General features: G+C 40.2%; 7 protein-coding genes across 18 annotated transcripts in view; 1 reads left to right on the top strand and 6 right to left on the bottom strand.

Moving 5' to 3' along the window:
• Window positions 1-59,428: 59,428 nt before the first annotated feature.
• Window positions 59,429-63,963, bottom strand: isl2b (ISL LIM homeobox 2b). The gene is made up of 6 exons (XM_069174045.1): window positions 63,879-63,963; window positions 63,268-63,457; window positions 62,621-62,883; window positions 61,250-61,545; window positions 60,350-60,517; window positions 59,429-60,006 (listed from the first exon to the last, which is right to left on the bottom strand). The coding sequence occupies exons 1-6, from the start codon at window positions 63,934-63,936 to the stop codon at window positions 59,890-59,892; spliced, it is 1,092 nt and encodes a 363-aa protein (XP_069030146.1). The 5' UTR covers window positions 63,937-63,963; the 3' UTR covers window positions 59,429-59,889.
• Window positions 63,964-77,179: 13,216 nt separating this feature from the next.
• LOC138213028 (transmembrane protein 266-like) lies at window positions 77,180-125,150 on the bottom strand. Its single transcript, XM_069173834.1, has 11 exons — window positions 124,349-125,150; window positions 123,491-123,625; window positions 111,443-111,634; window positions 92,331-92,485; window positions 90,826-90,899; window positions 89,442-89,498; window positions 88,722-88,860; window positions 85,005-85,120; window positions 83,206-83,401; window positions 79,730-79,792; window positions 77,180-78,809 (listed from the first exon to the last, which is right to left on the bottom strand). Exons 2-11 carry the CDS (start codon window positions 123,502-123,504, stop codon window positions 78,169-78,171), a joined length of 1,647 nt encoding a protein of 548 aa, XP_069029935.1. The 5' UTR covers window positions 123,505-123,625; window positions 124,349-125,150; the 3' UTR covers window positions 77,180-78,168.
• Window positions 125,151-125,567: 417 nt separating this feature from the next.
• Window positions 125,568-132,959, bottom strand: fbxo22 (F-box protein 22). The gene is made up of 7 exons (XM_069174270.1): window positions 132,756-132,959; window positions 132,262-132,394; window positions 131,464-131,551; window positions 129,764-129,862; window positions 128,042-128,194; window positions 127,731-127,896; window positions 125,568-127,262 (listed from the first exon to the last, which is right to left on the bottom strand). The coding sequence occupies exons 1-7, from the start codon at window positions 132,884-132,886 to the stop codon at window positions 126,869-126,871; spliced, it is 1,164 nt and encodes a 387-aa protein (XP_069030371.1). The 5' UTR covers window positions 132,887-132,959; the 3' UTR covers window positions 125,568-126,868.
• A 705-nt stretch (window positions 132,960-133,664) lies between these two features.
• LOC138212852 (tropomyosin alpha-1 chain-like) lies at window positions 133,665-143,444 on the bottom strand. Of its 7 annotated transcripts, XM_069173482.1 has the most exons (10): window positions 143,219-143,442; window positions 142,622-142,747; window positions 140,345-140,478; window positions 139,306-139,423; window positions 139,007-139,077; window positions 138,802-138,877; window positions 138,623-138,685; window positions 138,360-138,429; window positions 137,657-137,735; window positions 137,000-137,227 (listed from the first exon to the last, which is right to left on the bottom strand). In XM_069173482.1, the coding sequence occupies exons 1-10, from the start codon at window positions 143,330-143,332 to the stop codon at window positions 137,224-137,226; spliced, it is 855 nt and encodes a 284-aa protein (XP_069029583.1). In that variant the 5' UTR covers window positions 143,333-143,442; the 3' UTR covers window positions 137,000-137,223. The 7 variants fall into 7 exon arrangements, with proteins under 7 accessions (XP_069029584.1, XP_069029587.1, XP_069029585.1 ...); XM_069173483.1 differs by lacking the exons at window positions 137,000-137,227; window positions 137,657-137,735 and adding an exon at window positions 133,665-134,375 and having other exon boundaries at window positions 143,219-143,444; XM_069173484.1 differs by lacking the exons at window positions 137,000-137,227; window positions 137,657-137,735 and adding an exon at window positions 135,760-135,911 and having other exon boundaries at window positions 143,219-143,444.
• Window positions 143,445-147,744: 4,300 nt separating this feature from the next.
• tln2a (talin 2a) lies at window positions 147,745-240,248 on the bottom strand. Of its 5 annotated transcripts, none has more exons than XM_069173377.1 (58): window positions 240,108-240,246; window positions 217,875-217,922; window positions 199,150-199,321; window positions 197,417-197,514; window positions 196,117-196,246; window positions 195,663-195,815; window positions 194,864-195,006; window positions 194,256-194,383; window positions 193,704-193,767; window positions 193,489-193,593; window positions 190,698-190,853; window positions 189,578-189,679; window positions 188,984-189,060; window positions 187,838-188,018; window positions 187,522-187,635; window positions 187,318-187,426; window positions 186,484-186,692; window positions 185,266-185,364; window positions 184,708-184,875; window positions 183,653-183,787; window positions 183,256-183,415; window positions 179,729-179,895; window positions 177,021-177,149; window positions 176,085-176,198; window positions 175,603-175,716; window positions 175,072-175,206; window positions 174,478-174,606; window positions 174,168-174,270; window positions 173,097-173,305; window positions 171,237-171,356; window positions 170,504-170,701; window positions 170,237-170,376; window positions 169,494-169,587; window positions 169,232-169,321; window positions 169,014-169,136; window positions 168,772-168,915; window positions 167,951-168,112; window positions 167,512-167,652; window positions 167,192-167,373; window positions 165,807-165,939; window positions 165,188-165,289; window positions 164,499-164,669; window positions 164,154-164,300; window positions 161,989-162,090; window positions 161,040-161,159; window positions 160,732-160,878; window positions 159,455-159,621; window positions 158,255-158,438; window positions 157,955-158,080; window positions 156,672-156,788; window positions 156,279-156,464; window positions 155,938-156,045; window positions 155,715-155,820; window positions 154,967-155,091; window positions 152,236-152,424; window positions 151,958-152,140; window positions 151,367-151,492; window positions 147,745-150,489 (listed from the first exon to the last, which is right to left on the bottom strand). In XM_069173377.1, the coding sequence occupies exons 3-58, from the start codon at window positions 199,283-199,285 to the stop codon at window positions 150,361-150,363; spliced, it is 7,629 nt and encodes a 2,542-aa protein (XP_069029478.1). In that variant the 5' UTR covers window positions 199,286-199,321; window positions 217,875-217,922; window positions 240,108-240,246; the 3' UTR covers window positions 147,745-150,360. The 5 variants fall into 5 exon arrangements, with proteins under 5 accessions (XP_069029478.1, XP_069029479.1, XP_069029480.1 ...); XM_069173378.1 differs by lacking the exon at window positions 240,108-240,246 and adding an exon at window positions 239,753-239,878; XM_069173379.1 differs by lacking the exon at window positions 217,875-217,922.
• A 4,578-nt stretch (window positions 240,249-244,826) lies between these two features.
• ddx28 (DEAD (Asp-Glu-Ala-Asp) box polypeptide 28) lies at window positions 244,827-247,041 on the bottom strand. Its single transcript, XM_069173550.1, has 2 exons — window positions 246,981-247,041; window positions 244,827-246,873 (listed from the first exon to the last, which is right to left on the bottom strand). Exon 2 carries the CDS (start codon window positions 246,824-246,826, stop codon window positions 245,147-245,149), a length of 1,680 nt encoding a protein of 559 aa, XP_069029651.1. The 5' UTR covers window positions 246,827-246,873; window positions 246,981-247,041; the 3' UTR covers window positions 244,827-245,146.
• A 4,865-nt stretch (window positions 247,042-251,906) lies between these two features.
• The window catches only part of nfatc3a (nuclear factor of activated T cells 3a), a 63,687-nt gene continuing 29,478 nt past the window's right edge, over window positions 251,907-286,115 (top strand). The window contains exons 1-3 of one of the 2 annotated variants that reach the window (XM_069173548.1): window positions 251,907-252,537; window positions 273,465-274,641; window positions 279,632-279,794. In XM_069173548.1, the coding sequence (XP_069029649.1) occupies window positions 252,447-252,537; window positions 273,465-274,641; window positions 279,632-279,794 (1,431 nt within the window). In that variant the 5' untranslated portion in view covers window positions 251,907-252,446. Of the gene's footprint in view, window positions 252,538-259,971; window positions 260,125-273,464; window positions 274,642-279,631; window positions 279,795-286,115 lie in introns of those variants that run through there. The other variant, XM_069173549.1, reaches the window with a different exon arrangement.

A 286,115-nucleotide genomic window follows, 5' to 3' on the forward strand; every position in this document is an offset into this window, starting at 1 on the left:
ATGTAAAAAAAATAAATAAATAAAAAGTCTTCTAAATGTAATGAGAATTACAAGCTAAATAGCCTCTTTATGTATTTTTAGAAGCTCGCAGCCTCAAAGTGCACAGAAAAAAGAAAAATGGAAACACATCAGAAACATACATTTAATTTAGTCTAATAAAGATTCACAGCCTTTTAGTGGCAGCACCAAAATTCAGTTTCTATTTGATGTAATATTTCTAATAGATGTTTGACTTCCAGTTCCAGGTTGAATAAAAAGTCAAGCTATGAAACACATCTATAATAGTCCTTCCAAAGTCAAACAGCTCTGCAGTAAAGTTATTGGTAATGCAATGAGCTCAGGTTAATGACAGCAGGTCCCATAATATCATATAAAGTTTCACAGTTTCAATAAAGTTGCCCAGCATTACTGTGCATTGGCTGCCTTAGTATGCCCCCTTTTTGGGAAATCGCATCTTCCGTCACAGCCGATTGATGTAGCTGTTGCTTACTCTGTTCGCGCACACAATTTGTTATGTGGTATTTCATTCAGGCTGCTGCCAGAAGCCCTCGCCGTACCTTCCATAACTCTTACACCCGTGAAAGATTTTTAATTAAAATGAAGACAGCTGGCTGAACTGTGGAGATGTCACAAATAGTTTTCGCTCCCAAAGAAGCCCATCAAGGTCTGCAGGCGTCAGATTGCAGGCAATTCCAGCTTTTTTGAAGAACTTGTTAATCACGTCTCCTTCTTAATTCAATTATCAACAGCTGCAGATTGATGCATCCAGAGATAGCGAAATAGGGAGAAACAGAGGATTCAATCGCTTTCCATCGGCTTATGGGTTGTCATCTGTCCCCTTTCTGTATTATATATTGATATGCTGGTGACCCCGTGCATTTACTGTATTGGATTTTTTTATTACTCACCTTTGAGCCTGCGCTAAAGAATAAGCACTGACCCCTCAAAGTGAACACAGGGGACCTGATCTTGTGTGTAAGAGCGTGTGTGCATTTGCGCCTGTATGAATACATACATAATACACATGTGCTTTTTGCATGTGTGACATTAGGTTTGTCTTGTCAGGATGGGGTATGCGGGTCAGAGGGTCACAGGGGCACTGGGGGTTGGTTTGATGTAGTTGTGGGAGCCGGAGAGTTGGAAGGTCATGTTCATAAATTGTTACCAGTGTGCAGGGGCTTAATTGAAAAGGCTGGAGAAGGAACGGGACCCCACTGATCTGTGGCCCCAAACCCCTCCCTTGTGACCCTTAGGTCTTCACTCATTCAACTGTGCGTGTGTCTCTCTGTCCGTCTGTCACAGTAGAGAGAAAGTTTAAATATGGTTTCAAATATTTTGATTTACTCTGAAGTACCTGCAGTGTTCTGGTATGTTTAAGACATGTATACTTTCCCTGTCCTTCACTTAGTGGCCATAGTGGGTTGCTGTATATAATGTGTGTGTTGGTGTGGAAAGGAAACTAAGATAACGAGAAAAGACATTTTATTTCCCAAACTACTTAGAATTATTACAATTATCAGGACGAATACGTTCTGCTGTGATGCTGTCACTTTTTCATTACCTTCAAATGTGGGGAAGGAAGTTACAAATTCCAGTCTGTAATTTAAAATTCACAGTGTAAAGGACATACTGTAGGGCAGGGGTCTCCAACCAGTAGATCAGAATCTACCCGGTAGATCAAAGGAGCTCTCGGAGGAAAAAGGGTGGAGACCCCTGCTGAAGGGGGAAAGGCACCAGCCATGAACCACCATGTTGCCCGTTTCTGTCTTGCTGAGGGAGCTTCGTTGCATTTCCTGTCCTGTCTCTCCCACCTGAATTCCTATCGCCACTGGATCCATTTATTAGAGGCCTTCAATGAAGATGATGCAAAAAAATGTTAGTTGATGACCATTTTTTTTCTGACAAAATGAGAAAAAAAAAATTCTAATCTAATAGAAATCTATTCAGCAGATTACAATAGAATGTAAAATAGACAATAATGCATAAGACAGATGAATGGATAAAAGAACTAATTACTGTTTCAATGCAAAGTCTTATTGATTACTCAAAATATCTTTTGTTCAGAGGCTTATTCAGCAACTTGACCTTTTGCTGTTCCATTATTATGTGTCTGGCATTCAGTAACTTCTGTCTCTGTCAGTCATGTTATTTGTTGTAGACATGAAATGATCAATCTTGCTGTAGTCAAAGGTGATATCCAAATCCTCTGATTACTCTGTTTGTATGATAAAGAGGACAATTGATTTCTCACAATGGGAAGCTTAAACCAGCACTTTTTGTCCCTCGGCTGGAAACAAAAATGCCTGGTGTAATGATTTGATTGTCACAACAGTTACAGATAACACTTTCTGGTGAGAGATTATTAATTGACCAATCTTTGCATCTCTTCTTTGAACTAATTCAGTCAACATTGGATGTTTTGAAAAAGTGAGAGCCCTAATCGGTTGTAATTCTTTATGCTTTTATCCTTCCAGACATACAGTATCTCTATGGCCCGATCACCATACTGTGGTTTCACTGATAATCATCTCCCTTCATCAATCTTTCAGATGCTGGTTGAGATAACCCCACTCCTGTGTTGACAAAGCAACGGCTCATTTATAAAGCCAATGTCCCACCTTCCCATCCCCTATGGACACTGAAATCTCTCCACCAAACAAAGCAATCATAAGCATGAATAGAGGTCTGCTGTGAAACTCTATCTAACGTGTCTTTACATTCTACACAGGTGACACATAGTCGCGGTCTTTTGAAGAGGAGCGGTGAGCCGAGTGGGCACTCGGCAAGAAAGAAGGAGAATCTGTCATTTCACACTGGGAGGAAACCCATCCCGGGTGAGCATTGTCCTGAATAATAGGTAGGAGATGGTTAAACATCATTTTGACATGCTGGGCGTTATGACATGGACAGTTTTACTGCTGCCATAGGAAGGAAATTCGTTCTCATGTTACTTTTAGCGCAGAGATAAAGACACTGTCGCCTCTTTCTATCATTCTCTTCTTTGCCTCTCTCAGTCTTTGCGTGTGTGTTTGTCTGTTTACTGGTCACCTCTGTGTCCCAGGCCATGTGACTCTGTTTACAATCATGATGAAAAGACAGATTTTAATAGGGCCGTATCTTCTATGCAGCTTAATAGACTCTACGATCCGTATTGTTTTATTGTATTTTAAAAAAAATATTCGTATTAGCCAAGAAATATTACAGATATTCAGACTGCATATATTCAACGACATAATGATCATATATTTTGTTGAAAATGACTATGGCTGAATTAATCTCTAAGGTTTCCCCAGGGCTCTGTTGCTGTTTGCCCCTCATTAGACCCCACCCACTGCTCTCCATGCAGCGTGCTAAACCGTTCTGGAAGCTGAATCTCAAGAGAACAAAGGTAAATATTCTGATATATATATATTTGAAGTTATTATGCTAAAGAATTATCTCGCCAGCTAGCTCAGCATTTGTGTTTCATGCTTTTGCGGTCAGTAGGTTCTGTTCTAGAGTACAAGATGTAGAAATAAATACTTTTTTGTTATCAACATATGATTGTTTTTTTTCACGAATAACTACCTCATACCTCACTATGCAGAAAACATATGTATTTGACAAATCATTTCTATGAACTTGGAACAAAGTTCATACCCACTAAGCACCAGTGGCGTGTAGATTTTAAAGTAGGTGGGTGAATTACAGCAGCTACTGCACCACTTTAAAAAAAAAATTTGATTAAATATAGGTGATCATGCGTGAAAAAGTTGTCCGTCTCCTGTTATCTGATCGGTGTTGGATAGTTTGTAGATGTTGCGTGTGCTACAGTAACCAAGTCAAGACTGGAGACTTCTCTGTGCGCAGCTGCCGAGCAAGCATCTACCGATAACCTGCATTTAAGGCGTTTGGGGAACATTGGTAAATTGCAGCGTCTACTGATAGTCTGTTATGTGAGATGTTTAGGGTACATCTGTAAATTGTAGCTTCAGAAAATGACCTGGGTTACGCTCTCCCCCTCTGAAGTGCATGAGTTTCTGCATGCATTTGAGATCAGAACCAGAAACAGGCTACATCTTCATTCGAACAACAGCTGACCAGGCCAAACCATAATAAACCTCTAACAGTCAATAAGCCATAGGTTTAGTGACAGTACACACATTGAAAGAAGCTACCAGTTTGTTGCTCAACAACATCTCAAAACGAAACTCGATCTGTCCTACTTGTTAATAAATCATCGCAGCCTTTTACCAATATCGTCCAGAGAAATGTGGCTGGTAAATTCAACACATCTTTACCAACTGAACTTAACGTCCATCCAGTTATAACCCTTGAACAGAATAATCGCAGTAACCTGCATCAGTCGGATTTGTGAATAAAGGTTTTTCTCTGTTGTCACAACAAGCTCATAATTTTCCACTTCCCTTCTTTGAAAATGTCCAAACTGAGTACAACCGGAGCCCAAAGCTTTATGCAAAAACCCAAAGTGGACCTGATACACGACTCGCTGTCGAGACTCGTATGGTTCATATCAGGTTGCTGAACTAAATTTCAATTAATCCAATTACCTAAATCAATTAACATGCAGTCAACCTGGGGCTTTTGGGCCCCCTTTTTTTTCTTTTGAGCCTAAAAAACACCTGTTTCCCTCAAAACATATATGTTAACTAAGATATTCAGGCTTCCATATGTTTGAGGGTTTTCACACTTTTCAACCATATCATCTCTCTCCTCCTAGTCAATATGTCAGCCATCTGTTTTAAGACAATACACTCTGCGGGGAGGGGAACTCAGTACTGTTTTATGATTCTGAGGTGTGAAGCCCCCCCTCACCCCCCCCCCCCCCGCCCCCCTTTTCCTCCCCAACACTAATGTGGTGTCTCTTCACCTGCTGTGTCCACCTGAGGTCCCAGGACAGCAGTTATGGAGGATGACTGCTCAGCTCTGGTCTGCTGGCTGCCTCTTCTTTAAGGTGTAACAGAAACAATCCCATTAAGTGGTGGATCGCCTTTCACACAGATTACCGAGCATCTGGCACTCCTGCTGGAGGGGGCAGGGACAAGGTCGCTACCGCTGGCACACGCTCACACACTCGCACCATTACACAAGCCAGCAGGGAATCGTACATATACAAATTCTACAGACTTGTTCTGGCGTTATGATCATGGTCTACACATGTGTTGTAAAAGTCTGGTATTGTTCACCAAATCTAAAGGCTATAAAATCTCTTGGGTTTACAGGATTGCAGCGTCCCATTATTTGAGTCGAGCACTCACAAACAATAAGCACATGTAAAAATGAATCTCCGATTTTGGACAGATATTTGATTCACAAAATCTAAGGTGCCTAATTTTGACTTTATAACATTTGATTTTGAAAATCTTGTATGCTATCGAGCAGGAAAACGGCATACTATCATATACGTGTCAGACTATACACAGAAAAAAACATAGATAAATATGCACACACAATTTAGATAAAACATCCTTACTGACAGGTTGTCCCCTCACTGCACAAAAGTGAACATCTCACGAAAACTCTGACCCCTGCAGTCTTAAATTGCACTCAAACCCGTTTCTAGAGTCACCTCCTTGTCTCTTCTACCATGTCGCTCAATTGTTTGTTCTTCCCAGTTTCTTTCTACAAGCTTGTGTCTTTCACCGTGCCGCTGACTCTCCATACAGCCCGGCTCGTCGGGTCGGTGTTGTATTCTGGTCTCCGCGGGGCTCGGGGGGCCCAAGTGATGCCGCCTCACGTTCACCCCGGGTGAAAGGTGAGAACTCTGAGAACAGAGCGTTCTGGTCTGCTGGAGAAGACCTGCCTGCTCTGTTCTGCATGCTTGAGTTTGGGAAAGGGGTGACACGCGGATGGAGAGGGAAGAATAGGTGAGAAGGAGGGAGGAATGAGAGAAAAGGATTAGTGCAACTGAGGACAAATGGAAGACATTCAATTCTAGAAACAGAATGAGAAATACAAATACATAACAGATTGAACTTTAAAGGTCCAACAGCGGTAAGTTATGAAGCTGTTAATTAGTTAAGGTTCCAAATTTGGTGAACTATTAATGGATTTTATTCAGTTACCATTATACAAAAAACAATAATAAGTAGTGTGTGTGTGTGTGTGTGTGTGTGTGTGTGTGTGCATGCGTGCGTGCGTGCGTGCGTGCGTGCGTGCGTGCGTGTGTGTGTGTTAATAACTAAATATCTAAATATTTCAGTTTTCAGCTCAGTTCATATTTTAGGTAAAAAACAGACGGGGGTATAATTTGATACGGAGCCCCACTAACAGATTAAAGCTGAAAAACAAATTGCCAATAAAATGAGGTTAATTGTCTGAGACCGCCATCCATTGAGCTGGACTGACTACAGTGTCAGAGGGTCTGTGAAGAAGAGAGTACAGGAGGGATTAATGAAACAATAAGAGGAGATCCTCACATACACGAAGGGCATCTTTTAGAGAAATATGCTGCACCTGAAGAACCAGATAGCTCCGTTAATTACCAATACAGTGACTCCTTGAATTTGGTCACTTTGTTCATTTTTTTTGAATTACCTTGGGGTTCTTAAAAAGACTCAAATAAATTCTACAATTTACTTGCAAGTACCCGCTGGTCCAGGTTTTCTTCTTTTGCACATATTACAACAGACAACAAGTTTTGTCTTTTCTGTTAAAACTGACCTTCAGTATATTTAATGTGAAGACACTGCTCTACTTTATTTTAAAGAAAAAAATAAATAAATATTGCCATTAATTTTAGAGAGGACTTGTAGACAATTTGCTTCTCTTGTTTTATGGAAAACAGAGAATTCTCATACATAATGACTCTGAAGTAATACAGCTGGAGTGGCTGATCTGAAGAGTGGAATAACATAACTTACTGTAAATTATTTTACACTCCCATTGTAAATTTAAATGTGATGAGACAGGTCAGATCTCTGATATATCATGCTGTATGCACAATGTTTGCCTGTTATTTGACACTTGTCCTTTCTGTCTGTCATGTAATGATGGAGGATAGGGCAGCTATTTCAAAAGTGGGGGCTGAATAAAGACCGAATGATACCAAGAAATAAAAAAAATAAAACGTTGCCACCATGCTTCATGGCTGTCTTCAGAACAAAACAGATGCGCTTTAATTTATGGCCACTTTCTGTGATTGGAGAAGAAAGCTTTGAATCGATCTGGGGCCTCTCTCTTTCACCTGTTAAGAGCTTTCCTCGTAATTGGCTGCTGCCATCACGGTGACTGCCAAAACTGCGGCCTTCTCTGTTGCACAATAGTATGTTAAAGTATGTGTAAACTGTGCCTATTTTTCTTCTTCTCTGACTATTGATTTTTAAATGAAGTATCAAAGAAAATCAATAGTAATCAACAAATAGAAGGCAACACGCTGTAGTGTCAGATCCTGGGGCACAGCTTAATCAATTTAGATGCCTGTCACAACATGGGGACGAAAGGGAGATGTAAAAAAAAAAAGTTGAGAAGCTGGTTCGAATAGAAAGTGAGTTGCGGGATGAGCCGTTTGTCATTAAAGTAGAAGAGAGATAAGGGAAGAGAGATGTTAGGATGTTAAGCTTGTGCTACACAAACATACCCACCCTCCCGTCCTTTTCCTCTCCTCCACAATATCCCCTCACCCCTCCGGCCCGTCACAGAGTGCTTACCCATAGTTTTGGGCGATTCATGTAAAAACATTACAGTATCCCTCTGGCCAGAGATCAGGTTACACCAAAACGATGCCTTTCCAAAGGAGCATGTCCAAAATGCTTAATGAATCTCCAAGTGAACTGTGAACAGGTAGTCTGCCTGCCACTCACTGTCAACACCTAGTCATCTGTCTATGTCGCATGTCTCCTTTCTTGCTGCATACCTGAATGTTGAGCCAATGTTGGACCCATGTTGGACCCACAGTGAGAGAATCTAGTAACTAAACCCTAAATGAGTGAGTCATATTATTTTAATAGTCACACAAGGGCACCAAACAATGGACCAGTATCTATTTGAGATGTTCCCTTCAATGTTTTCTCATTGATCTTGATTACTGTCCTTGCCAGAATTTTTTTTTTAAGAGTAAATGTATTTAGTTTTTTTCACAGGAACTTTCGCCTGATTGCCAATATCTCAGAATACCATAATGCATCAATGACATGTCTAGTTAGGGCGTCCCAGTGACCAAGTGGTTACAAAGCATAGCAGCATTGTCCTGAGTTTAAGGATCATACGCATATCTGTTTCTCCACATTTCTAGCCTTTATCTCCACTGTGACTGTCAAATAATGGAAAAATACCAAAAACAAATTTTTAAAAGAAATGACATCTATTTTATGCTTAATATTTTTTCCAACCACCTAATGCTAAGAAAGAACCCGTTGTGAACAAATTTTTGGCTTGTACAGGAACAGGAGTGTAGAGATATTTGTTGAAGTACGGGTGCGCACACACGAGTGCATGCAGAGTTAAGTTGTAACTGTTTCCAGAGTTGTGTAAATACTGTTCCTATGGTGGAAAGTTTACATCCAATCGTCAATAACATATATTTCTATTGCTTTTATTTAATAAAGTCAACAATATAATAAGGCTGCTTTCAGCAGTTCTTCTGGATTATTCAACTAAAGTGTTATCGTCCAATTTCAGTCATTACAATTTCCTGCAAATATTTCACAATAAAAGCCTTGTTAAGAAGTGAAGGGTGTCTTCATTTGAAATGGATACAGGAAGTGTTGAGTTTGTATCAATACATAATGCAGTAGCTTTAACAGGTCAAATGGTAGCGGATCAAAACGAGGCGACGAGTTGACGTTGCGAATCAGTCAATACACCTTAAATATCAATATGACAAATTTGACCCTTCCATTTGTTTTTATTGGAAGAATCGCTCCAGTGCATCCCTGCAACACTACACTTATGTTTAGGAAATCGGGTGATGAGTCCAGTGAAATACTTGTAAATATCAACTTTTTGTCTCCTCACCTGAGAATCAATTTCAGTTTACTTAAACAAGGTATGACTATTTTGTCTTTAACATGTATGACTAAGATTTCAGTCACTTAATGTACCTTTATATATGTTTTTCACAGTTTGTGTGTTTTTAATGCTGCAACTGATTTCACAGTGGGGCATTTAAAGCAACATTAGGCCAGGATCTGAGCTCCAAAGTGAGTTCAGCATGAAGTCATGTTCTGGGGAGTCCCCAGCAGTAGAAATTGGTCTAAAAGCTTTTACTGTTAAACATATTTCCTGACTGCGGTTACAGTGAACCTAGGAATCAATCAAATAACCTTTGAACAACATTGTACTGAGGGTGTTTCCATTAGTTTCCCATTGACCTCAAATTAGTTCTGGTCAAATGTCATTCAAGTAAAGCAGATATCTATTACATTCATATTACATACAAAAAGTATAAAGCTGTGCCATGCCTCCCTTTAGGCTACTTTTTCTAAGTCCATTTGAAACTAGTTTCTGTTTGTGCCCATGTAGGTCCGTGCTAGGCTGTCCACCTCCGCCCCTCTCTCCTCCTCTCCCCCACAGTCTTTCCCACCCACCACCCACTCTGCCACCAGCAGCAGACTGCTGTGCCAGGCCTCCCTCCAGGCCACAGTGCTGCAAAAGTGACAACATAAGGTCCATTCTGTTCCCTGTCACTCACAGCCCCAGGCCCACTGTTAAATGGAAAAGGCTTTTAGAGGCTGTAAATGGGGAATGGAAGAAGAGAGGGAGGTGGGTCACTGTGGACATTTGTGTGCATGCATGTATGTGTGTGTGTGTGTGTGTGTGTGTGTGTGTGTGTGTGTGTGTGTGTGTGTGTGTGTGTGTGTTTGTTTGTGCAAGTTTTGTGTTTGTCTCATGGTTTGTGCATGTGCCATATCGAGATATAGTGTATGTGCACGTGGATTTCTTAGATAGTGTGTCTCTGCCTTTGTGTGTGTGCTCCTAAACAGCATGCGCAGCAGAAGCCAGACTGCTGCATAGATGAATCTGAATTAACCCTTATATTGGACATGTCCTGTAACCCGTGACTGTGTCCACTGGCCTATTGTTAGAGCTTTTTCAGTAGGACCAGAAATACTGCTGGGCCCTTGTCTCCTGTCTAATTTTCATCACTAACACTGGGGACAGGCTTTGTTTGCAGCAACTGAAAATATCCACCTATCACTCTCCATTTGCGTTTATAACGCATCTCTATTGTTAAAACAAATTAAACTACATGAGACATGATCTTTTCTCACCAGTCACAGTAACAAATGGCTGCTTTTGTCATCTGGAATCACTGAGATGGCTGAGTTATATTTGTTCATGGAGGCTGTTTTAATACATCTGCACCTATTAATTTCCACTTTATAACAAAGCATGCAACTTAAACCTTCCACTGCGTAGTATGATGTGTATGATATATGTATATGTCTACTGACAGTGCCTGGTAAGCAGCCTTAAAACCAAATTCCTCAGTGAGCTCTTTTTATGACGAGGCTTGTCTGCATCAATCCCACAAAGGGGTGAATGAAGGGACAGATTTGATTAATTGATTATTAGTTCAGCTTTGAAGTTGCATATTTTCCCCCTCTTTGCCTCAGCTGATTACTAATATTTATAACCATCAGCCATTTAACTGGGTCTGGTCTTGCTATAATATATTGCTTTGCAATTGGTCCTCATTTAACCTTGAGGATTGTAAAGCTGTCATGAAGCAAGAGTGTAATATTCACCTTTATAAAGGGGCAAACTGTTCACACTGCAGGACTGAAACTAAAAGTCTTTGTTCACATTTTCATGCTGTTTTGAGAATATTGATTAGAAGGGTCTAATACTGAAAACCATAGTGGGATTTTCTTCAATTTCCACTGATCGATAAGCCTACAGATAAGTAATGTTAATATTGTCTGATGACATTTTTTCCAAAGAGGAGAAACATTTCTGTCAGTATCTCTCTTTTTCCAAATATATGTATATATAAGGAAGAGGAACTCAGTGGATTCACAGTCAGAGAGTTGTGCCTTTGAACTCCTGTGTTTATTTTGGTGTGTGGAACATTAATGATTCTAAATACATAAATTATATTTTTCCCTCTGTCTGATAGGGATAATAATCAAACATACTGTAGTTATGAATAAAAAAAAGAGATGGTTCCCAGATCTAATTTGATTTAAGCACATTGGCAGAAAACAGAATGTACATATAGACAATAATAATATGCGAGTGCACATGCATTTTTATGCAAAAGTGCAGCCATTAATGGATAAGGAATCATATAACCATTAATACCCGACCAGACACAATTCTACAAGCTCCACACAGTTGTCACTAATGGATTTTATCTATCACAGCAGACACTATTTCTGTGCTGTGGCTTTGCAGCTTGCCGTGTTAGAACCTTTGGGGCCGACGGCAGCTGCTTAACTTTTTGACTGAGTGCACCTTTTTCCTTGGTCATGTGACCATTGTGTGATCTGACTGGCAAACAGCCTGGTGTGTTGATGTTTTATAATCGTATAATGTCACAATTGTGAGACTGGATCATTTTCTAATTATATCAAGCTATTGTTTTAAATCTCAAAGAATTCTGGGAAATTAAGCCAGATCCAGCTCTTTCAGTGTGCATATAAGACAACTGTTTCTCTACAGAACTTGTAAACTTTACAGAGGTGAATGTTTTTGCCTCTCCCAATCATAATTACTTCTTTCTTACTTTTTTCTTTCAGTATCTTTCTCACTTTGGTTATTGGTTTTAGTTATTGTTTTGCAGTCCTAGTTTCATAACCCTTGACCTCATGTAATTCACACACAAAAAAAAAAAGCCCCAGAAAAAGAAAAAAAAAAACTCTTCCCGCAAACTATCCCTTCCTAATTCCTTAACACCACATTGGAAATACAAGTTTGCTGTATGACAGGAGTGATGGATTGACTGTGGTGTTGTCTGTTGAGTGTGATGATAGTCAGCTGAAGGCTCTCACCTGTCGCTGCTGAGGCGAAGTAAGGGGACGACTGGCGCCGGCCCAGTCTAAACAGGAGTCGGCCCACGCTGTCTCAACAGGTCTGCTTCACAGTGAGCATGTCCTAAAGAGGGAGAGAGAAGTAGAAATTCAGATATGAGCCACAAACACAAGAATCTCTCTCTCTCTCTCTCTCTCTCATACACATCTCTCCTGCTGCACACACACACACACACACACACACACACACACACACACACACACACACACACACACACACACACACTGACACACAGACACACTTGTTTGTTAGCAGGTGGAGATTATTAACACTCTATTCTTCTTGTGTCAGTGAGTATACTGACTTTAGGACACGTTATGTGTGCATGGGGTTTACAAAATGTTTATTTAAACAGTTGAATTTACATCAAAGCAGAGTGTGCAGGGAAGTGAGTTCCTGTATGTGTCTCTGGTCATTCCTGTGTATTTTGCATGTATAAATCCAATATAATTAGTTGTTTTGTTATTTTACATTGCACAACAAGTTGACATTACAAACTGACCAACTTGATGAATGCAAACCAACTGATATTTTGGGATTTCAAACACACACTCATAAGACACCCTCCTCTCCCTGGGCGGCGGGCTGCTTCTGCTGCATGACACTCCCAGGCTCTGCTTCTCACTCCTGCCCCGATGTGTGTGTCTGAGTAGGATATGTGTGTGAGAGTGATGGCAGAGACAAACCATCTGCTTGGCTGAATCTGGGTGTGCTTGATATTCCCTCAGCCTGTGCGTGGCTACCAAGCAGATGTTTTGGTTGTTTGTAACGCTGCTTTGTTTATTATTTCCCCTCGTCTGTTTAGAAATGGAGGGATTACATCCCATCCACTGTGGGACATTTGAAGAAGGGTTAGTTAAGTCTCTGTGCTGTGCCCCATCTGTAGAGCTGTCTGTGCCACTCCACTTATCTTGGGACCGTTCAAACAGATTAACAGCATGACGCTTGATTAAAAAGAAGTCGTAGGGTCTGTTTTTTTGTTACTTTTTTGGAATAAAGAAAACATAGCACAGTGCACTTCGCTAAATATTTAAAATATATTTATATATAACTATATATAAATATGTCTGAAAGGTCAGCCCAGCTTTTCAGTGTGTATGGGTGAAATATTATGATTTGTTTGCTGAGACTTTATGTCGTTCATGTTGTTGGCTTGGCTGGGATAATGTTGCCAGTTTTCATATATAATTGTACACTTAATATTTTAAAACATTAACTCTTTTAGCTGTGTGTTTACGTATGAAACTTTATTGATGCCTCAGGTAAGGATTTCTGTTTACTGAGTTAAGATCCACGCTTAGATCCTACCCTCAAAGGGTGTTTCCTATGTTACATGTCCCTAGTTTAGGCACAAAAATTACTTGGTTAACATTAGGGAAAGATTGTTGTGCAATAAAGTTAGTACTTCCTTAAAGTTATACAACCTAACAACAGTAAATGCAGTTTGTGAAAACTGGTCCAACTCTTGTTTGGAAACAGGAAATGAACAGCAGTTTCCAGCACCGAGTGTCATTGTCATGGCAACAGTAAACAGGATTTTTTTATTTTATTTATTTATTTATTTTTTTTTTAACTGTTCTGACTCACTTGGAAACAAGAAGTGAACATCAGTCTATGCAATCCACTGTTGTGTCTTACATTACACAACACACCTCTTCATAACAAGGAAACACTCACAATATAAATGTCATCTAAACTACACCGCTTCTCTGGAAGACCAGCTTGTACAAAAGACCTATGGGATACTTTTTTGTATTTCTTTAACTACTTTAATATCTGAAGCATGTTTTATGCTTTGCACATTTTGTGAAGTTGGACGTGTCCCCAGAATGTAACATCAGAAAATGTATACACCATTAGTATTACAGTATATTGTAACCATTCCACTCTGGTGCAGGATTACTGAGATTACACAATTTAGGAATATTCAGTTTGCATTATAGAGGAATTCCCACCACTTGATACTTGTCATTGTTGCTCCTGTGATTGACGACTGGCGATTATTTCCTGAAATAATAAAGCCCAAGCAGGATTAGGGAATGAAAGTGAGGGAGGAAATTTCATAAATAGAATGGGATCTGATTATGACTAAAAACAGTTCATCTGAGGCTGTACATATAATAAACTTTTTTGTGGAAAATTGTCTGTCTTGTGATTAGGTGCAGGGATGTCCCCAGAAATGATTTCCCTTATTTCAACCATGTGTGTTTTGCCATCTGTCATTAAAAGAAAAATGAGGCACATCGATGAAGAGAATCTTCTGGAATCTGTTGTATCCAGTTTATCTTTCTTTTGCCTGGAGAGGCTCTTTAGGTCAGTGTTAGTGGGATCTCAGTGAACGGTCTTATCTGTTGGTGCCCAGGCGGGGTTATCAGTTCTGGCCTACCTCAGGCAAAAGGACCTCAGACCTCACACAGCCTGGTGGAGAGACGGGATGTTGAAGTTTAGCCTCATTGGAAAAGGCTCTATTCTCACAACACCCCCCTCCCCCCTACAGTATCTAACCTCAGCTCAGCTGCAAGTACAAATTTGTCAATTGTTATTCTTGTCAGAGAAGGAGTAATAAGGCCACACTTGCCCCATGTGTTTTGAGTTGGCCTGAGTGGTGAGTGGGGCGGTTAGTGTTGACTCTCTCGGTGAAAAGTGGCCTTGATCCATCTCTGCGTGGTCACTTCCAGGTCAGGCTGTAGGCAGAGGCAGTACCGGGCGTGGAGGGGGAAAGCAGGATATCAGAGACAGGCCAAATAAACAAAGCTGTCAGCCGTAGCATGGCCCTCTGACCTCCCCTGTCCCATCTGTTTTCTTATCTACTCCACTGCTAATACTGAGAACAAGTGACACCTCTCTCTGGCAAGCACTGACTGTTTTCCTTCCACTTAGCTGTAGCAGAGCAGCACAAGATATGCACACGGTGAGGAATACAATATCATGTGGCTTGTCGAGGCAGAACTATGCCAACAGGAGAAAAGCTTGTTATCTGGAATGCTAAACATATTATTCAACCCTCATAATTTGAAAATACAAATATACTACATGGCTAAAATGTATGTCCTTATCTCTCAAGGACTTTAAATTCAGTGAGACGGAGATCTTGTTTGAGTGGCGACCACACAGGGAGAGGACAGCCGCTTTTGATTCATTGCGGAAGATTATTTCTCGTATCTGTGCAGTCAGAGTCATACCAGCTGGTAAGACATAAAAATATGAGAAACAGATTGTGATGAGAAACAAATGTGGACAATATCATAGAAATAAGAGAAGAAAGCAGGAGCTGGAGCAGTGCATAGTAACATGATGTGCGGCCAGTGGCACCTAGGCCTTGTTACTCCTGTCCACCCTTTGTACTCAGCCAGTAAGGTCAGACAAGATAGATTACTATTGTATTTACACCCAGAGACAGAACCCATCCTTTTTTTCTCCACCTTTTCTCCAGCTGGTGCTCTATGCTTGCGAAGAAAGCCTTTCATCTATGTAGAAGGGGCGGAGTGGATAGGTGGTTGATGGTGCCAATCACTAGGTGGGGCGGAGAAGCTGGGGCCTTTTAATTAATCTCCCTGGGGACAGAGATTGTGGGGGGTTGTCGGTTGGAGTGAAGAGGAGGACCCGCAACAGGAGAGCAGGCACCGGAGGCAGAGTTTGTGTGTTTGAGAGTGTGCGTGCAGGGTGGGGCAGGAGTGAGGAGGGAGGGGGGGGTAACAAGCTGTCACACTGCAGGAAAGTCTGCTCCAGTAAGTCACATCTGCCCATGGGCACAAGGGCCATGCCTGAGGGCTGCAAGGTCAAAGTTCAAAGCGTCCCCCCGCAGAACACTCAGATCACATATCAACTCCAGTCAATAAACTGGCTGCTGTCACTGTTACAGACACCAACAGTAGTGTTCCTTTTTCTATAGACTTAAGATTGGCATTGCAGGGATTTACAGTACATTTGGCTTTTATTACATGGAACCAGTTAATGGCTATATATTGTAAGATTAAAATATGTGCAGGAACAGTGTCTGACATCGCTGCTTGTTGAAGTCATTTAACTCATTTGAAGTTTCTTCTACTTTTCTAAAGACACTTTTTACCCTGCTTCTAAACTGTTTTTTTTTTTTGTTTTTTTTTAGCCAGCACTCTGTTGAGCTACTGATGACTCTGCTGTCTTTGTTCTGATTAGGACTTTCCTAAATTATACTTATTTTGATTTAAGTAAAATCAAGATATTTACATGAAAGATCCAGTAAGGGCTGACACTTCTACCTGGTGTTAAAACGTGTAAGCTTTAGTTGTTCATGTGTTCACTTTGGCTGATTGATGCTTTGTTTGTGTAACTCTGAACTATCTCAGGCTCATGGCTCCAGCAGCATGGAGGCCTCGTGAACAGCAGTTTGTGATTTAATCCTAACTGCGTGTGTGTGTGCGCGCGCTAATTGGGTGTCAGAGCTGTCATTTTTCTTTGCATAGTTACTGTGGTGCAGAAGAAGGAAAGTTGGTTCTCTGTCAAAGCTGCAGGAAACACAACCCCCTGCTGTGCTAGAGCAATTTATGACAAATCAGCAAACAACATCCTTTTTTTTCTTCTTTGACCTAACCACCGTCTCTCCTGACCTGGAGCCACCCTAACTCCAAGTTTGTTTTTTCTGGATTATCTGATTTTGTTCTCCATTTTAACTCAAAAGCAGTGGTCGTCTCCTAGTTTGGCGAAGCCCATGACCTCCCAGTGCAGCTCCCTCAGTGACCGGTAATGGTTTATTTTGTGTCAAAGTGCATTTTGGTTCCACTCTGCTCAAATTTTCAGGACAAATTCAGCAGTTGTGCAACTCGAACCAGTCATGAGCTCACATGTTTACAATGCAGGGCTGCCATTGTTTGTCACACCTTTCAAATAAAAGGTAGCCAAGATGGACAGTGTTTACAGGATGCCGGGAGCTGCTGGGAGCTGCGGCTGGCAGCTTTGTCCACTGGGATGGTGTTTGGAGGCTAAGTTGACGGTTGCTGAGCCTTTCCGTGCCTCCCTTCTGCACCTTGTCTTGACGCTTCATGGTCACCTCATGGCTTGTACATTATTGTGTTTTAAACAGTGGTTTAATCGATAATGGGTCTTTACTTTGTCCTCCTCAGTACTGCTGCTTCTGTGAACAGGTAAGGTAGGAAAAAATTACCTCTTGCATTATTTGTATTACTGGAGTCTTTTTTTCTTGTTACCTAATGAAAATGCAACTGTGCAAAAAAAAAGATTTTAGGCTTCACTCTTTATCAAATCTAAAGGATTTTGAAACGGAGTTGTACTCATGGTATAAGATAAGGCACAGTTGTGGGTCTCCGAATTATATAAATAGCAGAAGGTTTAGAAAATAAAAACAACAACAAAAAAGTCATGCTCAGGGCCTCATTTTTAAGACATTGCGTGGGAAGTTTTTTGTATAAAACCGTGCGCATGCACACCTGCACGCCATGTTCCCATTATAAATCACAATCCATGTTGAAATGTGCGCATGTAGATCAGCCTCACATCCCAGCTTCAGCACGCCCACATTCAACCATAAATGGTCAACGCAAAGCATATTATAAAGGTTGATATGATTGAATATATAATTTGCCATGTGGATCAGTGGTTCTTTGGTGAATCGTGTAAAAAAACAGAGGGGAAAACCCGGAAATAGAATTTTTCCAACACAGAACTCGAGATGTTTGTGGACGAGGTGGAGGATATGAGGCACATACCTGTATTTGTTCAGTGGTCACAGCTGTGGGGTCAAAAACAAAAGAAAATGCAACGAGTGGTAACGTGTTGCTGCTGCAGTGATATCAGTTCCACCGCCATGTCTCCTCGAAAGTGCAGTGGACATTTTTTTACGCACAACAACTGCATTAAACTATATGTGCACAATATAAGAAAAAAAAAGAAGTAAAAACAGACGCTCAGTTATGCAGTTCTTTAACCTGATGTTGTTTGATGTAATCTTGGATTTTTAAAAAGGGTGATGATTAGTTTGCAATGTGAATGCGGTGAAAAGGAATGTGTTTGGAGTGACAGCGCGTGTGTTATAATGAGCGGAATTAAATGTGAGGTATAGATTTGATTCTATTATTTACGGTTCAAAGTTGCTTATGGAATCATTTTAGGTCACGAGCAAAAATGACCCAGCTGGTTATAATGTTAATGATAAAGTGGACCCATGTCCGAATAACATGTGATATGAAGTGAAATTAAATGTGAGAGGCTTCGTAATACATATCAACTTGTCTGTCACATTTAATTTCTATAATCTGACTTCAATTCACCACCTCACCAATTTTCTCCGTCTCCAAAACGTGTGTATGGATGGCTCAGAGTTTGCTTACAGGTGCGCAATATTTACTGTCAAGTTTATTTTTATAAATCCCGACTGCCGTGGGGAGTGGCATAGACCTTTTTCAGACCCTGTTTTGTGCTTATGCAACGGTTATAAATGAGGCTCCAGGGCAGTTGCTTTTGTCATTCTTAAAATTGATCACTATCGCAATGTACCCCACACAACACAAAAGTTTGTGTACTTTGCAGTGGGGCTATTGTTACCTGAACCTAATCATTAAATCAAGCGAATAAAGAAAGAATGCTAATCTTCCTGGGTGTTGAGTGTCAGCCACATCTCTCATCTGCTCTCCTCAAGTTTGTTGACTCTCCACACACTTGCCAGATTTCCCTGGCTACCCCATGCAAAGACAGTGTATAGTCCCATAACAAAGAGAAAAACAGGCCCAGACCCTGACAAGACAGAAGGCTTTCTAGTTGCTAAAAGAATCCGGATTTACCACTGCAAAATGTGAGAACGTGAAATGATGAAAAACTTATTTTTCCCCCATTTTACATTTTATTTTACAATTATAAAAGACTGGTGTCACTGGACAGTACAATGTGCTTCTTTCTTCACAGTTCATTACAATATGATTTTTAAATGCACGTTCCCTGTCAGCATAGATATTATAACACATTATACATTATAATCCACACAATACACTCCGCCATAGATTATTGCCCCTAAAATGGTATATGATTTTTTTTTTCAGGATTTATAGCAACAACTGATTTTTGCCTCATGGGGACAGGGAAACTAGTCGTAAACACAACACTTATATCACTTTTGTTGACATAGTGAACTTCTTAGCAAACAGCTGCTTATTTCCATATTTTTAAGTTTTAAGTTGTAGAGTAGCCTTATGATTTGGATTTGTGTTACTGGTATCTAGTAAATGTAAAGCCCCGCCATTCAGTCTCTTTTACCTTTCTTGGTCTCTACCAACTCCTGATGGACATATCTAGTACTTAAGCTGCTAAATGCACATATGATAATCACCTGGCTGCTACCAATGTCTGTCTGCTCATTGGTGCTGTGGGTAGTGTGGGCTTTTGGAACATTTTCACTGAATGGTATAATATGAATTTTTCTCTCTCTAAAAAAATCGAAAGAGACTAGACTCATGTCTACATTTTGTTTAGTTGTGTACTTGCAATATCCCAAATATTTCTAACAATGTTCAAACCCACAGCAATCCATCACTTTTCCCCCATTACTTGTTACAAGTAGTGAGTCAACAGTTGCTACAATGGGTTGGCTTGCACCAGGGGCCGACAAACTACAGTTGCTAACGATTGGGTTTCGATTGTGCGGAGCCGTGTTACTACTTCACTGAGCCTCGCCTCCAACGCGACAAATAATGATCATTTGAAAGAGGAATAACTTAACATAAGAAACATCAAGCAAAAGACTGCAGGAGAGTGAGAGGGTTTGAAATCGAAACCAGCTTTGAAATTTAATCTCATGTTATTACAAATCATTAAAACCATTCTATTCTTCCTCAATGAAACATTGCATTTGCTTCATTGTTCATGAACCCATTAACATTTCACAGCATTTAGCTGTTGGTGTAAACATATTGATGTATTCACAATGGCTGCAAGTACATTTATAATTCAAGTTATTGTGAATTAAACAGCAGGACTTTGGTGCAGTTGAATGGAAGACCTAAGGGCATTTATCACAGCTTGACTAAGCATTTGTTTAGTTATGTTGAAATGTGTGTGACGGTGTGTCAGTTTCAATCACACTGGGTGTTTCTGTGTGCTCTAACAGTAGCAGGTCCACCCTCCTTCACCACTCCCACCGCTGTCTGATTGACTCCCATCCTCGTTGTTCTCCATCTGTTGCCTGAGGTCTGACAGGACGGTCGCCTTCTCCACCTCCTCCTCCTCCATCCTCTCCCCTCAATTCTCCCATTTCTCCTCCTGCCCTGTACTTCTCTGTCCTCACCCTCCCCTAGCGTCCTCCACTTCCTCCACCCTCAATGTCAACTAATTAGTGGGGGTGAGGAAAGGGCAGTACAAAGACCTCGTCTGGCCCACCCACTGACCCCGGTCCACCCTCTTCTGAGCCATCATTTCTGACTATTAGCCCCGTCTTAGTCTTTTGATTACGGCCAAGAACGCCTGGACACAAAGGGCTAATCACAGGATACAACCAGCCGAGCTGTGTCACCCACCTTTGGGATAGTGGCCTTCCCGTCCCACCCTGCCCACCTCTCTTGTTTATCTTTGGTCTGCTGCTCAAGAACTGAGCCTCTAATCTAGTCACTGGTCAGCGAAGCAAACAGTCTGTCTCTGACCTTTGTTTGTCACTGAAAGAGATTTTTTTTTTTTGCTTGCCTGTCCTATGATTACATATCCTCTGATTATATACCTCTGTCTGCATGGTTGTAAATCACTAAACCCATCCGTTCTGTTCAATCACACAAAAGTTAAAAGTGTCCAGTTTCTTTTCTACCCTCATATTCATCAAAAACTTGTATTGTCTTTATTTGAAAGAAGAGAAGAGAGCAAGTAAGAGAGGATCAAACTCTGTCTCATTTCATACCCCACACATGTGGTCAATTGAGTTGCAGGTGGTATTTTACAGAACTTGTGAAACCCCAGCACTTCCAAAGTCAGAAAGGTGTGGGGGGAGGGGGTTTCCAAAGCATTTCTGATGGAGTATTCTGGTGCTTTAACTCTGACTCTATAATTACTAGCTTGGTATTAACAGACCCAAATTAACTCAGTGAATAAATAGGGCATGGACTTGCTCCATCGGAGTTTGTTTCCATTTATTCCTTCCCACTGGGAATACACCTCGGAAACTATTGGAGCAGCTTTCAACCGATCATAAATTGCCATTGCGGATTTTGCAAACTCCTGCTTCAATTCCTCGACATTTTAAAGCGTTGCTACAACTGTTTGAATCTCTTCATCTAGCTCTACCATAGCCGTATTGTTGGAACTGCATTTAGAAACACATACTTGACTGTAGCATCATCGTATTTAGCCCCACCCACTGGTCACTGATCGGTTTGCCTTTCCGAGTGGCTGAGCAAACCTCAATGTGAACAGGGTGTCCAGACTTTAATCACAGAAAATACAAAAAGCTGTGAGCAGTCGCCAGGCGGAGCCAAACTAGTCTAACACGGCGACGTCTTCATAATGTTTGTGGCAACAGCACAACAATAGGCAATAATAAGATATCATGGAGTGGCTTTATTTTGTGTCTGTTCTGCGGTATTGTATTTGTTTGTAATAATGCTGATGATAAGCTGATTTTACAGACCGGTCCTACATTAACTGAGGTCATGGTGGAGAGGCAGCTTGCTTAATTTGCTATACAGTGTGGTCATGGTCAGTTTTACTGCAGATTTACTTTGTGATGAGTATCGATTGATCAGTGTGACAGAGGCACTCTAAAGGGTATTGCCTCTCCTTTGCCTGGGTGAGTCTGCTGTTGAGGTACCTCATCTACAGAAACACACACACATGGCTTTGTTAAGTAAACACTTGCACGATTGTTCTCATACACAAAGAAACATGTCTGGTCAGGAAATCAGAGGCACACGGTTCAATCAGTAGTCGATTGCATAGGTGGAATCCAGCCAGTTGAAACCCAAGTGTTTTGCTGCATGCCAGCATGTCATTGTTCTGGCTACTGCAGCATGATGAAACCACTAAAGTGATGGACAGGAAGCTGCTTAGATTCAATTGAGGGGAAAGTTTGCCATGTTTCCATGTGAAATGTGTTGAGACTTGCAAGATGTCAGAACAAAGCGCCCACGCTGTGAGACTGTCATACTGTCTGCTTGAAGTTGGCAGGGCAGAGCTAGAATTATAGTGTACATCTTTGAACTTTCAGATCTGTTTAAGACAAAGCTTGTTCGTCATTGCCAATGTCCAGGTGTTGTGAGACAAATCCTGGCACAGGAACTCAGGGGGAAATATGAGATTTTGAGACTTTGATGCATGCAGAATAAGTGTTTTCATTTGTTGTGTCATTTACATTTGCCTGATCATTTCCCATATCCATTCAATTCCTCAGTCTAATAAGATAACGATCAATTTCTTTGCCCATCAATTTATTTCAAATTACTTTCTGACTTATTCATTCATTTGGGTGGACTAAGTGTGTTCAGCAGCTCCATTTCTATCAATACAGTTAAATATGTACATAATCAATCTGAGCTTTATTGTTCATTTGATACCAGAGAGCCTTCAGGGTGAGATGTTCAGGAAGCAGGTATGTAAGTATGTAAGCAATGCAAACACGTCATATAGGGTTACCTGCTTCCCACAGTGAAACGTCCTGCAAATAGCAACTACCTCTTAGCCCTTGAAAGTGGAGGGGTGTTTGTCAGCAGTTTTGGCAGCTAGTCCCTTAATTCTAGAGGTTACGTAGGTCATCTCACAAAGCTGCAGAAAAAAAAACTGGGATGGTTTTCTTTCCTAAACTTTGGTTGTAATGATTTATTGTTCGATTTATTATAACGATTTACTTAGAAAAGTAGCTGACTTGCACAAGAATTGGATGTTTGCAAAGTGACATGTGTTAATTAACTCTGACATTTTGGACAACTTTTAGTAAGAAGGGGACACTGCTGTCCAAAATGTCAGACATTACCTGGGTGTATACAGAGAAATCCCTCGGAAGGGGGCTATGGAGGAACATGGTGCAAACAGGACTTGGAAAACAGATTGTCTCCATCTCCTTTTTCTATTGTCCAAAGGTCAACTATTAAGTTCAGTGTTTGACTTTTGAGTTTTATAATGCCTGTTAGGTCAAATCTGTTTAGTGTACACTTTATCTGCAGGACTTTGTTTGCAGATGAATTGAGTTTCATCTCAATTTGATTAACTAATCTCTGTGATTACAAACTTCTAAAGCATTGTGATGTAACCCCTTAGAAATCTATCACTGATTCCAAAAATCTTAGCAACAAGGAGAATGCAGCGCTCAGGCATAACTCAGAAAAATGGCAGTGTAGAAGCAGGATGGATAAAAATACAGCTGCTAAAATTTCCGGTGCATAAGTTCAGCTCAGGGGAATCAAATGAGGCAACACACTGCAGACACACATAATAATTTATGTTTGAATCCATGTCTGTATTTTTCTTGTTTTACTTTATCTTTTCTCCTTTTTTCCCTCCTCCTTTATTGTCATCTTCCAAAATAAGTCCATGCATGTATTCCCGTCACGTATAGGTGGCTGACTGATGTCCTTTTTCTGATGGTTTTCTCTCCTGCCTTCCTCCTCCTCCTCCTACTCCTCCTCCTTCTCCTTCTCTTCCTCCTCCTCCTCCTCCTCCTCCTCCTCCTCCTCCTCCTCCTCTCTCTGGACGCCCTGGATTAGAGCAGACCTCCCTGCTGCCGCTTACACACAGACCTGCTTCTTCTCAACTTCTCGGTCTCACTTCTCACCCCTTTGTGTGTCCGCGTGTGTGCGTGCACAGACGTGGTGTTGTGTGTGAGCATGTTTGAGCGTGCATCCAAGTGTGTGTTGGTATGTTATGTGTTTTTGTGTTTGTCCATGCACATTTGTGTGTGTGTGTGTGTGTGTGTGTGTGTGTGTGTGTGTGTGTGTGTGTGTGTGTGTGTGTGTGTGTGTGTGTGTGTGTGTGTGTGTGTGTGTGTGTGTGTGTGTGTGGGTGGGGGCGGAGTGCATGCGTTGGCTTTTGAGATTAAGCAGGAATAGTTTGGGGATCATTCTGTTTCACAGAGGAAGAAGGGGGGGATTGATGGAGAGAGAGAGAGAGAGAGAGAGAGAGAGAGAGCGAAGAAAAAGAGGGGAGGATAATGTGGGTAGATGTGGGCAGGCTGGGTGGGGTGGCTGGTGGAGGGGTGTTCAGGGTAAATCTTTCCTCCCTGAGAATAATTCGATCCCCCGGCTTGGCTGGCTGTTCTTGACTGTGTCTTGTTCTGTCCGTCACTGAACAATGCAGATGGAGTAACGTTACAGGTCGGAGGGGAGCACTGATTCTCCAGACAGGTAGTCACTGGCTCCCCCATTTATTTCTCCCACTCTCTCTCACACACACACACACACACACACACACACACACACACACACACACACACACACACACACACACACACACACACACACACACACACACACACACACATCTACACACCAGCTCCATCCCTTTTTCTCACATGCTCGCTCTCTGCCCTGGATGGTCTCTCTTCCCCCTTCTGTCCCCCTGCTTCTTATGTTCTCATTGTGTTTCTCTCCCTTTATCACCCCCTTCAGTCTCCTGTTGATTCAGAGGACAGGTAGTTCACTGTGACCCCCCCCCCCCCCCACACACACACACACACACACATACACACCACCACCACCACCACCACCACCCATCCCCTCTGTTTTATACAGCCCCATGTGCATTCCTCTGCAGGGCTTCAGTATTAAGCACAAGCAGCCTGACCCCCTCCCGCCCCCCAAACACACTATTCATAACACACTGTTCACTCTGTTCCTTTGTTTAATGCTCTGACCTTTTTCAGACCTTTTCACAAGAAGGGTCTTTACTGCACAATACATGGTTCTTTTAACTGATTCCCCAAAAACTGTATAGCAGGTTTTTGACATAGTCTTTTCACCTGTAAACCTGGTTTCCTTTTTTCCAAAATGATAAATAAAGTCAATAACCATCAACTGATAGATAAACTAAAATAAAGTTTTATTGTAGCACTTCCATTAAAGCTGAGGTACACATGACATTTAGAAGCCAATAACTAGAAACACTTGATATAAATCAATGGGAAAAAAAAAAAAAAAAACTTCAGTCTTTTAAGAATTTGTCTCATGGCTGACTTCACTGGATTTGATTGACCTAAATAGTACTGTTTGCTGTCAACCATAGTAATAGATCAACCCAGTACTCTTTAGTCAAGGTGTTCTTGCCTTTGTATCCCAATATGTAGGTACATACTATTATGTCATATAACAACTTATATGACTCAAAGTCCTTAAGCGTAGGCTACTTGCCATGAGAAGTGAATCTGTTTTCAAAATGCATGACACATCACCAACATAACTTTCCTGAGCTTCATAAAACTCCTTCCCTCTCATGTCAGGCAGTAGAAATCAAATTAGATCCTCAAATGAATTGACTCTTTCAAGTTTACAGCAACAAATACATTTACCCATTTTCCAATCTCCTATTTTTTCTCCCCTCAAATGTACATAAAGTCCATTAGTAGCATTTATCATTAACCTCCCTGTGTGGAAGTTGTGAGTCCGAGTGGCCGTGTTAGTTTTTCTCCCTGCAAAAACACAATCATTTCCCAGCGCTAAGAGCCCTTAATGGACTGGAATGGCCACTCTGAGGCTCATTAGCATTAGCCAGCTTCCTACTCTCCGTTAATGGAGAAATGCTCTTTATATTTATAATGCTTTTACAGAGAGGGACGATCAATATCATAATCTACACGATTGTGGAATATGAAGTAAGTTTTTTTTTTTTGGTGAGCATTAGAGGAGAAAGTATTTGTTTGAGTTGCAAAACAAGAAAACACTTTGATGAGGGTGTGGTGGGTGTTTAGAGGGGGTATATGAATCCTAATGCAATAGGTAAAGCCGTAAAGAGATTCTGTTTATGTCACCGAAAAAACAGTTTAATGACTCAAAAAGTTTGCTCTATTCGATTAGGGAACTTTTGATCCCTTCATTTTGTTCATTTTTTAGAGCAGAAACTGTAGCCCACTAAAAACTAGTAAAAAAAAACCCCACTTGAAATAAGATTAAATGAATAAATGCAGGATGGCTCACACATCATGGGAGGGTCAGGGGGGGAACTGGCTCTGGAGAGCAAACTCTCCTGCAAATCCTCCTCGCATGAGCAATGTGAAGAGTTTGTATAAGATAAGCAAGTGGGCACTGTTCTCCCCTAAAGGGGGCTTCCCCAGCACCTCTGCTTCCCATGTGTGTGAAAGTGTTTGTGTGGTGTGTGTGTGTGTGTGTGTGTGTGAGAGAGAGATTTCTCCTCTTGTGTTATCGCTGGTGTTGAGAAGTGTGAGCCAGGGAGGATTGGGACACCGACGAGGAATCCCATCACTCGTGCTTATACAGATCACTCATATAGATTTAGAGCTAAAGCCGTGATAGTCCAACAAGGACTCACACAAATCTCTATAAAGTCTGTGCTATTTGTCATTAGATATGTAACTTTTGAAGAAACAAACACCACTATTTTCCTGTGTTTCAACCACTTTTCATGAATATTTACACGTGTAGGAACACACAAACACACACACACACACACACACACACACACACACGCTCACAAATATTGAGAAAAACCAGGAAGCCGTAAAAACCCACAGCAGCCATGGTGGTCCACTGGGATCTGTCTCATTCGGGGCCTGGCTTTACAGTAATGGACCACAGGAAGGACACGAAAGCCACATCAGTCTCACATCTATTCTCACACACATTATTTAAAAAAAATCGTAATCATTATTTATTTGTCTTTGCATGCAAATAACAAGCTGAACACTTATTCTCTTTTCTACTTTTACCTTTATTTTAATTTCCATCATTTAACTCTTGCTTTTTCCGTTGTCTTTTCTACAGATTTTATTTGTCTCTTCCCGTTTCAGTCTCTCTGCCCCTCTCCTTCATCGAATACTTTTATCCCCTCCATTAAGTCTACATTTTCTGCTAAATGCACCAACTTAGACTGGTGTCTAGATCTCTTCTTCCCAATCACCAAGGTCAGACTCATATGTATTGCGTATGCTACATATGGATCAACTCATTCTCCCCTGCTGGTCCTGCATCTTTACTTCCTGCTGGTGTGAGGTGCACTGATACCAGTCCAGACAGTAACTTCAGCAAGTTTACCTCCGGATGTTATTGATCGGCACCGCTTAAGTAAGTCAAGTCATTAAATCGAGACAACTACGGAGGCAAAAAAAAAAAAGATACCTGGAGGAAAACAGCTGCCTTTCAAGGAATCTCTGAGGCTTGTTAATCTGTTTATTCTCTGAAAATGCAACCTGGAGGATTTTTCATTAATGTAAGGTTGATGGTGGGATGACACACATAATGGACTTTTGACTTGTACTAATGATGACTGCGTTCCACTCAGGGAAGGTCCCGCTTGTGTGCATGTTGGTTCACTGTCATGATTTACAGGGACAATTCATGGAACTGAGCCGTCATTAAAAGCATGACCTATTGTGACAAGTCAAAATGTCTGTTCTTCAAAATTTTCAGACAAAAACAGACAAATTCATGCTTTTCGGGCTTCTATTTTGTTGCATCACACTAATGTGAGGACACAACTGAGGATAAACGTAAAAGGCAGGAAAAGTAAACATCCTCACAATATGTCCAAAATAGCAGACGTGGAAAAAGAGAAACATTGTTCTGGTGTTGTTTGTTGTGTATATTGGTGCTGAGTCTTGTCCAATGGGCTACTTGAGTAACTGATATTTACACCTCAAATAAGGAAGAGGAAAAACATAGCATTTGTTATAATGTATATCCAATCAAATAACGTGTGTGTTTGTGTGCAGTGGTTTTTAATGCCATTTTATATTTGTATTACATATCACAATTATTTCTTGTTGTTCATGATGTCTGAGCCGGTTACACAATTTAGCATGCTGTTTGCTTGCAGCTTCATGCAGCTTCATGCAGCTTCAAGCAGCTTCAAGCAGCTTCTTGCAGCTTCTTGCAGCTTCTTGCAGCTTCTTGCAGCTTCTTGCAGCAGCTGTCATCTAATCAACAGGTTTTTTTTTTTCAATTTTATGTGTACCTCCGGAAAAAGAGTGCACCTCTCTCTCCCCTCACAGAGAGTGATGACTGTAGTCCTCAATGGGAGAAGCAGCTGCTCCGGTCCACATAAATAACCAGCTCCTGAACGTGTAGCCAGAATATGCATGTAATGTGCATGGACAGTCTCCAAGACATTGACCCTAAACGTCCCTAATAAATAAAGACAAGCTTACACAAAACACATTAGTAGCGTTTGCCATCTCTTTGGATGCCCCCATTTATCCTCTCACTCCCTTCTCTCTGTCTTCCTCCATCACACACGCACACACACACACACACACACACACACACACACACACACACACACACACACACACACACACACACACATATACATACATAATATTTTCTCTACCCGACTCTCCATAACCCTCAAATGGATAATGATTGATTTTTGTTTTGGAAATGTTGCTCCCCCACCATGGAGTTTCCTTGAACTGACCCAGCAGATTGGACCTTTTAAGTGTTGCTGTAAATCATGTGTAGGGGGAAAGAGAGATAACAAGTAGATACCATATTTATACACTAAGTGTATATAGATATTTGAATTAAGGAAAGTATGAGACAATGGCATTAATGTGAATGACACTTCAAACTGCTATAATATCTGTCAATATATAATCACCATAAAATGCGGTACATAAAGCACATACATGTAAATTGTCTAATTTTGAGTAATATTTGTAATTATCCTTTCAATTAATAATCACATGTTTTTACAATAATTAGGGTTGAAACTCCATTCTTCTATATTCGGTTGTGTATGAAAGCCTGATTGTGTGTTCAGGAGTGATTCTTCATGTGAATGTTAAACAGTTTATACAGCTCAAGTATCCACTCTTTACAATAATCCTCATCCTGCCAACCTGCAACAGCAACATATCTCTCTCTCTCGCTCTCTCTCTCTCCCTCTGTCTCTTGTCTGGGTTTCACACACTCACACACATAGAGTCCACCTGTTTTCCCTGATAATTATAATAATTCTCACCCATCAAATAACACCAATAACACATTTGTGAGCATGATAGCCCATTTAAACATGTACAGTTGTGTTATTTATGCAATGCACCAATCTGTGACTCTTTAAGTGTTCTTATATTTGGATATGCAGGATTGAGTAAACAAAATGTTAAAATACAATCTGTAATTTTCTGACTCTGCCTTCCCACATACAGACTGTGGCGTTGTCTGTAGGTTCCTGCAGACTCCAGTAGGTGCTGCTGGAGAGCAGTAGAGCTGGCGTTGGTGTGTGTCTGCCCATCCCCACAATCTGGGCTCGCCACCAACCTCCTGTCAGCAGACAAGACCACGACTCACCGAGTCTTTAGGGAGACACTGATAGAAAAAGCCGCAGCAACACTTAGTGCCACTTAACACCTGAGACAGTAATTGCAACATACAGTTTAACCTGCCTTTTAAAAATAATATACAGTATTAGGGGTTTGTTGCGTAAGAACAAGGCAGATAGAAATTATTTCTGCATATTTGTCTCAAAATATACATCTATTATTGGTCATTTCATCAACATTATGACTATGTCTGTGTCCGACTCTGTTCTAAATTGATCACCAAATGTACAGTTTATAATGTAGCGAGGAAGATATTTCTGTCAAACCTGTCCGACTAACTGGTTAGACTGGTCTCCTAGTCAGGTTGAGATAAAAAATGTAAATTACTTTTAAAAATTTGCTTAGTAACTGCACAAATCCTCTGTAGAGCAGCTCATTCTGAAAAATGACTTTAGAGGTGGCATAAGTTTGTGTCAACTCAGAAAAAAGATTTCAAATTAATTTTAGAAAACGAGAGCAAGATAATGAAACTGTTGAGAGTCACTTGAATCCGTGAAAAGTGACACAGTGGATGAAGAAGTTGGTATCATGTGTGACCAGATTGTCTTTTATCAAAAGACTTGCATGTCTTTGTATTTAAAGTTAATTTGACTTTACATTTGTAATGTGAAAGTGAGCAGATTGCATCTCCTATGACCTAAGTCATCCTGCCACATTGGGTTTCTGTCACCCTTTCCTATGCAACTCGGAATATATTTTGCTCTCAAGCGTTGTTAGTGTCACAGTGACATTTTGCTGTTGCACACCGGGTCGTCGTGGTGCCTTTATGACAAAAGGGATGACACCCTGTGCACCATGTGTCCGCTGAGCACTTTTCTGATCTCCTGATCCACCTTCTTATTTCCTGTTATCACAGGGGGTCCACTTTGAACTCTGGGATCCGAACTTTGGGTGCACACCCCTGACCAAGCTAATCCCCAGTGATCCCTCGCCACATGTGACATCTTTTGTCTTTTAACTTGAACTCAGATTTTACGGCCTGAAATGATATTTCAAGCTTGATATCAGTTTTCACAACACCTGCAGCCACTTAAAATGCTTACTTTAAGAAATCAAGTGACTGAACAAACTATAAATGAATGCTTTTTAGGGAAGTAAGGGCATTGTCTAAACTAAAAAATTTTATTTGTAGCTCCCCTAATCCTCTTTGGCCTCACCCAGATAAACCATCTGTTCTGGAATTCAGATTGGACTTCATACAGAGTTAAGAAAGATCGACTAAGGAGTCAATTTCCCAGAATCTTAAGACCATTACATAAATATATACTGTGTATATTTATAGGTTTGTTCATATATAGGTCTATGGAGACATTTATGAATCGTGGTATTAAAATGAAATTCAGATTTTTACCTACTGTACAGGATCTTAATTATGGGTAAAAGCTAATGTCTTAACATCATATAAGCACGCATATTGGAGAAGTTTTATCATCTGCATTACACACACAGCAACACATTTTGTTTATATCAAATCTTTCTACATGATCTGAGTATAATGTTAACACCATTGTCATACATACAGAAAAGACCTGCTTCTACAGTTTGACTCGTTTCTTGAGCCTGGGTTGCATACAGTAAATATTAACCCCACGTTATCCCTTGCCAGGGTGCCACTGGGCCAGCAGCCACTGACAAGGTTAAGCTGTTTAGAGTAGGTGAGGAGATTACACAGCTTATTATCCACATCTCTCTCTCTCTCTCTCTCTCTCTCTCTCTCTCTCTCTCTCTCTCTCTCTCTCTCTCTCTCTCTCTCTCTCTCTCTCGCTCGCTCTCTCTCTACCCCCCCTAAACCCCTCCCCAGGCTGGCCGCATGGGGCCACTCGGAAATTTAATACCATGTCTACAACAAGATAAGGCTTTCTTATGGAGAGATTAACAATATGCCCATTGTTTGTTACCCCCGTGCAGTCTCGCAACCATGCAGACGCAGGCAGCCCAGGCACCGAAGGCAGGGAGTCGGGTTGTCCGATGTGAACACTAGCAGAGAGAAAGAGAAATGTAGAAGAAGAGATCGAAGGAGTGCAGAAGCAATGGACGAAGAGAAAGAATAAGGTTAGGGGAAGGAGAAGATAAGCAATGACAGATGCGAGACAGACAAACAGAGGGGAAGAGCAGAAAGAGGGAGAGGAAGGAATTCAGTAGATCAGGCTGGCAGTACTGGGTCAAGCGCAGCATAGTTCCCCAGTAACAAGAGACTGGGGAAGGCATGTCAGCAGCCAAATTGCCCCTCAAACCGACTGACAAGAACTGTCAGCAGAGAAGGGAGAGGGACTCTTTCTGGCCTACTCTCATGCCAGGGTTAATCACAGGCAATTACAGAGAGGAGGAGCAATCAAAAGGCCGTGATGGTACAGCGCTGAAGTGTGTGGGCTGCGGTACTCGGGTGTCATAAGCCACTGCGACTCAAACCAACCATTTCTCAAATGCTGGAAAAGAGTATGCTTCACTCCTGGAGGACTGGTCCTTTATGCAACTGCTTTAAAGATACATAAATGTTGAAGGAGCTGTGGTGCTGAAGAGGAGGTCCATCGATGTGTGTGTGTGTGTGTGTGTGTGTGTGTGTGTGTGTGTGTGTGTGTGTGTGTGTGTGTGTGTGTGTGGTAGGATTACGCGGGTGGGGATTCAGAGGTGGTGAGGCTTTAAACTGAAGGGGTCCCCAAAATACCCTGGGGTCCTGAGCACCTGGTGTCAGATCATGTCAGAGGGCACATGGCCAAAAATTCCAAGTTGAGCCATGAATGGGAGCGAGTGATGATGAGGAAATGGTGCAGATGGATCCTGTAAAAAGTTTCTTTTTTTTTTTTTTAAGGATGCTGTATTAATTTGCTCACAATGTGTTAAAAAGTATAGTACATATTAAGGATATATAAGATTGCAATAAATAACCAAAAAGCACCTGTAGAGAAATGCATTACTATGCTGTAAATTCTACAGCAGGTATTTTTCGATGATTACTTTTTTACCCACTGCCAACTTGAATGTAGCTTTGCTCTTCCAGTTAAAGTGTGCTGTATATTTTCCTTTATTCAAAGTTTGTCTCAGGTGACTGCAAAGTCTGCAATTATGGGCCCAAATAAGACAGGAGACAGAGATAAAAACTGAAACATTGTGCTTTGAATTGATCTGTGTTAGGAATGCCCTCTGTAGTTTTTATGTATACAAATGAAATGTGTAACATTCAAATTTGCAGGCGATGAATATGCAAGAAGCAGTGTGTGCGTGCAGTGCCACCATGCATCCCACCAACATGGCGCAGACGCACTTGTGCACTCTTCGCAGGCCGTTTGTATTCACATGGTGACAGTTGACAGCTGTTTTTCCTTTAATAAGATTAGGCTAAAGAAATTAGTTGTGCACTCTTTAATCTGCCATTTAACAGAGGGGGCCACCTGGGGCCTGCCTTATCCCATCCACTCTGAATGGCTAATCAGAGAAGGTTTGATTCACACAGGGATGAACACAGCACTTCTCTGCACAGAACCCGCGTCTCCACAATAAATGGATAATTCCCCAGCCAAAAGAAAACCTACTTCATTTCTGGTATATAAGTGGCATACATTTTTTGTTGAGCTTAATTAAAATTTGTGTCTTCTTTTTAGGATTGTCAATGTTAACCCGCACGATTAACCTGAAAACTACAGAGCCCCTAAAGGGTGATGGGGGAGGATTTTTTTTTTTTCCGCATTTGCATTATCTATTACCAATACTTTTCTTCTTCCATTCGCTGTGAGCCATATGTCTGTTTGCAGTCAGCTGCTCTGATCCTCATGAACAGCAGTGTGTTGGTCCATGTCTAACGCTGATTTGAAAGCTACGAATGAGAGGCATACGTCGTTCCATGATTACGGACACATTCATTTTTAATGGTTCAAATTCAAATAGTAACATCTCGAAATATCCATAACACTACAGCCTGAACCACAGCAGCAGTTAAAGTCCAAACAATAACCAATATAACCCAGCTTCACCCACAGCAGACAGAGCAGCTGCAGCTCTGCTCACAACGAGAAGCTGAATACTGGGGGATCGGCCTTCTGACACGAATGAGCACTAAATGCACAACTTGTCACATCATGTCTAATTCCCGTAGTATCTGAGTGTTATAGCTGACACGGAGGGAACACAAAACATGTCTCAAAAGTATTGAGAGGGCACACAAAAGTTGTACTGAAAAAAAAAATCCTCCCTTTTAACCCTTGAGGGGCTCTGTAGAAAACTCCAATGTGTTGATTTTTTTTGTAAAACGTAAATCTATACTATCACCAGGTTTGACCCCCCTGTAGTTCCTGTGCAGACAGGTACCTCGCAGAATTCTGCAGTCTGAAGTTCCGTCTTCGGGCAAAGCACATCTTTGTCGACGTTAGCAAAGATGCTAACTACACTGGCAGAGTGCAGACAGAGCAAGTCTATCAACAAAGTGACAACAGCTGAGCTAACCAATGCTGTCGCTAAACGAATTGTCTTTTCAGAGACAGGAGGATTCAGGCATTATCCACATCGCACAGATTATTATTATTGTGATTCATTTAATTACATGTTTTAATTAACATAACTGCTTCTTTTATTAATATTATTTTTATTTTATTTTTTTAATTTTTTTTAAATCTCCAACAACAATTTCAAATAGCCACTCTCATATGAACTACATTTGGGTAACCCTGCTGTGGTGAACATACAGGGATCCTAACAAACCTGCAAACCTGTCACTCATCACAGACACTTCCTGTAGCTCTTTATACTCCAATGTCTTCTAAAGCGTAATATATGATACCTGTTTCTGGTCCAATAAAAAGAGACACATTTTTTCACACAGTTTGCTCATCTTAATATTCTGTTACTCATCAAACCAATAAGGGTCACCAACAGATCAAAGTAGTTTCAGTCACGCTTTAGAAAATGAACTGACCTTTCCACTCTTGATTTGGTAATTTCTCTCATATTGTGACCTCACATGTTCTACGATAGCATACATTCAGTATATTCAGTGCAAAAAAAAAAAAAAAAACACCCAGGTGAAGCATTACTGTCTGTTTTGTCTACACTCTCTGTTTTATATCGTTAAAACTTCCTGAACCTTAATGCGTACATTGTCTGTCCAGGAAAGTGCTGTCCCCCACATTTGCTCTCAGCAGGGGTTCTACATGTTGGTTAATGTGGTTTCTCTGTGGTGGGAGCAGTATTGGGCTGGTTGGGAGAAATCAGCTCTGGCACAGCTGCACAAGTGGGCCTTTTACTGGGCAAATCAATCAGGCAGCCCTGGGCTTGGGCCACTGCCCAGAAAGCACAGTTTGGAGGGAGTCTCACCTTACCCCTGTGCACGGGCTGAAAGGAGCCAGTATTATCACTGTCCAGGGCTCACCCTGTCACGTCCTCTTTCTTTTTCCTCTGCCTTCTCTTCCTGCTCTTTCTCCTCCTGTCACCTCGGTCTTGTTCTCCGTTTCCACCATCGTTCATCTTTTTGCCTCCTGGCTATATTCACCAGTCCTCCTCCTCCTCTCATGCTCTGCTACTCCTTACACACTCTCCAACTTAACAGATTGCCATCAGTAGGCTGTGATCTGAGGAGACATGACATATCGTCTCCTGCCATTGGCCGCGTGCCCCTCAAATCAGTTGTGACAGTTTCCTATTACATTGTTTACCTGCCCAAAGGAGGAAGCAGCCGCACTTTAACCATATTCAAATCTGCTCGATCTGGAGTGACCACAACTCATAGCTTCTTTAGCTTCGTTATGCGGTTTATAATGTCTACTGTTATTCCACTGAGGATTGGTTTGAGAATGAGCACCAGATGGAGAAAGTTATCATGGATGTTGAGATGTTTATGACAAGAAATAAACAGGGACTTGCTTTAAAATATCACAAATCGGAGCTTTGCCCATGGAATTCCATTTCTGGTTGAAATGTTGTGCACGTGGTGTTGGGAGGGAGGTTTTGCTGATGTTGGATCCTCGAATGGTTGCAGAAAAACAGATGAAAAGAGTTTCTGCAGTTCATCTTAGAGTTTTCAAAGCTACCAGTCATGTTTTTGTTGTGAATACACATAATTCACATCTTAAACACTCATTCTAACTTAGTAGTTTATGCATTTTATAGTGTCTTAGTGTTCTGTGTTACTAATGTCTCATAAAGATGGACATTATAGAAAATGTTTTATTCGATATGCTGATGTTGCATTACAGATTAAGATAAATGTCTCTATACTCAAAGAGAAGCTACAGGATACATTAGTGAAGAACCACTGGCTCGCTGGTCATGGGAACTCCCTGCTGTCCCTGCTGCTTATCTCTGCAGAAGGTCATCAGGTCAGAGATTAGATTATCAGTAACATGGCAGAATTTGGCAAGTGAGTGAAACAGGTTCCTTACAGCTGTCTGCCACTTCCTCAGCCATCACAACTCCATCTCTGCTAGTGCCTGTTTTAGACCGTTTAATGCTGCTGCTGGAACACAACATATTTTACTTAGTATGCATATAGACAGAATATTGCAAATGTTCGAATACTCCTGGGTTATTGTTGATTTAGATTGACTGCACTGCCCTGACTAAAGATTCTCGTAGTGTACTCGTTGTTAGTTCAAGCCAATAGTCAGCTAATCACCGTATGCTTGTGACATTAATTAGATTATTACATTACATTACATTACATTTCATTACATTACATTTCATTTAGCTGACGCTTTTATCCAAAGCGACTTACAATTACATATAGCCTTTTATATTTTTCAGGTTGAAACTTGATTCATAGAACTGAATTATTTCATGGAGCTGTTTGAATCAGGTTGCAACAACAAATCAATCAGTTTAAGTCTAATAACCAAAGCTATTCAAGTTTTGACAGGAAGCCCATTTGTTCTATGGTGCCGATAAAGTCTTCTTCTCCACTAGCGCCTTTACTTACTGTGGTTACAGTATTGCTCTTCCTATCTCAGTACAATTCAAAACACCGTAGTTTTTTTTGTTGTTGTTGGGTTTTTTTTACCAGTTAATAGACAAATCAGTGAAAACTTGGTCGACTGAAGCTCTAATCATCGACTAACATCTGGTCAACTATTTGGGAACAGCCCTGATAATTGAGTCTTACATTATTCTTTTTTTAAGGTAAAGACAAGCTAGTTGGTGTGCAGGGAGAAGTTGAAGGGGAGTTGAGTTTTCCAGGCTTCTTATCCTGTTACAAACAGTACTTTTAAGTAAGAGGATGTATGTGTGTCTTTATTTGTGTTTTAGGTCATTCTGGTTGCTTCTTTGAACTTTAAAAGTCATCTGTGTGATAAATTAAAACAGAAATAACTATTTCTTCATCAACGCAAAAAATTACTGCATTTGAAAAGCTAACACTGAGTGATCAAAGCGCAGTTCTACTTCAGTCTGTAGGTGTGTAATTGTAAAAGCTCTTTGTTCTCTTAAATATTTATTAAATAATTTTCTCTGTAAGTCACTGTGTATTAAGGATGCAGGTGAAGAATTCCCCTCAATGGCTGCTGGTGACCTGCCGGGGGGCACCGTGTTTGCAGAGATCTCCAGAGCCAGGCAATTAGTTAATTGAAAAGTTATGTACTTGGCATGAATAATTGAATACAGGGTCTCTGAAATTAGCACAGCATTCAGAGGCACAAATTAATCCTTACAGCAGTATGTGTACAAGATTTCATGAATTACTTTGTGAAGCTCCAGAAAAAAAATCTATCACTTAAATCCAGATGCATAAAAGTTGTAACAATAATATCCCAATATCCCTGATTAGTACCTGAAAGGAGTGGCTTTCACAAACATTCCCCCTTGAAAGAACAGACGTTAATGAAGATGTTAAGTAACTCTCTGTTTTCTATGATAACTTAATTCGTTGCATGTTGCAGTAATGTGTTATTTTTACAGCCTATCTCTTGATCGAAAGACAGCGGCGATGTTGAATTTGTCACATTTTCATGTAAACGGAACCACGCAGACTAAACAATGTAGACTTGTCAGATTCACAGGCATACAACACACATGGTTCATATTAGGAAAAACTCAAATCAAATGGCTTTGACTGTTTCACTTCTGGTCTGTGTGGCCATTGAATGAAGACTCTCACAGCAAGTCGATTGTAACAAGTGAATACAAATGCCATAAACCTATAAAAATATACACTATAAAATGATGTAATGATACTGATAGAGCTGTATTCTGGCATTATTTGTATAAAAGAAATCATTGTACTGTATCACTTTGTACCAACAGATAATGAGGGGGGGAGGGGGGCATGCTCTGACAGGTGCCAATCAACCTACAGCTTCAAACCATATTGCTGACTGAAAATTAGTTTCCTTGTTCTTTTTTGTGCACAACAACTCTTGTTTTATACTTGTTTTGTAGCTCAATCAATCTGCCATGTGACACAATAGCGTTAGTCAACACTGCACTCAAACATCATTGTTTTATAATGCATGTTTAGAGTAAATACAGAAGTAAATACTTCTGTCTTTCCTAAAGTCACTTGTATGGCCTAATTCACTTCTGTTTGTGTCTGTCTTAACACCGAAACCTTCACACTCTGTAAGAGATATATTATTTGATCCCACTCTGTAATGTCGTCGTGGTGAGACACTCAAGGGTTAATTCTAGGATCTGGCGGTTTCTTGCTGTAAAACTTCCCTAGTTAGCCCCAGTGTTTAGCCGTGGTTATCTGAACAGGGCGAACATGACCTGCAGGGCTCCTTTACACCATGCTGCAAACACTTCCGAGACTTCTCACTTGCCTTCATTTGGCACCCGACCAGAAAGCATCTGTCACGGTGACTTCTACTGACCAACTTCAGCCCCGAGCTGATTAATAATATAGAGACATGTGCTATTATTCATGGTACAATGCTGCAGGATTGTCTCAGAGACTAATCCTCTCTGAGCAGGTACAAAACGCTTTGAAAACTTCTTTCTTTTTATTTCTGAAAATTCTGCAGATTTAAATGTTATACAGTTGTTAGCCATCCTGAAGTTTAAGTTTAATAATAAACTTTTCTAGGATTCTGTAACTAAATATTGCAATGTGTTCTTTTGATGCTGTTTAAACAGCTTATACACATTTGTATAAATGTTTGGTAGTGTACGTACCTGTAGGCTTATGTTCGTTATTTATCATCAATACAGAGTTAGGATATGGAACAATGTCAGCTGTGAAATATCAAACACCTCAGTGTAACTATGAATACATCCACCAGTCTTATTTTTCCCTCCAAGCATTCTGTGTCTTTCAGCAGGCCTCCGTCACTGTGGTGACAGATGAATCAGCCCTGTGCTGGGCTCTCCCTGCTTTAACGAAACTGATCACTTACCATACAAGCATGAGCCAAACATGAGTACCCTACTACCGCCCCTGTGTTAGCTAGCATGGCGAAGTGCTGAGCTGGCCCCATGCCCATGTAAAACTGTCTGGCTCTGGAATTAGTGCAGAGCAAGGATTCCATGACTGAGCTGTATTTACAGAGGACATTTAGATGTTGATAGTCTATGCTTACAAGTGGATACATCATTTATATGAATAACTTGCTGATAGATAGTGTTTAATATTTATGAAGGGCTTTTAATTGAGCCCACTTTTCACTGGGTGCTGGCAGGGGCAGAGACTTCTGCTGGTGCCCTGTGGTGTAAATGACCATGCTCAGCTACTAAGATGCTATTAGGTAACAAAGATAAAGCTATTGTCCCCTTTTAAAATGCAGCAATTAAGTAACTGTCTGCTTGGAGGAAAAATTGTGTTAATTAAAATTTGTTCAGAGATCAAATTATGCTCGAGTTAATGGACTGAACAGAGGTCAGCATCCATTATTTCACAGGCTAAAGAAAGGAGAATTTTTAGTTCTGCCCTGATGTACAATAAACAAAACACAGCAACTCTAAAAGGCTGCATTCAGAGCAGATGTGACCTGTTGCTCTGTAAGAATGAGTCATGAAAGACTGTGTTGGACATGTGTTTTGTTCTCAACCTCCTACTCATAAACATGTCAGCTTGTTTTCATTGCAAAATGTCAACGTCTCTTATTGAAATAACTTTTCCAATATTAAAATTGTAACTTTTCTTCCAGTGTTCATGATAATTACAACATGTTCTCAACAAAATGACAATATATTTATTTCCAATGACCCCCCACCATACATGAGTGTTTTCATTGCCCTCTATAGGACCAACATGTCTTGGTACCTAAAGGCAGAATAGGTCATTAGCCAACACAACATATTCTACTTTTGAACAATACCAGCCACAGGAGGACAGGAGCTTCGTCGAAATGATTAGGATAAAGAACACGTGGTTAACATTCGCAGTGAAACGAGTGCAGTATGGTTAGGTTTAGGCACCAAAGCTATTTGGTTTGATTTAGGAAAAGATATCAAGGATTAGGCTATGTACGTAACGTTACATACATATCTTTAATAAATATATATTTAATAAGTTAACTTTCTCAAATTAAAGTTAGTTAATGTTGACCTTTGTTTTCACACGGGACACGAACAGCAGTCTCCTGGGTGAAAGTCCTCCCCCCTTTACAAAGTCCTCATCCGTATGCAGACTTTGTCAGTTGTTATGCTTCATCAACTGACATCCTCCTTTTCTACCGTCATAAATACAACGACCACTAGAGGACTTAATAATTGCAAATCGTTTACACAGGTGACCTGTGCGGTATGTTTTAGTGGAGGAATAATTAAATTGCAAGAACTGTAACTGTTCTCTTAAAAAGCAAGAGAAATACAAAACTAAATGTTTACAAGGATAAAAGGCACATCAATTCATAATGATAAAAAACTTCAAACAAAACAAATCTAGTCATTTTTTTAGGGTAAGACAAACATGCTATTTTAGTAAATGAAAAGTGGGCTGAAGTTTGTAGTAAACAATGTTCTTTGTGTAATGACAGTAAGGTAAAGAATTGTTCATTTATCTTCATGATTTTAATAAATGTCACACCATAGTGATCATTTTTTTTGTGTATATAAAAAAAAGATACCAGGCAGTTTTGGAAATTTAAAATAAACCATATTCAGCATTAGAAAGTCGTGTATTTTGAGACAACCTACCTCTTTAAAGACCACTGTGATGTCTGGACGTGTACATTGCAAAGTACTTTTGGCCCTGCTGTACTTAAGGTCTAGTGTCACTGCAGGTAAATTTACCCTGGACTGTTAAGCCCAAAGACTGACAAACTGACAATAGATGCCTTAGTGAAGCCATTTAGAGGAAGAATGTCATAACAACAAGCTTAGGTCCTCGTGACATGTGACACACTGAATAGGGAGGCAGTGAGCAGTTTGAAATTCTAATTACTGCTATATGTAAAGTTTTCAGTGACTGACAGCTTGAACAAAGACGTGACAGAGTGGAATTGTCCTCGAGAAGGGGAAAGCTGATTTCAAATGCTTTTACTGGCAGTGATCGAACGCTGCTCGGCCCGCAGAGCTCACTGGAAGAATTTTGACACACTGGGAGGTCTGGTGACGGACAGCTCTCTCTGTAGGGTATCCCTTTAAGAGAAGTGGCCTGCAGTCGCTCAGGGGCAGACATACCTGAGCCACTCAGACAAGGTGAGACGGATCCTTCCATCGGTTCCTTTCGGGGCAGAGAGGGCTCGACTACTGAAGCAGACTTGGCGACAGAGTAATAGGCCAATTACCAGTGATTTGTACAGCAGTGAGCGTAGAGGGAATGTTCTCTGGATCTGTCACTGCCAGACAAATTTGTGCTATCACAATAATGCATTGTCATGGTGGACTCTTCCTAAAAGCTTCCAGTATTGAATTTCAGCTCTGCTACTGTGGGTGGATTTTGTTTTTTATATTGTTTGTGGTCCTATGCCTTTTGCTGTTATACAGTATGTCGAGTGCACCATTAACGTAACCAAAAAAGTAGAAATATATTTTTATATATAAGAAATATAATCTCAGTTTAACCTTATCAAATATTTCCTAAGGCTATTCACTCTCTCAGCATCTGCTCCGTCTCTTTCCACTACAGCTTGCTGGCATTACTTCAAACCCGATCAGTTTTGGACGGGACTCCCTCCACTTCCTCTTGAACTATCAAGTTCTTCTTTGTCACTCCCCTTAGCTTTCCGTCAAATGATCTCAGTCACTTAATTATTGTTTTTATTTTATATTGGTGCAGCTAAAGGTGCAAGATGCTGCGTTTTCCTTCAGGTACTAATGTTTGTTAAGGAGTTTCTATCATCTTCCAGCATATAAATGGAAGATATACACTGACATAAACTGTGAATTTGACATATTCTACAATGAATGTAGATCAAAGACAAGTCATTTAACTATTAAAATCTTTTAAAGTACTAATCCATGAAAATTACTTTCACAAATAAGTAAATCAATCTATTAAATTTATTGAGAAGATTGATACTTTGATTGATAATTGATAATAAATTGGTTTGTCCAAACATATATTGCAGGAAATGTAAATTCTGCTAATAAAGTTGAGTGGCCATGTGTTTTGTCAGTGAAGTAAGATGCATGTTTATGTACTGCACTGACCGGGGTTGAAGCGATGCTGCTAGCTGAACATACAGCCAGATACTGATACAGCCAGAGTTTGAATAAATATACTTTTGATTTCATATATTATGGTTGCATTTTACACAGCTCAGAACTTAAGGGACACAGTTGCATTTTGATCTCTCATTTTGGTTTGCAGTTTAATTTCCCATTTTGTGAATTTCCATATTAAAATCTCTGTTATTTTAAGAGTATTTGATTTTTCCAGAGGGCTGCAGAAGAGGGGATAGAAACCAATTCTGATTTCATGGTTGTCAATATTCTCGTTTTGTCAAAGCCCACTGGAATCCTATTTGGCATGTAGTCAGTTTGGTTAGGTTTGGGTTCAAATAAGTACATTACTTAACTAAATTAAGTTGCATCAGTGTACTTACATGTGTTACATGGAATAAGTCCACGCTGGAACAAACACAGACCTCCTGGGTTAAAGTTCTCAGTTTGATTGGTCCAACCTCCCCCAACTTCCTAGCTTTGTGGATTTTATACTACCTTACCTTTCTTCCTTCTTTGAATCATATTGTCACGGCACAGATGTCGAAGGTCATCTTGTCGGTATCTCTGATGCCGGTGGCCTTGACAAAATGACAGTATTTGACACCCTTTGAGAAACGGCTGGAGAGAGATTAATGGTTTATTGTGGTTACTCGGTCAGCCATATCTTTAAATTGTAGTCATAGTCAAAGTCCATCTTTGTGAAACAAAACAAAATTCACAGGAAGTGATGCTCTACTGTATGTTTTGTAAAACAGTAATGGCAGTTTGTTTGTACTGAAGTAAATGAGACCTTGGTACCAGAAGTGAGAGCCAACGTAGTAATAAATAAAGCGTAAACAAACTTGGCTTTAGTGGTAGCACTGACTGAGTATTTGCTAATGAATTCAGTGCAAATGCTTCATAGAATTATTATTGTCATTATCAATGTTGTCAGCGAAATAAGAAAAAAGACAGTTGAAATATGTAGAGAGATAGCAGAGAGTAAAACTCACAAACTGTAAAGGTGCATTCTCTCTGTAGATATTGACACTGTAAATTATTAGTAAACAAACATGGTAAATGTCACTGTTTACCCTCTGCCTTGAAATTTATTCGAACACTCCTGCAGAAACTGAACCCATAACTTGACATATCTCACATTGATGTGACTGATTCCTGTCTGTGACAGTGTCAGCTCTCACTGTGTGCTGCTGCCAGCTACCGTGTCAACCAGCTGCTGTGCTCTAATGACAGCCAGCTGTTTGATCGCCTGCACGCCTGTCACTGAATATGTGTGAGAAACCTGCCACTTGTTCCCTCACTCATTCCACAGTCCCACCATAACCAAAGTTTGCACAGTAGCCAGTTAATGAAACCTATAGTCGTGGATAATATGAGCGAGTTTAATGTCTGGGAATTCTTTTGCTATGTTCACTCATAAAGGGATGAAGGAGAGGAAGAGAAGAGAAGAGAAGAGAAGAGAAGAGAAGAGAAGAGAAGAGAAGAGAAGAGAAGAGAAGAGAAGAGAAGAGAAGAGAAGAGAAGAGAAGAGAAGAGAAGAGAAGAGAAGAGAAGAGAAGAGAAGAGAAGAGAAGAGAAGAGAAGAGAAGAGAAGAGAAGAAAGATAGGGGGGCGGGGGGGTTCACCTCATTGTATGTTTACTCAAGATTTAGTCTTCATGCCCCGGTGTGTATCTGTTCTTAAAACGTTACCTTTTGCACAGAGGCACACTTGTCTTTGGTACTGTCTCAGAAGAGTCCATCAAGAGGTACCCTGTGGCCTCCAGGAGACCTAATGGTGTCTCTTTAGTGCCATTTGACAGCCCCAACCCTTCGGTGTCCAAGAGATACATTGATTTTAGTGGGAGGAGGTGGAAACGAGCCTTCCATTTTCCCTCCTCTCTCCTCCTTTGGTTTTCAGAGGACAGGAGTGCCATGGAGCAGCGTTGGCTGATGTACAATAGACGTGCTCCATGCTCAGATGTCTCAGCGCAGTATTAAGTGTGACCAGGCAACCCCACACACAATCAGGCTCTTACACTGTGGAGGTATTGGCATACAGGTCTCCATCCTGTGCTAAGCATGCCACTAAGTAAGAGATACCTGCACATGGTATTTATAGGAGGAAGTGCGGCTCTCTAATTTGGGGAAGAAAGTGGTGCAAATTTGCAATGAAAATGTTTGCTGACTCATTATCAATCCTGAAAGGGCTTTACGTTGCAGCACTCTGTGAGTTCAGACAGATTTGTGTTTGTTTGTGTACCTGCTGTGAACAAGTTTAACATTTATTAGGTTGAACTTGGAAGCGAATTACATAAATAGTTTATTAGAGATAATTGGCCTCAACTAAATCATCACTTTTCCATAATGTTGCGTTCCTTCCTTTCATCAGGGCACAAGGATTTCTTTTCAGGATGTAAACTGACAACTAGACCTCAACGTTAAACATATTCTTGTTGGCTGACAGACTGACTGATTTTCACACTCTGGTCAGTTACACACTGAGGATTTGAAGACATAAATTACTCACAAAGAGAGTAACTTAGAGAACTGAAACTGTACAGAAACAGTGATTTCTGAACAAATCTGCCACTGTTTAGAAAATGACAAGTACTTATTAATTATTATTGGTCAAATATGTCCTTGAAATATGTGCATGAAAAGAAAAGTAAAGAGAAAAGAGAATCTTTTTTATTTTCTTCATTTTTTGAAGTTAGACTCTAAGGTAAGCAAAAACAAGCCTGTGACTTCAGAAAATATTTTTAAATTGACGACTTTCTGGGTTTTCTGTGCAGCACACCTCACTGTGGTAAATGCTTTTTTTGAAGTTCTAATATTTAAGAATTATTTCCAACTTGAAGTGCTAGGAAAAGTATTTTTAATGTACATCTAAGCTGTCATGAAAAGACATTTCCTCTGCGAGGATGAACGAGCGTGACCTTTGGCCCCTGGACATCCATCATGAGGACAGATAAGACAGGGCCATGAGATAGAGTTGTTGGTTCATCAGCCAAATTCAGAAAACCAGCTGCTTTTCAAGCATGAACCTACGTAATGTGAGAAGTTAAAGTTTGCATGGGTCTGTTTGCTTTTGGTGCTTCAGGAGAAGCTCCCATAAAAAATAAAATAAAAAAAATCCCCTTTTGAAAATAATCTACAAACAGTTTGGATGAATAAAATAGGACTTAAACCAGAAACAAACAAATGAGAGCTGGAAGTTGCTCATATATCCGTGATTCCGGTTGTTCTGTCTATAACACTGTATAAACACAGTGACCACAGAACTCATTATGATGACAAAAGTAAACCTTTCTATGTTAGTTGGCTTAACAATAAATCAGGTTAAAGATAAGAGGATTCACTCACGAAAAGTTACGAAATGTTATGTTTTCTGCATAACAGCATTCATGATGTGTGTGTGGGTGTATGTAAAACTCAGCTGGGATAGACTTTGGCCCCCCCTGACCCTGTTCAGGAATAGATGGATGGATTGTTCATGCACGTACTGAACATCTTTATTCATCACCTCCTCAAATTTTCTATTACACTTAGAAAACAGTGGGTTGGATTCAAGACGTAATATTTAACTACCCCCACCTCTCAGAAATGCGTCTTGTTTATTTTTACTTCATATCCTTTCAGTTTGCGTTTTTACCTGTTTAAACATAAAACCTTAAAATGTTCAAATTACTGTACAATATGTGCTTCAGAGTTAACTCAAAATTTAAATCCAAATTTGTCATCCATTTATAAAAAATTCTAATTCATTACGTATTTGAGATTTACTTATTTTATCTGACATATTTACATACATCACCATAGAAACAATTTATTTGTGCGTGCCAGAACAAAGTCTAATATCACTGACTGACTGTGAACATATATGTTTATATTGTACTTAAGTAAGTTTTAAATACAGATTATGAACAAATATTGCACTGCAAAGGGGATGTATAATGTATACACTGGGCTTTGGCCTGTATGTACATTAACTGTTGATGTATTAGAAGCGGAAGAGATAGCAGACAGGCTATCCGTGCTGTGTATTGTGTCATATGTCATTTTACTTGTCTCTACATCCTCACTCAAACTCACCCCCACTTTAATCTTCTGTGCTCCCGACCCTTGGCTGTTCTGTCACCCTGACATGTTTAACAAATACTGTCTGGCCCGGCCAGGACACACCACGGCGTGAGAGAGGTGTTGTTGTCTGTCTGATCAGAGGGTGATGGATTATGTATGATTCAAACTTCTTCAAACTTCTTCAAACTTCAACCAGCCCTGCACATTTCCTCTCTCTAGCAAACCTCTGTATATACACAGATTGATCAATACAATAGAAATATTGTTACTTCTTTAGACATTACATGATTTATTTTTAGTGCCTCTTCCTTTATTTTTCCAGTCACTTCCTTTTCAACAACAACAGCAAATAGACTGTCTGAACAGCACCCCTCAATCACTCAGCACAAAAGCAACAAAACCCGCCTCTGTAAATATTTCAGTGGCTTCAGCACCTCGTCCAGGGTCCTGCTGCTTGTTGTCTGCTGGTCCTCAGAGCGAGCCATTGTGTGTCCCATGGAAGACTGTTTTGTGTTGTGCTGCTGGACATGGCTGGTCTGTTGTAGGGAGGCAGCGGTGCCTGCATGCATGCAGTAGCAGAGGAGAGGATTAGAGTTGATGTTTCTCTGTGTCTAACTGGCTGCCAGGCATGCTCTGCCGCCTTGGCACAGCACACACACTTTACATCATTCAGTTCTGCTCGCTGCTGAATGAAAATCTAGTTTAAATAGGGTTCAGATTGTTCATTAAATATGGGGAACAACCGAGAGAAAAAAGGCAACATTTGACTGTTTGTTTGATATGCTATATTCATATTTAATTGACTTTGCTTTATCATACTACCAGCCATTACACAAAAGAAAAACTGGCTCCTTTAACTGATTTTCTTCAGCATATTAACAGTTTTATGGTTTGCAGTCTGTTGAGGAAACTTGTTCATGTGCACATTCCAAGATCATTGCCATAATAAATGGGAATCCTGTTTTAGGATGGTTTTGCCCTTCATATGAGCCACATCCCTCTGTGCTTCTCCGAGCGAGTCTTCAGGGAGCGCTTTTCAATAAGAGTAATGTTCCCCCTGTGCATGGCCACCATTCAACAATTTACGGGCAGATTACAGATTCTAATAAAATTTTTGCAGCCTTAATTAAAGAATCTGCTCCCGATTTTATGATAGTTCAGTCCTCCTCCACCACTTCTATCCAATTTAATTATTCTGATGTACATAATTAGCATGAGCTTGCCATTGTTCACCTCATTTGCATATTATATTGGATAATTGAATGAGAGTGGCTGATGATTAAATTAGGGTGAATGACAGATGATTCAGCTCCCCGTGTGGAAAAGTTAACAGAATGAGCAGACTGGGAATACGACATGTACCTTTTGAATATTTATACGCTCCGCCGAGGTCCTCCCCCTGCAGACGCACTCTGCTAATTTAAAAAATGTGCAACAGCGCAGCATCTAAACTTGGGTGCCTCCAAGTCACAGGATGCTGTTGTTTCACCCCTGGCTGCTCCTTACTGGTTACTACGGTGTATACAGAGGAACGAGGGTAATACTGAGAGTATATGAGAGACTTTTTTTTTTTGTAATGTTTTGAATGTGTTCCTCCATCATCGAGGCAGCACATTTACAGATTGATAAGACAAATGAGACTAGTGTGGGGAAATTCATTTCCAGGCACTTCCAATGTAAACACAGACTGCTGGTGCCTGCCTGCCTGCCATGTTATGGACAGGCTCGACTTTGCTGATGAAGGAGGTCTCAGCCAAAGACGTGCAGAACATGTTTTAAACCCATTTGAAAGTGGAAATGAAATACATGTAAACACCCTTTCCTCAATCAAATTAAACTCAATCGTTATTAAGATTCAGACTTTTTTATTTGGGTAAACTTTGTGAGAATTCTCTCTTGCTGTTTATTGACTGAACAAATATTTCATCACCTTGTTAATTGGTTTGTCAGGACAAAATGGCATTAGCAGTTGCATCCTCAATCCATCGCGCTCCCTGGAATTTTTCCATTGCGGGGTTCAGGCAGGATAAATGTTTAGAGGGAATATTTGGAACAGCTTTAGCCTTTCACATGCTAATGTAAGCACTGGCGGCACAAGAAAGCTGGCCTGACCCAGGGGCCACACGGTGACACAGTCTGCTGATTCAGTGCCGGCAGCCTCGGCTTTGTTTATGTGTGTGCACGAGAAATAATGCACGTCATAAAACGGAGAACTTTGAAGGGGAACCACTATCCCCGCATGATAAATGCCCCCTGCTCTTCGGATGTAAATAACTCTTCCCAATAGTACAAAAACCATCTCAGGAGTGACTTATACACCGTCATTTCTACAATAACACTGGGCCCTGTTTCCACCCCTGGTGTTCCTCACATATTGAATCATCCTCTGAGAATTTTGTCAAGCATGAATTTGGACTATTTAGTTGGGATGTTTTTGAAGTCAAATTTCAGTGAACTTTTGAACTTGTGGCTGAGCATCTCAGAGAAAATCAAAGCAAAGCTGCTGACAAATGCTTCAAATAAGTGATATATGGATGTGTTTTTTAGGACTTTTGTGCTGAATCACAGAACCAGCTCACAGAGAGAGCACAATACATGCTTCATTGGTTGTCTTCAAGGATTGTCTATTTGCAACACATGAAACTTGTGTTTGTCTTTGTCGCCGACATACCTTGTAAAATCTCCTCTGTTCTCTGTGTTATGGTACACAAAGCGTCGTCTCATTGTCTGCTGAGAGTCATTTTGGGGGGCAGAGGAATTTACACAGTCTCAGGATCTGTCAGTAGGTGGTATAGGAAACTGTAAAGATAAGTCTCTGCTGCAGCTTAAGCCCAGCTTCCTTTTCACAAGAGCTTTCGGCATCTCTCAGATCTCACAGATACAGCTGTGCCCTCGCTCTTATCAGAAACCCGAGAGTGGCCGCTTCCAGCTTCTATTAGAGCAAATCTCATTCTCAAATCTCAAATCAAAGGATGTTCAGGGTGTCTACACGAGGAACGGAAGCTGTTTAGTTTAACCATGTGTCCCTTTCTTCCTTTGATATGTTGCTTTATTGGGTTTACATCAATCTCATTTTGAATTTGTTCAACTAGATTGACAGATTAACTCTCCCTTCATGAGTTGAGATTATAATTAAGTTTAGCAAAGAAAATATATAACCTGAAAGATTTAACGTCGTAAAGCTTTTTTTCTCAGCTCCTGAAAAACTGACATCAGTCAACAAAATCTTTATTTGGACATTCAGGACTGTTGCTTTCAATACTCTTATGAATTTGGTACAATTTTCCATATATTTTATTTCCCCTTTTAGTAATTGTTATTGTCATTCTCTTTGAATTTTATTTCTGTTTGTATCTTTGAATATATGAAAAGGAGTCTTCATATCACAGTAAAGATGCATCTTGACTGTAGAAATTAATGACTGTTCTGATGATCTTTTGGCATTAATTAACAGCTGATAGATGCAATTGTTAAATATTTATATTTGTTGAATATTCAGTGATAATCATTTTTAATTGACATGAAATAATCCAATATATTCTGAGGATATTGCTAGATGAGAGGTCAGTGGATCACAATTTTACAATTTTTGGTTTTACAATTTAGGGTCACCAACATCATTAGAATTCATCGTCTTTGCACTGAGGCTATTTGTACCAAATAGTCATGGCAGTCCATCCAAGAGCAGACTAGCAGAGATGTTTCACATGTAAACTTCTGACCAACACTCCCAGAGCCATGCCGGGAGAGCGGCTACAAATCTGTAAGTCTATGCAAAAAGTGCCTTCCAAAGAGCGCCATATCCTTGCAACATGAATGCTTTATCATATAGCTACTCTAAAATGAAGTTGTTTGTAAAATTCTTCTGTTCTGACTCCAAACAACTGCATGAGTTTACTTTATTCAACTCCAATCTTATTTCTACATGAGTTTTTCGGAGAGGAAAACATACAGTAGAAACTAAAGATGCCCATCTGTCTTATCGAGTGGCTCCTCAGTGCCTCTGCTATCCCTGAAATCTCTTTCACAAAAAGTTGCAGAGAGCAGTTTAATGCAGGCTGACAGGCTGAGAGCAGCCAAGACATTATCGTCCTGTTTCTTGGAGCTACAGAGAGGCTGCCACTGCTCCAACCCCACGGCCGTGCCCAGCTTTCTGCTTTGCTTTATGTCTTCTCCTGCAGCGAGCGCTTGACGAAGGACAATTTGTTTGGATGTTTAATGCTGTGGCACAGGCTGGTGGAGGATTATATGAGATGGCTCAGTGATTTGTGGTGGCTGGTAGTGGCCTGGGGGATGTGTGTTAGTGCATGGGAGGGAGAGCATGGGTGCATACGATGTACATGTGTGTCAGTCTTTGTGAGTGCTTCGGTTTGTGTGTGTGTGTGTGTGTGTGTGTGTGTGTGTGTGTGTGTGTGTGTGTGTGTGTGTGTGTGTGTGTGTGTGTGTGTGTGTGTGTTCAGTTCCAGGTCCTCGCTCTAACACAGACGTCAGTTGTCTTCCACCCTGCTAACTCTGAACTCTTACACTTGCCTCAGTGCCTCAGTTCCAATTGCAAGACATTTGTTACACGTTCGTCTTTTTCTCACACTATTCTTGCTGAAAGATTACTAATCTTTGAATTTCATTGTTTCAAGATTTATGAAAGCTTTGCTGAGTCCTCTTTATATGTCTTGGCAGTCAAGAGAATCATTGACTTATTCTGTGAAGCTTCACACACTGAAAACTGGAGCCAAACGCTACTGTGAGCTTTCCCAGATCTCACTTACTTACTGACACACACACACACACACACACACACACACACACACACACACACACACAATGTATGCACAGAGTAGCGGAGCTATGTTGACTTTAATAACGCAAGCCAAGAAAACTTTTTTATATTTGTGGTAGGCAGTATGTTAATGTAGTTTTTTAAAATCTTTTCTGACATTTTTTATCATCTATTTAACATTTAAGTCGTTTTATAACAACAGGTTATTTTCTTACATTATAGAGACGTGCCACATCCTTTCATGTTGGATGTCCAGAGTACCATCCACATGACCCAAGACTGTCTCTGCCCCATCCCGTGACACAAGCGAATAACCTGTCTCACAAAATCTTGTGTTTATTCGTTTCGGTATCAATGTCCCTTTTAAATGCTGCCCAGTTCTTGGGAAGATGAAGCTCAGTGTACTTTAATCCTCAAGAAAGCAAAGAGATCACCAGTTACATCTCAACTGTTGTCCAAAACATCTCGCGACAGGTCTTCGTTTCATCCGCTTGAGGCCCCCTTGAACGCTGCTGTAGAACACGGTCCTGAAGGGCTTCACCCTCAGATGATAAAAAAGTGAATTATTGGTTTGTTTATCATGCTCTTAAAACCTAAAGTGCATTATTAAACAGAGAGCACATTAAAAGGGGAGTATTGTTAAAAGTGTTTTAAAAATCTTGTAAATCCCCGTAATTTATGTCACTGTGGTTGAGGAGGCTCACCCTGGCCTTCTGGTTTTAATTTGGTTTAGGCTCCGTGGTCTGTACCTATGATGCTGCCTTTTTTCCCACACACAATCTGACCGATGTAACCCCCTCAGGAAGTTACAGCAGCCTCAGATTTTGAAGTTAGTGAGTTGCCAGTTAAAAACCAAATTAAGATATTTGGATGACAAAGGAAGATCATTTCATGTACAACTTCCTGTGCGCAGCTAAATTTGATGTCTTTGAATGAGGCACTTTTCTTTACTCTTTATTTAGTTCTCTATCAGCTTCTACAAAGTGGTCACTGGTCTCCCTGGAGTCAACACAATCAAAAGTAAAACAATAAAAGAAAAGAAGGCAAAACAAGTCAGATATAAAGCTCAGAAAAGAAATGATGTCAGGGAATCACAAAAGTATAGAATTTATCCTCTGGGAACCATGAAGGTCTGCACACAATTTCACGGCAATTCATCTTGTAGTCATGAAGATATTTCAGTCTGGAAATCTGAACTATACGTTCTATAAATTAGTTGTCCTTTTGTATCATGTTATGTCCGTAATTGTATGTTGCATTGTAATTTTTTGAAAATACAGCCTGCTGTTAGTTCACATTGACCTGACATATTTGTAGGTTTAAAAGTTGCATTCATAAAAATTATTTTAGGAATGTGCGGAAAACCTCTCCTGTTCCTTTTGTAAATGTACTTCACACACGATGAGTCATATTCTACGGGAATATGTCTGACCATTGTTGGACATTAACCTCCTCTTATATATTGACAGAAATCACAGAAAACTAGAAGAATAATGTCAAAACATTCAACATTTAGTCCTACTATATCATCCAGTAGCTTGTGACCGGGCTCTCTATGGGGCCAAAAACCTGCTCGAGCCTCAGGGGACTCCCTGGCAGAGGCAACAATGGGTCACAGCCCCTTCTTTGTGCAGTTGCCCTCCTTAATCAAACTAGCCAGAGGAGTGATTGGATTTTAATACTGCTGGGCCCACCGTAATGGTGTGATGGACGGGGGACTGGTGAATTGGAGCAAGATGTCAGCCCTCGGAGGCCTCCATTAATGATATTGCTTCATTTCTTAAAGTGGCAGGACCGCCTTGGGACGAGGGGATCACTGCAGTTGGCAGACAGAGCCCTCCCCTGCTGCTTTTTTTTTGTTTGTTTTTTAGCCCCCTTCCCCCTTTTTTATTTTACTCTCTTTATCTCTCACTGACTCAGGACCATTTGTGCTGCTCTCTGTGTGTCCTTAGTGTTGAGGACCGTTTCTTGAGCTGCTCACTGTATATAGGTGGGTTAAGGCTGCTGCTGCTGCTGTGGTACTGAGGACAGCATAGATGTAACTTCTGTTTTATGGGAAAAAATGTGCTTGGTTTTTCTGGATATTTGTGGTCTGTGCTCTTAAACTTTCCCACATCTAACAGACAAAAACAGATGTATGATGCCCGAATGGATAATTATATGTACTCAGTGTGTATGACATGTCCCTGATAACCTGATACGAGCCATTCAGGATCAAATCTCATCATTATAAACCTTTTTTTCTAGACCGTGTGAAAAGATAACTCAGTGTTTTCATCTGACAGGAACAATATTTCAGTGGCATTTACATGTCAGATTCTGCCCCGTATGCTGTAATTAAAGTTTTTCTCTGTTCTATCCAAACTCACGAGTCAGAAGGTTAATTGAGCTTTAGTACTAAATCTAAAACACAAAGACTTCCTGAAAACATTCTTGAACTCCTGAACTGACACTGATATGACCCTGATGAACGCCAGTGTGTCTCCCTGAAACCTTTTGATGCTGTTTCTCATCTGAAGTGACTCACCCTCACTGCCTCATTGTTTGCTTCCAGTGCCATGTGTTTGTCTTTCTTGTTCGGCTAATGACAGTTAGGTCTTGTCAAAGAATGGGGATGGCACGAACAGGTGAACCCTCGTTGTGTTTTATAGCAAGTCATTTTAAAGTGGGGCGGCTCCAACCTTTCTCTCTCCTCCTAATGGGCGTTGGTGTGTTGTTTTTGCTGTAGATTTATGCGTGGGTGGGGCGCTGTGATTTACAGAGCTCTGACACCGTCTCAGCAGCAGGACCAAAGAGGCTGATTGTGGCTCTCTGTGTGTTCCAGGTGTGCCTCAGATCTGGTCACTGTCCCTGCGCACGCACAAACACACACACACACACACACACACACACACACACACACATACACACACACAGTGCGGACAACGTGCCTGGAAACTCCAGTGTGCATAGATGAGAGCATGCGGATATTTTAATGCATATTCACACACACAGTGAGCTTTTGTGGTGTTGTGCTGCAGGCGAGCTGCCACCGTTGCAACTTCCTCACTGCAGGTTCACCTAAAGTACAGTAGGATATGAGGACATGTCGGCTGTCCTGCAGGTATTCAAAGTTTCTGCTTAAATCGAAGACAAACTGTGGCTTTAAAAATAAAACATGATGGTAAAACTATGTCATCACACACGACACATAAGAGGAAATTATTTTAACGCAGCTTTCTAAAATACCTCCTCTCCTGTTGGCCTCAGTGCTTTTAAAAGTTTAAAGGATAAAATGTGGATATTTACTCATTGTGTCAGTTTCCCATAAAAGCAGCATCCATTGCTCGTGATCGATAGTGCACAAGTAGCAAGGTACATAGATGTTGACGCTGCCCTTTCATTATCAATGTAACCTGAGAGCAGAGATGATTAAATTCTTGTCACCAGATGTTGAGTTGGTTATTACACATTGGAGATAAATTGTCCCTTAAATTTCCCATTAAAAACACCTGACAAGAGGTGGAGAAAACACGGTGTAAATACAGTACACTGTGCACTGATGGCGAAGCCAGATTTAAAGCTCTGTTTGGCAGGATCTGAACCACATAAAACAAAAAGGAATATAGAGTACAAAGATCTTTGTTGTCTTACTTTGGTGCATCCTATTTTGTACTGAGTTATTAAGTTTGTAATGTAGACATTTATTTTCTCAGGTCCTTCATATCTGTGTAAAATTGATTTCATTTTACATATTAGACCCTCAGCCCACTAACTGTTTCTCGACACTTTCTTTCACCCCACCCACCCAGCCCCCTCGCTTTTTCTGTCTTTTGTAAGAAACAAAAAAAGGCTCCCAGTTCAGTTTCTGCATTAAGTCAGCTTGTCAGAGTCTTTCCCTCGAGAGTTTTGAACTTGAAGTTCGTCCCGGCTGTTCCTCTGCTGGTGGCCCCCGCTGGAGGAGCAAGGTCGCAGTGAAACTGAGTGTTGAAACTTTCACAGAGCCTCCACAGAAACCACATACACTTTTTTTAACACTGTATTTGTCAGTAACACTGACTGAGTGAGGACAATTTCTTCGGATGCAACAAGGAAGTTCAGAGGGGGTTTCAGGCCAATTTATCAGGAAGACAACAAAACTTTTGAAAACGTTTTGCTGGTGTTGGTTTTTTTTGTATATTTGTTTTGGAGGAAAAATGATGTTTTTCAATTTACAAAACCTTTTATGCCTAATAGAATATAGGGTCAACCTTCCTGACGACGGCAATCAAATTTGCCAATTTCTAAAGGCTAAAAGGTTATGATTTTCAGGAAGTTCCCTAATCATAATAATAATAATAATAATAATAATAATAATAATAATAATAATAATCATATGAAAAAGGAAACTTTTTGTTTGCACATGTAATATAACACACTAGAGTGAAGAAATATGTGCCATTTTGGCACCTTATGTAATGCTAAATCTGGATGTGTATTTATTATTTATATTTCTTTTATTTTCAGCGCCGTTCTTGTTTCAGCAGGACTCTGCATCACTTAAAATAGTAAAACTGAAGAAAAAACCCTTGTACCAAGATTGTTTAAATTTGTGAACCTGCCACTGACATCAACGGCTGTGAGATTCAGTTTTGGCAGGTTCAAATAAATGCCAGTCATTTATCTGTGTGTCTCATCTTATTTATACAAAATTACCTTTAATATTAAAATACCTTATTTTAGCCTGAAATATTAGCTTTTCCTCCCTTTTTGTCCCATTTTCTTTCTCTGCCTAAATAACTGAATTGCTGCACTTCCACCATTGTTTCCTCCAAATTCATGAGATTAATTCAAAATTTCCCTGCCTCTAAAACATTTGACTTACTGAATTTATTGTGTGAATTAATAAACAGTGTTCCTTAAAGCCATCTTGCTAAATGTAATTTTATATATGGTAATTGACTTTGTATCCATGCTGAGAGGGTGATTAGTGGATGATGCTCAAAGTCATGTTGGGAACACCACAGCAATGTGATCACCTCAAGGGAGAAAAATAAATGCTTGAGAGCAAAATAAAAATCTGAATTGTCTTTAGCTCTGAGGCCTTTAAATCACAATTTTTTACAGTTTGGTCTTACACCTCTAGAAACTACCCCTTGAGGAATGTGTTATTACTGACAGGTGTTTCTATTATTTAGTCTACCCGGTTTGCCAGAAATGGGGTGGTCAATATATTTGACACACTTGTAAAGCAGAGGCCAACAACTTAAATCAACATCTCTCTAAAACTGTAAATTTGCTTTACCAATAAAGGAAAATATCACACCTTCTCATAGCAGTCATCTCCTGAATCTACAATTTTCTCTTTCCAAAAGGGTATTCAAGTTTTTAGTTCTGGTCTGAAGAATTGCGTTAAAAGCCAGAGTGAGGCCTTTAAAGTCTATACAAGATTAAAAAAAAAATAATAATAATAATAATAATAATAATCCTCTAAAAAAATATTTAAAAAAAAGTTTTGCAGTTAAATGGAGTTCTGGCTACAATTTAGGCAGATTAACAGTCAACAGAATGAATGAATATGGACCTATAAATATCTGATCCCGTGCTATCAAATTATGGAAAGCATTCATTTGAATGTTACAGCTCTCGGGAAAGAAAATATAGCGCAAACAGCAGAGTGCAGCAGGTCCACGTGTCATTCATATTTTCCGTCTTATTTCTTGTGCTAGCTCGAGAAAAAAAAAAAAAAAAAACTGTCTCTACATAGAAATATGATGTTCAGCTGTATCTATCAGTCGGTGCCTCGCGGTGGGCGGCGGTGCTGCTCGCGAGCACGCCTTGGGTGATCTAATTACGTCCACCCTTCTGCCAATTAGAGAATTACATCACACCTTTAAATGGACTCGTCCTCTTAATCATTAATGATACGGTGTCATTCCCTCTGACAGCGTCTAGTTGCATCGTAGCAACATGACGCGTGCAGACTCGTTTTCAGCGCTGCAGGACTGACACAGCTCCAAGTTAATCATATATAATGTGGATGGAGCTAATTGTCGCAGTGTGTGGGGTCAAAGTTGATAGATACACATTTTTTTTGTGTGTGTGTGTGTTTAGTAGTTGCTATTGGCCTACGTGCGTCATATAGCGAGGCCCAAATGTGCTCCTGTTCAAATTAGGTCAGTTAGGCCATTCACTTATTGAAAAGAGAAATCCCAATGAGTGGTGTAGATAGGGTTGCCGGAGCTGTGTGTGTGTGTGTGTGTGTGTGTGTGTGTGTGTGTGTGTGCGGGGAGGGGGGGGGGGGGAATCGTGTTATTTTGGTTCTTATTCAACGCACTGAAAGGAAACGCCCATTGATAGAGTTAATGGCAGTTCCTTGTCCCAACAGGTAGGCGTCATTTTATGGGTGTCAGAGGAGCTGATCTCTGATCTGTGTGAGCAACACAGGTACACAGGAAGAACTGGAAAACATAAAACGGGAAATAAACTTCACTGCTGAATGTTTTAGCCTAATGATTTTTTTTTTTTTTAATGTGTGTAATTTGGCATTTAAAGTTGTTCTGGGTTTAATTGGTCCTTTGTTCATCAAGTGGAGGCTCTCTTTTGCTGAATAGTAATATATTTTACATTTTAAAGCATCATTTAAGAGCATCTGCGGATCAGAGACGGTTGTTTTCTACTATACTTTATGATGGCGTTATAACGCTACTGTTTTTTTATTATTATTATTTCTGCATGAAAGCTTTAAAATTGTATTTTCTTTTTTTTTTTCGGAAAAATAAATAGAAATAACATTTTTAACAACTGTGGCTCTAATTTATTGTACAAATGTATAGTGGTTTTAAAACAATATTATGACATATAATACAATGTATTTCTTATCACCCTTCAGGGATGAGTTATAGACAGTATCCAGGTTGGAAATGAGCTGTTTTGGAAACATATACGGCCCCATAATGATTTTCTGCTGGGGGAGAGTTAATAGCCCTCGCATTCTTGTCTGTAAACGCCATTGTTATTCTTCTCTTATCTGTGTTATCTTAATCTGCTTGCATTGTTTGCCCATCTAAAGTGAAATAGCTCAATTACAAATCTATAATCTGTTTTTTGTTATGCAAATTTCCGATTAAGACACTGACAGTGCACAAAAAACAACGACAACCTAAAAAAGCAATCGTATTTTTTAGAGTGAAAACGTTCATGGGGAAAATATCAAAACACGTCCATAAATCATTTGGTGTATTATTGAGTCCAGTTTGTTAAAATAGTCCATAGCGAGTTTGGGGAAATTGTTGCACGGGATTATTGTTTGTTCCTAATGAAAATCGATTTTTTTTTTTTTTTTTTTTGGAATTAAATATTAAGTCTCATGCCGTTTTTGGTTTTTCTGCCATTTTGATTTTGAATTCCTCAAAACCAGAAAAACAACATAAAATAAAACGACTAAAATGATCTCCTCTGAACATTTTTGAGAACATAAATAAGGTAAAATATTACTCCATATCTGAAAACATAGGTTTATGCACAAGTTTCACATACGTACGTGGTAGCCTTTTTTGTGTGCCGCACACAGTGTGAAGGAGGTCAGTGCATTTAGTCTGAGCTGTCATCTCGGCTGACCCGTGCGCAATAATGCAATTCAGTGAAGGAAAATAAACCGAGGAGGAGAAGTGACCCTTTACGAGCTGCTCTCTGCTCCCCTCAGTTATACGAGGGGATTTGCTCAGGGTGGGTGTGTGTGTGTGTGTGTGTGTGTGTGTGTGTGTGTGTGTGTGTGTGTGTGTGTGTGTGTGTGTGTGTGTGTGTGTGTCTAAGGTTGGTGTGTGTGTGTGGGGGGGGGGGGGGGGGGGGGGTGTTTAGTTTGTTGTGGCTTCAGTCAGTGTATCGCTTGCAGGTGATGCCAGGACTAGATAAGAGGTCGCCGATCCCTGCGCGCTGTCTAGACCAGCTTGTGACTCAACCAGAGAAACTGGACGGAACACAATTTACAGCAGATTTTTGCCCCCGAGATAGTAAATGACCACTGGCTGATTCCTGCCACATAACCGAGGGGGGAAACACTGCAAGATGGAGAGGTGATAAGACAACAGAACCTTGAGGCTTCAGGCCAACTCCATTTCAGTTGAACGGGACAAACAACATATTCAGCGCAACTGAAATTAATGTTACTATAATCTTTTTAACCACGTGAAACTGACCCTCTAACACGCCCCTTTGAAGAAGCTTTGTATTTTCTGCATGTTCCCAGATCCGAAATTAGTCGCTGTCAGGAGGAGTAACGATCTGTTGCCTGCATTTAAAACTGTACAGTGAATTTGACACTGTCGCCATAAAACACCCTAAAAATGGAATTAGTTCTGCGACATCAGTTCGTCTTATTTTTGTAATGAAAGGTGAAAATGTTTTTACTAATTTCAAAGCTGAATATTTAAATTAATTAAATTATTTTGGCTTGCAAGTGCAAAAGAAAAAAACTGCGCCTGTACAAAGATTGGTCTCGAAGAAACTGTATGTATTCAATTTTTTTTTTATTTTTTTTTTTTTTTATCAGTTAATAATCCCTTAACGAATCGCTTTCCTACCAATAAATAATATAACAATAATTTACTTTTTGTTCGAGAAGCTCAAACAACCTGTATCCTGCCCTTAAGATAAAGTATTTTACAACACGAATACTTTGCAGATTATCATGCTCTGACCTTAAGACAAAGAGTCAACTGGACTCGACGACGCAATAAATGTATCAAAAAAAATCGCATGTTGAAGAAACAAGACACATTATGATCACAATGAAATTGCAGAATGTCCGTCTGCATCGACATGGAGAGGTTTCCGATTTGTTTCTGATGGGAGGTTTGTTGTAGATAGTATATCCATCGGGAGGTCTTCTGTACATCTTTCTCCGTATCAAGTCATGCAACAATTGTTCTGCTTAGTTCTTGTCAATGAAAACTCCAGAAAAAAAAAAAAAAAAACTCGGAGTCAGTCGGTGCTGTCATGGTTCCATCTCCTCCATGTCGGGAAATAAAGAAAACGCTGTCCTTTTGGGCGATGTGATGAGCTGGTCACATGCAGGGGACCGGGATCATGCCGCTATTGTCCTTGCAGAAAGGGCGGGTGGACCATCGGGTCAGTAGGGCCCCGTTTCACGTCTCCACCGGGCTAGGTACCATACTGTTCGGGGTGTCCGGTAACTGAGAGGACAAAGAAGTCACGTCGCTGCCCGAGGAGTTCCCGAGTGAGCCCGACTCAGAGAAAGACACCTGAAGAGCGGGAAACAAGGTGTCAGAATATATACAGTAGCCTATAGGGAGGTTTTTTTTAATTTTATTTTGGAAAGTGTGTCCTATGAATTGTGCAGCTTTCGGGTCTTTACTGTTGAGAATGACACAATATGCATGTGGTGCAGGTGACTTTATGTGTGTGCGCATGCATGTCACACCCATGCAACAAAATGTCTATTACTATTTGTGTGTGATTGCAGAGGACCACTCTATTTGTTTGCGTCTGCCAGTCCTATCACATTTATAAAATATGATAGATAAAGTTGTGTCCCGTTTGCAGTGCATGTGTGCTCATCTAACTCTGTCCTTAACTCACACACACCAGTTGTTGGAAAGCTGGCTGGTCCAGGTCGCTCTGCAGGGCGAATTCACTCAGCGCTTTCCACGGTGGCTGGTAGGTCTGAACCTCCACTGGGTTTCCCTGCACGGTACTCTCATGTCGGATAGGACTTCCGGCCACAAGAGGCGTTCCTGTGAGGCCCTGCAGGTTCTGAGGAATAATTACACAAAACACACAAGCATAAGTAGCCTATTATTTGTCTGCTGCAAGAGAGCATCAGTCACCAATCTGGCAGTGTTGACAGAAATGTGTAAAAAGACACTCAGGCTCACGTGTTTTCATCATTTGGGATAAATACAAAATTTGTAATAATTTTAGGACAGTCCTAAAAAGTCCCTTTTGGAGTGGAACACATTTTGATAAGATCTTATAGAGGAGAGATATTGATGGAGATCAGGCCTATTTGCAAAGGACCTTTGGTAACTTCCAGGTCAGGCAACTGAAGCCAAAGCAGTTGATTAATTATTCATTGATTTAAAGTTTGAATACAGCATAGCACTGGAGCAAACTGGAAACGTGTCACTGTGCCACATTGGAAGTAAAGTAAAAAAAAAAAAATCTAATTTTGCAAAAGAGTCAAATTAGAGGATTAGTTTATGCTAATGAAAAAAAAAGAAAGAAGGATCATACTATAACCTGCAAACAAGCATCATTATAGATACAATTTTTTTTTTTTTTTTTTTAAATCATTAAGTTTTCATTAAAAACATAATCAAGTTGCAGGGTTGTGTTCATATGGCTTGCATCTGTTTGCCACTTTATAGTCTGCATTTCACAAAGATTTATATCAGTCTCAAACACATCTAAAGCTGAATTCACATTCATTCTCACGACTTAAAACACACGAGTAATTGTAGAGAGTAATCAAGTGGTCAAACTTACGAAGATGCTTACAGTCTTATCACTGTGCTGCTGCTGCTGGAGCTGCTTCATGAGGATAGACCTCTTTTTGTCTTTGCAGCGCTTGTTCTGGAACCAGACCCGAATCACCCGGGGACTCAGGCCCGTCATCTCCACCAGCTGTTCCTTCATGAGCGCGTCCGGCCTCGGGTTGGCGTTGTAGCAGGTCCGCAACGTGTGGAGCTGCTTCTCGTTCAACACCGTCCTCACCCGCGTCGTCTTCTCCGACTGCTTGTGGACGTGGTTCCGATGCGGGGCCTGCCGCACCGCCACCGAGTCTGCTGAGGACGAAGGAGGGAAAACGTCTGTCAGAAACTGTCACACGGTACAGAGGCCTCAGGAAACCCGCTCATATTATGATACTTTGCAGCCTTATCATCTTCACTGATGTAGGAAAGGCCAATTATAGTCATCAGTCTGACATGTAATTTTATTAAAATCCCTGCAATATTTCTAACTACATTCCAAAATATGAAAACGAATTTTGTTTTGTTTCTCGATGAGAAAAAAAAATAATGTATAGGTTTTGTCACATGGAAATAAAAAAACAACCTTTGATGCATGGAGTAGCCTAATTACCCTAAATTTTGAGAGCCTAAGCTAAACCAAAAATAAATATTTTTTAAAGCCCAATCACTCGTGCCTGTGTTGCTGTCTGTTGGCAACATATAACTCATATCGCCATAAAAAGTATGTCTTTTATTCCATTTAAAAACGCAGTTGCAATATGAAATCGTGTGGGTCTTTGAGGCCTGTGTCATTGCACTGAGCTGTGAAGCCTCAGTCTAGTTTGCGGCTCTAAGCAGGAAGTTGGGGAACATTGTTCACACATTTTTTTTGTTTTCTTTCTGTTGGCAGGCGCCCTCAGGAAGACTCTCGACACACACACACACACACACACACACACACACACACACACACACACACACTGATACTCACACACACACTGATACTCAAACTCACACTATCACAGCCGCGACTCCAATACCAGATTATTCAGATAATGGCAACAGAGCAGGTTGCTACTAATGAGATCAATTATGAAATTAACCTAAAAAAAAAAGGTCGCAGCATACACTTTACTTTAAGTTCGAACACAAACAAATTATCTGGAGGATGAAAACTGACAAAGAAAAACGACAAAATCCTGACAGTCTTACAAAAATGTTTCATCCCTTCTTTTCCCATAAACTCATGTCGGTTTTTTTCCCCAACACGTTTACTTTTAAAGCGTTTGAGATTTTGTTGCATACATTTGTTTACTTATCCTTATTATTTATTATTTATTATTTATTATTTATTATTATTATTATTATTACTAATAATAACAGTAATGATGAATTATAGTCTGACCTGCCAGGTGCAGCGGTCTGTTTGTGTGGATGTGTCCGGGGCTGATGGGGCTTCCTGCGGAGCTCCTCTCCAGCAGCAGGCTGTGGTCCGCCCGGCACAGCAAATCCTCTTCCCGCAGGGAGAACTCGTCTCCCGGCAGCAGTTGCCTGCTGCACACCGAGCACCGAAAACACTCGATGTGGTACACGTTATCCCGAGCTCTCATCACCAAATCGCTGCTGCTGAATCCCAGGTTGCATTTTGCGCATTTTATTCCAAACAGCCTGTTAAAATGGACAATTGTTGAGAGAATTAGAAATCTGGGGGGAAATGCAAGAAACAATACAAAGAAAGAAATTCGGTTGATAAGAGAGTGGTGTAAGTTTTAGCCATTAACATTGTTTTGCTGTTATTTTATTTATTAAAAAAAATATATAGGCCTTGTTGAATGTATTTTTCCTTTTTTTGTTAAATAGTTTATTAAACTGCAACATTAATTTGTGTTTAAAATATTTTATTTGACAATTTTGTGTTTTTTTATGCCCTAATTGACCTGTTTTGAATTTCTCCTCTTTATGATAAAAAAAAAAAATAATAATAATAATACATTTAACTTTACATTTACAACGATCAATGTGATTCAGCCGGGAATATTTCCAAATTCCTACCTTACATAATCTCTTTTGCAATAGGTTTTGCCGTCCCGGACGAAACAAGTGCAGGTCTCATCCAGGTACTGGCTGCACTCTGCACACTTCAGGCAGGCTGCATGCCACTCCAGGTCGGGAGAGACTCTCAGTATGTACTGGTCATGGATCTGACTTCCACATCCTACACACATCGCGAATCCTGGCTTCTCTGCAAAGAGCCCACAGCCTCGTTACCCACAGACTGAAAATGCAGCCGAATGAAAATCACAAATAGCTACAGCATTTATTCTTTTTTTTTCTTTTTTTTCTTTTTTTGTAAAGTTCACACTGTATTTCTCTGTTGTTATTTATAAGTAAACTCGTCTTTTTTGCAGACTGGACAACCCTTGCCGTTATGTAACAGCTGGAGATTTTTGCCAATATTCATAAAACAAAACACTGAATTGTTTCGTTTCTAAAAAATCTCCTCTAAAATGCAGCACAGCCATATAAATATTACTACGTAATGTTGCATAATAACAAAATTATTGGCGTTGTCGGTGCATTGCTGGATATACCACGAAGAATGCCACTGCGACGAAAACAAAATTTGCCCTTTCAAACTCGAGCGAGCAGTTCCTCTTACTTACTTTTGGAATGATCCCCCATATCACCCAAGAAAGAAGAGCTGAAAATAATATCCACCATACAGGAGGGATGAAGGGGATTGTGGTAGAGGCAGAAAAGATGTGAGGAGATGACTGGCCCTTCGGCTGCCTCCCTGATAACTTGTGTCTCTCCGGACTGGAGGGGGGCGGAGGAGGCTGCAAGGTCCCACACGCTGCTCCGCTGACGTCATCACGTCAACACCGGACTCTCCAATCGCCCGGCTGCATCTCTCCCCCAGTCTGGAGGAAATAAATCCAGTTGATGTGTATGCATGACAAAAGCCAAATTTTGTTTTTATCCAACAATGATTGAAACAAATAAATGTTCTAAAGGCAACACCATCGGACTGTTTCAAGTTTGTATGATCGAATTTAAGGTGATGATTTCATTATCATCAACTAAGAATATTTACCACCAAAATCTCCCAAATTGTTCAGTTAAACTAGCCTAAAGTTAACTTTCTTTGGTCACTTAGTTAAACAATAACTGAGTATTGAGAATAACATTATTTGGTCCACGTTACAAATTATTTCATGAATGAATTGTTCATCTGTCCTGCACAGATTCACACAGGTGAGAGGACTCTGAATGCTCCTCTGATGTATCACTTTTATATTTCTTCCAACACTATTTTAATATTAAGTCTTCAGTAGGTTATAGCCTTATCTTGTAAAACATAATGTCCCCTGTTAAGCTTTGGAAATAATATTTTATGAGCATCCAAGAGTTGCATTGTTTGTCTTTGATATTGAAGAAAATAACAGTTCAGATGTCTGCCACGATTTTATTGAAAAATAAAACTGTGTACTCAAACCAAAACAAGACATTCTAGCAGTCATATATCTTTTGGACATAAATTCAGAGGATGAGGACAGTTCAAAAGCTCCTCTGCGATGTCCGGCCGGCTGATCTATTCGAGAATAAGGCCATCTACTGGAGGTAAATAGGAACTGCACTTATTAAAGGAGGGGTGAACTGGTTGTTTTTGGAAAGGCTGAACTAATAGATTGGATTGGTAGTATAATTTAATTTATGAGTCAGTCAATCTGTATGAAAGCTGAAGCTCTTAATAAAGAATATTTATATGATTTTCCCCAGGTCTACACTGGATAAACCTGCAAACAAATAAAAGTGATCTGGATAGAAACAGCTCCAGAATTTCTCCCCAACAATCCAACATGTTGCCTTTTATTTTCAAAGTCACCTTTTTTCCAAAGCAGATGAAAAAAATGCAGTGCAAATCTAAATGAACTACATCAGCAGGAAGTCTTTGCAAAAAAAACACAAAAAAAACTTCCCTGTACATCTAATATAAAAAAAAGTTGTATTATTAAAAAATAAATGTATCGGCAAACGTATGAGATTAGCAGCCACTGATCAGTAGCAAGTGCATTTCTAATGTCAGGGTTGGTATAGATGCATATTTAGACATTTTAAAAGAACCAAAAGTTCCACCAGTTTCAAATTGCCAAAGGTTTTTCCTCCTGCATTTTCTCCTTCTTCACTACTTAAATTGAACAAACAACCTCTTCTCCATTATGTCTTTGGAGTACTTGCAGTCATTGTTTCAGGAATAGTTTCTCCCGAAGCTTCTAGTTTTTATGTTGGCAAACATCTCAAACAAAGACAGAATTGTGCATATTCTAGAAACAGCTTGGTTTTTGTTTGTTTGATTGCTTGATTAGTTTTGATTGTTTGTTTCTCTTTATTTATTTGTTATTTTTATTTTTTATCAATTCTAAATATTTAATAAAGATGTGGACAAAACTCTACTGCCTTTTCTTCATTTGCACAACAAGATAAACCAACATACTTTTACCATAACAATAGACATGAATTGCAAAGTTGATTCCTTTCTTGAATAATGACTCTTATTTTGAAAACCACAAACTAGTTTTGTGACTTGATTGGTTCAGGACATCTCCGACCTCCATGACAGATTTTGTTTGCTCACATGCTGACAGAGTTACCATGTGTGCGTCAGAGTTTAAGATTTCAGGAGGACTGGTGAGTAGAAACATGTAATTGTAGTTTGGTCATGATTGTGTCTGTTTATGTAGCTTTTTTATTGTTTTGAAAAGGTGACACAGTTAATCGCCAGAATCCCCCAACTGTGGCTTGCAAAAAGTTATACCAGTTATGGTTTTTAAGTTTTGGTTGTTTTTTTTAATCACCAAAATCAAATTACAAATGCAATGCAGCCAGCAAGGTTTATAGTATTTAATCCAGATCTACTCAAAACTTCTAGACAGTAGGTTTCAGATTATCAATATCATTATATTTATGCATCAGAACATCACTGCAGCTCACAACTGTTCACATTAGTCTGCCACCTGCCACCAGTGTCAGGTATTAATTGTAAATAAAGACTGTTTAATGAACCTTTCAGTAATTTTTATGACATTTTCTTAATTTAAATCACATTACAGATTCACAATCTCTTTTTATGTTTTTGGGCTAAACCAGCCGTTTTGGTAGGATTTTTGACAGAGCTGGGGGTTTTATTCACACTTTACTGTTAGTTTTCATTTTATTCGATGACCTCAACATGCTGTTGTATGAATATTGTCAGCTGTCGTGACAACCTGCTAAAGCACTGAACAAAAAAGTACTATTGTTATAACTTGAGCTTGTTTTGTATGTCTACAGGCCTGTCTCCTCCAGACCACGCATGTCATCGCAGGGAACAACAATGAATGACATTTCTGCTACCACCACAGTGAGAGGAGAGATGTCATCTCCGACTGCTGCTACCAGCTGAGCAAAGGTAGGCCAATTTAACAGCAACTAGAACGGCAAGTAGATGTACAATGAATGAATGCCTGCAGCTGTTAAAACTTGAAGTGTGCGGGTGATTTACGAAATCATGTACATCCTGTGTTTTGTGTCTGTGACATTGCAGTCTGCTGTATCCTATGTGCGGTGTCTAAAGGCACAATTTGATGTTTTATTGTTTTTTTAAAAAGACATCAGAGTTGGTACAAAATGCACTGATCGCTGACGGTAAACAACAGATAATGTAGCTACTGAAAGTAAGACTGATTCTGGGTGCTCAAACTCACTTAAACTTCACACACATCTTTGCAGGAGGCTCCGCTTTGGAAAGGTGAGAAAAGTCTAATGAAGGTTGTCAGTGGCAAAAACGAATTGCTTTATTGTGAATTTTCTCCTTTGTATTATATATGTGCATGTCATTGGCATGCATACCTATCTGTTGTACTCTATGAGAACGACCTGAAATCTTTGGGAAGTTTGTGCATGTGGTCAAGGTCAGTTACAGGCAGATGCATTTACTTTTCCGTGATTAATACTACTTTTGGATATATAGAAAAATTTCATTTTGTCTAAATAATGCAAGCAAAATATTTCATATTGAAAAATACAGCTACAAATATTGAAAAGTTTACAAAGGAAAGTCATAAAAGTTATTGGCTAAAGATAAATTGGTAAATAGTCGCAATAAAATAATTATCTGTCATTGTAATACATTTATATTGTGATGTGCGTGGTGGTAAGACGTAAAATAAATCTGATATTCAGGTATAGATTTTATTATGCATATTTGATTTTGCATCTCAATGGTATGACGCATCTAAAAGTTCTTTCTTCCTTTTTAATAAGTGACCTCATTTTGTAATCTGTGATCATACAATAGAACCGTCAGCTCACAGATCTAATGGCATTTCAATTGAATTAGGTTGCATTAAAGTACATCTTAGGTATTTCAATTGAGCTCACATTGATCTTTATTTCTAGACTTGGCTATATTCTGTTTAGCATCACAACAAGGTGTCATATGTGATTCATTTAATGTGACTGACTCACCAGCATCAGTAACTTTAGATTGTACTGTAGTGGTGGTGTGCTTCAGAGATGGCAGTATCCTATTCCAGCCACATCTATTATTGTAAAAGAGGCTTGAATATAATAGAAATCTGTTGCAGATATTTTAAAACCAGGCTGAACTGTACCTATGTGTCTGTGCATTCACGTGACCTTTTCACCCTGCCCTAAGAAAGCTCTTTTACAACCATTACTTTAACTTTTATAGGCCCAGTCACTGTCACTAGACATCTGCGAGAACTTTCCACACCAAAAATGTTGTGGCTGTCTTTACAGAATCTCCTCCTCATTGTGTCTGCTGAACTGGATGTGGAGAATATTTCAGACATCATTGAGGTCGAATCTTGAGACAATTTTGTCAGGGCCACATATGCCGGTGAGGCTTGCGTTGTGATAAATGCAGTGAGTGCCATAAACAATAATGCAAATGTGAAGAGGACGAAGGACAGGCACACCAACTACATGGAAAAGTGATGCCACTTTAACACTGTCCAAGTCTTAAAGGTTCTTTGCAGCAAATTAGATTTCCTCCCTTGAATACTTCCTCCCCAAAGGAGAAGTTATTCATCAGAATAATAACGTTTACACAGGGTCTTATTCATTTTGTAGAGGTATTCATTACTTAGTCATTCTGTTAATTTTTGGGCAAAGTTCTGGTCATGATGTTGTGGGTAATTTATGCATGCTATACTGTGCATAACATTTCCCACAGTGTGAAGCCAGAGTACTAAAATACCTAATCGAGACTAAAGTTAACTCATAGTGCACTCACTATTTGGCTAATGCTGCAGGTCAAGGGTTACATTTACAAGTGTTTCATTGAAATATTCACTTTACAGTGACATGAAATGTCATGTGAAGCATCATTGTTTGTGACCTGTTAATGACTGCTAGATGCGGACCAGCCATCCTAGTTGTCACTGGCATAAAAGCCTCCCAGAAGAGTCTCTAATCACAGTTTGATGGGGCCCATTAACCTCATGAAATATATATGTGTGACTGAACTCATCCACTTAAACTTTGGCAAGAGCCAAATGTTCTTGTTTGGAATTCAGGAGGGGCCGTTTCTGGCCCACATCACTGAACTTTTCACAGAGGTTCTTTTTCTCTCAAATGTTTTAGGATTCTGTGGCACTTTGCCTCTATTGTCAGACCTATAAGTAATTTACTATGGCCATTCCTTCAAATTCCCCAAGCTGGAGTCAATTGAAGTTGTGCCAGTCTGTGTGTATCTATTGGACTGTCTTTATTTTTTCACATTCATTTACATCACAATAAAAAATATGAGCGTAATTTTTTACTAAAATTAGAAGCACATTTCATTTTGGATGCAAATCATACTGTTTATGAAACGTGGGAATCATTCCAAACATTAGTTTTTTTGGTTTTTGTTTGTCATTTCCATCATATCATCCTGTGGTTTTTGAGGTGAGGTTTGGCACACGCACGCAGCAGGCTGAGAAATAAGTTCAGTGTGTGAGTTTGATTTATTCATTTATTGCCTGTCACGATTGTTTAAAGGAAGCACATGTGGCACTTGTGTATTTGTGCCCGGAAAAGGAATCAAAACTCACCCTTCACTCACGCTGACATTAATGTTTTTGTATGTGTTCAGGATGAGGTCTGAACAGCAGGGACAACCTCATGTTGCTGTTTGACCTGGCTTATAAACTGGATGCTGTTATTGTCTGTGCTCAATCAAAGTCTTGCATGCATGTGTGTGTGAGAATGTTAGATGTGTGTACACCTTGCACGACTGCATGTGTTTTTTCTCTGCGTGCGAGTTGTGTGTGAGATGCTGGCTTCATCCTCAATGACGTGAAAACGGTAAAAACTGTTGCTTTTGTGAAATATTAATCACATAAACACTTTTTTTCTTTGTCTCTCCCAAAGAAATCAATACATATTGTAAAAAATATAAATTTTAAGGACTACATACCTAAAATACTCAACACACATTTTCAGTGGAATCGTGTATTTAATATTTGCACCTGAATATCAACATGCAATTAACTTTTTATCAATTTATTTAAATGAATACAAAATACAACTGTATATCATAACAAAGACACAATTTTCAAGATAACATATCCCTTAAAAAAAAAAATCAAACAAAAACCTCCGTGTACACTGGTACTAATATTTCCTGTAGCATTAACATTTTAGGTATGGATGCTGTTCTAAGGACATCAGGGTATTGCTGCTCTAGCAGCTTTTAAAGTAATTGTTAAGTGTATGCCTGCATTGTGCTGTACAACATTGTTTAAATACTCTAATTTGAACATGTTTAAAATTTTAGTATTCCTTAAGTAGACCTTAAGCAACATTTTAACTTCCTGAAATGTAGTTAATGGCTGGCTTAAAGACTCTGCATGATTTAAAAGAACCAATAGTGACTCCGCTTTAAGTGCTTTGATTCCACTCTTATGTCTGGAGTCTGCCAAAAAGAAAATTAATACACTCAGGTTCCATTAAATCATATATTTATATTAAAACTGTAAATTGATGATCTCTTCAAAAGGATTTTGTGTATTTTAAGACGTAATTATATTGTATTTCAGAGTATATTGTTTTCGATGTCACATCAGTGAAGTTATGTCTGACTGCACAGTTATTTATTTTGTGACAGGTTCTCAAAAATGCCACTGCGAGGAAAAAAGAAAAAATCACATCCTCCTGCGAGCGAGGCCGTTCTGAGAGGGGAACCATGTTGCCGATTTATAATTCATAATTCTTCAGAGTTAATGCAGTATTCACATGATAATTAGTATTAATTTTTGATTGGTGCCTCAGGGCAGCTGTGCATTGTTGGGCTGAAGAACCTGTGCCATTATTACCTTATTAGTGTAACTGTCAGCCGCCTCTTTTATTTTACAAATGCACATCTTGTATTTTATTATCAGCTGCTCTCATCGGCACCAAGCAGGAATCTTGTTGCTTATCAGCCCCTTTAACAAGAGGATGTGCCACCTAAATGAGGGAAAAAGCATCTGTTAAGACCAGTCACAACAAGGCTTTCACGTAGTGTGTGACGCCTCAGCACACTGGCAGTAAGAAATTCTTATCTAATGTGTAAATGTATGTATTTTTTAACTTAAATCCAGTTTAATGATTATGTTTTGTTTATTACTGCATTTTTTTCCTGTTTCGGTATAATGCCATATAGTGTAAAAGTGCAATGTTTTGATGCAACTTTTTCCTGTTATTTGTACATACTTGATAAACCATTCATCTTACTATTTTCAATTACAAAATGCAATCTCTTTTTATGAGCAATGTATGAATTAATGTTTGTATTTATATAGTTTTCTAATGGTTTTAATTTAGTTTGGGCTTTAATCTGCAGACAAAGCATTGCGTTCTGTGTGTGGATGTGTAGGTTGAGTAATTCTACGCATTGTGCACAGCTATGCAGGCTGTAGTCTTTTGCCATGTGCTCTGTAGTATTGTGTCTAGCTGATAAACTTAGCTGTGTCACAATCTGCCTGTTTTGTAAAGCACTCATGTTCTCACACCTGAGGGAAGCTTTTCTGTGTGAAGGAAGAGGTTTCAGCATCACTTTGGGGTATTTGATTAACAGGACAGCAGGTGCACGACTCCCTGACCCGCTCCCTCTACCAGCTGTGTGTGTGTGTGTGTGTGTGTGTGTGTGTGTGTGTGTGTGTGAGCATGTTGAGACCAAATGGCAGGCAGCCAGAGCTCTGGGAAAACTGACCGAGCTTGGCAAATCGACTGGTGATTCTGGTGAACCAAAAGCTGCCTGCTGCTGCCTCACTCGGCTTCTTTCCAGAGGAAACTTTGAAAAGATGTTTGTATGCAGCTGGATACTGATGGCAAAGGGGGGGTGCTTTTCTTTTCTTTTTTTTCTCTCTCAAGTGAAAAAAGGCCCCTTAGATTGACAGCGCCTTTCGTACTGTATTATCTGGGCTGGCTTTTAACTCCAGGAGAACTGTGTTCACAAATTGATGCTCTGCTCCTCTGGGGCTGTAGCTGAAACATTAAATTGTACTGAAATATTCATATGCGAGTGCATTTAGCTGAGAGCAATTGATGTGCGACTCCCAAGAGGCCAGATGGAAATGTTGCAGGGCCCCAGCACGCGCTGGCAGACACCCTGAGCTCTGGCCGGGACAGTGGTTGTGATTTAGCCGGTCTAAGTTGAGGGCTGCTGGATTCAGGATGGCAGTGTCTGTGCTGGTGGTCAGAGATACTGCAATATATCTAGTTTGTTGTGCCGCAATCTAGTTGGCAACTGAGAGGCTATCAGGAATTTTAGGACAAACAAAAAGTTTTGAAGAAAAGAGCAGTTTATGAGGTCACCACCACCTCTGCTCAGTTTGAAGAAATCACCCACTGATAGAAACATTGGCAATATGCTATATAATTCACGTAAAAAATAATATACTCCCTGAAGAAACTTTTACTTTTGTTGTGAATCATTCAGTAATTTTATTATTTTACATTTGTCACACTTTGGCAGTAAACTGTTTTTAAATAGTCCAGAGTTTATATAGCAGGTCATAATTTTCATTTTACTATGACTACAGCATACATTTTTTTACAGGACTAAACTGCACATTATAATTTCCATCAGGTAGTTTGTGCTTGAAAAAAAAAAAAACACGTCAGTCTGTGGTTGATAAAAAAAAAACAGGAATTATTGGTTCACGTTTGAAATGAGGAGTCATCTTCGGGCGAGTGAACCGCTCATTTTCAGTGACACAGTGTGCACTATGTGAATGCTCGATCCGAATGTTTGTGTATTTGTTGCAGAAGCAGTACATTGAATATGAATATAAACATAACTTCAACATGATTTTGAGAAATGTTTACTGTGGCGACCATTTCCCTGAAGAATTTTGCTTTTTATCCAGAAATGTTTGCTAATTGTACGTGGTCGGTCATGCATAGCGACATGCTTACATGTTGCGTTGCGTTGCGTTGCGATGCATTGCTGAATTAATTTTGATGTTCGGTAGATTATTTTATTCAGGGCACAGTGATGTGGTGTCCCATGTCCCAGAGGACCTAGTCAGTTGTGTCCTCGTGTTTATCACATGACTAACTACCATACATCTTCTGATTGCTTATAACATATGCAGGAGCAGAGTAATATGTATTGTTGTTGTTGTTGTTATTGTTGTTTTATTTTCCTTTGGAAAAAAAGTAGAAAAAGTTAAATAACTCTACACACAAATTAAACTCAAGAATTTATTCCTGACTTTATTTGTGTTCATAGTTTACAACAAACTGATTTAATATTTAATATTATTCCTCCAGAGGATTGAAGTGATTTGAGCTTGGTCACTCAGTGGGTCTTGTTTCTAGTTTTCCTTTTCTATCGTTGACCCACTTTTATGCAAAGAACCATCTAAGGGGAGGATGCCAGAAGAAAAAACTGTATGCAAATGAAAAAGAAAAAGAAAAAAAAAAATCTTCTGTAGCCATGACAACAGTCTCCTGAGTGGATTTCTTCCACCAGGCGAACCTCTGGATCCTGTGCACTTAAGAAGTATGTTTCAAAAAGAGAACCTGAGAAGCTTTTTAAAGAATGATGTATAATTTATTTGTATTTTTCTCCTGCTTCAGAGCCTCTTGAAGGAGTGTCCTGTGTGAGATGTGTTCTGAATCTGTCAGACCGCAGCAGTAATGCAGTGGCGTTCCTCACATGTATTTGTTTTTAATGAGATTGACCCTTTAAAAGGTATACCCAGCTGTTAGGTGTCATAGGACTGTATTCAAAATCTCCTCCATGCATAAAAAATACTGCTTTTCTGTTGTTAACATGAATCAGTAATTGACTCCTAAAACTCTGTATTTCGTATACTACTTGATTTAAGGGTAACATCAAATATTCAAGTACTTTACATCACAGTAATTGTTATTCCTATAATGAAGCAAACTTGTCATCTTGGTACTGAAGATTTAACTCAGAGTGTATGTTTAGCCTCTGCTGTATCACTGATAGAAGTTGGGATCACTTTTGACTCAGACAGTTGTTGTCAGTAGAGACACCTAGACACCCATCTTCTAAGAGGCCGACTATGGTTCTTTTCGAGGTGAGGCGGTTCAATAATTTGGTATGTTAAAAACTTTATTTAATTAATTAATTTAATTTCTTTTTAACTTGATTTACTTTGTGATTGTTCGGTTTCTTATAATCAGCCACTACATGATGGAGTGCAGCTTACCTGGAGGCTCGATGTTGATTGGGTTGGCTGGAGGGGGATGCTGTAAGGTGATGAGGTCCTGCATTGGTAGTTGGTTAAAGGCCCCATATTGTATAAATTCAACTTCCCTTTGCTTTTTACATAGGAAAGGGGGTGTGGGTGCAAGATAAACACTGTGAAAGTCTCAAAAATGCCCACGGCCCTAATCCACTATCTCTGCCCAAACATGTGGGCACCCAAACTGACCCCCAAAGTCTGTAAATGACATACAAATACACCTCTCCAATTGATAATAACACTTATGTTTCAGCTAGCACCCACTAAGTGAAACATGGCTTGTTATTTTTTCTCCCATCATGATCAGTGTGAGTTTTATTCAAAGGCAGTGAAAAGATTCTATATAGAAATATACTATAGGTCATCCAAAATTTCATAAAAATGTCATAATATAGCATGCGGTCCAAAATGTAAAAAAGATGTCATAGTATAGTATGTTGTCCAATGTTTGTTCTACAAAATGTCATGAAAACCTCATAAAACATATTACATATTCCTGACTCATCACAAGATATCTACTTTACTTACCGAAGAAGTCATGTGATCCACTCGGAATATGTAAGAATATTGCTTCTTTGAATTCTCTGTAGAGGTGGACATATGCTCTACTGAAAACAGCATTTTAAAGAATCTATTGGGAACACGAAAATTAAGTAAATTTTTAAACTTGTTCAGTCCTAAGCAAACTCTTGAAAGCAGTTACATGGAGGTCAAAATCAAGGTGACATTAAACTTATTGCACAGACTCCGATGATCTAATTTAGTGAGCCTGGTATGACGCTAAAGCATATAATCCACCTCTTAGTCCAGGGGAGGAAACTATTTCAGTTTTGCCAACCACGTTTTGCCCCACCAAGGCATGAAAAGTACATGTTTGGCCAGGGAGAAGGTCAATTGACAAAGTATTAAGAGTGATGAAGTCACTGTTTCACGTTGAGGAGTTTGGGTAGGTTTGAGTCGTTGGATGGAACAAACACAGGACTTTCACCTGGCAGATGCTTTTTCGGATCTCTGAGAAAGCAAAAGTCAAAATGGATTGTGTTTTTGTAAGCAACATAACTTACTTAAATACTGTAATGTATTTAACTTACATGACGTGTGTCATGTTACTTGCTTAAAATTACTCTACCCTAACCATCTAGTTTTTGGTGCCTTAACCACTTGTGTGGACCTTTCATGCCAAGGTAAGGCAAAACACTGCCCTGTTCCCCTCCGGTGGAGAGACAGGTGTCTTACACACTTTTGCATAATACTGGGTTTATCTCGGGTGACACAGTTGGTGCAGTTCACACATCATGGAATGGGAAGTCATGTGTAGGTTGCAGAGAATAAGTTCTTAAAGGTTTTAAGAAAACAATAACATGATAAAATATGCCTCATGCCTCATCACATGGATTCTGTTACAAAGATCTTTCAAGTTCGGTCATTGCATTCATAAAACAATATACAGCATGTAAAATGAAAAACAAGAATCCAGCTTGTTTTAATTCTTAATGACATTTAAAATTTCAGTGTTGATCTCGATGCTCCTGGTAGGAGAGATAGGACTCCACAGCCACGTAAACCTAACGACAGGGAGATTGTCTGCTTTTAAAATTTGAGAATTGAAACATTCATGTCAGCCTTTAAACATTAATCTTTTTGACTTGAATAAATTCAGTTTTTCATACCTTTAGTGACACTATTATCAGTGCTATTCTATTAAGAATTTGTATATTTAAGAAAACAAGGAAGAGAGTCATTATTTGAGTCTTATTGTACCAAACGATTGGTGGATGTAAATTTAATCTCGGAGGCCGCCCTGATTCATTAAAATGAAAACAATGATCATGTAATGTTAATGCAGTTAAAGTGACTCCCTCTGCGCCATTATTAAAACATTTCAATTATTAAGTCTAATGGCCACTGTTAATTCACTTAACTTCCTGTGAGTGTGACAGGGACTGCACCTCTGGTTTCAGTGGAGAGGTCCCAAAAGCAATTTACTTCTTAGCATGTCTCCTAAAGGTCTGCTCCGTGTCCCTGCATGTCAAAATTCAACACTTAACCCTGACTGACCTGGTATGATACGTATTGACAAACTGGGTGCATGTGAATCGTTTTCTTTACTCTTTAGTAGTCATGTGGTTATTAGCAAAATTTGCTTGGTCACAGATGCCTGTAGAAACATTTTTGCTTACTCACTGAGCCGTGTTGCTCAGCTGGAAATTGAACCGTACGAGTTATCTCTTCTTTTACATGGCTGGTTGAGCTGGAAGGGGTTTAGATTAGAGGCACAGCACCTCCACTTGAGACATTGATACCAAGGCAGCTGTGACAGATAGAGGCCGAGCCAACATTTGGCACCCATATTCAACAGGATTCCTTTGTGTGTGCCGAGAGCCAAGCTGGTCATTATTTATTTACTGGTTCCATGGCACGCGATAGGCATTATTGTTTTTGTAAACTAGATTGATGTGACAGGTCCTGTAATAGCTAGTAGGTCTCTCTGTCTGTCTTTCTTTCTTTCTTTCTTTCTTTCTTTCTTTCTTTCTTTCTTTCTTTCTTCAGGGCTGAAGAAAGTTACACAGGAGTCTTCAGTTTTTTTTTTGTTTTTTTTATCCTAAAAAAGCTACAGAGAGAAATCTTATAAACTAATATTAATTGTGTCCAACAACAGTATTAACAGTTCTCTTCGTCCTCCATATGTTCTGTGTCATTTACAAGTGAATTAAACAATTCTCTTACAAACAATCCTCAAAGCCAGTTTTGCTATTTAAACACTTGACTTTCCAAACTTGTGTTGAGAGCTTAATTGCAGCCATAATCATTATTAACAATTAAAACATTCTCTGGATACTTGAAAAACATTTGACAAGCAACAAAATGGTACAGCAGTTTATCTTGTGAATTAATGATATGAGAAAGTAATTAGGGGGTCTGATTTTTCTCACGACACACTAACAGTGACTTCACACCAATTAGTGGCTGTTGTGACAGGTCTAATGTTAATAAGCCTAAATAATTAAGATTCTCCAAAATCATATGCAAATAAGGGGATGATGCTAATGAAATAATGTGGTACAATGTAGACTCAATGTGCAGCAAGGAGCCTGTAAGAACATCTTTTGATCACATGGTTTAACAATGTTTTGTTCTGCTTAAGTGTCTGTCGTAGAGTTTTAAACCATTCAACATGATTTATTAACAAGAGTCAGAGATCTAAGAGCAGATAAGGAAATACTAACTTTTATTTTTGCTATTTTCATTCAAATGACAACACCTGCATTTGGCAATAACTTCCTCCATATCAAGTTTACAAAAGTGTCTGTAAACATTAAAGTGCAAAGACTTTGCTCGCCATTTATGGCACATATCTTTTAAAGGTTCATGCTACAAGCACTCCAATCTAGTTTCATGTGAAGAGTTCAGTCAGTTACCTTTTCATTTCAACCACACAAGTATACCCTACTAATAATTTTTTTGAAACAAAAAATGCTATTCAATAAATTTTGGATGATGGTCCATGGTTTCAAATCAAACAAATAGGTGACAGAAAGGCAAAGGTAAAAAAAAAATGGCCGTTTGTCTTATGTACCCTGTGACTGTTTGAAAAAAGAACAACATGATTAATGTTTAAAGTTGATCATTCAAATGAAAAGAAAGGAAAATAAGAACAAAATGCAATAGAAAACCCTCCTTTCACTGCTTGAAATTCCCCAGAACAGTGTCCAGGATCGCAACACTGTTCGGCATTTCTGCTTTTGTTCAGTATAGGCTTGAAGGGCCCTTTGCTGGTTTTAATTCATGAAATGTTCAGTTCATTTAGGGTCCCATTCAAAGTGAGAATTCCTGATGAAGAATGTGTCCAAGAACACATCAGACTCCCATGTACTGGGATGTTATTGTCTTTGTTGTGCTATATCCGGGCGTTTTAAAAATCCATCAAAGGGGAACAGGGGAGATTGGACAGTATGGCAAAGGGCCTTATTGTCAATACTGCTATTGACTTCTGAACACATCAAGTGAGGGAGCTGGAAGCTAAGGCTCAAGCTTGCTCTGAATTGGCTAAGACTGGATTTACACAGCAACAGAAAAATCCATTTTTAAATCTTATGTGGTCCCTCTCATGAGGTTTGACCTGTAACAAGAGTTCAGATATATGCCAAACAGGATGGTAGTAAAAAGAGAATAAAAGCTTCTGTTTCCATGTAAATGTAGCTTATGTGTCAGGCATGTGCCCCAGAGGTGAGTCAGCTGGTCCTAGTAGCCGGTACTTTTCCTCCAGAGACGGCTCATTGGTGCTGCCCTGCAGGTGGATCAGTGGCTTGGTCTGCAGCAGCACACAACCCCTTCCCCGGGCTCGCCTCTCCTCTTGGTTCCTGCGATTGAAGATGTTTATTCTGTTGTCGAGCTCAGGGCTGGCATTTTCTGAGCCAGTGGGACTGGGAAGCTTGAGGTTGACAGGGTCTACTGCCAGGCCCTTTTGAGCAAGGCAAGAGTCCTCAGAGAGGGAGGAGAGTAGCTCCTGCACCACCATGCTGGGGTCCCTGCAGGGGTCCTGGCCTGAGAAGGAGGGAGGACAGCAGCGATGGGAGCAGTAGCTCAGACTGAGGTCCTGAGCTGTGCTGCTGCTGCAGTCTGTCATCGATGAACCCTGCGTGTGGCTACTCAGGCTGTGGGGGCGGGCTGTCAGGCTGCCGCTGGAGCGTGATATGCCGGTGGAGGCGTCACTTACAGCACTGCCCACCCGCTCCATAGCCAGCATCGGATTTGACTGGATGGGGTTTGTATTTGTGGGGAGGTGAACGTCAATGGCTGCCGTGGTGATAAGCCGGGCCCCTAAGCCAGAAGCTCCAGCATCTTAACGAACACGGACATTTAGAAAAAGTCACACAACAGACACAGAAATTAGCCCGTTAACAATGATTGACCAAATACAACAGTAAATTTGGGGTGTTGAATAACATAATTCAAAGACCATCATACAATAATCATATATACCAGAAGTAAAGAATTACTCTCTCTCTTAGAATTACCAGATTAATCAAAGTAAGTTTTAAATTAATATTTAAATAGCAGGGTGGATCAAAAGCTTCTGAGATTGTCCGTGTTGTGCGCAAACGGTGCGCAGCACCGTGACGTGCACGGAGCTCAGAGAAGCTTTAACCTTCGTGAGTAAGTATTCCAAGTTTTGTCGCTTGATCAAAATCAACATTTGAGTTACACATTTTTGTAAGAATTGGTTCGGGTGCGTCTGCTTAAGTCTCAGGTGAGTAAAAAAAAATCGCACAGAGCACACATCCCAGTTTGTGACCATTTTTTTCAAGGAACAGAAACAAGTAGAGGGGAGCCAAATCTGGTGAGTATGGGTGGAGGGGAGTGACGATTGTTTAACCGTGGGTGAGAAACGTGGGTGTTTTCAACACACTATGAGGGGGTGCATTGTAATCTTGGAGAACCCAAGAGCCATCGCGCCACAGTTCAGGTTGTTTGCACCAGATGTTTTCCCCTCAAATGCCTCAGAATAAAACTCAGTGCTGACAGCCTGACACTGGGGGACAAATTTCACAGTGCATCACCCCGTGAACGTCAAAGAAACCCACTTGGTTGCGCCTCATGCTTCTTTTTTGGTTTTGAACAGTGACATTCTGCCCCAAATGTTACTCAAAACACCTCTACAGGCTCATTTCTTCATTGCCATAGGCTTCCTTAAGGATTTCGAGGGTCTCCTTTCTGTATATGACTTGGTTTATATTAATGTCTTTGTAATTGTCACTTACCACTGCTGGCTTCACTGTAATATTGGCTGATGTAGTTGTTCATGTCATCACGTACAACTGGATCTGAATTGATCATAACAATCAAAATAATGGTGTGATTTTCATTTCAGCAGATCAAGTTCCAAATACAAATACTGGAATATTTTTTTTTTAAATATACATCTTCATATTTCTGATGTTTTACATCCAAAACCACCACGACTCATGTTGGTGCTTACAGTTACAATTTCCTGATTTTGATGTCAAAAATTTGTCCCTACTTGTATCCCTGCTGCAGATTGTTAAGTACCATTCTCAACAATCTAACTATTCAATGCCAAAACAAGTAAAACAATATTGTGGAAATAAAAAGCAATCACATCAATACATAATATATAACCGCAAAATAACAGAGGACTCAAATGACATACAGTAGATAAATGACTGTTACATTACCCACTAAGACGCAATCATTTTTAATGTCTTCACTGTACATGTCAGATTAAGGACTAACAGATGGTTAACATTCCCAAAAATAACAAAACAATGCTAATTAATTAATAAATACTGTTCCTTGCATCATTAGTGCAGTTACAACTCTGCAGCCCCCTTTTCTTCTTCACCACCACCAAAACTAACACATCACATAAAAGTGCAATATTAAGTAAAGGTATGCATTAACCTATTTGCTGAAAGACTTAACAAAAGCCAGTTTTTTTTCTTGCTTGTTCAATTGCGATAATAAACTACATATTTGCATAAATGTTAAATATACATGTCTTCACTATTGTTATTGTTATTATTGGACAGTTTTTAATGTTGTTTTCCCTATTCTATATAGAGAATGGACCAGAAACTGTAATTTGATCAATTAGGATCAAATTAGGGTTAAATATAGAGTAACAGATACCAATGCTCTGTGACTGTAATTGGATTTCACACCTTTTTGCCTGTACTTTGGTCCATTCCAGTGCTCATACCACAAACTAGTCCAAAATGGAAAATATCTCTTGTGTTTACAACATAATATTGACAGAGATGACTTCTGCCCCAGGTGCTTTATGGGCAAGGGGTCTGGATCACACACCGCTGGGCATTAGCTGCACTTTATTGCACTCTGACTAAACTGGGACAGGGACAGGGTGGGGTTGGTTTCAGGGATGGGAGAAATGGGGGAGAGTAAAAGGGACGAGGAGCTTTGTTCAGGCTCTGATCCCTCCATTCTAACAGGCCTCAGTGTGCACAGTGAATGGCTGTGATCTGCTATGCTCTTCTGCTCGCTTGATTGGTCTTGAGCTCACTGTCCGCTGGCTGAGTGCGAACCCAGAGTACCCTGAGTGCTAGCCCCTGTCCCGCGGGACATGCTGCTGACTCTGATGGGTAATTTCATTTATTTTTCAGTCTAAAATATTAATCCCTGAGCCACCCCTGGAGAGGAAGCATTGCACTCACTAAAACAAGACAGAGACAATCACTCCACAATTAATAACACATGAGTCTTAAGAAAAAAGAATGGGCTGTCCAGCATACATAAAAGGCTCTCCTCCTCCTTCTGTGACAGTCAAGTTACCAGGCTGTCATCTGTCTGTGGAAAAGGAGAGGTGACATGCTGAGGTCCTTTTAGTTCGTCTAAATTACAATTTTGATGGGTGAAACGTTAGTTCTGCACCGAAGGTTAACGTGGATGAACAAAATAAACAGTTTTAGTACAGGACAAGAACAAATAGACGTGACTACATGGTTTTGGAGATTTACATCTTTTTTTTGCCATGTTAGCATGAATGTCAGAGTCTGCTATTTTGTCCGATGGATCTTAATAATTCTGATGATCCCCTAAGTTGTCATGTAGTGTAATCACATCAAAATAGCAATTTGTTTAAAATTTCCATCAGCCTCTACTATACTTTGTTTTTATTACTAACAAGCAGATATTAACATGTGAACAGTCTAAAATATGACCACAATACCCACTTAAAGTCCTCATGTTAACATTATCGTGGGCATGTTATCATACTGACACTAACCCCGCAGACCTGCTCGCATGGTTGTATACTTTCAATCTAATATCTTAGAGCAGTTTCCCAACACTTGTTTAGACAATGTGATAGGTACAGTATGGTACCTTGAAATGTTCCATCCAAACAAACATGTCTATGTGCCTTTCTTTGTTGGATCCTCTCTCAGGACCTGAGAGAAAACTCCACTTGCTCATTAATTAACACAAATTTCTTTAAATCTGCATGGTTTGATATTCCGAGCTGTGAAAACCATCAATCTCCTGAGACAGTCACTCCTAAAGGGCACTGCCTTCATAAAAGTTCCTGCAGGTGAGAGACAGACAGAAGCCTCTGTATTCTTTTTTTTTTTTTTTCACTTTATTAATCCCCGAGGGGAAATTTCTTCGCTACAGCAGGGGGGCTCTCAGGGGGGAGCTGCTGCAACAGGCTGCCACTAGCGCGGCGCCAGGTAACCTGACCTGAGGTGCATGTTTTTGGATGATGGGAGGAAGCCGGAGAACCCGGAGAGAACCCACGCAAGCACAGGGAGAACATGCAAACTCCGCACAGAAAGGCCCAGGACCGGATTTGAACCCGGAACCTTTTTGCTGTGAGGCGACAATGCTAACCACTGCACCACTGTGCTGCCCTCAATTCAATATTCAATATTCGGCAATACAAATAAATTTGACTTGATTTGAGTTCACCTGACTTGACATTATCTCTGTGGCCTAAGTGCTAATCCCAGTGACCATGTTTCTGTAAAAAGCCCCACTTGTTTCTGTGAGCCAGATTTCCCACTATGCCCTTGGGGTAATATTGTGGCCACTGTGGAGCCTCCTGGTGCCCTATTGTGGTTTGCAGGTGAAGGGGAACAGATGTTGACAGAAGCCCACTCTCTCCTAACAAGGCCCAATGCACAGAGCACTCTGTACCTGAAATAGCCCGAGTGGCCTGGGCTGGCTCGGCTGGCCTCGCCACGAGGGGGGCAGTTATGAAGACAGTGGGGGCATGACAGAAGCCCATGCACCCTGACGTAGTGTCAGTGAACATGCTTGTTTTCTCCAGGATTCACCAGATCCTAAAAGCTTTTTTGCCCTTGCATTGATCCCAGAGCGCCTGCGGTCAGATGGGTGTTGTGTGTGAGCACCGAGGGGCTAAGAGCCTGGCCTCGAAGATGCTCCAGGGCTACTGCTCCAGATTAACTTTACACTGCTCTGGCATCCGGTTCACCTGATGTTACCACATTACAGACTTTTTGTTCCACATAATTATGTACATACTTTATGCAGCACCTCTCTCTTGGTTTGTCATGCGGCTTTCTCAAGCAAAAACTGCACCTGGCATGGGATGTATTCAAATAAGCCATATTTATTAATGGCACAGGTTTTTGTCTTAGATGCAGCTGTTTTCTGTTTTTATAACCAACTCATATAATATAACAGTCAAGTGCCCTTCAACCCTGTCCACACAAGAACAGCTTTGGAAACCATACTATACCTGCAGTGGCATGTGGCTCCCTGGGGTTTCTCTGACCGCCCTCATCGTCAGACTCTCCCGGAGTCAAACCTTCCACAACCTGGAAACTCCTGCCTTGTTTTCCCCATACATGATGGATCTGCATGGCTGCTTCTCGCTCTGCTGCGAGGTCTAGGTCCTGCTGGGCCAGATGTGCCCTCAGCTGCCTGATCTCAAACTGAAGGTGGTTGGTTTGCGTAGAGAAAATAGTGGGGAGTGTGAATGAATATGGAAAGTCAAAAGGGATTTTAAAAAGAAAGAATGAGTAGTTTGAGGGGGGGGGGATGGGTACGACAGGAAGTTAGGAGGAAGGCATGAGGAGTGGAAAACAAAACAGAGAGGGACAGAGAGAAGATGACAAAACAACATGATGAGGTGAAAAGGTGAGGCACATAGTGAGAAGAAAAGAGAGAGAGAGAGAGAAATAACGTTCAGCACAGTGAACATTACAAATATAGTTGTAAAAAAGTAAAATATGTTATATAGATACTCTGACACCTGAGATCATATATAAACCCAAAGAACATGGTATGCCCCGAAGTAAGTAAGTAAAGTATATTTGTACGGCACCTTTCACAGATATAAAATCCCAGAGTGCTTCACATCAATAATCCAGCAAATGCCCACAAACAGGAGAAAGCTGAACAGTTACGCTCACAGTAACAACAAACAAACTTGGCTCTTCACACAGGTGGAGAAGTAATCCAATAAAAGCTAATGAATAAAATGGAGCAGCTATAGAGACAGGCTATCCAAAAGCTTGTCTGAAGACAAGTGTACATTGTAACAACAGCTTGAAAACGTATTGTATTTCTGAAGAACAATTTAGTTAACAAGAATTTTGTGAAAGATTTTCTTTATTATAATACATTTATTTACCGTGGAATTCTGGTCTCAGACCAAAACTTCAGTAATTTCAGTCAATCTTTGGTAAATCAGTCACTGTTTATAATTATAGTCTGCATTTTCCAGTGTGGTACTGCTGGTCTCAGGAATAATGATGAAATGTGCTGAAAAACTCGACCAGTTTGTGAGGTATTGCTGCCCTCCTGTGGTGGCAGAGGAACTGACAGTTTCTTACAGCCAAGTGCAACATGTAGCCTGTGAAGCCTTGATCACACCATTAGTGCAGAAAACCATATAATACTTTCAAACAATGGATGGTTACATGACTGTAAAATACAAACTATGACTGTAAAGCAGTTTGTGAGAGACCTCTACAATTAAAGTCAAGGCTTTCACTACTGACATGTGTGACTATGTATGAGGTGCACTTAAAGGTGTGTGCTACTCAGTTTATGTATTTAGAGTGTTATACACACACTCTCATACAAAATGTGGCTGTAAAAGTTTGTTTACATAAATTGTTTGCACACAATGTGCAGAATTGAAGCAATGACCAGTTTAGAGATGCCGACTGAGACCAGATTTCCAAGAAGTAAAAAGTGTACGTAAACACACTTTAATACTTTTTAAATACACTTCCTCCCCTCCAATCTAGTAGTGTGGACCGACACGCTTTTCTTTAAAAATATTGCTGAATGCACAGCTACTGTCTCATCCCTCACCCAGATCCACATCATGGGTGCTGGCAAGTGCGTGTGCTGTGAATGAGAACCCCATATTCCTCATGTTATGGCTGGTTGTTTGAACAGTTTTTTAATATTATTTATGTATTCTAACTCTGTCCTTCAGTTTATGAGCTCATTTTGTGGACGTATGTGCGGACCTACAGGCTGTGGCAGGCTGTGAAGGTAAATCTAAGGTGTTTTGGTACTCACGGCCTGTTCCTGACATATCTGAGTGAGACGCTCCAGCTGCTCCTCTCTCACAGCCTTGGTCTTCTCACACTGCTGGATCTCCAATTCCATCTCCACTTTGACTTGTAGCACATAAGCTGAAATGGAAAAGAAGGGAGAGAGAGTGACAGAGAACTTGAGAAAAAGACACAAGACCACATAAATAAACAGTGTGAGAGGACTGTGAAGCGTTATGTTGAGGCATCAAAACTTACTGAGAAAAAATAACTGAAGTAAGACAGCTGGTTGAGATACTATACAGAGCATAATAAGAGTAGATCGAGGTCAGAGGTCAGTGTTGGTGGACCATTAGTCTTTTGCTCCAAAGATGTCTGTCATCGCACACACAACCCTCATTATTTACTGGTAACTACTAACCTCATAGCTGTACTGAAGGAATAAGATGTTGAAAAGGTTTCACAGGGATTTTGGCTCATGGCAATGTGAAGGTGTCACAAAGTTTAAGTGTATTTTCAGCCCAGAATTATAGTGTGAACATCTCGTTATAATGCATCCGAAATGTCTTAAACATCTGTGGCCTGTGTTCAACATCTGGATGAGCTGAAGTCACAATCCTGGCATGGCCCCAGAAACTGCCGTACATTAACAATCAGTGATGGTGTCAGTTTGACACAAAGTGGGTAGGCCTCAAAATGTACGCTCCTTACATACAAAATCGATTAAGAAGAACAATGAAATGAAACATTCAGGTACTGGATGTGATGCTGCATTCAGTTGATGCTCAAGAACTATGTGTACCAAGAACAAACCAGCACAAGCTCATACCACCTGGATGGTTTCTCACTTCTTATTCAATATTACATACAGTTTTGGGGATATTTTGTATTGTCTAGTCTTGGTGGTCACATGCACACCGGATCTTCATCTTCTTCTTCTGTGATATACCAGATGCGGCTCTGACATGTACTTTATCCTACAGTGTAGTTAAATGTTGCCAGCACACTCTGACGAAGCTCACTTGCTTTTTGCAAGGCTAACTGATTTCATCAACTGTCATCATCACGCAGCTGACTGTTTGTTTTATACAATTGTTTCTTCCTTTTTAAATTATCAAACAACCTCTGGTAAAATATAGAAAGTATAATGCGCAAAAATATCATAAGGGCAGCCAAGCTAGAACTGATGCATCAAACGCTTAAATCATGTCTTGGTCAATCAGTAACTCCACCTCCTACTATCTTACTGAACATTTTATTTATACCTGACACACTTTCTGGGGCAGGATGGGAAGGTGTACCTAAAAAAAGAATCATGAGAATAAATTTGGATACCTGTTGTCATCACAGTTGACAGATAATCAGTCTTTCACACCTCTCTGTCATCACATTTGTAAGTCAGCCACATGATATCACACATGGTAATGTTGTGTATCCTGACTGAATGTTGCAACAAGAAACATGAAGTTGTGAAACGTAATCAGTAATTACATGGGTCCTGTTCATAAGCCTTTGTTGCTGTTATGATTGTAGAACCGAACTATTAGAGGACTCAAACAAGGCTTTCTGTTGCAGAGAGGAGTAGAGAACAGCGCACCGCCATCGCCACATGCTCCTTGTACCTATTTATAGTCATGCTGGCACACACACTTCACAAAAGGAGGAGACATCAGATGGGGTCAGTCCAGTCAGAATTCAAACAAGCATGAAAAGCTCTATCAGAAGTTCATTATTTAGCCACACAACGTGCTAAGTGTGTGTGTGTCCTCACAGCACTGCTGACAGCTTCTGGCAACACATGCATAACAGTGTAATTCACACTACAACTGATCCCAGAACTTTTTACAGACCAACACAGCATCCTGCTCCTCTCTATCCACTCAGCAGTCAAATGGTTCACTGCTCACACAAGCCTGTGCATAAAGGGCTGGGCCATATATTAATATAATATCAATGTCATGATATGAGACTAGATATCATTTTGGATTTTGGATATTGTAATATTGTGGAATAAGTGTTGTGTTGTTTTAAAGGCACTTAGTAATTATGTCCAGCACATTACTGATGAGTACTTATCAAAAGTCACATTGTGTAAATATTTTGTGCAAGTACCGATAGTCATCCCTACAATATTGTCACAATATCAATAAATGTATTTTTGTATTATTTTGTCCATATCACCCAGCCCTACGTCTATTTAACACACAAAATCCTGATTTCCTGAATTTTGGTACAGACATAACAATCATCACATAACATGAAACCTTTTTTTGTGTGTTAAATGTAACTGACATATACTGTACGGGACATGTAGATATATACAGTAGTATGTGCTGTATTCAAGGCATTGCCTTCATTAAGTCAAAAAAACATCGTGGTCTTACTGCACTGATGTTTATTTATCCAACAACATTTTTTTATTTGGTCAATGCGGGAGATGAAAGACATCCAACCTGCTGTGTATAATAAAATAAAAGTAATTTCACGTAGTTACACTACAATTTGTAAGAAGTGTCTCACTATGTTTCACAAAAATTAGCAATCCGACACCTAATGTCTGCAAATTGTTTTCAAATATACTGATACTAAAGTAATGTTGTTTTTTTTAAACACCTATTTTCCTTAAATTCGAAAAGTATATATTTCCCTTCTGATACAGCATTGCTAATACATCCAACTTAATTTTTCTATTCCTCGAAAATTGTTCTGCAGCTCCCTCGTCTGTAGTTCCACTCCCATTGGAATGACAGAAACATTGCCACTTTATACGTCAAGTTTATTCTGCCAGAGACTCAATCCCTCTTCTGCGATAACTGAGCCAGTCCCTCAGCTGTACATTTATTGGTTCGAGTGTGATTTTTTTTTTTTTTTTTTTTCCCCTGAGGTGTGTTGCTGCCTGCCTAACAAGGAAACTCAATCACTCACAAATATCAAACCCAACAGGTCAAGGTGTGCAGCAGGAAAATCAAGAGTTCATTCCCTGGGACCCAACGCTGCAGCTGCATGTTAAGAAGCACACTTCTCAAAAGAAAGATTCTCCTGCCGAGTGTCTGTCATCAGAACAAATCAATCTATTGTATCAATTCCTGAATTTATTTGTCATGTTGACCGTGTGCTCCTTATAGTTTAGTTAATTTGATCGTTTCAAACAACAGGTATGATTGGATGTTGAACAGATTAAATCCATAAAATATGGATAAAAGCCCAAAATCAATCAGGGTAAGTATTTAGATTGGAAATAAAAGAGATTTTTCTCTGCAGGTAATTATTAAGAACTGATTTAAAGGGAGACATAAGACGGGAAACTCTTTACTTGTGCCATGTCTCGCTTAACATGAACAATGTACACAGAGTTCCTCTCTGCTTTGTTTGCAGCTGATCCTGTATGCAGTCAGAGACCCGTCATGAGGGTGACCTCTGAACAGATATCGAACCAACATGCATTAGCATAGGGGAGAACAACCACTATATTCATTATGGCTTCTCTGAATCTACTTAACCAGACGCTTACAATCAATACAAATTAGAGTAGCAGAGTGGCAGCAATTTACTTTGAGGGATGATCAATAGTTATATTGCCCTGAATAGCAAATCATTTGTATAATCACAGAAAGAATGGGGTCATTTGACTGTTTCAAGGCCAGCTGATTTGTATGCACCCTTCTGAGTTAAGAAAGACTGGGTGCTTCTTTGGCGTGCTTCACGAAATGAATCAGTCTCACACATTTTTTGTCTGCCTCACCGTCAATGATCCTCTTTACCCTCCAAATGCGTAGGGTGATGATGAGGCTGATGGCGTCCCATGGGCTGCTGGGCCCATTGGCCACTGTGGAGGCCACCATGGGGGCCAGGGACAGCACAATGACAGCACCATCAAACACCTGAGGGGGTCACACACACAAGCACAAACAACATTCAAACACGTGCAACTGTTGCTGTGCCCGAATAAGCCCATCCAATCCTGCAGCCCTGACCCCGACTCTATGGACAGACTTAAAGGTTCTGCATATATGGGAGGTTTATTCATGTATGCTTGTACAGTGCATTGCTTTAAAGGAATATTTTGACATTTTGGCAAATGTTTCTTTCACTTATTTGCCTTCTTGTTGAGGATTAGACGAAAAGATTGATACCACTCAATGTTTGCACAAGGAACCTATCAGAAGCAGGCGGTTAACGTAGCTTAGCATAAACTGGTTATATCTAATTTATCTCTTCAAACATCCTGGTAGGTGTTGGAAACAGTCAACTTTTCCCTGGTTCCCAAGCTAGCCAGCTGTCAGTAGCGTCATATTTACCATACAGTTGTTTAAGTGGTATTCATTAACTCTCTGAAAGAAGTTGGATTTCCCCAAAACGTTGAACCCCTTAAGTGTAAACACTGGAAAAAAGGGAACATAGTATCGAGAATTCAAAAGATTCAAAAATTGGCATCAAGATCTGCCAGTATAGCAGTACTAACCTCAACTTTGTTCTCTATGTAGTCCCAGATCCCGAGCACTACAATTCTGAAGACAGTCTGAGGGAGACAGAGAGATAAATCAAAACTTTAAAATAGATAAGTGAGGGAGTGTGCTGACACATATCAAGAGCTCTTGTGATATTCTCAGTCCTTTTGAGTTGTCATCACATCCAACAACCTTTGTCAATACATGTGAAAGAAGGCCTGTGCCTGTTTTCTTCTTCAAATCTACTTTATTTCTATATACTGTTGAATCATAACTATGCAAGAATAATATATTGGAAAGTAAATCCACCCAAATTAGCTAAAAATAAAACAATAAGTCATATTTGATTAGATTTGAAAATAGGTTAAACAAAAATAGTAAACACATACAGTATCACTTATTTGCCTTTGACACATATATCTGTAGCAAATCTGTTACCTGATACAGATGTTTGACCCACAAACGAATAGCGCAACACGTGTAATCCAATCACATATCAAACTGTACTTTGCACTCTGCAAATGCTGTTGGCCATGGGACACTTTGTCGTGCAGAGTCATTGATTTACACTCGAATTAACATGAGGTGTCATGTCGGAGTGGTGCTGTATCATCTGAAGCACATGTTGGACAACAACACAGGTGTCAAGTGAGAATCTCAGGTGCTCCGACCACATGTAATAATCCTGTTTTCTGATTGGTGCAGAGGGACTGCTCGGTGGTATGTCACATCTATCCAACACCACTCTCAGGTGACGCTCCTTCTGTGATGTCAGTGGGTGAGGTGTTTGGATGGATCACATCACTGTAACCCCATCTCCACTGCTCATTAAACTCAACTTTAATTATTGCTCCTGCTGGCTCACTGGTAATTAATGTTTGGTTTAGGGCATTGGGGCTGAGGCTGTCAGGGTAATTGGTTTGCACTGGAGTGGAGGCCTCAGGCCAAACTCTCCCCTTTCCATTTTGTTTTTCACAATTCCAGAGTAATGATAAGACATTATTTTTTTTTATCAAACAATGGCTTAAATTTTATTAAGATGAATTAAAAGTATGCTTGAAATGATTGACATTTTACTAACCATCCAGCCTCAAGGTAGCTGTTAGGGTTTAATTCTGACTTGACAATAGACCAGGCAATAACAAATTAAATGGCAGCAACCACCTATAGTTCCTTCAGGCTTGCACCTAGCTTGCACGGGTGGAGATAGAACATAATCTAAAGTTCAACAAAGTTGACTTTGTTTAATTTAATTACAAATTAAATAGAAACATGACATATCAGGGCCTTTATGCCCTTGAAATGTTCCTGAGACCAAATAACATCATGAAAGATACCACGAGCACATATTTTTAGTCATGGTGGGACCAGAAATAAGATTTTATGTACAAGTCTTACCTCTGAAAAGAAGAGTGAGAGGATGATAAGGCTGATCCAGTGGATAATGCTGGCAAATTGGAACGCATTGGAAACTGTTGGGAGAGGAAACATGATTAATGTTCATTTGTAAAGTCCTAAAGAAAGAAAGCATAAAGGTGCATAATTAATAACTTTTTTCACTCCTTAACATTCTGTCCATGACCAATTCTAATTATTTCTAATTCATATCAATCTCCAACTATTAACCCACAGTGCCACCCTGTATGTCCTACACCACTAATCTGTCTGTGCACTCTGTTGGTCGACCCCACCTTCCTGCCCCCTCCTCCATTTGTCTTGTGAGAGTGGCAGCGGACTGAGAACTAGATTACAATAGATCTCAAGTGACTAGAGTCCTGCTGTCCCCGCCGTGAGTCTCCAGTATCATCAGAGCTGGACGCCGGCCAGTAATCGATGGGGATGTGTGCCTGCTGCCACTGACAAGAGACTTGGTTCATTATCACCTCTCTCCATCACTCTCCATCGCAACCATTTACCATCCAGCTGCACCTGCTCTTCTGTGATTGGCAAGACTACACATACAGCAGAAATTCATAGACAGGACTGTTATTTCACAATATCTAGCATAAACAAATCCTAACGGATGGTTCCCATAACACCCACAAATAATGGATATTTACAAACATTTTTGTAAAGTGACGTAGTGAAGTCAAATGAGGGAAAAGATTCAAAGTCTTACTCATAGATAATTTGAATGTCTAGTTGTTTAAAGTCTACAGTATGTTACTGTCACTGGATACTCCATTCACATAACCACCAACATTTAGACACACAACGGTAGTGGTGGAAGACTTACTCAATGGCTTTACTTTAGCAAATGTACAGAATGTAACACACGCATATATATACACATGCACACACGCACACTGTAACATGTAAAAGTCCTGCATCCATAAGCGTTGTATTTTAAATTTATCAACAGCAAAAGTTTGCAGTCTGCAGAGTAATATTCTTCCTGATATAACAAGAATCAGAGCAGCAGCCATTTTCTGTTGGCATCAGTTGAAGTAAAGGCAGTTTTAAATACAAACTTTAAAGTGCTCTTCCTTAAATCTCAATTTGTGGACCATGACAAGGTAAACATTTAAAACATTTATGATCCATAGCAATAGAACTGCCTCTGTAGATATACAGTGACAGACAGGTAATTGAGAAGAAGAATGGCATCTTTTTTTTTTTAAAATAAATTCTCTTAATGTGGGCCTGTCAGCAGGTACCGGGCACAGCGCAGGACCAGCAGCAGTGGAGTTAATAATGATTCAGTTTAATGTTCAAGGACACTGAAGAGTTTAGCTCCTCACTGCTCCAGTGGAGCGGCTGCTGTGTGTTGCACTGTGTGCCTCCCAGGTGTTCTACGAACGTCACACAGTGTATTAATGGAGGAGAATATGCACGCTCAGCAAATCTTTCCTTAATAAAAGAACAAGAGGTAAAATAGGAAAAAATAAATGGACACTATTTACATTGTAAGAGTTTGGTGTCTATGAGGAGCTCCAAAGACAGGAAAAGCACCACCAGGATGACGCAGGCCACCAGGATACAGTTGAAGCCTGCGCTGAGCAGACAGACCTGCCACAGGGCCACTCGACGCCCACAGCATGGTTTCAGCCAGTTGGATCTGACAAAAGAGGAAAGAAAGAGGTATCAGCATTTACAATATTTATTAAATGTTTTTGGTTCATTCATTTTCATACAAAAGAGAGATAGAAATACAGTTAGTCAGAAGCTAGCAAACACCTGATTTTGCCAGACTCAATCGTACCCTTAAAACAATCGTAATTTTAAAAAAATATATTTTTACATGCCATGAATAAAATGTTGCAGTGTGACTCCAAGGTATTATTTTTATTAGACAAAGTACAAGTTAGGCAAAAGTTGACAAAATACAGTGCTGAGATGTGACTGTTAAGCAGAAAATTATGCTTCACAACATATTTTAAATGACGCCGTTGACTGTGGCTTTATCCATGACTGCACTGATTCCCAGCCTCCTCCTGTGAAACCCTGAACCGCATTTCCGTGGGTTGATGTGGATATTTGAACTCCCTGACATGGCCAACAGAGGGTGTTAGTTTACAATCATGAAAGGTGATGTCTGTCTAAATCCAGGCAAAGTTTGGTGGTGATCTGTGGTTAGAGAAAGCATTGACAGAGAAGGGGACAGTGAAGCTCTGTGAACAAGCGACTTGACCGTCAGCAGTGTGACTGGAATACTGATGGAGTCCTTTTTACGAGGTAATGAAGGGAGTCACTGTAGAGAAGGCTGCTCAGGAGTAAGGATTTCACGTTTTGCAAATTAGTGGGCTGAGACAGAAGTTATAGTGTGGGAAATAAATAATAACGCCGGTCAAATTCACATCTACAGGTCAATCTGTGAACTGTTTGTTTAGCTATGGAACATGTTTTAAATAATCACATTATTTAGAAATGTACAATTCCTTGTCTGATGAAAATAGAGACATTTTCAGAGAAAAAAGTAGGTGAACATTTTAAGACTAGTTTTATTTTGTACTGTAAGAATTCAACATTTAGGCCATTAACATTTCTGGCAAGACGACTTAATGCTATTTTGAAATGGTGGGACAGTTATACGGATGAGCTACTACAAGAGCTGACAGTAGGAGCTGAGAGAGACAATGCCTCTCACCAACTCTCCAGCTGGAATGGAAAGTTGGCTCTGCCCACTACCTTTCCCTTCTCCCCATGCACTGGCATGGAAGAGACAGACGTTGGCAGAGCACTTCCCTCCTCTGATCATGTCTTCATTCCTTGGCGTGACGCTAAAATGAGCTGCAACGGTGGCAAAATGGCTCCATTTTCACTGCGGCTTCGAAACTGATTTACTGCACCCATCGTGGAAGAATTTTGAATCTGTTTTAACACTGTGGTCTTTTACAACACATCACTTCTTCTATTTTGAAACATTGGATGAAGATGTGTCTTTGAATAAATTTGAATGGGATGATACGAATGAAGCTTTAAGAGTACTGGAAAGAAACAAATTGTGGCCTAATAAAAGTCCTACTTTATATCTCCTTCTACTGTAGATAGAAAATATACACAAGACCTGAATCATGTTTATGTCCCACGTATAAGCAAATGACTACTGAACTTGGAGCAGTTAGCTGATTTGACACTGTGGCAAAACTATCCCGAGGGGGGTGACTTTGTTTTACGCATCACCTCCTCATTTGATGCACATTTACTCCTGCTCAGTCAGTGGAAGAGGCCACATGTGTCTGTTTAACTTTACATGTGGGCCTCTCTGGTTGAGTTGAAATTTTGAGAGTTCACATGACCCGTAAAACTGCTGTTCACAGTTGCATCAGGGATATCACTGGAGAAGAAACTGTAGGAAATCAGAATGAAAACATTTCTTCTGTCTTTATGATTTCCTCCCACAGTAACACATTTATGTAGCAATAAGGGAAATGTTTTTCAGCAGCTGTCGAGTTGATCACTCCAGCCTCCCACTGGTTTCTCAGAGAGACGTACGCCTGGCATGGGTAGAGCCACAAGTCTGTAAACAATGCACGGCTAATCTAATAAAGGCGTAATCATGCTGATAGCAATCATCTTCTTGGCTTTGGGTGGGGTGGCACAAGTGTGCAGGCTCCAGATGGTGTAGAATCTGCTCCACCAGAGTCGCGGCGAGACTCTGAAGATGCCAGGTATCGTGCCATTATGTATACCGGCCTACACGCTAGAACACCTGCACCTTGTATATGAGAGGCATAACAGAGATCTAATTGATATGTTTTGTATTTGTTTTATTTTTTGCAGCCGGTGTGAACACCTTTAAGGCAAGGTCAAATCTCAAATAGTTCAAATATCTAAATTCAAATCACAGCGTTTGGTAAATCGACACACTGATGAAGGTTTTTGGACATTTTAATAGTAAATGCATATTTTGTTGTGTTTTGCATAAATATATTTCATAACCTGACAAAGTGAAAAAAATATTTGAAGAAAGTTTAAGCACATTATTGATGTAATTTTAAACTTGATTATATTGAAGTAACGTGAGTTTGGTGTTTCATCATTGGTGAGGCTGAAATGAAGGAGCGTTACTCATTCACTCTTTCCACCAACATTTTCCATGAAACTCTGGGGATTTGCACCAGTTACCCTCCAGTAATAACCTATAACCTTCACGGGCTTGCAGCTATACCTACTAAAGCATAGTTGAATTAATCTAAACCTGTTACATCCATAGTGAATATTTGATACTGAGAGCATATAGCTCATCAAAATCTTTTTTTTCCCTTAGTCAGGTAATGCATTAAGATCAAAGGGTAGTTTTGGTAGATTTGTTTTCACACTATATAAATGTGCTTTGGTAATTCCAGGCCTTTGAGTCATTGAGTTAACATTTCACTGGTTCAAACAACCTCAACTTCCAGAGGTTATGGTTAAGCAAACTTCCACCATATCATTAGATAGTCCATCAAAGTGCATCTTGTATCAAATGATTTCATGCTTCATTCAACTGCTGCTGCTGAAAAAAAAAAAATGTTACCAGAACAATAAAACTCTGAGTGGGAGCAGTAAAAAGAATAGCTGAAAGTGAATTACTATCCTTACAAACTTTACAAAGGGCACAGCCTCTTCAGGCTTGAATAGATCCAGGAATTATGTCATAGTGGAGCCAATCACAAGGAAAGCAATACTTACCGGGAAGGTCCACTTTGGGGTTAATTTTACTATTTCCCATCTACAACCCCACAAAAGGACACTGAGGTCATGAGCCCTTTTTTTTTTCTTATCATTACAAATTGGATTTATTTGCATTTTATTATTGAGTTAACTCTTTATTTTTTGCAAGTTTTCAGCTACATGAAGGTCCAAACACCTTCTCCTCACATCCAGGAATGAAGTGTAGGAAAAACACTGATTTTGTGTGACGTGTTTCTGGCTTGAAGGCAGTGACTGCTTGGATTTTTGCCAACAAAACTGCAGGTTACTACTCCTGGTCAATAAATAGTCCAGCACATATGTTTGTTAGTATGCTGTAGAGATGCTAATAGGCAGATTTGTTTAAACTCTTGTTAAATGCTGGGCTCACTGTTTTCCCCTATTTCTAGCCTTTGTGCTAAACTAAGCTAATATGCAGGTGGCTATAGCTTGATATTTAACATATAAGCATGAAAGTGATGTCAATCATGTAATCTAAGCCTCTGCAAGAAAGTTAAGAAGCAAAATTTCCTAGAATGTCAAATTATTCCTTTGAACCCTTTTTCTAGAAGTTTTTTTACCTACGATGTGTCGCTTGATCAAGTAAATTTATTTTTCTTAAAAAGGGGCTACTTTTACCATAAAAAATGTCTTTAAAGTCCACCCAGACTTGAAAAGGCATTCATGAGTTACAAAACAGTAAAATGTCCCCCTTCCCAAAACTGTCTTATTAAGCACCACACCAAGCACCAGTGCTTCATTTGTTCACAAATTGTTCAAAAAGCATCCTATCCAAGATCAAATCTATCATCTGAGAATATTAAAACGAGTCAACAAGGCAATAAACCTGAGTTACAATCTGCCCAGCCCCGATAACGTGCCCCTTCTTTTCCAGGTTAACCGCACCGCACCAGCCAATGCATCACACACACACACACACACACACACACACACACACACACACACACACACACACACACACACACACACACACACACACACACACACGTATATAAGATGCAAGTTTGCAGGCAGTATGTAGACTCGGCTTTGATACGTATGACAAATAGGCTGAATTCAGTGAATGTGTGTGTCCTTACTTTGTGTCATGCCAAAACTAGCCCAGCCCAGAGGGGACGCAGTCAGACGCTGCTGGTGACACATGCAGTATATTAATGAGTCTTATTAAAGCAACAGAACAGTGGCAAATGTTGTTTCTCTGACCCGGTCGGCCCTGACAGTCTGACAGAACCACCTGGCCCAAGTCACTAGTAGACAGGCACACTCTGTGGACAAGGTCACCTCTCAAACTGGTTGTTTTCAAACTCGCTTGGGCCTCATAGATTTTTACATCATCATACAAGATACCAAGTAGTAGTCATCCTGCCGTTGTAATTTTAGTCAACTTGTATGCGAGACTTTTTGGACACAAACATTCAGGTCTTTCTGCATTCGATTCTCTTTGCTTTTCCACCTTCATCTCTCCCGCTTTCTCATTTTCTCTGTCTACTGCTTCTCTTTGTCCTCTCTGATGCTAGTGTGTGTTTAACAGGTTGATATAGCTGTCAGTGTTTCCCACTGCTGGTCAGATTGAGTGGAGCTGGACAGGGAAACAGAGGAGGGAGATTAAATCAACCAAAGTGATCAATACCAACATGTCGAGTGAGTCACCAAACACCGGGGCTGTCAGACTCACAGCACCTGATGGTCTCATCAGATAAAGTACTCCACTGTGGTGGAGGGAGATATTGCTAAAACATTTATTCACCCTTTGTCCAATATACAGCGTTGGAAAATAGGTCCTTTATTTCTACTTCTCTCTGTTTTTTCTAATCTTTACTCTAATTCCTCCCGGTTGGTGTATTACAAGCAAATGTAAGTCTGTTTGAAGAAATGCACTTTGCACAATATCTTGACATAACATACAGTATATTAAGGTCAGGACTATTGCTGAGCTCAGGAAAGGGCAAGCGTTGGTCAAATGATAAATGTTTTGGATTTTCAAGATCAAAAAAATCTTCCACATTTTTTTTAAATGAGTTGTGAGGTTTAAAATACACTACAAAGGAAAACAAATCCAATGAAGTAGTAATTATATTTGCCGTTTTTTTATTAAATTTCTTTGGACCTTTTAAAAAAAAAAAAAAAAAAAAAAGGACTAATACAGCAAATATATATTAATATCATTGCATTTGTAAGGAGTGTGTTACTGGTGCACATTGTACAAAAGTTTGGAAATGCTTGAGAATTAAACTCATATGTGGGTAACTTCATGCTTTTGACAAAATCTTTACAAAAAAAATGTATCACTTATTCTTGGCCTTAGCAGATAAAATGGTTTAATTTCTTCTCATTAATGTGTTAATGCTGTGAGTGCAAAGAATAGGAAAAGGCGGTAGTTAAAGTTCTTTGATTATTTTTAGTGACCTGATGGATTGATCTGTGATGTCTGATGGATTGCCACAATATAACAAATTATATTTCTAACAGACATTTAATGATTTAATGACTATGCATCTGTGGTATTTGGTGTAATGAAGTTTTTATTTTTACTCACAACTGATGAGTTATCTATTGGAGTTCTATTATTGGCAAATCACCTGAGGTGCTTTGAAACTGGTGATGACAACTTTTTCACAGATGAGAAGTGTGACTGTGAATGTAGAAGTTAAATGAGACCATCTCACCAGTTTTTATGTTGCCTGAGACACAAAGAGAGAGAACAAAAATTTAAATTATTCAGCATTTAGTTGTATAGTGTTGTTTAATTTTAGTTTGGTGTTGTTTATTGTACTGTAGTATAGTGTAGCAAAGTTTAGTGTAGTTAGTGCAGCATAGTGGAGCATAGTTTATCTTAGCTTAGTTTAAGATTAATCTTTAATTTAAGTTGATCATAAGATAGCTTAGTTCAGTTTAATTTAGTTTAAGCATAGTCTAAATTTTGTGTAGTGTAGTTTAGTGTAGTGTAGTTTGGTTTAAGTGTAGTGCAGTTTAGCTTAATTTAAGTGTAGTGTAGTTCAGTTTAGTTCAGGTGGATCTTTGTGCTGAATGTTGTCCATTTTACTTGTGAGAATGCTAAATTTATGAAGTAGCACTAAAAAGAGCACAGTAGAGTCTAATGGGAATGTTATTAGGTTGTTTAAGTTGTTCAATGAACAAATTACAGAGCAGAAAAATTACAAAAGATTTTACATTTTTATACATTAAAGAATGTCATGAACATGTTTACATGATTGAATTAAAGGTTTTATAGTTTAGTTGCAATAAACAGACCATGTTTGTTTATGTTAGCACCAAGTCAGATTTCAACAAGGCACTGTGTAAAACCACAGTCATACAATCAAACAACGTAAAGTCAAGAAGCATTTTGGTTCTCGTGAAATTTTGTTTAAACTAAAAAGAAGGGTGCGAGAAGGAACAATTTGAGTGTCCTTTCTGCTGATGACAAATTCAGTCTCACCTGACAAATATGGCTAAGCAAACAGGCAGCATCCTATTGTCTCCAAGGAACAAATGTGTCTCCAGCAGACTCCACATTTTAACAACCAATGGACACACACACACACACACACACACACACACACACACACACACACACACACACACACACACACACACACACACACACACACACACACACACACACAATGCTTGATGCTACGCAAGTGTGAAAAAGAGGGAGTACTAACTTAACATAAAATACATGCTGAGTTTCCCTGATGCTGTCAGATTGCAGGTAATTAATTTTACATTTGAAAGGTTCTCCATTACCAATGCCTGTGCACCATTGATTACAACACATCAGCAAGAAAGAGCGAAACTCCTGCAGAACTTTCACTGAAAACAGAGGAATAAATGACTGACCCTGCAGTCAACATACGGAGGTAACCAACTGACCTTTGCATGAAGATAAGCAGCTTTTGTTTTTTAAAACTTTGACTCTGCTGATGGCTACAAAGAAATACGACATGTGACAAGTACATTTGTAGTGTACTGCATTTACCAACTTAGATCAACAATGTTGTCAGGCACGCAAATCAGTAATTTAAATTGTTCATTTGTTTATATAGTTTCATAACAGCTTCTTAGTCTCAGTAAAAGCCATGCTAGCAACAAAAGCTGATACTTTACCAGCTAGAACTAATGATTAGCAGAAGGTGATCACAACACTTGAAAAGTTGGTAAATTAAAAAGTGCTGGCCATCACTTAGAACAAAGGGGCTTTACAATGCGATCCAAGTCCTGGAGAGAATACCAGTGTATCGGACAGTTTACAAACCTAATTTACACCAAACATTAAACTGGCAAGCACCCACAAGAGATTTTTAACAAAGATGCATGGCAGAAGCTCGTGCTAACACTTGTTTATGATGGCCAGAGGATGTATTAAAACCTCTGAATTAAGTAACTGTCGTTGGAAAGTCCATCAAGCAACCAGAGAAAGACACAAAGAGAAGCAAAACACCTCAATGGGAAACAAAAAAAATCTACTAAGGGACACAAAATGACAACAGAATTACACACGCCACTACACAAAGGCACAAAACAACAACAAAGTCTGTGTGTCCTGGTCCCATAGATAGGTATAGGGGCCTATTGTGTCATAATCTGTCCATGACTGCAAGCTTTTTGGCGTTACAAATACAATAGATTTATTGATTTGATTCCATATTAGGAAATCTGAAGTTTTGAATATGAGATAAAATGTATTACAATTAATGAACAATGTAACTATTATTAATGTACAAGTTATTATTTTCAAGAACCAGGCCTTTAAATTTAATGTAACAGATTTTTACAAATACTTTTCCAAATGGGACCCATTACTTAAATCTGTGCTTAGTTTTGTTCAAAATCCCATCCTACATCTAGGAATATGGTTGTATCTATATATTGTATGTACCTAGTACATACTTTTGTGCTATACTGTCACCACAGTGAAGCTTAAAGAGGTGAGTTACTAAAAAGCAAGGACCAAAACCGCTTCAGACTTGATGCTGAAAGGCATCAGGTTTGACATTATACATACACTATAAGAAATATCTTAGAATATACTGAACCTGCAGCTTGAGGCTCAAGTTCACTGTGAGGAGTTCCTTGTCTGCACACATGCAATGAACAAGGGCAACTGGTGTTCAGCTTTTCCTCACAGTCCTGTGGGAGAGCTGGGGAAAGACTCATTTGTATGTTACAAGGGGACAGGAAGGTCAGTGTGTGTGTGCCTGCATTGGGTGTATTTTGTATTCAATGAGTGTATTCATAGTTTTCAGTCACGTGACCAGCTCGAACCCTGGAGGGCAAAACATCATTAAAACATGGCAGCTAATACAGGACAATCTATAGAACTGCAGAGCAGGTCCATGAATTTTCCATCTGTTTCAACGACTATTTGGATCAGCTCTCACCAGATGAAAAATAAAGATATAGTAACAAACTACAAGTTTTGAGCACCGACAATCCATACACAGATCCCGATGCGTTTTTTAATTTCTAAAAGCAACAAAGTCCGTGCCAGACCTCCACTTTGGCGATGTTAACGTATATCTTGAGGAGAATCCCTGCCCTTACTATAATGCTACTGTCTAGGAGGTGAAGGACAGGAAATTCTTCATCGTGTTAAACTTTCCTGTTTTGTATTTAGACCGCAGTTGGGAAACACGGGAGAAGTTGATTTCTTACAGGTAAGGTGCAGATAAGGTCTGGATAAGGTCTTAATTAGGGCGGATAAGGAGCGAGGGAGGGACATATATATATATAACATACAAATATATATATATATATATATATATATATATATATATATATATATATATATATATATATGTATATATAACATACAAATATATATATTTATATATTCTTCATTGGTTTGTGCAGCCGATTGACCAACAACTATCCGATGTTTTGGCTCAACAAACTAGCTGGCAGCCAGTGGAGCAAAGCTTTATTTTGCCCTCCATGGGGCTTGGCTACAAGGATGTGACGTCGCATGAAAACTATGAATACCGTGTGTGTGCATTGATATGTGTGCAGCCAATTAGAACAAGCCTTGATCAGTACGGTGTTACAACAGACTGCAGATAGTTATGAATCTCAGGTTTGAATTTTGTCCGTTACCGTCTTGCTACTTTGGAGCCAGAAGTGACCATATTTGGACGAGCTGCAGAGGAGCAAGCGCTGGGTCTAATTTGATCAAATTAGGACACGACGCCCTGCCCACTGGGAAACCTGACTACACTACAGGCCTGTCAATCAAACAATGACGCGCACAAACCTACCACTTTTTGAGGCCTTATACTGTATATAACAAGTGTGGAGATTATTTTCAGATGAAATGCCAGAAAATGAATTAGAAGGAGTGACTCTAGCAAATGACACCATTACGACTTGTGAATAAATTATAATGACTTTGTATTTCATGAGAGAAGTTGAATGGGAGTCTATAGAGCCAGGGCCTTTTAATTTGCCTTAAGCATTCCTTGGTAGTATTGCAGTTTAAGGCACTTCTGCATTGGCCTCACTGTTTAGACCCAGAAGCTGCCTCCATTTTTATATACAGTCTACAGTTAAAACTTTTTGGATATTGATATGTTCTATATATGTGTAGTAACTGACCTTTGTTTTTGTTGTAAGGTGGGGGATATGATTATTATTGTTCTTAGGTCGAGAAATTATCTTTTAATACAGATAGACAGGGACAAATCTACTTTTATGTGCACCAAGGCTGTCAAACTGGTCTCCGTAAGTCGCGTTTTTGCTCCAGCACTTTACCCTTCTCCCTATTTAGCCAAAAAGCCATCTCACACTTTTAATATCTGTGAATATTTACCACTCTTCTCTCTGAGGATGAGTGCAGGGGTTAAGCTTCACTATGCTCTCCATGTATTCCTTTATGACAATTATCACCTCTAAATACTGCAGCTGAGCAACTTTTGGACGGTGGATAATGACAGATGTGTAAGTGTCATGACAGGCAAAATAAAAGTTTGTGTCATTAATGTGTGGGGGTTTTTTCCCCATTAAATTGCACCACGATGTGTATATTTGTGGATTTGGGCATCAAAACGATTGATTTTTGTGGCCGAAATGTTACACCTAATGACAAATGTAGAGGCCAATTATTGTTTGTAAATTATTTCTATAAAGTATAAGTTTCAGCTATAATAAGCTGCTAAACAAGTATGGGTATATTTACATGAAGAAGAGTAGTGTGGTGTGAGGGTAAGCTACCTAATTAATCACGTGAAGACATTTTGTTTCAAAATCTGACATTAAAAGCACAATTTCAGTATTTCTAATATCTTGGGGCATCACAGTAAAGATTTATCATGTCCATTTGTCCTCAAGACCGACAGAAAACAGCCATTTGGCAAACGATGAACATTTAGCTCCTACACTACGTGGGCCTGCAGCCATCCCTGTGGCAGAGGAATTAAGAAGCCTGGGAGATAACAGGATGGCCGGTCACTCCCTGGTCGCTGTCTCAGACAACTTCTTGCGCTCTCTAATTAAATCAGGCCAAATTGGCTCGACCGGGTGAAAGCCTTCGGAGAATGCATTATTTCAAAAAGCAAGACTTCAACGTTTAACCTTTTTTTCCCTCCTCTAACAAAGTTAAAGCATGTAAAGTAAGAAAGCAATGCAACTGCAGTCTGGCACAATAAACAGTTGCACAACTTTGAGTTGGTTCCTCCTACATAGAGAGATACACAGGACTCGCAATGAAGATGTTCTCACATCTTCCAATGCAGGTTGATGAACTTTTGCTGCCCCTTTCATGCAATCATACCAGGATCTAAGGATATTTTTAAATTGTAAATAATGTGGCAATCTTTAAATAAGTTTAGTTCATGTCCATGTTACGCAAGTCTCAGAACTGATTCAACTTCAAAATCTTCCCAGAGTCACTTGTGATTATTTGAGACGGCACTTTTTATTTTCCTTCAGCAACCATTGTCTAAAATTTGCAAATGGGCCAGTAGTTATTTCCAAAATAGAACATTTGGACCTTCGGTCTGAAGCTGGTGGGTGGCAAAGGGTAGGAGCTCTTGTTTTTTCCTCTTTTCCCCTCTTGCTCACTACAGATTTAGATGAACCATCTGGTGTTGGTACCTAACCCTGGACTCCTTGCACATTTGGACCAGCCGTATATCAGCAACATATGCTTCTGTCTCAGCGTCTGGCAACCACACACCCATCACTGGGATGGGAGATGACATTACTCCACTGCTCAGGTGCACACTTCTAATTGCAGTCCGGGGGTTGGGGTGGTCTGCTGAGCCACTCTGGCAATTCGAATGTCAATATATTTTTACAGTGCACTTTTTTTTATCCAGGTTCCTCGTTCTCAGACAATAATAAGCCGAGCTAGTTCCCTTATCACACTGTCAGCATCATTATCCAAGCCATGACCTTTTCTTTACACCTTTTTTATGTGCAGATAAGGGCTCAGAGGTTGGCACCAATATATCTCAGGCACCAAGCAGGTATCGCTGCTGCAGCTTTTCTCCTGGTCTGCTGGGCGCCATGCTGAAAGGCACTACAATGGCTGCTTTGGCTAAAGTTGATTCCATATTGTATTTTTCCTGTAAATAGAGTTAGAATCATCAGCGTTGAGTAGTGGGCTGTACGAAAGCTGGCTTACAGAGAGTTTGTCCACCTACATACTCTCTGTTTAGCTGCTAACCTCTGAATTCCACCGGACACGTGTCTGTCATGTCGCGTGGGTGACACTGTTTTGTTCTGTTTTGTACATGACTTCATTCAAGCGTTTCAGAAGTGAAGTGATTTTTCCACCCCATTTTGTCAACTTCCTGGTTTGGTCATGTTTCCTTGATTTTTGTGTTTCTTTTAAGTCCATTTTGTGTTCTTTGTTTGTTACTTCCTACTTTGTGGTACTGTAGCCCAGGCTACACAAAAAGGAACTAGACTTGGCTGTGTTTTAGTTGTCGTTGTAGTTGAAAAATTCCTCCTCAAAATTATTTTGTTACTACAACTCACGTACAGTGCCAAGAACACGTTTCTTCTCCTACTTGAAACAGCAGGAGTGTAGATGTTAATGTAATGATATGATATATGATCAGAAATGTTTTATCATGACAATTGACCAGATTCCCTGTGCTGTTTCTGTGTCTGTCTTCCTGTCCAGTGGAGCTGCTCTGTGCATATTGACAGGGCTTCCTTCAAAAATAAACTTCACATGTATTTCGAGCAAAGCAGAGTATCTGCTTCTGGGAAACTTCTGGGGAGCTCCTGAAACTCAACTGATCATATCTGAGATGGAACATGACAGCCGGTCCTGGTGTAATCTTCCATGGTTCCAGAGTTCGTCCATTTTAAAATATGGCACTTCAAAGTTTTATTCTAATAATGGAAAAAAATAAAACGATCAGATGTTGCTGGCTTACTTGAAAAGTAAGGAAATCTATTTTGAAGATTTAGTTAAATTCTTATGATTCCTCACATTATCCTCAGGGACTATTTAATTGCCTGTTGAAACCATCAGCGCAACTGCAGATGAGGACCTGCCCTCCAGATCCTCCTCCCTGATGTTCTTTATTACACGCAGGGTTTTTTTTCTTTCCTGACAAAGTCACACACCAGCAGCAGCCTACATGAACACCAGCTGAAATGCACCAAAAGAACCCTTCAACCTAAAAAAGAGAAGTGAGCAAACAAACAAAAGCAGCTTGATGACTAGGGGGAGAGTGGGCAGCCATGAAAGTGCTGAACACAAGCCCACGCCACCTTGGTCCTCCCAGCATTTTTCCTAGACAGGAAGATGGATGGGCCCAACTCTAATAATAACTACACTCCACTTACCATGGCGCCAAAACTGCTAACACTGCAACTGCCCCCTGATGCTAGCTAGAACAACCACCTCCCACAATGTCGCCCACTTCTCTCCTGATAGGAACATTCTGTTAGGCAACAATACAGTAAACGGGTGCTGGAAATCTCCAACCTGTCCACCTCTCCTCACCCTCACCACAGGACCACGAACCTGGAAGCTCCTGCAGGCTTGTGAAGGTGCCTCTGGCAGTTTTGGTCAGTGTGACGTGCTCACAAGTGCGTCAGGCGTGATTTTGTGCTTTCTGGCGTTTCATTTAGTTGTAGTGCAGATTGGTATTCAGGATGGGAAGGTGTACTTTGTGTGAAAATTGAGGGTAAAAAAAAGATGGAAGATGAGACAGTGAATGTGAACAGAAGTGAGGAAGAAACTGAGAGAACCAAGAATACAGAGAAAAGTCGGGAGAGGCAGAAATATGTAGAAAGGTGGTGAAAGAGAGAGAAAGAAGAGCCTATCTAAATGTGCAGAGGCATCAATGAAGGAGCACTATTGTTCCTAATGAGGTGTGACAGCCCAGTATAAACTGGAATATGAAGTGAACCATGATTACAGAGGATTAGATAACAACCACTACACAGTGCAGTGAGAGAAAGCTTTTCAGGCCTGGCCTTGTTTCCTCTCTCTTTCTCAGTGTATAAATCCTCTATGTGCTGTGTTGCTGTTCATGCATGCAAATATATACGTGTGGGGAAGGGAGGGTGAGAGAGAGCAAAAGAATGAGGGGTTGTGTGTGAGTGACTGCTTTGCCGTTATGTGAAGTGAGGGCAGCGCACTATACGAGAGATAGCAGTAAGGTCAGCTCCACCTTCACAATGCTACAGGCTAAGATATGCGAACATGCCTGACAGTAGGTGCTTCATCACACAGTGGCAGCTTGACACAGAAGCTTTTTCTCTTGATTAATCCCCTCTGCTTGCTTTCTGCTAGGAAACACGCCGCAACTTTACAGTAGAGGAGAACCATAATAACACAAAGCTCTGATCATTTAGCAACAAATCTGTAAATCTGAGGGAGAAAAACAGCAAGTGACTCGTCTCTTCCTCCTGCAGCATGTAAATATATGATTATTCTTCGTGCAGTTTTTCTTTGAATTTCAATTTCAGGGACTCGTCAGTATAACTGATTAGTTTGATAACTTTAATATACACTACAAGCTGGAACATTTAGATTGATGTAAACCGTTTCTTTTAAAGAGAAAACATATCGGTTTAGTTTGCATATTTTTCATTTGCACCCACTTTCTTTTTTGGAAGGAGTCGATGAGAAAAGTTTTGCTGACAGCAACACATTCCCAAACTACCAGTGAAAATAACTTCCACCCCTCACCCAATGAGCCGTCTCCATGTTGATGAAACACCTCCGCCGTGGTTGTGACATTCTCACATTCAGGAGCGCTCGTTTTGCCAAACATCCCTACAGAGCATGCCTCCACATTTCCCATGCACAGCTTTCTTCATGATGCTCCTTCACTATCTCAGAAAACCAATGAGCCAGCTAATGCAGGCTCGACGTTGAGGGGTGCGTGGGGGTGTGGTGGGGCAATCCACTTTCCCAGGTAGAGTCAGCGGAGCAGCCAGTAGATTCCACTCCCACATACATTTTCATTTTGATGGCTGTGGATTGCCATCCCACTGCCTCTGTCTTGCCTCCTCTCAACTTCACTTCATCATTCCACACACCCAGAAAAAAAAGGTTCATTTCCTCTGCCCCATTTCCCTAAAGGTGAGTTTAGCAATCGGTCACTCTGCTAGATGCACTCCAGCTTTTTCACATTTGCATTCTGAAAGCGAACAGATATGAGCCCAATGGTGCTACATACTGTTATGACCCAAACAAAGTCAACTCACAGGTAGGTGATGTGAAAGCGGTGATTTAAAAAGCCGTCCCACCGCCGCAGGACACCCTCATAAAACATGATGATGGTGCACAGGCGCGGTGTTTGTGAATGTCATTTAAGAAAGCTAATGGCCGCTGTCTGTTTGAGAGGTAGATCGATACGGTAATGAGGAGACGGAGGCACAGACGTAATCACTGAAGGCCCAGCGGTGCTGAAATCCACAGAATAAAATAGAATTTGGTCCTGGAGGACGGCAGGCTGAGTGACATATTCGTGAGGCACGCTTGCAACATCTCACCGATTCTAATGATGCAACCTTAATGTCAGAAGATGCCTCTACATTTTTGTTAACAGTGCTTATTGTCACTACTTTACTGTGCTGTATATTCTGTCTAAACATCTCAGGTTGGCAATACCATTTCATTTGACACACCAGCTATAAACAGCAGGGGTTCGTGATTTTTCAGCTTTCTTATGCAAGAGGTACATCCTAATAAAACGTACTAATAAAAAGGTCACACACAAGAACTAGCAGTAGTGATTAATGTGAAGGATTAGTCTAGCGTTTAAGGTATAGTAAAGATGTAACATGAACATTACTGAAGCTCATGCCTTGTGGATTTAAATGGAATTTCATTAAAGCTAAAAGAAAGAATGAGGACTTTTACAACTCCGACCGGCAGCATTTTTACAGGCAGATATTTTTGCACTAATGAATTGAATATGAAATAGTGACCCCCATCACACTAGGCACACTTTGAGTAAATTGAGCTCACCAGTAAAATAACATTCACCACAGTGTTTGCTAAATCTGCTGTTACAGCCTCTTACAGTGAGGGCTTGTCGAGTTTTGCAGCCTTTGGACCAGAAGGAGAATTTTAGCCTCTTGCCCTCAGACCCACGTGAACAGATTGGTGCTCTTATTTTGTGATTCCTCAACAGCAGCAGGGCTGTGACCTAGTTATTGAAGTTTAACAAACACCTTACAGGTATTTCACTTCCAGGTTGCGCTACAATAGGAAATGCTTCATTTATATTTCATCGCTGTACACCAAAGTGTTTCCCAACAACACAACCCTTAGACAGAGAGCACTTGGCATCAAAGCACGTACACAGCAAACATTGACACATCTATGCATAATGTAGATGGATGGAGATACATGCTACCACTAACCCTGATACAGAAAAGGACACAGAAGGGTTGTACTGGTTGTAAAACCAGCGCAGTGTGAGTGTCGGCACGGCACTACCTACTATTGACGGAGCGTCTGTGAAATCCATCTGTTTCTGGCTATGACTGGCCAACTGAAGGGAACCAATGGAGTGAGACCTGATTTGGTGTCAAACGGAGTACTTGGATTAGGTAGCGTGTATGGATTTGGTGTGTGTGTTGGATCCTGTACTACAGCTTATGGTGTTTATGTGCATCCTAGGGAGAGCTCACACTAAGAGCCAGGTTTGAGTCACAGTTGCTGGAGAGAACGAAGAGGACAGTGAGCAGGTTTTGCACAGTGAAAAAAAACTGTTAATATTGTGAGTAATCAAAAGGACAGCTGTGATGTGACCTCATATCCATATGCCAAACCAACATTTCACGCAATCATGTTAAAGCGGAAAAAACAAAGGCTGTAATCAGCAGTTTGTAAATATAATATGCTTTTGACTGAAATTACTGTGCAGACAGTGTGTAATTATTACAGTACTTTCTCTTCTCCATCTATGTATTTTTTTTTTAATAATTTTATATCATGGTGCTTTATTATAATCTTGAACTTGAAGTTTACAGGAGTTGCATATGGAGAGGAGGCTGATGTAAAAGCTCAGCATGCAAACAATTCCCAGTCATAGATAAATTAAAGTGAGAGCAAAGTAATGAGGCCTGGATACATGAAAATAATTTTTTGAAAATCATTAAAGAACAGAGTGTGAAAATTTGTCAGTTTTAAATCATTTCAAACATCAAAATAATTAGATGTTGCAGTACAACCTTAAACAGCCTGCTTTTCATCAACTGTTTGACATCCAATAAAGTCACGAATGTGACAGCATGTACAGTTAGACAGTACAAAAGACTTACAACCGGCTTCTGGCTCATGCACTGTAAAATGTCACTTACAACAACGACTCATACCGTCAGCAGGCAGGGGGGAGGAGGGCGGATATTTAGTCTGAAATGATAATTGATCTCAGTTAACTTATAGACGCTGAACAACCCAGAGGTTGTCAGTTAATGATAAATGGACGTAATACTGAGCAACAGGGACAGCAAGTCAAGGACTTGGGGAGGGAGACTTGACACATGATGGATGATAATCTTGCACCCTATGTGGCATTTATGCAAGCCTGATGGGGCGTGTGTGTATGTATAAATGTGAGTTTTCATCTGTGGAGAAATAGGGGCTGCTGCTTGATGTAAGCTGTAAAAATGTATATTGTAGATAACAGCTTCAGGTCCTTGCTCTACAATCATAATTTTCAGGGGAGATATTGCTCATGTCAAGAACATGTTGATATCGCTCCAAATTTGCACTGCAGGCACATGCATGAAATACAGGACACATAAATATAGACATAAATTCTCAACTGCATATATGTATGGAAGTATGTCAAATGTGTCACAATCCAACTTTACAAAACCTGCAGCACAAAAATGAATAGAAGGTTCACTAAACGGGAGGAAGTTACTAAATATTTGCAACAAAGGTAGTTTGTAAAAGACTGGAAATGATATAACATATTATGTATAAAAATATATATATGTATATTGCACATTTAAAATGAATTCATCAAAGTTAAAGCTCTTCATGCCGAGATACCCAGACTTTTAGTTCTTAGGTCAAACTCTGTCTTTGGTTCGAGTTTTCCGACTTGGATCTTGTTCATATCTTTCTGACTCCACGTCCCAAATTTGTTGCACGAGCCATATGGTGCAAAAATGTTGACACCATCAAGGTTAATTAAAGTCTTTTTACAGGCTGAGTAGTACTCTATCCTTAACATGTCTGTTCTTGTTACTTGTATAATGTAAAAATGTTAAAATCTGCACTCAGGCTCCACCAGAGAAGAAGACAATATGGCGCTGACAGTTTCAGCATATATTCCCACTATATTTGTTCTCCTTACAGCTGACACATTCGATGTATGATGCTCATCCACCCCTCGAACCCTTCCAGCTACTGTCTTAAAATTTTCCACAAAGACCAATACGAGCAGTGCACTGCTGTCTCTAACTTTCTTCTGAACCCTGTCACTGCTGACAATGGAAAGATCAGTGAAGTTTGCTTTGCATTAGTCAGGTGCCTAATTCACTCCCTATCAGGAGAATCTGAAAGGTGGGCACCTCACCTCCATAGGAGAGCTGCATGTTTCAATATGACAGGTAAGAATGAACGGCTCACCACTGCTGCCACTTGCTGTTAAGTCTGATGTTTTGGTCAGTGTAATCACCTCAGGGCGCAGACGATGAGCTCTGAATACTAATACATTTCACCCAATCTTTTTTCGCACAATGCATGTAAGTACTTACTCTCTCGATTCAGGGGTGTGCTGTTTCCTTTTTTATATATATATATACCTGCCACACACAAAAGAAGTGGATCTAATAAATTCATCTGAGGTTTTTCCAGATTCATGCCAGAATGAGTGAAGTCATGTTTTGTTTTATTAACACTATGATGTGTCTTTAGTAACAACATAACAGAGGAAGAATAAATTTAAAGAGAAAGAGGAGAATCATTTGAAGCTACTGGAAGTACGAGAAAGGATACTTTATGAGTAAGACAAAAATAAATCAGTCATCAAAATCTGGACAGTTTTTTTTAACATACACAAGACAAATTCAATGCATCTGGGTGATAATTATCTACTCTGGAAGGAAGTAACGTTCGATTGGGTGTTTCCGTATTGTGATGTGTTTAGTTGTATTTATAGGCTTTTTAAGTCCTTTACAAACCAGTGTTCCTAAAATGAAGGAATCTGTTGGCTCAACACCGACTGTCAGAGTGTAATTCAAGAAAAGTCACCAATTAAAAATGTCACCACTGCGTCACTTACACACCTCCCTGTTGCCAAACTGTTCACAGAAGTAAATCTCACCCAGAATTCACCAAAAATCGGTTTTAAACCAATCACGTGTGTTTCTCACAGATTGCCACAAAGGCTAAAAAGAAACAACAAACTCATATATCACACAGGACAACACAAGTTTCACTCACCCTTCCCTGTTTTCGTCTTCATCTGCGTTGGAGAGCAGCTGCGAGCCGGCCAGTGAGAGATCCAGAGCTGCGAGGGGCAGATCTCTGTAGCCAAAACTCACCAGCTGGACTGGAGGAGCCAAGCACTGGTTCTCGTCCTCCACCGGCTGGGAGATGATCTCCAGGTCTGACAGACCTGCCTGCTCCACATCCCTGGTTACATGCCAACACCAGCAGTGGACAGATCAAAGACATACAAACAGAGGAGACAGAAAGGAGAAAGACACGCATTACTTACAAAATTACCACATTTCTCCGGTGTTTACAGAAACATTATGTCGAACCAGTGATATTAATTAAAATGGTACATAGGTCATGTCTGTAATGCTAAGATAGCAGAGCAGACGAAATGAACAGAGGTTTGGTGAGGAAGTACTGTATATATGTAGTACAAAAGAGGTGCAGATGAAAAAAATACACTTTAATTATTCAGTCCAGCAACTTCACTAAGAACACATTCTTATTTACAGTGATGGCCTCGGGGAGCAAACACAGGGTCAGCACACAAACACCCACTCAGCAGCAAGGAAGTACCAAGCACTCTGAAAGTCCTCCAGTGCTGAAGACCAGAGGAGCTGCGGTGCAGTGCCTTGCTCAAAAGGACGCAGACAGTAATGATGATTTTTCCATCTGTCTGAAAATGTGCCCTTCTGTCCGCAAACCTTCAGTAGACGACACAATCTAAACAATGAAGATAAGAAGAACAACCTGCACTAATAACGAGAAACAAACTGAGCAGCTGAATACTAAGAGGTGAATTCTCCCCGATGTACATTCATTTTACTGTTAACATTGGAGGCTGTGTTGTCATGATATATTTCTACAAAATGACATTTACAACTCTAAATGTTCCTTTGTATTACGCTTTAGATTGCCGTTACTGCCAGATCAACCCTATAACAATGAATGGTTTTCTTTATTCCAAATAGATTCTATCCTCATTATTTTGATTAAAAAAAAAAAAAAAAAATTATTGCAACGCCAGCCTTAATCAAAGTTTGTCATGTCAATCATCACATTTTTAAAACTGAAATTACAGTATCACAGTATCTCTCCAAGTTATGCTACTCAGGAAATAAAACTAACTGGGCTACTAAGTGACTTATGGCAACAGCCACTCAGAAAGAAAGAAAGCACATTTGTAGCTAGGTAATTCAATTACAATAGCAGTTAGTCTTTTGGAAAATTGTAATCAAAGTGTAAATGTTCTATAAAACAGCTGTGATATCATTTGCAAGAGATGAAAACATTTAGAGTTACACATTTATTAAATATGAAATAGTTTTGCTGCAACACAACATATTAATGTTGATGTGATTTATCTTGAGATGAGGTTCAGTAATGGACAGTGGTACCAAAGTAAAAGAAGATCCCTGTAAATCTCTATACAAAATGTATAGTAGTCAATTTTGACCCAGTTATGAAAAATTAGGGTAACCATAACCAAAAAATACATTTGAAAAATGGCAGTAAGGGGATATAAAAACTGATAATTTTGAGGAATTTCTGCACTATGAAATGTGGAACTATTTTTAACACAAAAATGTTACACAAAAAATGACAAGAAGCCTGGTTATGAGTTGACCTTTTAGTTCATTAATGTTATGGTAAATTAAGTAATAAATAAATGAAGGTATGGAGAAGCCACTGCTCTTATTAGTATTTTACATTGATTAGGTCTGCAATGAGGTTTTTGAACAATCTGACAGGGTAGTGCTTACACTTTCCTCTGTGTTCATATCAGCATACCTGCACCTTCATCCACCAGAAAATTAAACCGTAATACACATGGAGGCTGCTCAGTTGCATTCCTGCAGCATGTAGCCCAGCGTGCCCACAAGCCCCAGTTGTGTAAAAGCTGGGCCATCTCAGTGGAGCGTGGAGGTGGAAACAAATGCTGAGTGCAGCTGCAGACTGACTGTGTGTGCCCTGTGGTGTGTATTTTTAGACCAGAGCAGATGCTGGTGTATCATGTCTGCTGTGACGTCATTGCCTCTCCCTTTGTCAGCTGAGTGGATCCCCACTCTCCTTCAAACGTCAAAGGAAGTCGGGCAAAAAGGTGGATGGGGAGGGGGAACTAGAGGAGGACTGGGAGACAAAAGGGGGACAAATATCAGGGGTTATACAAGCAGGACAGGGGAGGGCTGAAACCAGAAGGAGGCGCGAGGAAAAGTGACAAGGGAGGAAAGACTACACAGGCTCAGGAGGAGGAAGTGAGAACAGGTAGCACATAAAAGTAAGAGTGAAGATAAATAGGCAGAGAGAAAAGGGTCAGGGAAGAAAGAGGAGGAGAGAAGGTGGGCCACAGGGCAAAGTGGAAAAGGAAATGTAGAGTTGATAGGAAAGAAGAAATAAAGGGGTAAAGGAGAAGAGAAGTCCGCTGGAGGAGGAAGACCTCTAAAGATTTTGGCCATCATTTCTGATGGTCAAATTGTGTGTTACATTAGAAAGTTTGTCTACTAAACACAGAACAAATATTCAATTCGAAATTAGCAGCAAATCCATATGATAAGATCATAAACCCTTGAGTGTAGCTGATTTTTACATAATATTCCAGGTTAATTTCTAAATTACATCATGGCTGAGACGCTCAAAAACACGTGATTGTACTTTTTCCTGCTATAGTCGTCTTCAAACTGCCGTGACAGAAAGCACAGAGTGACGTAAAACACAAACGAGGAGGGACACACAATCTGACAGACAGGCATACCTTTAGCAAAGGACAGACAAGTAAACAGACAGGACAGATAGGTAGGCGGGCAGATAATCCCCCGCCCAGACCCCACACAGACCATGACCCCACATCCCACGGCACAACCTTGGTGTACTAAAATATACAGCGATAATGTCAACGCTAGAAGACCTTTGATGCAATCTGGAGTGACCTTAGCTGTTAGAGGGCATCCTAATCACTTTGAATGAGGGCAGAGAGTGTTTGGCAGGGTAGTAGACTGTAATGGGAATCATGATGAAGTCAACAAAGCCACCAAGGCCGATCTGATCTCCAGTCTGATTCACTGTGACCTTAAAACTGTGGGGTAAGCACCGAGCTAAATACAAAGTCCCAGTGGAAGTATATACAGTTTAAAAAAATTAACAAACAATACATCAATTTTTTTACTGCTTCAATCCAACGTTCCAAACAACATTTAACTGAACCATGAACATCTATTTTAAACATGAGTAGAATAGAAAACAAGTACAAGCCAAGTTTCTCATGGGCACCGCAATTAGCGTGCAGTCAGACCACCACGGCATCACGCCAAAATGTGTAAAACACCTGTCTCCACAGTGGAGGATACCGTGTCAGTGTCACGTTTTGCCTTGCCTGGGTGTACGTGCATTTATAGCCAGGATTGAAAAAGGAGGTCATGTGACGGTGGTCATGCAATGAAGTACAAAGAGTGATAAAGTCTGAGTAAGGAGGAAGTCGGGGTGGTTGGATGGAACAAACACGACTTTCACCTCAACAACCGGTGTTTGAGTCCGTGAGAAAGAAAAAGTCGATGTGGACTTCTTTTATATAACATCTGTAAATTTCTGTAAGTTAATGTAATGTATTTTATTTACCTAACATATGTTAAGTAACTTATGTGAAATACATAACAATACTTATGTAAAATGACTTGTTTTAACCCAAATCATGATCATTTCCTAATTCCTAAGACATGGTTTTTGGCATTTTACTTTTCACGCCTATGTGAGACAAAACGTGACACTGACACAGTATCATCTAGTGGACTAAAGGATTTATTACACACTTCTATCATTGTTGCTGACAAAACCGAAGTTGAAAGTTTATTTAATTATGTGCCATGTGAACAAGGCCAGATCAGTTGGAATAAATGAAGCATTTGTCTGGCACCCGTTCACCACTAAAATGCATGGGCTATGGGGTTCGGTCTAACTCTGTCTTCACTCAGCTGACTCATTAAAGCTGCCATAGATAAATGTGAACCTTCTGTCCTTTAAAGGGGGAATCCGATTTGAATGCATCAAAGTCTGTTTCCTGTTTTAGGGATTTCTTCTCCATATGTGTATGTATACATTGAAAAGATTTTTTTTTTTTTTTTTTTTTTTTTTTTTTTTTTTTTTTTTAAATCTGTGGCTGTGAAGGCAGACAGGTGTGAGATTACCAGACCTCAATGCATCATTATACACTGTTAATATAATACACCCAAGTTGATCAATGGATCAGTGCTTCAATGGAAGTTTTATTGCTGTTCTATGAAGTAAAGCTTCATCTTGAATCATATTTTTCCTAATGCACAAACTGGAAAGTAAACATATAATGTCTAAATGCTATGGATCATAGAGCTGTTTGTCATTTATGTAAATTAAATTAAGAAGGCCATGTAAACCTCCAAAAGATATCACACAAGACGAATCCAGCTCATGTTACTATTGTAACACATTAACCAGAAGTAAAGGTAAAAAAAAAATCCCACCACTATATATTGTAACTCTAACCGGAAGCAAAAATAAAGCAGAGTGGCCTCAAATCATTAAACCTAATAAGTGAGCAAATGGAAAGTTTGTGAGCTGAACATCAACAGCCCACACAATAACTCACTGAATGAGTTACAGTTACTGTAAACAAGTGTATCATCAAAACACCATTTCAGGTGAGTACCCATGTGCTCAAAAAGACCGAGCTGCACCAAACTGTCACATGGATATCCTAACAAAACTCAATTAAAAAAAAAATAGAAGGATGTATTCATACTGTATATATTAACATGAGAACCACTTATGTTCACACTTTTGTGAAAGCAGTAAGCACCTGTCACTCAAAACAGAATATGATCAGGTTTTTCTAGCACTGACACAAATTATTTAAGGAATAAATACTGAATGTCTATTGAAAACCAGACCAAGCAAGGTTTTAACCGATGTTGCTGTATTTCTTTAGATGCAGGTAGTCAGTTTAACAACCAGTAAACCACAAATGTATACAAGTCCAGAGATATTTTCCAGCCTGTGGGAGGGGAAAAGTGAAAATTTGGTTTACTGGTTGAAAAGTTGGTTCAACAAAAAGGTACATTAGAACTAACAAGTAATTACAAAATGCCTGCCAGAATACATCACAGATTTATAGTGATGAGGATGTAAATTAAGGGTGGCAGATTTTGAAAAGAATAAAGGTGTTCTGGGTTTCTAAGAGTGGTCAATCATCTCTGCATGTACAGCATGAAAAAAGCACAACAGGGTTTTTCTGTTTTTCATTTTTTCAAGTGTTATTGCAGTCTAGTCTCAAGAGTCGCTGCCATCTTCCCAATTTGATGGGATTATTTCCCTCGGCAAGAGAGCCTTACATTTCTTTGAAGATACGTATTCTATATAGTCAAAAAGATAGTCACCAGAGGCTGTGATGCAGTTGACTCATGTACAATAATGAAATATGTATTATATGAGTGAAGCAAAGGGATATTAAATTTTTTTTTTAAAGGAGAGTGCGAATACGAGGCAGCTATATCTTCTTGTCTGTTCAGAAAATGATGCAACTTCAGTAATGTGTAGGTACAGAACATACATGTATACAAATAAAATAATGAACACAATGAGAGCATAACACAGTAACACATGATGTAAGAAAGTTTGTGAATGTAAATCAGGTTTAAATCTGACCTAAGAGATGACAGTCACTTTGGTTTTTTCCAAACTGGGGACCCTGAACTTTCAAAACCTCAACCTTGTTGTCTATAATCTTAAATTGGAACAAGCCAGGAGGTTTTTGCTAGAGGAATTTAGGCTTATACTTTGGTTTATATAGAAAGGAGAACATCTCTGACTTTCCAGTACAACATTACTATTACTGATTTTGTTGTAAAACTAGTGCTGCGCTAAAAGAATGACCAACCAACCAAGGAGATGCAATGTGTTGTATCTTCCACTACAGGAAATGTATGTCAGGATGGATGAGTACATTGCTGTACTGCAGATGTTGTCAGTGTGCCTGCTCTATGACAAACTCCTGTAAACTTATTTTACTTGCAGAAGATTTGATTCCCACTCTGAGACTGTGGATATGCAGTATTATTATGCCATGCTGTGTAGGCCTGATAGATGCTGTTTTCTCCACACTTCTCCTCCAAACAACATCTCATCCATACCACCTTTCATCCACAGCGCAGCAGCAGGTTTGGCTCTCCTCCCAAACAATCAGGACCGTACACATAACTACTCATGACAGACACAAGCTGTCCAGAGCCTGCCGGCCCACAAGCTTTGCCGCGATGTACCTGGTGCTCTGCCTGGCTGACGGTCAAGATATAAGGAAAAGGTGCTGACCCAGGCTGTGAATTTGTACAATGTTCAGCAACTTTCTAATCTAAGGCAATGAGATCAGTCAGGTATTTTGAGATATTTATGATGTTTTAGTCACTGTTCCTTTCTGCTACTATGTTCCAGTCAGACTTAAGACTTAATCTATAACAGTGTGCAGTATCTATCATCTTTATTACATTAATGTTGCATGGAAGTGTGAAAAAGCATACTGATTTAAAGAGTTGATTGTGAATCATAGGCCTGTACAGCTATAGTCAAATTAAACCTACAAGACTTACAATCAGTAAACACAAAAATCCTGAGAATGATGTGAATTTAGCTTCTTTGGATTCAAATGGTGCTTTTCAGCAGCTTTATTACAACTGATATAACAGATGTTAAAGACTTTACATATTAACATCCTTACAATGTCAATGAACCCAGAATCTCAAAAGAGAAATACACTTCTGTTTGCATCTAAATACAAAAATAAATGCATTTTTACTCTCTTTAATACAAATACTGACCTTTCTGTATTCCCTTAATGTTCTTATCTAACAGAAAGTGGCAAATTATGAAAACATTATTTCATGGAAAGACTAACTAGACTGCAAGTGCAGAAGAGCACCCACAGGAAAGAAGTGATATTCAGGGAAGCAAGTTTCCCTAAGGGCGGCAGATAAAATTAAATAGCGGACTATAGTGTTGTGGGCCAGGAAAGGTCATTATGTGACAAAAGTTGCTCAAGGGATTTCACTGACCAGAACAGAAGGTCATGTAAGTAACTGTGGGCCAGTGGCACCGCGGAGTGTTCTTCCTCAGATGAGTGGAAGCGTCTCACACGTGACCCTCCTAACCCCACGAAATAAGAGACTTACAGGCAGCCAAGGGATAAGGGAAAAGAATCATTTTATTTTGTTTGCTAATTAGTAAATGCAAGCATGTAAATACACCAAACTAAGGAAGCATGGCAGAATTGACAGTAAGCAAAATGACGCAAAGCATAAAACTTAGCCGTAAACGTGGCTTTACTTGTGACTAATAAGACTTGTTTCAATATTTTGAATGGATTTTAAAACCTATCCTTTGTTTCTTGATGAGCTTCTTTTCTGCGACCCTCAATAAATAAACAAATCAAATTTATAGAAGCTTAGACACACTGGTGGCCGCTTGGTTTACGTACCATCTGTCTGCCTTAAAATCATCTTTGGACTCTCTGATTTCTTTTGACTTTGAGGTGCTTTAAAGTGAACTCAGTACTTTAATATCTTATTTAAACTTTTATTAGACACCATTCATAAATCATAAATTCCAACATCACTCTGCGTTATAAAAGTAAGATCTACTCTGCTTTGGATAAGAGCAACCACATAGTGCTATATCAGCAATGAGACAGTGTTGGGGTACATTAGGTATTAGATGTGGTATGTGTATATGTGTGTACCTGGTAGTATACTGTGTAGTCGAGTGCAGTTTAAAATGTTGCCATTCAATGGGAATATGTGGAAATATGAAATAAGAAGTAACATATACACATATCAAGAAAATGAAACTACAAGTCATTATTTCCATCAAACATATAGTAGATGCTGCGCTGCCTTTCATCTCCCCTTGAAACGCCCAATGACAGCTCTGCAAATACACTTTCTGGCACACAAGAGAATATTTATCTACACACCGGCACATTTTATCCAGATCCACTCTCCACTCAGTTCAAGGTCCCCGTGGACTACAAGATCAACACACACATGTTAGTCTGGGTTGTTTGAGCACAACGCCTGAGGATCTAAAACACACCCAAACTTGGCCAGAACACTGAAGACAAAGCAGATGATCGCTGCTCCCACCAGCTGCTGTGGAGAACTTTTGAGAAGCTGGACATCATTGTGTATTAATGTCACAGACTCATATGAGTTTGTACACTGTTGGTGGAAAAGTCTTCTACAAATTTCACAACTTCTCTCTTATAGTCAGACCTGATGATTATTCAGTTTGATGGCTAAATGTAATAAATGTGTTGATAATAGTAGACATTGCACACAGTGTTTGTAGAGGCAACTTGAGCTAAAAATGTGTCTTCTTCTTGCTTCTAAGAAAGTAAAAGTCTGAGTTGACCTAGGCGACTTCACTTGCAACCATTAAACCATGCTAAAACAGTAATACAAGCACCCATTGGTCTTTTTAAGGCAGCAACTTTGTTAAGAAAACTAGGTGTTTAACACAATGTTGATGTTGTAGCACCTGCCACTTCTACAGCATTTATAAATTGCCTCAGGTAATTTCCTAGAAAACCCAATTCAACTTGCAGACAAGCTTGCATAATTTCATGTCAGTGGATATTAATGAAGTCTGCTCGGCACATTAGCTCATTAATAATATTACAGATTAACCTATGATGAGTTGGCAAACTGCACAATGGACTGTTCTGGCCCTGGTGTGACCAGCCTCTTATCTGACCTTTACAGATACAAGCAGTAGAAGACACAGGAGACACAGAGACCCTTGTGGGGCAGGACTAAGACAGCAGACGTCTTCTTCATAATGGAGAGGTCCATGGACCTTTTTACACTGTGTCAGTGTCCAATAATAGATTATTTTAATTTCTACAGACACTTATGGGAGAATGGGTCTTGAAAGACTTAATGACTGAAAAAAACTGATTTCTGTAGACTTGTGAAAATGACTTTACTTGTGTCTTCAGCACTGCATAGGGCCAACATAAGGGACACTATAAGATTCAGGACACTTTGTGCATGTGTATTTGATTGTCGCTCATTGCATCTGGTTACGATGCAGGACAAATCCGTAGCAACAGCTGTTATCTCATTGAATTTTGAATGTTTAATTGAGTAAAGTGTGAGTGAATAATTTGAATTATGATGGTATTTCCAGAAATAATTTACTGGGGGGAGATTTCTTCCGCTGATAAGTCCAATTAGTTTGAAAAGGATGATATTATGGTGATATATTAGAAGCTGTAATGAGATGCAGTATAGGAACCCATTAATTTTGTTTGTAAAAAAAAAATAGGAAAGGAAAAAAGCTCCAACACTCAAAGATGAAGGTTTGCTGAAGAGTTCGTCAGAACACACACTGAGCAAAGACTGTAACCGTAATATTATACTATCTGCCATTAACTCGCATACACATTCACAAGACTTAAATGGGGAAACTAAGTTGTAGGATTCATAAGAGATGCAATATAAAAAAGGTTTTCATTTAAAGCTCCCTCCAGATATGCAATTGTTCTCACAAATTGAGGAGCACTTTCCATAAAGAGTGCATTGATCCTGACATGTAAAATCAGTGGAGAAACACATTAATTTAACAAACTGACTGACAGATATCAGTGATTACTCAGGTAATATGTTTTAAAAACAGAGCAGCCCTGATGCATGTTTACAGTAATATCCTAATCCAGATTTGTTATTATCCATTAGTATTAAAAAGTGTGTATATTACATCAGTATTTACGAGAGCAGCCAATTAGGCAGGATATCGGTCCACTCGTTGACAGCATTTCTCCCAAAAGGCAGAAAGACACCGTGTGCTCATCCACTCCTACCTTCTGAACAAAAGACGCAAAAGTGTCCAACCCCTCCAACCTCCCACTGCTAGTGCATAAAAAACAGTGTCAACAGCGACGTGGTGAGGAAGATGAATAGTCCCGTCCAGCAACGAGGACCCTTCCGAATTTTAAAGGAAAAATCCAAACTAAAATGCATTTTACTGTATGCGTTAGTACCATGAAGATACACATTTCATCTTAGATTTCTAAACATGAAAACATTTTCAAGGTACAAACCTAAAGTATGACTGAAGTTTAAACGCAAAAATCAAGTACATCCGCTCAACTACAGCACTTTACTATTTCCATGTTCTGCGACTGTTTGCTTGTATTCCACATATCATGTTTTCCTCAGCTACATTTGTCTGAGTCATAGTTACTTGCTACTTTTCAGATTTTGATTTTACATGAAAAAAAAAAAAACTGATCTGTATGTGATGAAACCTCATAACATACAAAGTATTGCTAAATATCAAACTATAGCAGCTTTTTATCTTTTTGGATTCTAAAACTTTATAAAAGAGTAATGTCCAAATGGGGCTAAAACCAAGATTATTGAAAGGTCCAAACAATAGGAAATGTATTTGTTATTCATAGCTCTCCCAGAAATAATCTCAAAACCTCACAGATTTATCTTGTGAATGATGTTACCTGAAGGAAACCACAAGACTAAACTGCCTATACTAGAGTTTAAGGTAAAATGTAGATAAAATGCTCCTTCCCAATTGATACATTAACAATCTATTAACGTAACAAAAAGTCACGAATTTCTGCAGAGTCATTTTACTTTTGATATTTTAATATAATCTTGTTGATAACTCTCGTACTTTTGCTGAAAGTTTTTACCGGCCGATTTGACAGGACACAGCTTTATGATCTGCTTCAATTCTACAGTTGTTGAACTGGAATTCAAACACGCTGAGAATATGTCAAGAGTCCAAATATAGAATAATGGCGGCCAATCTGCATAAAACAAAAGGTTTGTTTGTGTAACAGTACAAGTAATGTGTATGAATCCAGTCCCACTGCACTATTGCAGCCGAGGTGAAAAACGATATGTTCAAAAAAATCTTATGCACAACTGGTTAAATGATAAAAGAGGAATTAAAATGAAACAATGATTTTTATACTGTGTATAAATGACACGCTCATCATTCTTCAACACGGAAAGCTTTTTCAAGTGAACCTTCTAAATCAGACGAAAGCCACAGTCATCTGTTTTGGGATGCATTTGCCCTCAAACACAGCATGATGTGACATTGCTGCTGAGAGCCACTGAGCTGAGCTCTGTATGGGACCACAAGCAGAACTGGTTCTCTCATAAAAGCACAAATGGAGCAATGATTTAGGGCTATTCATCTAGGTCAAGAGAATAAATGCTGCTAGTTAAGATGAGACAAATTACAGTCATACAACGCCAGCAGAATCAGGAGTTGACAAAGAATAATGATTTTCAGTGTTCTCCCTTACATCTTACTTTGTCTTCACACATACATACACAGACTCACAAACATGCACACAAGCTACAGCATGTTCCCTCAGAAATGCATCAGCTGTTCTGCGCAGATTGGAGAAGGGAGATTAAAAAGGGAAAGCTGGGAGAAAACTGGAGGTGGAGATGGTTTGTTGAAAAAAAAAAAAGAACGTGTTAATTTGTAATGGTCATGGGTAAAAGTAATCGATATTGTGGATGTTGTTCCACAAAAAGGATTAACATAGCGATCCCTGTTTGGGGCTGCAGAATAAACGCTCTATAGTCAGCATTGCTGTTTTGCATGAATCTGCATCTCGGCATGTGCCTGTGCATTCAGAGTGACGAGGGTCAGAGACACCTCAACGGGAGCCGTGTCTCAGTGACTAAAGGTCATTATTGTGAAAATGGAGACACGGAAATCTCGGAAACAGCAAAAGAGGGGAGACTCGGTGAAGAGAGAGAAAAACAGAAAACGAGGTGCATAATGGAAAAATATGTGAAACATGAAGAAAGAGTAAGGAATTTGTACAAAAATAGCTTATGTCCTACAGACAAAGTGTCGCTCTTGCATAATTTCTCTTTACTTTTCCATATGTGGAATTCCATTTTTTTTCACACTGGTTTGTAATCCAAACAAGACAACAAGGAAGAAAAAAGGAGGGGAGATCAGTGGCAAACATATTGTGGACACTGCACTTACTCAGCATTAGCCATGATGCCGGGTAATGGAGAGGAGAGATGTGGTGGTGGTTGTCACAAGGTTTCCACACACGTCTGCCTCTTTTAGTGCTGCAGTTCAACTTCTGACCTGAGAGATGCTGCTTTCATGTTGAATCTGGGAAGAAGACAGCCATTAATGCAAGTGCACAATTTATAAAGTAGTAATTATTACAATGGCACTACTTTATCAGGTTATCAGGTATGGCAAGTTAAAAATGCAGTTTCATACTATAGTCTTGCTTTAAATTATTCCTTTACGAAGGTTATAATGTTCAGATGTGTTGAAACTGTTATAGAGAGGAGGTGATTCAACTGTATGATTATTTAAGAGGCTGTTTGAAGTATTTTACCCACCACATTTTTACTAGTAAAAGTAAAATTGTACTTTGACATTAGGGACACTTTAGACCATAAAAAAACAACTGGTAAAGCAAATGAAACTCCTTCACAATAGACAGTGAAAAATATCAGTACCGAATAAGTTAGAAATTCTTTTGAACAGTTGAAATCAAATGAAAATATTAACAAATGAGTAAGTGGACAAAATTGGGGAATACGCCTACAGTCACTAAACGACTTGTAACCCTAAAATAGAATAACTTTTGTAAACTTTTAATCACAATCATAACGCATTTAAGCTCTAAACATTTACCACTCCACAGAGTTGGGTGCATGTCAGACTTCCCACGCTCCTACCATCAGAGTAATAATAGCACCTGCGATAAAACTGCACTGATTTTCTTGCTGGTATCAGAGAAACTGAATGACAGTAGTGTGTACAACTACTGAGCCCCTCGCTGTACATAAATGAATTATTTATCTGGAGCAAAGGACCTACCTGTGTGAGATTTACATTGTTGACGGGTAATTGTGCTTCCCGCTGCCCCCTTGCTGATAGTACTGTCTCCCTCGGTGGTGATCAGAGTAAGTGAAGCAGCAGCAGGCTCGCAGTGTGTGTAGGCTGCAGCTATCCTTAGCACTTTGGCATTGGACGAGCACCACTGCTGCTGCTGCCGCTGCTTCCGCTGCTCCCACTTGCGCTGCTTGGATTTCAGTGCAAAACCAAAGAGGGGCTGGAGCTCAAATGCAAGAAGCATCGTCCCTCGGCAAGATCATATTAGCTTTTAAGTGTCATCAGAGCGATCAATAACGGCCCTTTAAGTACAGCCTCCTCCTGGCTGAGATTGTTGAGGGTTGATCCAGATCCAGGTTCCGCTCCCCAGCCGAGGGTTTCCCCGACGAGCGCAGCGGGGAACCCTGCGAGGGGAGCTGTCCAGGTGCTGAAACGAGCCCGACAAAGCCTCGGGTCTCTACCGACCCCCTTCCGCGGCAGCAGCTGGACAACGCGAGGCGAATTTCATCCAAAGGCCACCAAAACATTGACGTTTTTGTGCCGGAGACTGACAGTAGCAAATGAATCGTGTGACATTTGCATCGCTCCGGTCACGACATAGCAGTCTAAAAATGTTGGCCGTGCGGTGGACGTGTGTGTGTGTGTGTAAGAGAGAGAGAGAGAGAGAGAGAGAGAGAGAGAGAGAGAGAGAGAGAGAGAGAGAGAAAGCCTGTGAGTAAATTTACTCAGTCCCCGATTGAGAGCGGATTATCGCCAGATGATTTTATTAGCTTTACGCCTGGTTGGTCGTTCCTCTCCGTGTCATGAGCGTTTTCTATGGTTTCCCAAAATAACGATACTATGGGAATATAAATTGCCTTTACAGCAATTGGCTTAACCGTTTGTCATTCATCGGGATTAGCCAGTCGATGGTTAAAGCGCACATCAATCAATCTGAAGCGTCTCTTCCTCGATTTAAACACGCCTGGACATGGGCTACTGAAGATGTTATAGGCTGAAGCCCAGATTTCTGGGTGTGTGGAAAAAAAAAAATGGAAAAAAATGAAAAGTGGTGATCTGAATTGACTGTAGTAGGCCTGTGGTTACAACCTGGGACGGCTGCTTAATGCCCAGTGGGCTCCGAGACTGCTTCTGAAGATCTCCTGGAGTGGCATGAACTGTGGGGTTAAAGACATACAAGTACAAACAAGCACATAGCTCTATATCTGTATATTGAATGTAATTTATTGAGGAGATGAGCAGGACAGATATGATTTGGCACAATGTAGAAAAGTGCGTCAATATCAAAACACAGTTTAGATTCTTCTTAAAAAAAAACAACTATTAAGGGCATATAGGTGTGTTACAATACAACAAGGAAGACACTCTTTGCAACAGTTCTAGTTCATTTTTATAAAGCAAAATATTGGAACTTGCGACAATAATGGTTGCATTTTTTACAGAAAAACTGAACTTAATAGCAATCATTTTTAACCTATAATAGCAACTACCTGAACAACAAACACAAAGCATATATTGGAAATTGCAGCTTTATGTTATCAAGATAGGGTGCCTGTAAAATTTTGACCGTTCTTTTTTTTTTTTTTTATGTGCAACTAAAAGGAACTCTTGCAATCTATGACTTTAGCAAATAGTACTCACTGCTTATTGACTCTTTTATTTCCAGCCAATGACACCAACCACCAGAATTTTTAGAGGAGTTAATACTGAGCTGAGTGAGTTTTTGTCAGTCAGTGTCACAGACAACAGGACAGCCACTCCGTCTGTTTTTTCTTTTTCAGGCTCCAGGAACAAAGGAGAGGATGCAGGTAGAAGATATGACCCGACATGTGGCCAAGAAAAGAAAAATGCGCTGTAAAATTCTAACTAAATTCCGCTGTGCTCGGTTAAACTGGTAGATAAGATAGCACAGGAATCAATTTGAACAATTCCATTGGAAAGACAAAAGTGTAAAACCTACACAAGAAGGAGGAGCGTTCAGATCAAGACGACCTTGATATTGTGGAAGAAGGACCGCAGTCCTTTTACTTACGTGGAAAAAAAAAAAGTGCCTTTGCTGAATCAAAAACCACAACAATAGCTTGAGAGACACAAGCATGTATAATTTACTCACCTGCAAAGGAAACAGACCGTGGGGGTGATGTCAGAGGGTAAGATATGCCTTGAATGTGTGCGAAATTTGGTGGAATGTATACAAATATATTGTACAAGTGTGGTATATCACATCTAAATTTTCAAATGTCTGGATTGTGCGAGACTCTCTCGTTTGAATATGAAGCTGCTTCACATTCACGATTTCCCAAATGTTGCCATTGAACTGATGACTAAAGGGATCATTTTCCTGCTGTATAGAAAAGGTGACGGCGATATTCTGAGCCGTAATGTGAGTAACGCTTTGTACGTAATGTTTGTTGTTCCCGACTGCCGCTGCAAACGAGAGCATGATGGGTGTTTTTTTTTTATTTTTTTTTTTTATCCTGTTTGGTCATTGTTACCGCCGGACAGTCAGCCGAGATGGACCAGGGTCATGACAGTAGTGTACTCGTGCTGCAGGCTGTCCGTGTCGGTGTCGCACAGTGTGTAGTCATCTTTAATGATTCGATCGCAGCCAATCTCGCCGTTGCCAAACAGGCCAAAGAGCGGAGTGTTGGGGAACACCTTGTGAAAAGCATCTGCCTCTACATTGGTCTGGTTGTTGTAGTAGTTCTGGCCTCTCCCCACGCAGGCGAACATGAACCCCAGGGTGTTTTTCTCTGGAATTTTGGCTGCCTTTAGCCGCCGGATCGTGGCTTCGGCCGCCTTTGCGCTGCCGACGTCTTGGTCCAAGAGGACAGACGCCCCCTGCACCTTAGGGCCACTGAGGGCCAGGCCCACGACGCCGTACGCACCCTGGCTACAGCTACAGAGTGAGAGATGATGGAAAGTGTGAGCAGTGCAGAGTGTGTAGAAAAATGATGCTGATAATTCAGCTTATTTACCTGCCATTATTTATCAGTTATTAATCAGAGCCTATTTGGCAGTGAGACAAAGGGGACAAGTAACAAGAGAAGTACAGATGTCAAACTTCAAAATGAGTTTTGAAGTGCGCCAGTGAATATAATGTATTCTCTGGTGCAGTGGGGGACTAGAGTTCTCTTCAATGTCGACAGTCAATTTGACCTTTGTTGCCCTATTTTTCTACAATAGCAAAATATACGTTTGATGGAGCCACAGGTTTGGACCTGGGCGAACATGTGTTTGAGAAAACCACAAAATACTTTGACAACATTGTATTTGCAGGAAATTACTTGTTACATGTTTGTACCAATATATTTATCCCATGTTTGCCTAGAAATAGTCTTGATTACACTGCAGGAAATGAACTCACCAGTGTCTGGGAGGAGAGAAGAAACTTTCTACCAGCCCTCCAGCGATCAGAGCTTTGCTCTTGGCCAGCGGCTCTAGCACCTGGTTGATGAAGCGCGCTCCTCCAGGTTTATACGCCTCATAAACAAACATCAGGACCACACGCAGTTCTGGGTTGTCAACTAGTCCTGGAAAGAAAGCAAGCACATCAAATAAAAATGTAAGAATTTTTTTTTTTTTCTTTTTTTTTTTTAAACAAAGTGTGGGAGATTTTAATGGAGGCTTCGCCCTTTTCCTTTTAGATTATAAAATAACTTGTGAGCCTGCACTCACCTGCTTCTTTCAGGGCTGTCGAAGAGATGGTCTTCTTACAAAAGTGAAAGGGCTTGATGTGGACACCCTCAGTGTTGGGGAACATGATTGCGTAGCCAGCCTCCCCCTCCTGGTGCTCCTGGGGTGGGCTGGAGCAAGAGCCACTGGGCGTCACTGTATAGAGAGCCAATCATGAAGCACCATAAAACAATATGTCATTCTCATTGCAGTTCCTTATCCACATTACTGGTCAAAGAATTTTTATTTCAGTGAAATATTATAAGCAGCTTTGGTCATTGATCCTTAACTCCAGTTAAAAGTGCACTGAAAGATTCTGGAGGAAAAAGTAAAGAAAATTGAGCGGCGCTGAGAAAGGACATGCAAGAGGAAACTCATGCACATTAAGAATGATGAATGTCAATGAGGCCAACACACCCCAGACCAGGCCATGTCTTCATGATTCTTGATATTCATTTTACATGAGCTATTGGGACAAGACAAGAAAACACCTTTAATATTTGCATTTCCATTGAAAAGTTGGAAGAATTGTATCTTGAGTTTGGTATACTGAATTTCTCAGCGTCACCACCTAGTGGCTATTAGAGGAGCTGCAGCTCAAAGATTATCCACTCAGCTGTGGTGAGAATTATTTTGAAACACTGAACCTCACAAAAATTGTATTAGCAAATGAGCTCCAAAAAAAGGAAACTCGATACACAACATGTGACGTCACATAAATAGTATAATCAAAGGCATTTAAAGTTTAGCAGATGGATGTGTAACCATGTACATGAGAAAACATCAGACTGTGCTGCCATAAATAGACAGAATCAGAAGACGGGCAGCCGCATTCACCACCTTTAAAGTGTTCCTGAGCCAAGCGCCTGCCGTGCAACTGAATGTGTACATTGATGAAAACCTTTCATTGTGTACAAACTCTGCAAATATCAGAATACGCTGTCATTCATCCCCATGCTCCACTGTGTTACAGATTACTTATAGAGGATTATGAGGAAATACTAGGCGTGTCATAAATAATCTTCTTATTACATATGCCTCTACCAACATGCAGAAATGATTCGTTGTACTCTAGGCTATTTGGCAGATCCGTTACAATCTGTACATGTACACTCAGCCTTTTACCATCAGAGATTTCATTTAGTTGGATTAGATGAGCGTGATGACCTCGCAGTGACCCTCAGGTGCAATATCACAGATCGTGAGTGTTACCACAAACAGCCGAGGCAGCCATGAAGCCTGACAGACGATGGGAGCCTGATAAGCCATCATCTTGAGGAAAGACAACATGGCTGATGGAGAGTCACTTCTCCGGGGGCTTGTGATTATATGGAGAAATGGGGAGCACAGCACCAGGCAGACGAGGCAATCTATCAGAGGGAAAGGCAGGGAGATGCCGGCCGCCAGTGGTGCTTTCCAACTAGGCAGCAGCGGACGAGATTAATGTGTAGTCTCTGCTGAAAGGTGGACTATTCCTCTACGATATGCTCACAAAAGCCTGGTTAGTTCAAATTTTCAGAGCACCACAGTAGAATAACATGCTAAGGCCACATATGATACATGTACCATCAAAGCTTTGAAGCTCATTTAACAAGCATTTGTATGTTGTGTTAAATGACATGATTCCTTGTGTGCAGCTAACCGTGGTTTTATCTGGGTTGAGGTGGGGATTTTATTTCTCATGAATGAGGAAATACGACTGAGACAGAAAAGAGGAACACTCACAGACTATGCCAGGTGTAGCGATGCCCATGATGTCACAGCCTTTGGGGAAGAGCAGGTTCAGTTCTCCAACTGTGTCTGGACTGTGGCGACTCTTTTTTGCTTCAATGTAGTTGAGGAAAAATAAACATGTTAGAGAGAAAGGTCGCTGAAGCGTAATCCTGTGCAAAGATTTTAGGGGTTTTCAAATGTTTAGAATATTGTACATGCAGTACAATCAAGGAGGTATTGGATTAATCCCCATTTCATTCTGCAGCTTGATAATAACCCCAAACATCAAGTCAAAGTCAGAAAGAATGTTCTTCAGCAACAAGGACAAGAAGTAATGCAGCAGTTTGTTTGGCTCCAATAGAGCCCTGATCTCAACATCGTTGAGTCAGGTTGGGATTACATGAAAGAGAAAAGAGACATTGGGCCTCATTCACCAATATCTTTTGAAGATTTTTCTTAAATTTGTTCTTAAGAAATGTCCGTAGAAAAAGTCGACGTGTTCTTAAACCCCGGATATGTTCGTACTTGCGTTCTCATATTGATGATGCTTTAATCGTCTTTTCTTGTTCACGTCATGCCACTATTATAGTGCAAGTCTAATCATAATTTAACCATCCACATACACCTTATTAAGAAAAAGTCATTTATTGGCTGCGGTGTTTGGCTTTGCCACCAAATCCATTATGTTAATGTCAATAGATGCTCATCAAAATGTTGTCAGTTGAATATTAGAAGTTAAGAGCCTCAAACTAAACAGTTGTTGGCCAGTCAAATATCCATTGCTGGAAAATAATGTGGAAATATTAATGGAAATGTGACATCTGTCTTAGTATCATCCAGATGTTTTTATGGAGATGAATGGAAAAGATTCTGACAATTATGTCAAATAATTGCAATTAAGTGATTATATAATAATTGCCTGCCCAATCAGCAATGGCTTGCAGTTCCATAGTAAGTGCCCTTCAACAAAATTGCAAGTTGTGTTGTATTTGAGTCGTATCTTTTTTAAGTAACCACTTGAAGTCAGTGTAAAACACAAACTGGTATTATGAATGGATCCTAGAGAACGCCCCTCCCCTTCAAATGGCCTGATGCCATCCACCTGGTTTAGGTGACCAAAGACAAAGACTAAAAATCATGTGAAAGGATGATGATATTGTTCTTAGCTCTCCTCTGTCCCGATTATAAGTGAATTTTATACCTTCTGTCAAATGTGTGGAAGGCATACAAAGGTTTTCAATCCCTCTGAATTTTTTTTACAGGGCAAGGTAAATGCAACGCTTTCTCGTACACACTTGCGATGCTGTTCATTTGGATAGAGCATATCAGATCGATTTTGTTGGAAATGCTACAGGACATCAAAGCCACAAAGCTTTGGTTCGGGAAAAACAGCAACATAGGCCTTGCTTGAAAAAAATTTAGGTTTTATTTTTTGTCAACAAAATAAGTAACAATAATAGATGTACTGGTACAGTATGGATGCCAAAGACGGCCTTACTTTCAGTTATTTTTACACTTTAAACTTCATACAGTGCTATTTTAGTCATCCCTTTTACTTAAGGATGGTGTTATACCACTACCCTCATGTCAGATATGTGTTTTCACCAAATCCAACTGTAATGTATGAGACAGATGTGCTTGTATGAGACATATTCTCTCCAATGAACACTGCAGAATAAAGTACCGAAGCACATTGTATATATGATACCAACCTTTACTCTGTCTGGAGGAATAAGGTTGTCCATTGAAGGCCTCACAGTCCACCATCGCCAGCACTGTTTTAGGCAGGAGAAATACTTTCTGGAAATAATCAGAAGCAAAGTGCACATTTTGTAACAACTTTAAAACATGCGTGAAGTTTCTGAACATATCCATCATCTCCAACAATATACCAAATCATTCAAAACATTAACCCCTGGTTGGGTAGTCATTACAAACTGCGGCCACTTAATAGCTTTTTAAAGAATTTGGTCGCAGTTTGTAATGACTACCCAACCAGTAGGTTGAGTCATGTTTAATTGGTTGAACTTAAACCACCATTACATCAACTTATTGAGTGTCTGAAATCATCTGAAGGTTTTCATCCGAGGAATTTAACTCAAAGTCTTTAACATCACATTTACATCACATTTCATTCACGTGACGCTTTTATCCAAAGCGACTTACAATAAGTGCATTTCAACCATGAGGGTACAAAAACCCAGAACAACAAGAATCAAGAAAGTACACTTTTCTTCAAGAAAGCCAAACTACAAAGTTTTATCAGTAAGTGTCATTTTTAAACGCTGCTAAAGTTTAATAGGAAACATTTACAATTCTGCTTGTAAGTTGGGCAATTCACCCTGTGATGCACGTAACTGTAGTTTATAGCAAAACGTCGGCATGCTGTTTGCAATATTCAAAGTCTTATTCCCCCACAACGTGGAGGAACCTCCTTCACAAGGTCTGTCCGACATTTTAAATGTACAGCTTTCCTTTTGTATTCCCTTGTGTGAGTTCAGGTAGCTTACCTCCACTTCTTCAGCCAGCTTGCCGCAGAGGGCATGGACCTCTGACGTGGAGGGACCACAGGCGGACACCCAGGCCAGCTGCTGCTGAGTCCTGAGCACCCTGCGGGCACAGTTTCTCCACAGCCTGCACACGCTGAGGAGAAACAATTGTTTGTTTGTTTGTTTGTTTGTTTGTTTGTTTGTTTGTTTGTAAGTAAGTAAGTAAGTAAGTAAGTAAGTACAGACAGACAGACAGACAGACAGAAAGAAAGAAACGCACATGCAGCGGAGTTAGCTCGTCTGCTCGCGCTTCCGTCAACAACAACAAAAACAACAACAACACGACAGATTAAACCTCGATATCAGGCCAAGTGACCGTAATGACCGAAAGTCCTGCTGTTACTTCAGCTTCTTTGGTGTCTCGTTACTTTTTTGTTGTTGTTGTTTTTGAGAAATAGCTAAGCCCATTCACGACAGCTAAATGAAGTGTTTAGCATACAAACATTTTTCGTTACCTCGCGATCCGGAGAAGAGATTTGGTCGGTATGAACGTCAGAATCCTCTCAACCACTTCCGCGACATTACTGAGCACGTATGCAGCCTTACTGTCTTGGAAAGAATCAACAAAATCTTGATTTTCACTCATGTTTCACTTGTCGTCTCGGGAGTTTCCAGCACGGCTGTCCAACTACGAGCTCTCACCTCTGAACTTTCACCTCTGAACTTTCGCCGCTGCCGAGGCGTATGCAGGCGACACTGCTCCCCCAACGGTGAGGAGGAGCTACAGCAGCTAAGCTGCCCCCCCCCCCATATTTACTGTAATTTATTGTCCAACTTGATAAAAGCGCAACTTTTGAAATACATTTGTTTTGACTGGTGGTTGTATAAGCAAGAAAACACATTTCTCTTCATTTCTGCTGACGGTTATCTGATCTATGCTTCTTCTTTTCTTTTTTTTTTTTTTTCCTCTGGTGAAATACTGTATACTTCCCTTTTTTTAATCCTTTAAAGGTTTGAGGGGGGAAAATCCTTTGCGGTGGAACAACTCATGTCCATACTTGGGGTACAATCTGTAAAAGGGGTCATTAGTAAGTATTGTTTCATTTTAGGGCATTGCAACTCAATTTTTGGAAATTACTATCAAATACTTTTTTGAATACTTTACATGTGAGGGCTCATGTAACTGACTGTACTAGTGATCAACTGCTACAAGTGTGGTTACACCACACAACAAGATTGTGATGTGTTTTCCCATTCAATATACAAGTGGTACTTCAACTGGAAAAGTCTGGGGCTGTGCTTTGCAATGCATTATGAGAGGTGAAAATTTTCTCATCTGATATTTAACACTTTTCCATATTTCTTCTTCTCACCATCTTGAAGAACAAAGAAAAAATATTTGCAATGATGCCCAGCAAAGTAAATTATTTGATTCAACTGTTTATTCATGATTTTTACATTTCCAAGATAAAATGGGAGACAAAAATCAAACAAATCACTTTAGAAAAGAAGTCATGTACATAAAGGAACAGAAAAGTGAGGATGGCACACAAACATTTCTTTCACTTAGCTGAAACAATACATTCGCAACTGTGCTAAGAATTCCTTCCTGGCCAAATTGGAAAAAAAAACTGACACTGAATAAATGTTTACAATACAGAAAAAATAAACGGACACAAGCAACTTTACAAAAGTACATATAATAAAATTCACTTTTATATAACCGTGGCTTAAATTATGGCTTCATTCATGATGATAATGTGCAGCATTTTCCCCCAAACAAGTGCAAATTCCCAACATATACACGTCAACCTTTTAAGATATACAGTGAATTTGAACAGACCTTTGATTACAGTGTGTAACGAACAGTGGAGCCGAACTGTAGCTCACCAAATCTTTTTCTGCTACATCGTGTACAGCTTGTGTCTTGAAGATGATGAGGTCAGAGAAGACGAATAAGCACCAGCCCCAACATTATCTGTAACAGCCGTATGTGGGAGCCGGGCGTATTCGGAGTGGATGAGGCAATGTGGGGAGAGGAGCACAGCTGGGTCAGATGTTAATCATCTCCATTAGAGTCTGATCCAGCAACTGCTTAACACTCAGGCCCTCTTCTTTAGTGCGTGTGAGTTTATCTGTTAATATAGCATTGCATCAGTTAAAAAAGAGAAATCATAAAACAAACAGTGCAAAGATGCTCAGAATATGAACAGACAAAGCTTTAGTCCAGGATAACAGTGACAGACGTGCTGGTTATTGTTACAAACCTCATGAGATTAAAAGTAGTAGTAGTAGTACTAGTAATAATAATACATTTCATTTATATAGCACTTTTCAGGATACTCAGACGCTTAGTAAAAGGTCAGCATTCATTAACTAAGTTCATATCGCCACCTTACATTACGATACTGCAAGCCAATTCCACAGAACCACATAATGTATTAATAATGTGATTTTAAAAGCATACCGTTATGTTGCACTCAAGCTATAGACAGGGCTGTACTTAAGACTGTATTATCTGTGTTGAGCAACACAAAGGCTTGAAGCAATTCTTTTTTTCTTTTTTTTTAGCAAATCTGATGTGGCAGCAGATTTGAATGAACCTACACAATATTGAGTCCTCGCTCTCTCTCCCCAATGTGTTTTAGGTGAATCAACAAACTCCAAATTCAACTAAATTGCAAAGAAAATACAATTAAACCACAATATGGAGACCCACATTGTATAATCATTATTATTGGACATTCCAGGTTTTTCCATTTGATTTTTGACAAATTCAGCATTCAAAAGGTTTCAGAGTGGTTAGAACAGGCCGCCCCGCCGTTAAATAGGTAGATACTTGGTACGCTGATGGAGAGTTTTCTTGCTGCCACACGCAAAACGATTCAATCTCCTGCTGTGTCACAATTTAGCCTTCATTGAAATTAATGTTATATATCCAAGACTCTCTCAGTAGGTGGGGGATTGTCACAGGGTTCAGATCCACATCACCAAAATCAATGTGTTATTAATGCCTCACATGATCAAAATGCTGAAGTGAAAATCTTCACTGAAATGCTACAGGTTAAAAAAAATATTTTTTTTTTTAAATAAATAAAAAAAAGAGGTAAAATCTGCATTACAGCCGAAACAACAGCTAGTTTGGTTCTCAGTACAGCTAATGTGCTACATCTTGTGATTTTCAGTTTATAACTGATTAGGTTTGTTGAAAACTCAACTTCAGTTTAGGAATGTAGAAAGACTTCTTGGCCACTTGCAATATTCAAGTCTTTCCCAGCTGTGGACGCCAAGAATCATCACCAGGCCTCACCCCATGAACAGCAGCACAATGAAGATTACAACTGGGTTCATGTGGTACAGCCCTGACAATAACTGAGGAAATATATCCATTTCATAACTTTTTAAGCATGCATAATGTGAAAATCTTCCATTTGTAATCCCATTCGTTGAAAGCATTGCTTGTCGTAGTGTTGTTGTGTAGCTGTGTAATAGACATTGTTGTCTACACTTTTTTTTAAATTAAATAAACAGCATGAGACAACACTCCTGGACATTAGAGCATTAGAAAAACTAAAGCATACGAGAGCCTATTCCAGATTACGCCTCGTTTAAGGCTACTCTCAGTTCATTGGTCAGAAGGCGGTTTTTGTCAAGCTGCTTGTATAGATGGTCTTGGCAGTCAGAAAGCAGGAAGGAGAAAACAGAAAGAGACATAAGGCAGATTAGTACAAAAGACAAAGAGTTAGTGACACCAAACAAGTGTCAGTTTGTATTAAAGCTGTTGAACTGCATGAATACAACAGTAACTATCCGTCATCACCTTTCTGAAGGGTCTCAAAATTGCTTGCTGTCCTTGTTAGCCTTAGCAAAGTCATCCATTCATTATTGCTTTTTTTTTTTTTTAAACTGTTTTTCCTGTAGCTTTCACTAATAAATGTGTTTCCTTTTCTCCCCAGCAATAATGAGGATAGCCTGGAGAAAGCCGGTTAGTTATTGCATGTTCCAGATGCCATTATTCAGTGTCAATAGAGTTTGTGTTGGGGTTTAAGCTGAGCCGATCATACTGGAAACTAAGGAAACACTTATGGAGGTCTTGCAGCACAACCTTTTCACCATGATAGTTCTTTGATACATTTTCATGAACTCAATTTTGACACTTTTTGCAATCTACAATTTCTCTCCAACAGCCAGTCAATATAGTCACACTTTAAATGTGTGTCTTTATAGTAGTTTTCAATCTTATTGGCCAAGTCTGCCATTTATGCCTTGGATTTAAAATGCTTTGCTATGCATAGCTACAACATACGTTTGTTTGGTTACGTCTTCTGATGTATTTCTGTCAAGGTAGCTGCTCAAGTAGTGTTGAGGACTTGCGCTTACTGTTGCTACACTACGTTCACTCGTACTGAACTAGGACAGAATCTTATGGATGTTAACTTTATAAGGAGGCCCAAGAACATAAAAAAAAAAAAAAAAGAATTGTTCTACGATGTTTGAGTCAGAAACTTCAGAATCCCTCGTGACAGCCAATACTGCTCAGAAACCGCAGTATAAATCACTGATTAATCTCCATACTTCCATTATAAAAAAAAAAAAGGAACAGTCCTCTCAAACAGGAAAAGGAACAGTAAATGGGAGAGGAGCTTCATAGTTTATTCAAAAGCTACTTGACAAAATAAATTAAACACATAAAAGACAAAACAAAAAAACTAAAAAGTTTGGACAAATTGAAATGAAGAAACATTGCGAGAGCAAGGGGAAGGGCTGACATAGATAGAAGAATGTTTATTTTACAGAAAGCATTGTGGCTCAAAAGTCTGTATGAGAGATGAACAAATGGACGCCAGCAGCGATGGCCCAATGTGCAGGAGTGACAGGGCAGTGAAGAATATACAGAAACAAAGGAAATGGAAAGTTGGGCTGCGCTGCACAGGAGAAAAATTATGATGCTCAACCAGCTTCTGGAGTGAAGGGTAGACAAATTTAGCTGTGAAAAACAAAAGGACACAAGTGTTGGAGGGATAAATAAAAGATGGCATGAAAGATGAGTAACATGCAAAACCAAAGAAGGAAAAGGGATGCAGGGAGAAGGCAGACAAGCTAGATAAAGAGTATAAAACAAAAATAAAATGTGGCTGTGCTGCAAGAAACTATAACAGGAAACCAACATTACTACTTTACTTGCTTTCCATATCAAGAGGGGTGCAAAAATCTGGCCTAATCTGGCACCTTTAGTTCAATCACAAATCTTTGTTAGACTAGCAGTAAAGGCCAATTTAAAAATCAACCATCTATAATAAAGTAAAACCCACTGCACTCAGACATGCTGCAAGAGGGAACTATTGTATGTTGCCAACAGTGGTTAGGGGTGTTAAGATCTAAGGAACAGAGCAGAAAGAAGCATGTGGTGAATTACATGGAAGTCATGTCGTTGAGGGCGTGGTCCAGCTCCTCGCTGATGGCCTTGTACTTCAGTTTCTGGGCATACAGCTCATCTATTGTGTAGTAATTATTATCAAGTGGCAGTAAGGGATTTGAAAATAAGAACAGAAAAATCACAACGTCAGAGAACAAAAGTCAAAAGGAAAATACAAATAGAGAAACTGGGGGGGAAAAAAGGCATGACAAAAATAGGAAGGGTGTATGACAGCTGCTGATGTTGTGTCAGATTCCTGAGGAGTCACTGAGAAAGCACCTCACATGTTCCATGACCCTGCGAGCACAGCTCGGGACTAGCTGGCCTTGAGCAGTCACTACATTAGAATGCCAAACTGCACTGAGGTGAGAAATAATGTTGCTGCCAACATGAATAATATCACATCGGCCTCTGTGGTTCACTGCTGCGTTTTATTCCACCCTGGTAGACAACTGACAGTGCAGATATCGTTCCTGAGCACCATTTAACAACCTGCTGACCAGATAAATAACCTCATGCGACACAAAAGCTACCCAAAAAAGATTCGTCTTTTTTTTTTTAAATTAGAAATTAAAATATAAACTGCCGTTTATGCAGGATTTTAGAGGAAGACTCTGCGAGGACACCTGATTACAACCCCTTATATTTTGTGAAAAACCTGAAAGCAAACAGACAAAAAAAATCAAGTGCAAAAGATTCATACCCTCGAGGTCATCAATGGTCTTCTCAAGCTTGGCGACTGATCTCTCAGCGAACTCAGCACGGGTCTCAGCCTGAGTGGAGGAGTACAGTTATGCATGAGCAATTTCCATTAAGAGGTTTACTTTACTAACCACAGCCCTACAAGAAACAAAGTACTCATTCCCAATACAAATATATAGTCAGCATATTTGAATCAACTAGCTAATGAGTCACATCCCATCCCTACAGTTTTAAAACAATGATTTGTAACTGGAGCCAACTCACCTCCTTCAGCTTGTCTGTCAGAACCTTGATCTCCTCCTCGTACTTGTCCTCCTTCTGCGAGTACTGTGGTCACATACAAAAGGCAAGAGTTAGGAAAACACACAAGACAATATAACACACAAAGTTTCTCAAAAACCTCACAGGTTTATACAGTGAATTGTCTTGGATCTTCTTGGTACCTTCTCTGCCTGGGCCTCCAGAGACTTCAGGTTGTTCTGAACCGTCTTCAGCTCCTCCTCAAGCTCAGAGCATTTGCTGTTGAGTTATGGTGTGGTTGAACGAGCAGAAAAATGCCAAAAACAGAAGGAGAGAGGTGTCAGAGAAAAACATTACAACAAAATAAGCCCGAAACAGATGGGATGGAGAAGGAAAGGATGCCGTTACCTCTCAGACAGCTCAGCGCGCTCCTCTGTACGTTCCAAGTCACTCTCAATGATCACCAGTTTACGGGCCACCTGAAGTCACAGCACACAAAGTCTAGTCCCACACTGGTTTCGTACATCACGGGACACTCAGACAGAACTTCCTTTTTGTACCTAATTTAATTCAAATAATTGCTTATAACGGAGGACATATACATTGGTCAGAAAATAGCCAGTGATATCAGCTGTTAGATCAGAGTAAAGAATGTAGAAAATGCAAAGCTCAAAGTTAAGAGTGCTGTGAACAGCTGAGAAACTTGCCTCCTCGTATTTGCGGTCCGCCTCCTCAGCAATGTGTTTGGCCTCTTTGAGCTGGATCTCCTGCAGCTCCATCTTCTCCTCGTCCTTCATTGCCCTGTTCTCAATAACCTTCATGCCTCTGAGGGAAAGAAAATATTACAGCGGGTAAGTTTAAGTAATGTTGTGGAGAATTCCCTCTTGTATAGCTGACAAAAACCTCAGTAGCTTGTCTCATGAAACCCCAGAAAATGCCACTCAGGGCACATGGTTCCTGCTGATGTCTCATATTGGTGAGCAGTCTGAACTTCAAGAGGGAATTCACAGACTTTCAAATAATAGACTACTGTCTGGACATAATGTCTGGATACTGTACACAGACATACACAGGTCTGTTAGACTGTGGCAGACAATGTTTACATGATAACTGTGTGTGAGAAGCCATGGATGAATTGACACTAAGTAAAGCATAAATTGGTCTGTATTATTCATGTTGTCAATATTTACACTTGTATCAAAAGGCTTCATTGAAGTTTCCATCAAAATGCCACAGGCATGCCGAATGCAACATTGGTCAGGACGAACCCAAATAATGTATTAATGACACCGTGCAAAACATCATCTAAGAAAACTATTTTCTTCTCGTGTTTAAATTCTGTTGTGCAATACAACTGCCAGCAACCGGTGGCAGCACTGAGCAAAATGTTGAGATCAGCATGTGCGAACCATAAAACTTGAGTCTCTATTTGTCTTAAAAGCCATTCCGTGATCAATGTGCTCCAAAACGTTGACAACAGCGAGGGATCTATTAGAGTGATTGTTTTTTCAAAATATCCAAACAGGTTGTTGAAACATACTGCAACACCCATTTTCATAAAGAGGACAGCACTCCTCAAGGAATAATATGAGGTGATGGGGAACAAAAACACACAAAATGTGTCATTCAGTGCATATCCACACATTTAAGTTGTCTTTTTTGTTGTTTTTTTTCCCCTCTATGGTATGACATGAGTGGAGTGTGTTGACCATGAGGGGGTCCATCTTCCAGGTGCAGGATATTCACCTCTCGCTCTCATCAGCAGCCTTCTCAGCCTCCTCCAGCTTGGTCAGAGCTGTGGACAGACGCTCCTGAGCTCGGTCCAACTCCTCCTCAACCAGCTGGATACGTCTGTTCAGGGAAGCTACATCACCCTCAGCCTAAGAGAGCACAACACCGCAAACATATAGGGTCAAATCAAGTTTGCGTGGCCAAGACATGTGCACTACAATATAGTTTATTTGGTTTTGCAAGGCTTTCAGTGTTTTGGCAATGCTTCTCCAAGGGAAGCAGGGAGCAGGGGATCGGTGGGGAGCAGGGGATGGGTGGGGAGGGAAGGATGCACTGCTGTGTTTTGCACGGTTTAAACACAGGTTAGCAATACATTTAAAGATATTCTAGAGTTGTATCCACTGTTCCGTCCTGCTTTTTTTTTTTTTTTTTTTTTTTTTTTTGTTATTGTTAAACCTGCAATTTCCCGTCTCACGGTGATTCAATTATCTTGTCGCATACACAATACACAATGCGGCTGCAGTGTAGCATTATGGCAGGGATAAAGACACCTCCCTGTGTTCAAACTAGCAGGTGTTTTTGTTTTTGTTTTATCTCGGAGGACCTGTGGTGCTGCTGTAATGTTAGCCTACTCGTAGCAGGGATGTTTGTTTATTCGAGCCGTGCAGGGTGGTGTCCTTTCATCCACCCATCCTTTGCTCACATCCTCCAGTGGGCTAATTTCAAACTCTACCCAATAATCGGTCTGTAATGCGAGCATGTACCGTCGCCGCCTGGGCCTAGACGCCACGCTTTTTGACCAGGTCTCCGCCTAATGCCGTCGGCAGCCTGGGGACTAATTGCCTTAAATGATGAGCTGCTTACTGCTTCCCTCGCACTCCTCTCCTGGTTCAGTTCCCGCTGTAGTAGCGCTGCCCGATCCTCCGCCGCATCGGCCTGCTCCTGCAATGACTTGATTTTCTTTTTCACGGCTTCCAGGGAGCTCCCACCGGCCATATTTTTTAGCTGTATTTATCTCTGCTCAACTAGATTTCTCGCAGCTCTGTGCGGGTTACCTTCGCGCAGACACACACACACACACACACACACACACACACACACACGTTTGGGGAAGCGGCGCGTTTGATCCCTGCCTCCACCACTTTTAATCAACCGCTGATGAGGATTGGGAGGTGCCACCGGCCCCGGAAGTACCTCATTTTACCCGCAAATGATTAAAATCATTACCTGAATAAAAAAAAAATATACGATTTATATTGATTTCTGGCGTTCTTTAAAGGCAATATTATGTCATTGTTTATACTTTTTTGGACACAATATAACTATTTAATTCCCGAGCTATTTTAGGTGCATCCCCTACTGTTAAATTGAGCCAACCCTATCAAAATCACAGATTCAAACATCACACACTGATTGTCATAAGCTACCACAAAAGTAGGAGTGTATCTGAATCACTTTTACGCACCAATAATTAATCGTTTAACGTATTAAAACAACAAAAATCATATTCTTATTAGTAAAAAAAAAAAAAAAACGTTGCTACTTAGACCTCAGAGGTGCTGCAAGTGCAATTATTTCATTTCAGACCGCTAAAACTTGTGTCTGCCTTTACAAAACACTGTCACCCTTTTGTATTCCTTATTACATTGATTTTTATTTTGTACTCATTTTGTTATTTATATTTTTTCCCAGCTAAATTGTGTCCTTTTGCGCTTTTGTATTTCATTAATTTAGTCTAGTTGGTTTAGTTTTAGTTTTCAAGTGCATTTTAGTGATAAATAAAGTTGATCTTTTTATCTATCTGTTTGTAACGTCGTTGCAGCTGACTTTCCAGTTGCTACCTCATTAATTACGCTTAATTGGCGTAACATTAAACGCAGCCAATAAAACGTAGAAATTTCAACCGGGTTGGGCATTAACTGTGGGGTGACAACTGAAACCACTACGACCACAATCTGTCAAGGATTTCACGGGCCAAAATATACCTGTAAAAAGCCCGACTCAAACCACACTAGCCCTCAGAATTCGTCCAAATGTCTGTGGAATGCACTGGTAAGGCAGTGAGCTGTGACTTTGTCATATACAGCACAAGAGCTAAATTTAACTATTCATATATTGATCCTATATGAAACCCACAGGTTCCTTATAATTGATTATTGCATAATTTAAGCATTTCAGTAAATCTGTATGGGGGCTGGTAATCTTAGTTTCTGAGGGGAGACAAAGGGTGTTTCAACGTCAAACCATTAGGTTTTTCTCCACCACTCTCTGGTACCATCAGCCCAAACTCACATCTGCGGCCTTCTTCTCAGCGAGCTCCAGTTTCTCCTGGGCATCCTTCAGAGCTTCGGAGTACTTGTCCAACTCATCCTCAGTTGACTTCAGCTTCTTCTGAAGCGCTACCAGGTCATCCTCAAGCTTGAGAAACGAGAAGAGTTTTATTTACACGTAGAAGATTCTCTCACTCAATCTCAACGCCAAGTACACGACACCGAGTGTCCCCTAATAATCTTTAAGGAGTGAAAATAACAGACTGTCGTGCTACTACATAAATTGCATTACTAATTTAGACAAGATCAGACAATTTTCTTTAAGCCTATTGTCTTAAATGACAGTTTGTCTTATTATTTAACAGTGTAGCTAAATAATAGAGAATCCAACAATAAATATAAAATGTTCCCAACACTGCCAGCCTCACGAAGTCCACATATGAGATGAAAGCAAAAAGGATACCTCATATCATTTTTAAAATGTAACTAATCATATGAAAACAAGCTTAATAATCCACAATGGTATGACACTGGATAAGAACCATTTAGTGCCATGCGCAACGTGCCATGGGCACCGGTGCGTAAACGCACCAGAGATGGTTTCACACTGGACGCCGACCTGTTTGCTTCTGTCCTCAGCTGCCTTCTTGTCTGACTCAGCCTGCTCAGCTCTGTCCATGGCATTCTCCTTGTCGAGCTTGAGCATTTGCATCTTCTTCTTGATGGCATCCATGGCTCCTTAGTGTTGGGGGTGCCCGGGCTAACTAAAAACAAAAGAAAATGAATGAAGGGATCGGAGCGTCTGAACCACACTGAACGCCAGGCTGGAGTGCGAAAACTCGCTGTGTAGTGAGGCAAATATGTAATTTGGCAGGGCAGTTACTGGATACCTAATACGTTTTTGGAAACAACTGCAGCTACTTGTCAACGTGGGACCTGACTTTTTTTCTGAATCTCTTCACTGATTCGCTCTTCCAAGACATTTGACCACTTCTGTGACTATACATGGGGTACCGACGTCAGGAAGTCACTCCCCCCTCACGGCAAGACGTCCACTCCTATTTCTAACACTCTTCACGTGGATGTAGAGTGTCAAGACTCATTGAATCTGGTCAAAGGGCAGAGAAGCCATCACTGGGCCATTACCTTGGTATATAGTATATATACTATGCGTGTGAGCAGAGGAAGATACAGAAGCTCTGGAATTTCAACAGGCCAAATTAAAGGATTTGAAGTAGTTTTATGAATCGTTCCTTCACATTTCAACAATTTTTTTTCTAACTTATTCAGAGATCAACCCTGTCTAAAATATAATAGCATTTCATGTATTAAAGCTATTCACACAAAACAAATACATGTGATTGGATAAGCCCCTGTGAAAGTTCTTCTCCCTTTGGGGGGTGTCATATTAGCCAGTACGGCTTGTTTGTCTTGCAGGGATCATTTCAGCAGCTCTCTTACAACATAGTTCAACATCCGAGCGGCAATCGGATAGGCTTTGCTCTCAGTAGAGTTATATCATCAAGCTTGTCCAACTCCTCTCTCAGCTAATACATTCCTGAGAGATCCATCTCAAATGGACAGCACTGGATACAGTGGTGTGAGCAGAGGAAGATACATAAGCTCTGGAATTTCAACAGCCCCCTCACTGTGCCTCTGTGATAGTTCACAGGGCCACTGACACAGCCGCAGCTGTCACACAACCTGTGGTCGGGACTGGAGGATGGTTGAGTAATAATACTTTACTGGCGACTATAGTAACTTGTTTCTGTGCATGTTAGGAAAACTGGATCACAGAAGAAGAATTAAATAGGAGTTCATGGGTGAAATTGAGATCAACTGGCTGAATAAAGTCTGCACATTTTCACTGTTGTTATGTAATTCTATATGAACACACTGCCCATGTTCTGGTCCATAATAACAACCTACTCTGATAATATTTTTTGTCTTTCTCTGTAATGATCCTTCATCCCATCCTTCTTTTGTCCCTGATGCTTTGCTAGTCTTTTGTTGAGTGGATATTTTTGGATCTCACTGCTCAGACAACACCTGCTGGACTCTGTCCATGGCCTTTATGGCCACTCCTACTCAAACTCAGTGTGACTTTTGGAAAGAGACATAGACTTTTTTTTCCAATCTGATTCTCTACCAATTCTTGCCTTTGTAAAAGACAAACAAACTATATGATTAGTCCATAAACACTTTCCCATTACTTGATTTCATAAGCCTTGATTGATATTTTTGTTTCATAAATTTGAACCCAATTATTAGTGTAAATTCTTCTTCTTCTTAAATACTAAAAGAAAAGACTGTGGAGAATCTATGACAATCAAAGTACTTCTAGTCAAATTTGGACTTGTCTTAAAATGTGATTTTTTTTTAGTTGTGCTCATGTGCTAAATTGTTCCCCTGTCTCTTTCTCCTGCACTTTATTACCTTGGTGGTCTGGCCCGGTATTCTTCCTGGGGCTTTTTTAAGGCAGTCAGCTGTCACTGTGTTGTCATCCTGCCATGTGTTTTGTGGACTGTTCAGCAGTCAACCAGGCATACCGGTCATATAAAGAGATCAAAAAGGCTCATGGCGCAATCCATGTCACCTTAGCACCGTGGATAGATAGCGAGATGAACATCGCCACATTGTACCTGTCCAACCATAAATGATTTTCTCAGATTTGGTTCGGGGTCTGATTCAGAAGTCTGAAAATACTTCCATTAAAATTGGACATAGAGTATATTATAGATATGACTGAGGTCTTGATGTAATATATGTTACTACTGTTCAATTTGAGTTATATATTCTTTTCCTTTTTCCCTGACATTGCAGAAAAAACCCTTTATAGTTGTCAAAGCCTTAACACAGATGGGTGTGACAACTGAAACAACCCTCACTATTCCCAAAATTGTTATCATGCAGGGAATCATGCAGTCCTTTAACAATGATGTCATGGCCTTTTGTAAAGCCACATATGAAGTTTTAAGGCCTCTGAAGTTGGATTTGGGCAACCATTGTCCGTTGATGACCCTGTATGCATTACTGATTGGTTGCTCTGAGGAGCTCATAAAGCCAGCAGTCTTTGTTTTTGTGGTGTATCATATAGTTTGTGATCTATTCTGTAGTCAGGTGACTTCTTATATTTATATAATTTTGTAATCCCAAAAGTATTCAACAGTTTGATTTTACAGTTTCGTCAAACCTTTAGTGTCAGACAAGGAATAAAAGCAAGTGTTGTTGGAACAGTTCGTCACAGACGTGCTGAGACAGTTGGGTGAGTAGCTCCCAGACAAAAACTGGAACACAGTGATGATTTCACTGGTAATGTCTGGACTGGAATTTCTCACTTCCTCCTCACTAATTAAAAGTATCAGGAGGGAATAACTTTGGAGCTCTGCCCCATCCCTCTGAGTCAAACTTTATCACTTGCTGTGATTCAACCTAATCAAGCTCATCATAACAGGTTCAATGTGCAGACTTTATTTATGAGGTCATGAAAAAAATATCAGTGTGATGACTGTGTATGGCTGTTCTGCACAGTGCTTGTTACATTGTGCCACTGGTGTGTCAATTTCCATTAGTTGAGTAACACAACCAACAGCCTAATCTGACACGGATCATTTTATTAATAAGAACATGTAAGAAATTAAGGTGCTGTAGGTGGAAGCAGCCAAAGAAGAAAAAAATAAAGTTAATTGTTTGTCTGTGGCGCCACCAAGTCAGGATGGGTAAATTTATATGGAATACAACTGTGTTCAGTGGTTAAAGCCACCAGCCTTGTTATGTAGCATGCTGCAGTCATCAGTAACTGTACCTGCTTTCTGACTTTTATTATAATTAGATTTAGGACATAAAAATAATGGATGAGCTGTCTTCTATCAGCTGCTTGTCCACATTAAATTCAATGCCCTCGTCCTTTTACCCAGGGTTTTTTGCTGTCTTGTTCTCAGCCAAGTCAGTGTAACAGGGCCCTCTTGTTATAATTCAGATCCCCTTATTAACAGGAAAAGATTTCAACAGTCACTGAGTTCAACATTTCTGTCACTTTGAAAAAGCGTATACAGTAGTTGCATTAAAAGCTGACTTGATGAGAAAATGTCAGAAAAATGATTCCAGGGTTAAAAGCAGTGATGAGAGCAGCTGTGCCACTGTAATTGACATTGCCTCCTCAAATTTTAGTGGTGGACAAATTTAGCACGGGTCTCAGTTCATAGCCTGGACTCAATATAGCTTCAGGTTTAGTGCTGACTCAGAAATACCATCTTGTCCTGACACTAGACTGACAGATAGTTAGAGAGACCTTGTTCTCTTGCAAGAATTTACCTCTCTTGTTTTTCCCTGGGACTGGAAAAGTCATAGTGGTTCTGCATCCTGTCAGTACTTCTGCTCAAAGTTCATGTCAGACAGACATGTACAATCAGGTTTTAAATTAATCTAATCAGAAAATTGGTAAATCTTTCTTTCCACACATTTTCCAACATAAAAGTTTTAAATGTTGTTTCAAAGTTATCAATATACTGTGGCGGAAGGTGAATGTAATATTTTCTGATTTAAATCAGGAAACATTTCTTACTCTGGCTGTAATTTATGGAGGACTGGAGCTAATTGATAGATTTAGTTAAATAAGAAAAATAGATCAACTACCAATATTGATACATAGCATTAAATCTTGTATATTTTTTATATTCCTAAAAGTTGTCTAAAACAAGTACAGTCTACACAGACTACTCAATCAGCCTGCAAAATGAGTCTCCCCCCCCCCACACACACACACACACTCCCCAGGATGGTATATCCCACAAAATACTAAGGACATGACCTCAGTGATAATTGTAGCCCTGAATGTGGTTACAGACATTTGAGCTTGTGACAGATTTCATACATGTTTTGCTTTGAATTGTGTCGATTGAGAATTTATCCATTTATTTATTGAAGGCTCTAACTCTCTTGAGCAGCTAATACATTTAGTGATTTATTTATGTTTCACTAAAGAAAGGACTATTAAAACATTCTTCAAAATTTTCAGTCAGATTTTTTGCAGTATTCATTCTTTTTTTTGGCAATGTATGTAAAACTGGTTTCTTGAAAAACCAGGAAGTGACAGTCACATTTCTGTCTATGGCTCTACAAGAGAAAGAACCACAAGAAACTCCATTACATTGAAATGCTTTATTTTCAGTGAATACAAAAAATAGTTTTATCGCGGTCAGATAAATATCTTTTATATTGTTTGTCATCACTTATCTTTACTGATAAAGAGACTTCCTAATTTTTTTTATGTTAAGGGAGGAAAGAAAAACATACAGAACACTTCAATTACTCCACAGCATTGAAATGCGTCACAACATCTTAATGGTGACAGATATATCGAAATGTTCTTATTACGTGTATCTTTCATAGAGTCTTAAAAGCACAAGAAAAATCCATCCATAAAATTTCAGTGACTTCATAATGCACAATAAAGCAGATTACAGACTCAAACCTCTGCTCTGTCGTTGTTTAGAAGCACTGTGGTGCATGCCCATGGAATGCAGTACAAAAATGTGTTCATATAAGTAATATACATGTACAGTATATATTACTGATGTTACATTTCAAACAGCAACACATTTTTTGGACTGGCAGACAGTTCCTCTGTCATCTCCAAAAGGCCTTGCATGTGGCAGACAGAAAGGTGAAGGGCGAGCAGTTGGGTTGAGCACTTAAGAGGAAGCAGTACATTTGCAAGTGTGCCAACAAATGTTCAAAAACCCACAGAAATGAACCTACATTTCCAAACAATAACTTGTCCAGTACCTTCTATTGAATGATGAGGTGAAGCTGTCACTCAACGACACCGGATGCTGTATGGGCTACGGACTAAGGCACTAATAATAACACTACAGACTTGACTGATGAGCAGTGGACCCACTCTCCCTCCGTTTTTCCTACGCTCAACAAACAAAACACAATGCCAGAAAACACATCTGAATTCAGACCAAACTCTTAAAAAAAAAAAAAAAAAAAAAAAAAAAAAAAATGGAAACAGACAGTCTGTCTGGTATACTGTCGGTATGTGGAGGTCTGAATCATTCTGTATCTGAAGCACAAAGCCATGCATTTTCACAGCAGGACCTAATCTTACAAGACACTGTTGTTTAATATTGAAACACAGTCCATATAGTAAGACGAGAGAACAAAACACATATCACAATCAAACTCGGTAAACAAAAGGCTCTTCCTTTGCAGCAAGTAGCATTTTCAGTAAAGTCGCACAGAGCACCCCGAAAAAGGAGAACTGCAGTGATTAGTGTTGCAGTCACTTCACTTTCAATTCACTTTTTTAAAATTGTATTTGTTAAAATCAGCTTATTGCTGTTACTTTCATATTCAGTATATTGCTGCTTCCTGAATGTACAGAATTGGAAGTGAAACGACAAATCAATCCTTGGCAGGGATTGAGTATTGCTGCAAAAATTACTGTAATCCCTCTCTAAAAATATCAACATAAGGACCAAAGTAAATCTGCAGGGTACAATTCAACTGATTCAAGAGGTCAGAGGTATTTTTTTTTAGTTAGTCTTAATTTGAGTGATGTAGGAGTCAATCAACCTGCCAGGTTACACAAACTATCCACTCTTTACTGAAAGTAAAACAAGCACTGAACTACACTATATCATCTCCTGGATTATTAAGTATTAAGTATGCACGGCATAAAGGAAACCAATACTGCCCCCTAAAGCACCAGCCATTTTATTGCATCATGATAAAATTCTGTCCATACTGGATGGAGGTCTCAGCATCTGAAATGATCACCAATAAAAAAAAAAGATATTTGAAGGATTTGGGAAGATATCTAATATCTTTCCTGGAAGCCACCCAAGCCTGTGCTAGTGGTAGCAATTAAGCGAGACTATTTCTGCCCTCAAAAAAGACCCCTCCTCTGCTAAAAATACTCGTGAGTAATAAATATTCCTGCTATGGTAATATTTCGTCCCGTGTAGAAAAGCATTAAGAAGGTATTTTGCATGTAGAGCCCACAAATATCGGCAAAAAAAAAATAAAGACAGTAAAGAAAGGTGCTTGTATAACTGGTGACATTAAATGAAGATTCCCAAAAACAACTGTGCATTATTGAAATTTACAGTATGGTCCACGAAACACCAATATGCAAAATCCAACCTCCTTCATATTCGAGTTCATGGCCACTGAATTAAAGTCAAGACATGCCACAGTGATTTACGGACAGACATTAAGGTGCCAACATTCATCCAATGTCAGAGTACCGAGCTGAAATGCTTTTGCTCTCAGCGTGCAGTTAAACAGCTATGAGATGTGAACAGCAATACAATCAGTTCTTCATTTTAAAGTTGATGCACTACAGCTGCAAATTGTGAAACAAAAGAAAGACATTGTAGAGCTTGTGGACAAACGTGAGAGCACATGAGCTGTGTTGTTTGTCCTAAGCACGTCACATTCTGGTTTAATCAGTCATAGTACTTATGATATACATGAAGCAGTTCTTCAGTCGAATCCCCACAATCTTGATGTTGTTTTCAGGAAGTAGTCAGTTCCACACAGTAGTATTTCAATCTTGCTAGTAGTTGACTTTAAGACCTTTCCATGTGATGCGGACTCAGTAAGCAGTGGTCACTGCAGACTGGAGCTTTACTGCTTTGTTAAATCAGTCACATATAGTAGGCCACATAGCTGTCCACACGTGCCATTAGAAGGACACAATTTTGCACACAAATACAGATGTGCGCTTCACACCGGTTTATACAGCAGTGATTAGTTGTTGTCCTCTCGTAGTTCGGTGGGCAGGAACTTGTACTGCTGCTGCCTGATCTGAGCCAGTTTCTTTCTGGCTTCTTCCAGCTCTCTCTCCTTCCTCAACATCTCTTCCTGGGCTGCAATAATCTACACAGACACACACAGGGGAAGGGAGAGTATTTAACATTGCAAATATATATATATATATATATATTTATTTTTTTTTAAATCTTCCAAACACAGCGTATTTTGACCAGAGACAGTGTTTTTCTAAACCCCATCAGTCCCCTTTTGGTACAAAAGTCACATATTCTATGAATATTAACATATTTAAAACCTGTTTACCATCTCTCAAGGTATTGTCTGTGACTGACGTGTCTGTGTGTTTCTTTGTGTACCAGTCTGAGCATGTCTGTGTTTGAATGCACTTGTACTAAACTTAAATTCCCACATTTGTATAAGTTACAACTACAGGATATGCATTGAGAGTACTTGATGAAGGAGACAAATATTTTATGAGAAAGACTGACAACATGATGAGACAAAAGGATGGAAGAATTAACCTAAAAGCTGAGGGTGTTTCAAAAGTTGGTCAACATTTTTTAGAGACATTAAGATCAGTGCTGCCAAATGGTGCACAGCAGTGAGTGACCGTGTGGTACAGACAATTCATGAATGTGATACTAATGGGAAATTATTTGTGAGGACAGACTTTTGATTTCTTGGCATCCAGGTTTTAAATCAATATTTAAGTGCAATTTTTGCTAATGCATCTAAATGCTTGTCAGTTAACAGATTATCAATCCAACTGGCAATGTGAAACAAACTTTCACAAATGTACTCACTCCTCAAACCCTGGCATTACAAAAAGCAGGTGCTTGCTATCTTTTAGTGCACTAGGGCAGATGTAGCTGAAATTAAACTTCATAATACATCAGAGACGCCTGAAAAAAAACGTTGGAAAGAATTCCTATTTAAGCAGCAAAAGCTTGTTATGACATTAAACGCGATTTGAAAGCATTACCTGCGCGATTCCACCCACAAACTTTGTCTTAACCACCACGTTGGCTTCTTCCGCTTTGTCAAAAGCTGCCTTCTGGGCCGCCCGCACCAAATTATCTGATGCCTTCTTCACTGCATTTCCAGCAATCTACAAGGAGAAGAGATCAGCAGATAGTGGTGGAAGAGGAAGATCGTTTGAATAAAAGTAGCAAGAGAACAGTGTAGTATTATCAGCAAAATGTACTGAAAGTAGCAAAAGTAAAAGTGCTCATAATGCAGGAAAATTGCCTCTATACGTATTGTATTATTACATTACATGTAATGTTTTAGTTTGGCTTTTTTTTTTTAAATGATCTTAAAAACTAAATATTAAGTAGTTTAGAAGTAGCAGAAAATTAAACTACCCAAGTACAAGTAGCTCAAAACTGGAATAGAAATGAATGATTCCAAGTCATCAGATTCTTTTACAAAAGACAGGCAGCAAAGAATGGCAATAATATGAATCAGTTAAAAGTGCAGCCATAAGAAATATAGAGTAAAAGCTGGTACATTTTGACACTGCCCTCTCCATGTTATGATGGCCAGTTGTTAAAACAGCTGAATAAAACTGTACCTGCAGCCTCCTCATGGCCTCAGAGTCCTGGTCAGCCTTCACCTTACAGGCCACCAGCAGCTGGGCGGTGGAGGCCGCTACCTGTTTGGCTGAGGAGATGAGCTTCTCCTCGCTGGCGTGGCCCTGCACTGAGGCGTTGGCTGCCTCGCACAGGTTGCTGGTCGCCGCCGCTACCATACGTGCCTGGAGCAAAGAAAGAAAGTTAATTTGTGATAAAAAAAAAAAAAAGTAATTGTGCCTCAGATTGTAACCGAGGTACGACGACCCTCAACACTTACAGCAGAGATGAGCCCCTGAGACCACTGTCCATCGTCCACGGCATTGGCAGGAATGGAGCCCACTTTTCCTTGAGCCACCAACTCTCTCTGAGCAGCTGAGGCTGATTTGACCAAAGCGCTGGTGGCTGCGGCAATGGACTTGGCTGCCTCCAGGATCTGCTCCTCAAAGTTCAGCGTCTCGTCTGCTAACTGAGGGGGAAGAAGACCAATCGGTCAAACGGGATGGAGCCTTTCACGGGAGTAAAATTTAAGAACTTAACTACTAACATCATAAAGATATACCAAGTAAAAATCCGGGCTGATCACTCCTGATTATGATTTATAATTCCGTGAAACAACATGAAACTCAACATTTTGTAGACACATTTCTAAGAGGGGCTTTATTTATCAGCTGTAAATTTTTTCCATAATAAACAATTTCCCCACCAATACTGACACACTCAATGAAGTGATACAAAGGACAACTTCCAAAAGCTTTACACGGCCAGATACAAAGCATCTCTTTAAACTGCAACAGCTGATAGGGAGCTGCATACAACCGGAGAAGAAACAAGACTCTGTATTCGACATCCAATCATACTCCTGTCTGTCGGTTTAAACAGACACATAACACATACTTTTCACACACGCACACATTCACACCACAAATCTGTAGACAGAGCGGGACACTGTAGGAATATGTTTGATATATAGTTGGGACTGAATAACAACCTAATATATCAAACATATCAGACAGAGCCCTGCAGAGAAGGCCTCCGGTGGTGGGGGGCAGGCAGGGAGAGAGGAGAGGGGGGAGGGGGCTGGGGGGGTTAACTGGGAGCTAGAGGACATAGACTGGGACAGGTTTAAGCTAGAACTAGCACAAATGGATGGATGGGTGGGTGGGTGGTGGAGGAGGACAAGAAGGAGGAGGAGGAGGAGGACGGGAAAACACAGTAAACATGGTGACATTTGGGAGAATGGGATATGACTTAAGATAATATTATGGAGGTTGGGTTTCAGTCAGTTATTCATGGCAACAATAGGGATAATATCAGATGCAGAGATAAAACAGAAGTAAAACTTTGAAGGACATGAATATCCAATGAACTGGGTAAAGGGCAAACATATGAGGTTGTTATAGGAAGTTCAAATTAAGAAACTTTGGTTAAGGTTGTAAACTTAAAGCAGACGGGACGAGAGACAGAGAACCCTTTAAGTGAATGTCACAAAACAAGACATTTGATTTTGTTTCTGTGAAATTGCTCCCTGTACAACTTCTGATATTAACACTGAAAATTAACAGATGTTTACAGAAAGGCACAGAGCACTGTGGATATACCTTAAAGCATTCCTTCAAAGGACATTTGTCTATTACATAGTGCTGCAAACTCAGCCATCTGAAAAGATATCTGATCAAAATAAGATGTTGAAGGTAAAAAGGACCAACGCACTTAATTGTTACAAATATGCTAATTATGTATGATTTTAAGTGTACTGTTGGGGTATATATCCAAATAGTATATATTTAACTAATTCAGTGCTCAGATTTCAAACAATAATACTCAGTGCAGAGTGTATGAAAATACTTTTTCTCAGATAGAGACACAAATTTGTCTTTGAAATAAATGTGTCTACTAAGTACATTTCTTAAACATCTATTTTAAGTTACTTCATACGTCTATTCCATTATTTCAAAGAGAAATACAGAAGTGTATATTTAACTCACCTATATTTATCTGTAAGATGTAGTTATTAGATTTTAAACAAAAACACATGATAATGGTGTTTAAAGTCCCTACAAAACAGCAGTCCTGCTGAAGCCCACTTGTCACAGAATTCCCAATAATTGCAAGGGAGATAATTAGAGATTTTCCATCTCTAAACAAATGATCCAACATTTAACAAAAAGCAACAAATGAATACAAATATGTACAGCTGAACTTTGAATGTATTATTGTCCTGACCCAATAGCTACATCATACCCACTTACATTCATTTTGTGACCCTTTGCAGGGGACCCAGCCCATAGGTTGGAAACCTCGGAATTAAACTAATTACCGGTATAAAAGGCGTTTAGAGCAGCTGCACCAGACCAGCTCTAATAATTAAATGCTACTTACACACTGATGCATTATTACCAGTGTAATAATAGCAGTGTTGTTATTCACAATGCTTATGTATTTTTATTTAAACAACAATTCAAATAAATTAATTAAATTGTCTTGGTACTTTTACTTGAGTAAACAATCTCAGTTCATCCATTACTGGAATAAAAACTAGCCAACAGTACATAAAAAGCAGTTAAAGTCAACTTAATGCAGCAAGAAACGGGAAACTTATTATTATTATTATTATTATTATTATTATTATTGGGTCAATAATTAATGTATATAACACTTTGGAGGCCACATCTGATCACTACTCGTCACAACTGGTACTTATACATGTTATACTTAATTAAATTTTTCAAATAATCTCTCACCTTTTACGAACGTACTATTTTGAATGCAGGACATTCATTTACATTTATATTATATTTATAGAATTATATTTTATGACTTCCTCCAATACAGTTTTTTTTAATGATAAACATTTCTTCTCATGTCTTTAAGGTATAAAAGCTTTAAACTAACAACAGAACAAAATTTCATTTTCTCTACTGCTCTGGAGCTCATTTAGTAAAAACACTGTGGTGACATCATTATTCCCTCAACCTCTCCAGCTTGTTATCCATCATGTAGTCACCCACCTTTGGCTTGGCTCGGGGTTTGAGCTGCTCTAGCTTCTTAGCAGCTGCTTCAATGGACGCGGCCGCTCCAAGCAGCTCAGTCTCTGCAATCACTGTTGGATCCTCGGGGTCCACCCACTCTGAACCTGAGGCACACGAACATGATTAATATTTGAACTTAAAAAAATAGGAATTTTACCAACACTTCACAAAGCAGTGTGTGAACAGAGCATGCCTCAAACCGTGATCATAAAGAAAACAACCAACACTGTCACCAAACAGAAAAAGGGGTGCCACATATCTCCAAATCCCATGCATAGCTGCCATTCACTGCAATGAAGATGGAGTGATTTATCTGAAGTGAGATGGCACATAAAACAAAGATGGACGGAGCTGGCTATGTACTGGAGAAGCCTGACAGCAGCTGGATTTTATGAGATTAAATAAATTGATGTTAGCGGCTCACAGTCCAGAAAACAGCGCTAACTTACCTCCATCTGTGGCAGGAGAAGGATGACAGGAATATTAACGAAAGTTTGTTTAAGGGAATGTTTCTGTTTCTCTGTTACATGGAAAATGATATAGATTTTGCTACTGATGTAATGACCTCTCACTGGGAATTATAAACAACACATTTTGTTAGATACTTCATTAGTAAGTAATACAAGTTATGGCTTACTGACGTGAACTTGAGTTCATCACATATAACACTGTAAAAGGAGTTGGTGTGTAACGTGTGATGATGTCATCACTGTGTGTGAGCCGTTACCTTTCATGGCCTCAGCTGTCTGAATGAGCTCTGTGACGGCTCCCGCCACTCGTTTGGAGCAAGCTGCCAGCAGCTGCTTCTGCTCTGCGGTGGGCTTCTGCAGGACCTACACACACATTGAACAAAAGCAGTGTGGGAGCAATTAGAAAGTATCCAGTGTCTAACACACAAAAATGATCTCTCTCCTAACATATAGTACTTACTGGCACAATGTTCAGCTTACCATTAATACTTGTTCTAGTAGATCAATGTATCCGATTGTACACTCGGATCCGAACATCAGCGCTCTGTTCTTCACGTCCTCACTGACCTCAAGATGGTACGCTGCTTGCTGAAAGAAAAAAAACACACACACTCCACATTCAACAGGAATGTTTACATTCACTTTTATATTTAAATGTGTTTGGGTCCTCAAGTTGTCGGTCTCATTATTGTAAGTTTAAGTTCTGGTTGAATTTCTCTCAGAGAACATACAATGTTCATAAAATGAAAAAACAACATACATGTACAATGTGTTAATGTTGTTAAATTTTAGGTTGTTTTACTGGTAGGGATAAAAAGCACCTTGCAGGTGGTGAGCATGTCTGAAATGGCTTTGCGACTGAGGTTGGCTGTATGGATGATGTCTTCTTGGCGAGCAGAGTTCCCTGCAGCCACTGCTTTAGCAGTTGCCATGGTAATTCCCTTCGTCATGCGAATGAACTCCTCAGGTGTAGTTGTCTTATTGGGACCGTCCTTGGACTGAAACACCTGCAGAATACAAAGGACAGGCATAAAACTGATTTGATTCAGAGACTGATAAAAGCTGCATCTTCCTCAGTGTTTCTAGAAATATACAAAATAATACTCATCATCATTCAGCATTAATCAGTCATGTAAAATCCTTGTGACACTGCTGAAGACACATTACTGCTGTCCAACATCCATTTATGTCCTCGGCCCTCCACCCGTACTCACCGCCATTTCCTGTTTAATGCACTCGATTGTGGCCTCCAGCGCTCTGGTGCCCCGAGTGGCCTCGTCCTCCACAGCCTTGACCGTCTTCAGCAGGGACGTCACGTTGGTCACCATCACCTGACAGAAAAAGTATGCAACACAGTGTTCATCCACACCGATGGCAAATTTGCAAGGCTGGGGCACGAAACATGTTTTTATGTCACCATCTCCAAATACAAATAGTTTAGACCAAAATACTTAAATTTACTACATTTTACCATTTAAAAATTAACCAGAAAGAATAGTCTGTTTTATGACTAATCTAGAAAATTAAAGATGAGTCTAATCAAGGTGCTTGTCTGCTCTGGTGCACACAGGCCTGAGGACACAGTAACAAATCATATAATAACAATCCAATATTGCTACAAGGCAGTCTTGCACATTGTCTTACTACTACTTAGCTGATATATTTAGAGATATTAAAGTGATATGAACTTCATGATACAGAATGAAGTACAGTTTGGATCAATTTAATTTGGGGTGATAAATTAAACATTTCTAAATGTGTGTAATATTGTAGTTATTTTGGAACAATGAAAGAATATGGACAACCACATCCAATTAAAGATTTAATACATCACACTGAAAGCTAGGGGGCACACAGCACCCATGGAAGACAGCCTGTGCCCTCAAGACTTGAAGCTAAACCATTTACAATATTTGTTTTCACCCCAGGCCCTAAAATTGCACTTGAGCCATGTTGTTACCATCTGAAAGCCTCCATGACACTCTTCTAGTCACTTCCCTCTCTCCCTTCTGACACCCCATGACAAACTTCACAGCTAGAGGTGATAATGAGCAGTCAGCTGTGTCGTCAGCGAGTTATGAACTGTGGCTTTGGAAATTTATACTGCATACTTGTCGGAGAAAAGGATCCAGCTGATTTATCTTGGTTAGAAATTTCCTATTCTCCTGAACATCCTGGTCACATTATTGAGACACAGTTTAGCTGTTGGGAACATGGTTTCATGGTGGCAGGTAGAGTTGATTAATGGCCCTGCCTGAGGAAGAAGAGGATGTCTACTGTGCATACATACAGCATGTGAGATAGTGTAATTATTTTCATCAATTTAGATTGATGTCAGCTGCAAAGGAAAATAAGTTTTCTATTCTATTTTCATCAGTGGAAAAATAAATGTGAGCGAGGTGGTTGGTTATTCATCAGAAAACAAAATGATCTGACTTTGAAAGAGGCTTTTAAATTATATGAGAAAGTTTTAGTACTTGTAAACTAGTCCTCTCACCTTGGCAGCGCTCTTCAGTTGGTACATAGATGGATCATCTGCTGCCTTGCCAGCGGCACACTTGGTGGCACTAATGAGCTCAGCCAGCGCCTTGGCCACATCTTTGACAGCGTTTATCAGAACCACCTAGAGAAAGGACAGATAGACACACCAACTAATCACCATGCAGTCTGGGGAAGAGAAAGCACTGAAAGGTTATTGCCATTCACGGCTCATTCTTCCATAATTCCTCATGATAACAGCCACACTGAATGAAGGACAAACAGGAAACTGAGGGGACAAAAAGTGAGATTGGCTGACCTGTGTCTCAGGGTCATCAGAGCCAATGCTGGCAGCTCCCAGTTTGACCACATCTGTGAGATGCGTAATGGTTTTGGCTGAGGAATGGGCGGCCTGAGCCAATTTGTCCTGACCGGAAGCTGCACCCGACACCAGCATCTTTGTGTCCTCGACCAGAGCTTTGGCTGTCTTCAAAATGTTTTCCCTGATGGAGAAAAGGAGGAGGCAGAAAATAAAGAGGAAGAGACAGGAAGTAATGAAAGAGAAAAAGATAGGATCAATTAAAGTAAAGACACAAGAAGATCTGACAATAATCAATTAACTGCCTGAGCTTTTAAGTAGCAAATCATCTCCCAGACAAAGGTGTTGCATGTTCTTTCAATGAGTAAAGTCATGATCTTTGCCAAAACAAATAAATGTGTGTGAATTAAAATAATGTACGCTGGCGCCCATCTCTTTTCATATCAAAGCCGTTTCTTCATCAAAGCTTGTTCAAACAGAAGGAGGATTGGCAAGGTTATGTAACAAGTCAAGAAAATATTTTTTCTTAAACTGACAAGAGACATTGTAGGAAGCTGCTGCAAAGTTTCTTTTTGATTTTTGAGGGAGCTGGGTGACATCATTTGAGATTAAGTGATTTGTTCTCTTTCATTCTTCCCCGACGCTGCTTCTCTCCGTTTATCCTTTATGATTCTTCAGTGATGTACAGTACAATTCCCCTCACAGCTATCTGTAAGGATCTGGGTTAATCATTTTTGGTCAGAGTGACATGTATTGTGACAGGTCTCGTCTTGGATCATTGGATATGAATCTCTTTGAACTGTGTTCATTCAGAAATAACTGGGCTAACCAAGTTTAAGTCAAACAAAGAATCATTTTCCAAAACAAAACATGTTCACACCTATGTGGCATTTCATGGACTATAACCAGTATTTTTTTTCTATCTTATATATCTTAACAATGGGAAAGTATAAGAGCGAGAACAGTAAGAGATAAGACAATTCCTGCTTCTTTCAAACCCTCAAGGTAATTTGTGGTTTCTAACAGCAGCAATGTCCTCCCTGTTTGGCAGCTAATATGTCATTCTGTCAGTTTGAGATGAAAGATAACAAGAGGGCGGATTTTGGACTCCAGCCAGGTCTTGTACTGGTAGACTCAGTGATGTCTCGCACAATCATATTCGTACACAAACACAAAATTAGATACATTTCAACTTCTAACCTGTGGTCAGCGAAGGACTCGTCATTCTCTGCATTGAGTGTACCGGCGGAGGCAAACATGATGGTGGTGTCCAGATCGGCGATGATGCCCGACACCGCGCTGGCTGCTGTGATGCAAGCTTGAGTTCCCTTGTTGCCTGCCTGGAGGGCTGAAAGCACCAAGGACACCTGGGGACATAGACAAACATCACACCCTATAATCACGCAGGTGAGGGAGAGCTTGACATGAAGCAGATTGGATTTTTTTTTTTTTTATACCATGGCTCACTGAAAAGCAGCTGAATTGGTGAGTTCTATTTTGTCTTTTGTATCGTAAAAAGCAGATACAAGTTTAGTAATTAATAGCAAAGTAGTGTTATAATGTTTTATTGGTTTGAATAGAGATGAATACACCTTTACTGGTCAAAACAGAATACAATCTTTTTTTTTTCTTTTTTTTTTTAAATCGACATACTAACATCCACCTTATATTTTTTGTGATATGAATCTCCTTGGAAAATGATAAACGGTGCCTTTAAAGAGTATTTATACAGTATTTGCTGTGACAACAAAATACCATGTTGGCCCAAAGCATTACTCACTCAGTGAAATGAGTACGTGTCAAACTGATTTCAACCATCTGCTTTCCTCACAGATGCCTGAGTGGCAGCGAAATTTATTAACTGATATTTCCAGACTTCTGCTCGCACAAAAAAGACCATGACACTTGAATTCTTAAAAATAATAAGTAAGGATATCAAAACAGAACAAGCATGATATGTTACACAGACAAACCTGTGCTCTTCTCTTCTTCAGCAAAAGAATGACTATAATAAAAAATATCTAAAAGGTGAAAGAAGTATCAACGATCCAAAATGCTGTGGATGCTCATAATTAAACAACAGTGGGATAAAAGGAATAACAGCACAAACTCACAAGAGCAGAATCAGATCATGAGAACAACCCAGCCAAAAAATAGCGCTTTACTATTTCAGTTAAAAACAACACTGAACAGAGTTAACTTGATGTTAATCACACCCAGCCAAACAGAAAAATCTCACACCACAGAGATTTGGTAAACAAACACAAAAACAATAAGTGATGTTGGCAGAAGAGGGACAGTCCTGGTTTAATGCATGGGGCAACTAAGTTGATCAATTTAGCTTCAGTAGTGACATAATTATGTCGAAATAATTCTGACAAATATTGCAGATTATAAAAAAGCAAGTTGTGGTTAAAAAAAAAAAAAAAGGAGGAACATTTTTACTCTGAGGTTTTAATATCAGGATATAATAATACCTTCTCTGTGACTGCACGGGCACATTCAATGAGCTCTCGCTTGGTGAAGCCATCAGAGGGGATGATCTGCAGAGCCCCCGCCTTCTGGACCAGGAAGATACACCCATGACCGAGTTCCTGGACTCGGCTCTTGATCTGGAAACCAATCTGCATAAATAGAAAACATAGCAGTACAACACAAAGTTACAGAGTTATTAATTGTCATTTAAAAAAAAAAACAATAGCTTATATAAACATAACCTGCCACACTGATGAAGCAGAGCTGTTTGATGAGTAAGACTCTGTGTTTGGGTGGGTTTCGTCCTCACCTCCTCTGGCTCAGCAGTGTAAGCAGCCAGTCGCCCCTGAACGGCCAGCTGGCTGTAGTCCACGGTCACCTGAGAGGCCAGGGCTCCCAGCTCATCTGGACAAGTCACCGATTTAGTCATCTGATGGATAAACACATTGAATTTCAGCTTAAACTAAACCACACAGGTTTACATCAGCTCATTTATTGTTTACTTCATTACAAAACAAAAATATGTGTTTCCTTATGAATACAATAAGTGTGACATCATACTTCAGAGTCAACAAGTTGAACTGGTAAATATTTTAATGGTTCTGTGGTTCAAGGAGTGGATGGACCTGAATGTAGACTTGGTTTGAGGTTTTGGGAACATTCTTCTTTTACTGCAGTCAGTTGTGATCTACATGCTTGTAATTTGTTTTGGTGGCTGGGTTTTAAAATTTTAATTTTCAAATCTTAATTAAAGTTATATCGAAAAACTTTTAATAAAGGTTTGGCAGTAAACATTGTTAAGTTCTGTTCACCTGGCCAAGTTTATATTTGTCTTATGAGAATTTTCAACTTGACTCTCCCATTTAAAACATTTTTTTTTTAGAAAAGTAATAAAACGTTCCATTACTTTGATTAAGTAATCAAAATAGATACATTAATTATTACATTTTTAAAAGGTTAACTGAGAATCTGTAACCAATTCAATTTCAAAAGGTATCCTCCCGACACTGTCAGTTGTTTACAAACACATTTTCTTTTTGATTTAACTCACTACATATTTTACATTATGTATTATGAATTAGCACCAACTAGCAACCAGCAAGCATTAACTAAATTTATACGGTTTGCTATGGTAGATCAACCACATTTTGATGTTCTATTTCATCATAAAGTTTTGATTTACTTTAGATGACTTCTCTGTAAAAACATTTTTTTCGCATCTCTGAAACAGTCTGCTCGGAATTCATTTGACAGCTTACCATTTCCTGAGCAGTGACAGCAATTCCCTTGGAGTATTTCACCATGCTGGTCTGGTAATCCACAAATGAGCCGTCAGGTTCAGGTGGAGTACCTTCATCCAGCTAAGGAAAGACATACACACACTCAAAGGAGTTAAAATGGCACTGCAGTTTTAATTTTAGGCAAGATTGGTTTGTCCTTCACAATAGACGCAAACATCTTCAAACATGAAGACAATCAATCATTCAGCTCTTTAGCTGCAATGACATGTTAAATCTAATCTACCCTTCAATTATATGAATTCTGCCAGGTGTGTAGGCATCAGATCATCTGCAGCCCAACATTAATGCAATTTCATATTCAAATACTGTACACATTCAGTATGAATGATAAACACTCATTATAAATTATCCACCAAACCCACTCTGTAATTACAGCTTTAAAGTGGCATCAACTACAGAAACATCTGATCACGGGCTTCCAGTGTAAACTTTATGTTTCTAGCATTGCTGCTAAATTAGATGTTCAACACGTGAATGTGATGAGAACTGACTACATGTGGGGAAAAAACATGCACGTACTGAAATTAACCTGTAATATCATAAGTACATGATGTTCACTTCTTCCGCTGAGAGAAATAACACCTTAAAATCTGCAGCCTTGACTAAGTTCATCAGAAAAGCCTTTTAAATCACCTCTGCTCAAACCACAGTGGAGAGTGACCATTATACCGATGGATTATCTGAGAGGATTATCCCCATTTAATCAACTACTCTGAGTGACACGGACAAAACACACACCTGCATGCTCAGCTTGTTGACCTAATATGAACCATTTTTGTTAATTAATCATGATCATGAGTTGATGTAAAGACACCGTTGCCTGTGGTGAACCCACACATCTTTTTTACCTTTCACTCAGGAGGGTGAGGATGTATATAATTAGCTGATGCTATTCCTGACTGTACTTGAGATAAAAGGATTTTTCTTGCCTCGCACCTTACGTGTTTGCCAATAATTTGACTGTTAATTGGTAAGATTGTCCAAATGGCCTGGCACTGACTTTGAATGGTTGTGTTGACGGTCAGGTTTTCTCTGCCTCAGTAGCTTGTGATTTGTATTTATATGTTAATCAGTGTGTTTTTATTGATGCCTGGGAAACACTGCGGTTGCATAGGAACAGCAACTGGAAATCATGCTTGAAAAAAAACGAACTCTTCATTTGAAAATGATGGTTGCTTCTGTGAACCCTGGAAAAAGATTAGGAACGTTCCCTGACGGTTCCCCTGTAGCCAGTATCAACTTTCCAATTCATCCCACTTATTTTCTTTACAGCCATAAATTGCAATCCAATCCAATTGTCAAAAAAAAAAAAAAAAAATTCCACTGCACAATTTTACCAGTTTACACTAAAACTTAATGTGTAATTTAGTCTAAAATAAGTACAGTAGCCCCATTTGTGGTGTACTATAGATAGTTGGGATTATTTTTCCTTGCCATTTCTGCTTGTTGACAGTGATAGGTAAAGGGAGGGTATGGAGACAGCTGTGATAATCCTTCAGTTCAGCAGGGGGTTTTGATCGTTTTAGGGTAAACTCAGATGATTGTATTAGCAGATTTGCAGCCATATCGTTTTGTAACACAAATGAAGACAGAATAGAGCTGTCAACTAAAACACAGCTGGTTTTGATCTGTATCCGATGATGGTAAAAGAAAGTCCAACTCAACCTAAACATTAACCAAGAGTAAATTAAGGACATCTGGATGAGGCACCTGTCCTGAATAATCTTCAGCTGAGTACACAGCAGCTGCAGAATACCTCCCAGACTTTTCCCTTTGAAGGTTTCTCAAGGTGTCCACCTGGGAGGACACCCTGAAGGAGCAACTACATTTGTTTTACCCTGCTTGTCACTGGGACACCCCAGGGACCTCCAGGAAGAGATAGAAAACGTGGCTGAGGAAAGGATGTCAAGACTAATGGGCTACTGCTGTTAAAGAAAGAGTCCAAACACGTAACAGTCTGTCTGTCACTGCAGACAATCATTATTCAAGAACTAGAGAGGCAGGATTCACTGAAACGGTGTAAGCATTAGAGCAAATTAAAAGTGTAAAGATTCTACGCTGTGTCTTTTGATTATCTGATGCAACCAAGCATCAAACAGACCACCATACTCCGCAGAACCCACCTTGGCCATGGCTTCTGCAATGGACTCCACCATTCCTCCCACCATTCCCACCTCACTGGCAGCCTCATTCAGCGTCACCATGATGTCGTCAACTGCCTCCTTCATGAGCTGAGCTGCTTCTGCGATGGCATCATGGGTGTGTGATGCCTGTGAAGTGTGACAAGCACACGTGAAATATTTGTACATGTGTCATTACTATAAGTGTAAAAAAAATGGACCTTCACGGAAACAGATAATTATCCTCACTGAAGCAGTTCAGATAATCTTTACAGGTGTGGCGCAGCAGTGAAGCGCCACTTTAAACAAAGTGCAGAGACAATGAAATGGAGCATAAGATGGACTTGCCTTTGGATTTCCTCCACCCTCCTTGGCAGCGTAGAGCATCTGCAAGGCAGACTCCGCCAGGGTCTTAGTTTGGTCCAGGAAAGTCATTTGCTGCTGGTGGTCATTCAGATTGGAGGCCACGCCCACAGAGGCCTTAATCAGAGGTTCAAAGTAACCAGCCAGTTGGGTTACCTGAGGCAAAGAGGGACAGTTTTTGATGAGTTGTGTGAAAAACAGCATCAAATTCAGCCTACATATAACTAAATATGATATTTACGCCTGAGCAAGTAAATGAATGAACCTCATCACCAGTTGTTATAAGATGGTATACACATAAGTGTGATAAACCTTTTAGATATTTCACCTATTGGGCCATATTTTCCAGACCATTAATGCAGAGGGAATTGTCCTGGCAGATTTTAATCATTTTATAATAACCTCATTTATGACACAAAGAAATTCTGGTAACCTGACAATGCTGGACAACAACACGCAGTAAATAGTGGTGAGTGGTGGGAGTCAAACATGTATTATTAGATATTGATGCATATAAAAGCAGCAGCATTTGTCGTAGTATTAATTCTATTCATATCGGCCACGCCTAAGGTAATATGCAATACTGCTGTGACTGAATACTGCTGCTAAAAAAGTATGACTTTGTTGCTCCACAGTTACAGTATAATAGCAATTAATTCCCTGCCCTATATTACCTTATGTCCTAGTTGGGCAGCTTCGCCCCTGGCAGCGGTGGAAACAGGGTCAATTAAGTGGCCAATTTCCTGCACGGTGGATGTCAGCTGGTCCTGTAGTGCCTGAAGAGAGAAAATAAAAATAAATTAGTTTTTATGTTGCTTTTTATGGGAGACAGAGGTGCATTCAAATAAGTCAGCTGGGACCTGCTAAAAACCAGGAAACTAAGCAGAGATACTTGCCCTGAGCAACTCGAGCTTCTAATATGCAAGCTTAAACTTTTTGAAGCTCAGCAAACCGGGTGCAAGTGTCAAAACCTGATCTGACCAGTTCTGCTTTAAAATATACCAGTCGCAGGGCATAAGGATCCAATGGACTCCAAACTGTACTGTAGGATTACTACTAGAGGGCACCTTTCAAAATACTGTTTAAAAAAATAAAAAAGTACCTGACCAAAAATAGATCTATAAAAGACAGACAAAATTCAACAAAAAGACCAGAACAAAACAACAGACTGTGAAACTGGCTATGGAGAAGCAAGAAAAAGTGAGCAAAAGAGATGAAATAGACAAGGACAAACACACAGACACAAATGCAAACAGGGAAAAGCTATCAAACCGTCTCCTGATGGTTGCTTACCTCCAGGGAGATGTCGTCCCTGCTGGGTAAGTTCTGGCTGACGGCTGCCAGAGAGGCCTGCTCAATGTCCCGGATACATTTGTTGATGTTATCAATCGACGAGTCACACTCCCGCTGGCCGGGGGCCTTGTCCCTGAGAATGAAATGAGAGCAGGATAAGAGGAGAAACAGAGCAAAAGGAGGCAAAAATGAGTAATGAAGAAAGGAAATAATAGACACAGGAAGAGAGAGAAGAGCAAATGTTAACACAACGGAAAGTTATTAAAACACAGACAGGTTCTGGGATGTCTTTTTAACATCTTGCGGGTTTCTCATCTCACTGCTGCTCAGGTAACATCTGCTCAAATGTGGCCTGTATGCGAGATCAAGCTGGGAAGCCAAATTAGCTTTAAAGCTTCCGAGTTGTCTGGGTCTCCGGCCTCATGGGCAGAATAAGCTGGTTAAACATCCATTCCCATACATGGCGGCACACTGAAAGTAGAACTAAAATAAGACCTCATCCTCGCATGCAATGATACCGACAAAGATATGAAGTCGGCTTTTGCAGGATGGAGTCAATCACTATTTGTATTCCTTGGCACCGCAGTATATCATTGAATTATATTAAAGGCCGGGGCCAAACTCCCACTCCCGAATTTGCAGTATAAAAGGTAGAGTGTGATAAGGGCATTAGAATTGAAAGAGATGCTAAGCCGGCTGTGTATGAATGCTAATGCACAGATGTTGTGAGACGAGAAGGAACCTTAACATTCAGTGCGTTTGACACCGGCATCACTTTTGTTCTGATCAAGGTCAGGTACAAAAGGTGCGAAAGAGGAGATTAAAAATGTAAACTGCACAGGTATAAGAACAAGTGCATGTCACCCCAGGGTACAGCTTTCGGGCATCCTTTCTCAAGGTGTTTTATACAGCAGTGCAAACCGACAAAAGGGAGGAAAAACTGTATTGTAGTCCAAACTTTATGCTGAACTTCATCACCTTACTTTTACATTTTCACCTTCCTTAATCCCTACAACTTCATCAGGTGTCAAAATTGGATTAAAATGATGATTTGGTTTTATGCTGGAGTCTCACAACCTCATATAAAACCAATGTGTTGTTTTTATCAAACTCCTTTTAATAAAAGAGCCGGGCTAGCTGTTACCCTCATTTCAACATTCATGCTAAGCTAAGCAGCTGCTGGCGCTAACTTTATATTTACCTTACAAACTGAGAGGTGATTGATCTTCTCATATAACTGTCAGCAAGAAAGTACATGCATATATGCACAATCAAATTGTCAAACTGCTCCTTAAAGTGCAACTTTTAGATGTTGTATTTTATCAGCTTTTCTGTTTCTTTTACATCTAGTTTGTAAAATCCTGAATAAATGCACGTTCACTAACCGGATGGCTGTGATTAGACCCTTGATTGAGTCGGAGACGGTACGCGAGTGACCAGCAAGAACAGACCACATGGGCGGGTCTTTGGGGTTGATAACCAATGAGCGAGCAGTCTTGAGCAGATAGGTGGAGCTGTCGAGCATAGAGCACGCTGAATGGAGGATGGGTTCCTGTGCTGCAGAGCCCTGCAGGAAAAACAGTGGAATGTAGACATGTAGACATATATGCATTTATTACCATGTCTCGGTTTTGCAGCCTATGTTTCCTGTAAGACTTGTATTGATATAATAATACAAACCACACTGATGGTCACAGAGCCGTACCTCGTAGCTGATTTGAGCAGGGACGCTGGCAAACTCTGGGTTGGAAGCAAACGTTGTGAGGTTTTCCACAGCTTCGATTAGCGGAGACGTGGCAACTCGACACCTGTTCCTGTTCTCCTCTGAGAAATCACCATCTAAAGCCTAGAAATTGAGAGAGCCAGAATGTCAAGGTGCAGGAAACAAATGTAATTCAACTCAATTGTCTGTTACGCTTTCAAACTCAAGAGTCAAGAACGATACAAATCACTGACAGATGTTTGATAGAAATGACTTTTTGGGAACAATAATGAGCTGGTGTGCATCACAAATGTTTCAGAATCGACTCAAAGGAAGACTCCTCAAAATTATCCCACACACATCACAACGGACGTTGCTGTCAAATTAAACTCGGCTACATGATACACCAATTAAACAAGAAATCCAAAAATAGAAATCTTACCTTGATGGTTTTGACCAAGTTGGCGGTGCTGTTGGCCACCTCCTTGGCAGACTGGACAAAGTGCCTCTTAGCCACAGGATTGGTTGTCTTGGAGGAAGCCAGACGGCAGGCATTGCACAATGCTGAGGTGTGCTTGGCAACAATGGTGGCTGCTGAGAGCACCTGACAGGTTGAAAAAGAACAAAATAGTAAATTAGCAAATAATATATGTATTTGTTGATGATACAGCATAAAATGCTTATCCTCTGTGCCTTTAAAAGTTCTGTTTTTTATTTTATATATTTATTTTTGTCATTTTTATCTTCACTACACATAGTCATAATAAAGACAGAAAGAAAATGTGTTGAAATGAGAATCGGATGCAAAAGAGGTCAAGCTGGATATCAAACCTGGAACTCCGCTAACAGCATTTGCACCCATGTGGAATGAATATGTACCTCTATTATTTACTATTGTTATAACAAACTTCTGATTTAAACTGTCGACCGGAAAACTTAATATGTTTTTGTAGAAATTCAAAGGAGTTCTGGATGTTTTCTGATTGTGGTGATGAGCAGTTGATGAATACACTTTCTGTCTCGACACTTCTGTTAAACATGAGAGGCTGGTTTAATTTAAAGATGTAAAATTGCTCACTGAGGTGTTCATGTCAACATGAGCCTTGAGCTCAGGAACTCCTTCATATCAGAAAAGTGTAACAGAAAACAAATCAAAAATGATAAAGCGCAATAGAACAAACAACAACTGCAGCAGTTTAAATCATGCTTAAGGTTTCATTCATCCAACACATTGATCTCAGAGAATATTGTACATGCATGTACCTGGGAGGGGCTGCTTTCTGGGTCAACCAGATTCTGACAGGCCATCTGGATTGCCTGGTTGGCTTTGGCAAACTGGATGGGATCCACCAACCCCTGGTGTCCTGCCTGACTGTTGGGATCAGAAACACCCACCAGGTAGGAGGCCTGAGGAAAAATATTATGAATCAATACTAATAAAAAGGAAATATATGATCCACCAAAGAGCCCCTGTAATGTGAGAACGGTTTGTCTGCATGCTGTACTTGTCCTGCCGCTTCAGTCAGGCCACACAAGGCTTTGGACGCTGATCCCACACAGTCTCCGAATGCAGACACATCGCCAGTCTTGCAGTTCTGAGAAATACCAGCCATGGACTCTCCCAGGACCTGGATAGGACAAAGAGATGAGGAATGAAATGCTTAGCTGTGTGTGCAGCGTTGTTGGTCTTCTGATCACTAGGCTGTCTGATTTGGAGGCTTACCTTGGAGTTCTCCATCACACTCTCGATGCAGTCAAAGTAGGAGAGGTCACTGACTGGCTCATTGGGGTTGTCCAGCATTCCTCTGACAGCCTGAGACACGAGTGAGCAGTGGGAGTTTTATAAGAGACTTTGCAGGTCGTATATTTTTACTAAATTCTCTCGTATTTCTACTAGTTCACGGCAAATAAGCCCATATTAACCCCTGTCAAGCATTTGTAGACAGGATGGTGGGTAGATCACAAGGTGGGGAGGTTATGATTACCTCCAGTTCTCTCAGGGCGTTGTCACACTCCTTCTGACCAGGAGCCTGCTGTGTGCACAGTGTGATCAGCTGGTTGATGCTGTCAGTCACAGCTCTGAAACAAAGAGAAAGAAAATCACACACTGGTCCCTGAAGGTACGAAAAGAAGTACCTTACCTTGCTTCAGCGCAAGCTGGTTTTGACATGTTGGAGTGTGAGTTTTAAAAGAAAGCTTGCACATGCATCATTGTATAGAGTATATCTCGAGGCCTGTTTTTTCTGTGCAAGCTTATGTAGTTCAGATGTTTAAACAAAAAAACAACAAAAAAGTGAGGTTGGCAACTGCAATCAGACCCAAGAAACTGAATAACCTGAATAAATAAACAAGAGTGAATTTTGCTGATAACATGAACATCAACACAAAACACACTTACCTTGATGGATATTTGTACCATGGTTCAATATGCTAAAACACTGACATGTTTAGGATGGTTTTGGACCAAAAGCAGCAAAATCGGATTGTCAGTGTCAGTAAAACACATTTTAAACTCAGTTTTATTGATTGACTGGAATAACTGGGTCTTGCCTTCGACAGCTATATTGACAGCTCAATATTTGCTGTGAGTCTTATTGGTAAATCAGCCCTGTGACCCTCACATCTTAAAATCTATCATTAGAAGTTGTTGAGGCATTCCATCTGATTCCAGTCTTACAAATCAAACGTAAACATAATGTGTAGGTGTGTATGTGGCTAGTTGTGGTACCTTGCAGCAGCAGCTAGCAGGTTCTTGGCATTGGCGGCTGCTGGGTCCACAGACAGACTTTTAGCAGCCAGCAGCAGTTTGCTGGAGGCCATGGAGATGTTCTTCAGGTTACCAACCACCTGCACCTGGTCATCCTTTTTCTGAAAAGTTATAACATCAAACACACACTGACATGTGAAGATATTTTCAAAAGAATCCGAAATTGTATTGTTTGGGAGCTTTTAAAGACTTTGGCGTTACAGAGAACTGATATACCACAAGACCAACCTGAGTGTGCCCAGCCATTTCTATGCCAGCATCCAGGAACTCATCAAAGTCTTGGCTGAACTTCCCCGAGGCCACGGCCAGCTGGCTGCTGGAGCCTCTGGAGGCGTGGACCACGTCTCCTGCTGACTGGTTCAGGTCTGCTGCCGTTTGGTTCAGATCACTCTGGGCCTCCTGGAATGACTTGGATGCCAGAGGGATCTGAACGGGGCACACAGATGAGAGAGTCAAGATGTAAGACGGAGATTTAACTGTGGCTGTAAATAATATCAGGACAGTTACAGACCGTGTATAGTAGGTGTCACAGTAACAACAAGATGTTAACCATACAAAAGCATTCAATGAGTTAAGATAGAAGTTAAAACAAACTTGAGTAATGCCCTTAAATAATGATTTAACAATTCAAAAGTCATCACAGCCTTGTTGAACAATGAGTTATGTGCATTTCAAACAATTACTCACAATTAAAAAGTGAGAGTGAAGGAAAGAAGTAAAAAGCAAAATTAAAGTATGACACTTTCCTTATTCTATTCCTGTCAGATTAATAATGCTGCTGCAACCTGTAGAAATAGTCACTGAAATAAAACCTAAAATGGTATTTATAGGCCTGTTTTGCTGTTAACTTACATGTGTCATTACTTCTATATTTCTTTTATTCGCTGTGAGAACTAAAAGAAACCCAGTGGTTCTGGTGTTACATTGGCAGAGCTCAGGTGAGAGGCACACAAAAACTCACAGTTTCAATCAGCAGCTTCTTGCTGGCCTCCCCGATGCTCTTGAGAGCCATGTCAACATCCTTCTGGCCAGGCAGACAGTTGACGCAGTTATTCAGGGAATGTGAGACAGCCTTGGCCACCTGGAACACACAGCAGGGTCACAGCAGGCTGGATTAAAGGCTGTTATCTATACACAAATGTGAGTACAGGCGACCAGGCTGAGCTAGAAATCTGAATTCAAACTGATAATGAGAAGGAGAGTTGTGCAGAAAAATAGACGCGTGTGGGTGTGCTTACTTAATGTGCTAAAAATTGCATCTCATTACAGAGGCCAAAACAGAAGCACATGGCATGACAGAGACCTTAGTGACGCAGTTCACTGAGAAACAAACAAGAGCCAATACGTTAACAGAGAAGCACAGGTTTCTTAACTTAACTTGTATCCAAAGCACTTTCAAATGACAAAGTGGTCTTAGATCACACTTTTTTAAAGAGGAAAAAACAACCCCAATTATGGTTTTGCGATTCTCTCATTAATTTTTCCGGCATTGCTATTGCATGATTTATTAATTTCAGGGAGAAAATATGAGGACGACGAGGCATAAATAATTAAGGCACTTTTCCTGTGAATGTGCCACCAGGTTTATCATAGCGTCCCTTGCTCAAATTGACAAGTGTTCACTTGAATTGTGTATTAGCAAACACATGCAGACATTTATCTAAGCATTCAGCTAATTTCAACAAAATATACTGAGCAAAAAAAGAAAGGCTGTTAGTTAAAAAGAAAAAGAACTGTCGTTTTCACTTTACATGGCTGCTTATTCTAATTTCTTACACATAAACAGATCCTGCTTAGTTGCTTTTAGAGTCACATTACTTCTACGTAAACCACAGTAGAATAAACAAAATCCATGAAAATTTAACATTATTAAACTTTGTTATTGTTAGAATCATCAATGATTTCCAAATTGAAACATGAATACTTCATAATGTATTTCATTGATGATAAAATATTAATGAAATACACAGACTTTAGGAGGCAGGAATTATATACTTGAACACTGAAGAACTAAGGACACAGGTAGCTGCTGAGAGTTGCAGCAATGAGGTTAAAGTAACTGCAGAATGATACTCCATTTATGGACAAAACTGTGCATACAAATTGTCAGTAACACAATGTATGAGTAAACCTGCAGAATAATCTTGGTATTGACATTTGATGATGTTACTTTTGTGGCCTCATGGTAAAGTTTACATCCCTGTCTGCATCAAATATGGATGTTGCTGCAAAGAAACTATATATTGTAAAGCGTGGATGCTTCACACATCTTTAACCTGACAGCATAGAAGATCTTCAGAATCAGCACAGTTTCAAGGTGGACACCCAGGATTAGTGTCACCAATTAATTATTTGACCAAATGTGAAATATGATCACAATCTCCCCTTCTGTTTCCGAGTTATGGCTTTATAGAATGGACAGAAAAGTGTTTTTATAGAACATTTTGATCTCTCAGTGAAGTTGACCGCTTACCCTTTGAATAAAGATGTCATCACTATTTTATCAGACATTTGTGTTTTTTTTGTTATAATTCGCACATAACTGTTGTATTATGACCACAAATGAGTTTTGTGAGGTCGTAGTGACATTTGACCTTTCGCCATCAAAATATTGTCAGTTTATCCTTGAGTCCTGGTGAACGTTTGTACCAAATTTAAAGAAAGTCCCTCAAGGTGTTCCTGCAATATCTTGTTCACGAGATGGGACGGAGGGCTGGACGGTCAACTAGAAAACATAATGCTTCAGGCCACGGCTGTAGCATGAAAAGGATGTGCCTAAACAATAGACTTCACCCCCCCCAGCAATCCTGAATCATCTCACCTGTGCCAGCCTCTGCTGGCTTTCAGCGTCTCCGGGGGAAATCAGAGCCTGCTTGGCCTCATGAATGAGAAGTGCTGATCCGTCCATCACGTCACGCGCTGAGTCCAGCATGGCAGCTGCAGCTTTCGGGTCAGTGGTGGAAGCAGAGACGCCGCGGGCTGCCTGGGCGAGTGTTTTCAGGGCCTGAGCAGTCTCTCTGGCTGCTATTCCTGCACACACGCACACACACACACACACACACACACACACACACACACACACACACACACACACACACACACACACACACACACACACAAGAGAGAGTGTAGATGTAACAGACACCAACTACAATCATGATAGTATCTCTTAAAGGGAACTTAAATCATTTATAAAGCTACTGATATTTAATGACAAGAGAATGTCACCACGATGTGTTCATTTTCAAATCATAGAAACTGGAGGGAGGTTTGTTTTATATATCAAAAGTAATTCCTTTGTCTTGACAAAGGTGCTGCAACAAGTAACACAAACAAACACGTCAGGAGGCTGTTTGCCTCACAGGCAGGAACCAACAATAAGAGTCTCATGAGAAATGTGACATGTCATCTACAACCCATCAGCTGAATGGGAAAAAGCAAATGGAGTGAACTAACAGGATTACCCAAGAGAAATACAACAGGTTTCAGGTGATGGGAGTGTTTCTCCTCAGGGTCTGTATTCTAACCAAGGATGCTATAAAAATAGTGAAAACTCCAGAAAGCTTTGTGTGTGATGACACATTTTGCTCATGAAAGGTGCAACATCAAGCATTTTCTCTTAAAATTTCAATCGCTGCTCATATGTGGCTGTCAGAATCATGTGTCATGAAGCGTTGTATGTTTATAAGGAGTCAAGAGATATATTAATTTGAAAACTTAAAGGTGGTTCATCTGGAGGCGTTGGATGACAGGTTGCGCATGTTCTAAAAATTAAAAGGCTCGTAGGTTTCCACGATCTTTCACAGATAATGGTGGCAATTAGAAAACCCTTTCCTCAGCAGAGGTAACAGCCTTCATATAGAGGTCAATACAATGTGTCAGCAGCACCAACCTGTGTAATGTTCATTTCCTTGGGCAGCACAGGTGAGCAGCTGAGCCATGGAGGATCCCACTGACTTGGAGGTGCTGCCAAGATCCTGAGCACACTTCTCCAACTGGAGTGGAGGAGAAGGAGAACATTTTGAAAGGAAAAATGTGAGCTTCTGGTCATAAAAATGTATTTTGTATATCTTGAAGTTAATGCAACTGTCATTTTTCCTTCTGGCTTTGGTGGAATGTACAGATAGGTACTACATAGATAGATAGGTCTATCCATCTATCTATCTATCTATGTAGTCTTATTGGGATGCAACATCTCTTACCGATTCTCCAGGTAGTGGCTTCAGTTGGGTGTTTACAGCAGCGATCTTGGCATCTTGCAGCTCACTTCTCAGGGTCTGGACGGCAGTGAGTGCAGAGTCGATCTCCATGGGCCCGCAAGCTTCATGAGCCTAGTAAGTAGAGCAAGTCTACTGTCACTCACACAGTTACAATAATTATTGTGTTATTGACATGTATATGGTGATCCTGCAAAATCAATATATTTTCTGGTCTGTTTATGCAAGTTATGAAACTGCTATGTAGAAAATATGCTTGAGGAAAGTGCTTCTAACTAATGCCACAAATCAAATGATTCACAAATCTAATTTAAATAACCTCTAAAAAAGCAGATTACACTTCAATGCATTTGATGTGGACAAAGTAGATAAAAAAAAAATAATTAAAAAAAAAGCTCTATTATTTCTATGATTTAAACCAGGATATCTATGTGATCCCCAGAACTACAGTATATTTTTGGAACAATTTAAATGTATTTTTTTTTCTTTTTATGCATGCAGTTTTTGCATGTTTAAAATGCAGTGATTTTGTGCACACACTGCCACATGCATGCATTCCCCTGTGTATCGATTCTCTACCTTCTGTACAGACGTCCTCAGCTCAGCCAGGCAGGTGGCCAGGTTCTTAGCACACTGACCCAGTTGCATGGTTGCAGCCTGATCCATCACCGTGGGAACAGACGACTTGGCTGAGATCACCATCTTACTCCCGGGCTGCAGGGTGAGAAAGAGACACAGAATTTAAAGTCTAAAATGTTCAATAACAATGTTTTAGTATAAATATTGTTCTGGGCAACAACAAGAACAAAAGTTATAAACTATGAGGTCATATTTTATCAAAACGTATTTGTGGAGCTCTAAAAGCACTGCTGAAGCAATAAACATATAATACCTGCACCTCATTGCTTCTTTAACTGCCTGCTTACACCAAAAAGAGGTTACAGGCCTATTTTTAATGGGTCCCCACAAGACAGAAACACTATTTATACTTTCAGCCTGGTTTCCAATGTAGGGCTGAAGTAATTCAGTGAGAGTATGACCAGCACATAAAGTTTTAACAATCCTCTCTCCGGCTAAACTGAGAAGTAGAGAGGCCATAACGTGCTGCACCTGTAGAAAGTTCTGGCTGGCAATGATGAGGGCTAGTTGAGCGCTGAGGTCTTCTGGTTTGGCCTGACTGCCACGTACTCCCTGGACGAGCTGTGGGATGTGGTCTGCCACTGCCTATATACACAAAACACACACATAAACACATGCTTAAATACAGTTAAAATAGAGACTCCACAGATGAACTAAAAGCCCCAGTATGAAATCCCTCTATTATACCATTCAGCTGTAAATAAACAACTTACAACATTAAACAGCTAATAAATACGTTTTAATGGTGCATCAAAGGATACAAAAATTAATAAATATCAACAGTAAATCTTCAAGCAAACAATTTGGATGCATAATGACATTAAACAGCTAATAAATAAGTGTTCAATAATAATACAAAAGAATAATAATGTGAAGTGAAAAAATAAAATGATGCATCAATGGATGAAAAATAAAGTAAAGTATCAGACAGTAAACTGAGAGTGGACCCTCACCTTACAGCTCTGCACCAGCTGCTGGTGAGCAGCTGTGTTCTTGTTGGAGGCGGCGGCGTTTTGGGCGGCAGCGATGGTCTGTGTGGCTGCAGCCGCAGCTTGCTTAGCAGCATTCTGTGGAATTTTAAGTCCCGCATTACAAACATCCACATGTAAAACAGGGTTCAACAGTAGCTCTCTGTCTGTGTACACATCTCTACTTATGAGATTCAATGTTGAATCTGCAGTAAAGAGGAATAATGTGGCCTGATGTTTTTCTACATGGGTTTGTGTTTCCTTAGATTTCCAAAATCTCTCTCCATTATATGATAAAGTGAATATCTCTGGCCATTGGCTGCATGAATGAATTAAATTAGATATTTTAATGCATTTGACAGTAAATGCTCGTTACATTGTAAAATGGAAAACACACATATGGGCACATTATAACAAAATATATGGACAAAGGACTAAATAAAGTAAATGCGATGAAATTTATAAATGAATTTGTAGACGAGTTGAAAATTTTGGTCTGAGGTGGTATTGAGTCAAGAGTCAAACATCCCTGAGGCAAATGAGCCCCCTTCGATTACGCTTCTCTTTCTATGGTAGTAACAAAAAAAACAAAAAAAGAGAGACATCGAACTCAAGTCTGTCTAAAATCCCTGACATTAAATGGTGCAAACCATGCTCCTGAAATCAACATCTATTCCTGAGCCTTCGTGCCAAGTGATGCCTTTACTTGTACTTTGTAGATAATAATACAGTCTTCTAATACACAGTGCTTTAGAGATGGCATTTTGGATCAGTGTTAGAGATACTGCCATGTTTTCTTGGATCTATTTCTTTGCCATATTTGTGTATAACCTTGTGGGATATTTTCAGGAAGAAATAAATCTTCCTGAAATTATTTATTCATTTGGGTCAAAGTTCAACAATTAATCTGGCCCAGCTGACCTCCAGTCTGTTGATCAGTTTCTTCTTGATGGCATTTTGAGCAGCAGCATTGGTGGCCACACGCAGCCCCTCTGCAGCCTCCCTCAGTCTCTGCTGCTGGTCCTCATTCTCTGGGTACGCTGCTGCACCCTAACACACACACACACACACACACACACACACACACACACACACACACACACACACACACACCAGCATATACATGACAAGTGAGTAGGGTGAGCTGCTATAAGGGAGGGCAGAAATAATCGCTACATACACATAATCTTAAAAAAATCCAATCAGTGGAGAGAAATCTTTGAAAATGATTTCACTGCAGTCACAGCACTCAACCTCAGCTGCAGCTCCTCTTCACGAAAACAATCATGTCCTTTTTGATGGTTAATTGTCAAGAGATGCTGTTGAGATGATGTTTATTCATATCTTTCTTTCCGTCTCCCAATGTTTATGTATCCAGCAGTAAAAGTTTACTGGGATTTGTGGAGCTTGATACTTAATATCTTCTCTCCTCCTGCTGCTGCAGAGAGAGCTAAGCCTGCTGCCATTAAGGTAATTAATTTAGAGCATCACCTGCAGCTACACAGAAAAGACGGTATCCACGACAACCCGTGTTATTTAGGTAATATTTAACCCCAGAGCTGCTACTGATAGAAGTCACTAACAAACAGACATACAAGTCAGCAAACAGAAAAAAAGCCTCCTTTTTTATCCAAACGGAACATTAATCACAGTAAAATTTTTATCCAGTCTCAAGTCAAAGGAGTTTGCAGCTGTTATCTGCCTATTGGCAACTGCTGACACCATTTAAATAAAACACCCAATTTGCATAATTATTAAAAAGTGCTGTAAAAAGTGGTGTAACATTATATCGCATGCAAAAATAAATCATGGGGAACTAGCCTTAAAAAGCAAGGTCTGTTTAAGAGTGATACAAAACGTGTTTCACAAAAGCAAATCATAAAAAAATAAGAACAAACGGATTATTTAAAAATACAGGAAAAATTAAACAGCATGAATTCAATTAATTAGTAACCAAGGCAATGGCTGGCTAAGGTCTCAGCCTCCACTGACACGGATAAATATACAGCTGTGACAGCGATAAGTCTGGCATCAAACTCGACTAACCAGCTGGAGGGCATCATTTCATTTTCATGGTGGAAGTGGAGTGATTCATATCAGTGTGTGATTCTGGAGACAGATAATGAGACTGATGTAGGGCGATAGCACATAAATAGTTTGGATAGAAAAAGAGTGGTGATGCTAAGTCTGCCGTTCAGCAGTCTGGGAGGAGAGAGTTTGATGTCGTCTTGCTGTGTTCAAAAGTTGAAACGTAACAAGAAACAAACAATAAATCCAAATGCTGTATGGGTCCTTTAAATTTTGTACTTATGTTGACTGATGATTCTGTACTTAAATGTATTAATAGAGATATCCCTAACTGTTGCTGTTAATCAGAGGAAGGTCTGCAATACAACCACACAGACTGCTGTTAAATTGTTATTAAAACAAAGAATTAGACAGGCCCTTGTACAAACTAATGAACTAAACATGGTTGTCAAGGTTCATTTAATTAAAACGAGCCACTACAACGTTTACACTGGACATTGTTTACACTAGTGTCAGCAAAGCAGCATTTCTTATACTTAGTCAGACTGGTAGAAGTTTTTTCATGTAAAATAGATCGTGACCGAGGGAGTTCCAAACTGCCTTCAGTGTCAGTAATTGTAGCAATCTGTTGTGATGTGGTAACAAAACTAAAACCAGTGTAACGGCTGCATTAAAGCCCGACTGGAAGCAGGGCTGTAAAACCCTGAAAGGGTTTTGGAGACAAATTCGGCAGCTGCTACAAGAATCTAAATTAGATACTGTGCAACCACACACAGTGTTTAAACTATGAGTCTATATATACATCACAACCATTTTGAAAGGAATAACTCAAACGATAATTTTATGAATCCAGAAAACTGTCCACCAATTCAGTCAGTGAACCTCCATCAGTACTGCAGTCATTTCATTCAATGCAGTTCAAATGCTCTGGTATCCAGCTTAGCAAGACAATTCACCATGTAGGTGTTGACTTTATGATCCAAATCCTTTTTAATGCAAAAATAAATCGTAAATACACTTTCAGAAACGCCTCCAGGGATTTGAGTGTTCAAGATTAATGATCTGTCCATGCACCAAGTTTTTATTGAAAAAGTTGTAAAGGTCATCTTTTATTATGGAATTAATGTCGTGCTAAAAAGACCAAGCAGGATCACATCCCAAAGTCTGGTCTTTTCCTTTTTTGAGCGTGCATGCTGGGCGAGTGTTTTCAGGGCCTGAGCCGTCTCTCTGGCTGCTATTCCTGCGCACGCACGCACGCACACACACACACACACACACACACACACACACACACACACACACACACACACACACACACACACACACACACACACACACACACACACACACACACAGTCTTGGGGTGTCTGGCTTTCCTCCTACTGTCATTGAGAAGGTCAGTTTGTATGTACTAGAGAAACAAAGCCCAGCCCACCAGATCTTTATCTGGTCTTACAGAAGTGCCCCCAATCAGTCATCAGCTCTGAGCTCAGTCAGTCTTCAAACTGCTTTTTGTGGATCAAAGTTGAGATCTAAATGTTAAAATGCAGGAAAATAAAAAACATAAATATCCTCTGCTTTGTATCTCACTCGATGCTTACCTTCGCTGCCTCCACCATCCTCGCGGTGGCATCAGCCAGCAATTTAGCGGCCGCCAGCAATTTCTTAGAATTGTCGACGTCCACCTCAGCTTCAGCGTCAGACCTCATCGCATTCACCAGGTCTGAGGTAGCCTGAGCCAAGACCCGAGCCTGCCGGACCATCTCTCCTGAGGGGGGACACGGTGGATCAAAGAGAGCAGACAGCGTGGAGAGGTGGGGGGAAGGCGAGAGAGATGAGAACAAATTGGAAAGAAGTGGATTATGGATGAGTCATACTTGTGTGAGAATGAGAGTATTCAAATAATAAACTTGTTTTGACCCCTCTGCATGGGCTGTTTTTCTATGATTAGGTCCACATTTTGCTTTTGCATGTTCATGTGCATAGGGGCTGGTGTGATGCATAATCCCACCAATGATTCCATACTACTCCACTAATCAACTGGTGGCAATCACATTTTGAAATATGCAGCCGTGCGCCAACAAAGTCTGGTAGGAAGAAGACTTCAAGGTAGTAAACGACCATGTTAACAATGCTGGATTTAAAATAGTGCAAAAGCAGCGTTTACAAGTATTTTATGAGGAGGGAAATGCATCTCTGATGAATGTTAAGTTTACCAGAAAACCTCACAAGGTACCTTTAATTTCGTTGCCACAAATCCTTCTGAGTTTACTGTCATGAACAATGTGGACAACAAAATGAAATCCATCTTCATTTGTTTAACCCCTAACAGTAAAAGTCAAACTACACTTAATGACTGCGTTCTTGTATGCAAGTTAGGGACAATGATGCGAGTGATGCAATGCAGGCAAACCTTTGTGGAGCAAATACATATTTCAACCAGACAGCATTGATTTCTAATTTGATACCATTTAATTTTGTATTAGTAAGAGAAAATTAAAGATCCCCTCCAGACACATTTGAAGTTATATAAAAAGCTCTGCTTTGAATAATAATATAAAACTGATGTAGTTTTTCCATTAAAAAAAGTTAAATTACTGTTTACAGATTCTTAAAAGACATACACCCCCTCTCTCATTGAAAAATAAAAATTCTATGTATATGCAAATGTTTTTATTTGAAAATTTTAACTATTGGACACAAGGGGCCATCTACATTATTGAAAGACGATTCACAATGTATGTCCAATGCAGGCTGCAAGTTTCTACATCACACTGATGTGGACCTGAATTGGCTTTTTTAAGTAGTTGTGGAGTCACAAATTGTGCTCAAAGGCACAAACGACTTCAGGTGAGCCCAAAGAATATGTTCTGCAGATGAACCTTTTCAAGAGGAGGGAGACTTTGGCTTGTTAAAGAAGTTGACTTGTATGTTCACTGTTTGAAGTCGAAAACAAGAGTGAGCTTTTAACAACAGCCTCATTAAAAAAAAAAAAAAAGCACCTGGTGGGAGAGAAAGAAAAGATAGAAAACAAACAAACCTCTTTCTTGCGGCTCAATGTGGTTATATTTCTTACACAGCTAAATTCCTGATCAGATCTGGATGATTTTTAAACTCCCGTAGGAGATTTGTGATGAAACAATTGGATGTCACTATTCCAGCAGCCCTGCTATTTCTCACATCTTCTGATAATATGTTTAAAATCAGACCAAGGAGGTAAGACAAAAGGGATTAGGGAGAAACTGGTGTCTATATTCTCTGTGTCAAAGCACACCTGGCACACCATAAAAGCTCTCTGGTGCTAAACCTCCACAATTCATGCGAATCCATCAGCTGATCTGCCAACACTCCACTGCAGAAGGATTCACTCTTTTTATTCCCTTCACACTTTATTTTGTTTACACCAGGTGTGACATAACCTGACATATTTGACATCAGTTCAAAGGTAATATCCTCTGACTAGCTGCATTTATTTAGGCGTCAGCAAAGAAAACAACAGCTCTACTCGTCTGTCCGGCAAATCAATTCGTCTGAGCTGACCTCTGGGCCCCTACATTCTCAGTGCATCTCTTTTCCATCTACTGGTCTTTCTCTGCTGTCAGATTTGTTAACATCACTGTCAGCTTTTCTCTGTGGCTTCACCACGCCTGACAGCAGTCCATTCAAACCCTCTATCACGTCAGTCTGTCTGAGGAGAAGGTGGGACGAGCCGAGTACAGATACAGAGGAAGACATACAAAACCTTACAGCTCTGCTAAGCCATTTTTAATGAGTAGTTATGCACCCAATTCCACATTAATTAAGTGTTTGGCTGATGCAGGTCATATTTTAGGTTGAATTTCACATTATTAGAGCAAAGTGAAAACCCCGTGGTGGGCGATAAGATTTTTAAGACTGACGGCTGGTTTAAGGGGGCAGATTCAGGTCAAAACACTGCCTGGACTAATGGGTCTCAGTCAAAAAAAAAAACTAAATGTATGGTCAACGCAAAAGCATGGCCGTTGGTGGGTCTCAGAACAGGACAGCTGGCTTGACATTACACAAAATCAGTCATGCATCAATCACTGGGTTCTGCTTACAAACGACCTTTTATTCAAATCATTCAAAGGTTGTTGGCTTTTTTTTTTTTTTTTCAGATTATTAATAATTATGAAAGCTAATATTCATTATTTAATTTCAAGCAGGAGCCGTGTCATCAAAAAAAGAGCAGAATACCAGCATTCACACCATTTTCAGCGTTGAATGCTGATGACGGCTTCAACGCCCACAATAAATTGTTATATATTGATCTGAATGATGTTACTCTGCGCTTTTTGATTCTTCTTACAACCATGCACCCATTGCGGTTCAATATCTGTCAGTTGTGCATGCTACCAACTGTGTTAATCGTCGGTTTAGCATGTTAGCATGCTAACTTTTTGAGCATTAAACCTACAGCTGAGGTTGATGGGAATAGTATTTGTTTTACAGGTATTTGGTCATAAAATAAAGTTTTGGGCACAATTTGTTTGCCAAGTTTAATTCCTCAGTTAAATCATTATTTCGAGACAGGTTATGGTTTTTCACACATTGTTTAAACTGAAACCGATAGAAATACTCACAATCCCACTGAAATCCACGAGCACACATACAAACACACACACACACACACACGCACACGTACACACACTCGCTCCAGTAAATCAGGAGTCGAGCATGTCTGGCACAAGTGGATATCTGTGCCAAATTTTATGGTAAGCCACCAAATAGGTGTTGAGACATTTCATAATAACCCTAAAATATCAACCTAACGCCACGAGTGTGACACTGGTGGAAAATATATATCGGCTGAAACTTTTATGGAAATCCATTAACTAGCCGTTGAGATATTTCAGTTTTGACCTAAGTGGCGGAACAACACCGCTGGCACAGCTTAAAACCTAAAGCAGGCTGTGGGTTGTGCTTTCATGCTAATTACTGCTTCAACCATAAATGGTTGAAGTCCACAATTCATTCTCAGTTAATTCACCTGTTCTTCAACATAAGTAACCTAATTTATAATAATTACTTAATTATAAACAAGTGCACTGACTTCAGCTTATTTCACTTTTATTCTGCACTTAATTTCATTCTCCCCTTTTGGACTCACCTGCATCTCCCATCGAGCTGAAGATGCTCTCAGTGACAGTCATGATGGTGTCCGTGGCCTGGTCGTAGCGCCCAATTGGCTCTCCTCTGGAGGTGTAATGACGGACATGCTGCAGGAGATCTCCAAGAGCCTGACTGACCACGCTGGCCGCTGCGCTCACCTTCAGTACAAGAGACGCACATCATCAGTGCACTTCATGAGCAGCATTATTCTACGATGGTACTTTTTAGTCCATCAGACAAGCGAGAGGCACTCTGGACTCATTATATTCAGTGATTTTTAAGCCAGATGTTAACAAATAAAAAAAAAGCTGATGAGTCCTATTGTTATCTTGTGAAAGAAAACAAAAAAAATTGACTAGAACAATAAAGTTTAGTTTAACACTGATGAGGCTGACCTGCTTGAGGAGCTCGCCATCTTCTGTGGCTGAGAGGCAGGCCTGAACGCAGCTTTCCACTGAGCGATCCACCAGCTTTCCAGCTTCAATTAACTGCTCCTGGCAAACCGGGGAACTGATGGTTGGACTCACCACCTACAACAACAAGTTGAAAAGTGTAAAAAAATTAATAGCGAATGGGAAACGAAGGACGTAGAGGAGACAAAATATAAAATTTACTTCCATTTTCAATAAAAAAAAGTTATCAACATGTGAAAGATCCAGCATTTTTTCCAGTTTTAATATATAAATCGCGGAAAAAAACAAAACACTAAAGCATAAGCTTTGACTTATCATAACTTTTTTACAATGGAATAAACGCAGTACTGTAACAATCATTAAATCCCAAATCAAATTTCACAGAGAACAGAGGAGACAGAAGAAGAGAGGAAAACAAGATTTGAGAGGAATTTAGCAGATGGTTCTCATCATACTACCATGCAGTGAGGTGAGGATTTGTTTAGTAAATACAACTATTCAGATTGGGAGCCAGGAGGGCATTTAGACTAATTAGAGGCATGTGGGTTATACAATTAAGGCTGCGCAAATATGATGAGGGCGTAGGGTATTTAAAAACTCCTTATCCTCATATATTCACTCTCTAAATATTAAAATTTTTTTATCTGCAGATATTCATTGCTGATTGTTCAAATATTTGAAGAAATAAAAATCAATATTTACAAAATGTACTGTCTACTTATGAAAAAGGATGAATGACCAAACAGCAATTTATGATCATGCACTCACTCAACGCAATAACTTTCCATGTGATATCCTTAACCCATTGCAACTGTAATATTCAGATTCAAGATATAATAAATTGAAACATTCCACCACCAGCGCATATTTTTTAAATTGTTTTCATAACATCCACTGAATTTACTTTTTTGTGGAATTTTATGAATATTAAACACTGATTTGATTTGAGCCATTCAGTGTGTCCAACATCTCATGCTTGGTAGGATTGGTGAATGGACAAAGTTCTTGGGGTTTATTGATGTAACAGACAGTCGTACCTTGGCACATGCCACCAGCTGAGAGGTGGACAGGGCACACTGCGTGGCGGCGGCAATGACCCGGTTCTGTAGCACGGTGTCCTCTGCAACCTGGGCAACATTCTTGGCCTTCAGCACCAACATGGCCGCCGCATTGGCCACTGCTTTGGCCAGGTTCATCAGGATGTCCTACAACAACATCAACAGGTCTCATGGATGTAAAACAACATATTACATCTAAATTCAACTAATCAATACTGAAATGCTGTGAAATACTAAAACACACTGTTGTGTGCGGTGTAAGGCAGGCTTAAGAAAGGTTGTGTTAACTTAATCCTTGACTAACATTGTATTACAATAACAATCATGGCTGGTCAGGCATAAGTTACAAAATAAAACTCAAGCTCAACAACGAGAAACAACTTTAATTTAACACAAAACATGTAGTTACAAAACTAAAATAGTCCCCTAACATACACCTGTGTACAATGTGATTTTGATAAAGTGAGTGGTGGTTCCCAAGCATCGAGTTTTCTCTGAACGCAGAGGTGAAGATAAATGGACACGCTGTGGTGTTACCTGGAACCTCTCGTCTGTCTCGCTCTCTCCAATCTGGCGCAGTAGGTCTCCACTGGCCTGGCCGATGCTGCCTGCTGCTGTCAGCACAGTCTGTCTTGGCTGCAGACACAGACACAGACACACACACACACACACACACACACACACACACACACACACACACACACACACACACACACACAGAGAAAACCATCAAGACGTGAAACTGCATTTTAACACTTGGCACCAACTTGTATTTTGAGATATGGGCTCCTACTTCACTTGTGTTTTGCTGTATATCTGTAGTATGCGTGGTATTGAAACATTGGTGGACAAACAATTGACATGTAAAGACAGCCTACATCTCTTCTATCCTCAAAGCTTCACATTATATTTCCAACTACTTTCAAGAACAATGCAAAATTGTGTAAAGCCCAAGAGTTGTCCCATAGTGAGGTATGCAGATTGCAGGCTGTATAGTACATTAACCTCTGAATGATTCTTTCACAACAAAACAACGACACCCTCTTAATAGACCTTTGTGAGAACATTACAGTCCTGCAAACCCAGTAGAGGCAGACTACATTAGTACATGTAGTACGTCACCACTATTCTCTGCAATATTTTCTGTTTCCACAAAGACAGAAGAAACTTGCCAGTCAGCTTAGGTCTTTATTCAGATCGACCAGGACAATTGAGTTAGCTGAATTCGTCAAGCAGCGGAGGATGTTAATGTAATTAGACAAAGTTTAGGACCGGGAGAGACAGTGCATTATTAAGAGACGACACATTGTCTTGGGGTAGAGCTGCTCTGTGACTAATTTAATTAGCATTTCAGGTTGTCAGTTTGGACAGAACAAAACATTGGGAAGACAATCAAGTACACACAAAATCTGGCATTTTAAAAGGATCACAAATGGCGAGTTTGCTCGCTGCTTGGACTCAAATCAAACTCAAACTCAATTATTCCCCATTTTCTATCTCTTTAAACAAGCTTCTCTCTCTACCCATGAGCCCTCCCCTCCTCTGCTGTTTGGTTTGGGCTCACTGTAGTGTGCAAGTCTTCCTTTACATGTAGGTTTCTACACTAATACTTCTCTTTATGTCCATCAGGTTTTAACACCTGACACATGTCACCTATTGTACGCAGTATGCAGCACTGATAGATACCCCAACACTAAACTGTAAAGTGTTATGAAAGCAACTGAATTTGAGAGAGTTCGAGGTGTCTGTGCTCACCTCTCCAGAGGCTGGCTCCACAGCCTTCAGCAGGTCCGACACGGCCCCTGCTAGTGTCCTGGCAGCCTTCATCAGATCGTTGCCTCCTCCCACATCGTCCTCCATCAGCGCAGCCAACAACTTCACACCCTTTGACATTTCAGTCAGGTTGGAGGAAATGGTGGTGATGGCGCAGCCCACTGCGGTGTAGTCCGTGTCGGTGGGATCGCCTGAGCACGGTGAGGAAGGACAAAATAAGAGAGGCCATCAGGGAAATATGGTGCTCCAGAAGTGAATAATGTGAAGCGACTCCAAACCCAAACAAAGAGAAAAGTCTGTGTCTTCTTAACATTCTCAGCCAAGATTCAAAAACAAAAAAAGACTCTGCATGAACACATCAGTCTAATTTAGCAGAAGGAAATAAGCAGGAAAACTTGGGTACAATTTGCTGTCAATCTGAAGCTAAAAAAATAACTTATCAACCCATTTTAACATGGAGTGGCACAGAGCCAGTCACCACCTCCACCAACCCACACTCTCCAAACCACAGCAGGATATGAGGCCACTACTAGACTTTATACAGGTTCGACAGTAATGTTAATGAACACCAGACTGATGGAAACGCTCTAATATAAAGTCACCAAGTGGCCAAATAATTTTAACTGCAGAAACTAGTACCCCAAAAATGTACTTGTAAAAAGTGTGGGCACAAGTCTTTACACTTTCCCTGGCTTCATTAGGGTTCCTGAAAGGCTTTCATTCATTGACATTTAATTTGCAATAAATGCCACTCAATGCTCATGCTATGTCCTGAAGACAATTAAAGAATATCACATTCATGCCAGAGCCACTGACCAGCTGTGAGGTTGACCACGGAGGCTGTTCCTGCAGTGATGGCGTCTACTTGGGAGTGGATCTCGTGTTTGGATTCGTCCATCTTGTTTTGGATCCACACCTTGGACGCCTAAACAGACCACAAGAAGTCATCACTATGCATGTGTATACGCAAATTAGCTTGTGATTGTTGTATATGATGTGTACGTGTGCAGTGTACAGTACCATGTCCTGTCCCAGTGGTGGCAGGTTGTCAACCTCCCCCAAGTCGATCTGAGCCTTCTGTACAGCTTGCATACTGGTGTTGATGGTTCCCATCAGAGCCTGCTGTGCTGAACTCTACACATAAAGGAAAATAAACAGATTCAGTGTCTTACACAATGAAGCCTGGAGAGATTTTCAAATTACTTTTGTTGAGGGAAGAAGACAGTCCCCTGACGATACTTAGGTCCAGAGGTATAAGCTAAAACAAACTGCTGTATAAGTGGCTTTAATGAGATTGCATTAAACATAATACTATTCCTGCTCCCACTGTTCTTACCAGTGGTGGCATGTGTCCACGATGCATCTGACCCATTGTGATCTGCTGCTGAGCAGATGGCATGGTACCCATGCTAAGCGACTCTGCTCCGATGGAGCCGGAGCGGATTACCCCTGGCAGCGCCACAGAGCCGTGCTCCACCCGGCCCACACGGTTAAACTGCTGCTGGAGGATGGTGGACCTGAAAGTCCGCAAACAGACAAACAGTTAATACACTGAATCTAAAAATAGTAATACAGTATCTATAAATGTTTAGGGATAATCAATGTGCCTGTAAAACAATATCCTGTCTGCACAGTGCAAAATAAAGCCATAAAATGTTTAATAATAAAAAATTTAAAAAAAAGCCAGCTAAAGAAGACACAAAGGGAACATATTTCTGCTTTGCGGCAGAGTATGAGTGTTTATGGGACAAATTTAGCACCAGGCAGTGTGGACCACTAACACAAAGCAGACTGACACTGCAAAGTCTTCCCACTGTGTACTTGTGGAAGACAAAGGTTTGTTTTGTTTTTCTGCAGATAAGGCCTTCCAGAGTTTGGCTTCCTATGTCTTTGCAGTATTAAAGACTTGCTGTCAGCTCTGCACACAGGCTCAGATAAAAGAAAAAAGAGGGGGGGGGGGGGGGAATGCACACAATAACAATTGCAGCAAATACTCTGTCAGTTGAAAGCAGGAAAGCAAAATCAACTGAGGCTTGACAGGAAGAGGGCTTCAGTTACAGTGAGAGTCTGATGTGGGTAAATGAGCTAATATACATCTAATCAGGAAATGTTCAGATGGAGCCGCTGCCTGCCCAGAGCAGCAGAACTTCCTCACATCATGATTATCTCTCAGGATAAAGTCCGGCGAAGGAAGTGTTTTCTGTTGCGAAATGAGGTCCTGGAAGATGGATGTGTGATGGCGGCAGAGAGAGAAGATTAAAAAAAAAAAAAAAAAAAAACTAATCTTATGTTCGGTTAGAATAAAACAGCAAGGCTACTCTTGTGCTCATCATTATCATCATCATCATGTAATGGGTTATACAATAACAAATTTCACAGTCAGTAGTTTTGCAGGTCACCAAAACACTGGGCAAACTGAACTGTGGGCATTGCCACCCTGTTAGCTCAGCTAAAAAAAAAGTTACATCACTTATTGACTGACTTTTTCGGAGATACAGATTCCTCCAGCATGGTTGATTCCTCATCGCCTTCTAATCCAAAGCGGTCCTTGCTTTGCTTCTGCAGGAGACACAACAAAAGAACAAATATTAATTCAAGTGACTCTCGGGTTACCACATATTTGGTCCTGTTTTAGTTTTTTTTTAAGGTTTAGGAGATACCACAATAAGGTCATTAATAGTGAAATATAATATCAAACAAATTCCGGTTGCCTTTAAATGGTATGCAGACACATTTTCAGTATGAAGAAATCATTCAGATTTAACTTAAGATTTTCAACTTTCTTAACCACCAAAAAACACTCTTTCAAGTCTTAATTTCTCTTGAAGCCATGATAAAACAAGTCTTAATGTTTCATTAAAGGTCAGCTGTTCACTCTAAACTGCATGACAAGGTGTTGCAGTCTACCGTTGCCACATGAGCCCAGCTTTCCTGTGCTCTTCTATTTATTTAACTGGAGCTGCGTGACACAGTCACCAGGGTCTGTCAAGCATCAACAGATCTGAAAATGCATCTGTCACCGGAGGATATCGATTCATCACGATTTCATCAGTGTCTACAGAGATAAATGTCCCACCTTCTTAAGGATGATGTCGATGTAACCGGCAATGAGCTGGGAGATCTGTTCCCCTTCAGTGGTCTGCACTGAGTAGTAGCTCTCCTGGTACTCCCCAAAGTCCTGCACACAGACACACACACATGCATATACAGAGTCCCGTCTTAATTATGCATTTCAAGCTGGATTGTAAGGAATGCAACCACTGCAGTGTGCAGTATACTGAATACAGGCTAAGGATTAAGTGAACGGATTAAAGGAGACAGCGAGTCTCAGATGAACACTACCCATTGTGTTCGGTGTCATCATATTGCTGCAACATACAGAGTCAGATTAACACAGGATCCGACTTGGGGCAGACTTTGTACTGGAAACTGAACTGATTTCTCTCAGCAGAGTAATGCTGTCTTTTCTAGTTACATGCACATATATCTAGTAAAAAGAAGGGGAAAAGTGAGAAATGTCACATTTTCACACTTGAAATGTTAAATAAATCACCAAAGCCACCTTCAAACTGATCAAACTCTGCTCCCCCCCAAATAAATTATGCAGCTGCTTCCTCATGTAAAAGACAAATCAAACCTTAAATCTCATCTTAAAAAAACAGGCAAGACTAAAACTCAGAGCACTCTGACAAATTCCCAGCTGGAAAGAGGGTGCGTTAATTTAATAGAGACAGTGATTCTTCCAGATCTGCAAGATTAAACCCATGTAGCTGATTGAGTTCGAGTGCTGACACAAAGGAGGGTTATTGACAGGGAAGACAAAAGAGTCTGTTCAATAACTGAAGTGCAGAAGGGAGTGAAAGGACGGGCTGGCTGAGCACTACAGAGGCTGTTTTATAGCCACTGCAGGAACGGTTGGGTTTACTGTGAGCCTGATGTTTTAGGGATATGATGTTCAGTGTGAAAAGAATGAATTACAGATAAAACAAAGCCAGCAGCACCAAAACATTGAGGAAATAAATTCAGAACTGCTGTTTCTTTGGTAAATGTGGTGTCAGGCTGCATCAGTGTCCAGTCAGATGGTGCAAGTTTCTCAAATCTTTGGAGAGAAGGCAGATTGTGCGTGAGTGTGAGTGTGCGTGTGTGTGTGTGTGTGTGTGTGTGTGTGTGTGTGTGTGTGTGTGTGTGTGTCTTACCAGCGTAAAGCTTTTGGGTGACGCTGCCCACCTCTTCACGGTGGTGAGTGGCCACTCCTGAACCACGTCTTTGGTCTTCTCTTCCACTCTCATCACAGACTCTTTGGTGATCCCCAAGAGTCGCGGCACCAATTTATTCTTACTCTTCATCTTTTCCTGCAAAAAACATTTAAACCGTGTGAACGTTACAAACCAAATAAGACAAGGACTGAGACCTCTAACAAGCAAAACAGTTTGCAACGATTATCAGATGAAAACAATAACTGACAACACAAACAGAAAAAAGTATATCTGTCTCTGATAATCTTGTCATTGCATACAAGAAGTGTATTTTAATGGATGCTCCTCCATCTACATTTTTAAGTAGGGGAATGTTACATCCCAGTGCTTTGGGATTTGTAACGGATGGCTGTAACAACCGGGCATTGTATAAACTTGGCTCGATCCAACCATGCAGTAACGCAGCAAGGAATGAGTGGGGCGACTATGAAAAGCCAGTCAAGTTCACCTGGGCTCAGGAAAGGCCTGCATCCTCTCCCAATTTAGTTGTAAAAAAAAGACATCCAGTGTATGTTACAGCCTGTTGGTAGCTTTTCTGGCCAGAAGGCTTCACGGCAGCTAAATCTAAATAAACTAGATTATTTTATATTATCTATTACGGCTTTTAAGCTTCATTTCAAGTGTCTGCATGTTGAAAATCGTTCTTATCTCATCTTTACTTATATTTGCAACATGTCTGCTTTCCTTACCTTAAGTATACTGTACATTCGTTACCACTAATTACACCACATTGTGTAAATAAAACGTAGAATTAACAAATGTCAATCAACAACATTATACCAACCTCATGAAGCAAACAAACCATTTTAAAAGTCAATTTAATTCCTATCAGTGAGAAACATAGACCACATTAATTTTCTTTAATTCCCATATTCCTCTGCCTGCTGAGGGTATTACTGGAATCAAAGGCATTTGGAGAACCCAACAGATTAACAATTCAAGCAACAAAAATTTAAATTCATAGGCCTCACAGCATGAAAGTCAAATTTTTCTGTCACACTGATCTGCCAAGATGGGTATTCATTGAACAAGTGGGGGGGGGGGGGGGGGGGGGGGGGGGGGGAGCGAACTTTTCCCAGTTAGTAATTAAAATGTTATGTCTTAATCATGTCTTTATCTGCCTGTCAAACCCACCCCTCCATCCCCCCATATTCACCAAAGCTCTAATGTCATACTGCTCCCTTAGCAGACAGGCTGCATTTCTTCTCCTTTTTGCCTTGCATGGAAAGAGCAAACAGTTCTTCTCCAGGAGCTGCAGCCGCAGAGCAGATGGACAGAACGCGATGGGCTGTGACGTGGGGGCAAAGAGGTGAGTTGTGCAAAAAAAATCCTGCAGGGCCTGTAAACTCTCTGGGGCCTCCAGAGGTTAGAGGTTAGGGATTGCAGGGTGGGTGTTTTTTTCCAGGGTTATTTTTACGATGTTTCTGCTCCGTTGGATTCCGCTCAAAGGATGACAGACACGACAAAAGGTGAGCAGATATGATGGCAAATTGATCAAGAGGAAGACGGATCCTCGACCAGGAGGTGGAACACGCTTTAAGAATTGTGCGTTTTATGCTTAAAATGATTAAAAAGAAGAGTAAAATGTGGAGTGTAGATTATATGAGCTGCTCCAAATGACGAGTCAATGAGGTGAGCTCCCATGCAAGAGGGACTTTTTGTTTTTTTTATGCTTTATTCTTTGCCCTCAATCTCTAGTGATGAAACATACAGGAGCTGTCAGACAGAGACTCCAAATCAGAAGCACAAGTCTCTTTCTTTTTTTTTTTTCCAGTGAATACCAGGAAATATCCCAGTTTCTATGAGAGAGCAATGAAGTAAGAAAAACGTGACAGGAACGCAGATTATGCAGGGAGGTTTCCCCTAACTTAATACAGGATGTCCTCTTGGTGACAGATGATGTGAGGGGTGAAAAAAAAAAAAGTTTTCTGCCACTCTTGTCATAGCAGTTTTGAGAGGTATTACAACAGGAAATCAGCAAATTGTTCCTATCAGCTGGATTCTGCTGGCAGTCGGACTTATTCGGGAGAGGAAGAATACCAGGTTTACCCGTACGACATCTCCTAGTGTCTCTCACTCACTCCACTTCCTTCCTACTCAGCTCGGAAACGATTGCAGTGCCACACTCGGCTGCACAGACAACATTTGGTTTCCTTCCAAGAACACGCTGAACTCCCTGCAAAGGACGAGCTGTTGGTGTGTGCAAGTTAGTGAATGAATAAGACAAAGCTGTATGAGGGGAAATGTATTGCATTCAAATTTCCAAAGGGTCTCTTCCCTTGAATACTATCTATTAACTCACTGAAGGATTTTTGGTAACCCTACAGGTGAAATCTTTTTTATACCAGCCCTAAAAAAAAAAGTAGGCATTATTTCCCCAACAGGTACTCTTGGTTTGGGTGACATAAGAAGCTTTGAAGGTTCAAATGGACACGGATAATTTCCCCACCTGCTGGGTACTGCCATCACCCTCTTTATCCAGTTAACACCAAGCCCGGAGGACAGATTTCACACTGTGGAGATAAAAGGCTCCGACTACAGTTCAGCTAATTCCAAAATCTGCTTCCCCGTTAGAAAAAAAAAAAAAGCCGAAAGAAGAACTCTGGGCTAGATATTTTTTTTTTTTTTATTTTTTTGGGGAGGGGGGGGGTGGAAGCACTTCTCTAAATGAAATGGTATTTTCTTAAGTTTTGGTAGAATCACAAAGATAAATGGATGATTTCCAACTTACCTTGACCAGGAAGAAGGAGACGCCATATGTCCGCAGAGAGCGAGCCAATTTGACATACTTCACTTTTGCTTCAATCTCTGTCATTTCGCCACAATTTTTGTGTTCCTGCAGGTTAGATGTTTTCATATATTAAGAATTCAGCTGAAATTTAACCCCCCCCCAAAAAAGGAATCAATGGGTGCATTTATTTAAAAGGAAAATATGTATGAACACACCTGGAATATTTTCTTTTCAGCTCCTCTCTGTTTTATGTATTCTTTGGGTAGAAACTCCTTCAGGCTTTAAAAAAAAAAAAAAAAAAACATATGAGAGATTGAAATTCACGAGTATGAGCACTAAAATATTTTCTGCTACAACCTAAAAAAGAAAAAGAATCTTTTCATAAACTCTGCAATGCTGGAAATATAAAATTAGTCAGATTTGTCCAAGTTATACATGTTCTTCACCAAATATCTGACAAAGAATCTGGAGAAAATGGTAAACGGTCTCTAAGCGCTATACAGTTTGCCACACGTTCAAACACTCACTCACACATTCACACACCAATGGCTGCGGAGCTGCCATGCAAAGTGCTCGCCTGCCATTGGGAGCATTTTGGGATTCAGTGTCTTGCCCAAGGACACTTCAGCATGTGGACAGGAGGAACTGAGGATTGAACCACCAACCTTATGATTAGTAGGAAACTCACTCTCTCATCTGAGACACAGCCGCCCCAAAAAAATTCATGTTTCACCACAGAGAAATCGTCTCCCAAGATAGATGCTTACTCTAAGAATCCAGGTTTGTGTTTATGCTCTATGTGCGGTCCAAACTGGATCTGGGCCTGAATTCCTCCGAACTCACAGGCTTTGTCAAATGATACCGGGTGGGAACCATTCAGGATATCATCTCGAGCCTGAAAGACAATGGTAACGTTTATTAATTGCATAAGAGATAAAAGTAACTGAGGAGAGAAAGCTTCAAGTATCAATACATTTTCAATTATTACATACTGAGAATGCCGTTATCCTGAAACAAAAATTTCATGATTTATCAAAAGGTAATCTGTCTGCACATTTTGGTAGCAGCTCATCACCATTAGGTGATAATGGACAGTACATCATCTGCTTAGTAGTCAGATGCTCCTCTGGACGAGTGAGGAGGGAAAACCTCAGACCAACTGTGTGGAGCGACGCTGTGTCGTCAACTCTATTAATCATACCTGATTTGGCTTCAGGCACAAAAACTGCACCACAGTGACTCTGTTCTTGAAACTGGCAAAGTGCTACTTAAACAGTCATTAACTGCTTTTCACTAAAAAGTAAATGCAGAGGAGGTTCCACAGAAAAACATCCAGCAGGAGGTAAATAGAATAAAGTTAAAATGAGGGTCGCACCTGTACGTAAAGCAGGTTGAGTTGGACCGGATCTCGGGAGTCTACGTTCTGGTCCGAGTAGAAGAACTTGCGTCTGAGCAGAAGAGTCTCGTTCTCGTCCACGCCCTGCTCTCTGAATGTTCTGCTGTGGTCCAGCCAGTTCACTGAAATCACAAAATCAAAACTGAGAAATCACCAGGCTGACAAATATATGATGGGACACATAGAAGTGACAGTGACTCTAAAAACGTGCATCTGTTTTGAACACAGTTATGACTCTGAAGAAAAGTGCCAGTTTGAACAAACTACAGCAACTCACTCCCAGTTGTTTTTGAAACACCAGCGAGCACCAGTCTGTTTCACCACACAGTATCTTTGCCTCACATTCCTCCCTCCAATCCAGGAAAGATACACCTCACAGTTTGAAAACCTCCACTGCAGAGTAAACTACAGAGTGGTCTATTATATGGGGAGCAGTGAACAAGAGAATGATAGAGTGATGTCAGATACGTTCTTGGAGTGCAGTTCAGGGAAAATGGATGCAAAATGGCAAGGAAAAAGGCTAATATGACCTGAGGTCATAAGTGCTAGATACATTACTCCAAATTCCAGCGAAAGATATCATGGAGAGCTGTGATAACAGGCTGTTTAACAGCCACCGTTTACTGATATTACATATTCATGTATAAGACTGTTTGTTTAAAGGTTAAACTTTTTTACAGTTTAATTGTAAATAGCGACTGTTTGTTCCCTACACCCCCAAGTCAAAACGTCGTCATGATGCATTTCAGGCATTTATGTTGTTCGATGCTGAACTCACAGTCATCATCTGTGTGCAGTTTGGCTTTCAGCTTCTCCATCTTCCTCTCATCACGCAGCAACGTCCTGTCTTTCTTCAGTGTACCCATCCCGTCCTCCTTCTTCTCCTCCACCGTCTCCTGGATCAGGGAGTATTCCTCATAGTTTGTGATGCCTGGAATCAAAAGGGAAATGAATGGTCCCCATGAGAGTCACATGTTTCACTTAATATATGCATTTTAAATGATTTTTCAGGCTTTATGATAATCTTTTATGTTTTATAGTCACATTTATTCTGCATGTCTGTAAAAGTGCTGCACCTATAAAAGCAATAAAGACTGTTCAGGTTGGATTTCCTACTATCAGATTGAAAGATGTTGTATTCCATTGTAAAATTACAATTTTAAAGTACATTTTTCAACTAATAAAGGACAACTAGCAGTGTGAATCTGAGGAAAGTAAAAGATATAATGTACCGATTCTACTGCAAATAGTCACGAGCAGCTCTCCCACTGTTTTGGAGTCATCCACCATGATGGTTTTAACGGCTCCATCCAGCATTTTGATTTTCTGGGGTCTTTGCTTCTTCTTGTATTCAAGAATATCCTACTCAGAGATAGTGAGAGAGAAAAACAGAGGGGGAAAAAACTGTAAAAAGGAGGAGAGCAGAATTACATGTGAGAGAAAAAGAGAAAAACTGAAAGTAACCGCTGAGAAAATGATCAAATGCATCCAGGGTGTGCGGAGAGAGGGGAGAATATAGGCCAGAAAACCTCATTTAACGGTTGCCTATCACAGCCTGCTGCTCCCTTCCAATCACAACAATGAACAGAGATTTAGTTCAGAATAATTGGTCACAGTCATGCCTTCTACCTGGGTTGCCTTTGGTGGATTTGAAGAGGAGAAACCATTTAGAGCGGCAGCAAAACCACAACTGCAAATGCACTGAGATGCAGCGCTGCACAGCTACATGGGGAAACCACAGTCGGCCAGGCCTTTGGCAGTGGGGATCCGAGACTTTAAAACAAGCTGGCAAGCGATCTACAGCTGGCTGGAGCCCTTCTTTTTTAAAAAGCTTCTTTTGATGTTCTCATTGTCTTGATATCCAGTTTTATACTATGCATTTATTTTCTCGCTCTGGTTCACTGTCTTTGTACTGTTCTGTGTGATGTGTTCCCAGTTGTTTCAGAAACTGGTTAGAATTGCCTTTAAGTGAATTGATGTGACATTTTTAATAAATAAATTGTTTTGATATGCACCAATAGTAAAGCACTTTGCCGATCTATTCAAACAAAGATCATTATATTATTATAATATAAATCTCATCAGTGAGTAATTTGTGATTACAACATCCGGATAAAGTTAAGGCGTTAATAGAATGACAACAACTATACACATACTGTAGATATGAAGAATGTGTGTATGAATGTGTTCACATGGGCTCACTGAACTCCAGTGATGTGCTTTTGTTTTTTTCTCTTGAAAAAAACTCCTTTTGTGAAACTTCAATGTTGTGCTGTTAATGATTTGTCAAGGTCAATGTTATTCACACATCCCTGTCCAGAGTTTCAGTCATACAGGGCTCCCAAGGTAACAGTACGTGTATGTGTCTGTAGATTCATATTATTCTTCAAGTGTTCACTTTAGACTTTGCTACACACAGCTTGGTGTAAACATTACTCCATGCAGTTGTGTGTGTGTGTGTGTGTGTGTGTGTGTGTGTGCGTGCGTGCGTGCGTGCGTGTGTGTGTGTGAGACGCAGATTGATAAACTTACCCCATTGCGGAGCATGTAATAGTCCAGTGTCCTTCCAGACTCCAACCAGATGCCTTTTCTGGGGTCTTCATCAGACAGAAACAGACCATAGTCTGAAGCTGGAGCAGTGAGGAGAAATATCACATTTTAGACATTACTGAGATGAAACCCATTCCTCATACCACATCATATCAGCTCCATAATGATCCTTACAATCAATGCAGCATCTGAGATGATGTTCTGACAAAAAAGATGAAACTTTATATTGTTTGACAACTTTTACCACAGACTCTGTCACATTGGTTAAAAGAAGCAGAGTACTCTTCATGTAAATCTGTACAAATGGCGAAGCAAAAGGGGAATGATGACTTCGATGCCGTCAGGTGGAACAGATAAGTCAGACCTGCCACTAGCTTGACATGAATGTAATCCCTTGCGAAAAATGGAAAGCTATGATTGATTAGAGTCTAATGTGTGCTCATGGAAGTCATGGAAAGAAATTGAGACTCCATCATTACCTAATATCAAACAGAGAGGCCAGCCAGACAGACAAAAACACTGTTATCCAATCGAGACAATATTACAAAGAAAGAACAAAAGAGGACAGAAAAAAAAAATTGTGCTGCTGTGCCAAGCACTAATGGGCTGGAAAAATGAAAAATGAATGCCTGCAAAAGGACTTTTTTGGGGGGATTATTGACATTACTTGCACTAATCTGAAATAAAGGAGTTAACATATGGACCTACTAAATGAGACTGAAATTTAAAACTCTCCATAAGATACAACCCCTAACAGTTTTAATCAAACCTTCACCATGCAACTTTTAGACATGTGGCACACAATATATTTGAGTTCTGTCGCCATGTTTCCTCTTAAAGACTCCTGGCCAGTCATCTATTGTCGACAGACCGCTGTTCTACAGTTTATACACCAGCCACAGTCCGTCCTATCTGATCTTTCATAACCATTCTTAATAAGTTAATACATCTTTGAGGCCCCTGTCAAGACTGGCTGATATTAATTTTCTTTTCACAACCCATAATATTAACAACCATGTAGTGCAGGAGTGTCAAACTCATTTTAGTTAAGGGACCAACTACTGCCCACTTTCATCTCAAGTGGGCTAGACCAGTAAATTCATAGCATAATAACGCATACATAACGACAATATTTCTCTATGTTTAAATCATTGGTGAAGGTTTTTGGATGATAAACCCTATTTTAAGGTCTTTCTACAATAAACTAGAAACATAAAGACCAAAAAACCCAGACATCAGCCCACTGTTTATCTGCCTGGGCTCTCCTCTGCAGATTCCCTAGCAGCTAGCGCTGCTGCCTGTGGCAATGAACGCTTCAGCCTCCGGAGCAGACGTCGCATTTATGCTGTTTTTGAAGCAATTACTGGATCAATTAAAAAAAAATTACAAAATGTTTGTACTCATAAACCTCCATATTCTCATAGAAATGCAATTTATGTCTTCCTGTAATTTTCACACTAAGCAAAGTCATCCGGCGGGCCGAGCTGGACCCCCTAGCGGGCCGTATCCGGCCCGCGGGCCGTAAGTTTGGCACCCCTAATGTAGTGTATGGTGCAGGACATTTTACATATGGAAAAAAAGTCCCTGGACAAACTAAACAACAATGACACCGTTTCAAAACATAACTTGTCTTTTATCAGTCACCATTCACAGACACCAAAATATGCAACGAGCAGGATAACGGCCGGATATATCAGCCTGGCTCTTGTTCTCACCCTGTCCGGTTTGAGCCTCTGGGACCCTCTCTCTGATGATCCTGCAGGCATCGTAGACGGCTGTGGAGGGCTCAAACTGCATCGTCTTCACAACGTTGCATTGACGCACGCAGATCTTCAGTGACAATGCCACCATCTTGGCCGGCGGTGTGGGCAGGGGCTGCAGCTACACCTGCACAAAAAACAAGGACAGGGCAGGAGAGGATGAGTTTATTTCATAGCTCGAGTCCAGGAGGTCTGAAACCTGAGCACAGGGATGAGACTCATTGACTGTGATAAATGAGCCAGATGTTGAAGGAGAAGAATGACCTCTCTGTTGTTAAGGAGAGGGCACACACTTTACACTCTGATACACAATTGGGATTTTTAACATACTAATTTGTTACATGAATCCACGGTGGCACCACTGTTATGCTTGATAAAACAGCTTTCTTATTTTCCCACCAGAAAACCCCTAAAACCGTTTTTCACTTCCACGCATCTGTGCTTTCTTGTAGGACAGCATGCTGCCATGACACACGCGCACTCTTGAGAAAAATGTCCTCCCTTTGCACCGTCATAAACAATGACATTTTATGAATGTGACGAAAGCGCTAATTTGTGCACTGCAAGGCCATTGTTATGCTTCATAAAACAAAAAGGGCCGACAACAAATTTATCACTTTTTGAAAATGGCCCATCTGGTCCCTGCTGGGGACAAAGAAAAGAAGTCCCTGATTATTCTCTACAAAGGACTTTAAAGGTAAAGCAGCAAAGCTTCACACAACAACTGGACACAGAGAGGCAGTCCTCCACAATCTTTTTCATATTACATGGGTAGAAACAAGCCACTGCTTAAATCTTTGTTGTTTCTTTGCCAGCACCAAAAAACATCAAGAGAAGCCTGAACAAACATCATCTTCAACACATGTACGCAGGTGGCAAAGCAATTTCCAGCTTGTTATTTCAGATAAAGCCAGCACGGGTCCGACATTGTTAAAATAACAGCATGCTCCATATTCTCTAACCACATGCAAAGAAAACAAAATGCTAAGCCTGCTACCGCTTCATGGTGTTAGAATACCTATTGAAATTTCATTTAAATTGCTACTTATACATTGAAAACTATAATTAAAGCAACTATTATTGATATTTTTTATAATAATCTCAAATAAAAATGTGAAACAATGTGACAATGTGGTCTTAAAGTGATGCATCTACACATTAAAAAAATCTGTTATTTAGTTCACTACAAACATCCAGGGAAAAAAATGGTGCTTTCACATTTTCAGTGCTCATTTTCAATACTGCTGTGATTCACAACTAAAATGGAGGAAGAAAACGGAGACGAGTGCTGCGACCTCCCTGACCGAGCACATCCTGCCTGGGACCAATGGGAACACAGGGCTGCTCTGTGACAGGGATGGGGGTCAAAGGTCGGAGGTCAGATGGGGCCATGGCTGAAGTACACAGGCAGCCTCTCCTCTGCTCTGCTGGCTTCTGACCCTGACTCAGACATTCAGAATCTGGTTCCTATGTGCGATTTGTTCACATCCAGGAGTGAAGGTGTTTGTCCGGCACACCGTGTTGAAACTCCACTGCAGTATCCTAAAGTTTACACTGCTAATAATACAACCAGGCATTATTCAGAGATTTATGACAAGCAGCCAAAAGAAAAACCTTGTACTAATGTGCCATTTTGTCTTTTTTTTTTTTAAATGTTAAATTAACAAACCAAACAAGCATTTCAGGCAGCCTTTCGAGCCTGTAAATTTCTTGCATTGTGCTTCTTCTTAATCAGTCAAGTACTCCCCCAAACCTCCTGTTGATAGTGGCTGGACCAACGCCAAACACTTCCTTAACATCTGGCTCTCACTCTCACTGTCAGAGTGTGCCAGAACTGTAAGCACAAACACCAATCTGTAACAGATATGACCTGTTCATCTCTTACTGTTCAACGTAGATTTGCCAGCATGTAAATATCTACAAAAGCTAATTCAATGTATGAAAACAAGAAAAGTGACTGTGGAACACTGTCAGGGCTGAGCATGATTTACAAGTAGACAGATACATTTTTGAGACACTACAAATTCTGCAGCATTGCATGAATCCACAAAGAATCTGCAGAATCCATTTCAAAGTCTTGGTTATGTTTGTTTTTTTGGCTCCCTTTATCTGTTTTGATTAGATCACACGGTGGAGCCTCAGCAGTCAGGTTTTTACCTTTGTGTTTGTTCGTTTCTGCACACAAACTGTGCAAAAGTGGCAGAAAGAATGTGATATTCCTCTTTTAGACTGTAATCACTGCAGCATCAGCTTTTACAAGGCTGAAGAATCATCGGACAAACAGCAGGAAGACGTACAAAGATAAGAGGAAGCAATGAGAACGGACGACGATAAAATAATAAAATGATGGAATTGTTACCAGTGGAAGCAACAGCAGAGTATAAACTATACAGACATCTTATTTATGGCCATGGATTTAAACATTATACAACGTTTTTAAACTTCATACAGAAGATATGAATTAATTTGTCAATTGCTAAAAGAATTTGATCATCAGGGGGTACAGCTGACTGGTGACATTGCTCTAACGTCTAGACTTACATAAGACCAGCCTGTTCAAGTCTTGACTCACATCTATAGACAGCATATAAAAGTGGACGTACCTAAAAAAAAAAAAATAAAAAAAAGAGACCGATGTGGAAGCGCCATGAAGTGCAATACCACCTAGGGACACTGTGGTTGGTTCCAAAAAAGGCTCTAGCTCCATAGACTCCCGTTCAACTTCTTTCATGAAATACAAAGTCAATTTTTTTTCCACAAATCACAAAGGCGTCATTCACTAAAGTCACTCCTTCTTATTAGTTTTCTGACAGTCCATCTAAAAATAATCGCATCATTAATTAGATATTAGGCATCAAAAAGCGGTATGTGAACGGCAGTTCACTGCTCGCTCAAACCAATGGGTGACATCACGGTCGGTTGCCGCTTGCTCACACCATAGACTCACACTGGTTTCAGTAAAATAATGGTTTTATCACCCATTCAGAACGATTTTAATAAGACAATATACGATTGTGTACAAAAGAGATTTTTGTACTGCCACGTGTCATGTCCTCGCCATTTGTGGATAAATGGTAGCTTTTGTGTGTATGTCTTTGATTTGATATAATTTGATGGTGTGACATCTGACATCCAAATCAACAGTAGTATCCCAAAAATATATACAATCTTTCTGGATGATATCACAAGCGGAAAAACCTTCAAGTAAACACGTTAAGAATGTTCAAAATGTATAAGAAATAGGATTTGAGGCTTTGTAAAGAGAAACACTTTTAGTCATACATATTATATCATACTACTTTGAACTATTCTCACTGCAGGTGGTAAAACTGACAAGGCATGAGCACAATGTCACACATTATTGGGGGTCCCAAGTCAAATTACAAGTGTGTGAAATGAAAGCCAATCTTTTTACAATCTCAAAAGCTCACCCAAAATCCTTTTTAGCCACAGTAGTAAAATGAAAACTGGTAATATCACACATACTGTTGTATTCATCCTTCCTTAAACCCTTTTGGGTCTCTGTAAGATGTGAATCCTCTGGGAATTATAATTTCTTTCAGTACACACAACACATTTACAATAATGACTGATCCGTTTCATAAACAAACATATTCAAAGATCTAACTTTTTACCTGATGTAATAAAACCATGCAGAGAAAAACTAATTAAGAGCTTGATTGTGAGCCCGACACTCGTGATACAGCCCATTAAAAAAAAAAAATATCCTGCATCAAGATAAAGCAGAGTCTGTATTGAAGCCGGATTACCACCAAAGCATCCTATCATACATTCTCCCTTCCCTGCGTTGAGAAAGGATTTGCTGAGATCAAATGTGATATTAAAGACCCCACCCCAAAACACTTGAGTACAACCAACTCATTAGGCTGCTACCAAATCCAGTGTGAGAATATGGCTCCAATGAGCATGCAGCCCAAATAAACCCCCTCCTGTATAGACCTGATGCCATTTAAAAGACAGCTCTCTTTATCAAGAAAAATGCAGCCTTTATATTTTATGTCTTAAAAGAATCTTTTCCTAAGCAGCATCTGTAAAGGAGGTACCGAGTGCATCACTATTATATTGTAAAGCTGATCTATGACAAAAATATCTGCATACGATTCTTAAGGCCTGATATTTCAAGCACATGCTTACAACAGTAAACAATTCAAAGGCAAAAACACCTAAGCGTCAATTTTGACAGCTCTGTAGGCCTATACAATCACATGCTGACAATGTTAACATGCTGATGTTCAACAGGCACAATGTTCGTCATGTACTCTTGCCAAGTTTGGGTGGTTAACATGCTAAAACGTCCAAACTTTTAGAGCTACAGCAGATGAAAATGTCAGTTTTCTACCAGTCAGAAACCAAAACTGCTGTCATTGATCTTCTGATGACTTTAGAGGAAAGGTTAATGCATCATCAAATTTACTCAAATTCATCCTCTTGGGAACATGAATGTGGATCAAATTTCATGGCAATAGATCAGCACATCTGGGAAATGCAGCTTGCAGCACGTCTTTCAAGTGACACTGGCTGTACAAAAGCGGAACAAAACCAAACTATTCGAAAACCACTAGAGTTAAATTAGTTTACAAATGACCCAAAAAAGTCATGTCAAGTAAACATATGTGCCTGACGTAGGACACGCTGGACAGATCGAAAAGTTTTGTTTGATCCTTCTTCATCCCTTCAGTCTCCTGGTCAGCATCAAGCTAGTGCTATGGTGCTGTGGTGATGAAAGCCTCCTCTGGATGACGCAACGCTAGTTTGAACAATACATAAGAGCTGCTGAGATATTTCATAGTAAAGAGACAAATGTGAACTTCATGGTGACCCTAAAGCAAAACTATCACCAATGTCATTAAGATTTAGCCTGCAGGAACCATGAATTTAATGCAATGCATTCAATCCAACAGTTCATGAGATATTTTAATTGGACCAAGTGGTAGACAGACAGACCTATTTAATTGGAAAAAATACCTTGAATCCGATAACTTAATATATAAAATTCCTTTTGTATTTTATGGGCTAAATAGCCTATTGAGGTCAATTATGACTAATGAGTTGATAATATTATAGACCGAGAAGCACAACAAGTTCTAGCAGCAGAATTGTACACTGAAAGGAACAAATAAAGCATGCTTGAGACACGACTAGCATCTTGAGTTCCACTTGATGAGATGGAGTGCTGCATTTTCAGTGATGACTACAGCAACGTGCTGTATCACTCTTGTCATCATGTCTCTCCATGCTGGTGAATCCATCTGGAAGCCAGCCCGTCTGTTTGCCTGCATGCTTTATTAATTTGCCTTGCTGCTTTATGTGAGTGTACAATTCATCCACCTCCTGCTCCAGAGTGCTGTCAGTCTGCAGCTTTATCAGTCTATTTTACTTGCCCACTTTTCAGCTTTGCTCCTAATTCAATCACGAAGCTTTAACAATCATTAGTTCCATTTTTTTTTTTTTGAATCAAAAGCGAACATCAAGCAGACAAAAAGGAACCACTGATGTCACACACTGAGCATAGTAACCCAACAATGCAAGAAAAAAAAAAAAAGCCACACACAGACAGAGAACATATAAATTCACCATCATTAATAGACTGTACACTCCCACACTGTAATGCATGAGCACAAAGCTTCCTTCCTTCTCCTGACTAAAACCCAACTGCACCAGTTACACCTACACTCCTTTGATCTACTGCAGGCTCACATAACAAAGAATATTCGACAACACCCCTAAGGCTGAAAGCAACATTTTTTCAAGTGATTTACACCAACGACAGCAGAAACTCATTCAGGGACAATTTAATCATAGTGGACTGGCCTCTTGTTAAATAATAAATCGGGATTTTCAGAAATACATCATTGTACGGGGGGACTAGCCTTCATATAATATGGATACAAATTCATTAGGTTCCATCATTCAATCACTTGTTTACAAGCGAGCCGTCTCCATGACAACAGAGCAAATTCTACACTGATGGGAGCTCGTGAAGAAGTAAGCAATTCACCCCTTAATTTTTTAGCCCTGTACGACTTTAGGGATGGTTATGACAAATCTAATAAACATTCCCATCAGCCAGCTGTACTTTGCTTGTAGTGCTAATAAGTCAAAGGTAAGATGCTGGACTAAAATGCTAAACATCAAGTTGTTACTGAAAAGAAAAAACTTTATGAAAGACCAAAGGTCAGTTGTATCCTAAGACTGTGGTGGTGTTTGCCCCCGTTACATTCTATATTTTAAAATTGAATTATTTTGTTTTGTACTTATTTTTCTCAAATGTCACTCCTGTATTCCAATGTGATATTATCGCAACAATATTTGGTTCTCCTGCATGATGCGATGCATGAATGAGGAATGCAAAAACGACAAATACAACTTTTTAAACTTCAAGCTGCAGTACAACAGGTGTAAAGTCTGGAACAGGTTTCATTGCACTGAAGAGAAAACACATTGCTAGCAAACGATGGAGTCAGCTGTTTGAATGCAGCTGAGCTCTGAAGGTGTGCTTTAACCTCGTCTCATAACTACCCTTTAAAAAAAAAAAAAAAAAAAAAAAAAAAGTGAAGATGTACATCTACCTGCTGCCAGAGACATTGTGGTGGTGAGGCCACAAGGTAAGTTGATACTGTACTTTTATACTCTTCAACCACAGAGCCGCCCGGAGCAAAAGCACCCTGGCTGTGTCCATTTGGAGTCACTGACGGTGGTGTACCCCCACCACCAACCCCCTGATGGTCCCCCACCGGCCACAAATAAACTAGCCTACATGACTTCTGTGCTTAATTTCAAAGAAATGTAATTTGGAATGCAATTAAGTACATTTACTCAAATCTCATGCTTACGGGCAGTATAATTTTAAAGGTACTTGTACTTTACTCAGGTACTTCCAGTTCGGCCATTTTAATATTTGTGCTTCGCTACAATTCGGAAAGACTTTAGATACTAGAGATGATTAAATATGATGCCCTCTTAAACAATACATTGCCCAGGAGAATGTACCAGTCAAACATAATAACCAAACAATATAGTAGCACAAAATGATATAATTGCCCTGATACATTTTATTGTGAGCTACTCTAAAGACACTTTGTGTTACATTAAAAATAGTGTGTTTATAAAGATACTAAATTGAAAAAAAAAAATCAACTTGAAAGGTTGATTTCAAGTTGAGTTTTAAAAATGTCTTCAATTTCTTTTCTATATACTGTTTAAATATATATTCAAATATATATGTATTGATTTATAAATACATAATATATTCATATGATTATTCATTTCACGTTCATTTCTTTTTTATATATTCATTATTGAGCACTTTATTCATTATTGAGTCTGGCAGTGTTACACCTGCTTGTTATTGGTGAAAAAGGAACAAATCTGCCTGTCAAAATTCACTAAAGTTGAACTTGATGAACTATTTGCACGGAATTTGTCTTACACCCCAAAGCAAATCCACTGATTACAGCAGATCTGTTGGAATTAATTGACTCTGCTGCCAAATTTCCCTCCTTTTAAGTGCCAGTGTGAGTTGGCCTTCAACGAGCAGGTGATCTGGACTCTCTGTGGACACAGTAATCACTCTATCAAGAACATAATGACCTACCAAGACTGTTGGTTTGTTTTGTTGGGAAGATTAGGCTGCAGCCTGGTTGTACTGAAGCTACAAAAAGCACATCGAAGAGAACAAATGTTGACAGATGCCAAAGAATGTGGGCTGTCGGTGAAGCATTGTAGTGTTCGAGTCTGTAACTGTGCGATGTCGGCTTTGACATGAAGACAGACATCACATCAGAAGAGCAGACGCAGTTCACAGAAAACACTAAACAGTGAGAGGAAAGCAGGTTACAGTTTGTCGCGGTACACACAGAATTCAATTTCATTTAGAGAAAACTCTGAGCCCAAGAGTCAGACAAAGGGCTCCTGAGATAAAAGGAAAACGAGACCGAACAGTGGAACATGTAGCTTTTGTTCAATAGATCAATGAGGTAGAGCAGTGCCTGCTGGGAATGCCCGGGCCCTATTACAGTAACATGGCCTCTAATCCAATAATAGAACGGCCCACAAGTCAAACAGGCCAATCCTAGAGGAGTCCTGCACCAGAGAACCTATTCAATATTTGGCCTAAGTGTGTTGGTAGCCTAGATTGAACAACAAGGCCAAACTGGGCCAACACAGCCATGGAGATTGAGTCATCTGCTTTTTTTGTATTCTAAAGTAGGATTTCTGCATTTCATTTAGCAACTTGTTTTCCCAGATGAACATACCGTTTTCTAATTCCAAGGTAAAAACATATTGTTCTTGATTTAAAGTAATGCAACTTGGTCCTGCCAAATGAAACAGCAGCATGTAAAGCACAATGCAAAGTCATCGTACGACAGTGGCATTCACTCTACACATTGCCTCAGGAGATGCAGTGAGGACGAGTCAAACTCAGTTGTGCTGTTTTCTAAATGAATGTGACTGTAGAGAAGTCCCATTTGAAACGCTGTAATACATGATGAAAACAGAAACAAGTTTTAATTAGACATGTTTGCTACAAGAATCTGTGACAAATAAGTGCAAAACCTTTCCCTCGGGAGCCTCTGGGGAAGGACTAATGTGCTCTTGGAGCCTGTTGCTTGTTGTGATCCATCTATTTTATATGCACTGCTACTGAATATTAAGTGGGCAGTGTAATGCACCACTTTGTCAGGCTTTATCATTGTCACCCTGAATGGGTTTAGTTGAGTTAGTATGCACAGATCTGTGCTAATTTGGTAAATACTGAGGCTAAAGCTGAAGGTCACAGGCAAAAGTCAATGTCTTTGGGGATGATCTTTTTGGACCATTGTAGAATAACAGTGCAGGATTATGAACAAAAATGTCAATAATATGTTGTTCATTTTCATATAACTAAAAACTATGAATGTTTACTGCAAAAAAAACCAAAGATCTTTGGACAAGTAATGCAGTAGTTCCATTTATGACTCAATGTTAATTTTTTCAAATAGTATGCCTGCTGCTACGAGAGATGAGGACTATCCAAGGAGTTTGAACCAAGTGGCAACCAACCCGTGGTTTGTTAAGTGACATTTTAAAGCCCACCAGAAAACTAATATGAAGAAATGACTTCAGCAAATGACACCATAATGACTTGTGAAAACAAAATGATTGGCTTTGTATTTGAGAAGTTGTTTCGGAGTCTATTGAGCCAGAGCCTTTTCTTAGCCTAATCCTAATGGCCCTCGGTGGTATTGCAGTTTAAGGCACTTAAGTTTTGTCCACTTTTATATATCTGACACAAATTAAACTGGAGTTGCTGGGATTAAAAAGTGACTTCTTCTAACCTGATTTGTGACCTCAAACAAAAATGTAGCAATCGTTTTGTAGGTAAACGAGGCATAAAAGCAAACCACTTGAATCAATCCCTTTTAGTTTTTGTTCTTGTGTTGATGTTTCCGCAAAAGCTTGGGAAAAAAATGACACCAGCATCATTGCTCATCATCAGCACCCTTTGCATAGCTGACAGCTTGCTGGCCTCTTCTGTTGCTTCCCATCTCTATTGGCCTTTCAAGTGTTTTAATACATTTGACAGTTTTTTTCTCAACTGTACAGACACCTCCCCCCACATATACATGAGGTTAGAAGGCCTGACTATTATTCCATGATTAATCAGTGTCAAACAGTTTACCAATTAGATGCACATCTGGAACAAGCCAACCTTTTCTTCTCAATAACCTCAGTTGCCAATGAATCCATTTTTATCTCTGCTGCCGTCATATCCACCCAAACGCAGTGTAAACAAGACATTGGAGACTCTCTCTCTGACTACTCATCAGGCAGAAATGAAACTGATCTAAAGCACACAGCCTTAGTCACACACGGCCGACGTGGCACAGTTCCGAATGAGGTCACCATCATCCAGAAGGCTGAACGGGGCGGCAGTGTACGGGAGGTCGACACAGTGCCAGTGAAGAATCGTCCAAATAAATATCACTCTGCTCTCTCTGAATGCATTTCAGTAAAGCCGTGACAACCACCTCCTGCTTACTACTCACCACATGACTGAGTTCACAAGCTCATGTAGAGTTAAATGTTTTAAGTAGTTTCACTGTACATGTAGCCAGACAGCAGGCTGTAAGTCTTTCAAATGTGTCAAAGTGTGTATACAACAAAGTGAGTGAAGAGGAATCAGTTTGAAAATACAGGCACACACGCATCAGGTTTCAAGGTAAACTTGTCAATGAATATTTATGCTTGGTTTCCACAAGGCCTGTGTTGTTTTCCTCTAGTAGTATCAGAAGAAACATGCTAAAACATTAAAGGGTAATTCCACTGTTTAAGCCTTTTACTTTGTTACTTTTAGGTGATGCAATGCACTCTTCTTTTCTAATCATGTTATTTTTTTTACTTAATTCACTTTATTGTTTTAAAATATCTTATTTTTCAATGTTCTTTTATTCATTTCACTCTTGATGCGTTTATATATGAGCAGTACTGCATTAACTTCTCTCTCCCGTTTCTGCCTTGTCCTCTCCGTCTTCCTCCCTGTATTCCTCTGCAGCTATCTGTGGCTCCAGAGCTGCATTTTTTTTTTTTATCTGCAGTTATTGGTCCCACCAACCTGCCCAGTGTTTATTCTTTGCCGTTTCTGAATACTCATCGTTTCTTCCTCTGTTTTCCCCTCACCCTAACTAATCAAGGCAGATGGCCACCCACCTCTGAGTCTGGTTATGTGGGAGGTTTCTTCCTGTGAAAAGGGAGTTCTTCCTCCCTACTGTGGCTAAATGCTGCTCAAGGGGAAATTGTTAGGTTTCATATTGTAAGGTTTTGACCTTATTTTGTAAAGGTGAATGGTCTTTTCAGCCTGAAAGACATGATGGGCATAGTGTATATATCCGTTTATCTTCGTAGCCCTTTGTTGGACAGCTGCCATCTTCTATCACTTCCATGGACTGTTGCTCTGGACCATATCCAACTCGGTCTGTACTGAATTTGGAAGATCTGTTTTTAGTTTCTACGCTTTAACCACCTGGAACACTTTACAAAGCATCCTAAAAACCATCTGTGTAGAGTATACACTCGTTTGAATTGTTTTGAAGTCATTTTAGAATGTTAGCCAACATCATTGTAAATGAAGGACAGCCCTAAGTTATTGCCTTTTTCAACAACAGAGACAATTTTGATAAATGCATACAAGTGAGTTTTACTGAGGGAGAGGCAGGGCTTTGAAGATGTGTCCACAAACGTGTCCATTTTCTTTTTCTTTCTTTTTTTAACATGGCATGGGACCAGAGTGGACCATAGATTTAAAGTTTAATGTACCTGATGACAAACCAAAGTACCCGTTGTTTGTTTTACTGTATGACAAATATTGAGACAGATTGAATTTATAGTTTCATTTATATGCCAGAGACAAAAAAAACCTGAAACACCCAGCGTTTAATTGCTCTTCTTCATGGCCACATGAACACAAAGACATGCAAGATATCCAAACCGGCACAGCTACACACTCCTCGAGGTGAAATGAAAGCTGCATGTGAGACATGATGCCTGTTTGCTTAATTATCCACCTGGTTGGTGGTGGAATCAGGTGACAGACAGCATACCTCCTGAGTGACATAAACTACAAAGTCTTTTGTCTGCCTGCGTTTTTGCATGTGCACATGTGTGTGCATGTGTATGTGAGTGTGAGCAAGCTTGGCAAATAGTAGATGCAGGCAGGTGATGCATTTCTGTTGGCAGCAGCGCCAATTCTGGTGTCAAGTTTCATGCAGAGAGCGGAGGAGAGACAAATCCAACACAAAGCTTGCTGGTAATGCCTCCTACAATATAATATAGTGTAGAGTCACACAGTAAACATGATCATTTATTGTCATTACCTTGTTTGTTGTGTTTTTTTTTTTTTTTTCATTGTCCTCATAAAGCGAACAGAAATTAATGGGAAAACTGTTCAAGCTTAGATGAATGTTTCCAGGCATGAAAATCATGAGAGGGAGTGGACATGAATCAATTCAACCTCTTAACTAGGAGGGGGGAATCAATTTGAATCCATTTGAAATATGAGGCCAAACCGCAGCCACCCCCCCCCCCTCCTTTGGCACAGTTTGTCATACAGATATTAACTTAGATGACTACTTGAAAACAAGGGAAGCTATGCATGACTACACACTTGAGTTAATCGTGTATTACAACCTTCACATACTCCCACATTACAGCATTCCCTTAAAAAGGCATGGTTTTTGTTTTCTATTTAGAATATGGATTTAGCCAATAACTATGACTATTGCTACTCCAGGATGTGTTCAAAATACAGGTTGCCATGGTTACGGAGGCTCCGTTGTGGTCTGAGTAATATCAGATCTGTTTTATGAGGCATGGAAATGAGAAAACACCGGAGTTCAACTGATGTCTGTTATTTAATATATCTGCGGTTCGTCCACAGTTAAAGCAGCCGAAGCTGTATTGAGACCGTGATGAGACATAAAAGTTTCACTATTGACTAATCAAATACTTTAGTTTGGATTGGCAGCTCGTGAAAGCTGAATGAAGCAGCTCTTGAGGCGGCTTTTAAATACAATCAGTCCATAAAATTATTCATCAGATCTGCTGTCTCAGATGAAGGAATAAAACAGTTAGTTAAATAATCAATAGATAAATAAATGAATCAATTTCTTCATTGCCATGAGAAAGGGACCTACATGCCTTCATAAAATATGAAACTGACTAATCAAACCACTTTGACAAACAAAACTTCTATTCAAACTCCAAATGTGAGAAGCATCAAAGCAACTTGTCTGTCTAGACAGCATGAGCAACACTAAGTGTGAATACCTGTGCATGTGCAATTTTTCCCACACACATACTGCGATTAACAACATCACTCCTATCCATTTTACTTGTTCCAAACTGGCTGTTACTTGTTGCCTCTGGCTATAATTGAAATTCAAAACATCATGCCCCCACTGTGCAAAGACACTGCAGCCACATCACCCTCAGAGCAGGCTCTCTGTGCAGCACAGGACATGCACACAGATATCAACTCGGATATATACTTTCCAAGAAACCCGCAATCAGCTCCGAGAATCTTTTCCTGTCATAGCAGCATGACTACTTCAAACACACAACCAGAAAGCACACGGATGGTCCACCTTTCATAAAACTCCCAGATGCCATTCAATGCTGATGTTCCTTCTTTACCCTCTCTTAAGTACTGTTAATAGGACGTGTGTAAACGATGAAACTACTGGTCCTGTAATAAATAAAAATCAAGTCAGTTCTGCCTATTGCAGGAGTAAAATCACATAATAGATTAATAATGAGCACTCAGTAGAAAAAGGGTCAAATTTTCCTGCAACTCGGACTGAAAATACAGACCACGCAGAGGACAACGTGAATACAAGGATCCCTCAGTTGTCTCCAGAGTTCTTTCTCTCACACAATGTAATGCAGAGCACCACTTCCTCTAATTCCACCAAGCTCTCTGAACACTTTGCAGGAAAGCTGAGCAACATCAGTCAGTGACATACAAGTGCAGGAGTCCCCAGAGCAAGCACAGACCACCCTGTCAGTTAGATCTTCAGCAAAATTGTGACTCACTCCACATTCATGTCAGTGCTCCCCTGCAGTGTAGGTTCAGAGGAGACAGGCAGAAGTGATCTGATCTCTGTGCATGAATGTGCACTTGCACATCCTACGTTTCACTCCCCATCTCCTGTGACAGCGTTAGTTTGATTCTAAACACATCGATTTCATCAAACGGCTCTGCAGCTTGTTAAGATCTGTTACAAGAAACAATACAGGAAGTTGGTCTATAAATCATCCTTTCTATCTGTATTTGTACTTTGAGTATTTTCATTGTTTGCTGCTATTTTGTAACATCTCAGAGGAATACATTTTTATGACACAGTTAAACACATAAGTTTTTAAAATTGTATACATCATTATATAATTAAAATACCCTATAGCATAAACTGTAAAAACTATTCCTATGTTTGATTGTTTAAAGCAAGATGGTGCATCTTTTGAGAAAATAAATAACACAATGTTCTTCTTAAAAATACAGATAAAATTCTAAAGCAATAAATCGCAATAAATTGCTCAGATAAACACACACAAGGCTTTTACATGTCACGGCCCTACTTGGTCTGACTGGACCAGTAAATTCTGCCTCTTAACGAACCTTAGGTAAATGTTTGGTTATGTAAATTTATGAATAGGACTTTGGCTTGGAGTCTACATTGTGGTATTGATAGTTATCCGAAATATGTCATTACTTCTCCCAGCACTGCTTCACACCAACCACTGCTGTGAGCATGAGATTAAGATTTTTAAGTAAGGAGCAAAAGTTTCCCTGTAAGGTCATCTCTGGTCAAGACAACTGGTCATCTGTAGCCACGACACATAAACACTCCTAAACCCTCAAGTTGCATGGGCAAATCATAAGGAGATGGTGAATCAATAAACCCTGCCATGTGCTAAAGGTTCACATAATCTCTGCGCATTAGTCTGCTTTTAAAAGTTATTGGATGGATTTGTGTTTCTTGTGGGACTGTCTGGTTTAATTAAAGCGAAGGGACGATTCTGGCTGTCAGATTAAGAATTCATCCATTTTCTCAATTATGGTTCAATGGCCTTCTGCAGTATAAATAGATCTCTAACTTGAACAGTGAATGGGCAAATGGCATTTACTAACAAAAACAAATTTTGGCCTTTCATTTTAATAGTTATGTCATTACTTTTCCAGCGCTGACTCAAACTACCGTATTGGCATTGATGTATGATGAAGAAAGATGATAATGTGACTACAGGTATAAAAGAAATGACTGTGGTTTGACCACTACCACACCAATATACTGTACATCAGTGGCTACATTTGCGAGATCAACATTGAAGGCCAGCAACAACAACATTGTTATACATGCAACATTTTAGATTTTATTTTTGGGGGGGAGGCGGTTATAAGTGGTTAAATCTGTTAAACAGTATTAAAATTCTATAACAACCTCATAAGAATATGAGGGCCAGACATCAGCCTGTTTCAATAAATCCTGAGACTACACACATATAAAGACAAGCATCATCTGAGGACAGAAAAAAGATCCAAGGGGGGAGACACATAGTAGCCGCCTAGATTTGAATGCCCAGGAGGTTGATGAGGTTCAGGACAACGAGGGTTGTTCCATTTGGCAGTGGTGCAGTTGGGATTACAAAACCCTCCTAATGGCCTGGCCACTCTGCCTGGAAAAAACAGGTGATTGACTGCAATGGTGCCAGTCAGCTGCTGTGGCGATGGCCTTAGTCACCCCCACCGGAAGGCATGACCCACCGCTTACCAGTAAAATGTCTGGCAATGGAAAGAATGCAGTGATAGCGTGGAAGAGTCGAGGTAAGATGGAGCAAGTCTTTTCCTGAGGCTATTAAGAGCCACAGAGACCAACTCTCTTAAAAAACAGGGAGCTGGCAAACAGAGTCACATCACCGCCCGGAGGTTCACTTGATATCACTGACATTTCAGTTCCAACTACAACCTGCACTAAAAAAAAAAAAGGCACCACCATACCCAGGAATCATGGGTTGTTCCCGCATATAACACTCCTTCCTTCAAGCTCAGAGGCAACTTCCTAAGAAAAGAAAATAATGAGGAAAACCTTATAGCATCGAACAGGTAGGTTTCTGCTCCGCTGAGTGTGACATCGCCTCTTTCCTTACCGAGTAGAGTAGAGCACAGCACTGCTGATCCAGGGAACACTTGGAGCTGCTGCTAAGTGATGTGGCTCTGACTCAATAATTCCACAACATCTGGTCATAGTCAGATGTGACCGTTTGCCTTTACAGTCACCACAGTGCGTAAAGTCTGTGTCAACTGTAGCTGCAAAGTATATGATGCACTGACACAGATGCAGTGCATGGTACTGTACAACAATTTTATAATATACCTGGAATTTAAATATCTTTACAAATAACTCCGTGTAGAGTGGTTTTCAGGCATTTCAAGAGTTTAATATACAAGACTACATAATATAAAAAAAAAATATTCAATATGTTACACTGAACACAATCTTCTCAGATTGAATCTGTGTGCAGTGTGGATTTTTGCTGAGTCGATCCTGAGTGGGTGCCCAAAGAGGAATACACTCCAAGCATGAGATTGGTCCGGCTGAAAATGAACCTCTTCAGCAGACAGACATTTCTCTCTCCGGGAATAAAAAGAACATGGCAAGGCTGTTTAGTAGCACTTAAAGGCCTTTACAATTAATTGGATCTTGTTGGCAAGAGAGTGGCTGACAGTACAACACTAATGAGTACATCCACTGAAGGCTGTATCATGTGGAAAAGTTGGGATGTTTAAAAAGTAATAAACCTCCTCGCATAGTAATTACACTCACCATAACTAGATAACTGTTTTATCCCATTTGGCTGAACAAATGCAGTTACATCATGTCTGCAACAGATGACAGTTAGTAAATAACTGAATTAGTGTTGTCGCAGATCAATAGCAGAACTTTTGCTCATTTATAAACTAAGAAAATGGAGGTTCTTCAGTCTATGTAAGTGGAACTGAATTCCTCCAAAATGAACAGATTATGGAAATCTGATCTGCTGCTTGGTGAGACTGCTGCTCTGCTCATCTAGTGACTTAAAGTGGTAAATAAAAACTAAAACAAGCTTCTTAAAAATGTGCTCCCAATGCATACTATAGATTGATGAAAAAAAAAAAAAGCAATGTAAAAAAGGAAAGGTGGAAGATGTGAGACCTTTCAAAGATTGACTACCAGTATGAAATATAGAAATGCCTAAAGACAAAACGTGTTTTTCCAAGAACTTTTTTTTTTGCTGAGGATGCTTTTAAAACCAAAATATTTATATTTATAAATATAGTTTTGCAGTTTGATAAACTGAACTCAAACTATACTATCAGCTATGAGCAAACAGTTTAACATGTCAACAGACTTGACAGTGAACAGCTGGTGGAGGCTGTCTGGAATCACACTAGTTGAGAATAGCCATGACAGAAACTGTATAAACAGGCTTTCACTGTGAAGGAAAAGTTAAGCCTGAAACACTCAAATCTTCAGTTTGTTGTCACAAGTTATGCCCCCTCTTTCTGGCAGCTTAAAGTATATTCCATCACATTAAAATAAAAGCACACCACCCTTTTCAAAAGTAAAAACAAAAAAAAAACAAAAAAAATGATGAATGGGAAAACCCTTTTTGTTATATGGAATTTTATGCCATGTTATATGTTACATGAAAACACAAATGTTTGGGCTAAAACATTCTGCAAGACACTGATTTGTTTGTGCCTTTCAGCCGTGCTAAACACCAGGCAGAACTAAAGGGGAAACAGATCACTTCTCAGCAGACAAACAGAGGGACAAACCAGAGGATTATGTTACTACTTCCAAAAGTCACTTTTTAAACCTGTAGCCTTATTATTTTTAAGCCTTAGACTCAAAGCACATCATATTATACTGAGATCTGGCTGTTTGTTGAAGCATGGCATGAGACAAATCAACATCAGAGCTCATTAATTGCTGGAAAACTAAAACACACAGCAACTGTAAACTGATTTGTGGAGTGGAGCATGGTTACAGAGAAGCTGGGCACCAGATGCTGCCAGTTAATTGCCCTCTGAAAGCAGTGCATTGAGTCAACTTGGAACGTTACATTATTGTATGCTGTCAGGGAGGCGTGAATACAGCCACACACACATTCAATTTATTGCATATTTTATTGGCTTCTATTGGTCACCTAAAAGGAATTAATATCATCTTTTGTGTCCACAAAAGAGGTCACATGCGAATTGTATAAGTGTACCTGGCAAGCGGCGTTAAAGCAGCTGTTACACACGTTTCTCCTTTGTAAGGTAAGCACAAATTAAGTGAAAGTAGCTGGTTTAGCTTCAGCTGCTGGACCTGATGCTTTAGAGGGAGTTATACAGGTGAAGTGACATGACATTGGTCTAATAGAAAGCTTTCAGTGAATTGCTCTGATTGTGTAAGTGAGGGGAATGACTCATAAAGACTAAAAAAAAAGAAAGCAAAAGGACAAAACATCAAAATATAAATGCGAGAAAATACAGGAGAACTGTGACAGACTGCAGAGCCTGCAGGACAAAAACTAAAACTCTGTCTTCACAGTATGCTTCCATATGGCTCCATGGCAGCTGGGAACTACTCCTTATCCTAAAGAGGCTCGCAAGGTCAAACATGTAGCACATGACAGAGCAGTAACATGTAACTGTACACCAACACTGATAGAAGCTAGTACATCTCAAGTGTAGCTTACAGCAGCCGCCATACGTAATACGTAAACAGCCATGAACATTGATATGTGAATTTCTATTAAGGTGGAACTTCGTAATACAGCATCACTAGAAGAGTAAGTGCTGGCAAATTAGATTATTTCATCAGTTCAGAGTCTGCGTCAACACAAGGCGTTACCTCTACAACATGAAGTCAAAGTGCAATGTGTCTATTACAGTTAATCAAATGTGTGATTTCATACTTTAATTCAATTTAATGAAAAGTTAAATCCCACATTTTCAGTTACTTTCTCTTTCATGCATAAGTGGTGCTGTACGCCAGCTGTAATGTCTGTGGCTGCAAAGACACTCCAGCCACAGTTCAAACAGATGACTTGAGAGCCATTCTGTCACTGTATGCCTCCTCTACAGCCTCTCCTACCTTATTACTGAGGAAAATGCAGCCTTGGATCTCTGCTGATCTTCACAGCTGAAAAACAAATGGGACATTAATGAGACAAATGAACAGTAGTGACGCATATAGCTTAACTTTACAGACAAAGATAATTACAATTTTTCCTCTGTACAAATGGAAGAAATGGATCAGATAGCAAGAGAGTTCATGCTCCATAAAAATGCAGGAACAAATGCTCAGCATTGTATTTTTAGGTATTTGTAATAGGCTATGCCATATTTGGCAACATAAGGATAAAACACTCAAGGCAAAGTATAATTAAGATATGCAAAATAATTATGAGCTTTCCTTTCAGAAAAGAAGGGTAAAACTGAATCTGGTTAAGGAGATACATGCAACTTTAACAAGCATGTCCATCAAAACCAGAAAACGTCCCAGTTCAATTAAAAGAATATTTTCAATGCCAAAAAAAAACGAAGAGCTGCAAAAACATCACTTAGCCTGCATGACACCAGAGCTCTGCACTAATGAAAATGTGTTTCTAAGCAGATGGGAACATACAGCACAGCAGAATCATGCATTATTAAACAGTGAAATATCCTATTATGCTTACATCGGAGAAAAAATAGTTCTACACATAAAATATGCTTAAGTTAGCATCCATGTCACATGATGTGTCAAATGTACACCGAAACATTATCAGCCAAGTCCCCACTTTAATAATGGGTAGATTCTACACAGTTCGAACATGTGGTGCAAATATTAACTGTACCCAGAGATTTTGAAAAAGAGTCTGGAACAGCATCGTTTGCTGGATGATCATAATGCCGGCTAAATCTGCTGCAGTCCTGGTAAGGCAGCTTTCAAAAACACCCAATGGTTCACCGTAAAACACAAACCTGCTCCAACCACACAGTGTTGTGTCAGCTAGACGGCAACACGACAAATAAACAGCAGTGACGGTTTCATTGAATGATATTATCCAAGCAACAGCGAGCAACGGGTAGTGATAGGAGCAGAGCCTTTTTCAAATTAGCCACTTCATGTCAACACGCCTCAAGTTAAAATGTTTCTGTTCATTATGATGATGAAGAGGCGCTGACCAAATTTATTGTTTTACAAAGAACAGTTAAATAAAGTTTCAACTGTCTGCCTATTTTAAATTGTTCCACTAATGAGCTGCTAGCCAGCTGTCATCAAATGATGTAAGGCCAGCTTGTTCTAACAGACCCGCTGGTCTGTGGTCCTTTTGAAAGGCAAAAAAACACAGTAAACTATCTTTTCAAACATCACACGGATATAAAGTGGTGTTTCTTTCGTAAGTAAACCAACTTTGATGATTGAAAAGAGCAAAATAAACCAAGAGTTTCATTTTGTAGTCTGGTCAACTTTAGAAGCTATAACATTAACTCGCTTCACCTGGTTAAATAAGCAGGCAATGCTTAGGATGTTGTTAATATTTGTTATAGCCTAACTGGCTATTGTGATTTTTATTTGAATCATTCAGTCCTAAGCAGAATAATAACCACGTCTCCAAATTTTCATTCTATATACTCACTAAAGAGAGACAGTCCCTTTTATGTAGTATGCAGTAGAAACAATATTTAGCTACAAAACACGTTGTCATCATGTGCACTCTCTTTAGTATATGTGGTATTTTGCTGTAGTTAAAGTTCCCAAATGTTTTAGACCAACATAATCTGCAGCAGAACAACTAGAATATTTCACAACAGGCAGTGTGGATTATTACACCTGTCCAGGTGGTGCAGTACAGTGCCCTTAGCCAGAGTTAATGACACGAGCTGCAGCCGTTCCACTGACAGGCTCGACGACTGATGGGGGACAAGTTAGAGACACTCTAAAGGTGGATCATCGGAGGGAAAAGCAGCACACTGCAGGCTCTCGCTTCTTGCCTGTCCCGTCTCCCTCGGGAGGCTCTGCACGCACTGCAGTTACACCAACACTCAGATTCTCACAAACACTCAAGAGGACTGTGCAGTAATTCATCAGCCATGCAAACCTATACACCGGTGAAGTGAGTTGTTTTCACACACAGGTGAATATGTGATAAGGATTCTGCATAATTTGTACAAAAAGAGGACAAAGACGGCTTAATCCATCAATTAATAAATCCAAGCGCAAAGAACAAACTAATGATTATTTTCATTATCAATGAATCTGTCGATTAGTTTCTGGATTGATCAATTCATTTTTTTTTGTCTTCAAAATGTCAGAAAATGGTCAAAGAAATGTCAACCAGTGTTTTACAAAGCCCACTGTGCACGGTGGTTTTGTCCCAAACAATAGTACACAACCAGAAGATATTCAGTTTGTTATCATGGAGGACTAAAGGAACCAGAAAATATTCACATTCAAGAAGCTGGAATCTGAGAGTTCCGGCATTTTTCATTAAAAAAAAGAAAAAAGAAAAAAAAAAGATTACTCAATTATAAAGATATGCGGTGATTATGTTTCAGTCGATCAACTAACTAATTATTCGACTAATCGTTGCAGCTCTAGTTAGAAGACAAAACAGCTGCATTCTGATGAAAGCAAAGACGGTTCAGTGCTGCTAACAATCTCCAGTGCTTACTCATCCACTCCCTCAGAGCCCCACTGGCTTTTGCTCGGGCACCTAAAAACAACAACCAGTCCCTCGAGTGTCATTGTGACTTGTTGACATATTTGGCAGGGCATTGGAAAAGGTTTTACTGGGAAGCAGTTTCTTACGGGGAAGCATATGATTCACACAATGACTCACTTTTCAAGTTCTACTGACATCACAACAATAAATATCTTTTAAAAAATAAAAAGAGCAATCCAATGAAAAAAGGATAAAAGTGACACTCGGGCACATCCTGTTGCCGTGCTATTTTTCATTTAATTCAGTTTTCAGGGCATTCGCCAGTATTTCGCTGAGAGTTTTTCTCCTTTCACAAAATCTGCTGTCCACATTACCCACATTTCAACTTGACTGCCAACAGTTTTGGAGATTTCAATCAGTTATGCTACTAGTCGCTAATGTAGCCTTCATTAGCCTCTAACAGAGATTAACTCCACAGTTGTAAACTGACAGGCTTTATACAACTTTTTCCACATATGCAACAGCACTACTTAAGACCTGAAAACTGACTATGATGTGTGAATTTGACTTTAAATAAAAAGATAATAGAAAGGAATTGGACTCGTTAAACTGGAAAAGTAACAAGGTGTGTGATCCAGACTTACTTCAACATTTAAAGCACAGTGTTATACTGGAAATATTACCGAAACTGCGGTCTGTTTATACTCTGTGATAATACGGGGTTGTTAAGGTGCCAATTAACGGGGCTTCATATTAAACCCACTTCACAACGCGAGAGAGAAACTTTCTCACAGATCAAACAACAGCAAAATAGGAAAGGAATCACTGGAAAGAGCTGAAAATGCCTCGAGGACAATATAAATGTGAGCTGACGAATTTAACAAAACATGCCCGAGGAGACAGAAACCTTATCTCACACAAGTTAAGAGACATTTGCATTCCTGTAATTTTTCCTCTTTGGAGCCTGAGGGGGATTGCTTTGAGCAAAATCAAACATGCTCAGTTTAGGAAACACAACCTGAGGGTCACCACAGACACAAGAAGGAGCTATGTGCTTAAAAAAGTAACTTCGCTCTGCTGAAAACTTGAAGAGTGGGGAAACTCCTCCGGTACCCCCCTTGGGTTTCCAGAGGTGGGGCACATTGCCCCTGGCAAACTTCGGAGCCACAATATGCCACTCGGGACTTCATTGTTTCGTCCATCCTGCAGTTTCATTAATCACAGAGTGCAGAGGAGAACAGAGTGGGGACGGGTCAGACAATATGGTGCCTGGGAAACACTTTGCCCCAGCCCCAAAAATGAGGCTTTAATGAAACAGCTCACCATGATGTCTGAACATCAAACACTATCAACACAGCTGGATTAGACACAGGTCAAAGTTGCAACTCGTATCATTTAGAGAAGACGTGTGTATGAGTGAGGGTGCTTGTGACAGGAGCACATCAATACAAATTGTATCTATCAAGAAAATTAAGATATTAGAATTAATTATACAACCTGATTTATTGCACACACAGTTGTTGCCGAGCAACTCCACTAAAACGAATGGGGGTTGGGTGCTAAGTTCCTTGCTGTAGGCCACCTCAAAGATCAATGGCAGCTGTTCAGTGAGGGGAAGCATAGCTCATTCCCATCCACATTTTCCCCAAATTCTTCAGAGGGTTGCACAAACGACTTCAGTATACAGACTTGATTCTCTTAAAGGAACAGTTTAAAACTCATTATTCTCAGTCCTTCTGACAAAAAAACCGAAAATGTCCATTGAATATGACAATGTATGTGTTAACTTTATGACTTAACTGTCCAACATGACAGCAAAAGTAACTGCAAATTGCAATTGTCTTAAAGTTTCAAACTGACAAGGAAAATCCTGAATCTTATTAACTTAGGCCAAATATTTATTCCCTTTTCAAGTACAATGAAGCTTGTTATCATCCAAAATCCATCCAAAAAGTTAGACAACTGGCCCAGTGCGGTCGTTCAGCTGGGACATGACTGTCTCTGAAGGCACGTCCTTGGGGCATTAAACTGTAGCATCAAGGAGAATCCAGTCATTTCCCCCACAACATCAGCAAAGCTCCTCTCCAACGGCTCCATTACACTGAATCAATGAAACCTAACGCTGCAACCTAACAGTCCCTGTAATTCAAAGGCAGAGTGACCCTTTGTTCCACAAATAACTCCTCTGAACCACAGAAAGGACCGAAAAATTCAGCTCTTACAGAGAAGCGGGGTGAATTTTGAGAAGCAACACTGACAAGAAAACATACTCAAGGATGAAGCTGCTGCTTTCTAGCTGTGTGTAGCAGGGGACTGGAAGTCCTAAATTATGGCAAACATCACAGCTCAGCCTTGCAGCACAGATTGACTGAAGCCCACTAACTAATTGTCTGGTGTCTTCCAGCATTGTCATGGATAAATGGCAGACCTTGATATGCAATTAGCTAAATGGGTCCATGGGATCTGGGCTTGATAAATGCGATGGAGGGGGTGTGGTGAGGGACTCCTTGCCCACTGCCCTCTCATTGGGAGCCACCTGTCTGGAACTGCAGTCATCATCTAGAGCTTATTAGCCTCTAGAAAAATTAGACCTACAGAGAAATCAAGTTAGGAAAGGGATGAAACCATGCAACACTTATCATTAATGAGCAGCACAGCTGGCAAATATGCAAAATATAAAGAGTGAATAAAATAAAGTTAGCAAATATTCGTGTTTCCTCCCACCTATGTGAAGAATATAATGAAACCTAGCGGTGCAAATACCAGAAACAACCTCAGTAATGTCACAGACCAAGGAAGAACCCAGCAGTGCACCGCTCCCAATAACAATAATGCCTCCAACTGTATCAACACAAATCATGTATTCTTGCTGTTTCTGTGTGATAAATAAAGAATTTTTGCAAATCACGCTGTCAGGAACTGAGTTTTGCTGCAAATGATCTCAACTTGAATCAAGAAGTGGAAGGCTGTATTCAAAAGAAAAAAAAGCATCCACATTTTTGAAGCTACTATTATAGATATTTAGTGCTTTTATTCGCTTCAGTTTTAATATAACCAGCTCTGTTCTGTTGGTGGAGCTGAAAAGCACCACAAGATGACTGCAAAATCAACAACTCTAAATAAGTTCATTAATCAACAAATACACAAATAATTTCAGCTCTCGACTCAATAATATAGAATATCACATAATTGTAATGAGATATATTAAATCAAATAATGTCAGACTATGTCCTTGATATTGATTAATGCCTAATTTCCCAAACAAATAAAGAAAAATGGAAAGATCCAGGGCCTCATCTGTACTCTTTTCAGTCTGGGCTTTTTGCTTCTTTTTTTTTTTGCCCCTTTTTGGGGGAGTTGAGGACATCTGGGGAACAGCTGTTGCTCTGCATCACATGTGGGTGGGCGTGCGCAAACATACACGCACATGCACATTACCATTACGTAGCCTCCCCGGCAGAAGTTAGGGGGTCAAGAGCCCGGTGTCCGGACACACCATTTAATCTGGTCTAGGTATAGACAATCTCTGGAAACCAAACACCACACAGCCACATTTATATACAAAAATAGGTACACACACATACACACACACACACACACACACACACACACACACACACACACACACACACACACACACACACACACACACACACACATGACAGAGCCCCTCTCATCTCTCTTCTATACAAGGAAACCATTCAACCCTCTCTTGGGAGGGCAGAGATTCTCAGTGATTAGTCCTGCCTTTCCAGAGTGGTGGGGGGTGGGTGCGGTGGGTCGGGGGGCATGCCAACAAATTCAATTACACAGACCCTCATCCCTGCTCAGGCCGACTCCCAGGTCCATGAATGGAATTAAACTCATCCAGCCAAGTGGGGGGTGGGAGCAGGGAAGCAACAATGTGTTTACATTTGTGATTTACATGTGGTTTACACTTAGGTTGTTGTTCTCTTAAACTCGTGAGAGGCCCCTGTGTGAGTGTCCATGTGACTGTGTGTCCTATTGGTCTTTGGCTGAAGAGTGTAAACTTCTGTGAGACAAGAGTTTCATAAAGCAGTTAACAAAAAAAAATGTTTTAAGGTTTCGTGGCGTCTGCAGTCAATCGCCATTAGAACGTAATATCAGCCCAGCCGTTCGGTAAGAAAGATATCAGTCTTGGCAGATTACTATCACATCTCAAACTTATGAAATTCAGGCGTAGGCATAGACCCTGAAAGCTCAAATTCAGTAAGAGAAAAGGCAAACTGGCAATGAGTCCAAGACAATAGGCAACATTAAAACTGGAAGTCAGGGGATTATCTGAGCTATTCTTTATACCCTTAAAAAAGATTGTCATTACATTTCAAGTGATTGCTTTAAGGGCTACATTCTACCTTAATAGACCAAGGAAAATGGCTTACAATTTCCCTTTCGCATGTTCCCGATGGCAACTCTGCCCTGCTTCCCATTCTCTGAGCAGCCAACGAACAATAAAAATAAGTGACAAAAGCATATCGTTCCCTGACAATCAAACTGTAACAAAAAGACAATATGAAACGTTACAATTGTGGATGAGATTTAAATTTACTGATCATAAAAACAATACATGAACTGTTGAAAGTCTTTATAATGTCTTGAAGCACATCTTCAGAATACATTAACATCCTTTAGAAACCATTACGAACAGCACTGACTTGTTGTCAGTCACCACCCATTTCTCTTCAGTTACTCATTAACCACCATCCATCATTACAAGTAAAGCAGCCCTTGTGAATTCTCTTAAAATGTTTGACCCTGAAAGGCAGGTCACACCAGCAGGATTCTTCCTCTTCAACCACCATACAAAAATTATATAACGTACGAGTTCATATTGTTTCACCTTTTGTCCCATTTCCCCCATCTATCTTGAAACAGGTCTCCATAGAAGTCCACTGAGTTTCAGAGTTGAAAGTTTTGGCCTTCGTCCTGGAGATACCAGCTGCCAAGCAGTCGTGGCATAGCAGAGCAGCTTGAATCGAATCCAACTCCATGGGAGGGTATGATGGATACTGTGCTCTGGTTACACCTCCTGGTCACTTTGCATGTACCTCTACGAACACCTGGAGTTGAAAATTCAAACCATACTGTAACCAGTAGTTTAGTTTTAATATTCCAGCTGGCACCACAAACATTTGAAAAGCTGGAGACAAATGGCTTAAATCATTGTCAGGGTAATCTAAAGATTTGTTAACTTGAGTCAATGTGTGGTATTGATGTTTAATGTAGGGGAAAACAGCTGAGCTACAAGAACAAATGTCGCATCACATGTAGTGGGAATGTTGCACAAGTCGCTTTAGAGAAACATCAGCAGTAAAAAAAAATGTTTGGCACATTATAGTTCATACTGGGTCGCCTCTCATGTTGGTTGGTACATATTGGGAAAGCCAGTGTGCGCGCCCTTAAACTCATCCTAACAAACGCCCTATAAAAAGGAGCCACTGAAGGCAGCCACTGAAGTGAGCACACTATTTACAAGCTACAATATATCATCAAAGCCAAGTTCAAAAAGCTGTGTGTCAGTCTGGCAGTCCTGCAGATTAGGATGGACCAACACTCTTCATGAGCTGCCGACCTAATCTTCTTTTGCATCTTAGCCGTACAGATATGGGAGTCCTCTAATCCGCTCATTGGGTGGACAGCTGCGAGCAGACATTTAACGGTCTGCTACTGTAGCTTTGGCCTTCAAAACCCAATACAGTCAAGAGCCATATGGATTGACATACATTCTAATTAGTTTAAGCACTGCTCTGCCATCCCTTATCTTTTCCATTAGCTGCTTTTGCATTTAAGGTTTTCTAAATGGATGAGTACCTCTCTAGGTGTGACACTTTCCTATAAAGCCCCATTAAAAACAGTCCATTGCAATTCCCGGCCAAGTTGATATGATAACAATTTGAGGCAGGTAAGCTGATGTACAGGCAGGAAAACCAATTAAAAAGCAGGCTGGTGGCTGTTCAGAGGCCCAGGGACACTGAAGGAGGAGAAATACATGACATGGGAGGTAAACTGCCTTACAGGGCTGTGACTGCCTATTGTGGCTGAACAATCAGGCTACTCCGAGCCCAGTTTTACCCTGCTGTCTGCAAAGTGAAAGCCTGGCCCTGTTGCTTGTCAGTTCTATTGTTAGGAGCAGGCAGGAGCCTCTCCCCATTCACCTCATACACATTAGATCGTGTGCATTGTTTGGGGAGTCAGATGGCACACAAGATGTTTAAAGATCCCATCGTATGAAGACGGAGAACTTAAAACGTTATGACCTTTGATGTTAGAGAGAAAGAGAAATTTGTGCAGCTGCAAAACATGTTCACACATTAATGTTTGTTTATGTGTCTGAAATCAGGATATTTCTGTAAATTCCTATATATCTTTTATAGCCTACACATGACAGCAATGATTCTGGTTCCAATCAGACTCATCCTTACTCAGATTTTATCCTTGTATCATGCAACCTAACACACTTTCCAAAAATGGAAAAGTTCCTCGTGAAATTAGGTCTTTGTCAGCCATTTTAATATCTTAAAAAAAATGGTTTATAGGCTAAACTACACATGTCAGGACACATGATACGTTATCTGTGTCACTATCTCATAGTCTAATAATCTAATGTACCAAAGTGTAGTAGAGAAGAACAAATGGCATAAAATGCAGGTGACAGCTTTCCAAACATTTAAAGTGTGAACGCATGCAAGTATGGATTGAGTGAAAATCCTCTTAAATTCCATTTTGCTCCTTTGACTTTGTAGTAACCCTATAATTCTAGCAGCATATGAACTATGTATGAGCTGTGTATTATAAAGTGACAGTAATACTAACCTCCAGCTAAATTAAGGTCTGGTGACCCATTTCCAGTCATTGAGAATTATGCATGAGGAGTCTATCAGACAAACACAATGAAAATAAATTCTAAATGTCACCCAGGCGGTATGACTATCCATCTATACACCACACTTGATCCATTTACCAGATGTGTGAGCTGATTTAGAGCCCAGCACGCCAAACCTGTCATTTCACTCCTGGGACTGAGTTGCAGCCGACATGTTGACATGCTTGCTAGCCAAGTGGGTTGAGGAGCGAATAGATGGGGTGGTGAAACAAAGATAGGGGTGAGAGAAATTAGGAGGAGGGTAGATTCGGCTGGCAGAGAAAGAAAAGATGAGATAAAGAGGGAAAGCGACTGAGCTGAGGTTTGGGGGCGGTGGTGCAGATGGGGGTGTGGGGCTGCTACTGTTTCCTGCTAGGTCAGCAGACTGGGGCTGATTCCAGGACGGCTTATCTTTCAGTAGGAATACCACAACAGCACCAAAGGCAGAGACAGGAGGGAAGGAGGCGACCGGCAGTATGAATTCAATGCATGCTGCAGAATGAGGGGATCACTGCAGGAAAAATGTATTTACGTATATAAAAGTATTTTCTAAAAAGGAGGACATTGACACTAATTAATACCAAAGGTGCCGGATAAATATGACAACAAACAGTATTTCAGAGAGCTGCGCTCTGTATTTAAGCGACATACTTTCCTACCATGATGGTTATAGATGAATGCTTTGGCATGTGAAAACCATACACTTATCTGTGGTTTCTTGTTGAGTGTTATGTTAGAATATCCAAACCACTGTCATCTCATGAAAGAGACAGCAGCATAATTTAGCACACTGTGTCTGGTTAAAAGATACTTCCAGCACATACACTGACTACAAGTCCCTAACTTGTTGTTTTAACATTCTCTTTAACTTTAAATTGAACAAACCTACAGTTTGTTATTTAGGCAAATTTAGAGTTGCCAGTAAGTTGATTTTTTTTTTTCTGTTTTGACAGTGCCAGACAAGCAATATTATCCCAACAGACTGTGTGTAAAAATGGACATAGGTTCCAGGTCTGAAAAGCAAAGCCAACAGAGAAGTGCCTTTAAGTGCAATGCCATCGAGGGCCACTAGGAGCTGACTCCAAAAACACTCTGGCTCCAGGGTCTCCCATTCGACTTCTTTAAAGAAATACAAAGTCAATGACTTTTTTTTTTTTCCACTAGTCAATATGCTGTCATTGAGTCCTTGTGATCAGTATTTTGGTCATTCTGAAAACAATTTGATAATTAATTAGTTATTAGGGCTCAGAAAGAGTTCTGTTTGAGGGTGTGTCTGGATTGATTGACATGCGTGAGGTGCGGTCAGGTTTTCTATACAAGTGGATACAAATGAATCATCACCTAAAATGTCTTGACTGTAAACATATTCTTGGCCAGAAAGTATATTTCCCAAAATGTCAAACTATTCTTTTAATATCTAGATCTATATATCTATATGTGCCTCTCCATATTATCACTATAACACAAGCACCGCATGCCAATCCCCTCCCATAAAAACAGAGGCATGAGTGTGTGTCTGCTTCAGGTAAACACAGCCTGCCTTAATAAAGCCCTGCAGGGTGAGGGACGGCTGAGGAATGCTCAGCAGTCCGAAGCACACAGGGATGCCAGGTTGCTCAGGAGTGTTCACGTGCTCCCACAGCTGCATGAAGGCAAAGTGCTTGGCAGCACAGTTAGCAAAACTCCAATCAGGGAACAAGCTGCACTTGACATCCGGGAAAACAGATCAAAAACTAAAAATCCCATTTCCCATCTGCCACTTGTAACTGGCTTTTAAATCCACCATCCTAGCAGTGCCTGTTGCCAATTCAAAATCCAGACTGCGTCTCTGCATGAGCACTCCCTTAACAGCGGCCAGCAACAAATTCCCACCTGGGGTTTTCCTGCCAGCCTTACAAACACAAATAATCTTGTAGCTAATTGAGAAGATGCCGGACTTGAACCGTATAAGTACCAAAGAGGGAAGTCGGTCCTAAAATGGGGAGACATCATTCAATCATGTTGCCAAACAGTTGAAGGGGTGGGTGGAGATGCCCCCACAAGTAATTTCCCTGAGGGCGTGCTCTGCACTAGGGAGATAAGTAACCCGACTGAGGACAAGGCTGGCATTCTACCCCGTCTCCAAAAGACAAAATGCCTGAGTCCATCTAAATAGAGGAATCTGACAATGCAGCATTTGTCTCTTTGCCAGCTGGAGAACAAGCTCCCCACAGACACGTCGATATGAAACACTGGGCGCACAAACTTTGGACTCAGAAGATTACCACAAGCAATCTTATTTTAAATTGGCAAAGCAGAAAATACTGACACTGGATTATCTCAATCAAATTCAAACGAGGAGTAGAAGTGATTATGCCACTGTTTGCAAACAATTGCCTGGAGAAAATAAGCACACGCTGCTTATGAAGCATCAGATCCCGTACTTTTCATTAATCCTACACAAAGAAAAACACCAACAAGTTGAAGGTGAAACCACATGCAGTTCATGTAGAGTGTATTCAGAGGCAAACTGTGCAGCAATGATTATACAAAGCTGACAACCAAATCGGAGCACTGCAACTTATGACTTAGCACCACCTCCACGACTGGCTTCCACCAACCTGACAACAGTAAACCTGCAGTAAGCCTTGTTGACAACTTGATTTAATGTGTTTTTCACAGATATCTAAAAGTGGGGACTTCAGATATATTTACATGTTAAAAGAGCTGTGGGGTCATAAATTAAAGCATCTCCAGCCACACAGATAGTCACCTGCAATAACCACTGCACAACAGTATGCACCATTGGAGCTGGTGACACCAACAGACTTAACAAACTGGTTAAGAAGGCCGGCTCCATCATCGGCTACAATCTGGATAGTCTGGAAAAGGTGGTGGAGAGGAGGACGCTGAACAAACTATTATCCATATTGGATAATCCTGACCACCCTCTCCACCACCTGCTGCAGGGACAGCGGAGCACTTTCTCCAAAAGATTCCTCCAGCTCCGCTGTCACAAGGACAGATACAGGAGATCATTCCTGCCGACCGCAATAAGACTGTACAATAACTCACCTCTGGCAAAATAATACTGTTGACTGTGTTTTTTGGTTGTTTGTATATAATATATATAGATATATACTGTACTGTATACACTGTGCATTTTATATTTTATATTTATATTTTATAATTTTACTGCTATTTTATTGCTTTTCTACTGTTCTATTATTATCTTGTTGCTTCTGTATGCTACTGTAGCGAAAAAAAATTCCCCTCGGAGATTAATAAAGTAACTACCGAACCTAACCTAACCAGCAGCCATCTTAAATGAATGGAGAAGCTGTAAGGTTCTATTAGCTTAGTTTCTTATCCATGTCAAGTAGTAGAGTATCAGAAAATCTTTAAATCTAAACTAAAATGTTTCTTTGGCAGGTCTTGTTTGCAGTTTTCTCTGGTAAAAAATGCAAAGCTGTTAGGTCAAGAAGAGTGGACTTCTGCAGGCAGATGGACTCTCTCCCTCTTCTCATATCTCTGATAACGACCACAAGGCATCGGGAGGTAGCTAATGTATCCACTGTATCCTTATGGCCAGCTGCATTGTCCTGCCCTGCCCATAGCCCAGTGAACAAATGAAAGGCTATTTTCAGCCACTTGATTAATACTAAGCTTTCCACATGTAATGCAAGCCAGCTGCCACAATCCTATCACCCCTTTTAAAAAAGAAAAAAAAAAAAAAGGACCAATGTTTACAGCTCCACATAGCAGAGTACACTCTGTTTGAGTGGTGTTTCATCTTCTTTCTCTCCCCGTTCTCTACTCTGAGAAGCCTGGCAGCACTCCCAGGTACTCTCCCTTAACTAATAAACAAAGAATGGTTTCCCTTATATAGCGCTATTCAAACTCTGCAACCTCCACAAGCAACATCAGATGCTCGCAGGGAAGTGGGGAGCGCGAGTGAGGTTGTTCCAGACATAAAGGTTTCGGCCAAGGGCAAGGAGCACTGACAGTGTGATTGTGGAACAGTCATACATTAACAGCGTCTTAAAGGGCTATTTTTGTGGCCATCCTGCAGAATTTTGCAGCGTCAGATTGGATAAGTTTTGAGAGGGCTGCAGAGGAGACGCATTGGACACAAAGCTATCTGAAAAAAGCAAAGTGGCACACACTGAGAAAAGGAAACTTAACTCAGTACAGTTTCTTGTTGAGAGTCAAAGAGGAATTTCCAAACAGGATCATGGGAGTTGTGCGAGACGAGGCTCATCATTGTCATTTTAAATTGTGTGCTAAAGCATTTTCACCGGTGGTCATGTGTCACTATGTGCAATGGTGCCGTATTTGTCAACATGTACTTTGCACCCTGATGCACTGAGTGACAAAAGAGAGAAGTCAGTGCTAATCACTAAAAAGAACAAGAAAAACACGAGGCACAATTGGAAATACATAAAAATGAGCCATCAGTTCTGCATGGGCTGAAAGCAAACACTGCCATCCAGCTCCAACTTGTCTTCTCAGGGAACGTTTTAGCTCATCAATCTCAACTATCCTGACCTAAAAAACAAACTCATTTACAGAAAATGTTCTAATGTTTTTCAGAACAAAGGTAAAAAAAAACATTTTTTTTTGATAAAAATATCCTTCTTCTTAACCTCTTCAAAGGCACCGTAATTTATTCAAACATAAAGAGGGGTATGCCATATATTGTGCACCTGAAGATCAGTTTACAAGTCATGGAGAGAACCTGTGAAAAGAGTTACATAACAATATGTTCTGCGCTTCTGGAGGCAGCAAGTGATGTCATTAGGCTTATCTCACCCTTGGCTTGGATATTTGAATGGAAATCTGTTTAACACACTGGTGGAGAACTGGCAAAAAGAGGAGAATTAAGGCTAAAGGTGGAATTTAACTAAGGATATTTACTTAAGTACTGTACTTAAGTAGAAATTTTACATCTTGCCATTTTATGCAACTTTATACTTCTCCACTAAATATCAAAAGCAAATATTGTACTTTTTTCCTCCACTGCATTTGTTTGACAGCTTAAAGTACGAGTTACTTTTAGGATTACCGTTTTTCATACCCTTCCTGTCCCGTGAAAACCAACATGTATATCCTATGATGTTCCTTTATAAATTGAGAAAGATTTTAAGTTAAATAAACTATTTTTTTTTTTTTAAAAACACGTAGATTTGCTGGAAAATGCAGTTTTTCCTGCACTTGATGACTTTGTTGGAGATATGTGGTTCTTACAGAACAGAAACCAAATAATAATAAAAAATAAAAACATATGATGATCTTATAGAATATATAAAACTTTCATACTTTTACTTACATAAGGTTTTGAAAATGGGGCTTTAGCTTGGACCTGAATACTCCCTCCACCACTGATTATGGGTCTTGGTCAAAAAATTTGAGAAATTTAAGTTGACTCTGTTTAAGCTATTTTGGGCTCTGCTATCTACATGTTTTATGTTTATATTTGCCATTTGACACACTAAATGATAAACAAAGACATGAATTGGTAATTGATGTCCAGGCTCATCCAATAAACATTGGGCCAAGTGTCTGCAGAGATACACATTTTACAATGACAAGAGGAGGAACAATAAGTCAAATCTGAACACTATTCTTCAAAACCAAACGATGTACCCCAGAGGCTCGTTACCCTCACATCCCCAGAGGTTCATTGTCCTTTCTATTCGGCAACACTGGGCCCATTTCAGCTCCTCTGCAAGCCGGGTGGCCTTATACAGAGAGGTTACTCCCCATGCATAGCTGCACAACATTTGAAGCAAGAATTTATCCTTATGGGAAAACCAAGAATAGCCGCCCCGGGCTGCAGGAGGGCAAAGGAGGAGCAGAGGGGTGGGATACGTTTCCATTACTCCCAGAATGTTCAGTCCCTGCAGCTCAACAAAGCTCCGAGCTGCCCCGCAGCCACTTCCTGGGGAATTCCAATGCGGGATTATTTTCACAAACCACAACGTCACAGGGACAGAAATAATTTGATGAGTGATACAAATGTTGAAATTTGTCAACAAACAACAAACATGTTGAGCAATGAGAATGACATTTGGTCATGACTTGGGGACTAGAATCAGTTACAATCAACTGCTGACGGACCTTCAAAGCAGCAGAGGAAACATAGATGTCCTCTTTTTTAAAACAGAAGGCTGGGCCTGAGGCTTTCATTGACAGAACCATCAAATCCGGATGCGCTTATCTCCTCTTTTTACTTTTTGATTGCAGACTCAGTTGATCTACATCTGGTCCTCAATCTCATATTGTGATGAAGATCTGCAGTCTAGATAAACACATTTGAAAAAAAAAAAATTCAGATTCACCCATAGTACGGCGATAGTTATCTGAAGTCAAACACACATTGGATAAGATGCCAACAATAAGCGCAACAAGTAGCATTGGCATTAAGATGTCCATTGGATGTATCTAAAATAAAACACTTGTTGGAGTGGAGAGATAGCTGCGTAGTTCACTTGCTCGCTGCCAACTCTGACTCAGTCTCCAGATGCAAAGCAGCAATCTCTATGTTATACGCCAGCTCCTGGAACCTTTTGCCAGCTACCGCATTTCCTGGCGTTGGCCAGATCAAATAGCCCCCAAGCAGAAAGAAGAAAAGGGTCAATGGAGAATGAGCTTTACTTCCCCAAGCAATTTAAGATTTAACAAGGGATCCAAGAGAAATGTGAAAATTACAGGGTATTACCTAGTAACATGGACCATAGGGGTGCCTGGTCACACACGGTTTCATAGTCAATCCACACTCTGTTCGGGGTGCAGTGTGCTCATGCACTGGGAGCAGCAGACACCTGATTAGGTTACATTTCTGCCCTGGTGACTAAGAGGCATGGGTCTCGAGGTGGCAACCATGGCAGCAGGGATTTCTGCCAGAGATGCAGTCCAGTAATAGCTGAAGAGCTCAGATGTAACCTGAAACACATTTCAGAGCAGATACTCTCTCAGCTGAGTGTCGAGATGACGCGTCGCTTTGACCAAAACCCCTGAAATTAGAAGCTGAGGTTTTAAAGTGAACCTGGATATGGCCCCGACAACTAGTGATCCGTCTCAGAGTGTTGCTTAAAAGGACATTCATTTCCTGTCTGATTCTGGCATTTAATTATGTTAATAATAAACTCAGATTCCAACTGAGCAAAACTACATTTCACAGCGATTCCAGTTTCATCATTTACAATTCAAAATATTTATCAGAGGTAAACCATTCTGTACCACGAAGAGCTTTTTAGATTATTAGTGTAATGTTAGTGTAACAAAAGGGAACTACAGTAATATCTCTGGGCAGTTTTAGAATCACGAGCAGATAATAAGTTTAATTTTAGCATGTGTTTACACATCTACAGCCTAAAAGCTGTAACAGATCACGAGATGAGCATTTCTGGGAAGCAAATAAAGAAGATACTTGAATTCAGAAATAGCTAGCATTCATTTCAAAGAACTGTACTGAAGCAGAAGGACATCACCTCATTTCAACGCCGGGATCTTTCAGGTTTCATGTCGCATACAGCCTGGTATTATTTAAATCTAGTTGTGGATGTGATGTTTGTACATAAGCATGCGTCTGCCCGAGCTAAAGAGGTCAGAGTAGAGCTTCGACAGGCCCCAGCAATGGCTGTAGGAATGTTTTAAACTGTTGTTCAAAGACATCTTGACACAGACAGATAACCGCTGCACTGAGGATGGAAGCTCCGTTCTTTCAGGTGTGGAACAGTTGACAATTTAGTTTGACAGGACAATACATTCTCAGCTCCAGTGTCACCAAATAACAGGCTTATTTTGTTTTAAAAGCAAATATGAGCTATTTAACACTAGAAAATATGAATCTGCAAAAAATATACATGCATCTGAGTACACAGTGGCACTCATCCTTTGTTATGGCCGACATCAGGATATTATACAACATGAATTTGTAAAAAAAAAAAAAAAAAAAAAAAAATTATAATATATCAAACCATGATGATAAACATTTGTGGTCATGAATGTTGTTATAATTTCATTGCAATTGCAACAGTTCAAACGAACATCTCTATTCAAGATGCCCATTTAAGTAGTACGCAGTTTCCATCCCCCCGTCTCTATGACAACCATACTGGCTACTGCTGCTGCTCCAAACTACTCAACATGACCAAAAATGTTTTATTTTCAAACCAGACTGGGTGTCCTCCGACTTCCATTGCAGCACACATAGAAGCACATATGGAGACAGCTGCAGGGCACCAGTTGGTCAGACAGACTGCTCCTCCCAAAAACATACTTCATGTTTATAATGGGCTAAAAAAAAAACACAGTGAACATGCCCCGTCGTTGAGTCATGCCAAATATTTAAAACCAATCAATTAGCAAAGGCCACTTGTGCAGAAATAGTTCCTTGCGTTACCAGAAAACAGCCACAGTACAGGCTTCTATTTGTGATGCAATCTGCATGGGATGATGGACTGAGTGGGAGGCAGGCAAACGAGAACTCAGTGGGAGGTGGGAAAAAAAACTGAAAGTAGATAGGATGTGCCAAAAAGTCAGCCTCTGCTGCATCCATCCCACCATGAGCTACATCCAAAAACATACATACAAACATACTAACTCAACAGCCATTTTTTTCAAACTTTTACATGAATGTGTATATTGTTACTTGTTCCATAGTTTGTATTACTGAGTACAGGACTCTTTTTTTCCATGACATTTACAAAAAGAATATTTTGGCTAAAACCTGTGACACTTTAATGTTTTATTAGCCCGCTGCCTGCGGCCAGTTCTCACCTTCTAATATGAAGGATCATGGAAAAGGATTCAATGCTTTCTCTGTCTGATACTGTACATGAGTAAGATGCAGGCCCTCTTTCTCACAGAAAGTCCAGCTTGGAATCTTGCGATTTGACTCTTGTGTTTAAGGTTACGCATGCCTAGGTTGGTCACAACGAAGTGTGAAATTCTGTGATATTGTTAACTTGAACTAGGCCAGACATTCCTCCGCCTCCATTCAGACCCTCCTCCCCCCCTCACACTAAATGCATTAAGCACACCAGCACACCATTTTGTAAAATGTATGCTTGCTGCTGTTTGGAAGCCATTCAACTACATAAATTGCCATTTGTGTAAAATACTGAGCTGGTATGAAACGTTGATGTTGTAAATCTTGTCGTCCTATTGAGTCCTTTATTTGAGGACAGCTGTGGTTAAAGTTACAACAATAGTTGGGTTTAATACTACGGCAAACACTGCTCGAGTTTCTCCTTTGTTAGAAAGACAACAGAAGAGCAACTGGTGTATATCTCGTTAGACCCAAACAAACTCACACTGAAGTTATGCATACAGAGGCCATTTGAATCCAGGGAGGAAAAGGCCGACTACACCACTGACAATGGGAACTGCTATATAGAAAGGTATTTACAGAATGTGAATACACTGAATGGGTATGGCAGGAAAAATACTGTCCGTACATCAAAAAGTGGGTTGTATTTCATGAAAATCTCAACAATTATAAGTAAAGCTGGCCTCAAACTATACAATATGTTTGTCTTTCGTGATGATAACTTTGTCAGATTAGGCAATTAAAATGCTATCAACTCTTGCCGTGTCTTTGTCAGGAGACTGGCAACACTATAAATATGACCCGGACCAATCATCGTTCATGTTCGTGCCTGGGTTCATCAGGAAGAAGGGTCAAAAAATTGTCAACCATTGCTACAAAGACCCTGAGTGATGCTGAAGGTCCTTTCACCATGTTTACAAATGCATGTCAGAGAGCACTCTGTTAACTTATTGGCCAGAGCCTGGCTTAAGACCGGGTTTGTATCCAAGGATTGAAAGATAATCATTAGCTTAATTTTTTATTTCAGGGAGGATGAGATCAACCCATCAATATCACCGAGGAACCCGTCCCACATAGGTCTAAAGAAACCAAACAAAGGAGGAAAAAATGTCTACACTTCCGAGAATGATTTATCAAAATTATACCATCAACCCTGCAGACCAAACACAAACTCTATCAGCCAGGCAAGACAGAAAGCTGTAGATACACGAGGTTGGAGCAACAAAACAGGGCAGCTGAGGAGGAGAAGAGAGGATGTAAAACGGCCCAACAATGTGCCATCGAACGAGGACCAGCCAACATACACCATACCTCCAAATATGAAAGCTAAAAATCAACCTCTCCTGGCTAAACCTGCTCACTATTCTCAGGAGTAGAACTTGAATTTCATCTTCAACTCCAGATAAAGACCAGAAACCTACCCTTTTTATCTTCCCAATTAATGCACAATACAATATCGTCTATAATTGCGTGCTCACGTAGGACCATTATCACTCACATAAACAAAGTTACTTCCTCTTTCTCTGATCACTGGTGACAGCAGAGGCCTGTTTACATGCAGAACAGAAGAGACAGATTAATAAATTAGCCACATGCTGCTGATGTGTAAAGCCCTATGAGATAGGCCTTGAGGCCGGGAGCACATGGCATCGAAAGTCAGTACCCTAAAAGGTAGAGATAAGTCAAATGACTTTTTTTCTCTGCCAAGAGAACTATAGCTTTTGCTAAAACTAGCAATGAAAGGTTCTCATACTAATCTAAGTCAGTAATGATGCTTTCAGCTTGCAAATCAAAACATTTCCTCACGAATGTGTCTGATTCACACGGTTTCTCCTTTACCTCCACTGAATAACTGAACAGCTGCACTGTGAAGAGTGTATTTGTTGCTGCTTTGAGAACTACTAATAGCATAATGGATGCATGAACGGATTCTCAAAAGGTCAGCGCAGTTGCTAATGTAATGAAAACGCTGTTGATTGCTGCTTTTATGTGAGGAAAGTCAGATAAGAGTTTGGTCAGTTTAATAGATGATCTGTGCGTGATTTGCGTTGCGGAGCTGCATACCGAGCAGCATCAGTATAACAGTTACCTGTGAGGCTCTGGGAAAAATGACATTTTCACAGAGATATAGCAGAAGCGCAACTGAACAGCGCAGAAGAACAGAGGCCTGGTTCATTAGATGAGAGCTGCCATTTTGAAAGGACAGATTTTAACACAGGGCAACTTGAGGAGGTGCGATGACATTCTCTTTGCTGCTGCAATTTTCTTTGCCACTTTATTAACTATAGATTTTTTTTTTTTTTTTTTTTTTGGGGGGGGGGGGGGGGGGTCATATCTGATAGCTGCGTTCCTACAGGGAATGCCATCCCTTAGACATACCTGGAGTATGTGTAGCACAAAAAATAGTCAGGGCAGATCACGCCTTCCTGAGGCATTACACACACAGCAGCCTATAAGGTCATGTGTCTTTTCTGACAAGCCAAGGTCTAGGTAGCCGGAAGGTGGAGGGGGGTGGGGTGGGGGCTTCAGGGAAGGATTTACTTTTGGCCATTAAACTGCCAGAGAAACTCACTTGCACACGTCAAACATTTGCAGGCATCACTTGCTTCACCACTGCCCCCCATTCCCCCCCCCCCGCCATCTCATATGACCTGTCACGTCTGCCTCCAAACCAGCTCACGGTCTACACCACTCACCCACCCACACCCCCACACCCCCACACCAGCGGCTCACTAAAATTCATTGCCTGCTGATAGATCCACCACTAACTGCAATACCAGCCACTGTATTGATCCTCGCGCGCAAACTTGGCACATAACACAAGTAGTCATTCAGCTCGTCCCTTTGCCACGTTTAAAAATATCACCAGATTTACTGAAGCAATAAGGACATGTGATCATTACAAAAAAAGACAAAATATATCAGCGCCTCGTATTTCTATGAAGGGGTGTGGCAGCGGAGCGGATACACAGGCAGCCATCCTCCCTATTTATTCACCATGACCTACTGCAGTGGAACCATACATTACTCTACATGTCGCACTTCACTGCTCAGATTACCACCTTGGCCACGATAAGCACGGGTGCAGGTTTGCCAGAGAATGGCAGGTAGTGGGAAACACGCTGGGTAAAAAAAGGTAGAAATGACGGCCACGGCTCAAAACATACAGTAGGTCCCCCCCCCCCCCCCACACACACACACACACACTGCAAGCCATATGATGATCAGCGGTGTAGAGGAGCGATCATTGGTGGATTTTCACTGTATATTGTCGCACAGCAGGAACACGCTTCACACCGGTTGCCGCCTTGAATGCGTGCGTTTCAGATACGCATTCTTGGCAGCGCGTGAAAATCAGGAGAAAAAAAAAAAGTTGTAAACAATTGCCTGTGGCATTAGTGGCAGCTTGACTGACATGGAAACATGGCGGAGGCTGGTTTTCTCTGGCCAGTGTAACTTGCCCCTGCCGTGAACTCTCCATGCCTCTTTGACTGCACACACACACACACACACACACACAACCACAAAAGCCACAGCCTACGTTATCCACATGCTGAATCCTGCGGCTTCGCAAACAAGAGGTATACCACAAAAAAAAAAAAAAGAAGAGCGACTCAACTCACCAGGCGACCCCCTGCAGCAGCCCTGTGGTCTGTAAAGTCGCCAAAACCGGGGCGATGCCACCGGAGAAACCGACAATTAAAGACTCCACAAGTTACGTTGATTCAACTGAGCATCACAGCGTCTGAACCGCAACTTAACGCAGATCCATTCAAAAAGAAGCCGAGCGCAGTGAAATGCAGTGTAGTCACACACTCCTCATCCAGCAGGCTGGGACCCACGCTGCGTTCGCACACACACACACACACACGCCGTGCAATTTGATTATAAAGCGCTGGTCGGAGAGAAGGTCAGACAGATCTGTGCTGCGGGGGAGATGGGCACCACAATAAGCCGATTACAGGGCTGTAAACCTACCTTCAGATCCTCTACTGGGGCATTTCAAGCAAGTCAGCCCTGAGAAGATGCACATTAGCCGACAGTCCCGCTCCTCAGCACTGGAATATCCTGCGCGTTGAGGGGAAATTTCCAAGTGGCCGGACAGTGTGTGAGCAGCAGCGGCGCTGTGTGTATGTGTGTGCGTAAAATGGGGAGGTTGGGGAGTGGGGGTGTGGGGTGTGGGGTGGGATAATCCTACGGCGAGGCAAAGAGGAAATGCGTCATTATTAATGGCCCAAACGTTTTGTAGTCCATTTGTTCATGTATATCCCATGAGACTACAAGTTGGGCTAAATGAAGTGTTTTATATATATAGTTAGTTTTAATATGTGGGATTCTTTTCTTTAGAAAATTTGACTTTTTATTTGTATTAATGGATACCAGTAGTCAACGGGCATGTTATTGTCCCCCCCATCCCAGAAAAAGACAATAGAAAGAAGATGGAAAAGAAAAAGAGAAGAGAAAATACAAAAAACATTCAAACAACCAATTATTTGTTTTACATCTTGCTGGGAGATGAGGTGCCTCAAAGCGGTCAATCTTTATGTCCCACGAACCCAGACCCCAATTTTTACTTCTCCAATTACTACTATATTTCCATAATGGGGAGATTCGGGGAATAGAGATCAAAATATGCCCTCCTGACATGTTTGTGTCATAAAGAAATACTATGCTTGGAATTTATGGCATCTGATATGGTTTAAAAACATAAACATTAACTAAAAAGTCTTGCATTTAAAGCTATTGTTTTTCCCTCTTGAAAAACTGGCAGACAAAAGTTCTCTTCTGCTTCACTAAAACGTCCAACATTGTTGAATACTGGAGGTTTCAGGTTTCCACGTCACCTGTCTGCGAGTTGCAAAACCATGGACAGCAATTAGTTTGCAAACTAGTTGTGACGTCACAAAATCATGCTCATACGTGCATGTGTTAAACCGATGCAGACTGACTGAGAAACCTTTCTTCCTTCAGCAGACAAATATGCAAAGATTATTCAGGTGTCAAAACTCTGCACAAACATAATTCTGCACAGTGATGGCCAAACATCCAGATAAAGGAACTATAACAAAAACACATTTGACTCGAAGCAGCAGAGAGATACTTTTCCAGCTTTTAGTCCCTAGTATGATTAAAGCACCAAACACTCTGAATCTTACATGTTGCATTAGACTCTCCCCATCACACGTCATTCAAACTTCACACCCTCAGTTAGTACCACAGTCTTTCTGTTAAAACATTGTAGTGTTTGAGCCATGATGACATCACTGTGTCCTCATCAGGGTTATGTTCTTACACATGATGAAGCTTATCCACAGCCATAGAAGAAGACATAGCATCCTGTGTGGTGTCACCACGATGACTGACCCTATAAAGGCTAATATCTATGGTGTTAAGACAACCTAAGCCATTTGGGAAAAGGGGCCCAGCAGCAGCTGCTTGGAAGTGATACACATCTGATATTTTTGTTTTAACTTTTGAAGAGGTGAGTTGGGTTAAATCAGGACAAAAATATAAATTGAGGGATTGGAGGCAGTTCCTCCACATGCTATAAGTGAACACTGGGTCCTTGTTGTCAGGGTACAGTTGGATGAAATGTAATGCTAGGCAGGGGGGTAGGGTCAAAGATGAAAGATGTTGACCCCAGCTGGGGCAGGATAACTACGGCTAAATTCCAAACATTCTTATGGAAGCGTCTTGTTACTGTCAGAGCCGTTAACAGTCTGTCCGTCTGCCTCACACTGAAGTCCGTATGCTCCTATAATCCCTAAACTTCCCAGAGCACTCCAGGATAAATCACCCATCATGTAACAGCCATTTCAAAATAAGAGCACTTGCGTTGAAGATTGTTGTAGCCATTCGCAATTCAGGCCATTTCTAACCAGTTGTAACCATCTGGGTTGCAGGACGAGTTATTATCTTTGAAATAAGTTCTCAAAGACTTTCTTAAATCTCGCAGATTTTCATGTTGACACTTTTGCAGCTTGCTTTCAACGAGCACTCACAGGCATGGACAAGTGTGTGTGTGTGTGTGTGGGGGGGAGAAATCCTTTCAAGTAACTTCGATCTACAACGTTAAGAGATGGCAGGTTTTGGCCCGCGTTCAACTTGACTGGAGTTTGATGAGGTGTAACTATACTGCAAACACAAAAGGTACTGACACCCACAACACAGAAACCAGCAGGTGGGCTTGTCCAATGTGCTGGTAACGACACTCACCGTCCACTTCAGTCGGTACACCCATTCAAGCGCTCGTTAAAGCAGAGATCTAATCGGACAATCATGTGGCACTAACTCGATGTATTTAGGTTTTTTTTTTTAGACACGGTCAAGAGGATCTACAGATGTTTAAACCAAACATCAAAATGAGGACAAAATGTGATTTAAGGGACTTTGAACTCAGTGCGGTTGTAGGAGCTAGACAGACTGGATTTTCACACACAGCCATCTCTAGGGTTTACAGAGCATGGTGCAATGAGAAAAAACATTCTGCAGTTCACTCTGAGAAGATGCCCTGTTGATGGCAGAGGTGGAGGAGGGGAGGGGAAGAAAGGCCAGACTGGTTCAAGCTGATAGAAAGGCTCGAATATCAACTCATTACATCAAAGGTATGCAGAGGACCATCTCTGAATACACAACACATCGAACCCCTGAAGCAGACGGGCTGCAGAGTACCATACTGAGTGCCACTAATGTCAGCCAAGAACAGGAAACTGAGGCTACATTGGGCACATGTACACCAAACCTTGACAATGGAAGATCGGAAAAAATTAACGTCAGATGAGTCTTGATTTTTGCTGGAAATTCAAGTGTTTGGGTCAAACTTTAGTGAAACCATGAAAGCATGGTAGTGGTGGTGTAGTGGTGTGTTTTTGTTTGGGCCCTTTAGTAGCAACTGAGCATCAGTTAAACATCACAACCTAACTGAGTATATTCTATTTTCTTTCTTTATCTTATTCTGACCACATCTTCTAATGCCTACTGTCAGGAGGGGAACGCGCCATGTCACAAAGCTCATATCATTTCAGACTTGTGTCTTCCACATGACACTGAGACTCTGAGGAATGTTTCCAGCGCCTTGTTGAATATATGCTACGAAAAATCTAAGGTGGTTCTGAAGGCAAAGGGGCGTCCAACCAGTGCCGCCGGAAGTAGCCAGTGAGTGTATGTGCCAAGTAAATTGCAACAAGCAGGGAGCACAAACATCTGAATACATGTTTAAACCCATCAACTACTCAGATGGTGTACATATTCTAAAATTAGGCAAATGCCGCCACCTTGTGGCCATACAGATGCAGTACACATTACAAAAAAATCTACTTCTTAGACTTGGGTAAAGAATATAAAAATGTGTGTGAAAATAATTAAAGAAACCAAAAAGATATAAAAGATATAGTTAAAACCATAAAAGGTGAACGGGACAGTTGTGACAAAGGACAATGTATCTTTCCTCTTTGTTCAATTCACAGTTTTTTACAAGACTCAATAAGATTGTACCTTGTTTTAATACAAGTCAGTGGTTAAAGATAACAGGTTGTATATGAAAAGATTAACAGTAACGTCTCTTTCACCGACTTACCCACAGTGGTCACAGTATTATCATTTAAAATGACTTTACACGCAATAATGAGGTCAATTTCTATTTTAAGTATTTGGGAGGAGAAGCTGCTGGTTCTCCTCCCAAATAGTGATTTAAGGATTTCTTTGGTGTCTGCCACATCAGATTTTTGCCAAAGGAAACCACAACAGGGCAGACACTCTTAGGAAAAATAATTGTACTTCAAAAAATAAATGGTGCTTTGGCTGGAAACAAAAGGTTTGTGTGCTGTTGAAATATTACACACTTCTAAATGCAAACTTTAGAGTCTCAACGCTGAAATATTGCTTGACAGAGTTAAAGTACAACAAAGCCAGAAGATTTTGCAGTTAAATTTTACTTTGAAGTGAAATAATTTTAACACAAACACTGCCACTTAATAAAAAATTGTCTGAATAAGCAATTAATGAGCAAATGTATCCGCATAAACAAAAACATTATTTTCATGAGGAAATAAATGCCTTAAGAACATGTTTTGAAATTACAGCAAAATGAAATCTACACATAAAGCACCCACTTAGTGTGTCCTATATTTCCAATTAAGAAGGGTTTTATATTAGTGCTTTTACAGATTTGCAACTAAGTACCCTCGATTAGAAATACACGATTCAAGGATGTAGCATGGCAAAACAAGACCTCTGGTTCTTTCAAATGAACCCTGATGGGAGTGTTTGAAGGTGTGTAGAGTTTAAAAAAAAAAAAAAAAAAAAAAAAAAAAAAACCTAGATTTTGTCAAATTGTTTTTCCACAGAAAGATGAACCAAAACTGAGAAATTTCATTGATGATTCCTTCACAAAATAAATAATTATTTGTAAATGATGCAGGGCTCAGAAACGTGGGTGCATGGGTGGAGCAGTAATATTCAACTGTATTGTGTTTTATTTTGAATTATTTTGACCAAACCTTGCTCACCGTTTCTGCTGATAGTATATTTTTCACATTTACAGATCTCCTCTGTGCTTGCATTGTGACACATGAATACTCAGCTTGGAATTGTGATATATGCCTGATATAGTTTTTCCACAAAACGAGTTCAATTATTTCATTAAACTTCTTATCATGAAATCTACTCCTTCTCCCTCATTAAAAATTACAGAAGCTATAAATATGCAAATATATTTTATTTCAGAAGTTTAACTGGTGAACACAAGACGTCTCTTCTTCACTGTAAAGACCCTTCTGAGCGCATGTGCACTGGAGGTTTTAAGTTTCCACATCTGGCTTGTGGAAGTTGAATGTTGGACCACAGTCTTTTGCCGCGGGTCTACAAGATCGTCTTTCACACTATTTGTGATGTCACAAATCTAAACGCTCGGCAAAAAAAAAAAACTTAGATTGTCCATGAGCACAGAAAAACTCTTCAGCAGATGAATGTAAAAACAGCAGTTTTTAACTCGGCACATACATCATTCTGCAAAGAATCTATTCCTCCGCGTCTACAGCTTTGGGCTTCGGTTCATGTATTTCAGACTCCATCCCCGGCAAACTGGTTCTCCTGCGTGCAGCCGTCTCGATCTTCTGCACCAGCTCCACATCCCAGGGATGAGTGACGAAGCTGAGCACCTCCCCATCCTCCACCCCTCCCGCTCTCCCCACTCGCCCTGCGCGGTGGATGTAGTCCGTGTGGGATTCCGGGAAGTCAAAGTTGACCACCAAGCACACTCTGGATGTGTCCAGGCCGCGTGAAGCGATGTCTGTGCATATCAGCACATCCGTTACGCCCTTCTGGAACGAGTGGAAGATTCCCGCGCGCACAGTGGCGGGCATCTCCCCTTGCAGACGTGCATGCCGGACCCCCATCTCTTCCAGCGAGTAGCCCAGCCAGTTGACGGTGGCAGACTTGTTGCAGAACACCAGGACGCCGGCATCTTGTCCCTTGTCGTGTTGGAGCAGCTTAAGGGCTTGGTGGAGCTCCAGGATTTTGTCAGTACCCTTCACCTTCAGGAACCTCTGTTTGACATGCGGCATGAGGAAGTGCAGCATCTTGCTCTTGATGACCAATATTTTGCCGAGATCGGTCACCTGGCTAAGCACCTCCCCGACACCGCCCGGGAAGGTGGCCCCCACCACCAGCAGTTGGGCCTTATGACCCAGGCCACGTGTTTCCTTGGGATCGCTAGCAATGTTTGTGTGTCGCAGGATGCTCTCCAGCATATCGGAAAAGCTGGGGTCGAACATAGTGTCGGCCTCATCCACCACAAAAAAGCTCAGCTCACTCAAATCCAGATAACGTCTTCTCAGGGCCTTGACCAGAGCACCTGGTGTAGCCACTAAAACATCTGGATGGCTCCTCTTGAAGACCATCTTGATGTGTCCCACACCTCGCCCACCGCCCACAATCCTTGTGAGCAATCCAAACGGAGCGCACAGAGTCCTGGACACAGCTGCCACCTGTTCAGCCAGCTCTCTGGAAGGCACCAGAACCACAGCACGGGTCCTGTATTTGCCGTTAGTGTCCATCTCTGACTGCTTATCAGCCTGCAGTCTGTGAACTACAGGCAGGAGGTAACTCAGGGTTTTCCCGCTGCCCGTCTCTGCAGCACAGAGGATGTTGTGACCCTTCATGACCTTCGGTATGGTCTGCAGCTGCACGGTGGTGGGACGGGTAACGCTGACACTGTCCAAAGTTTCCACCAGTTCCCTGCAGATGTGGAGGTCACTGAATGTCAACGGTGTTCTCTGTCCACCGTCCTCCTGGTTGGTGGTAACGTAGGGAGCAACAGCCTTGATGTTGTTGATGGCGAAATAGTCGCCGTATGATTTGTTGTGTTTCCATCCCTTAGAGCAGAGAACGGGCGGCTCAAACTTCCCCAGGACGTATCCCGCGGACTGGTTCAGATCGGGGTTCTTGCTGTGGATGAGGAGCTTGCCAGCTTTGATGGTGTTGATCTTGTTTTTGCCGCGAGTCTCCTTCACGTCCTCAAGGCGCCTCTGCAGGTAACGAGGAACACGAATAACCACGGTCTCTCCCGATGTCGCTGCTGACTGACAAAACTGACGACAGCAAGCCGAAACTTTAACAAGCTCGGACCGATAAGGTCTACCGGAGCCCAGAGCCCTCCACGCCACCAACGCCGAACAGCCGACCTTCACGCACTGCATTTTGACGCTTTATTGGCTCGCTACCACCGAGATTCAGCTGACGGGATCTAAAACGGGTATGAACGATAACCGCATGGAGGCAAATCCAGTTAATTGCACTGAGTCTTTAGAAGTCACGCTAAATGTACAACAACAACAACAAAAAAATCCTCACCGTAAATCCGTTAGTACTCTTTTTACATCAGAAACAACGCCATGCTTTCTTGGCGAGTATTGATGATGTCAGTGGACGTAGGGTGATGACGTGTGTAGAAAAGCATAATCTGGATTTGCTAAATATGTTTTTATTTGTTATTTTCTCACCTTATCAAAAATATTCCAGTATATACAATAACACCAACCTTTCATGAAAATTATGCAATTGGTCAAATTGATCGCATTAATTGAACAAATTCAATAAACATTATAAATGTTGTAAGCGCAGTGTTTTTTTTAAGCCATTTTTTGACAAAATGTTTTCTGATTTTAATGTATAAGTAAGAATTGTTTGCCTAATAATATAATTAGGTTCATAAGCTATAATTATAACTAAAGATAAATGCATTGGTATGGAACAAAAATTGTGGAAATATTTGTGGTTTTAAACAGCAGACCAAATGACCATCCAAGTGTCCCCTGAACACTGCGTTTCTTTTGAGGTAATGAACATTGTATGACTGTTCTAAAGCTAAATCAATCTGCTGATCACTGACCTATTGTTCAGCACAGCCTGCAGTACAGTAGTGTGAGGAATTGTGATAGATTAGACAAGGGTGAGAAAGAGCACTGTCATTGACACAACTGTGACTGTCAATAACGGTACACATGACTTTGAGTTCTGGTCAATCCTATTCAGCAAACACCAAACCCTAGGCACTATAATCCATTAAAAAAATACAGTTTTATTCATTTCAAAGTGGTAACATTGTGCGAAAAGTCTTCATTATGTCTGATTATTCTTGGATATTGCTCTTTTTAAACATGTATGCATGGTATGTAGTCTATACTTTTAAATTATAGTCAAAGACATGCATCATTTTGTATGTCTGTCCTCGAGTTCCTATAGAGATAATCCAGTATTGTTACTTTGCCACTGGTGTGTATAAGCTTATAAAAAGGAGGCTAATCTCCCTAGGCATGCATCCAAAGAGGGTCCAAAGGGGAACACAAGCCTCTGTTGATTTGCCCTGCCTGCATTTGTCTGATGGGAATGTTTTCATCGCTGTGTTTTGATCAATACATTTGTATTTTGCCATTATACTATTTTCTGCAAAGAACCGTGGCATTTAACCACAGCGTGCAAATAAATCAGCTGTCTGGATCAGCGATGCTGTTACAGCATTGATCGTTCATCAGCTAACGTGCTGAATGAATCAGCTCACCGATTGATTTACTGTAGCTTCAAAACCTCACACACACTTTGACTAATAGTGTCTGTCACATGTTTGCCAAACAAAAGGTCTGGCAGCTGGAATCCCTGTGAACCTATTGTCTGTCTCCTAACAGTAAAAAAAAAAGAAAAGCTTTGAGCTGAGTATGTACTAATATGTATTCTACTATATGTCAACTTTTTTTTTTTTATTTTTTTTTTTTTTTTATTTAATGAACTTTATTACTGAAAAGTGAACATTTAAATGAGTTATATTCTCATGGCCTACATGGTTTTATGTCCAGACTTTGCCTGGCAGGAGGCTGAACTGACTCACTCAGTCATCAGATGAGTCAATATTCAGTTTCACAAAATGAACGAAAGAGGGCAGCACAAAACATCAAGGAAGAGTTCAAGTCACCTGAAATCCTGAACAGACCAACAATAACAAGTGTTTGCACTGTTGTCTGAGTCTTTATTTCCTTCACATTGAAAAAAATTTGATAAATCAATTATTTCTCAGCCATTGTTTATTTTATTTATTCAGCATGGTTTTCACCTTTTCATTCTCCCTGTCATTACAATTATAGGTCTACATGTCAATCACACAAAAAATAAAGACATAATATTACAAGTGAATTACAGAAATTACATTTATACGTTTCAATGTAAATATCAGAAAGTGTGTAAACTATTTTTGTGTTACAAAACTGCCTCTGTGAGCTTTTAATTCCTTATCAGCTGACATTCTGATTCAGAACTAGAAGTGCTATTTGATATTCGTTGACATTTAGTGAGCGTTGCGCATGTTGCCATGGTGCTGCGTTGCATTTCTGCAGTGTGTGCAAACCCCAATCCTTGAAAGAATGACACCTCTTAGGCAGGACCAGTGTGGGGGCAGATGCTGTTTTGTTTTTTCCTTCGTAACTGTCTGTACAAGAACATAATATCATAAACCACATCTACAGCCTCCCACACGATTTGTTTGCTTTATCTTCTCCCTTCAAAGGTCATCTGCAGAGATAAGAGATGCAGGTAACCTGAATTATCACCGGGTGGGTCTGGAGACAGGACTATTGCACAGGAGAAAGTGCACTCAAGTCTAGTGACTGCCACATGACAATATTTCATATATTTATTTGTAATTGAATAAGGATATATATCACATTTACACAGTAAATGTAAGAAACATTTAGATGAATTAAAATGTTTTTCATCCTGTCATTTAGTGAAGTTTTAACACTGTATTCTAGTAAAGTCACACCTTAATTCTATTTTCCATTTTGAATCCATTCTGAAGTCAGCATATTTGACTTTCATTTTTTTAAATTAAATACTGCCATAAAACATTGAAAAAAGAGGACAACACAGACTCACAGTTCAAAGGAGAAAGTAAAATTCTTCTTTTTTAATTTGTTTGGATCCCCTTTTCCTTTGTAAAGCTAAATCATAGGAAGCTCAACATTTAATAGGTTACTTTTATTCAAGTATGTGTGCATCTGTTAGATCTATGTTCTCTTTCGATACATTCATATTTGCAAAACCTTTAGGTGATGTAAAATAACTTAATGCGATTTGTAGATAATCTGTTGTCTGTAATGGCAGGAAAACATTGAACATGCCTAAAGGTTCAAAGGAAAACTTCTGAAAATGTATATTTGGAACTCGAGATGACTTTCACTGTAATCAAACCACCCCAGAACGGAGAGGAACAAATGTTTGTTGGGAGAAAGACTTCATATAAGTAGCATATAAATCAGGAAGGGTTAAACTAGGTGCTTTTTGCTTGGAAAGAAAGACCACAGGAAATGTGATATTGATGCTTTCAGATGCATTTGTGAGCAGAGCGCTTGTCTGTACGCCCACATGCATATAGCATATGTAGTGTATCTGTGTCAGAAAAAGAAGACGGTTTTGTCTCCTGTTTATGAAAAAGGATAAGGTAATTTTAATCAAAATATGCTGAAGTTTTGGAAATACAAAATTAATCTCTGGGGTTCTTTTTAGTTTCTTGGAAGTGTCCATGTTTATATTAAAAACATCTCAAGTTTACTGTATTTTTACACAAATATTATATTTAGTTTTTTTTTTTATGTAAGTTGATCATAAAAGTCCCACATTTCATGATGGGTACCATGAATAGCAGCAGTAAAGCACATAATAAAAACCTCAGATGTTTTATAACTACCCTTATCAGTGCTTTTGGTGAAACATTAAAAGCCTGCTTGATAGTGGCAGATATCCTTGATCATCCTCAAGTGTGTGTGTTTATGTGCTTGCGTGAGTGTGTACACTCGAAAGAAGAATTTCAATATGCCCCACATGTTGCCAGTAATACAAGTTAATTTATATGTCAAAAGAGTTCAGGGTAAGCATTATCAGTTTGGACTTATGTCTCTAACAGGTCGGAAGCAGGATATAAGACAAATTTTGTCAGCCAAGATTAACAAAGCAGCAACCAATTACAGCTTTAGAGCACATCAACGTCTGTGTTGCTTGCCCAATGAAGATTAACCTGAGAAGATTGATGGGTTGGATAGAGGCGCAGAGGTTAAAGGGAGCGGAACAGCCCATACAGACGGATTTACTATTGCTTTATTCTAGCTCCAGATTTACTCTTTGGTGAGAAATACTCAGAATTGCATTGTGATTTAAATAACCAATGATAGAAATCCATAACTTTGAACAGGAGTAATCAATATAAAATGTGCACAAAAAGGAAAACTATTCATTTGCACGCCATTTAACAAACTCCTATTTCAAATCCAGCAGTAAGGAGTACACATTTTTCTTTGACAGGTTATATATCCTCAGCTTTGCAGACATTATTGGACTTTTGGTCAATATTTTATTGCCGTTTTCTGGTATGAAAAAAAAAAATCCACCCAGTCCCACCAAGTGCACAGCACTGTGCAAAATCACCATTTGAGCACTAACAATACATTTGAGAATAACAACTCGCACTGAGTGAGAAACACTCCTCTTAGTTTCATGAAGGGATAAAAGTGGGAAATAAAAAACAGGTTTAAAACACAAGCATTGTTTTAAAGAGCAGGGGATGCTATTTAAGCAGCACCATCTGCAATATGACAGAAAAAGCTATGATCAAGATGTCTGCTCTTCCCTACCTACTGGGTACCCCCCATTCACAAACCTAAACTGGCTGATTAGAAATGAATGGGCCTCTGTGCTGCTGACAGGCCCGCTGGATCTAAAGGTAAAAAGTGCAGCATGTCATTATATTTACCAATCCTGGCTCAGATTAGAACCACACAAAGCGGGTAGGGTTGAGGGGCAGGTGCAATCGGATGTGATCTAATGGTGGGTGTTTGAAAGACAGTGAAGGACCAATTAAATAGAGCGAAGGGGCTGTAAAACCGAGTTGAAGCAAGGTCACACGGCGTGCCTCACGCAGTTTCAAATATTTGTGCATTTGAATTCGCAAAAAGAGAATGGATAACACAGGTTAAAACCAAATATTTATGAATTTCAGCCAATTGTTTCAAATCGTCCTAAATATTATTACGCGCATTGTTTTATTTCCCGTGCGCCAAATTGCGTCTTCGGTTCCAAATCATTACGCACGTATTTCAGGCCCGTAACGCGGTAATAAGTGTTCATTAACTCCACAGACCAGGAGCTGCGAGTGTGTGTGCGTGCGCGTGCCCCGTGTTGTGTTGTGTCTGCTTACGTCAACACTGGAACTGCCTTGTCACGCGGGGTTAGTAAAAGTTGGGATAGGAGCTCCGGGGAGAGACAGACAGGAGGAGAGAGAGAGAGAGAGAGGGGGAGAAAGAGGGAGGGAGACCGAGAACGGGACAATCACACGGACAGTTTATTATAGCGAACATTAAACAGAGAGGGGAGGAAAAAAAAAAAAAACAACCTCCCGTGAAAATAGGTCGGGAGACAGACAGAGACAGTGAGACAAGGGGAGAGACAAGGGGGGACTCAGGCGACTTTCTCTCAAGTTTGAAGCCAGAATTTCGCTCGTTAACAGCCGGAGGAAGAGAAGAGGAGTCGGCGACCTGTGTTGTGGATTTGTCCGACGAGAGAGAGAGAGGGAGAGAGGGGGGTGGGAGGGGAAGAAACGCGGGTTCACTCGCGAATAAAATGAGCAAAAGTTGAAGTTTTTTTTGGCGTCGTGGCAGTCGGTAAATGTTGTGACATTTTAGGACGGCGCGAATCGCTCCAGCGGTCGACGGTCGAGTGGCGGGGTAAAAAACAACAACAACAACAACAAAAACAAAACAACCCGAGCTGTCAAACCCGATGACTACTGCAAACTGCCCCGGGAATGAGGAGCTGGACTTCAGACTGATCTTCGGGGAGGACGGGCAGCAGCAGCCGCTAGGCCCCGCAGGTCAGTGGGTTTCACTTCGTCCCGGGGACACGTCTCAGACCACCGGTAGACAACTTATGGCACAATATGCTGCAACCTAAGTTACTCATCCGCCACTGTTGCCTCAACTTTAAGCCCGGCAACTTTCGATCGCAGCCTCATGCCGTTTTCTGGAAACAGAGGAAGCAAGCCCTGACAAGCGTGTGTGTGTGTGTGTGTGTGTTTTTTTTTTGCACAAATCGAGATTTACAAATGATTTCACTGTCTCGTCTTTCCCGGTGACCGAGCTGACGTCCACGCCGCCAGCTGTCATTTAGCTCGGCATGCTAACGTAGTAGCAGGTTAGCACAAAGTGCTGTTATTGCCGATTGTTAATTTAGCAGAGAAAGTTCGCACTTGTAAATGTCTCCTGCAGTTTTTTTTTTTTGCAACAGACAACCTATCAAATGTTAACCTGCGCTTTGGCGGGACCGTCTGCAGGAGGGTTGCAGTTTGGTTGATGTGGTGTATGTAAGTGAAGTGTGACAAAAGGAGGGGAGCAACTTGAATGTCACGGAGGCACATTTCTGCAAAGTAGCACATGTCAGTGTTGTCAAAACTTGTATTCACTCGGTGTTTACTAATAAATAAGTTAAAAGTAGGACAGACAATCTGTTGTAATGTTTTAAAAACAACGAGGACGGTATTAGTGAACTGCAAAGCACTGTGCCTGCTGCTGTAGGTGTCCATATCATTTTCAAGTGGACTTTTGAGAAACAAACATGATTAATCTAATTTAGGTCGAGTTATTTGTTCCTGTTGATACTCGTAAATGCAGAGATATTATGTTCCAGTTAAAGTTGCACAGCTCCAGAGACAACACATGATGTTCTATTGCGTTTATGCACAGGTAAATTACAGGTTGAATGCGGAGCTCTTCTGGCAGAAATCCTGAAATCAATTGATACAAACTTGATGAAAACCCTGTAATTTACAAAGGAAACAAATTAAATATTGCAATAAAATAAACAGCAAATAAAAGTGAGGCTTTTGTGTTTTGTTTTCAGTGTTGATGGCTCCGGGGAGCATGAACACCAACCTTGGAGATAGATTAAGAGGAGAGGGCATGCATAGAGGTTGTACCTTGACACATTCTAGGAAAAAACTATGTTTGGGACCGTTTATCACCTCTTGCCATGTAGGCTATTTATGTTTTCCTATTTGTGAGTCCACATTGCTACAATGGGAGTAAAATGTTCTGAAGTCAACTCTAGCCAATACAAGCAAATTTGAGTCTATTACAGTTTGTCAACTTTGTAACAGCGTGCAAGAGGAAGGCACCAAGAAGTTGTTTATTTCTAAAAACTACACTTACATTTGGAATTTAGAAATTAGTTTGGCATTGAAATTATGGGTTATGATCTATGGCTGCTGGAACATGTGTCTCACGTGGTACATGTCACAAATGTGTGAGACATAAATAAAGGAAGGATGTGTATAATCATCGTCATCATTTTTTTGACGCTCAATACTCTTTAGTGATGAAGGACCTTTAAAAAAAAAAGAAGCAAATTAGTGAAATCAGAATAGGTTGTGTGTTTTTTTTTTTTAAACATCCAGCTCAGGATAAGCAACTTTTTTTTTTTTAACAATACTGTGAATCATATATTGCTGTGACAATACAAAAACTTGAAAATAGTCTTCTGTGATCTGTGATTTCAGGTGTATACCATGCTAATAAATGAGATGCTTTGGTTTTGAGACAAAACAAAGCCCTTTGTGGCATCACACTGCAATCTCTTTCCTCCTAAGAATAAACTAGTTGTAGTAGTACTAGTAAACAAAGTTGAGAACAAAAAAGGACAGAACTCAGAGGACAGTATTTTTCTTTTATGTGATTAGGTTATCTTTGAGACTATTGCCACATAGGGAAAAAGTGCACTAAAAGCTCATGAAATGGTTTTTTTTTATTAATAATTATAGGTGGTCATAATTGTATTGTTATAACAATAGAAACATAGTAGGTAATCAGCAGATGCTTAATTAATCGTCAAGAATATATGAAGTGAATTATGTCTTTATTTGCTAGGACAGACATTTTGGATTAAAAGTAAATTAGGGTATGGCAACATCATGGGACCATTTGGTAGATCCAAAGATTCCACATATTTCAGACAGAATAACAAGTAATGTGTCTAAAATGATGAAAACATTGCCGCTTTTTCCAGCTGATGACTTGTTGCAGGCATAAAAATGGATCGATTTTATTACTTTCGTTCACTCTAAATATATTTTATACAAGTGTGAAATGAATATGTGACCGTGTTTAGTTCTGTGATTTTGAACTGGTCTTACTTCAGGACCCACATTTTTCCCTGGTCTTCAGGTCATGGCCTTCATGCACTGTTAAGAACATGGAATAAACAAAAAAAGGTGCAACAAAAGTGCAGCTATTCTTCAAAAAAACCCATTAAAAACAAAGAAGCAGGCTGACCTTGAAGGACAAGCGTATGTGCTTTTCGAAACTGGTGATGCTCTTTAAGTTACAATAATATAAATTAAACAGTATGAAATATGAAATAAAAGGCAGACCTTTCTTGAAATGAATAAAGAGGCAGACTTGTTTAACCCTAGCCGTGTTTATAAATGCTCTAACTGGTGTAATGATGTAAGTTTAGGTTGTTACTGTCATGACAACGCTGGCAGCAAACAGCTCCTGCACGCGCACTGCAGTTAAAAAAGTCAAACTTGTTTTTCTCTCAACTTTCTTTACTCCACGCACACGCCTGCTACCCACTCAAAATGGCCCTGCGACAAATTTTTTTGGTCGCCACTCACCAGTCGAGAACCTGTGGGGTTAGGGTGCAACAGCACTTGGTTTATTTTCTAATTTAGTTATTGTCTAGAGTTACGCTTCTGGTCAACAAAGAGGAACAAACTTATGTTTGTGTTCAGAGAAGAAAAAAAATCAACACTAAGCTGCCGGTCATTTCTAGCCTTATAGAACGTTACTGCTTTGCAGGGATGTATATCGTCAACAGTTTGCTGATATCTTGCCAAATTTACTGAAAAGTATTTTACAGGATGGAATTCAGAATAATACCAGATATAAGAATTGCATTTGATATGTAGATAATTAACTTACTATATGTGTTTTGATTCTGGCTTTGCGCGGGAGTTTCTGTTTAGGTGTAATTCCTAGCTAAATGCAAATGGTTAAAGTTGTTGTTTATTAAGCTTGACTGGAGCAGATTTTCTCCCTTTGATATTTACTTGTTGTCACTTGAGGCAAGAGTACAACAGAACAGATTTCCTGCTGTGGAAAAAAAGGCAAGAGAGAAGCACATATTTGCCAATGTTCAGCTAAAATAATTGCTGATTTGCTGGTGTCTTTAATGACTGCAGAACTTGAAAAGGGTGAAATATGAAGTAATACATCAGGACAGATACTCACTAATAAAGCAGGGATTTGCTTAAACATTTGCAGAGAAACACACTTCCATGACGAATGGCGTTTCAGTGAAATGAAAAATATTGAGTAGCTGAAGTGGCTGTGAAAAATCAGTCATCTGATATGGTGAGAAATTGCCTGCTTGTGTGATGACAGAAGCTTGTGGGTTTTGGGTTATTTGTTCAGTTGAAATTGTGAATTTATGTGTGAAAGGATCTTGAACACCATGCATTGTTTAACCATCAGGTAGACGTTACAGGAGCATGAAGTCCACAACAACCAGACTAGCAAACAGCTTCTACCCATAGGCCATCAGACTTTTGAATGACTCTCTGAAACTCACACACACACACACACACACACACACACACACACACACACACACACACACACACACACACACACACACACACACACACACACTGTCCACTCACTGAACCCTTGCTCAACTCTACATGCTTATACACCCTACTGTTAATACTTCTACTGCAATTCTACCGTTATAAATGCCCTTGTTACAGTTACAGTTAGTCATTGGCACTTGCACTGGCATTTGTCAATACAGTGTTATGTGTAATAATGCATAGTGCACTTTATGAGCAACAGTCAAGCACAGCATATTGCTGCTAACTACTGCTTCTTGCACAACACTGGACAATTTTTTTTTTTTTTTTTTTTTTTTTTCATTTCTTATATTTTTTCTTGCTTAGGTTAGGGAGGACCAGCAAAGTAAGAATTTCTTTGTGTTCATCACCTTTAGCACATGACAATAAAATGATTTTAATCTCTTAATGGTGCCTAAGTGATACAATAAAGGTCACAAACTGGATCTAAATCTTGTGGTGTCGGCATCAGTTTGTGCATCCGTGCTAAATTCAGCTTCTTCATATGTTTTGCTTTTGGCCCTAAACCACTGGAACCAGTGAATTCTTCGGCTGTGTTCTTTTTATGAAACTTGGGGCAAAGTAATGACTCCAAGAAAGTTTGGCTTGTGCAATCTTAAATCAGTTTTTCCTTTGATTAAAAAAGAGTTTGATTTGGGGATGGGGTGAGGGGGGAAAAAAGCCATTTGGAAGAAGTGTAGGAATAAAAGCACCACTGTGCAAGTGGTTTTAATCTGGTCTGGACTGTATGACTTGGCTCAAAAAGGGGAGGTGGGGGGGGGGGGGGTGTCCAAATTAATAACTGGAGTGTAATACACGACCGCTCAGCCACAGTAGCAGGGAGTTGCACACTCCTGAGTTGGTCTCGTTCTCTGAAGGCAAGGCTCAAGTCGGGGCTTGTTTTTGTAACAACAACCTGAGGAACCTCTTGTGCGAATATCAGTTTCTTATTGTAATATGTTGCTTGAAGTGGGTTGTGATTGTCATGACTTCATACCCATGCAGTCAGTTCTTCAGAATTTTAATTCAAGTGTTGTGAAATGGAGAAGTTATGACCTCCAAAATTAAAATGAAGCAATTGTGTCACATTTTCTATATCGTTTTTAGCAGCTACTCAAAAAGCTCTGAACCAAGAGGCTCCTGTTTACCATAAATCTCCTCTACATGTTTGTTTTAAATGTTTTCTCTGCATCTTATTTTAGTTTATAGTGAATGTTTCCTCCCTGTACACTTTACTCTCTGCCCAGCTGTGGATTAGCTGGCTGTCTTTCTACCTGTGTGTGTGTGTGAATGTGATTAGAAATCAGTGTAAATGGTGTGGTACAGTATTACTGCACCTCTCCATCTACCTTTTTTGTTCTGCGCTTCTTTATCTGCTGTCTGAGTGTCTGCTGCTTCTGTCTGTGTTTTCTTTTTGCCGTTTTCTTTTTTTTGAAACAGTGACCTCTTTGAGGTAAAATATTCCACCGTTCTATTCAAAGGCATTGTGTTCACTTACTGTGCGGGTTTCCCCCTGAATATCTACAGCTGAATAAGTCTCTCTGTGAAGCAGCTGAACTAGAAAGTGAGATAAAGTAAGTCGGAGTCATTCATTGAAAAAGAATCAGAGGGAAGGACAGAGAACGCTTCACAAACAAAGCTAAACCGAAACTTAACTATTGGTGAAAAAAAAAAAAAAGCTTTTATTTTGAAAATCATCTAACAGCCTCAATGGCCAATTGGCTATGGTGCGTACCACATGGTATACAATACCCTTAAAACTACGGTAACTCTCAAACCAGAAGGCCGTATTTGACTCGCCTCTAACGTTTTGGGCCACATACCTGTCTGAGTTGCGTGCGCTGCTTTAACTGGAGGCTTCTAGCTAGCTGGCATCTACTGATAGCCTGCGTGTGCAGTCTTAAGGGAACGTCGGTAAATTGTTAAATCTACCACTGTGAAGAATTTAGGGCGTGTGTGTGAATTGTTACGGTAAATAGCTGGCTTAAATCGTCACCCTCTGAATGAAAACTAAAGATTTGTATCGTATTATGTCGTGGAGTTGTCTTTGTTCAAATAGGTTTCATGAAGTTGGTATTGGAAAAAAGTGTTTTTCAGGAACCCGTATCAGAGTCAATACCGGTATCAAAACGTTTTGAATGATACCGAGCTCTGTACAATCCAGATAACATTTGCTTTGCTCGAACATTTTCACTGTGAAATCAGCTACATGGTTTTCACATGAACAGCAATGTTTTCTTGTTTCACCCATTTTCTGAAGCACTTTTTCCAAAGATGGCTGAGCTCTTTTTTTTTTTTTTTTCTTTCGTTTTTTTCACGCATTACTTCAGGCAGTCCAAAAATTAAGATGATTTAATGACCAACGGTAACGTTGAGGCGCCTGCTATAGATTTACAGATTTATATAAGCAGTGAAAATTGCGTGTTACGATGTGTTAAGTAGCTTTACGTTTAACTCAGTCTGTCAGTCTCACACCTTTTCCATTTGTAGCTTACAACTAATAGTCACCGTGAAACTAATGGCACTGAAAGTGCACTATTAAAGACTTGTATATGATAGTTTCACTTCAGTGGCCTCGAACTTGCTTTCATCTATAGTATCCGAGGGGATAAACCTCAGCATACATACTAATTATAGAACATATTTGCCCTTCACTGTTTTGAATGGTGTTTCATATATATAAAAATAACACAATCAGTCTTATAGTATTTGTGTTTACCCCTTTAAGTGCCACTTACCCCAATTTGCAGGAGAGTTTCTATAGTGAAGTGATTGTTTGAGTGTTAGAAATAGGTATTGGTGAGTGTGTCAGGCTCGATCATGCAGTGGCCCCATTGGGTGTTAGAGGTGATACGAGGCGAGGGGGGAAGAAGTGCCCTTTACGGGTGGTAGAGTAGTAGATCCAATGTGGAGGTGTGTGGCCGTCTGCCCAGACACGCCATGTGGGGTTCAGATGGGCAGGTGGAAACGAAGGAGAGAGAGAGGGGCACGCCACTCTCCAGCTGCTGGCGAGGGGAACTCAAACAGACGTTTTGTTCACCTTGCGCAAACCTTTCTCCGTTTCTTTTTTCATTATTATTCCGCTGTAGTTTGACGTTTTTTTTTTCCTGGTGCGTTGTCATATCTCACATACTGAGAGATGTTTTTTTTTGCGGTTTGTCGGTTGCCGCCACACCAGCACAGAAAATTGTAGACCCACCACCATGACGACTGAGGCTTCTTTCCTCTCACTGCTTTCTCAGGATGTGAAAGAGACCACCAGTGACATCAGAGAGACTGATCTAGGCTAATGAAATCTCCAGATGCCAGCAGTCACCACAACCGCTTAGTGACTAGTCAGGTTAGATTTTGTTCCGTTAATGGGCTGTGACATTTCTTGTACCTGTAGGAGTCTTTGTCAGGCTTAAATATGATGATATATCAATGCATATTTCTGTAATAATGAAATGATCAAACTGGGAGCAGCTCGTGGAGAAAGAGTTTTTTTTTTTTTTTTTTTTTTTTGTGCCCTTGTCTATGTTGTTGTCATTGCTCTGCTTCTGTGACCAAGAGCATGATCCTCTCAGTCCTTGTCGTGGGAAAGACTGAAATTACATCGCTCTCATGGTGGACTATTTTGAGCTCCCAAAGAGAGTGGCAGAGGGCAGGCGGCAGGTTCTAGTGACTCGTTCGTACTTAGAGTAGGAGAATCCCTCTCGTCCCAGCACGTCTACAGCCTTCAACTTTTTACTGCTCAAGCACTTTGCAATCTTAACGAGGAGAGGAGTGGAAGAATGCTGTGTGCCACATCTCCAGGTGAGTGTGCCGGCCCTCCCAGACTCCAGCCAGGTGTGTTTTGTGTGTGCTTGTGCTTGTCCTTGTCTAGACTTTCTGGTTGAGGGGGTGGGCGCCATCACTCAGACAAACAGCTGTTATTACAGTACGAGGAGTTGTGAAGCCTGTCAGAAATAGCATTCAACTTTCCCTAAATGACAACAGAAGATGTTCAATTTTTAACTGAAAACACATTTACGGAAAATTTTGAGAGCCTAAGCTTAATATATGTCCTGCATTAAATTTAGCTTTTAGTATGAATTGGTTTCACTACACCTAGGTCCTCTTAGCTTAGGTCTTTTTTGCAATTTTGAATATTTGTATAATTTAATTTTTAAGTTTGTTAATTTTCAAATATGTTTGAAATGACTCATAAAGCTTGGCTTATTTCTAAGGGAGAAAAAGGACATCGAGGCTTTTCACAGTTAAATATGCGAGTTTCAATAGACTTTGTACGTCTTGCAGTTTCAAATTAAATGCTGTATGTGTGAGAAAATAAATGAGCGTTGATGGACCTACAAGTAGTGCGATTCCTATGAAAATGTAAAAGACAGCGGTCAAAGGTCAGACAGTCATGCATGAGGTCTCCATGTGGAGTGAGATCACCATGTGGGTGCCCTCTAACCCTTCTGTATTGAGGGGGTCCCAGCACCCAGTGTGATGAATGAGACGTTTGTTTCCCGGGGCGAGGCATGAGTAACTATGTGTGGCATCTGTCTAGTTTAAATTTAGTGTAACTGAAGCTACCGCTGGCTGTGCTGTATCAACATGTCAGAGGCTGCATTACACCAGAGAGAAAGCTGTTGAACTCCTGCATCTACTTTCATTTTTTTCCTGTCTTTCTCTGGTCTCCTTTCACTACGAGGTGCGGCTTGCCGCACGGAGATTAGGGTTGTTTGAATCCCTCTTTATTTTAGGCTCTCCCTCAAAGCCATCTTTCAGTCAGGCTAACGCTTGTTATTGGCACTTCTCCTCTCTGCAGTGTTTCTTGTCCTGTTATGTGTCTGATGATCAGGTGTGACACGTTAAAAAAAAATGGGTCGCCAAAAAATAGTAAGTTGCAGTGCACGTCACAGAAAATGAACAACGGTAAGACATTTAAGAAAATAATTTAAATCTACACAGACAATGATAAATACAGGAGTCACTGTTAGAATTGCGATGCACCACTTACAATTTCAAAGGGGTGGGAGGGGGTTGCACATTCCATCAGGGCCCCATGTGGCTGAGTTAGACCCCACTACATGGGTCAAAACTGGAATGTAAACCATGTAGACTTTGACAGGTGGGCTAAAGAGGCTTTATAGTATGATCACTTGTCTGATTGTTATACAGAATTATAGCACCTCAGGCAAAAAGTTGTGGTTATATGTTAACATTGCACATTGTAGCTCAAGGTGTGTGAATCAAAGTTAATCACGCCTAAAAGAGTTAATATTGTATATTTTTCCATAAAAAGTGATGGTACACACTGGCAGACAAAGTGGAGGAATCATATGTTACATGTGCTGCATGTTTGAAAGTGAAGTCTTAGAATATCTGATTTATCCGGTGATGCGCATGTGTTCATTTAAAATAAACAACGTCTAGACCTAGACTTTAGACTTTATTAATCCCACAGTGGGGAAATTTAGTCATCACAGCAGCATAGAAACACAAAAAGGTGCACACAATAAGACAACATTTACAAATACGTATACATAAAATAAGATAGATAAGAAGGATTATTTTTGAATTATTTTAGAAAAAAATAAGAGCAATGAATGAACACACACACACACACACACACACACACACACACACACACACACACACCGTTACATTTAATTTTGTAACACTAGTTATGCTCAAAAGAGTAAAGCCCAAATTGGGTGTATGTGGTGTCTGTGCTCTACACAGGTGTGACGTTTCAGAACTGTGAAAACAATGTAAAGGAAGGTTTTCTAAGTTTAAGTTCTATCTGGATTTACAGTATATACCAATTCCATTTGTGTTGTTGAAGGGGAAATTGCTGTCTTCCTGTTTGCACCTTGATTATTTCCTGCTAGTTTTTCCGTTTTTTTTTTTTTATTTGGGCCGATTACAAGGATGATAAGTAGTAATGACTCGTACAAGGTTCTCCTCAAAAACAGAGCAGGTGGACCCTTCACTAGAAGAGCAGCATTTCTTATGACTATCTCATTATATCCTCATCGTCTACTTTACTCCTGTGCAAGCAACTCAGATTTTGGGAAGTGGTTCTGCTGCCGCAGTTGGGTTATTAACGTGGATGAAGGTGGGTAAAGGACAGCAGCTTCAGCTACACAACTTTGACACGAGGAATGTGTTTGGACAATCCAGGAATATAATAACCTGTATGACTTGTAATGAATTTGGCTGGAGGGAAGGTGAGGGGAGTTTGACAGGCTTGCGCATTTTATCAGTGGTGTGTAGGTACTGTAGCCTCACCACCTTCCCGTAGTGTACAAACGTCAACTCCTCTGTCTCCTCTCTATATGTCTCCTCACACACTTTCCCTCTTCTGCTCTCTCTCTCTCTGTCTCTCTCTCTGTCTCTCTCTCTGTCTCTCTCTCTCTCTCTCTCTCTCTCTCTCACAGGAACACAGAAGTCTGCCTGCATGCCTCTTTCTCGCTCTTTGTCTTCCTTCCTCTCTCCTTCTCCCTCTGCCTGGTTGACTTTTTCAGGCACATGCACAGTCAGCTCTGACAGATTGTTTAAATGTCACCCCTGCTAGCAGTAGCCTCTGATGTTATCTGCTGTGGGTTATTGCAGGCCATCGGGCCGCTTGTGTTCGCCTTAGAGGCCAATCTCTCTAATGCACTGTAGCTCTCTTACTCCATTGAAACAATACATACGTGGACCATCTGGCAAGCTCTGCGTTTTTCATGCACACACAAAAACAGGTCATTTGGAGGAGCCGCGTTAGCGGGGAACTTTTAGACACGCATGTTGCATGTATTCTGATGCACTGGAAAGAACCTGGTTTCTCAAAGAACAGTGTTTACATGCAACAGGTCCACAACCAAATCTTTCCCCTACCCCATCCTAATATTTGTGATCTAAGGCAGGCATTCTTAAATTGTATTTGTGGTATATGATGCTGCAGCTGAGAGGATAAGCTCTTTAGATTGCTCTTAATATGTATCATACCTGAATTGTAGACATAGCCTGCCCTTCAGATTTGTCAGCAGACATGCAGATGTTTTTTTTTTGACTCACTTGTCAGTTTTATTTAGGAAAGTGTTTCTGCTGCGTTTTTCAGTAATCCATGCGTCCATCCATCCATCCTACTGCCCAGCCGGCAGAACTGATGCGCATGTGGTGAAGCCACTAAAAAAGGACTGAAGCCGCTGTTGCTACCTTGCTATTATGCTGCTTTCCTTTTCATACTCCTGTACGTCATACTTCCGCAGCGGCGACTGCCATAATCACAGGCCTTATGTTTTCAGATTGTCCGTCCGCCGGTCCGTCCGTCCGTCCATGCCTCACATCCTCCTGAATGCAATATCTTAGGAACTTATCGACGAAAATTCCCCAAATTTGGTACAAACATTCAGTTGGACGCAATGATGAATAAATCAGATTTTGGTGGGCAAAGGTAACTGTCACCCCACAAAACACATTTGTGGCCAAAAGTCAAGAATTCATGTGCTAATTATGGCCAAATGTCACACAAATATCTAATAGGATAAAATGATTAAGTGATGACATTTTATTTCCCAAAAAATCAAATGTTATCTTCACTGTGACATCAAAATGTTCAGCTAAAGCACTCCTCTGGCCATTATTCAACACCATAACTTAAAGAAAGGGAGTTTGTGGCCATATTTCACATGTCTGAATTGATGACAGTAATCTCGCGCGTCCACCTTGAAACTGTGGCGATTGTATAAAGCTTCGGGTTGAAGATGTGTGTGAAGCATCCGTGTTTTAGAATTTGTAGTTTCTTTCCATATCTAATGTGTCGATTGTCATGGCTGTAACTCCGTGTTTTGTCAGAATCAGCTTTGTTGGCTAAAATCCTTCAAAGTCTTCTCTTCAACAGGAGTCTGGACAGATATGGATGTAAACTGCAACTTCTTTTTGGAGGCGTACACCCACGAGGCAGTTATTGTAGTTTACCCTCCGGTGATCATGTCTCTATTACAATTTGCAAAGCACTTTCATACATGCCATTTGAATAAAGATGATTGTTATTGTTCAAATATTTTAATATGTATTGTATGTATTAGTTAGAGGTAAGAAGTTTAGGATTACCCCAGACACAGTTAGGGATGTGTTTGAGAGGGGTCTTTGTGCGTTGGTGGGTATTTAGTTCAGGTGGTTACTTGGCACTCTCTGTTTATCCCATAATGTTATCTCGGCATGAGATTGTTAATTAGGAGCTTAATTTAGCTGCCGGCATATGTTAACATTGGCTTACACTGCCATTTTTAAGCCTCTGCTGGCTGGTGAGTCTTCTGTGACGGCAGAGGAAGGCTTTTTGATCTAACCATAACATAACATTACAGGATGAGCGAATAACAAGGCTCTCATGATGACAGATTAAAGTGAGACCCAGATCTCAGGATTCTATTGTATATGTGCTTTGTACCTCATGACTCGATAGATCTTGCCTGCCTTATTTATAGTCCCTTAGATTTCTCTTTCGCACACTCTCGCTGAATTTGCGAATATGTACGCAGACGCAGCCACCTACACATACAGGGATCCACCGGTAGATTTGGCACAAACCCAGTCAGCAAGGTTTAGAGCCACAGGTGCAGGCCAACCCTTACAATGCGTGTGTGCAAGTGCGTCACAGGCTCTGTGTTTAGAAATTCAGGCAGCCAGCCAGCCGCAGTGTTCTTGGAAAACCCGGGGGAAGGAATTAAATTAGTTTTTTTGAGCTTTGCTGGTAATCACTGCAAATATCGGCGTGAACCCATATATTAATAATGTAAAGTACGTTTTCTTTTTATCAAATTGAAAGGGGTTAGTTGTCTTTTATTTGTTGTACATTATTCAATGGATTAATCAAGGTGTGCATTCTTCATCAGTGTCATGATAAAACAAATTATTTTTGCCATCAGTCTCACTCATTACGGCACAGCAATCCCTGCCTTGTTGTTACCTTGCATAAAAATGAACCCTAATGAGTTTCACAGTGACATATGCAAACTTCAAATTTGAAAAAAAGAGCACGGGCATCAGATTCGTAATTTCTATTGGTATATATCCTGAGTTGAGTTACAGTATTGGCATTGGGCTTATGTTTTGTGAGACTGACAATGACAGATGTCTAAAATAATAAAGAAACGTTAAAAAAAAAAACTGTTTCATTAGCATTAAACTTTTTTACTGAACACAGAATTTATAACAACAAAACATCTTTACCGTTTTAAATGAGTGACTTGATTTTTTTTTTAATCTGAGGTATATGGCATTTTCCTCATGATATTTACGCTATTTGCCATGTTGGCACACTTTGCTCTGGTTTGTTCATCAGCGGCTCTTGAGGAGAGCTGAAAGAGGAGACTGGGCTAAACACAAAGGCTTCTGTACAGGGGATGTAAGCAGAGCCTGTTCTAATCAACCTGCTTGCCCACCACAAAGGGAACCCTGGTTTAGATTACCCTCCTGCTCCGGCACCACATGGTGTCGGGGCTCGTTAGTAACCTAAGACAGTAATATGTGATGGGGGCATGCACACACACACAAACACTGACATTTAAAGGTACACTTATATACCCAATACAATTTGTGCAAAGAAACACAGGAAGGCAAAGAGGCACAACCACAGGCTTACAGGAACATACTCACATTCATATACCACCCACACTTTTAAAACCAGAGACATGCATATATACACACAAAGAGATGTACAGCAAGATCATGGGCATGCCAGCACGAACCTGCAGAAGCAATGAGCTTGTCATCCCGTCTGGGAGAGACCAATCCTTCCCTCCCTCTGTTGTAAACTGGGCTTTCTCTAAATGTGGGCCTGTGTGTCACTGCTGGTCACAGGACCCTGACACACTTTGTGTGCAGTGAGAGTAGGAGGAGGGAGGAACAAAGTCTCCACGGATTATCCCCTTAGTGAGAATACCCAGGCAGTGTGACGGTCAGCTAGAGGCCTGTTGAGCTTTGTGTCAAAGAGCCAAAGTGAATGGCACCATCACCAGTTGATCTGGCCGTTCACTGTGGTTACCGTGAGAACACAATGGTCTTGGTGATGTGTCGCAAACATCCACCAATCCATGCTTCACTGAAACATGTCTCAGTGAGGCGGATCTATTATTAGCTTAGGTACAGCAAAGCCTCTTAGAGATCTTTATTTAACCAGATTGGCTGTCTGATGTATGGACACTTCAGGGGTGTGTGACGCACAGGACTTTCAGGAACAGCGCAAGTGCTTTGCCACCAAGGCCATTGATAAAACAGGAGTACTACTATACGTTCCTCTCCTCTCCTCTCCTCTCCTCTCCTCTCCTCTCCTCTCCTCTCCCTCTCCTCTCCTCTCCTCTCCTCTCCTCTCCTCTCCTCTCCCTCTCCTCTCCTCTCCTCTCCTCTCCTCTCCTCTCCCTCTCCTCTCCTCTCCTCTCCTCTCCTCTCCTCTCCTCTCCTCTCCTCTCCTCTGGTTTGGCTGTGACATGGGGTTTTCCCACCACCCACCCATTTCCTTACACCAGAGGGTTTTAGATAGCAGGCTAATCTTATCTGAGTGCAAGGAGAGGGCTGTGGGCCAGTTAACATGGTCACCTCCTATCTGACCCTCATCTGTGGACTGACACTTACTCTCGTCACCATATGTTATGTGTAAATAAACACACCTATACATGTGATACCAACTAACCAAATAAGCTGCTTTCTAACATGATTATTACTTTGAACGTGTTGTGTTAAATGAATGTAACACCACAGACTCAGTGTAGGAAAACCCTCCAGAGGGATTTCTCATCTGTTATGTGAGGAGGCTAAGAAACAGACTGTCCAGAAACAAGTCACTGCTCTCATTACGATCACCAGGCCAACACGGACATCTAATACAGGGTCCGAGATGCTCCCACAGCATCACATGTTTTTAAGATGTATATTTGTATATAAATTAACATGAACAAGAGTTCTCCAAACGTAGTTATTACATAATAGCATTTACTTGATGACTGATCTGGCCACCCATTGCCACTGGTAGTATACATCAAATAATTAGTTTTTAGTACATTTGACAGTTTACCTGAGACAGCTATTGTTTTTTAGTTTTTTTCTACAAACAGGAAGATGCTTTAATTGGTCCAATGGGTAATTTGTAGCCAGCTGATTAATCCACTATTAATGAACATTGCATGAACTCAGGAAAGAGTCAAACTCTGGCTGGCATCAGGTCTTTTGCTAGACTTGAAGATCTTCTTGAAGTTTGAATTTATAGCAAACCATATTCATCTGGGATGTTGCTCATTGTTGTGTGAATTTCCTCCCAAAATTGTACAGGGCACAAATCTGTCTTATAGTTTTTCACGATCGCTTTTCTTGAAACCTTGCTCCCTTTTCTCAAAACTGAAAGCACAAAACCCAATTTTCAAACTACACTCACGAAACCTCTGACTTTTCTTACCAACTCGAACTTTTGCCTCAAAACAGTTTCATCTGTGCTCAAAACCAAACTATGTTGTCAGATCACGCTCCAAGCCTGTCAAAATTAAAACAATACTGAACGGTCATGACACACTGAATCAAAAAATAGAAAACACAATGTTCAGGGCATGTAGCTCCAGAAAAAAAAGGGTCATTTACGATGCAGTAAATTCCTTTTTGAATAAAAAACTAAAACATTTCATAACTCAACAGATTCAGCTTTTTTGTAAAGTTGTGGAAAAGGACAAAGACAAAATGTAAATGAGAAGATTTTTCATTGGAGGACACGGTCAATGATCCAGATGCTGACACTGTTGATTCTTTCAAAATGTTCAATATGTAACTGCTGTTTCTCACGCAGTCTAATAGTGTTGTTCTATAACGGCCTTTTGTTGTTGAGAGAACACACGTGTCCTCCCGCCCACACATGGCAATCTTTCAATTCTATAAAAAGTGAACACGTAGTTACAAAAATATCCATGTAGTACCGTACAGACGGTGATGGACTTTCCCCCAGTCTCCTTTATATTGGCAAAGTGATGTACTGAAACATCTGGATGTACAGCAGTACTGTAAACTTTCAATACTGTAATAAAAGAAATGTTTACATGTTCTCTTCTCTGAATCTCTGGATTGTGGTGGACACAGATTCTGCTGATGTCGGGTTGTACTCGCTTTCCTGCTTCACTCTTTGTCATTCCATGAACAAGAACATGGTTTGTTAGAGCAGCTCAGATTTAATCAAAAATGCCTTTTTTTTTTTGTCTTCTGCTTCTTTGCCCTCCTCTTGTCCACCTCTTACACTCACTCTTCCTCTGTCTCTGCGATAGCTTCTGTCCATTGTTGATAGGAATTCTCAACCTTCCACAACCTGTGAGCTCCGAACTGGCTTATATTGGTTTCATCACATCATTTGCAACAAGTGTCATCAATTTTGAGTCGTTGTGTTTAAGCTATGACACTTGTGCTTTGATTGAGTTCAACATTTGCCACCTGTGGTCACTATTATGCATCACAAGTGCATCACAGTGAAAACTGTGTTTTAGTGAGTGAGAATGTGTTTGGAGTTTTGCAAAAAGAGTCACTGAGTTTTGCAAATTGTGTCTAACTCAGTGACAATTATTTATGGTTTTGCCAGAAGAGTGTGTGATTCATGAAATGGGTTCAGGCTACTGAGTGTTTGGTGTTTAGTGTTTTAGCGATTCGGAAAAACTTTGTTTATTTTTGTTATTTAAAGTAACTTCTTTTGTCTATCACATCATTTCTACTGTTCCCATAGTAATAAACCCACTTACCTTTCAAGTAAGTTTTACAACAGAAGAACTCATTGCACACAGAAAAGTTAATAAAAAAACATTGCCAGAACATAAAATCGCTGGGTAAATTTCACCGTGACTTTCAGTCACTTTCCTCTTGTAATTTGTGTGATTAGCACTTAATTTACTGAGGCAGCAGCTCATTACCCAGTCAGCACTTGGGACTCCCCCAACTTTCCCCAAATGATTTGTATTTCAAATACAAATTGGTTTGATTCAACAGAACTAAAACTACTTCATCATTTTGTGGTTTTAGCAAAGTAGCTACACAAAAAAGCAAACTGATAAATTTCAATTACACATTTTTTTAGCAGGTAAAGTAATTCATGTCTTATTTAATTTTCTCCATGTGGTATTTCAGTACACCTCAGTATTCCTATCAAATAAATATTAGGAAGAAACAAAGCAAGAGTAGCTGCGGGTTAAAAAAAAAAAAATGTGGCACGTTTCCATAGAAATGTGAATCATGATGTAAATCATTGGGTTTTTGAATGGTGAACTGAAAAATATTTCCGGTGCATGTTCCTAATTACGCAAGGTCGGGTGATGCCACTGCACGGCACATCAACGGACTGATCCAACACCACCGACATTTATCTTTTAAACTTTTAAACTCCTCATTAATCCCTGCAGTCACCTATTACTGGTTCTACTGACACATTTTCATATTGACTTGTGCTGTTGTGGGTTTACCAACCACCCAATTATTCCAATGTTTTATTTCACGTTTATGAAGTACATGCTGTGTATGCTCTTGCTTTTTTTTTGTTATGCTTCAGTATTTTTGTATCATTAGGGTCCCGTTACCCCTGGTGGGTTTGATCACTAGTTTTTTTTTAGATTCTGAGCTCCTTAAGCATTTTTTTTTAAAAGCACATATGTTTAGTTGAAACAAGTCTGGTAAAGTCTTACTATGAAGGCTGTAACATTATGGATTTTTTTTTCTTTCTGTCGTTAAAAAGCAACATAATACCATGATTTTGTGGTTTACTGAAAATGCCTTCAGAAGCCCTTGAACATAGCCAATGATCATAACTAAACAATGATTATTGTGTTTATGTTTGGAAAAAAAACAATCCAGTTTGTAATACTGTTACTGCAGAATACTTCATTTCTGGTCATTGTGATTTTTGGAAGAGACAGTTTGGAATAAGACTGACCGCTCTATAGGATATATGACAAGTTCATGCTGCTATTTACATATTGTGTAGTACTCAGCAGAGTATATATTAAATCCTTTTAAACCATACCTAATATACTAACATAATCACCTAACTGTGCCTCTTTCAGAATATTGTACAACATAATATCTGTCCTCCCTTGAGCTGTGTGGTGTTTAGCAACAGCAGCTCCTCAGAGGAGGGGAGAGGAAGACGCACTGTCTCGACTGTTTTCTTCTTCCTGTTCTGTAGCTTCCTTCCTCTCCTCCTTTCTTTTTTTTTTAATTTAGTGACTCATGCTAATTAACACAGATCCTGTTGTGGATTGATGCTTCGCCTGTCTCACCCATTTAGAAAAGCATCTCAGTGAGGAGGAGGAAGATGTGACTGTGCACTCAACAGCAAGGAAAGTGTTTTCAACCAGCAGTAGACTCTGAAGAGAGAGGATCTCTAATATAATGCATTGATATTTATGTTTCTGCTCTTACCTTACTCTATTTCTTTGCAGTTAGACAAGGATTTGTCTCATAATTAAACTCTAAGATAAAGGATTTGTTCCTTTTTGGTAGATTGTTTAAAGATTTTTTGAAGTTTGATTCATGTTTTCTGCAAAAATATCTATTTTCCTTTTTATTCGTTTTTAAAGGAAGAAAGAAAGACACTTGTGAGATAGATTTACTCTGATCATTGGATAGAGAACATTTTGCAACCCTGATTAAAAAGCGCAGGGGTGAGCAGAGAGCCGAGTGGTCGGGGTGCCGGTTAAATTCTTAGCCAGCTGGATTTTTATCATGCCTGTGGTCTCTTTCCACCATTTCCTGTCTGTTTAAACTACACTGAGTAAATGTCAGAAAAATTATTTAAAAGAAAACCATAAACGGCAATGGAAGGAGCCTGTGTCACTATATACTAATAGTTAAAGCATCTGTTTTCTTTGAGCGTGTGTGTGTGCGTGTGTGTGTGGTGCAGTGTAGTCCATAAGAAAAGGCTGACGGTTTGGATAAGCTCTGGCATGCCTCCCTCACTTATCTCACATGCAAGTGTCCATCTTTACAGCTGCCCTCTTTTTCTTTCCTTCTCTTTATATTATTTTCATACTATCTTCATGTTAATTTCCAATTCAGGCTATCATTGAATTTTCTTCTTTCTGTTGTCCTTCTCTTGCTCCCTGTCAGTCTGTCAGATGGTGTCGTCAGAGGATCCACTGCTGGGTCTTGTGACAGGCAGGCAGGGCCAGTGAGAAGCCGAGCAGCTATAAATAAAAAGCTCGCTGCTGCTGCCACTGTTGTTGCTGTTGGACAGAGTTTGGCATACAGACCCAAAGATACACACTCCTTTGCAAAAATCCGTTTGCTCTTTACAAACTTCTTCAAGAACAACCTTAATGTTTGATTTGACAAAGCAGTCATGTTATTGGAATAATTTTATCATATAAGTAAGAGGAAATAAATATGGCAAGTACCAAATTATGACTGTTTTATCTGTATCTGACAGTTTAAGAAAGATTTAATTTTGGGATGGTATTTATTTCCTTTTAAATCGAACATTTTTTATTTAAGGAATATGGGGAAGTGTTGTGTAATTATTTCACAACCTTATCCTGTACAGGCTACCCTGTGGTTTTAGCTAAGCAAAAACTTGTGTGTGCTTGTTGTTTTCTGAATGATGTAAGTCATTTCACAAGTCATGTGTTTTATAAAATATAGTACTGGACAGAAGTACACTGATGTTTAAAGTTGCCTTTTCTATGCTTCATGCACAATACATATAACCTTTCACAAGTGCAAATCCACATGTGAGGGCAATGCAGATGTTTTTTGTCACATGTTTTTAAATGGAAGTTTTGAAATTCTCAGTCCTTACAGTTCAAACGTGACAGCATCTACGCATGTGCGACGACCGTTTCACATGTGAAACACTGAGAGGAGTATGGGGAGGGAGTTCTCCCAATGGGAACAACGGAGCATATCCAGTGAAAGTTTATCAATAAACTCTAACCGAATAGTGCCAATGCACACAATGGACTCTTGTCTATTTGTTTGTGTGTGGGTGTGTTTTGTGTGTGTACATGCTGCCTGTGCCGGATGACCTTTGGTATAAATAGTCTGCCGGCGCTAGCTGTGATGACAGCCGACAGCACGCACCGTTGTGTGAATTTGTTTCCTGACTAGTGCTGTTCAATGGCTATCCCTCTTGGAACAATGCCTCTCTGGCTGCCGGCTACCCAGCAACACTTTGGCTTCTAATTTCCTGAAAGTGGGTTCAAAGCACAGACTCAGAGCACAACCGCTCAAATAATTTGATGTCATTTTGGCTGCCTGAGGTTGTAGTGTGGTCCTCAGTGTGGCGTTAAAACGTGACTCGTGCAAATGAATATATTACTACTAGCAACAGTGTATTATCAGCACGTTTAAAGGAAAGTGAATGTGATTAAGATTCTAATGTTGAATCAGATTTACAACACAGCTACCACGCGTGGAGTACTGAAGTACAGCGTACACTATGTATACAGTAAGCATGTTCTCCTCTTATTAGTTTTAGATATAACGAACAGTTTAATAGGTCCAGGCGTGGAAGGGAGCAAAGTCCACAGGTACAAATACAGCAAAAAAAAAAAAAAAGTAGTAATATACAATAAATAGGCTTACAGTATCTTTGGTGGCCTTGATATTTGCACTTTAGCCTCATAATGATTGTTACATTTTGGATCTTGCTTGCTGGACTGATGAGCCAATGCAAACTCAAAGCTTATATGAAAATTCTGTCTTTTTCTTTTCTTTGTTATTTTCCAGAATTGTGACTTTGATTTTTGCTCATGACAGGGTTTCTAACAAGATTAGTTTGATCCCGATGGCTGTGCTGATAATATATTTTCTGGTGTTTTGCCTTATGTGCATAAACACAACATTCATTCATACTGCAGGTACAATATCAGAACTGATCCCATAAATGCAGCTTGAAGAGCTGTGATTTAAAGGTATAGCTCATACATTAAGATTGTTTTCACAGCCAGTGGTTACCTTTGTCCAAGGCAAGACTCACTATTTAAATCAATAGTTTACCCACACAATCTTTTTGATTTGAATTCATCTGGATTTTGCAGTAATAGTATTTTTTTACTTATTCATGAACTCAGGCAAACTAGAGAACATACAGTAAAAGATAACCGTGATAACAGGAAATCTCCTTTAGATTGTTTAATCTTAATGTTCCCTTCCTTTTCTTCTTCTAGATCTGGAGCCTGATGACAACACATCATTCTACATCCTAAATGTGGGCCAGCCCCAGTCTATGGTCAATAACCACCAGTCCATTGGCCTGCCTCGTCATGGGGTGCAGTCTCACTCCCAGTTCATCAACACTTCACCACGCCTTCAGTCAAACAAACCAGGATCTGAGCCCCAGAGTTATGAGGCAACTAAGTATGGCACTTCGCCCCTCCTGCCCTCTGCTCCTGTCGAGGCACCAAAGGCCTTTGAGTGCCCCAGTATCCAGATCACCTCCATCTCCCCAAGCTGCCAGCAGGAGATGGATGGAAATGATGATAATCTGAGGGCCAATGGCCCTGATGGGGACTACCACGGTGACAGGCCCTTGTCCAGAGACCACCTGTATTTGCCACTGGACCACTCATACCGGGACTCTTCGCTCAGCCCCAGCCCATGCAGCAGCCTCTCCTCTCGGAGCTGGTTCTCTGATGCCTCCTCTTGTGAATCATTCTCACACGTCTATGACGATGTTGACTCAGAGCTGAACGAAGCAGCTGCCCGGTTTACCCTGGGCTCCCCTCTTACTTCCCCAGGTTGTACCTCCCCTCAAACTGGTGGTGGAGTTCTGGAGGAGCAGCCCCACTGGCAGCACCACCACCCTGCCTTCGTGCACCACTCCCACTCCATTAGCCTGTCTCCCCGACAGTCCCCCTGCCACTCGCCACGCACCAGTGTCACTGATGAAAATTGGCTTAGCCCGCGTCCACCTTCCAGGCCTTCCTCACGTCCCACCTCACCCTGTGGGAAGAGGCGCCACTCTAGCGCTGACATCTGCTATCCCATCTCATTGTCTCCTCATCACTCACCCACACCTACGCCAGGACCTTCACCTCGGGGCAGCGTGACAGAGGACACTTGGGTTGGCAGTCCTTCTGTAGGCATGTCGCCCTTTCAGTGCTGCCCATCTGAGGCAGACATCCCCTCCAAGACAAGGAAGACCTCACAGGACAGAACAGCTATACAGACTGGGAAAGGGGACCTGGGGCTAGATGACCAAGGAAATATGTCCCCAAATCTAGACTCTCCTTCAGACGACGGCCTGCACGGCCTGAAGAAAGATGGGCCTGTGGAGCAGTTCCTCTCAGTGCCCTCCCACTTCTCATGGAATAAACCCAAGCCTGGTCATACACCTATATTCAGGTAAATGTGTTGCAGAAAAAAGTGGATGTTTGTCTCATAACAGTCTAAATTCACTTCTATCACAGATGCAGTCATTTGATCCAGCTAAAGCAAAGAGTTCATGCAGATGTAGAAGATTTTCTAATGTAAATCTAACCTAAAAATTCTAATGTTTATATTTTTTCAAATGTTAGTCGGGGCGACTTTCTCAACTGGTTGAAATAACTTTCTGTTGCAGTCCATTTGTTATATTGTACTTCCTGTTTGTATTTGAGAAAGACTAGGCCACAATCATCAATGCAATATTAGAGCAATAAGATCTTGATGGATGGCATCCTTAATTTTAAAAGTGTGTTTAACTAAGAGCCAAAAACCGAAGGTCACTGCCTTTTTATCAGTACTTTAAGGAACTTAATGCAATCACGATTTGGCAAAACAGCACATGTCATCGATCTTAATAACAATTAGTAGGTCAAGGCTAAACAACAGACCACAGTGGTTAATTTTTTTCACGAGTGTTATGAGCTGTCATAAAGATTTAAAGCCTCTTTTCATCTTGGAGCAAAGTGTAAACATTGCAGTGCAGTAAATTAGTATGATATAGCATGTTGGGTGAATAATAGGCCAGTGGATGGAACTCTGCTGATCACTGGGCAATAATGGGCTTTGTATCAGCAGTATAAATCGGACTTGGAGTTACACCGTGGTGTAATACAAGTTAGTTAGTGTGTGGAGGGAAACACGGCAACACACGCATGCCAAATCCTACAAAAACACACACACACACACACACACACACACACAAATAGGAGAAGTCTGCTGTCTGTTCTCCAATGTGTGCAGCAGATGAAGACATGGCCTTGTTTGTGTGCACTGGCCCCTAGCACAATAAATCAGCACAGGGCACATATGGCAAAGGGGCCACCACACACACACACACACGTGCACGCGCGCACACACACACACACACACACACACACACACACACACACACACACACACACACACACACACACACACACACACACACACACACATATACAGACACATGCATGGACATAAAACAAATGCTTGCTCACATAGACCTAACACTGCCCAGACAATAACAGGGTCAGGTCGATGTTGAGTCACAGTTTGATCTTTGTATTCTTGCCCTTGCAAGTGAATTTTCCTTCGAGAGCCACAGCTGAGACAGGAGCAGAACAACGTCTACATTGCTGTAGAGTTAAGCGATATATCACAAAGACCCATTCTGCTTACTTGAATTTCGTTCCACGAGTATTTACCTATATCTGTGCTTGTTTACCATATTTACATCAGCTAATAGATGCTCACGTTGGCACGAAATACAGTTTTAACTACATTTCCATTTTCAGATGGGGCTTCTACAGCAGAGTGTCAGGTGGCGTCAACTCCTGTTTGCTATGAGATAGGGTGTTGTTGGGTTTCCTGTGTGCATGCATATGTGTGTTAGTGGTGTTTTGAACAGATGGCAGGGGTGGAATAGGTGGGATTGGGTTAGAGTGGGTGGGATGAAAATGTGTTCAGAATTTGCTCACGTCTTACTACTTGAGCTCGCTACAACGACATATTAATGGTATTCTTGTAAATTGGGGGCAGAAATCTTTAGCTAGACAAAAGGCCAGTTTTACTTTGTGGCAAATGTTTGTACAGCTTCAGTTAGTAAACACAGTTTAGGCTAGAACATGTCAGATAAAAAACACATTAGAAGTAACAGGAAGAAATAATGCAAATAATTGATGGGATGACCTTTAGGATTAAAAATTAATTTTCATTTGATAGCGGCAGCAGAGGCGGTATTATGGTGCTGAAGGTTTCATTGGTTGAAGGTTATACTTTGCATGCTTACTGGTATACTGTGAGTCAGCCAGTAAAGATGGGCTGATTTCCAGGAAGCAATTGCAGATGTGTATGTATAAAATGGCAAGTGAACAACCTACATAGATTTTTTTTCACGGGTAAATGCATATTACAAGAAGAAGGCGTTTTTAGTTTGTAAATGAGAATGTGGCTGGATCTCACGTTAATGCAGCTTGTGTAGATGCAAGGTTACCTAGTTCAATGGATGGAAAGGATGCCTATTGGACCACGGTGACTAGAGAGAAGATGAGGATGTGGGAATGTGATTGGACTGGGAGCACCTACACTCTGGCTTAGCCATTTGAGAAAGGTTATGCTATGTCAGGACGTAGTCCACCACTCCGGCCATGCTTGGCGTCACAAGCTCTAATTTCCTCTGTCCTCCTCTGCTCCTGTTACCGTATCAGCCATGTAAACCCACATTTCCTGCGTGGTTATGTCATGGCTGCTGGCGGGGAAACATAAGAGTTAGGATGCCTCTATGACACTGTGTTCCAGTGTTAGATGTTGTTCTTGATAGTGTCACCGGTCAGTGAAATTGTAGTTTGTAAATGAAACGTAAAAGTGTGGAGATTGACAAACTGACTATTTTCCACTGACAGATGACTACAGACTGTATATTTATCATGGCACTCAACACAAAAACAACTACATAGTGAGGCAGAGGAAGAAAAAACACAAATAATCAAAACCAGAACTGACAGGGTATTTCCATGGCAACCGTTTGCAGCATTAGTCCTTATAATCACGTGATTTACATAATCTGGCTGGTTAGTCGTAGTGTAAAAAGTTAAACCTTAATGTCAAATGAGAATTTGTAGAATGTAGATTTACAGCCACAAGGCTTTATTTAGTGGCACAAAACCTTTTCAGAAGACACTCGCCTTTTCATTCCAAAGTGCAGTCTTCCTTGTGGGTTTGGTGCCAGTATTTAGGGCAGTTTATGAAGTGAAATGGCTCTACTGAACGCCCGACTCACATGTCTTTAATTCATCCTGATCAGATTGGGCTGCTGTAGCCAGCACTTGACGGGCATTTGGAAGGGGAAGAATTAAGGGAGTCGGCCATGCTGGCTAAAACATTACAAACTTTCCCTTAAAAATGATTTGTACTGTCAAAGAACTGTCATGCAGTTTAGAGTACGCTTGCATGCTGGGAGCGTTTACCGTCTTGGGTAGAGCCAAATAAAAGCATATGCCACATGTGACAGGGTGCACAAAGAGCCTACAGTAGGAGTGTGCATGCGTACATAGAGACACACACGGTTTGATTAATGACAGCAGACAGTGCTGTACTAAAAAACAAAAAAACTATGGCTATCAGACCAAACACTTGAACTGTGTCTCAAATTGCGTAACTCTGTTAGTCCACTCACATCTAGTACACTTGCATATTAATACACATATGCCTCTGCACTTACCGGAAATAACCATAACATTTGAATGCATCGGTCGGCAAGCTATCTGCCAGCTCTCATTATTTTACCCAGAAATAATCGCACTTTAATACCGTCTGTTTAACGCACACCATAATCACACTGATGGCTTCTGTCCAACAGCTGAATGGTGGTATTGAGTGAAAAATATAATCCTCTTGTGTTGACGTTTACAACTGATATTTGTGCTGTGTGATGTTTCACAACAGCTTTAGCTTCATCAGCCACCGCAGTTTGAAAATACTGCAGGTAGGTTCAAGAGCCTCTCCAAACATATGTTCCGTGTAGCCGCCCAGAAATTACAGGGCGAAAAGAAATTTGGAGACTACTAAACAAAAGCAGGAAAAACAATTATACACGTATAATATAAGCACAGTCAAACCACTCGTCTAAATGAAACTTAACTAACGTAAACCAAAGGGTTGATGAACCATATTCTAGAAATTTATTTGGGTCACGTTTGAAAACAATTAGATGTAACAATAATGATGATCAATATGACAGAATTTAAACAAGTGACGATTTGACTTTGTGTACTAATACAGTATATTTCACTCATTCATTTGAGTAGCTTATTTTTCAGTTCATGTGCAGTGATGTGCATTTTGGTTGCACTGTGGCGCCATACTCTAAAATCATTATTTTATTGAATTTTACTCAATTATATTTAAATAAATCATAGCAATCAACCCTAAACAAAACAAAGGTTATGGCTTTGTTGATACTAGTGGTTGATGCCAGTGTTTACAAAAAGTTTGTGGGATAAACTGATCTAATGCACTCTGATGGAGAGACACAGTTTCTCTGCAGAGACTGCTATTGAGTGTTTCATTTTTGAGTGCAGCTGTTCAAATATGATTGTGGCCTACACAGATAACAAAAAAGAGGAAGGGAGGAAAAACACACAATGCTAGCTCCTGAGATGGACTGCACATAAAATATACACTTGTACAGTATGCACACAGACTCTCACACACTAGTTTACAAACTGTCTGACACACACTGTCATCTTACCACCCCCCCCACCCCCAACCCCACCCCTCCAGTAGATGACCCACACGGTGAACGTGCAAAGACTCAGTAAGAAAAGTCCCCCTTAGGAAATGATTCACCCCATAAGTGTTGACATGACCTATGACAAATGTTATGTTTAAGAACAGGATTAATTAATGTGGGAATTCCAGTGATTCTCTGTCTGATGGGGCTAAAGAAACTGTATTTTATAACCCCCTTTTTGCATTTATTTCACCATGTCAGACCATGAAAGGGGAATACCACACTTTTAGCCTTTGAATGTTTTAAGACAGGCTTAAGGCAAGTTGCTGTAATCAGCCATGAGTAAGAGAGACTGTCATGCTTGACCTTACTCTATGATGTCACATGATTAACATATCTGTACAGAATAAGTTTAAATGTGGAAATTATGAATGTGTGTACCCAATAAGATTTTCTGAGGAAAATTCTTCTTCTTAGGACGTTGTTCTTCCTACGTCACCGATACGGTTCTAGGCTTTTGAAGGCTTAAGCTTCAAATTTACTGCGTAATTACTACAACCACAAATCTTTCTGGTGTTCGCCTTGAATGAATCTTTGACTTCATCTTTTACACCACACTGTATGCTTAACCAGAGTTCTAATGTATTCTGCCTTTCTGTGTGGGTGTGTATGTGCATGCTTGTGGTTTTCCCTCCCCAGGACCTCCTCACTGCCTCCTCTAGATTGGCCTCTGCCAAGCCAGTTTGGCCAGTATGAACTGAAGATAGAGGTGCAACCTAAAGCCCATCACCGAGCGCACTATGAGACTGAGGGCAGCCGAGGAGCAGTCAAAGCAGCATCTGGTGGCCATCCAGTCGTCAAGGTAATTTGGTTGTTATAACCATCCACAATTTTGTAGTTGAAACTGACCTGAAACTGTAAAAAACATTCCCAATTACTAAAAAGCTTAGTGGTTTTTGTCCTGACGTCTTATGTATAAAAAAAAAATACTAAAATTACTTTTACAGATCATAAGCTGAACCAAATACAAGTATCAATGTCTCTACCATACTGAGGATAGAATTTCCCTCTGCGGTCATGACTATTGTGTGTTAACTCCATGCTGGCCTTTCACTGAGCACTTGTCATTCAGCTCCCAGTGTGCTGATTACATGGTCAAGATGTCAACTCTTGGAGTCTTAAATGGTGAAATTAAATATTAAGGGAAGAGAAAAAGGTTGAAACGTTTTGAATGTAGCAGCGGCAGTTTGTAGGGGTTCTTTCTGCATGTGACTGAAATATATTTTTTCCTAGTAGTGTGTACAAGGAGGAAACCATCACACTTGAAATACAAATACCAAGATGATTTAAAAAGAACCTTGTTGAAAATATTCACATCTGCTTTCACAATGACCTCAGCCTTCACCCATAATGTACAGTACTAAAATTAACGGGACATTATTGGACCATAAACAAGTTATTGTTCAGACTCGTAGCTCAAACATCCACTGGTTGCACTGAATGAGATTTAGATTTAGGGTTTCATTTTACACATTTGCATGTGTGGACTGTCACGTGGCTCCTCCCCCAATGCAAGACTGTCAGTCAACCTGTTGAAGCAGGAAGACAAGGAGTCAGGCAAGAGTGCTGTCACTATAGCCCAGTCAGCTGCTCTGTCATTCGATAGCACCTGTGAGAGACTAGGTGAGACTACAGTGCGCTATGGCTGCTTTTCTCTCCGAGAGAGTGAGAGAGAAAGACAGAGAGAGAGCAATAGCATTAAAATTTCAAGGCCCCAGTGACAAGCTCTCTTTGTGTATGTGATTAAAAAAAAGGGGCCTTATCCAGGGCCGTAACCGTTGTTGCAGAACCTAATAATGGTTGAGTTTAGATTGACAGCTCGGTCAGCTGTTCAATCGGCCCAATAGGATTGCCACATTCAGTCCACTAACCTCACTATATCTTGCACACTTGTATCTACTCTGCTAGCATCACATTAACACCGAACATCATTTTCTTTGTCGGAGTTTGGACTGTGAAACTTAAGTATTATTTTGCCTTTTAAACCAAAGTTTAGTCGTAGGAAGTAGATTAGTCCTGAGGTGAACTCAGTCACTGCTCTTTATGCATGTTCTGCAAGATATCGCAAGATAAAATACAACACTTGAACAGCTGTGGACACAAAATTTCCTGAAACAACAAGATTGTCCAGACTACAGCCATTTGTTGCGTTAGAAACAGCCTATGTCCTCATACATTCAGTCATCCAGGCTCCCTTTAGGCCAATCATTAACCATTTCAACCTCTGGTAGACCAAGATTCAATCCTGCCATATGTGACGATGCATAATTTAGCTGTAAAAAAATTTCAGCCAAGCGTTTGCCACACTTGCCCTCATTTCTCATCCCCACAGGGGATTGTTTGGTTATAGTACTCTCCTTGCAGTAGCAAGTGACTACAGAGCATATATCTTAAGTCAGACAGAACAATTTCAAACCCAACTGGAATCTGGTCTGCAGTACTTACATGCTTAGCCCTGGCAGTAAGTGCAGTTGACTTTCCTGTAGTGTGAAAGCAGCAATTATTATAATATTATATATTTTTTGATATAATTTAGTTTTATACTATTATGGTAATACATTTTTGTTGGGCTAAATCATGACCGAGATTCAAATCTGAAAACAACTCGAATTACAACTAAATAACAGTTGAGGTCAAGGAGGCAAAAACAGATGATAAGCCACAGGAGCAGTCAGGTTTCACTCATATATTTATTTTAAATGAGCAACGATTACAGATCATATTATTCAGTTAATAAAATGCCATACAAGGAATCTTCTCTTAAATGGCTTGACCTTGATCTGCACTGAGTGTTCCTCAGCATACTGTTTACTTTCATCAGCAGTATGCTGCTACCAGTGATGAAAATGAAAATCAATTGTATTTCTGCCAGAACATACCGTCACCATCCAATTTACAAACAGCAAAGCATTGTCAGAGAGAGAGTAGGAGAATCACACAGATGACATTTGCTTGTCATCAGCAGTGGTTTACAGAGCTCTGTTCCCAGGAAGAAAATGTGTGGGTGAGTGAGTTATATGAGCGAGAATAGGTGAGCAAGCGAGAGCAGGATTTTTTGTTATTACGTGTTTGATGATACATGTACATGATATGCATTATGAAAGTAAAGTAATCGTTACATCATTCTGTATCTTGAGTCGAAGCTTTCAAAGTTGCCATTTTTCATACCTAAACATTGATAATGTCCCACTGTGAATAACTAACCTCTTTTCATAACAATAATAATATGAATAATTCTAGGATATGCAACACATCTTTTATTGTAGACACTAAAAACACAATCAACAGTAAATAAGCCGCTGTCTTGGACTACGTGAGTATAGATAGTATCAGCACTTGTCCAGCAGGTCCAACAGTCAGTCTTTGTTTACTAAACATCAACTCTTCTATTCTTTTTAGCTTCTTTTTAATGCGCTGCACAAAAAAGTACCACATTGAAAAGTCTTTTTTTTTTTTACCCTGGTTTTTAGAGAAACATGGTCACGTGGAAAACCAACACCACGACACGTGCTTTGTATTATTGTTTGAGGCCTCGGAGGAACAAGCAATGAGATGCTGGGTGTAAGGTCACACCTATGTTGAAATTAACGCCAAAAAAGCATCAACAGCCACAACAAGCAACATTCGACCTTGCTGGAGGGAATTTCAAAGTCATTCAGGAAGTGTTTTGACCCCGTATGTATTGGACGTAAGGGGTCAGACGACTTGAAACCGTTGACAAGCTTGCATATATCATATTTCCCAGGTGCACTGTGGGTGTGAAGTAAGCTGTTGCCTGGAGGCAGAATGTAAAAGGTGCCAGCATGTGTGATTGCAGCTTCTCTGACACACAATTTAAATACCTAGATTTGACATCTTTGACCATACTTCAAATACTGAACACAGCAGAAACTTTGGCAGGCAACACGAGAAGGAACTTTCCTTGATTTGATGGTAACGTGTATACAAGTTGTCTACAAACCGATTTGTTATGATTACAAATATATAATTTAACTCGAAAACTTTATGGCTGCTTTTATGAGCATTCTGTTTTTCTTCAATTCATTTCCACGCGATTTCCATTTAAAGCAAGCTTTAGTTGAGTATTATTGAACAAAAATACTAATCTCTATAGTATTTAATGTACACCCTCTGCAGTCTGCTGGACCTCTTTCTCTCCTTGAGTCTTGACTTTTGTGGCGTGATGTCGCCAGATGACGCCATAGCTGCCATCTGGACATGGTCATGACTTCCTTTTGTGACCACGCTGTTGCCTAAATCAGTGCACCACTGAGCTGCTGTGTCAACAGAAAAAGAAGAGTATGTCTGAGCTGTAGAGGTGGTTCAGTTCACACACTTTAAAAGCCTCGTTCTATTGCTGTGTAAGAAGCAGAACAGTAAGTTACTGTATGCCTTCTCCTTTGTGTGTTTGTGTGTAAAGCCTCAGCCGTTCTGGCCCTGTATTTTTCATCGGGTCTGTTGAACAAAACAATATTTTGATCAGGCAGAATTGGGGCTGGGTCTTTTGTTTTTCCCTGCATGTAGTTCTTCGTCTGGCCTGTTTGAAGTACACAAAGTTGGAATTTTTGGCGTACAAGTCAGTATTTCAGGACAGTACAATAAAGGCAGTTGGAGCCCTCAGAGGCAGGGAAAGCCAATACTGATCTTATTGTCCAGAAATGAACACTTGTATTTAACCCAGAGTCACAGCTGATTTTAACAATTAAAATCATCTAGCTACGACTCACTGACATGCATTAAAATGCCTGTAAATATATTTAGAAAAAAGAAAATCACATAATTTTATGCTTGGTTGTAGCTCCTTGAAAAAGCAGGTGAAGTGCAACTTGGTAAACTGCACTCCGTTTGCAAAGAATAGAGCTGGACTATAGCTGTTGCCCGTAAATGATGGCCAAAAGAAAAAAAAACAGGGAACATAAGATTTAATTTACTCTCTACGTCTTTGTATTTCACAGGTGGTTTAAAAGGTTATCCATGTGGCTCGAAGGTAACTCTGTGGCATGTCACCAGGTTTCCTCCTCTGCTCAATAATTTCTTTGAACGTGTTCTGATGGCTGAAAAAAATCCTCCAGATCTGCCTGCTTGGCAGAAATGGAAGCAGTGTGTCCTTCTTTGACTCCTCAATTCTTCCTGTGGTGGTGTTGGTTCATTATTCAGTCTATCGATCACAGCCACCACTTTGGTTTACGATATTTATTTTCTGGGTCTTAAAATGGTTCAAGAAATTAGGCCGTGTAGAGAAGGTCGTATATCGTGGAACTTCACAGTTCTCAGTCGTGTAGCCTCTGGCTGCAGTTTTAAGAGCTGTGTAGACTCTACTTTGAAGCTCAAACCACTCTCTTTTAGCAGCTAAAGCTCTGGCGTCATGCATTGTCTCACAGCAACTTACTGTGATCTGTGCCGACAAGGAATTGGCAGACTTTTAATGACGAGTCAGAGCTTTGTTTACAGGCTCGAGAATGTCTCTATTCTGCCATTTAGACACCAGTGCCGCTTTTTTTCCTGTGTTCTAACAGCTATTGACTTTGTTGCTTGATCACCTTTTGGTGGGAGTCACGACAGGTGTACCATTGATCAGATTGTGGTCATGCCAAATATTGAGGCTACTGTAATGTGTTTTTGTCTCAGTGCTTTGTTTTTAGCCAAGTTTTGAAATGTGATTCCGAGAAACATTTTACATAAAAAGTTAATTTATAAAAGTGGATTTTAAAAATGTTTATTTTCAAATATAAATAATGAAATAGCTGGGATTTAGCATCAAAACAGAAAAAAATCTCTGCTGCAGTGATAGTTACACACTGACTTTTACTCATATACCTATGAAAGGACTTTGTTATAGGATTTTCAAAACTGGCTTTTTCTGCAAGAGAAATATTTCAGTGTGTCTTAGTTTCTGTTTGGTCACCTACTAGCTCAAATATCAAGGCTGTAAGTTACTCTAAGTAGAATTGAATGACTCGGATGAGGACAAATTTTAGGTCAGGGATTTCTAACCTGTAGGTTTGGGTACCAGATGCAGGATGTCGCGGCTATTAACAAGTGTAACCTCAGAAAATAAGTGCTAAAGAACCGCTGAGGAGATCCTCTTGTCTGACACAAGTCAAATTTATTTAGATTAGGTTTAAGCTTATTTAATATAGTCCAACAAGATGATGTGTACCCACTTGTATAATTTTCTGACATTGACAGCAATAGAGTGTATTGTGTGGTCATTATATTAAGCCATAGACAGGCCTTTTGAATTCTGTGTCACTGTAACATGTGCTTGTAACACAAATACATCTCACTCATTCTTGTGAAATAAAACATGAGACTGTAATGTGTCTGGAGTTTGACACCTACTTGGTCTGTTAATACTAGTAAGAAAGACTAGAGGGTGTTGACCAGCTGTTGATCACAGATCTAAAGAGAGACATGGGTGTCATTAAGCCATGGCTGGAAATGGTCATAACAGAGAGCTCCTTTTCTGTCTGTATGTATGGTAGCCAGACAAACAAAGACTACAAAGCATGACGGTGTTTACATTGAAATGTTTTGACAGACATGATTCACAGCACTGGTCTCTGTGATACAAAGACACTGATGGCTAATGATATTGTTAACTAGCCACGGTGTAGCTTTGTGGTTTGCCATCTGTGTTTTTGGGGCTTTTATCCATTTGGATAATTACCACTCAGCATTTCCCATAGATAGGCTCTACTTGGGTGGCCCGCCCCGATAGACTAACACCTGTGCAGGTTGATAATTTCACCTAACTTGAAACCTAAATTTGACATGAAAACCCATTTCCCTAAGTTGCATGTGCGGCAGTAACTGAGGGGGGCAGCCACCTAGCTAGTATCTACCGATAGTCTTGCATATTAGGTGTTTACCGGACAATCGTGGCAACAGCAAGTGACCTGGGTTACACTCTCCCCCCTCTCTATGCACGTGTCTCTGCATGCACATCTGCTTCACCCAGCATCACAAATGAAGTCTCAACCTCTGAGAAACGCAGCCACTTTTTTAGGCGTAAAGCACATCCAAATAGGCAACCTCTAATAGAAATGTGGATTGTCATTATATGTGGTCTTTTTGATGGGTGAAAGAAACTATTTACAAAATAAGATACAATTGCATTTGC

This window comes from Embiotoca jacksoni, unplaced genomic scaffold (genome assembly GCF_022577435.1).
Source record: "Embiotoca jacksoni isolate LCO1_2020_lvr unplaced genomic scaffold, fEmbJac1.0.p SCAF_6, whole genome shotgun sequence".
NCBI classification, from domain to species: Eukaryota; Metazoa; Chordata; class Actinopteri; family Embiotocidae; genus Embiotoca; species Embiotoca jacksoni.

Bases quoted from the DNA above. Each gene is read 5' to 3' on its own strand.
- tln2a (XM_069173379.1), bottom strand. From the start codon at position 199,285: ATGGTGGCATTGTCACTGAAGATCTGCGTGCGTCAATGCAACGTTGTG. The intron at 183,788-184,707 runs GTACGACTGTCT...TTGTTGTTGTAG, and splicing joins AGCTGGTGGCATGTGCCAAG to GTGGTGAGTCCAACCATCAG. The intron at 161,160-161,988 runs GTAAGCTGTCAA...TTTATCCATCAG, and splicing joins CTGTCACTGCTCAGGAAATG to ATGACTAAATCGGTGACTTG.
- fbxo22 (XM_069174270.1), bottom strand. From the start codon at position 132,886: ATGAGTGAAAATCAAGATTTTGTTGATTCTTTCCAAGACAGTAAGGCT. The intron at 128,195-129,763 runs GTGAGTGTTCCT...CTCTCTATACAG, and splicing joins CGCTACACCTGGCATAGTCT to TGACGCCCAGTGGCTCTTGC. The intron at 127,897-128,041 runs GTGAGTGCAGGC...CTTTCTTTCCAG, and splicing joins GACAGCCCTGAAAGAAGCAG to GACTAGTTGACAACCCAGAA.
- isl2b (XM_069174045.1), bottom strand. From the start codon at position 63,936: ATGGTGGATATTATTTTCAGCTCTTCTTTCTTGGGTGATATGGGGGAT. The intron at 62,884-63,267 runs GTAGGAATTTGG...CCATTTTAACAG, and splicing joins TGCAAAAGAGATTATGTAAG to GCTGTTTGGAATAAAATGCG. The intron at 61,546-62,620 runs GTCAGACTATAA...CGTCCTCAGCAG, and splicing joins CAGACCGCTGCACCTGGCAG to ACTCGGTGGCGGTGCGGCAG.
- LOC138213028 (XM_069173834.1), bottom strand. The intron at 89,499-90,825 runs GTAAGACTTGTA...TGTCTCCCTCAG, and splicing joins TCTCACTCTTCTTTTCAGAG to ACTGTCTTCAGAATTGTAGT. The intron at 85,121-88,721 runs GTGAGGCAGACA...TTTCCATTTCAG, and splicing joins GGTAAAGAGGATCATTGACG to CTTATGTGCTACAAGTCAAA.
- LOC138212852 (XM_069173488.1), bottom strand. From the start codon at position 143,332: ATGGATGCCATCAAGAAGAAGATGCAAATGCTCAAGCTCGACAAGGAG. The intron at 142,748-143,218 runs GTCGGCGTCCAG...TCGTTTCTCAAG, and splicing joins CTGAGGACAGAAGCAAACAG to CTTGAGGATGACCTGGTAGC. The intron at 139,078-139,305 runs GCAAGTTTCTCA...CTGTGACTTCAG, and splicing joins CGGACCGCAAATACGAGGAG to GTGGCCCGTAAACTGGTGAT.
- ddx28 (XM_069173550.1), bottom strand. From the start codon at position 246,826: ATGCAGTGCGTGAAGGTCGGCTGTTCGGCGTTGGTGGCGTGGAGGGCT.